The sequence below is a fragment of the Schistocerca nitens genome, chromosome 7, assembly GCF_023898315.1.
Source record: "Schistocerca nitens isolate TAMUIC-IGC-003100 chromosome 7, iqSchNite1.1, whole genome shotgun sequence".
Taxonomy (NCBI): domain Eukaryota; kingdom Metazoa; phylum Arthropoda; class Insecta; order Orthoptera; family Acrididae; genus Schistocerca; species Schistocerca nitens.
In genome coordinates this window covers 101,814,331-102,102,688 of record NC_064620.1, presented here as the reverse complement: position 1 = coordinate 102,102,688, position 288,358 = coordinate 101,814,331, and positions in this window count along the sequence as shown.

Sequence of the window (288,358 nt, the reverse complement as noted above, 5' to 3'; positions counted from 1 at the left end):
GATATAGTTGGTGCAAAACACTAGGATTCTACCTTGTGGTGGTCAGACATGTTTGATCGCAGCCTTGACAAGGAGTACACCTGCTCTCAGGTTCGCATGGAAACCCAGTATCGGAACACTGTCACATTTACATCTATGTCAACACGCCACAAAATGCCTGATAATGTGTGGCAATGGGTACATCTACTTCAAGCCTCCTTCCGTTTTCCACTCGCGATTGGCACGTAGGAACAATGATTGTCGGTAAGTCTTTGTATTAGCTCTAATTTCTCGAATTTTCTCGTTGTGGTAATATCGCGAGATTTACGTGGGAGGATGTATTATGTTGTCCGACTCTTCCCAGAAAGCATTCTCTTGAAATTTCAATAGTAAATTTCTCCATTATGCACAACGTCTCTCTTGTAGCTTCTACCACTGGAATCTGCAACGCCCTCTTGTTGACTAAACGATCTCTTGACGAAACGGTGAATCCAAATGCCCCACTAACCTGGATATTGCACGATTGAACCAGCCGGCCAAACACAGATCCAGAATGAGGCCCCACTCAGACTCTGTCAGATGCTTACAACGCTGTCTCACACGATTACGCAGCCTTTCCCTGTCCTTTGCAATGATTATAGAAAATATGACGCTGTTCACGCCCCTTGTATACAGTAGGTTACAACACTAAACATGAATAACGCTAATAGACTCCGTTGGCCATTCTACCACTCACTCTACTCTAAAAATCTATATCCTCACTGATGGCGTGTATGTACGTGTACAAATATGCAAAACAATCTGACCAGGTCTTCGGGGTGCTCCTCTTTCTTTTGTCAGTCATTGTACATCATTTATGGCCATGTCCTTTCGCTCGTAATTTTCGCCATTCTGGACGCCAGCGCCAGTCTCTGGTATCTGGGGGACAGGTTTTCTGATATCTGGGGGACAGATTTTCTGGAATCCGGGGGACATGTTTTTTTTTTGTCCAGTTTGGAGGTGATGGACGGTTACTTCCGTAACGCTCAGTGGGTTGACTATGCTAGCTAAGTCGACCTCCTTAGTTGATTCCCATACAGCATGCCTGGTTTCAACTCCCGGCAAGGTCGGAAATTTCCTCTGCTCACGGACTGGTTGTTGTATCGTCACCATCATTTCGTCATCATCGACACGCAAGTCGCCCAATGTGGTGTCAACTGAAAAGGCTTGCAACTCGGCTGCCGAACTTCCCCAGCATGGCCATCAGTGCTGTACGATCTTTTCATTCCACATGCTAACTGAAGTGCAAGTTACTTTGCCAAGACAGATGGTGTTTCCCCATCCCTGTTAGAAACTATCTTTGAAACGTCATTGAATAATATTATTAGTTGTAACAGTAAATGGCCAATGAAAATGCCCACATTCTGCTCCAGAGGTTGATTTTGTGGTGTGGTTTTGGCATTCAAGAAAGAGATAAATATGGCAGGCAAGAATTGGGTGGAATGGGTGGACACACATTAATGAAAGTGGTAGGGTCTAGATAGCCTGATTAGATTTATCTAGGTGGGTATGCGAGATCCTATTCCCAAAAGCATCTGTACCTACAGAATAGTTCAAAATAGGTGTATGACTAACCTGGTGATCATTAACAGGATTGTCTGGGGGGGGGGGGGGGGGGGGGGGTGCTACTAGGTTCAGGATGAGATGCCAGGATGAGATGCTAGACTGAGCGAGGGGTCCAGGACAAGACGATGGCCAATGCCGAGAAGATTCAGGGTGAGACACACTCATCACTGCTGGAATGGTCTGGATTGAGGTGGTGAACACATCATTGATGACCCCTACTGAAAAAATTTTAGTTAATACGTCGTCAGTGTATCCAGACATGCTGCTGTCCTAAAAAGAAACAGGGTAGGCATATGCAGGCATCCATACTAATTTCTGGTACTTAAACAGAAAATCATTGGTGTCAGTAATGTTGAATTACATGAACCTCAGCTACTTATCTATCGGTGTATTTCCTCTTAGCAGGGTGTTGTGATCACTGACCATCTTCCCAATGGCAGTATTGTTATCGAGTACACCAAGAAACAAAAACGAAATCATAAGGAATGTGTACATCTACATAATAATTATTATTAGTAGTAGTAGCATTGCGCCAACGGCCTTGCAGCAGTGGTATGACCGGTTTCCGTCAGATCATCGAAATTAAGCGCTGTTGGGCTGGGCTAACACTTGGATGGGTTACCATCCAGTCTGCCGAGCGCTGTTGGCAATCGGGGTGCATTCAGACCTTGTGAGGCAAACTAAGGAGCTACTTGATTGAGAAGTAGCGGGCCCGGTCTTGAAATCTGACATGCCCCCCCCCCCCCCACATATCCGCATCCAGTGACACCTATAGGTTGAGGATGACACGGCGGCCGGTCGGTACCGTTTGGCCCTCATGACCTGTTCTAAAGGAGTTCAGTTCAGTTCAGTTGTAGTATTGTAGATGGGGAAAGCTACTAGTGACATATCTGCCACTCAACAACTGCTGTCATTCTCCATGGAATTTTGATGCGAAGAAGAAAGTCATTCAATTTGATCTCCAGAGATTCAGTGTCAACTTATTCTACCATAGCTATACCATTATCTAAAGCACCTAGAAACAAGACAGAAAAAAACAGAAAAAAAATCTCATGAACAATGCATGCAAGTATAATACATTATTATTGTAGAAGAAGAAAAAATATCAATTCTACACACACATATGCAATCATCAATAACAGGGTCCCATTCCGGCCGATTCATACTAGAAAAGCCGTCGTAGACTGGGGTGGGTAAATTATAAGTATTGGAGCCTTGTGTCATGGGTTGCGATTCGGAAATGTTAGCGACTGCAGTTGTATCCTACGACTTATCTACAATTTTATCGACGACTCGGAAAACCAACAACATTTTGTAAGTTTCGTATGCCCGAATAAGAGTTGTGTATAACACTCTTACGTGAATTATTAATATGATTTATATATTCGAGTGTCTACAGCTTGAATCAAGTCTAGGAAGCCCGCACTAAGTACAAGACAGACCATCAACCCTAGATATTTCTATAAAAACATAGGAGGTACTGTTCTTTAAGTATCATGAATTAGTATACAAACACATATAGATATTTATCATATATTTCGTTTTTAGTTATCTTGATGTGATTAAGGTGGAGATGGTGTTGTGTGAGCTTCAGTGATAGGTTGTGGAGTGGGCACACTCTTGAAGGATACAGTGCCTCACTACATCCATCACTATTGCCACAATCTCACTGAAAAATTCTACAAGATAAAAGAAAGCATTACGTTACATAACTATGTTATTTATAAGTGTAGTGTCCGTTATTTCTGAGGTGTCTGACAGAATGGAAAAAAATTTGAAATTTGTGGTAAGGTCTTATGGGACCAAACTACTGAGGTCATCAGTCCCTAAGCCTACACACTACTTAATCTAACTTTAACTAAGGACTACACACACACACCCATGCCCGAAGGAGGGCTCGAACCTCCGACGGGGGGAGCCGCACGGACCGTGACAAGGCACCTAGACCACGCGGCTACCCCGCGCGGTGACAGAATGGACATCACACATATAAATAAACGCACCTTGATGGCAAATAATGATACCTTCAGTGTGGATGCCCTCTTGTGAATGCACTCTCTGTTCGATCTCGTGAGGGAAACAGGTGAGGCTATGGTGGGTGGGAAGCATGTTCATACAGCCAAAGTCGTTAAGGCAGTCACTCACAACGATTGGGAAACCCAGATTCGAGCTCCAGTCCGGTACAAAGTTTCAGTTGTCACTATTGGATTCATTTCAATGCCCGACTACAGCTGATGTCGGAATTTCTCTTTCATCAACTATATTCTTATGAATATGAAGGTAGGGCAGAGAGTGTGTTACTGTGAACAGTTCTCTGACTCAGAACTAAATTTAGTAGTGGTGAAGAGACTAGTCAGGAAGAATCATTGCACAAAAAATGGGATATGAAAATGCTAAGGAGTGAAGAGATACGCTTGAAGTTCTCTGAGACTATAGATACTGCGATAAGGAATAGCTCAGCAGGCCATTCGGCTGAAGAAGAATGGACAACTCTAAATAGGGCAATCACAGAATTTGGAAAGAAAAACAAAGGTACACAGAACGTGACTGTTAAGAAACCATGGGTAACAGAAGGAATATTTCAGTTGAGCGACGAAAGAAGGAAGCACGCAAATTTTCAGGGAAATTCAGGAATACAGAAATACAAATCACTTGGGAATGTAATAAATAGGAAACACAGGGAAGCTAATGTGAAATCACTGCATTAGAAAGTGAAGATATCGAAAAAGGAATGATTGTCGGAAATACTGACTGAGCATATACAAAAATCAAAGCAATCTTCGGTGAAATTAAAAGCAAAGGTGGTAACATTAAGAGTGCAATGGGAATTTCACTGTTAAATGCAGAGGAGGGAGCGGTTAGGTCTAAAGATTACAGTGAAGGCCTATACGAGGGAGAAGGTTCGTCTAATGTGATAGAAGAAGAAACAGGAATCAATGAAGAGGGGATCCAGTATTAGAATACATAACTGCAATATCGCTAGAATCTAATGCAGGGTACTTGCTGGCCCATGAAGCGGCGTGACAGTCATACCCAGACTGGCACTTCATGGCTGCTATACGACTACCACTGCCAATGTTATCAGGGATCTGACTAGATTTGAACTGATTTTTTACAGAAAAGTATATTTGGATAATGTTATAGAGATGTATCATATGGTTCAGTCGCTAACATTTGACAGCTGCAACGTACGACTTAAATCTCTAAAACTGTTACAGAGAATTACCCATCCAGTCCGCCGCCGGTAGCTGAGTGGTCAGCGCGAAAGAACGTCAACCGTAAGGGCTTGGGTTCGATTCCCGGCTGGGTCGGAGATTTTCTCGGCTCTCGGACGGGGTGTTGTGTTGTCCTAATCACAATCATTTCATCCCCATCGATGAGCAAGTCACCGAAGTGGCGTCAATTCGAAAGACTTGCAGCCAGCGAACGGTCTACCCGACGGGAAGCCTTAGTCACACCCATCCACGGCAACAAAACATTAATCTAATATGAATTCGCAGGGACAGGCTACTATTATTGACGAATCCATACACACAGGGTGTCCCAAAATAATGTGTACACTCTTTGAAATTGAACAGCTCTTTAATGAAAGCGGTTAGAAATACAATTTTAGTGGCGTTAGGTGCCTAATGGTCGGACTTAAGGTAGTAAATATTCAAACTGGTGTCCGTCTATCGCAATACACCGTCGACAACGACTTACGTCAGAGTGGCAAGCAACTTTATTGTTTCCAACGGAATAGCATCACAGGCTTGCTCAATTTTCTCTCTAAGATCATCCAGTGTGTGGTTTCGCAGCGTAAACTGTGTACCCCTCACAAGGAAGTCTAGAAGAGTTAAATCTGGAGATCGAGTGAGATACTCCACACTCTCTCTTCGTCCTATCCATTTGGCAGGGATACGACTGAGAAATGCCTTCACATCTAGGTGAAAGTGAGGTGGCGTCCCATCCTGTTGAAAGTAGTAATCTTCATTTCCAAACACAACGCTAAGACCAGGCGTTATCAATTCCAACATTTACAAGTACGAGTCGCCCGTGACAATGTTGTCAAAGAAGTATGGCCCGATTAACCCTCTAGAAGACAGACCACACCAGACCGTTACTCCTGGTACATTAACAGGCCTTAGCTCGGTTACATATGAATTCCCCCTGGACCAGTACGCGCAGTTATGGTGGTTAACTGTTCCATCAAGTTTAAACGTCGCTTCATCTGACCAAAGTGATTTGTATTTCTGTATTCCTGAATTTCCCTGAAAATTTGCGTGCTTCCTTCTTTCGTCGCTCAACTGAAATATTCCTTCTGTTACCCATGGTTTCTTAACAGTCACGTTCTGTGTACCTTTGTTTTTCTTTCCAAGATTGCTCTTCTTCACATCTGTTAATGAACCACTCACAAAATTCGCTTCGCCTGTTAGAATCATCCTCGTTAAGAGCATGGAGGTCTTGGAATGTAAGACTTAAAGTTCTGACACCACAAAATTCTATGAACACTGCTTCTGCAGATCCCAGTCTTACGAGACCATTGCCTCACGGGTGAGCTGGTGGGTTTCTGGCGCCAGGAGATATCGATTCTTACTTCCATCTTTGATCGTTGTCCCTGTGTCATGTTCTCTTTACGTCTTTGAGGCAGGCTATTTATGGTGGCGCGCGTGCGCAAGTAGGGGGAGTGGGTCCGCGCATGAGCCGAGTGAGTCTGTGACGTGCGTGCTTTCGATGTTGTCGTTGTGGGGAGTTGGCGACGCCGTGTCACGTGGCACGGCCGTATACCGTGAGGACCAATTGCGTTGGAGCAACGAAGAAGCATGGCCCGCTGCTGGAAAGTATTAAAGTTGAATTGGCTGGCCAGTGGCGACCAGGATTTCCTAGTACCTCGAGAGCTGTGTGGATGGATGACGTGTGAATTTCACATGAAGAAGAAAAAATTAATCGCCAAACTTTCGTGTTGGTTCCTCCTTCTATATATAGTGAATATTATTGTGTACTTAAGGACTGTTGCAGTTGCTCGTGCTAGTGGCCAGCAAAACATTCACTGCAGTGGTGGCGAGGCGAGTTATGTTCTGGAACGGCCATGAAATTATGTTACTAAAGTGGATAGAAATAGCGCCTCGCATTTGTAAGTTTGGATTTGGTGCTCAGTGGCACGCTGAAGGTAGCTGGTTCACTTGAACGTCATTTCTTAATTTAGTTATAGATTTAGAATTTTCTGGTTTTACCAATTAGTGGCAGTTGTTGTTTCTTAATAATTTCTTGTACGTATGGAAGGCATATAGGTCACATTGTGTTTTATGGTCGGATAGAGGCTGTGTGTGTGTATTTTGGTCTGTGGCCATAGGGGCCGTGCGTAGTGCATTAGCGACCTATTGAAGTGATCTATCTGAAGGTTGGTGGTCACGTTAGGTACTGCACGTTTGATTTATGTGGTGCCAGCCATTCAGCAAAGACAGATTATCTTGTATGGTGGACCTTAAGTCATTGGGTGTGGACTGACACATCTTTTCATCTAGTACCTAATTTTTTTTTTGATCAAAGGAAACTAACCTCATTAATTCTGTTTATTAGTTAACTTGTAATATATTTATATTAAGGTATTGCTTTGCTATATATATGTGTGTAACTTGTATATACTACAGTGTGTCTGCCGCTCATGTTTTCCTGTTTTCAGAAACGTGCATAGTGGTCGAAGCGAGCAAACCTCGCCCTGCGAGCTTGCAGTGTGACGGAAATCTCAGGATTTGAACTCATGGCCGTCCGGACCCCGTTAACGCGCGATTTAGGTATTCCATTCAACGAGAGGCTTGTTTTAGGCAGAAGATTCCCTATTGCCAAAAGTTGAGTATAAGTTCACCCTTTGGATCGTGTGTTTGTGAAATTGTAATAGATTACATAAAGTCTAGAATCTTCCAGACGTTGAGTGTAGTAGAATGCTAAGTGTAAACAGAACAATTAATAGTACCCTTCACGTCAGATAGCATCAAATTAATATTAACTTTTCAGTAAGTGTAAAACTCAGTGAGAAAGGCGATAGTCGACATTGTAAACATTTCATCTATTATTTTGCCGGCCGCGGTGGTCTCGCGGTTCTAGGCGCGCAGTCCGGAACCGTGCGACCGCTACGGTCGCAGGTTCGAATCCTGCCTCGGGCATGGATGTGTGCGATGTCCTTAAGTTAGTTGGGTTTAAGTAGTTCTAAGTTCTAGGGGACTTATGACCACAGCAGTTGAGTCCCATAGTGCTCAGAGCCATTTGAACCATTTTTCTATTATTTTGGTTGTTGTTACCGGCACGTAAAGAGGCCGTTGTCACAAGTGTGACGTTTAATATTGTAAATACTAATTGTGGATAGGGCCTTGATATGCAAATGTTGTTAACTGATTATTACTGCTGATGAATTCATGTGTATGTGTAACCAATAAAGAAGTGTTGCAACTACAAACTGGTTGTGATACTGGTATACAAGGTTAGAGTGTGCAATCGCCACACCAACAGGTTTCTTCGGGGATCGTGAGTGTCTGGATTACTGCATCAACACTCTCGTTGTCTGCTGAACTTCTCTTTCGTCCGCTATGTCCCTCCTTTATATCGTGCACCGTTCCTTCGGCTTCAGACTTATCTCTGATTCTTGTAATAGTTACTCTTGTCGGTGGTGGTGTTCCGAATTCAACTCTCCAACGTCGCCGCACTGCACTCACATTCTCTGTTTTCAGGTAACACTTGAGCGCTCATTCCCGTTGTTCAAATGATAATGCCATGTTTGCTGAGAATCCTGAAATAAAAGAAAGCATTGTTATAGTTTTCACCACCTTCTAAATCATTACCCATAAGAATTGTATTTCTGTCTCCTTTAATTAAAGAGGTAGTCTGTTTCAAAGAGTGTATACATTATTTTGGGGCACCCTGTGTGTAGTACACTCCTGGAAATTGAAATAAGAACACCGTGAATTCATTGTCCCAGGAAGGGGAAACTTTATTGACACATTCCTGGGGTCAGATACCTCACATGATCACACTGACAGAACCACAGGCACATAGACACAGGCAACAGAGCATGCACAATGTCGGCACTAGTACAGTGTATATCCACCTTTCGCAGCAATGCATGCTGCTATTCTCCCATGGAGACGATCGTAGAGATGCTGGATGTAGTCCTGTGGAACGGCTTGCCATGCCATTTCCACCTGGCGCCTCAGTTGGACCAGCGTTCGTGCTGGACGTGCAGACCGCGTGAGACGACGCTTCATCCAGTCCCAAACATGCTCAATGGGGGACAGATCCGGAGATCTTGCTGGCCAGGGTAGTTGACTTACACCTTCTAGAGCACGTTGGGTGGCACTGGATACATGCGGACGTGCATTGTCCTGTTGGAACAGCAAGTTCCCTTGCCGGTCTAGGAATGGTAGAACGATGGGTTCGATGACGGTTTGGATGTACCGTGCACTATTCAGTGTCCCCTCGACGATCACCAGTGGTGTACGGCCAGTGTAGGAGATCGCTCCCCACACCATGATGCCGGGTGTTGGCCCTGTGTGCCTCGGTCGTATGCAGTCCTGATTGTGGCGCTCACCTGCACGGCGCCAAACACGCATACGACCATCATTGGCACCAAGGCAGAAGCGACTCTCATCGCTGAAGACGACACGTCTCCATTCGTCCCTCCATTCACGCCTGTCGCGACACCACTGGAGGCGGGCTGCACGATGTTGGGGCGTGAGCGGAAGACGGCCTAACGGTGTGCGGGACCGTAGCCCAGCTTCATGGAGACGGTTGCGAATGGTCCTCGCCGATACCCCAGGAGCAACAGTGTCCCTAATTTGCTGGGAGTGGCGGTGCGGTCCCCTACGGCACTGCGTAGGATCCTACGGTCTTGGCGTGCATCCGTGCGTCGCTGCGGTCCGGTCCCAGGTCGACGGGCACGTGCACCTTCCGCCGACCACTGGCGACAACATCGATGTACTGTGGAGACCTCACGCCCCACGTGTTGAGCAATTCGGCGGTACGTCCACCCGGCCTCCCGCATGCCCACTATACGCCCTCGCTCAAAGTCCGTCAACTGCACATACGGTTCACGTCCACGCTGTCGCGGCATGCTACCAGTGTTAAAGACTGCGATGGAGCTCCGTATGCCACGGCAAACTGGCTGACACTGACGGCGGCGGTGCACAAATGCTGCGCAGCTAGCGCCATTCGACGGCCAACACCGCGGTTCCTGGTGTGTCCGCTGTGCCGTGCGTGTGATCATTGCTTGTACAGCCCTCTCGCAGTGTCCGGAGCAAGTATGGTGGGTCTGACACACCGGTGTCAATGTGTTCTTTTTTCCATTTCCAGGAGTGTATTTGAGCAGCGCCTATTAGACGGAGGGGGTCCGACAGGCGATCAGTTCCAATCATTCCACCAGGAAGGAGGTACACGGTTCGTGTTGTCTGTAGTTCAACCATGCCTTGACGGTCAATACAACGGTTCGATCGCGTCCGCATTGTTACTTTATGCCAGGAAGGGCCCTCAACAAAGCAAGTGTCCAGGCGTCAGGGAGTGAACCAGAGCGTTGTTATTCGGACATGGTGGAGATACAGAGAGATAGGAACTGTCAATAACATGCCTCACTCAGGCCGCCCAAGGGCTACTTCTGCAGTGGATAACCACTACCTAGGGATTATGGCTCGGAGGAACCCTGACAGCAAAGCCCTCATGTTGAATAATGCTTTTCGTGCAGCCACAGGACATCGTGTTACGACTCAAACTGTGCGCAATAGGCTGCATGATGCGCAACTTCACTCCCAACGTCCATGGCGAGGTCCATCTTTGCAACCACGACACCTTACAGCGAGTTACAGATGGGTCCAACAACATGCCGAATGGACCGCTCTGGATTGGCATCACGTTCTCTTCACCGATGTGTGCACATATGCCTTCAATTAGACAATTGTCGGAGACGTGTTTGGAGGCAACCCGGTCAGACTGAACGCCTTACACACAGTGTCCAGTGAGTGCAGCAAGGTGGAGGTTCCCTGCTGTTTTGGAGTGCCATTATGTCGGGCCGATGTACGCGTTTGGTGGTCATGGAAGGCGCCGTAATGGCTGTACGATATGTGAATACCATCTTCCGACCGATACTGCAACCATATCGGCAGCATATTGGCGAGGCATTCCTCTTCATGTTCGACAATTCGCGCCCTCGTCGTGCACATCTTGTGAATGACTTCCTTCATGATAACGACATCGCTCGACTAGAGTGGCCAGCGTGTTCTCCAGACATGAACGCTATTGAACATGCATGGGATAGATTGAAAAGGGCTGTTGAAGGACGACGTGACCCACCAACCACTCCGAGGGATCTACGTCGAATCGTCATTGAGGAGTGGGACAACCAGTGCCTTGGTGATCTTCTGGATAGTATGCTACGACAAATACAGACATGCATCAATGCAAGAAGACGTGCTACTGGATATTAGAGGTACCGTGCGTACAGCAGTCTAGACCACTACCTCTAAAGGTCTCGCTGTATGTTAGTACAACAAGCAATGTGTGGTTTCCATAAGCAATAAAAAGGCGGAAATGATGTTTATGTTGATCTCTATTCCAATTTTCTGTACGGGTTCCGGAACTCTCGGAGCCGAGGTGATGCAAAACATTTTTTGATGTGTGTATATACCTGTGTGTGTGTGTGTGTGTGTGTGTGTGTAGTGATATCTCTTGTTCTAAAATAATAGTTTACACCACTTGTATACATCGTTATGAGATTTCTCCTTTTGTTTCTTTCTTGGTGTTTGGTGGTGACAATAACGATATTGCTATTGAAGAATACATTGACACTGAAGCTGTGGAGATTCAAATGAATGACTCATTATTAATCACATCACATGTCATGAAGCCTTCCTCCAGCTTGAGTTCATGAAGAATGATGCCAATTATCAAGGGGCAGTTACATAAGTAGTAGTTAATCTTTTTTTCTCATCCATTATAATAATAAAAATTTTACGCTTTCATTTGTTTCATGCGAGATTTGTCTTTGTTTCTAGGAACACTCAATAAAACGATACTGTTGTGGGAGATATGGACAGTGATGTTGATGTGATATTAAGGAGCAGTATGCCACACATTATTCAATAACACCTGCATACATCTATTTTGTTGCTTTTTTGGAATCATTACACACATACAATATACTTATATACATTTTTCCGTTTTCTTACTTTGATGGAGTATTGGAACCATCCAGAGGTAGACTTCCAACATAATTGTAGGATACTGACCACTCGTCTAATATATGGTGCCTAGGAAACTGTTTTCTCGGATAGATAGACAACAATTCAAGCAGATCATATTAATGGATTTTATTACAGTAAAGTGAATTGAGAGTACTTAACTTAGCGGATGGGCAATGAAGTGTTACAAGCAATTGACGACATGCAAGTAATCAATGTCCTTCTATATATACAATTTCCGTACAAGAAATTAATACAATGCACAGGTCACGACTAAAGAGTTAGAATGACGGATCATCTTCTAGTGCAGCCGAGGCTAGCTGGAGCGGCCCTTATATCCTCTTCCTGTAGGGACCGTTCATGTCGTGGTGTCATCCTAGTCAGCGTTATTGGCTGACGTCGATGCATAGCCTTCTCTGCGGTTACGTTGCAGGCCGATGTGCCGGCGCTTGATGTTATGCCAGAACAATAACCGTGCCCACGATGATCAATGATGAATTTTCTGCAATCCCCTCAGCCAGGACCATCGATAATGCATTCAACCCAGCCTGGTCCATCAACGACTAGCTCAGAACGCCCTGGATCTTCTCGCCATCAGCCACCTTCTCGTCCTCGACCATCTCGCTCACCTCAGCATCGACCATCACCTCATCCTGGACATAGCAGACTGTCCTGTTGATGAACACCCGGTTTGGCGCCCGCCTCCTTTGAACAACTCTGTAGTTGCAGGCACTTTTCAGAACAGGATCTCACATGCCCACATAGATAGCACTAATGCTGGCCACAGAGATTCAAGCACTTTCTTAAATCTACATCCATCCACTTTGGAAAGAGAGCTCCACAATACCGTTTAAAGCCCGCGGTATATTGCCGTTGAGCGTGGCGCAGACTGCTTCAAGCTCACTCACCCCCTAAAAGAAGATGATACTGGTGCTGAGGAGAAAACCACTGTCTACATTTGGGTGTGATATGTGGGCTAACTCAACTGCAGATCCGTTCAGAACTTTTAGTTTGAGTATCATACTGGATATAAAATGCCAAATAATATTGAACAGTACGTTATGGGTGAAGTGTTGACTCAACTCAATAAAAGTAGAATTACAGCTATGTGTAAAACGAAAAGGGTATGATATGACAGCATAGTGTAATATGATGTTATAATGGTAGTATATATGTTGTTGTAGAGAGAGAAATCTATGGGCTAAGACGACAAGCTGCCATTTCTGGTGTAACCAGAGATGCACGCATAACATTGTTATGAGTGGCAAAGATGCAATGCTGGCAGCTGGAGTGGCTAATATTCCACAACACAGCGGCTGAATTTGTTAATCTGTGCATTGTTAAAAGCGGGCTAACACCGTAATTTATTGGTGTTAATGGCTCCAACATGGTTTTATTTGATCATAATGGGAGTGGGAATATGGACAGAGACGAGTACGGAGAGTTCCGTGAGAATATATCGCTCTGAACCAAGTTGGGTTGTAGAGGTACTCTCTCTGGAAGTTCGCCTTGAACATTAACTACTAAGTATATTCATAGTTCAGACACCACAAATGGAGAACCGGTAAATTTTCGCCACGGGTCCGTAATACAAATGATGCTTCAGCAATGTCATTCCAGTCCAATATAAAAGACAAAAAGGAGTATGAAGGGAAAGAGAAGAAATAAAATAATATTTGCCGAATGCTTTTGTATTCACGAACTAGTTCGCTTTCAGCTGTAGTCTCTAAAACGATTAAAGATGATACGTATGATTTAACCAGAGATTTACATTAATCACTCATATAACTATAGCGAAGAAAAACATGTTAAAAGAGAAAAAAACATGAAAAATTATTGAGTTGGTTTGTGATCGAAGAATTACTGAGAGTGTTAATACTATATCGCTGATGGGTCGATAGTTGAGTTTTTGTTTTCGAGAGATGTTAAGCTTGGAACATAAGAAGGGAAACTGCACGTCTTTTCTAAATATTTTAAAAAGTGGAGATAGTAAGTAAATCTTCACGTGAAGTTGATTACTTTTCAATATAAAAGCAAAATTTTGACATTTCTCCAGTGAAATTAAACGTTACTATTAACGTTACGGTATTACGTTCGTGGTGGAAAAGGGCTACAGTCAGGGATATCGTGTTGGCGAAAATCTTAGCAATACGACACATACTTAACGTTATAGAACATGGGGTTTATTAAGTCACTGTACTGTGTGTGAAAGAAACGTACATGATTGTAAAATTTTAACAAATGTAACGAAGGTTTTTACTGTTAGGAGTGGTCTGTCTTCACTGACTAGAAGAGCATGTGATGTTTCTGTTACATGTCAGGCTGTCGCATATCACTGCTAGCATGCACTTCCGTGGTTACTAAGCGACTAGGGTAGCGCAGCATATCAGTTTTCTGTGTTTTTTAATTCATAATAAAACAAATAGTTTATTCCGGAAAAACGTAGCAGCAAATTCAGCTTGTAGACCATCGGAATTCTGAAGGCACATCCTTGTCAGACTATTTTATCCCATTAGCCTGTTGGTGCGTAAAGTTAATGCACAATATTGGTGAAGTGGAACGGTAATTTTACTAAGCCGCAGGGTCAGAACTGACAAAGTTATAAATCTCAAATTTTATTGCAGTATTGTAAAAGGTGTAGATCGCTGATAATAGTGCTTGCTCATCGATAGTTTAAATATTCATCTGTCTGTGTCCAGTAGCTGTTTTATTACCCATTCACATTTGCTGCATTACTTGGGCTTTCTTTCAAGGATGCAGGCCAGAGGGTTGGGTAAGGCTCTCAGCTGTGTGCTTCACATTGATGGATACCCGCATGATTATGAACCAGTAAATGCGAGAGCCAGCTTTGCACTGCTTCCAGATATGTTACCACAAAACAGGCCTACATTAATACTCAGAATCTTTATGGAATGACGAATTTTGCGTTGTATGGCCGCTTCTGGCTTGTTAAAGAAGTTATGAGACACATCCTCTGAAGTGTCGGCAGACGTGCCAACACCGTTTTGTTTGACGAAGCCGAAATGCACGCTATAAACTCACGCAGGCTGGCGTGAGGTCTGAAACAGGATACGTAATGAATGCTATAAAGATAAGTACGTAGCTTCTGGAATACTTAACTTTAATCCATAATTGGTGAACATTGGTCTTGTTACTGTACATGCTTCATTAGATACATAGCAAAGGAGAAATGGCGCCTTGCTAGGTCGTAGCAATTGACTTAGCTGAAGGCTATGCTAACTATCGTCTCGGCAAATGAGAGCGTAATTCTCAGTGAACCTTTCCTAGCAACGTCGGCTGTACAACTGGGGCGAGTGCTAGTAAGTCTCTCTAGACCTGCCGTGTGGCGGCGCTCGGTCTGCAATTACTGACAGTGGCGACACGCGGGTCCGACTTATACTAATAGACCGCGGCCGATTTAAAAGCTACCACCTAGCAAGTGTGGTGTCTGGCGGTGACACCACATCCTCATCTTATGAGAACATGCCATTCATCTAATGTTTGGGAACATTATAACTACAATGACGTCATATGCTCCATTAAACTCGACAACATATGAAAATTATAAAGGCGGAACCCGGGTTATTCAGATAATGCTGATGGCTTGGTGGTAGACGGGAGCAAATTGACAGAAGAAGGTCGCACACTATGGTGAACAAAAAAAAGTGTAAATATAAAGTCGTACGAAAGCTCTACTTTTCAAAAATATTCGGTCACCAACCGAAGAATGAAGATTTGTGGTTATTCTTTGAGGGTAAGAAACAGCACCACCTCTGGACCAAAAATATGTCAGCATAGTTTCCTCCCAGTTGAGTAAAAAGTATCATACACTGCATTTTTGCCTCAATCAACTTTCTATGAATGAGTGATTAGCGATTAGTTTTTGACCATCATGTCCATTTCCAACTCATTGCCTACAAAAGATTTTGTGTAGTTAACGAAGTCGAAAATTACAATGTATTTCCATAATTGTACTTACAAGTTGGACATTTCATGAAGCATCACGAACAATTTTTATCTGTGCAATACGTGATTTATGTACCTTAGATGTAAGTGTATTCACACATTTCCCACTAATGTACACGTGAGTAACCAAATATTCGTTACTGTTCACCAGTAACCATTACATAGAAACAAAACGATAAACTTCCTATGACCATACAACGCAAATTCTTTCCAATCAGACACAGTAAACTGATATGTTGCGCTACCCTAGTCGCTTTGTAACCTCGGAAGCGGATGCTAGCAGTGATATGGGACAGCCTTATATGTAACAGAAACATTACATGCTCTTCTAGTCAGTCAAAACAGACCACTCCTAACAGTAAAAACCTTCGTTACTTTTTTTAAAATTTTACAATCACGTACGTTACTTTTAAACAGCGTACTGTGACATATTACGTATTATAATGAAACTAAAGAAGTTCCACAGTATGGCATGCCCAAAACTAACACCTGTCAGTCATGGCCGATATAACAAGTTAAAAATTCTAACATTTTATTAGCATTATAGAAACAATCATTGCATAAATGTTTAAAATTGACACACTTCAATAAAAGCAGTCCTTAAGTGCAGTAACTGGTTAATTTACGGGTAGTCCATTCTTTATCCACACATCAAATTGCTACCTTTTTTCACTATCATGTCTGGTAGTCGGTATGGTATTTGTCCATTAAACCACAACCCTTCTACCACACCATGAGCTTTAGTTACCTCACATTGTAAAATATTAAAATGTTGAAAATTTTAAATCATATCTTGTGGTATATTCAGGTCACATTGTATAATATTAATTATTTTTAAAATCCATTCATCAACGGAACAGGTAAACTCCCTATATTTAAAATACATTTAGTGAAACAACTGACGTTTAGAAATGTTCTGCCTACAGCACATTTCATACATTTTCTGACCAGGTGGATGAAAAGTAGTCTATACCGTGTTATACATTAAGCTACAAGCACTGCATCCGTCCTATGCTATCAAGTCTCACATCAGTTTGTGGTTTGATAATGTACACGGTGCTCTGGAACTGATCACTACAAAGAAAATTATCGCAGTTGTGACCGATATTTAAGGAAAATAAAGATTTAATAGCCCAAGTTGCTGGTCCTGTCTTCCATCAGTATCTTGGAACTTAATAAATAGAGTTTTTTGCAAAATCATGGAAGAATTTAAGGGACAACCTAGAAATTCACTTATTGTACTGCTATGATGGGCATCGTGGCACAAGTAACTAATTCACCAGGCCAAGTTTTAAGCTGGTCACTATTTTCAGTCAAGGATTAGTCGCTCTGCAGACAGCTAAGGTTTCGGTAGGGTTCCTGAAGCCTGTTTATCGCAGTGTATGTACATTGGACCTTTCCAAACTCCACATGTATCAATTTCAGTATGAGTTTGCAAAACCTCATTTTACTGAACCAAAGTTGCTTTGTATGGGTACAGAAAAAACCAGCTACTGGGTGAAAGGCTGCAATCCATAAGAAATGGTAGGCTGCCACTCCGATAAATTCGGCATGTGTGGATATGTGGCCGATAACACCTCCAAACAAGAAGAGTATCGGTCTGATGAAAGACGAAGCGAATAGGTCGCAGATTGTGGAGTTAGTTGATCTGAAATCTAAAATGTGTGCATACTGTACAGACATGGGTACCACCCATATGCAGCGGGAGGGTGTGCATCGTGCAGCCACAGTGGCTCTAATTATCGACGACTGCAAGGCCTGCCTGCTCGATGGCAGTTCTTCATCTCAACCTCGACGTATGGTACAGCAAGCAACCATTTGATCACGAGACACTTATCACAAGTCAGCCTCTTGCGCCATGATGACAAACAAACTGTGAGAATTGGAGTGGAACCCTCCCTTTCTATTCACTTCAGTGACTCGGAGTTGGTGGGTATTTATTTGTAAATGTGCGTGAGTGCATGGAGAATACTAGTCTCGGTTAGTTACATCAGAGAAATATATCATAGGGAAATGCAGATGTATCTTAAAGTTTTCTCCAGCCAGCGCTAAGGTATGTCTTGTTGGTTTCAGAGTGACAAACAGGCAGAGAGCCGATACTGTAAATAATATGGTAGAAGCCAGAAGCTATTACTTCACCTCAGTCGAAAGAGAAGTCTGAATGATTAATTCAGCTTCATGACCTCGATGAAGAGGTATCTGAACGTCATTCTGAGAGTACAGCACAATACAGTAGTTCTTCCATAATAACATCTATCAGCTTGCTTGCCTGATGAAAAAGCAAGATGCTGAAGGAATCAAAGCCACTGCTGCGACACCGAGTTGTGGCGGAAAACGCTGATGGCCCAAAAAACGAGGACAAATGCAGTTATCCAAGGCAAGACGTAATGTCATTGCCTCAGACAGACAATAATGAATCCTCCGACCATCGAGCCCATGTGCTGTCCAGTTACAGTAAGGCAGCTACTATGCACACCCTTTGACATGTTGCCTACCATCCGCCAGATGACGTCTACCTTCGAAGTAATGAAGGAATATTGGGTTTAACGTCCCGTCGACACTGAGGTCATTAGAGACCGAGTGTCCAGGACTGGAAAGGAAATCGGCCATGTCCTTTTAAAGGAACAATCCTGGCATCTACTTCAAGGGAAAACTTAATTCTGGATGGATAGACGTGGGTTTGAACCATCGTCTTCCTGAATGCAAGTCCACTGTGCTAACCACTGCACCACCTTGCTCGGTCTCTGCCTTCGAGATTGCTGCCTCCGTAGTCTACTGAACCTGGTTGCTGTGAGCTTCCAACAGCTCATCCACCGATGTGAAGTCTTCGGGACATCTACCTCTAACTTGCTGAGAGACGAACTGATAATGTCTGGTGGACTATCAACCTGTCATTTTATCCAGGAGACGTGCTAAATGCTGCTGCCCCAGCCTTGCATCAATAAGCAGACATCAGCGCCCACCTCTGAGTGAGACGAATGTTGTAACTTTGCACTGCTAACTATATCACTTGATCAGCCGCTGAAGTTTACTCGGGCATATCCCTTTCTACGAGCTTGCCCTACTCTACAAGTTTTGCCTGCCACCCACTACCCTGAATGACTTTGCAGTATTACATGAGCTGCCACAAAGAAGACAAAACCTCGAGAAACTCTACAAGTGTGTCAGCGTGTTCTTTGCTGCATATCGAGTTCACAGCCTTCCTTCAGTAGTAACACTTGAGTATAATAAATACACTCCTGGAAATGGAAAAAAGAACACATTGACACCGGTGTGTCAGACCCACCATACTTGCTCCGGACACTGCGAGAGGGCTGTACAAGCAATGATCACACGCACGGCACAGCGGACACACCAGGAACCGCGGTGTTGGCCGTCGAATGGCGCTAGCTGCGCAGCATTTGTGCACCGCCGCCGTCAGTGTCAGCCAGTTTGCCGTGGCATACGGAGCTCCATCGCAGTCTTTAACACTGGTAGCATGCCGCGACAGTGTGGACGTGAACCGTATGTGCAGTTGACGGACTTTGAGCGAGGGCGTATAGTGGGCATGCGGGAGGCCGGGTGGACGTACCGCTGAATTGCTCAACACGTGGGGCGTGAGGTCTCCACAGTACATCGATGTTGTCGCCAGTGGTCGGCGGAAGGTGCACGTGCCCGTCGACCTGGGACCGGACCGCAGCGACGCACGGATGCACGCCAAGACCGTAGGATCCTACGCAGTGCCGTAGGGGACCGCACCGCCACTCCCAGCAAATTAGGGACACTGTTGCTCCTGGGGTATCGGCGAGGACCATTCGCAACCGTCTCCATGAAGCTGGGCTACGGTCCCGCACACCGTTAGGCCGTCTTCCGCTCACGCCCCAACATCGTGCAGCCCGCCTCCAGTGGTGTCGCGACAGGCGTGAATGGAGGGACGAATGGAGACGTGTCGTCTTCAGCGATGAGAGTCGCTTCTGCCTTGGTGCCAATGATGGTCGTATGCGTGTTTGGCGCCGTGCAGGTGAGCGCCACAATCAGGACTCCATACGACCGAGGCACACAGGGCCAACACTCGGCATCATGGTGTGGGGAGCGATCTCCTACACTGGCCGTACACCACTGGTGATCGTCGAGGGGACACTGAATAGTGCACGGTACATCCAAACCGTCATCGAACCCATCGTTCTACCATTCCTAGACAGGCAAGGGAACTTGCTGTTCCAACAGGACAATGCACGTCCGCATGTATCCCGTGCCACCCAACGTGCTCTAGAAGGTGTAAGTCAACTACCCTGGCCAGCAAGATCTCCGGGTCTGTCCCCCATTGAGCATGTTTGGGACTGGATGAAGCGTCGTCTCACGCGGTCTGCACGTCCGGCACGAACGCTGGTCCAACTGAGGCGCCAGGTGGAAATGGCATGGCAAGCCGTTCCACAGGACTACATCCAGCATCTCTACGATCGTCTCCATGGGAGAATAGCAGCCTGCATTGCTGCGAAAGGTGGATATACACTGTACTAGTGCCGACATTGTGCATGCTCTGTTGCCTGTGTCTATGTGCCTGTGGTTCTGTCAGTGTGATCATGTGATGTATCTGACCCCAGGAATGTGTCAATAAAGTTTCCCCTTCCTGGGACAATGAATTCACGGTGTTCTTATTTCAATTTCCAGGAGTGTATATGCTTTCCTAATGATGTTTCATCAGCACATAGAGCACCAACTGGCGTTCACAATCATACCCATCAGTACAATATCCTGCATCCATAAGAGTCTCAGCCCACGCCGTAATAGACCATTTGTCGAAGGTGTGTATGTAAATACGTATATCTTGAATTGACTGGACACTATGATTGTGTATACACATGCACGAGTTGATTGGACACTGTGTGTCTATACATATGTGTACTGTGCACATATCTGAGATTATTTTGTGTGCATGTGTATGTGTGTGTGTGTGTGTGTGTGTGTGTGTGTGTGTGTGTGTGTGGTTTTCTTCACCACTGCTACTAGTACCAGTCAGTATTATTAATGTCTTGTTTTCAATGCCTCTATATTTTCAAATATGTTATATATAAAAGAATAACAGTTGTATAGGATAAAAAATGATCGTTGTAAGAAGAACTGCAGTAAAAAAGGCTAAATTTTTTGTCATGTTAATATGGTGTATATATACTACTTACTTTTATAGTTTGTAAAAATTGTATTTCTCGGTACGTATGTATACAAGAAGTATCTCTGTACCTGTTTGTAGTATTAGTAGGGTGTAAAAAAGTAAAGTATTTGTATAAAAAGGTATCTCTGTGTGTATATGTATTTAAGTTTTCTATAAAAATTCAAAATAATATTAACTAACAAAAATGTAATATAAAAATCTGATATCTAAGAGATAATTGTTGTTGTGGTCTTCAGTCCAGAGACTGGTTTGATGCAGCTCTCCACGCTACTCTATCCTGTGCAAGCTTATTCATCTCCCAGTACCTACTGCAACCTACATCCTCCTGAGTCTGTTTAGTGTATTCATTTCTTGGTCTCCCTCTACGATTTTTACCCTCCACGCTGCCCTACAATACTAAATTGGTGATCCCTTGATGCCTCAGAATATCCCCTACCAACCTATTCCTTCTTCTACTCAAGTTGTGCCACAAATTTCTCTTCTCTCCAATTCTATTCAATACCTCCTCATTAGTTACGTGATCTAGCCATCTGATCTTCAGCATTCTTTTGTAGCACCACATTTCGAAATCTTCTATTCTCTTCTTGTCAAAAGTATTTATTGACCACGTTTCACTTCCATATATGGCTACGCTCCATACAAATACTTTCAGAAACGGGTTCCTGACACTTAAATCTATACTCGATGTTAACAGATTTCTCTTCTTCAGAATCTCTTTCCTTGCCATTGCCAGTCTACATTTTATATCCTCTCTACTTCGACCATCATCAGTTATTTTTCTCCCTAAATAGAAAAACTCATTTACTTCTTTAAGTGTCTCATTTCCTAATCTAATTTCCTCACCAACACCCGATTTAATTCGACTACATTCCATTATCCTCGTTTTGCTTTTGTTGATGTTCATCTTACACCCTCCTTTCAAGACACTGTCCATTCCGTTCAACTGCTCTTCCAAGTCCTTTGCTGTCTCTGACAGAATTACAATGTCATCGGCGAACCTCAACGTTTTTATTTCTTCTCCATGGACTTTAATACCTACTCCGAACTTTTCTTTTGTTTCCTTTACTGCTTGCTCAATATACAGATTGAATAACATCGGGGATAGGCTACAATCCTGTCTCACTCCTTTCCCAACCACTGCTTCCCTTTCATGCCCCTTGACGCTTATAACTGCCATCTGGTTTCCGTACAAATTGTAAATAGCCTTTCGCTCCCTGTATTTTACCCCTGCCACCTTCAGAACTTGAAAGAGAGTATATCAGCAACATTGTCAAAAGCTTTCTCCAAGTCTACAAATGTTAGATACGTAGGTTTGCCTTTCCTTAATCTATTTTCTAAGATAAGTCCTAGGGTCAGTACTGCCTCGTGTGTTCCAACATTTCTACGGAATCCAAACTGATCATTCCCGAGGTCAGTTTCTACCAGTTTTTCCATTCGTCTGTAAAGAATTCGTGTGAGTATTTTGCAGCCGTGGCTTATTAAACTGATAGTTCGATAATTTTCACATCTGTCAACACCTGGATTCTTTGGGATTGGGATTATTATATTCTTCTTGAAGTCTGAGGGTATTTCGCCTGTCTCATGCATCTTGGTCACTAGATGGTAGAGTTTTGTTAGGCCTGCCTCTCCCAAGGCTGTCAGTAGTTCTAATGGAATGTTGTCTACTCCCAGGGCCTTGTTTCGACTTAGGTCTTTCAGTACTTTGTCAAACTCTTCACGCAGTATCATCTCTCCCATTTCATCTGCATCTACATTCTCATCCATTTCCATAATATTGTCCTCAAGTACATCGCCCTTGTATAGACCCTCTATATACTCCTACCACCTTTCTGCTTTTCCTTCCTTGCTTAGAACTGGGTTTCCATCTGAAATCTTGATATTCATACAAGTGATTCTCTTTTCTCCAAAGGTCTCTTCAATTTTCCTGTTGGCAGTATCTATCTTACCCCTGGTGAGATAAGCATCTACATCCTTACATTTGTCCTCTAGCCATCCCTGCTTAGCCATTTTGCACTTCCTGTCGATCTCATTTTTGAGACGTTTGTATTCCTTTTTGCCTGTTTCATTTGTTGTTGTTGTGGTCTTCGGTCCTGAGACTGGTTTGATGCAGCACTCCATGCTATTCTATCCTGTGCAAGCTTCTTCATCTCCTAATACCTACTGCAGCCTACATCCTTCTTTCATGATTATTAAACTAAGTGTTAGTTATGATTAAGTTACGCTCTGCGCAAAATTCTACCAGGCGGCTTCCTCTCTCATTTCTGAGCCCCAAGCCATATTCACCTACTATGTTTCCTTCTTTCCCTTTTCCTACTCTTGAATTCCAGTCACCCATGACTATTAAATTTTCGTCTCCCTTCACTACCTGAATAATTTCTTTTAACTCATCATACATTTCATCAATTTCTTCGTCATGTGCAGAGCTAGTTGGCATATAAACTTGTACTACTGTGGTAGGCATGGGCTTCATATCTATCTTGGCCCCAATAATGTGTTCACTATGCTGTTTGTAACAGCTTACCCGCACTCCAATTTTTTTATTCATTATTAAACCAACTCCTGCATTACCCCTATTTGATTTTGTATTTATAGCCCTATATTCACCTGACCAAAAGTCTTGTTCCTCCTGCCACCGAACTTCACTAATTCCCACTATATCTAACTTTAACCTATCCATTTCCCTTTTTAAATTTTCTATCCTACCTGCCTGATTAAGGGATCTGACATTCCACGCTCCGACCCGTAGAATGCCAGTTTTCTTTCTCCTGAAAACAACGTCCTCTTGAGTAGTCCCCGCCCGGAGATCCGAATGGGGGACTATTTTACCTCCGGAATATTTTACCCAAGAGGACGCCATCATCATTTAATCATACAGTAAAGCTGCTTCATTTACTGCATTTTTATATTTTCTCCTTTCATCAATTAAATTCACTATTTCTTCTGTTACCCAAGGATTTCTATTAGCTCTCGTCTTTTTACCTACATGATCCTCTGCTACCTTCACTATTTCATCTCTCAAAGCTGGCCATTCTTCTTCTACTGTATTTCTTTCCCCCATTGTTGTCAATCGTTCCCTAATGCTCTTCCTGAAGCTCTTTTCAACCTCTGGTTCTTTCAGTTTATCCAGGTCCCATCTCCTCAAATTCCCACCTTCTTGCAGTTTCTTCAGTTTTAATCTACAGTTCATAACCAATAGTCCACATCTGCCCCTGGAAATGTCTTACAATTTAAAACCTGGTTCCTGAATCTCTGTCTTACCATTATATAATCTATTTGAGACCTTCCAGTATCTCCAGGTTTCTTCCATATATATACAACCTTCTTTTATGATTCTTGAACCAAGTGCTAGTTATGATAAAGCTATGCTCTGTGCAAAATTCTACCAGTCGGCTTCCTCTTTCGTTCCTTAGCCCCATTCCATATTCACCGACTACTACAAGAAATAATACAGGGTGATTCAAAAAGAATACCACAACTTTAGGAATTTAAAACTGTGCAACGACAAAAGGCAGAGCTAAGCACTATCTGTCTACGAATTAAGGGAGCTATAAAGTTTCATTTAGTTGTACATTTGTTCGCTTGAGGCGCTGTTGACTAAGCGTCAGCGTCAGTTGATGCTAAGATGGCGACCGCTCAACAGAAAGCTTTTTGTGTTATTGAGTACGGCAGAAGTGAATCGACGACAGTTGTTCAGCGTGCATTTTGAACGAAGTATGGTGTTAAACCTCCTGATAGGTGGTGTATTAAACGTTGGTATAAACAGTTTACAGAGGATGGGTGTTTGTGCAAAGGGAAAAGTTCTGGACGGCCGAGAACGAGTGATAAAAATGTAGCACGCATCCACCAAGCATTTGTTCGCAGCCCAGGAAAATCGACTCGCAGAGCTAGCAGAGAGCTGCAAATTCCACAATCAACTGTATGGAGAGTCCTACGAAAAAGGTTAGTTATGAAACCTTATCGTCTGAAATTGGTTCAAGCACTGTCTGCAGCTGATATGATTAAAAGAATCGATTTCTGTGATTTTATCCTTGCTCAAATGGAAACAGATGAATCTTTCGTTTCAAAGATTGTGTTTAGTGATGAAGCAACTTTCCACACTATCGGGAAAGTCAACCGTCACAATGTCTGTATATGGGGCACTGAGAATCCGCGGGAAACAACTCAGTATGAACGTGACTCGCCTAAGGTGAACGTTTTCTGTGCCATTTCAGCCAATAAAGTTTTTGGTCCCTTTTTCTTCGAAGGTGCTACTGTAACTGGACTACAGTATCTGGAGATGTTAGAGAATTGGCTGTTCCCTCAGCTAGAACAAGAAGCACAACAATTCATATTTCAGCAGGATGGAGCGCCACCACATTGGCACTTATCTGTCCGTAACTACCTGAACGTCAACTACCCGAGGCGATGGATCGGCTGCGAGGCAGCCCGTGACAGAGCACTTCATCACTGGCCTCCAAAAAGCCCTGATCTTACCCCCTGCGATTTTTTCTTATGGGGGTATGTTAAGGATATGGTGTTTCGGCCACCTCTCCCAGCCACCATTGATGATTTGAAACGAGAAATAACAGCAGCTATCCAAACTGTTACGCCTGATATGCTACAGACAGAGAGTGTGGAACGAGTTGGAGTATCGGGTTGATATTGCTCAAGTGTCTGGAGGGGGCCATATTGAAGATCTCTGAACTTGTTTTTGAGTGAAAAAAAAACTTTTTTAAATACTCTTTGTAATGATGTATAACAGAAGGTTATATTATGTTTCTTTCATTAAATACACATTTTTAAAGTTGTGGGATTCTTTTTGAATCACCCTGTATGTTGTTCATACACTAGATGTTAAAAAGTACTGTAAAAATTTGTTAGCAAAAAGAAAATTATTATTTAAAACCATAAATTAATTTGTTGTATCCCTGTTATTATCTACAAAAAACAACATCCTATCCCAAACGAACCTGTTCGTTTGATTACAGTGAACAGAGCTCAAATTACGAGGTTCATGCAATTGCTCTAGCAAGAAAAGGAGGAGGAAAATGGGTCTCGAGCCATTTTAATATCTTCATATTTGTCTAGATCAATGTGAGAGGGTGGGTATGATTTCCCATCTTATTTAAGCCATCCTATTAGTCTAAATCTCTGTAGGGAGGCTGACTTTGATTTTGGGTGCAGAAATGATATAGTAGTTGGATTACCTTCTTTTTTATGTCATGCAGTTGCCCGGGCTGTATGGGCGAAATATCTGGCTACATGCTGATCTTGAAAGTACAACAAATAAATGCCCCAGAGGCGGTGGAATGGCATGCCTTACCTTGACATGTGACATTTATCAGGTTATATCCTGACCTTCAATGTACCTCAGACAATTGCCCAAGAGATGTGGGTGGAGTATTAGGCTACACATTGACCTTGAATTTAGTCCCATATGCCTCCCATGTGCAGTTTATGCCGCCACTCTAGTAGACTTCATAGACTTCCTTTTTTGTGATACGTTTCTTTGTTCACACTTAATTCGTAAACGTATGAGTGCAGTCTTTAGCGCAGACTGTTTGATAGTGATATCTTATTCATATTAATAATTGGGTATATTCTTCTTTCCCGCTTCTTTTTCTTCATCCCTGCCTTTTACCACTTCTCTGTGGGGTCACCATTGTTATAAGGGTTATGGTCATGTCAGTGGCAGATGCTGACTGTATGCCCTTCCCAACGCACCACTCCACTCAGGACGGTTTTGTGTATCCCATACGTCTGTGTTTAAAGTACAGCTTACGTTCAAGAGTGAGAACGTTTCCCAGTGCTTGCGTAGCGTGTATGTGACAGGGTGTGGGTATCAGTCCTGTATTTACCCAGATGGTTATGGAAAACGTCCTACATCTCACATCAGGCTGGCTGGCATACCAACCCACGTCGTTAATCCGAGAGATGGAGTGGAGACGAGAGCGTCTCACCCCCCTGAATTGTGAAAGTCGTGTGCTAACACTCTCGCCACCCATTTTAACAACCATGTACGCAACTACTAAAACACGTTTTTTTTTCGCGATACTCGTCGCATCTTACGCACTAAAAGTTGTCACTGGAGGCATCCTTTTTTGTGTCTCTCGCAAACAAAGGGATATGTCGTCTGCTTTATCATTCCACACGAATTTTACCACTGCACTAAGTCTCTTGCCCATATTTTGTATCTAGAGCGTCAGTCCCAAATGAGACAATTCTTTTGAACGTGCATGCAGACACCAAATTCTCATTATAGTCAAGAAACAGACGATAACGCTCCCATCATCAACACCACCACCACCACCACCACCACCATACCACCACAATTACTCAGCACTCGTTACAATAATGGTTCAACTGAGTTAGACGGCCAGCCGTTGTGGCCGAGCGATTCTAGGCGCTTCGGTCCGAAACCGTGCTGCTGCTACGGTCGCAGGTTCGAATTATGCCTCGGGCATGGATGTGTGTGATGTCCTTAGGTTAGTTAGGTTTAAGTAGTTCTAGGGGGATTTTAGGGGACTGATGACCTACGATGTTAAGTCCCATAGTGCTTAAAGCATTTTTTTTTTTTTTCATTTAGGTTAGGCGATATCTCGTCATTGAGTCGTGACAAAGATCACATTTCAGCATCTGCGTGCACAGTTCCAGAATTTATGAATCTATCAGGTAGCTACCGATATATCTACACAAATCAATTTTACTGGCAATATACCGAAAGTATCAGTAAGGAGGGATGTTGATGAAACTGACCAAAAATGTCAACTTTTAATTTATTTTTTATTTATAAATCGAAATCACCGACAGTAAGTTCCCAAAGTTTCAGTGACGAAATCTCATCCGAAGTGTTTGATAAATAATTCAGTATGTGATGTGACAGATACCTGAAATACAGGGTGTCCATAAAGTCCCTTTACAACTTCAAAATTTTATTACAACGGCGGTTGTTGAAATATTTTGACAAAATTTCCTTTATTGTAATCAGTGTTTATAAAAGATTTTTTGACAATGTTTAATAGACCTCTATATGTCCCTGTCTCCACAAATTTTTTGTGCCAAGCACGGATTGAAGGGTGCGATGGTGGATCTCTTCCATACTTCTTTCTGAAGTTTCGTTGAGTCTGAACATTCGATTTTCTCCCAATAAACGAGGACACACTTGGTGCCTTCTCTTGAGAAGTTCCCATTTTATAGAGGTTCAGTTCCTTCCATCAACAGAGTACCTGAAACATAAAATTTTAGTATATACAAAAACTTTAGTAAACAGTGATTACAATAAAAGAATTTTTGTTAAAATATTTCAACAACTGCCTTCGTAATAAAATTTTGAAGTTGTAAAGGAACTTTATGGACACCCTGTATCATGGGTATGGGGCCTCGTGGGATTGGCCGATCGGTCTAGGGCGCTACAGTCACGGACTGTGCGGCTGGTCCCGGCGGAGGTTCGAGTCCTCCCTCGGTCATGGGTGTGTGTGTTTGTCCTTAGGATATTTTAGGTTAAGTAGTGTGTAAGCTTAGGGACTGATGACCTTAGCAATTAAGTCCCATAAGATTTCACACACATGTGAACATTTTGAACATGGGTATGGTGACACCAGTCCATTTAAGACTGTGAACGAGAACAAACAATATGGAGAAGTTTCAGTAGAGAAACTTGAATAGATTGGATTCATAAAGAAGAAAAAAGAAACTTCTCAGTGATATGAAGGGCAAAAAGTTGGAAAATGGAAAGAGCATTGTTGGACACAACTAACTTACAAAGAAGATGGTAGACACTCTTCAAGAGAGAACCAACACAGTGTAAGTGACATGAAAAGTGCAGTCTGGATTACATATTTCCGCATGGTGCAACGGATGAACATCCCATTCATCACCTGTGCCATATTAGCTGTTGTAAATACTACAGGCTTAGAGGGATAACAACAGCCATATTCGCAGGGAGAGGCTTCCAAATTGTATTCAGAATGTTGACAAGCCCTATTACAAGTTTCTGGCCTATTATTAACTTTTAAAAAAGTGTGTTCATGGCAAAACCCAGTATCCTAATCAGTCCCTAAATTCACTCATATGGAAGTGATGCCCTAAAACGACTGCAATCGTCAGAATTGCAACTTACTGGTATGATGCTGTTATTGTATTCAATGATGGGAACGTAGGAAGGACGAAGATATTAGAGAAAATTAGCTTTAGGATAGAAAATTTAACTCAAGACATCTTGAGAAAAATAGATTTACAGCGCCTCTCTACGGTTGAAAGTCAGTTAAAGACTTAGTAAAGGAAAGAAGAAGAAAACAAGCAAACAGATGAGAAGCCTCAAAGGGAAACAGGGTCCTGAGTAAAAATCCGGTGTTTCCTGAAGGGTGACATAAGAAAAAAACGTAAGGTTGAACTTTGAATTGCATTTCCACAAAATTATGTTCTTCTAAAGTTTATGTAACTTTTTCTCAAAATCTATGAAGGTCAGTATTATGAAAGTTTGTACACGTATTTCTGTAAACCCAATAAATGTTGACATAAGAGTAAATTTTGAAGTTGCGAGTGTAATCTGAGATATGGGGAAAAGAGCTTGGAATTTTGCATGAATTTTACATTACACTTACAGAATTATAATGAAAAATTATAAAAATTCTCCTATTCTATATATCCAAAAATCCTCATGAGAGATGCTTACTATACGAAAGAGGTTAAACAGAGAAAACTTTGTAGAAATCTCTTGAATAGCTTCTGACAAAAAGGTACAAAAGTGGTTTCCTGAAAATAAGATTTTTAAATTCCATAAAATAAGTAAAATATATACGAGGGCTATCCACAAAGTACATTACGTGTTGGAACTGAAAATAAATAAAGTATTGGAATTTTTTTAATTATATACAGATGAAAGCCACACTTAAATACTACTTTTCTTCATAGTTGCCATTTAAATTGAGGCACTTATCGTAGCGATGGACGAGCTTGGAAATTCCTTCGTCGTAAAATCCGGCCGCCTGCGCCTTCAACCACTTGGTTACCTCTTTTGGGACAGAAAAGGTGTGATTTTTGTGGATTTCCTGGAAAGAGGCACTGCAATAAACTCTCAAAGGTATTGCCAAATTCTGCACAACCTCAGAAGAGCAATACAAAACAAGCGCAGGGGAAAGTTGGGCTCAAAGATCTTGTTGATTCACGACAACGCCCGAGCCCACATGGCAAATGCCACTCGTAAAGTTCTCGAATCTTTTAAGTGGGAGTTGTTTCCTCATCCGCCGTACAGTCCCGACCTGGCACCGAGCGACTTCCACTTATTCCCAGCAATGAAGAAGTGGTTAGCTATGCAGCGTTTTGATGACGACCCACAGCTTCAAGAAGAGGTAACCACGTGGTTGAAGGAGCAGGCGGCCGAATTTTACGACGAAGGAATTTCCAAGCTCGTCCATCGCTACGATAAATGCCTTAATTTAAATGGCAACTATGTAGAAAAGTAGTATTTAAGTGTGGCTTTCATCTGTATATAATAAAAAAAATTTCCAATACTTTATTTATTTTTAATTTCAAAACGTAATGTACTTTGTGGATAGCCCTCGTATAATCCACAGAAATTAACAGTAAATGTGATAATTTTGTGCGAAGCATGGTTCAAGATTTCATTGCTGTATCTTCTCAGTTGTCGATTTGGTGCATCTCTTAAATAGTGTGTGTTTTTCACGAACGTACCACCTTAATGTGTTTATGTGGCTTGCATGGGAACAAATCAGTCGCACAATGCTGACGCAGTCACTTTGACGAGAACGTTTTAGAATACTGCGTACTTAGTGCAATACAGTGCAATTCCAATTGGTTGTCGCGTTGCTGTCACACACTTTCTCCTCACTTTCCTCAGCGGCGTGCAGTACTTTATGGGAGATCGTATGTGCAGGAACACCGTCTGTCGAACCTAAAGCATTGTCTTCAAAGCGGCTACAGCACGACGCAGCGCAACTAGATAATTTGTTTGCTTATAAAGCAAAAGTAAATCTGCCGCATTATTCGCTGTTTCGTAAGTGGGAGTGGTAAACGCAGCACAACAAGGGTTTTGTGCTGCAGTAATTGTACTGCAGAAAGGAACGGGCCACACATTTGCCAAGCACACAAGCAGTCACTCCGCATGACGAGGTGTTGCTGGAATTGCAGATAAGCTCAAAGCACTTGTCGCGTACGTCATCATGTCAGCGTGCACATCAATCGCAAAGGAGCTACTGTCGTTCGCAAAACTCTCTCACGCGTTTCCACAATAAAAGCCATGTGATCACATGCAGTACAAACTAATGTCTTTCTAGCGTTTCAGAAACTTTTTAGGATGGAATCTACAACAGCTCACTAATTTTTTGGTCTAGCAGTGAATATTTGTACCTTTCGGTTGAAAAGAAATTTTTTTACGTGGGCTTTGCAGCTATCTACACATTTTTTAGTGTTCTCACAATCAGTGGATCCATGCCAAAAGTGCGACCCTGAGAAGTCTGCAGAAAATCCATATAAGATTGCCAGAAGCAATTCATTGACTTCAAATTTCCAGTGACAAATTTTACTTACTTGTGACGACAGACAGAATTCACTTGGTACCAAATATGGTGAGCACAGTGGATGTTCCAAAAATTCGCACTCAGCTGCGCCCCTTCTACTGTCAAATACTTATATGGGTAGTTTTATTGTCTCGATGGAACATGACTTTTCTGTCTCTTGTAACTCATGTTCCTTCTCGTGTATTTTGTTGCATTAGCCACTTGGGAAGTCTTTCACAATATTTGCTAACCACTTTCTAACAGTGTTCTTGGTGGGCAATAGAATTTATCTTGTTTGCACCCCAGAAAAATAGAAAGACTGGCTTTAACCTGTGTGACAGTGACTCATGGTGAGCTGTGACGTATGTACCCACGTCACACACTCAGTCTAATAGGTCCACAAATTCAGTTGCATTCTTTTTGAAACATTCGAAATACCATTGAATTTTTTTTAATGATAGTATTTTCACTAAATGCGACTGACTTCGGCAATAATCCGTTATAAAGTGAGCGCTGTCACATGTATAAGAAAATAGAAACAAAAAAATAAAAATAAAAAAATAAAGGGAATACAAGTAGAATTATGATGAATAAACTTTTTTTCCAAAAATTGCAATTACCAAAAGAACCAAAGCTCATTTAGCTTACATTTGAGTACCACAGCTCACAACGGGGTTGAAATCATTGTCGGAAAGGTTAAAGTCAGTTTTGTATTTGTCTGTGGTGTGAATCCTATCGCCCACCATGAAAACGTTTAGAAAGTGGGTAACGAATATTACGAAATCCTTCTCGTCTAATACAACAAAATACACGAGAAGGAGCATATATCCCAAGAAAGAGAAAAGTGGTGCTTCATTCGAACAGTAAAACTACCTATAAAATATTTGAATGTGATGGAACCAGAAACTGACGGTGCGAAATTATAGTCCGCATTTTTCGAAATGCGTCCCCCAACCACGTGCAGAATTTTTCGAAATTTTCTCTAGTTTTTGGTTAAGAGTCTCTGAATGACATTCCATCCTCCGTTTTTAAGGTGTCAGGAAGATCATAGATATGTTGTTTCCTTCTTCAGGAAGCTCACGGATCAACCAACGTTAATGAGCAATTCTACAACCTTTCTAATTGTGTACTTTAGGATAGTGAGAGCAGCGCAACAAATGTAGCTTAATTTTGAAGCATCGAAACAAATAATAACTGAATATGTCAAGTCGCGTCCTCACTGACATGTTCCTTCTGCTGTCAGTAAGTCAAACGAAGCAGAGCACTCGTGTGCACTCTGTCTGGTCGTGGCAACAATGCGCTGCGCAAAGCTGTGAATCCAAGGACTTCTACCGCTCATCCCCAGATGGAAATGACATCGGTTTTACAGTGGAGTTTGCCAGAATCTTTGTTTGAAATATTTATAAATTATATACACAAACCTTCCTCATAAAGAAGTCTACTTATTAATAAAAAATGTATCGATAGCCCTACAATAGTTCCTAAGATTAGCTCGAACATATAGAAAGAAGCGAGCAGGGGACTTGAATTTATACATGTAGAGATTCCGGGTCAATATCCCCAGATAAAACTATGCAACATTGTGTTAAGTGTATTTACTTTGTGTTCACAGAGCACAATTGGTGGCTTCCTTGATATGCGCAGTCTCTCTTCCTGGCGACGGTGATGCGATCGACGGCGTCTGGGCCACACGCTAAACAGATGTTGTCTAATGTGAATTAGGCGCACCCGCTACAAGTAATAACACCAAATGCAGAGGACATGATTGAGAAAGAAAATTTTATTATGGGTTCGAAAAACCCCCACTTATGTTTCTAAGCAACAGAATTTTTTTCTATGTAAGATCTTTTATTTCCCACCTCTACAACAACGAAAGTCTATGTTTCTTATTGCCTGCCATTCTTGATAGTCTCGACAATCAGTTTATTTTCCGAGGAAGGGATTGTTCATGACATTCAGCTGTTACTTATATTGTATACTTCCAGTCAATTAGTTCAGTTCCCTGCTGTTCACACTGCGACTCATAAATCTCTGAAAGACTACGTGAAACCTCTTTAGAAAGCGCTAGGAATGAAATTTTAGATGAAATTTCTAACTCGGGGAGTGAAAGCCTGGTGGCTGGCATGTGACACGGTATTAAAAACATTTAAAAGAAGCATGACTGACTGCGGAGTCACCTACAGAAGATACATGTCCGAAATTGAGAAATCCATTGTTATAAGCGACTTCGACAAAAGTCAGATAGTTATGGTCTGGCGCATGGGAACGAGCATCTCGGTTACGGCGGGCCTCGTCAGCTGTTGTTGAATGCCAACACCTGATTACAGAATGTAAAGTTCGGAGCCTTGTCCACTTTGTAAATCAGGACAGGCTTTATCTCTGGCAGCTCTGACGACAGAGGACAAAGATGGTGCATTCAAAAGTGTTCCCGAGCACACTGTTCAGTGCATAGAACATCCAGTTCCGCAGCAGACTGCCCCTACGTATTCCTATGTTGATGCAATGACACTGTCAATTACGATTATAATGGGCATGGTTTCATCGAGAGTGGACCAAGTATCAGTGGAATCATGTTGCACAGTCGGATGGATAACGTTTCTGATTACACTTGGTCGATGGTAGTGTCCATATCGCAGTAATCCAGCTGGATGGTTCCTTGAAACAAGCACTGCATTACGAATGCAGATCAGTTGGGTTAGTGTTGTGATACGGGGGACACTCATGTGGGCTTACATGAGACCTGTAATCATGAGCACCATGGCAGCAGTGAACTACAGGAACATTATTTTGGACCATCAGCATGTCTCTTCATACTGTTAGATCACCCTTTGATTGTCACACTTGGAGAGTGGAATGAGAATGACAGAGGATTTGTTTAATTAATTTCTTTATTCCTGGCCTCAGCCATTGTATGTCAGAATCATCTAGGTGGAGACGTCCAGCTATCATGTGAAACGATAGATGCCTGGCATTGCTGATAGAGCAGAGAGCGGTTCCGAGACTGGCGTCACTTATATGCGCCGTCAGCGACGTCTCCGGTTGTGACAGGGTGGCCGCGCCGCTCTGGCGATACTGTGGAGGTGGCTGTGACTTCCCTCCAGCAAGCAGGCGGCTCTCTGCTACAGCGGCTCAGAGCAGGCCATCGCGCCCCATGTCGAACAGTGGACACAATACATCATTCCAGGAGTCACTCCAGGTGTCACAGGCTCATGGTGTAGACTGTCATACAGAGATAAGAATATTTTAGTATACAAATGGCTGAGTATTTGTACACCCCACGCTACATTCATTTAGGGCTTAGGGCACGTACACTAAACACTTTGACGATGGCAAATGCTAGCATATTACATCGTCGGCTGTTGCTATACTGCGCCCAGCTGGCTGTTCTTCACACTGCCTGTTGGCTGTGTTTTGTTTCACAACACATAACATTCTTGCCTGCCTGCAGATGACTCTGTTGCAACTCATTTCTGCTCTGGCATACATTTTGACCAAATACATACGCTATGCTACAATACTTAATGTCGTCGCTGATGTCACAGGGCCAGAATCATATTCTATGGATTAAGAAGCATGACAATAAACTGAAATTTGTGGCTTGGCCACGAAATTTGCCTGAGCTGAACCTGACTGAATAAAGCTTGGATGCCACTTCACCGCCCACAAACCATCAACCCGTAATTTACCGGAACTGAGTTACAGCCATGTATGCATCTCGTGCCACATAACTCTGGAAACCTATCAAGGACCTGTCAAGTACGTACTCGGCAAAATCACTGCTATATTGCAGTCTGAAACCTGGTGGTAGTCAAGGGAAGGCAGGATTCGGTTACGATTGTGGACGGGGCCGTAATCAGTTACTATTGGTTGCCTTTTACAGTTACACACAACTTAATTTAAATCAGTAATTCCAGACTCAACAATAAAAAATAGCACACGTTATTAATGAAGGAATAAACAACAGTGTGAATAATAGTGTTTTCAGTGAGTTACAATTTAGCAAATCACCATTAAATACAGATACAACAGATAATGTTTTAAAAGCAAGCCACTGTGATCTGGACAGAAGCCCTTACACGTCAGGAACGACAATAATATAAAAAAATTCTGAAATCTGCTGTAAAACAGCAAATGTAATAGCTTAATTAAAAAAAAGAAAACAAGCAACTGATCCAGACAGTGCTCCAGGAACCGACCTCTGAGAAGGTCCGGCAACAAACACTTTCGCGAGCGATGAGATAGGCAGCCAAGAGTTGCATTCACTTCACAAGATGGTAACTCAGACTAGTGGCAGTCTAACGAATGACTATTGATAATCTCGCTGAAGCTACCTGACGCCCGATAAACGAAATGCAACCATGGAACAATACGCCAAAGCCGGAACCGGAGGTCTGCAATACGTCCAGAATACTGTGTTTAGAGCCCCCAGAACGAGAAAGGAATCACTGCCACCAGAGTAGAGGAATCACCAACCGGCCTACAACCAAGAAAGCTGTCAAAAATACACGCCTTATGGGACAGCAGCGGCAAGGTGAGGAGATGTACACTGCCGTTACATACCCTAACCCCCAGGTCAGGTAACTGGGGCGTTAGCGGCCACCAGGCAAGAAAATTACCGCTGGTTGAACTTAATAAACTGCAACAAGTTGAACGCGGTAAATAATAATAAGAAGTAGCGGGAAACTAATCAGATCCTCCTTCCCCAAGAACTCCACTCGCTGCTCTTCGCCTCGGCGATACTACGAGCAGCAACACGAACCTAAGTCACTGGAGAATCGCGAGATAATACAATGGTGGAGGTTTCTCTACTTGGATTGAAATGCACTCATCTTAAAGCTTGCTGGATCCGGCTTACGACGAAGTCGTGCACCCTCGTGACCACAGCCCTTCCATCCGGCAGTCCATGCGTGTTCTGGCACTCCACGGACCTGGCTTCTCCTTAGTCCCCAACCGAACTCAGCACTCACACGACCCGGCAAAACGACGACGTCGCCCCAAAGATAGGGCAACAGTTACTACATATCGATAAGCGCCGCTGCTGCCACTAGGGGACAGGCAACGCTTGCGAAACCGAGTGGCGCCAATCAGCACGAGAAGAAGACAAACAACCGCGACCATGCCAACTAAACGATACCGTCTGGCCTCCAACAGAGGGCGGAAGCCTACAAACAGCACAAACGCGAGCCACAGCACGGCTCACATTCCAACACAGAGTTCAATTGTTGGTCATAATGGTTTGGCTAATCAGTGCAAGTGCGCCGCTTTTCAATGCAGAGCATACAATTGAAACAGCAGCACTGTGCAGCGTATCTGTATTTACTCCCCCAGGTGTTGCCAAGTATTTTGTGGATGCACAATTAGAAGAAAAATCGTTTTGCAACCTGACGTATCTAAATACTGAGAGGTTGTAAGTAAACTGACGGTATTACAAGTGTTGCAGTGCGGGCTTTATATATCGCACGACGCTGAAACATCGTAATTATGTTCATTAATCAGTGTGCTGAAAACAGTGATTGTTACACTTTCTCCAAAGAGGTGAAAATATGGCGCTGTAAGCAGTCAGAATGCGGTGTGGGTACAAGAAAAGGGGAGGAACGATCCACATTTGATAACGGTTGATCTGGCATGTAAATTGGGATATGGTCCCAAACTACAACATGTGATCACCCTCGCGACTCAGCAACGTGCTGCATGCGTAATACAGCGTTGTCGACAGTTGCTCGCAGCATACCCAGTGCAGTCAGATCGATATGTTATCGTATGCTATCCTTTAGATCACGACAATGTTTTTACACTATACCAGTTGTAGAAATGATAGACGATAAATCATTAAAGAAAACCATCTTGCTTTTATAGGTTTTGAAAAGGCATTTGATAATGTGAACATTCAACTACTATTGAATGTAATGGATGGCTGACTGAGGTTCCATCTCACCTCATTAATCCTGTTAAGAGTCTGCACAGAAATACCGAAATTGTTGAAGGTATGGTGTATATAATCAAAAAGCCAATGAACATAAACAAAGGGGTACAATAAATATGCTGTATTTCTCGGACACTCTTCAACATACACATAGATGAAATGATCAGTAAACGGAAAACCCTGAATACAAAAGCAATAATTGGATCCTGACAATAGACTAAATGTAATTTTATGTGCAGGTGACGTAACTCTGATCTCCGAGAATGAAGATGACCTTCAGATGAGAGTCTACATGTTGCAGCAAACAGATTTCGATTACAATTTAAGATTGTCTGTAGATAAAATAAAAATGGTAGCATTTCAGAGCGTACAACCAGTAAGATGTCAAAGAGTCTTGAGTATCAAAATGTTGGAGCAAGTTAAACGGTTTAAAAATCTAGTATGCGACATCACTTACAAGTATAACCATGATGTGGACCTAAAATTAATTAAATTTGCAAGACTCCCAGCTGAAGCTTTATAAAACCATTCCCTACCCAGTCTTACTTACGGAAGTGAAGAATCAGGGACAATACGACACCAATAAAGTAGAATACAGGCTCAAGAAATGTGGTTTCTGAGAAGAGTGGAAGGATGTACAAGGGAAGAACGTAGAAGAAATGAGTACGTAAGGAATGAATTAGGAATATATGACGTAAAAGAAAGATAAACGAAAATATGGGAAAACGGAAGGAACATGTAGACTATATGGATGGAGAAAGAATCTCCGCCTACAAATGTACAGGAAAAAGAATTGTGGTAAGTCCACACAAGAGAAGGAGTACCGCAACATGTCATTTGCCTAACACATTAAGTAAAGATGATGTTCAGCCGCTTCTAGCTGGAATCTGATTACGGCTACTCCGACTGTCGACTTCTAAACAAAATTTTCTGATGCAGACACCCACACACGCATCTGTAATTCAGTCCTAAAGACGACATCGGAGTCGTTTAGCGGCTTGGGCACATCAGTGTTTGAGTTTCTCTGTTACGAGACACCCAGACGTCCCTCCCGTGCCCGTGCATGCTTCGACTAAATGAGCCAAATTTCCCCGTAAATTCCACAAACCAACCCCATCAAGTGCACAGATTCATCTAGTTGTGAGCAAATTTAAGCGTACCGGCAGTGTGTGTTACGAAGCACTTCATGGACGACACACATATCGGCAGAAACAATGCACCAAGTTCAAATTGCCAGTGATAGGAGTCCAGAGATATGAACTAGACGCCTCTGTAGTGAGTTGAATGTCTCTCGCAATACAGTGTGGAAAATCCTACGTTTCACTCTAACAAAACGTCCTTATCACATTCAGGTTCTGCACTATGTTGAGGACGAGGGTTTCGCCTATCGTCAGAGAATGTGTTATAACGTGGAATCTGTAGATGTCGAGAATTTAATAGGCAATATTTTATTGTCCGATGAAGCCACATTCCACGTTTGTAGGAATGTACACAGACACAACAGCCGAAATGGGCTTATGAACAACCACATGAGGCATCGGAGTGGGAACGTCATACACGGAAGGTTTGATTGGGTATGACAAAAGCAAAACTGTATGGCCCATTTTTCTTTGCAGAAAGGTCAATAACAGATAACAATTACTTCGACGTGTTCAAACCCTTCCGTGAGCTGCAGCTTACGAAGTAACATCCCAAAGACGTTCGGGCTCACATGCAGTTCCTCTGCATCGAAATGTCTTGTCTCAAAGTCGGTTAGGGATTGAACCGCACGTGTCGCATCACATGCCATAAATTATACACTTGTGACCCTTTAGTTAAATTGTCTGGCTGACGGAATGTTTGCGAAATACGAAGTTAATATAACATATAATAACAGTAATAATAATATCAGGAACTAAGTTGACGACCCACAAGTGATGTAGGCCACACAATTGCGATTTGTTTATAATAATGTTTATTCAGAAAGCAAACTAATAGCGAAAGCGGTCGTATTTAGAGTTACTGTTACTCTCGAGCGCGTCTCAATCCGAACTGTCCCTTTGGTGCCTCCAGCCGAACTGTCCGCTTTCGCGTCTGCACCAGCAATCCCTCTGCCCGTTCCCGGCCGCGTTTCCCGCACGCCGAGTATTCTCGCTCAACTGCCTAGAGCAGTTCCCTCTCTTGAAGCCGTCCATCTGATTGGCTACAGCTTATTTCATATTATTTTACATTTTAACATGTTTAAATAAACAAAGCTGGACCACTTTCACATTCTAAATAAAGTAACAATAATATCCATTAAATAATAAACCTTAAATTCTTTTACATAAAACCAATACAATTTCCTTCTTAACTTTGAATGTCACGGCTAGTAGCTTTGCACCAATATGCTTTCTGATAAATAAGTAAAGAACAAAAGCAACTATTGCGCACTAAATTTTACAACAAATATTCTATTACCTAATGATTCAAATAGGTGTCATGCTGTCATCGTTCAATATGTTTTGTGTGGAGGAAATGATGATCTGATACTTACCCGAAAACATTGATAATTTAAATTTACTATATCTTTTAAACAAATGAAGTTACAGAGTTGATATTCACAACAAAAAAAGTGGTTCAAATGGCTCTAAGCACAATGAGACTTAACATCTGAGGTCATCAGTCCCCTAGACTTAGAACTACTTGAACCTAACTAACCTAAGACATAACACACATCCATGCCCGAGGTAGGATTCAAACCTGCGACCTTAGCAGCAGCGCGGGCCAGGACTGAAGCGCCTAGAACCGCTCGGCCACAGCGGCCGGCTATTCACAACAGTTGTCATTTTAATGATACTCTTTTATATGAAATGTTGGGAGTTAAGATCGACCAAAGCGTTCAGATTTTACCATTCAGGTCTTTGTTACAAAACTTGTTAACAGTAAATCCTCAACTATTATAGATATGATCACTATTCAAGTTTTATTGGGATCAATATGAAAATTTTTGAAAGATGTTAGATTAAAATTACTGTGGCTTCATTTCCTGCATTACTACAGAATTAAACAGTTGCCATAAATGTTTCCCTTTATGGACGATCTTAGGTCCTCCATATTTTACACTGCTACATCTCCTTGGCCACACATGGCTTCTACTGGGTTTCCCTATGACGTAGGTTTCGTCTGCCTCACTCACGCACCACAGCGCTTAGGCCTCATTCAGCACAATAGATGGTTTCCCCATCTTGCGGCAAAGTTGTGCGTTTCACAATTCCTGAAGGCTGATCCTTTCGGCCATATACACTCCTGGAAATTGAAATAAGAACACCGTGAATTCATTGTCCCAGGAAGGGGAAACTTTATTGACACATTCCTGGGGTCAGATACATCACATGATCACACTGACAGAACCACAGGCACATAGACACAGGCAACAGAGCATGCACAATGTCGGCACTAGTACAGTGTATATCCACCTTTCGCAGCAATGAGGCTGCTATTCTCCCATGGAGACGATCGTAGAGATGCTGGATGTAGTCCTGTGGAACGGCTTGCCATGCCATTTCCACCTGGCGCCTCAGTTGGACCAGCGTTCGTGCTGGACGTGCAGACCGCGTGAGACGACGCTTCATCCAGTCCCAAACATGCTCAATGGGGGACAGATCCGGAGATCTTGCTGGCCAGGGTAGTTGACTTACATCTTCTAGAGCACGTTGGGTGGCACGGGATACATGCGGACGTGCATTGTCCTGTTGGAACAGCAAGTTCCCTTGCCGGTCTAGGAATGGTAGAACGATGGGTTCGATGACGGTTTGGATGTACCGTGCACTATTCAGTGTCCCCTCGACGATCACCAGTGGTGTACGGCCAGTGTAGGAGATCGCTCCCCACACCATGATGCCGGGTGTTGGCCCTGTGTGCCTCGGTCGTATGCAGTCCTGATTGTGGCGCTCACCTGCACGGCGCCAAACACGCATATGACCATCATTGGCACCAAGGCAGAAGCGACTCTCATCGCTGAAGACGACACGTCTCCATTCGTCCCTCCATTCACGCCTGTCGCGACACCACTGGAGGCGGGCTGCACGATGTTGGGGCGTGAGCGGAAGACGGCCTAACGGTGTGCGGGACCGTAGCCCAGCTTAATGGAGACGGTTGCGAATGGTCCTCGCCGATACCCCAGGAGCAACAGTGTCCCTAATTTGCTGGGAAGTGGCGGTGCGGTCCCCTACGGCACTGCGTAGGATCCTACGGTCTTGGCGTGCATCCGTGCGTCGCTGCGGTCCGGTCCCAGGTCGACGGGCACGTGCACCTTCCGCCGACCACTGGCGACAACATCGATGTACTGTGGAGACCTCACGCCCCACGTGTTGAGCAATTCGGCGGTACGTCCACCCGGCCTCCCGCATGCCCACTATACGCCCTCGCTCAAAGTCCGTCAACTGCACATACGGTTCACGTCCACGCTGTCGCGGCATGCTACCAGTGTTAAAGACTGCGATGGAGCTCCGTATGCCACGGCAAACTGGCTGACACTGACGGCGGCGGTGCACAAATGCTGCGCAGCTAGCGCCATTCGACGGCCAACACCGCGGGTCCTGGTGTGTCCGCTATGCCGTGCGTGTGATCATTGCTTGTACAGCCCTCACGCAGTGTCCGGAGCAAGTATGGTGGGTCTGACACACCGGTGTCAATGTGTTCTTTTTTCCATTTCCAGGAGTGTAGTTAAATGAGAGCGAAATGCTCATTAACACACACACCTTCACTTCATAACATGTTGGCGTTTCATATATGTTATGGAGTAGCACACAAATTTACAAGACACAAATTCATAATGCGGTAACCTAAATAGTCTAAGCGTCAGATCAATAGTGTAATTATTTGCAGTGGTGTTGATGCAGCACGCTTTAAATTTAAAGAAGCTTATATCTAACATAAATTCTGAATTGCGGCATAATAATTAAATGCCAAATAAAACTATACATTTATCAAAATCGACTGTCTATTGAAATGCGGTAGAAATATCAGCGCCACTGCACTCACTGTCACAGAACCTTTTCGTCACAACGAAGTCTCCAGTGGCGCTCCACAGATTCGGAGCCGGGTACCCTGCCGAAATTGCGTATGGCTCTGCATTCCATCGCCTATGTTTTTCGGGAACAGATCTGTTGAAATTCGATTCAGGTGTAGATACCAGAAAACAAACACTTTCTGAAACCAACCCAGGATCTGCATTGAACGCTTCAGCAATGGAATCGATACAAACAGATCTAAACTACACAGTAAACATTCGATTTACAGCGTTTGCAAGACGCTCCTAAATTCTTCAATGATTCTGACACGGTTTTCAAGTCGCACTAGAGACATGCATCTCGTGACGGATTCCAAACCGACTACATCAGCAAATTAATATTTTATTTTAATTTAAATAACTCCCTTAGACTCAAAACTAACAACAAATATGAACGAATCTCACCACTCGTTTAATTCCTAGCAATGAAGCTGCGTACACAAATCGTTACTCCATACAACAATAAATTATTCCCCCAAAATATTCTCAGATAAATAGATAAACACACATCTGTCATCATAGATAAGCATTATTAATTTTCATTTTCCAAATTTCTCCAACCTCCATGCACCCAAATTGGCGTGACCATAACTTATAATTTGGAAATTGCAACTAACATAAAACCGTCCAAAACCTTAAGTCTAACACATAAATTCACCTAAATGAATCCCTTATACACCCCCAAAAACCTAATTTATATGCATACTGTGCTCTGATTTTTGACTTGGTACCATTCACCAAATAATTGTGTTCTCCGACCTCCTCGTTCCCCAAATATGCGTCTGAGATATCTCTTTATAACTGCACAGACCTTGTACCCAAAAAATATTCTTATACAATGGAACACAAACAATTTATCAGATATAAACACAATACACAGAAAGATAAGATTCACAATGGAAAAATAATAAAACATCCAAATAAACTTTTTAGATATAACCATTAAAAAAGAAAGCAATCAGCATAGCTTTGAAATCTACCTTGAACCTACAACAACTGACACAATCCTACATCAGACTTCTAATCACCCACACTCACAGAAACAATCAGCACTCAGATACATGCTTCACAGACTCAACGCAGTACCACTCAGCACAGAGAATTACCAGAAAGAACTAGACATCATCACACAAATAACAACAAACAATGGGTAAAATAAGGAACTAGTCACCAAATTAAACAAAAAAATTAAAAAACAAATACAGTCAGTGAACACAGCACTTAAAAACCCACAAACAACAGTACAGAAAAACACTACATAAACAGTGACAAACAGTGACAGAACAGTAACGACACAAAAAACACAGGAAAACAAGAAACAAGATTCAATATGATACACAATGACAAGAAGCACGAACTCACACATTAAATAACAAACATTTTCAAAAGATAAGGGATAAACATAGCATTCAAAACAGACAATTCAATCCAAAGTCACATTCAAAAAATAACAAAAAACACAAATATCTACCAAAACTCAGGAATATAACAACTACAGTGCAACACATGTGATGGAAGGTATGTAGGACAAACCAGCAGAACATTTGACACCTGGTACAAAGAACATATCAGAGCATGGAAATACGAAACGAGCTACTCAACTTTTGCAGAACATTTGAGAGAAAATAACCACAAACCTATTACAAGAGAAAATGATATGAAAATAATTAGAATAATTAGTGAAAGTCATCTCCTAACCCTACAGGATAATTATCATATATACAAAACAAAGGCTGAAAAAAAAACAACTACTAAATGACCAAGTAAATATGACTAACAACTAATGTTAATTGTTGAGCCGATATATTTTTTAACATTGACATTCACAACCACGATCTCTCACCCAGTATGGATAAAATCAAAATGACTAATAACTCACTGTTTACACTGATTGACCATATAATAGACACAAATCCCAGCAAATGATTACACGTCTGAGTCCTCTCATAACTATATACAGGAAAATATAATAATAATTATTATTATTTTTAAGAATAAATAAATGAATAAAAATAAAATAAATAATTTTTATTTAAAAAAATTAATATCTCTCCCCCTCTAACACACACACACACACACACACACACACACACACACACACACGCACACACACACACTCACACATTCACAAAACAGTTGAATGCAGAAAACTGAGAATGTTGGGAACACTTAGAAAAACAAATGAATCTCTGTATTAAAAAGATGGCAGTTACAGTGATGTGTAACGTAAACGTTGAACTGAAAGTGAACTATAAGATGTCCACCTGGTTGCCAGACTAGAAAAATCTATTTGCTTAGATGCAGTGAATTAGAAGTTACCTGTAAGTACCTTTCCATTTCATAAAAAAACGTTAACGAACTGTTTTTAAATCTATAAACTACATTTGAAACCATAACATATGTGTAAAAAGGACAAATCATGTAATATTTCAGGACACCCACTGAAGATGCCTTGCAAAAGAGGCATGACGCGTCTGGGTGCATAAATAAAAATAAAAATTTCGATGTGCAGCATGCGGAAAAGGCATTTTCTTTGAAACAACTGCAGCTTAGTACACTGACTCTGAAGAGCCTTTGCATTGCTTCATTAATTGGCCTAGAACATGAGGACCCTTAACCTTGTATGGTTTGAAAAACCGAGCTCATTAACAAAACTGCACCAGTTAATGATAAGTTTTCTTATCATTAATTTTTAATTGAGTAAAGCACAACAAACTATAACTCTTTAAATAACAAATGTGATTTCATAAGCAGTCTTTTGACCTACTCAAAAGACATAATTGGCTGTGCAAATGACAAAACAACATTAAATTCAAGTTCAACCACTCTCTCATAATAAATTAGGCCACCAGGAACTAAATTCACTAGGACAGGATTTCCGTCCAGGTTTGTGATTTGGGATAATCACGGTTGTAAGATAGTCTTAAGCAACACCACGATTATTATTAAAATCAACCAAATTTCGCAAATACCTGGTCCATTTATAGAGTGCCAAATATAAACAATTTAGTGGAAGGCTGGTGGTACTGGTGGGGTAATTTTCAGTGGCTAGTAACCTGGCGGCGATGCAGTCATAGCAATGCTGTTGGCCTCGTCCTGTTATATATCTTCTTGACGTCGGAATTATATTTATAGGGCCAAAATCCATGCCACGATACTGGTATCACAAATGCAGCATCCGAGTCCCGTAAATATTGCCCTTAAGCTCTTCTGGCCTCAAACTCCACGAATATGAGCCACAATGATCCGCTACTGCTAGCGAGGTTTTAACTACAGCATTGCTCATCCCATACTCCTTACGTGTCACAAAGGACGAGTTGCCCTTGGTCGCCAACCACACCTTTTCCACTCCACTAGGTTACTTCCGTAGCTGCGGGGCTTTCCCACATCTTTTACATTCAACACTACGTTCCCTAACTATGGATGAAGTCATTTACAGTACATTATATAACAATAGTTATTTAAATTCACAAGCACAGTTTATACAACATCATTCAGAAGTTCACGTAACTGAAATGTGTATACACAGTCAAAGAATTTCCATGATAGATAGAACATTCTATATCAGGAACCCTATAAACTGACATAGAATTATCGATACAGATACAATATAGGTCAAAAAAGGTGTTACAATGTCTACTTGTGTACCCTTGATGACTGCACGACACAAAGTTTTACGCCTCGCCTGGGCCCGTCAACACCGCTATTGAACTGTTGATGAGTGGAAACGTGTTGCCTGGTAAGACGAGTCTCGTTTCAAATTGAATCGAGCGAATGGAAGTGTACGGGTACGGAGACAACTTCATGAATCCATAGACCCGGCATGTCAGCAAGGGACTGTTCAAACTGGTGGAGGCTCTGAATGGTGTGGGACGTGTGCAGCTGGAGTTATATGGGATCCCTTATACCTCTAGATATGACTCTGACAGGCGGCAGGTACGTAAGCATTCTGTCTGATCACCTGCATCCATTCATGCCCATTGTGCAATCCGACGGACTTGGGCAATTACAACACGACAATGCGACACCCCACACATCAAGTATTGGTACAGAGTGGCTCCAGGAACACTCTTCTGAGTTTAAACACTTCCGCTGGCTACCAAACTCCCCAGACATGAATATTATTGAGGATATCTGGGATTCCTTGCAAAGTGCTGTTCACAAGAGATCTCCACCCCCTACTACTATTACGGATTTATGGACAGCCCTGCCGCATTCATTGTGTCAATTCCCTCCAGCAACTACTTCAGACATTAGTCGAGTCCATGCCACGTCGTGTTGCGGCACTTCTGCGTTCTTGCGAGGGCCCTAAACGATATTAGGCGTGTGTACCAGTTTGTTTGGCTCTTCAGTGTATAAATTGTTGTGTTAACCCGCTAATCTGCCAGTTGAGTAATTACTCGGTTTGTTTACTTAAATGTGTTTATCCAATTGTGGCTCGGCAAACAGAATGGTTATTAATATTACTCCTTGCATGTACTGTTGGTTTCTGCATTGGCCAAACACTAAGAGACCTAAGATCTGTTAATTTCATGAAGGTCCTCACTGACTATTCATATCATTCACAACGCAATATTAAACATCAGTTTTGTCTGGATTTTTCTCTTGCGCGTCTTTGTCACCTTCGCTATCCAGTGGTGTAGTAAATTGCTTATATGGTGCTTATTTGCGGAATCTACTTCTGTTTTGGATTGTTTCTTTCGATAAATAATTTTTAGCGCTTTTTTAATTGTACTGCTACAGTTTCTACTGTTGTATTTAATCTGTTTGCTATTAATCAGTCTGCTACAATTTAATGACTGTCAATTACTCTGTTTCTTGGTAGTCAATACTGCTGGAGGTGTTTTTCCAATACATGTTTAATAATCGTAATTTTGTGTGTTGTGTTAAAACAAGGATAAAGTTCACAACACGAATGGTGTTCAATTTCCCTTTGGCCCTGTCCTTCCTTCCACAGACAGCCTGACGCGCGTGTTGTGTACCAGCGCCCTGATCATATTTGAATGAGCAGCTAGCAACATCCCACACAGGTCTGTAAAGAGACTCCAAGTCTATATTTGTCCAGAAACATGTGTGATAACGTTAGTTCCCAGAGACGACAAAGACTCTTTAATGTCGCAATATACCGTACCAAATCCAGCCACATTCTGTATAGAATTTATGCTAGTGAATTAATTCCACTCTTAATCACGTATTTTTGCACTTCCTTTGTGGATAAAATTGGTTTATAGGGCCAAAACTGCATGTAACACTCATCTCAATTAAAGAAAGCGGAACTGATTCATAGAGGGGGCCATATACCATATCTTACAGGCTATAAGATGCTACGTATTATGAGACGCACCTTATTTTTAAGCTGTTTTTTATATAACATTTTACGACATTTATTATTAGATTTCAAAGCGAGACCAAAAAAAATTCTTAGTGTATAAAGCTGTACTGAAATTTCACAAAATCCCTGAAAATTTTCATCTGAACTTTCTTCTTCTTCTTCATCGTCTGGAAAAAGTTACTTATGCCACACTTCTTAAAAGATTTAACAATAATGTCTTCTCTCACTCTAGACCACGACTGTTTTACCTACTGACACACTTGTTTGATTGTAGGTCGTTTTAAAGTTCCCTTCGGCGTGAATGCATGTTGGGTTTCATCCATCATCCACTTGTTCCATTCCTTTCTCATATACTCTTTAAGTGTTTTGCTTATCGAGTTATGAAGAGTTTGCAGTTGAAAAGTAAGCCCTTCCTGAATAACAGGAAGCTCGGTATTTCCCTGTCTCCCTTTCTCTTTCACATAATTTTTCAAACGACTACTAAACTGATCTAGCAGAAGAACTCTTCTTCAATCAACCACCTTCCCTTCTCTCCCACGATCTGTTCGCCCATAATTTCGTACCAGCCTCGTCCATCCAACCCTTCTCATGTACCGGTACGTGAATTGTTTTGCGCTTGAAAATAATCACTGGATTAAGTTTAGTATCCCCAGCACAACATGAAAGGATTAAAGTGCAGCGCATTTTTTCATGTCCTCTTGTTTTTATAGTTAGCACCTTTCATGGCAACAGTTCTGTTCTAGGCACATCAAATATCAGAGGAATTTCGTTCATATACACTGTTTGGCTTAGTTCCACAATGGTTTTCTTTCGATGTTGAATAATAAAGCGATGGAAAGATATTTCCTCTTCACACTCTTGTGGCATTTTCTGAAATAATTTGGCTTTGATTCACATGCTAAATCTATGACGCTTCATAGACCTGTAGCACCAACCAACTCCACCCGTAAATTCTACTGTAGCGCTAGCTTACGAGCGTGTATTTGAATCATTTTTGTAATGGTTGAACTGTGTAAGTATTCTTTTGAGCACGAACAACTGCTACAATTCCGCACTGCACTGATAATGACCTGACACAGGTCGAAATCTGATCTGCGTTGTGACTATAAATGTCATATTAAAGCAACTTAATTCTACGACTGATTGCTGCTCTATCTAACCCATTTTTGTATTAATTCCGCCGGCCGGTGTGGCCGTGCGGTTCTAGGCGCTTCAGTCTGGAACCGCGTGACCGCTACGGTCGCAGGTTCGAATCCTGCCTCGGGCATGGATGTGTGTGATGTCTTTAGGTTAGGTTTAAGTTGTTCTAAGTTCTAGGGGACTGATGACCATAGATGTTAAGTCCCATAGTGCTCAGAGCCATTTGAACCATCTTTTGTATTAATTCCAGTCCCATTTTGAGGGTGTCCTAGAATCCATTTCAATAAATCATCTTCTAGTTTTTCCCATTTTGCATTCAGTCCTCTGTCTGCACATTTAGTCTTCCTCATTTTTTCAGTTCATCTTTACTAGCCCGCCAATCGCGAATGTTTTTTCTGTTGGTGTAGGGCCGAAATGCCGCTAAAGCTGCTCTGACTCCATGTTCTTCTGCATAATATGTTACTTTCAATTTATCGCTCGCATCATATGAACATCTTTCATTTCTTTTACCATTACGAAATTAGCTACTAACAAAACATTATACTGTTATCGATAACACAAATCACTCTCACTTCAAGTTTACTTGCATCTGGACTGCAATGACGCATTATAGGTTGACAATGTTCTGCGTTTGTAATGGCAGGGCGGGGGAAGGATGCTTGTGAATCCCTGAAACTCATGTTCATCACAACGGCGCATTGCTGGCGCCAGTTGAATCCAATGTTACCAGATAGAGATAAGTTCGCGCGGCACCGAAAATATGGCCATTTTTAAGACTGCTGGTAATTTTAAATCAAACACTGGACTTTTCTACTAACTTCGAGTGCAAGACACACACGAATTTTGGAGACAATTTTTCGAAGAAAATAGTGCGTCTTATACTCCATAAAATACATTACATTGGAAAGATATTGATCGTTTAACCCCTCTCCCCCTCCCCACTGCGACGACGTCAAGATGGATGAGGAACAAGTTTCAGTTGGTCAAAGGTTGGGAAAGAAACACAATGGTTTTCGACTAGATCAGTCTATAAAAACCACCAGTAACCTTGTGGTATCGATAGCTACGATGCCACTGCTTAGGTTGGCACTACGACAGACACCCCGACAGCGCCTTCTAGCCGGCACGGGAGAGCTCTACGAGTATCGCTACAGATTCAGCCCATTTCATCAGGTGCAGCCAGCCAGGACACTTCTCTTCCACTTCGCGCCACCTTGCAAGTTATGTAATATGTTTGCATATGTTTATCCACTAGTAAAGATGTTTTAACTGTATTTGCAATACCGAGAGATTAGTACCTTTTCCTGCTCCTGTTCCTACCCAAGCGCCACCTCCCAGGCGGGATACAAAAAACCTAAATCTGAATGACCAAACATAAATGTAAACTCCGATCCCCCTAACCCCGAGAGTCTAGTGCTTTTATCGTTCTCCCACTTCGTTTGGTATACAGTCCCAAGTACAAGTCCTGGTCTGGCACGAAGTATTAATTTTTCATGGTCTTCTCTATCATTTCAAAGAATTTTTGAGGTTTCGTAGCTGACAAAGGTTCTCTCCCGCAGCCACACTTTAGTGTACTTGTGACAACTAATTTCAGAGACAAGCCTTATTACCAAAGTATTAATTTGTCTGGTAGTTTCTTACGTGGCTGTCTCTTAGGAGACAGATAAAACCAAATAGATTTCCATAGCAGGTATAGTACCAAATACGTCGAGAAGGTAGAAAAATTGAGAGGCTAAGGTTACGTTGGGTGGAAGAGGTCTTCGACCTAACCAAAGACTCATAATGAATTTTAAGTCTGCAGGACATAGAGACAGCCCGTACGTAATCTAACTTGGTTAGAACAGGAGTTGATATTATCCAATTCAGTGACTGTTGCTCACTTGTTCTTGACAGATACGCCTGTTCTGTTAAAAATAACAGCTCTACCCCACGTCTAATATATGTATTCCGTGTCTCATATCTACCGCAAACACTTCTGCGTTCTACATCTACGTCTACATAGATACTCCGCAATTCACCGTGCGGCGCATGGCAGAGGGTAAGAGGTACCACCACCAGTCAATTCCTTCTCGCAAATAGATAGAGGAAAAGGACTGTCTGTATGTCTCCGTATTAGCCCTATTCCCTCTAATTTTCTCTTAGTCGCCCTTACGCGCAATATGTATTGGCGGCAGAAGAATTGTTCTGCAGTCAGCTTCAAATGTCAGATCTGTAAATTGTCCCAGTAGTGTTCCTCGAAAAGAATGTCGCCTTCCCTCCAGCGATCCCCATTTGAGTTCCTGAAGCATCTCCGTAACTCGTGCGTGTTGTTCGAACTTACCAGTAACAAATATAGCAGCCCGCCTCTCAATTGCTTCGACGCCTTCCTTTAATCTGATCTGCTACGGATCCCAACCACTCGAGCAGTAGGCAAGAATAGGTTGTACTAGTCTCCTTTACAGATGAATCACACTTTACTAGAATTCTCCCAATAAACCGAAGTCGACCATTCCCCTTCCCTATCACAATCTTCACATGCTCATTCCATTCCATATCGCTTTGCAACTTTACGCACTATTTTTAACTGACGTGACAGTGTCAAGAGCAACACTCGTACTGTTGTATCCAAACATTACGGGTTTGTTTTTCCTACTCCTCGCCATAAAATTACATTTTTTTCTATATACTGCCATTCAGCACACCAACTAGAATTTTTTTTTCTATCACCTTATATCCTCCTACAGTCACTCAACTTCGACACCTTACCGCACACCACGGCATCATCAGCAAACAACCGCAGATTGCTGCCCATCTTGTCCGCCAAATCATTTATGTATACAGAGAACAACAGTGGTCCTGAGGCACGCCTGAGGATACCCTTGTCTCTGATGAACACTCACCATCGAGAACAACATACTGGGTTCTATAACTTATGGAATCTTCCAGCCACTTACATAACTGTGAAACTATACCGTACCTCCTTTAACAGACTGCAGTGGGGCACAGTGTCAAAGGATATCCGGAAACCTAGAAATATGGACTCTGCCTGTTGCCCTTCATCCATAGTTGGCAGTATATCATGTGAGAAAAGCGCAAGCTGAGTGTCGCTCAAGCGATGCTTTTTTAAAGCACTTTGATTCGTGGAGATAAGATTCTTGGTCTCAAGAAAATTTATTGTATTCGAATTGAGAATGTAAAAAAAATGGTTCAAATGGCTCTGAGCACTATGGGACTCAACATCTTAGGTCATAAGTCCCCTAGAACTTAGAACTACTTAAACCTAACTAACCTAAGGACATCACACACACCCATGCCCGAGGCAGGATTCGAACCTGCGACCGCAGCAGTCCCGCGGTTCCGGACTGCAGCGCCAGAACCGCTAGACCACCGCGGCCGGCAATTGAGAATGTATTCAAGGACTCTGCAGCAAACTGATGTTAGCGATATTGGCTCGTAATTTTGCGGGTCCATTCTTTTGCCCCTCTTACGTTCAAGATCACCCGCACTTTTTTGAAGGCGCCTGGGACACTGCACTGCACTAGAGATTCGCGATAAATGCAACTAGATAGGGGGAGAATGCCGTAGAGCACTCTTTGTAAAACCGAACTGGGATTCCATCCGGACCTGGTGATTTACTTGTTTTCAAATCTTTCAGTTGTTTCTGTACCCCAGGGATGCTTATTACTATGTCGTCGATATGTAAGTCTGTCCGATCGTTGAACGGCTGCATGTTTCCACGATTCTCCTGTGTGAACGATTTTTTTGAACGTGAGATTTAAAACTTCGGCTTTGGTTTAGCTATCTTCAACTGCCACAGCAGACTGTTCAACAAGTGATTGGCTGGAAGCTTTAGAGCCACTTAGAGGGTTTACATGTAAGACCAATGTTAAAGTGTCTGTTAATTACAAAGGGACCAAAGTGCTGAGATCATCGGTCCCTAGACTTACACAATACTTAAACTAACTTACGCTAAGAGCAACCCACACTCCCATGCCCGAGGGAGGACTGTATTGCGGAACCGGTTTATAGTATTTCGTGACTTTAATTACTTACTTCAGGCAGATCATATATATATATATATATATATATATATATATATATATATATATATATATATATATATAAACCCAGTTACCTAATGTCTGCGTAACAATTCGTTTGATCTCAAAAATGATTATCCCGGGTGATATTTGTCCCTCCGCTAAAGAAATCTCCACTTGACGTTGTGTAGAAATGTCGTCTATAAAGTCGTGTGAGTGGGACTAAATTGCATATCATTTATCAGATTTTACACAACTGTTACTTAAGATGGAAGCACTTTTCTCTAGTAAAAGGAACATTTCGTCACAAAATACTACCCGCGCACAACGCTGACGTATGTCTCCTATTAAAATATTTCTTGTAAATCGTCCGAAATAAATAGGCGTTATTCATCAGCAAATAAGAAATTGATATTACGTAACGTGCTGTGAGCACTGTATTTAAGGATTCAATCTGAGCTGAATTCTGTCTTTTAAAGTAGATACGGGACCATCGCTGCACATTTATTTCTATTCATTTATATCTAACAACATTTATGTTCTTTAAAATTCTAGATTCAAAACTGCCGCGGAGATATTTTTGCTAAGATGGCGGCAGACAGACGATAGTCAATTTGTCTATTGTTATTTTCCATTCCTATTATATCAAGGTAATGTATTTAGATACAACTATTTAAGTCTTTTATCTCTAATTTTTAGCATTTAAAATCATTTTCAATGATAGATACCGTCATATTTCTCATACCAGCTACTAGTAAACTCCGCTATAACTTACTAGCGCTAATGGCTGCGCTCCTAATGGCGGAGCTGAAAATTAACACTTGAAAACATTAATTAGATTGGATTACAACTGAAATAAATACAAATCCACGTCTAGACAAAAGTGACACTATTTTTCAAATAATAATTAACAATATATACAGCTACAGTCTTTTCCTCTTTTACGGACCTCGTACGTCTCACGTCCGGACAGTTCATCGGTTGGCACAGGAAGAACAACTGAACCACAATTATCACAGATAACAAAAAAATAATTGTAATTGTCGTCCATCAGTGTAGTTCTCAAATACTAATGTTAATTCACACGGAAATTAAATTATTACACAAATAATGAAATAATTATCGTCATTGTTACACGATATAGTCCTTTAATACGTAGTATCAATAATATTTGTTGAAGTTTGTTCACTTAGCTCATTTTAACATCTTGTAGCTAGAACATAGTGTCGTGGATATCACAACTCGAACCTCCGGCGGGAGAGGCTGCGCAACCCGTGACGTGGCGCCTCAAACCACGCGGCAAGGTAAAATTGATAGTTGTTGTATGCTTCGCACATAGACCTTTTCATAGGCGCACAAATCTCTACAAACTTTTTCTCGTCGTCTTTTGCACATTATCTTTTGAATCAAGAATACAAAAGTCTCTATGACTGGAATGTTCGTTCCTTAATACCCCTTACCCACAACCTAAAATAGCCATAGTATTCGCTAAACAATAACAACTTCAGTTATTACAGCAGTAATTTGCATTCACCTATTGTCTATAGTCTTCAGTTTCTCATGTTCCGCCACGTTACACACTATGATGAGAACATTTCCCTGCCACATGGACACGGGCAGCCGAAGAACTTCGGAACTACTCCTTGTTGTCTATTTAATTTTATTCTTGAGGTGTTCGTATTCGACAGTTTGTATAAAGTTCGATGGAAAGTTCATTCGTACATGCATGCATGTACGAAAGAATAGACACTGCTGACCATTTAAAGCCGTACCAAATACATGCTTGCATGTCCGAAGAAACATTGCATCGAACATTGCACACGTTACATTGACGTATTTAATGCCAAAACCAAGACAATATAGCGACAAAGCTAAGTAATTCTCTCCCTGTTTGGGAATCAGCTAATTGACGACCTCTGTAGGAGCAGACACAGGCGCATATGAAGGTTTTAGTCTCTCTGTGAAGACTATTCGGATAGCCTATGAGGTTTTAGGCGACCCCCCGCGAAATGGGGAAATCCGAATTCGAGGTCTGGAACGTCAAAACTTTTCATTAGTTTGCAGTCAGTTGTACAGCTGTGGTGATACTGTATATTTATGTGATGTGAGCGATCTGTTGCTTTAGTGAAAAAAATTTCTTCTCAAATAAAGATAGCTAAATCTTGAAATAAACAATATTTAGTGATCTTGGCATGAGAATAAATTTCTTTCCACTTAATTACTTACTAAAACCGTACTGAAACGTTGTTGGTATCATTTTTAAACAAAAGGTTTCTTCGTTTCTGTGATGCAAGGCTTTAAATGTTCACGTAGTAATCTCATTCAATCTACAAGAAATAGGGAGCTGGAGCAGGGATCTATGATTTACTTCCCCTTATTTCAGTGACAACCCCTGACCCAACAACGATGTCGCTAGAAATGGGAAACACGATTATTTGCGATAAGCGAGGGCGGAGGAGCAAAATTGTCATGGAATATCGTAAAGAGATAAGCGCGACAGAATAAATAAGTCATGATCGACAAAGACCCAACGTTTCTTCGGTTTACGAGTTCGGCGTTTTACAGCCTTGCCTCCTCGCTCGATACAAACGGTCGCTGCTTACGTCGTTACGTGCTGCTAGGAGAAATATAATATTTTTTCGTTTTTTTTTCATCCTGAATTGTACTTTTTTGTAACTGCTTCTAGCAGTCCCCCCAGCAGAAACTGGCACTGCAGCTTCCCATTTTACAGTATATTCTTCGCGACGTTATCCTCTCGCAAGACCGCTATCTACAGAGTAAAGAGAAAGAGAGACAGAGATTTTTCCCCCTTGTTCGCATTACACTACCGTTATCATTTTATCTTTTGCCATTACATACCCAAAACCGGTCTTCACCACGGCGGCAACAAAATGTTTAGGTTGTGCTTCAGTGCACAGAGAGTATTACATATCGAATGTTAACAACGTCATGAAGGAGTCGTCCCGAATTAAAGCGACAGCAGCCGATTGAGGCGGCTCAGTGATAAGGCACTGAACTCGTAGTCGGCAGAATCACAGGTTCGAATTTTCTGTGATTTCCCTAGATAGCTTAAGGCGAATGCCGGGACGGTTCCTTCGAAAGGGCTTGGCCGACTTCCTTCCCCAGCTTTCTCCAGTCAGATTTTGTGCTCAGTCTCTAATGATCTCGTTATTGACTCTAACCTTCCTACTTTCCTTAAAGCGATAGTGCTACTTTTGATGCTTCTGTGGCTATTAAAACTGAAACAACAATTTTTTGTCCTTGTGTAAAACATTCATCGGAACTATTTCCAAGAATTCTTACTGCCTTAACGATTCGGGTGGAGAATAACTTAGAGTAATTTAAATTCTTCGCTTTCTATTGTCGATATCCCGATTAGAACAAGATTTTTGCCTTTCAAATTGTAGAGCAGCCAAATATCGTATGTAACTTTTTCTTTATTTTTACATGTTTCTCTCGACCAACGCGAGCATCTTCAGAACTGTGGAAATATGTGTTACACCACGATACGTCAAGATAAATTCACACTTACATTACGTACGCGAGGGTCACACGTTACAAACATCGTGCTGTTTATAGCGCCGTCGTCATATGGGAAATGCCTTAAGTTGCTTGCGATGTAACGTAAACTCTCCAGTAGGTACCTTCAAACGATTAAACAGCAAGACATATTATTTCTTGTTGGGCGAGGCAAAGCCCTATCCATATGCGCTTTGATTCAAACAACTTCATGAAGACTAATGTTAAACAGAGTAATAACACAAACGCCAGTATCACTAAACTACGCAAATTATCCGCCGCTGTTTCCGACGTTCACAGATATAATGCTAAAAACATGCCCGGTTATTAAAATTTGCCGCAGTGGTAACACCGGTTCCGGTCACATCACCGAAGTTAACCGATGCCGGGCTAGGCTAGCACTTGGGTGGGTGACCATCCGGTCTGTCGAGCGCTGTTGGCAAACGGGGTGCACCCAGCCCTTGTGAGGCAAACTGAAGAGCTACTTGATTGAGAAGTAGCGGCTCCGGTCTCATAACGTGACATCCGACCGGGAAAGCGGTTTAGTTTAGTTTAGGTCATTAAAACAATTTTAAATAGCCAAATAAAAATTACAAATTATAATTATAATTGCTACTTTAACGGTCGTTAACACAAATGCATGTATACAAAAGGTTATTTATACCATTGAAACTGACCTATATCAACGTAGATTAAACATACCATCCAGACATGGTCGCAACATTCCTCTTACGTCTACAACTTTTAAAGTGTAATATACGGACAGGAAGATATTAACAACACATATTTATTTACAACGTACATATTTGGTACATATACGTATTTACGTAAATAAATAAAGATATTAAATTTCATATTGCATGAAACTTTCGTTTTCTAGCCCAGGAAAATCATTCATGTTGGATCTACTGACGTCATAAAGATAGTGTAGAGTCGCCGCTTTTATGGCCATGAACACATTTCTAAAATTCATTACTGGTTACGAATACCTTTCAAATTAACACGAAAAATGTACCTGACCAAAGATTTAGCTGCACACAACCAACCTACTTCGTTTTATGTATGAACTCTAATAGTTCTGGGAGTAAGAGGAATGATGCCACTATGTCTGAAAGGTATGTTTAATGTAAGTTGATGAAGGTCAGTTATAATGGCATTAATAACCTGTTAGATACATGACATATGTTTGTTAACGCTTGTAGATGAAGCAATTATAATTCTGTAATTTTGCTATGACTTTCTAAAACTGTTTTAATAACCAGGCACGTTTTTTAGATTTGTATCTGTGAACGCACGGAAAAGCGGCAGATATCTGCCTTCGTTTAATGATATTGGTGTTTTTTTCATTACACTGTTTAACATTAGGCTTCATGAAGTTTTTTCAACCAAAGCTCATATCGATCGGGCTTATTCGTCTAAGAAGAAATGATACGTCTTGCTGTTTAATCTTAGAATGTACCTGAACAGAGAGTTTACGTTAACTGTACACAAACAGCTTACTCCGTTTCATGTACGATAGTGGCGTTACACACCGTTGGATATTTGGAAAGTGTTTCCCTCGGCTACGTAGTGTAGCTTCTCACGTTCTAAGTCGAATCTGTGACTTTATCTTGTAGTATGGTTGTGTGAGACATTGTATTCCCACAGTTCTGAAGATGCTCGCGTTGGTCGGGTGACACATGTAAAAACATACCAAAAGTTACATACGACTTGTGGCTGCTGTACAATTTTAATTTCTATCGGTCGCTATCCCCATGCAAGCATGTGCCCGCACTCGCTAAATCTTTTCTTTTAGTTTCCTTTATTTCATTTTATATTATTAGTTGTTATTACCACTATTTATAATTAAATGGTAATATAACTTCTAGAGCATATACTTTAAGAGTGTCAGAAGGCAACTTTTGTTAGAGAGGCAGTACGCGAGTTGGGAACAGACTGGTACAAGTTCAAGACGGATGCGCGTGGCTGCTCCTGGGTTTCGTGTGTCGCAACTGCAGAAGTGTAATAAGCTGCGGTTTTATAGCAAATAGTGGGACGACGGTGATGTTTTCTGAATAAAGACTTAACTTTGATACTGAACTAAACGGACGATGTAGTTTCGTGGGTCTGTGGGCAATGGAAATGCATTTGCATTCGAAACAATTTGTGAGCGACATAAATGTGAAAAGGACTCTGAGTAACTGTAAATAAACTTTGAACTGTCTTAAGTAACTAAATAGACAGATACGTGAATTTCTACGAAGTTAGAGTGTTTACAAGTAATTATGCTTACTAATTATTTGGGGTGCGTTAACAGTGCGCACCTTTTCATACCTAAAGCTTCCAGTGTTACACTGGAGTATTCATCTTGAAAACTAAGATCGTTAAATGCGAGAATCGTAAGAAATTGTCGCAACTTAACAACGGAATCTAGCAAAGAGGTAAAACACAACTTATGCAAAGACTCTGTGATAAAATTGTTATGGGAAGTGAGCTTTCGTGTGTGAAAATTGTGTATTGACTGTTCTCCATTTTTAAAAAAGGAAACTTTTTTTAATAAGTCAAAAATAGTATATGTGGACAGCGCTGCTTTTGTAATTAAAATATTTCTTTGTCTCCATTTATCCTTTTTAATGAATACTGATTACTGACATGAATCAAATTCATCAAGTAATCGTACAGAACAATGACTTACAATAACAGTCTTGCTATGAAATTATCTCCTTTTGTAATTTGAAATTGACTTACATTGCCTTTGCAAGTGTATAAACGTAATTACACTAGTAGTATGAATCGTTAAATACAAGTAATTTATGTTAAATATCAATAGAAAAGTATTTAAAAATGATTTTGTCTCAATAGTGTCAAAGTGATACCGCTAAACTGCAGTCAGTTTCATTGATTTACAGATTGCACCAACAAAGTCTACCACAAACTTTATATTTTCTCTCAATCTTTTATTACAGTTTTGTTGGTATTTTTCAGTAATACACGTTATTGACAGGCAAAACTGTTACTTTTTTCATGGATCGAATCATACCTGCTCACTCACTGCAATAAACTAGTTCTTTCTTATGACTCACGGCTCATCATGTCACAAAAATAAATGAAAGGCAAGCACCTCGCCTTTTTAATTCAGTGTCACTGTGCCTATATTTTATCTTATTTTAACCTGTTTTGCAAGAGTTTACAAAGGAAATAATTTTCTGTTACATCCATTTTAGTTTTAAAATTTCCAGTAAGTCTTATATTTCATTTTCAGTGAAATTTAAAAATATCAACAAACTTTTGAATATTTTTACCAAGCTGGGAGCTTACAAAAATATAACTTATTTTTGTTACTTCTTCATAATCTTATAGGAAACAAAAGATAACACAAAACTATAAAGTAAATAAACATAACTTCTAGCTCTTGAAATTATCTGCTATTATTTACAATCAACATGGCAACATTTATGTCTAACAGGAAAGAACTAATCAGTGTTATGATTTATATCAAATTTTGAGCAGTTTGACCGGAAGTAAGTCGGTTTCTTTTCTCAGCGAATTTCTGTCCCCCTTTTGAAAAGCTGCACTCACAGGGCACAGATGTAGCTGGTACACAGAACCTTCTTGGAACCAACTGGTGAAGCGTTGGGTCCAGTAGATATCTTGAATCTCACAGATTTAAGGACTCACTACTTCTAGGGAAATGTGCCTCAGATAAATATATGTATTGTTTGAGAATCGGTGCATTTCCTGGATGGTGGTTTCCTTGGAGCTCATTGATGGTATCATCAAACACCTCCCAAATTGAAGAATTCGGTCCTAACACAGTGGCAATTGGTTGGTAATTGCCCTTTTCTAAAATCTTGTTATTTGTTAAGTTTTCTTATTTCAGTTGTGCTCTTTGTGAAAAATATAGCTGCTCCTTTGACCACATCAACAGTTCTATGTACTAACTTTTTTACTGTGTGTTTCATGACAAGATTTAAGGAATGAGCGAAGCACAGGTCACGCGGAAGGTTCAAAAGCATAGCAGGTGATACCATGTTTGAAGCATTGTCCATTATTATACTAATGAATTTCAGCTTGATATAGATAGTGATAGCAGCCTTTACAAAATCTGAAATATTTGCTGGAGTGTGTCTTGCTTCAGACTGGAAGCACTTAAGGAGGAACAACTTTGCTTCTCAGCTGTAAAATACGCTATGAAGGCATCTAAATTAATATTATATTTTGTTGTTCACCTGTCATTGCCTTAACAATGGTAAAGAAGTGAAAGAAGACATTCGTGAGGACAGTTTATTAGAAAAGATTTTTCTAATGCTAGCAGAAGAATCATCTGTTAATTGCGATCTTGATTGGATTTCTTACTGACATTTTTCCAGAGGTACTGTTGGTTGCCTGGACTTTGCGCTTCTCTTCAGGTCTCATGAGGAAACAGAAGAATAGAAAGTTATCTTCTGTAAGAAGCAGCATTTTTTCTTTTTTATGCGGGATGGTGGGTGGTGAACAGTGAGTAGGTTCATGAGCAATGAATGGTGAGATGTTGGCGACCAGTGAGTGGTCAGTTGGCTAACGGACTGGTGTAGGCAGCTGGTGGGAACTAGTTCACCTGTGGGCCACTCTGTGCAGAGACAGGAACGACAGGGGAGCGAAGAGCGGAGAAGCGGCTCTTGCGAGTCCATACATTGCAGATATTTTGGATCCAAAGACCAACTGCTCGCTTTTTCCTAGTGACCAATTGCTCACTGTGAAGAAAGATCTACTTATTTGAATCGGTTCGCTCATCTCCAGCAGACAAAACCATTAAGATTTATTCTTTGCAAATTATGAGATCATCAATTTGAAAGGTTGTGTACATAAATATTTATAAATCTGGAGTTAATAAATTTGTCATTCGCCATTTTATGATGCGAGGACTAGCCTAATTGATCTATGAGTTAAGTTTGTAGGCTTCTGTGAGCAGTGTCATTCTGAATAAAATAATTTTGGGTATTTGGTTGAGTCATTATAAAAAACGCTAGAGCAAGTAAATAGCTGATGATTCGACCGACTCTGCAGACATGAAGAAGACCGCTGCAAAATCAGTCGAAGCGTTGATCGTTTAGTTGCTTTAGTGTTTTATAATGATGCAGCCAAATATCCAAAATTATTTTATTCAAAATAATCTGTGACTTGTTACCACTGGCTGAGAGCTGTAAAGGGCACTGAGCTCAAATTTGAAAGTTGGCAGGCATGTGTTTTGTTGTTTTTGTTTATATTGTACATACATGTCAGTGTTTCCTCGGATTACGATGAGGAATAATCTTATCCATTGCATCAGAAGTATTATTTGTCGTATCATTCATTTGAGCTTTTTTCAACAGAAGACTAGCCCCAACAATTGAGCTAGGAATACTATGACTATCAATAGGAACTCAACCTTTCAATCCTATACACATACCATTGCTTAATACAGCAATTCTTCTTGCTTATGCTCTTGTGAGAATGCGATGACATGTTATTGATCAGTATTTTAACGAAATGGGGTTCAAATGGTTTAAATGGCACTGAGCACTATGGGACATCTAAGGTCATCAGTCCTCTAGAACTTAGAACTACTTAAACCTAAATAACCTATGTATATTACACACATCCATGCCTGAGGCATGATTCGAACCTGCGACCGTAGCGGTCGCGCAGTTTCAGACTGAAGCGCCTAGAACCGCTAGGCCACATCGGCCGGCTAAACGAAATGTGTCTGAGTAAATGAATGCTATGCAAAAAGTAACATTCTCCTAACTTTTTGGTCGTAGTGAAGAACCGCTTTACCTGTTTAAGTAAAAATATAGTCAGTATGTGTGTTTGTGTGTGTGTGCGCGCGCGCGTGTGTATGTGTGTGTGTGTGTGTGTGTGTGTCTGTGTGTCTGTGTGTGTGTGTCTGCGTGTGTGTGTGCTTTACACAAAAATTAACCTCATTTTGTTGTCTTGCGTGTGGGATTATATCATTTTTGCCCAAACATTTTTAACGAAACGAGCTTAATCATCACTTGCATACATGGTCAGTTCGTTTTGAAATTCGATAACCCACCTCCCTCTTGTTAAATGAGGACGACAGAGAACAGTAAAGAAGAGTAATTTCTTTACCAAGGTTAAACTCCGCTCTCCGCACTTCTGAGACGGAGAGGAAATCGCTATAAGATTCATTAGCCATGAAAATACATAAGGCAGCACGTCCCTGGGCACGAGGCGACGTTTCGAACATAAGCATTCCGCTCCTTCAGCTTCATACGTGGCAGCCACTGGTCCCACGAGCGCACTCCATCGCCGCAGATCGAATTATTAAGCGCTCCTGAGGACGACTGAGAAAGCCGCACCGGCGGTTCTTAATAAAAGAAAAAAACACAAACGGCGGTTCGCGACATCTGAGAGCCCAGGCCGGGCGTAATTTACGTCCTGCTTACTTTATTCCCTCCACTCCTCTCCTGGGCTCCTACCGCACTTATTGTAGGCGAGCGGGATCCATTACACGCCTCGAGCGAGTAAAGGAAATTTAAGACTCGCAGAAATATCCCATTATATTCTTTCGGCCTCTGCGTGTTATTTATCGTTTTCGCTCTACGGAGAAAGTTGTTTGCAGCGTGCCGGTAATAAACGTGCACAAATTAAGACTCGACTTTTCAACCTCGTGCTAGCTTTTATTCGGAAAACGAAATGAGGATAATTAAATGCGCAACATTTTGGTAAAATATCAAGACGTGGAAATTATTATGTGACTTAATTACATTTATTATCACCGTGTGGTAAATCTGTACATTGATTAAAAATATCGTGAATAATCTTTCGTAAACGCTAAAGAAATAATACCGAGAGTCCCTTTATATTCTCAAACAGGGGGAAATTAAATTACGAATTGTAATGCAACAGCAACAGACACCAGCGGTATTCTGTAATATAATTATTACTTGGGAAGATGTCAATACAGTTAGGTAACGTATATCCACCCTGTGGTGTTGTAAGCAGTGTCCTCTGCAGCCAGTTTGGTATGTTACAAAATTGTGTAATATTTGCTGTAAAGATGCTTTCATGCACCAGCAGAGAATAATGACAGTGCAAGTAGCAGATTAGTATCCTCGCCAGAGGGCAACTAGGTGAACCGTATTAGATGGCATCGTTATCAAAGCGGAATACTACAGAACACCGTGATGGAGGCGGCCTCGCCTGGCAGTTCTCACGCTGATTCCCACTCTCTCGGACCAGTCCCTCTCCTCATACTGTGCTGTGCGTTCTAGTGATAGTCCCTCGAGTTGGTCGAATTTGTTTTCATCCCCGTGCTTCACCTCTACGCAGTATATTGACTCGCATGCAGAGTTTTTAATTTTTCTTCTTCTTGTATAATTTGTCTTCGGAGCGTTCACACAGCGTCATCTCAACACAGCAAGTTTATATTAAAATTTGCCTTAGAAAATTCACAGCAGACATGGAAACTTCCTGGCAGATTAAAACTGAGTTCCGGACCGAGACTCGAACTCGGGATCTTTGCCTTTCACGGGCAAGTACTCTGTCACTTGAGCTACCCAAACACGACTCACGCCCCGTCCTCAAAGCTTTACTTCCGCCAGTACCTCGTCTCCTACTTTCCAAACTTCACACAAGCTCTCCTGCGAACCTTGCAGAACTAGCCCTCCTGGAAGAAAGTATATTGCGGAGACATGGCTTAGCCACAACCTGGGGGATGTTTCCAGAGTGAGATTTTCACTCCGCAGTGGAATGTGCTCTGATATGAAACTTCCTGACAGATTAAAACTGTGTGCCGGAGCGAGACTCGAACTCGGGACCTTTGCCTTTGGTAGAGCACTTGCCCGCGAAAGGCAAAGGTCCCGAGTTCGAGTCTCGGTCCGGCACACGGTTTTAATATTCCAGGACGTTTCATTTCGGAGCACACGCCGCTGCAGGGTGAAAATCTCATTCTGGAAACAGTAGACATTGCTTTAAGTCGTACACTGGTAGGACTTACAAAGGACCTATTCGACGTAAAACAAGATTTACAGCCATAGTATACCAAAACGATTAAAGAAGACGAAAATGGAATGTAGGATACACAGCGGTAGTAAAGTATAAAAATCCTACTGGTAACACAATAATAAAGAATAAATCATCCGTCGGTACACATTTGGGATTTTGTCAATTCACTCAATATCAACGACTACATATCTAAATTAACAACAAAATGTTCTTTGTATGCCCTGTCAGAATATTTGTGGTGGTCTATAAGTACCATATAGACAGATCTGGAGAACAGTTTACAGGAAACAGAATTGTGTATTACAGTCACACGTATATATACGTCAGGTATTCAGACACACACATATAGGAAGTACATGGGACATACATTTAGAGACCGAGTGTTTCATATCCTGCACAGTAGCATTTACGGATATTATCAGATAACTGAGATTTTGTATTTCCCCTGGCATTCTAAGTAGATTAGCAACGCAGATATTGGGACTGATGGCGAACTCGTAGAGTAGTTTATACGTTGCTTTATCGTTGGATACTAACAAGGTTTGGAGGCTGATTGGCATCTGATGGCCAACAGCCCAAGATTACTTGCAAGGACGTTCATATGATACATGTTACGGGGACATTGTAGAAATATGTGGTTTTGGTCTTGTTCCTCTCTGTAAACAGCTAAGTGGCACATGGATTGAACCGAAGAGGTGTACACTGAACTTGCAATGATTAAATTTCAGCCATGCTATAGCTGTCGTAAAGCTCCTTGATGTTTGCCCTTTATTGTACCATGTTAATGTTAGAATCTTGGAATGAACTACTGCATAGTGACTGCCTTTCAGTTTAGATGTCCATGACCATTCCTCCCAGTCCGAGGACAAGAGGACAGCCACTGTCACATGTGTGAGAAGAAGTTTACAATATTTAATTGTTACATGCAGAGATGCCTGCTTTGCTAGGGCATCTGATCATTTTCAGGCACCCCTGAGTGGTCTTTAATCCATACTATCACGATGCTTTGACAGTTCCTCTACACCCAAAACAAAAGGTTGACAATTACTGCAACTATGGGATTGGTACAACAATTATGATGGTTTCTAATCAGTTGTAGGGCTAACATACTCAGAGATTATGACTATTGTGTCTTCTATGGTACTGTGTCCGAATAGTCTTCTATGGTACTGTGTCCGAATAGTAGGGCTTCCAAAATGGCAATAAGCTCTGCTGTCATAATAGTGGAGTGTGCATCTAGCTTGTATAGGCCTTGTTGTTTGCTTCGTGATACTCAGCAAGCTTTACCAGCATCTTCATTAGACTTGAGCCAATCGCCGGCCAGGGTGGCCGAGCGGTTCTAGGTGCTACAGTTTGGAACCGCGCGACCGCTACGGTCGCAGGTTCGAATCCCACCTCGGGCATGGATGTGTGTGGTGTCCTTAGGTTAGTTAGGTTTAAGTAGTTCTAAGTTCTAGGGGACTGAAGACCTCAGCTGTTAAGTCCCATAGTGCTCAGAGCCATTTGAATTTTTTTTTTTTTTTTTTTTTTTTTTTTTGAGCCCATCTGTATACGGTGCGCACGCTTCGTGATAGTGAGACAGGAATTCCACTGCTGTTGCTTTACTTGGGTTCTGGTTTCTGCTTAATTTTAAACGTCCCTTCCCTCGCCCCTTCGTTTAACCAAAACATTTGCAGCTTTTCCTTTGTTACTGAAAGCTGTTACACTTGTTTTCTTTGGACTTGGAAGGTAGCCTGTTTTCGTTGTGGACTTTGATTAGCACAACAGCCATCGTTTGAACAACAATTCATCGTATCGTCTTCGTTACTTCTCGTTTCTTGTGACACTCGTATTTCCATGACTTCTAACGAAATTCGATATCATTTGAATGAATGTCCAGGACATTAACTAATATTCAGGGTGTCCCATTTATCCTGACCACCCTAAATAACTGTTTGTCCAGATGCAAATTACAAAATGTTTCAAGCAAATGTTCTTTAGCCATCAGGGGGACATCAATCAGCATTATTGCCTTCGTTGTAGCTTTATTTTTTACAAAGATATGACCAGTTTATCACTTTTTTAAATGGCACCCTGTATTTTTTATTCGGTATTGCATTTTCTCTCCTAAAGACCTATTCAAAAATGTATCACAGTGTACCATTCACTGATATACAACGTTATTAATTACATAACACAACACTGACGTTGACGCTCCCAGCGCTTAGTGCAGGTACTCGGGGTAATGGAACACATACACGTGCTGACGATGACAGAGGACAAATGTAAACATAAGTAGAATGCACACCCGTCATTCCGTCAACCATCATCAGCTGAATGTACACCAACGAAGAGAAGGTAGAAATGCTACTTATCTATGGGGAATGTAAGTAAAAAAAAATGGCTCGAATGCCTCTGAGCACTATGGGACTTAACATCTGTGGTCATCAGTACCCTAGAACTTAGAACTACTTAAACCTAACTAACCTAAGGACATCACACACATCCATTCCCGAGGCAGGATTCGAACCTGCGACCGTAGCAGTCGCGCAGTTCCGGACTGAGCGCCTAGAACCGCTAGACCACCGCGGCCGGCTGGAATGTAAGTAAGCAGAACAGTAATTGCAATACTGTTTTCTTATGTACGGGTACATTTAGTACAGTAGTTTAGTCCTTTTAAATACTGTTGTGTAGAGTAGGCATACAGTAAAGGCTGCGCTTCCTACAAACTTCATCGACATAACGTTTCTTTTATTATTGTTGTTGAATGTAGGCGAAATGCTACACAGGCAGCAGAACTGTACAGTGAGCGACATCCAGACAAGAACCTACCATCCCGACGAATGTTTTTCTCGTTTTGTTGCGACGCTTCAGGAAACGGGAAGTTTCAATCCACGACAACGCAATCGTCGTAGCACTCGCACAGACGAAGCTACCGAAGTTACTGTTCTCGCTTCCGTTGCTATGAATCCACATGTAACCACGCGACAGCTTGAACACGAGATCGGCCTTCCTAAAACCAGTGTACATCATATTCTTACACGTCACCGGTTCCATCCTTAGCATGTATACCTACATCAAGAATTGCATGGGAATGATGTCCGGCCCCGGTAGCTGAGTGGTCAGCGTGACGGCATGTCTATCCTAAGGTCCCGGGTTCGATTCCCGGCTGGGTCGGGGGTTTTCTCCGCTCAGGGACTGGGTGTTGTGTTGTCCTAATCATCATCATTTCATCCCCATCGGCGCGCGGGTCGCCAAAGTGGCGTCAAATCGTAAGACCTGCACCAGGCGAACGGTCTGCCCGACGGGAGGCCCTAGCCACACGACATTTCATCCTTTTCATGGGAATGATTTCCTGAATCATGAACAGTTCTGTCAGTGGGCACAGCAGCAAATCCTGGCCAACCAGAACTTCTTCTCCAGTGTTATATTTACCGATGAATGTTCCTTCTCAAACAAAGGACAGTTAAATACAAGGAACACACATCATGGGCCCAGCGACAACCCACGATGGCTTACATAGGTGGAACATGAGCATCAATGAAGAGTCTGGTGTCCGATGCTTGGTACTGCAATTATTGGCCCCTATTTCATCAATGGTAGTTTAAACGGCACAGCTTATACCAGCTTCGTCAGACGAATTCTTCCTCCTCTTCTGGATGAAGTGCCGCTTAGAACCAGAATGCTTATGTGGTATCAACACGATGGATGTCCAGCACATAATGCCTTGCGTGCACGTCATGTTCTGAACCGAAGGTATCCTTCCAGATGGATTGGTCGATGAGGAACACTTACTTGGCCTTCTAGGTCTCCTACTTTAAATCATCTGGGCTTTTTTCTTTTGGGATGCATTAAAGATTGTATCTATCGCGATACTCCAGAGGACATGCAGGAACGTATCGTCCTTGTTTGTAATTCTCTTCAGCAGACAACACTGGAAGCAGTAAATAATTATTTCATTCAACGAGTTCACCAATGTATCGGTGTCCAGGGTCACCACTTTGAGCACCTTTGTATGTTCTACTCCTGGCAATGGTATAGGAGAGTCAAAGTCAATTTTATGTTACGTTTTTACTTAGTTTTCATTTGTTTTATGACAACTCCATAAAGTGAACGGGTTTCTGATCCCTGGCTCTAAGTCATGGTTGTGTTATGTAATTAATAACATTGTGTTTCAGTGAATGGTACACTGTGACACATTTTTGGATAGGTCTTTAGGAGATGAAATGCGTTACCGAATAAAAAATACAGGGTGCCATTTAAAAAAGTCATACCGCTGTTCATATCTTTGTAGAAAACAAAGCTACAACAAAGGCAATCATGTTGATTGTTGTCCTCCTGATGGCTAAAGAACATTTGCTTAAAACAATTTTGTAATTTGCGTCTAGACAAACAGTTATTTAGGGTGGTCTAGATAAATGGGACACCCTGTATAACACATATGTAGATCTCAAGAAGTATGTGATTTCGATTGCACAATATGTTCTCCATATAGTGTGACAGTTATTGAACTACATGAAAAAAAATCGTCATAACTCCTGAGCGGCTTGCATTACAACTTTCAAACTGCACGGGTGGCCGCGGGGCATGATGGGAATTAGTATGCTCATCCATGATTTAGTTTAGCGTCGAAGCCCACTTTCATTTGGATGGATTCCTCATTTGGAACACTGAGAATCCGCATTTCGCGATCGAGAAGCCTCTTTACCGTCGACGGGTGACTGTGTGGTGTGCAGTGTCCAGTCACGGCATAATCGGTGCGATATTCCCTGACGGCACGGTGACTACCAAACGGAATGTGAAGGTTTTGGAACATGATTTCATCCCCATTATCCATAGTGACCCTAATTTCGACAAAGTGTGATTCAAGCAAGACTGAGCTCGACCCAATCGAAGCAGGAGGAGCGCTTTGGGTACCCAGAGGCCACTGGAATAGGCCTCGATTGGCCGCCATATTTTCCGGATATAAACACGTGCGACCCTTTTTGTGGGGCTATATCGAAGGCAAGGTGTACATCAATGTCCCAAAACAATTGCTGAGCTGAAAATAGCAATTTAGGAGGTCATCGACACCATCGATATTCTGATACTTCAGCGGTTCATGCAGAATTTCGCTATTCGTGTGTGTCACATCATCGCCAATGATGGCGGGCATATCGAACATGTCGTAACCTAAATCCGAATATCTGTAGTGACGTTTACATGTTGAATAAAGAGTGTGCACGCAGTAGTTTATAAATAATTTACGTTCTTTTTCATATAGTTCAATAATTGTCATTATGTACTTCGTCTTTGCAAGGTTAAAAGCATTAACCGGCTTACATATTACTGTGAAACTCTGGAACCTGCACTTAGACAGATGCTATTAGCAAGCATTGCTAAGTATTATGGATATTAAATGAGTTGCAAATTCGAGTGAATAGCAGTTGTGAACAATTGTGTCAGAGAAACAGTCAACGGAAACTAGCTTCACAAATTAAGATAGTGTTTCGCCATATTATCTTTTTAAAGATCTGCTCTCAACCAGGGAATGTGCCCGCTACAAATATGCGCTATGTCCCGTAACTATAGCAGGGCTGTACATTTCTCTAGCCGCTTGCCGAGCTACGAATTTGGCAATTTTTAACATTTTGTTTACGTACTTACAGTAAATGAAATGAGCGTTTGGCGTCATTGGCCGGGAGGGCCCTTGGGGGCAGGTTCGGCCGCCTTGGTGCAGGTCTTATTACATTCGACGCCACATTGGGTGACCTGCGTACCGGATTAAGATGAAATGATGATGAAGACAGCACAACACCTAGCCCCTGAGCGGAGAAAATCCCCGACCCAGCCAGGAATCGAACTCGGGTCCGTAGGACGGTAATCCGTCACGCTGACCACTCAGCTATTTGGGTGGACAGCTAAAATTTGGCACTGTGTTACTTCCTGTATATCCTTCCTGTATAAAAATGCTTCAGGGCAGGTTTCGACATTGCGAATTGGGTCGTTCCCTTATTAAGAAATGTTGCTACTTCCAATCGCTCCAAATGGCTGAGTATCGGCGTCCGTGGCCGTACCCAGCTGTGACATCGTGGCGGTCGCGAGCGTTATGTGCCCGAGCTGTCCTCCCGATCGTGACACGAGCGTGACATCCGACTTGAAAGGAATCTTCCGTGGTGCAGAAATCAACCGTGAGAAATCGACACGGCACAGTAAAATGTCTATCTTACCTGAGATTACAAACCTCTCCCATGTATCTCCTTTGCAAGGCCAATCAATGTCCGGAACAAGTCTCGGCTCGAAAGTAATACATTCAGTTTATTCCTCCTCAGCTGGTCCTACAAATACGAGGGAAAACGTCTCTCCACCAGACCTGAATTAATTGTCCCGTATTTATTCAGCAGTCACCCTAACTATTCCCTGTGCCCTGTCTTCACCAACGAAGATACTATTTACACTGGTGTCCAAAATTAAAGCAACAAACGGAAGTTTTGCAAGGTTGCGTTTATTTTGCCACAAAATAGTATAATAGGTGATAGTACAGTAGGAACAATGTAAAGAACACAGAACGTCAACAACTTCAACATCCATAACGGTAGACACAAACGTTCTTCGTTTTTTTCCATCTTAATGGATTTGGACACACATTCCGACAACTGGTTAATATGTTCAGTATGGGGTGTGACCACCTCTGGCAGCAGTGCAGGCCTGACAACGTCGGGGAATGCTGTGACTGAAGTAATCACTCTCACTTTGAGGCAATAACGCCCATTCTTCCTGCAGAGCTGCTAGCAAGTCTTGGAGAGTGGTTGTTCGATGCCGATGTGATGCAACCCGCCTCCCTAGTGCATCCAACACATGCTCTATGAGATTCAAATCGGTAGATCGTGCAGACATGCCGTGGGCGCAATATCTTCCGTTTCCAAGGAAACATCGATATCTTGTGCTCTATGAGATCAAGCATTATCTTCCATCAGTACGAAATCTGCGCCCACAGTATCTCGCAACAATCGCGCATGAGATCTTAAGATCTTGTAACGATACCTGGCACCACTTAAACGTTGCTGATTCACCCGTACAATTTCATGAACAGATGTTCTGGTGGTCAACGTAATCCTAGCCCACACCATTAGGGATCCTCCTCGATATCGGTCTTTTTCCATTTTGTTTGCGTCCCCAAATCGTGTTCGACGTTTCCTCCAGATGCTAACACGCCGAGAATCAGTACAGACCAAGTCAGGACGTTGACGACTCTACTCTAGACTTCCCTTCTGTAAAGACGCGTCACGTACAGCAGGTATCCGACACCAAAGGTCTCTCTGCTCAAGCATTTTATCCACCGCTTGCCTCGATACAACACGTCCACTAGAAGTCGCGAGGTCAGATGCCAGTTGCCTTGTACCACTAAGGCGGTACAGTCGTGCCCCTACAGGCAAATAACGGTCCTCTCTCTCTGGTGTCACATGTGGTCGTTCCTTCCCTGGTCTTCGGGATATAGTTTCGGTCTCTATAAACTGTCGCCACATCCAAGAAGCAACCGAACGATTTACACTAAGCCATCGGACCGCATCAGCTTGCTACAGTCCTGCTTCCATTCTTCCTATGGCTGTCCATCGCAGAGAGTCTGGTAGGTGTCTTCTCTGTACCATACTGCACCGTCTGTAACTCAGTACACAGCAATTGTGGATGAGGGACTATTCGGCAAACACTACCCCGTTTGGTAGGTGCCCTGATGTCATCGTTGACTTGGTTATCCGTTGATCAGAAAGCCCTCAGTCCGTGCAGAACACAATCGTAACATCTGTTGACAGCTTGTATGATTAAATCGTGAATTAGATGCAGGATGGGGAAATAGCGATTTCTTCTTTAATTTTGGATTCCAGTGTATATGGTAACAACTTTCTCGAAAGTATCACCCCCTTTGAGGAGCAGAAAGGCCTCAGACATATCTCACTGGTTGCCCATTACATATTTCACGTTAGTAGCACAGTTACGCACACTCAGCGCCTCTCAGTTTCCTCACTCCCACCTAGGTCTCCTTGTTTAATTCCAATCGCTTCCAATCTCGTGCAGTGTCTCGAATCCATGTGCACCAAACCCGCCATAGGAACAGACACATTCTAGTCGACATTCCCAACCCTCGCAATCTTCACGTAACAATTACTTTCTTCATACCATCGATCCACCAGCTATATCACATCCTCTTTTTCCGTTTTTGAATTCCATTCCATCCTAGCGTTCAGCCCATGCTATTCATCAGACCTCCAGGTTCACCTCAGAATGCTGCAGTAACGTAAGAATGGAGAGTAGGTGTTGAAGCAAATAGACTATATTAACAAAGAATCGGTTAAAATATGTAACATAAACGTCGAAGTAGCTGTGACGATTTTTTGACTTTGTTAGTGACAGCAAAATCTTGTGAACCTAATTTCGGCAAATTAAAAATCATAAAAAAAAGCATGGAAGCAGAGGACCAAATTTAGCTAGTTTTCGCTGAAATACGACATAGCTGGTAAACTTGACGTGAATGATATAATTAATGGTTTTTCTTCGGTCAAATCTACATCTACATCCACATCCATACTCCACAAGCCACCTGACGGTGTGTGGCGGAGGATACTTTAAGTACATCTATCGGTTCTTCCTTCTATTCCAGTCTCGTATTGTTCGTGGAAAGAAAGATTGTCGGTATGCCTCTGTGTGGGCTCTAATCTCTCTGATTTTATCCTCAAGGTATCTTCGCGAGACATACGTAGGAGGGAGCAATATACTGCTTGACTCCTCGGTGAAGGTATGTTCTCGAAACTTCAACAAAAGACTGTAACCGAGCTGCTGAGCGTCTCTCTTGCAGAGTCTTCCACTGGAGTTTATCTATCATCTCCGTAACGCTTTCGCGATTACTAAATGATCCTGTAACGAAGCGCGCTGCTCTCCGTTGGATATTCTCTGTCTCTTCTGTCAACCCTATCTGGTACGGATCCCACACCGGTGAGCAGTATTCAAGCAGTGGGCGAACAAGTGTACTGTAACCTACTTCCTTTGTTTTCGGACTGCATTTCCTTCCAATGAATCTCAGTCTGGCATCTGCTTTACCGATGACTAATTTTATATGGTCATTCTATTTTAAATCACTCCTAATGCCTACTCCCAGATAATTTATGGAATTAACTGCTTCCAGTTGCTGACCTGCTATATTGTAGCTAAATGATAATGGATCTCTCTTTCTATGGATTCGCAGCATATTACACTTGTCTACATTGAGACTCAATTGCCATTCCCTGCACCATGCGTCAATTCGTTGCAGAATCTCCTGCATTTCAGTACAATTTTCCATTGTTACAACCTCTCTATATACTGCAGCATCATCCGCAAAAAGCATCAGTGAACTTCCGATGTTATCCACAAGATCATTTATGTATATTGTGAATAGCAATGGTCCTACGACACTCCCCTGCGACACACCTGAAATCAATCTTACTTCGGAAGACTTCTCTCCATTGAGAATGACATGCTGCTCCCTGTTATCTAGGAACTCTTCAATCCAATCACACAATTGGTATGATAGTCTATATGCTCTTACTTTGTTCATTAAATGACTGTGGGAACTGAATCAAACGCCTTGAGAAAATCAAGAAACACGGCATCTACCTGGGAACCCGTGTCTATGGCATACGAAGGATATACGAAGTAAAATTATAATAAAATTACAATCTCTGGAAAGAGGTATATACTCATATCTTAACCACAGATTTTTCTTTTAGTTTAAAATAATTTATACACTACTGATAATTGATGAGCAGCAAACAAAATTGTTTATTACACATTGTGCTGGCATAAGCAGTAAGACATAGGTTTTACTGCACTTTCAATTTCTTTAGAAAGTTAAAATGGGATATTTTATGTGAAATATTTTTCAATAGACTTATTAAAATAATGTTTTTCTGAAAAGTTTCAGTTTTTGTTAAACTTACTTAAAAAAATTGTTACTTTTGCGTAAAAGGAACATAGTCATGCGGAGCGGTTGGGTGTGGGAAGGGGGTCGAGCTTTGTCTGTTCTGCCAAGAGTGCAGGATCACCTCTCTATGGATCTGTTCCCACATACATAAACGGTATATTGGTTAGTCTATACCTAGGGTAGTTGTGCCGTATTCTTATTGGGGCCCCATTACATGTTGTTCTTTCCACACCGCTGCATGGGTCATTATGTACTGCGTGCTATGACATTGAAATGTGGCAACATATTGTATTTCCTGCCCACCCTACTAGTCGTGCAAGCAGGTGTCTGGCGCTCCAATTGCACCAGAGGGCCCTCTGTTGATGAGTAGCGGAGCCAGCGCTACGCCGAGCTGTGACAGAGTGACAGAGGGGGTAAGGAGGGGGGGGGGAGGCGGCAGTTGTGAGAGGGAGCGGCGTCATCGACGTAGATCAGAGCCGGAGGGGACAGTGGCCAGCGGGTAACAACTTGTGGATGGCGCTGTGGACCCTGTACTGGGCACTGGCCAGAAGTCATGTCAGCTTGTCTGTCCTAAAGTTCCACAGTGGGAAACTGGAGGGGAGAGCGCTGTAGAACTGCGAGCAGCGTAAAACCACGACAGTGTACCGCAACGGTCGGTGCGGGGCGTGACCAGCTGTAACGTGCACGTCACAGAGCTGGGGTAGCGGACGGTGTTTCCTTGTCACTGTTCAGTGAGGAGGAGCGGTCGAGAAGACAGCGCAGGGCGCGAAGTGACGTGGTTTCTTGTGGGTCATATTTTCTATTCGCAAGCAGTGGCATCTGTAGAGTTTGGCTGACTGGGTTAAAGTGCATCAGTGTGAGTAAGGATAGTTGAAATCAGTGCTATGCAGTTTGATGTATGAGAGCACAATGAGACTGTGAAGAATCGGATTGTGCCGAAGCTGTCGCCCATTTTTTTGATAGTGAAACTGTAGATGCACTGAGGGTAATGTCTCATGACAGTGTACTACTATTGTACCCACAGACCAAGGTCAATTCAGTGCAGAGTGTAGCAAGTGCTCTATTGAACAGAAAATGGTGGCTGACTTCCACGTACCGTTGTCTAGTAAATACGTATTTTGCGGACTATAAGACGCAAAATTTTCTTCGAAAAATTGCCTCCAAATTTGAGCTGCATCTTACGCTCGACATCAGTATAAAAATGTCTAGTGTTTAACTTAAAATTCCGCCAGTCTTAAAAATGGCCATATTTTCGATCCCACACGGAACTTATCTCTAAATTGGCAACATTGGATTCAATTGGCACCGGCAGTGCACCGATGCAATGAACAAGCTTGCTAACACTCTCTCCCTCCCAACCCGCCATTACAAACCCACAATACTGTCTCGCCCATGATGCGTCATTGCAGTGTTCGATGCCAGTGAACTTGAACTGAAAGTGATTTGTGTCGTCGGTAACAGTCTGAGGTGTGGAGTTGATCTGTTATTCTGTTATTCTGCGCAACGGATTAATCTGAGATGTACCCTTTACCCTGTGGCTCCTGCAAGGTGCAATTTCCACCCTCAAACTACTACAGAAGTCAGACAGACGCTCCTAACGTTCTAAAGAGAAATGCCTGAAAAACTTTCAGCAATAAATATCTTCTGGAGTCGTCCGCTGTCAGGAAATGACACAAAAATTCACAAAATTTCTTGCGTAACTAGTGGGATACTTGGGTACTGCAGTAGTGCTAGTTAGTGTAAGAAAAACATGAAACTAACGAAAGTTATTGTTTATTTTGCAAAAATTCTGAGAAATCACAAAGGCACTTTTAGTTATAAATTGAACAAGTTATATCCTGGTTCTTTTCGGAATGTGAAGTTACCTCTCAAGGATAGGATTCGCTAATGAAATTTCTATACAAAGTTTAAGATGGCTGTTGACTTCCCAGAATGGCTGAGAGGCGCGCCTACTCAACTTGAATAATCATCCTTTAGAATGTCGCTAGGTAAGGTCGAGGCTGTCGCGTGTGAAAAGCAGTGGAGGTAATATGGGGCTCGCAATAGCTGTAGTGCGCAATACCATAAGCTGTGATGACTGCTGTCTGCGCCGCTCGCTGCTGACATATAAGATAACTCTCGTTCTGTCTGGATTGACCTTCGCCTATCAAACTCTCCCTATGCCTTGATGAAGTTAAGGATTCCTATTCGCCCCTCGTCTAACTATTGGTGTGGTACACCAGTCAGATAACCAGTCCACTGCGATGCCACTCAAAGTTTGCTCACAGGCGTTTAACTATAACTCTGTCCGTTCACACCGCACAATAAGTGTGTCAGCCAGCTCAGTGAACAACGCTTAATCTCAAAGACTCAATACAGAGTAGCGCTTCGATTCGCTCTTGACAGAGGCGCTCTCCCAGTGAAGTACTGAGGAGAGACTTGTTCCTCGCTCCAAGAGCGACAATGGAACGGCGCCTCTCCACGCCAGACGTGAGGGGGTATATCTTTCGGTCTCTTCCATTATTCCTTCAGCTCAAGGCGTCAGAAATATCGTCTGCCAATCAGCATTTCTCTTCTAAAACGGGAGAATGACGTTTCGTTTAAGGCGACCAGTCTGGAAACCTGTAGCATTGGCGTTTGGCGTTTGCTGTCTCCCTGTGAAAACCTCTGAAACAGCGTGCTATGTGTAAAGAATGCATAGGCTGGCCGCTCCCACACAATGTAGCGGAATTTGCTTTTAAGCCGAACATGGGGTTGTTCCCCCCTTTCACTCGGGCCCACGCTGTCCACTACATGGGCGGTCACCGGCTGACATAAGCTGGGTCGTCCTCTCAAGGGACTGGCGTCCCGTTGTGAAGTTTCTCTCCCAAACTAAAAGCTTCTGTGACCGTCATGTCTGGAATGTATGTGTGCACGCCAGCCTCGAGTATTTCAACCACGGTGCGCTTACTTGTTAATTGCATATCGTTTACATGAATTCATACAACATTGACTTTATCTTACCGAGTTTGGGTTCGAATGTAGCGTCTTGATGTGCGGAATATGATTGTGAGGGCGGAATATGTAAGCAATGATGGTCAGGAGACCACGACGTCTTACAACAGTACAATATTTTTGTTAGTAGCTAGTTTCATAATGGAAAAAAGTAAGACATTCATATGATGCAGTCTATAAATTGGAAGCGCCTGCAGACGCAGAAGAACATGGAAACAGAGCAGCTGAGCGGCATTTCGGTGCTCCGACAACAGAAAAAAAAACACTCGCTATTAAATAACTCAAAAAATGATGGTCAGGAGACCACGACGTCTTACAACAGTACAATATTTTTGTTAGTAGCTAGTTTCATAATGGAAAAAAGTAAGACATTCATATGATGCAGTCTATAAATTGGAAGCGCCTGCAGACGCAGAAGAACATGGAAACAGAGCAGCTGAGCGGCATTTCGGTGCTCCGACAACAGAAAAAAAACACTCGCTGTTAAATAACTCAAAAAATTAAGAAAACTTAATGTACAGATAGAGGAATGAATACAAAATGGCAAAACTAGACAATGATGTATTGAAGTATATTGAAGGGCACCGTCGAATGACACTGGATTTAATACAAAAGTGATTCAAAACACGGTCAAAAGATAGCCCTGCAGTGGAACGTAACAGACTTTAAGGGTGGAATTGGTTGGTGCTATAGGTTTATGAAACGTCATGGACGTAGCATGCGAACCAACACCAAAATATCTCAGAAAATGCCACAAGAGTATGAACAGAAAATACTGCCTTTCAATAGCTTTCTATTATTCAGCGTCGAAAGTAAACCGGCGTGGAAGTAAGCCAAGTAGCAAATATGAACGGAATTCCTCTGACATTTGATGTCCCGAGTGACGGAGCTGTTGCCGTGAAAGGTGCTCAACCTGAACTATAAAAACAAGTGGACATCAAAAAGCGCACTAAACAGTTGTCCTTTCATGTTGTGCTGATGGTACTAAACTCAACTTTCAAGCGAAAAACGATGCCAAAACCTTCTGAAGTATCACCAAGTGTTGTTGTTGACGTACGTGAGAAGGGTTGGAAGAAAGAGGCTGGCATGAAATTGGAGATCAACGGAGTACTGGTGTAAAGGAAATGTGCTTTACTGAAGTAGAGCTCTTTTATTGTCCTAGATCAGTTTAACACTCATCTGAAAAATTCTGTGAAAGAGAAACAGAGAGAGGGAAATACAGATCTTCTGCTTTTCCGAAAGGACTTACTTCGCAAGTGCAGCCTCTTGATGTCTCGGTAAATAAACCATTTAAAGTTTATATGAGAGAGAAATGGAACAGATTCATAATGGATGAAATCTAACATGAATTTACGCCGAAGGGAGCTTTAAAAAGACCTACAAACAAGTCTGTCAGTGGATAAAACAGTCGTGGTCTAGAGCGAGAGCAGACATTATTGTTAAATCTTTCAAGAAGTGCGGAATAAGTAACGCTCTCGGTGGCAGTGATTTTTTTGTGTCCTGCCTTACGGCAGGTCTGGTCATGGGGGAAGCCTCGTCAGAGAGGTGCACCGCATGAGCGTCTAGGGAAGTGATTCCAGTGGTGGTTTCCCGTTGCCTTCCACTGGTGATGATAAATTGATAATGAGGACAATATAACACCCAGTCTCTGAGCGGAGAAAATCTCCGACCCAGCCGGGAATCGAACCCGGGCCCCTTGGCATGACAGACCACCGCGCTGGGTGGCAGTGAAGACCATCTTATACAGGGTGAGTCACCTAACGTTACCGCTGGATATATTTCGTAAACCACATCAAATACTGACGAACCGATTCCACAGACCGAACGTGAAGAGAGGGGCTAGTGTAATTGGTTAATACAAACCATACAAAAATGCACGGAAGTATGTTTTTTAACACAAATCTACGTTTTTTTTAAATGGAACCACGTTAGTTTTGTTAGCACATCTGAACATATAAACAAATACGCAATCAGTGCCGTTTGTTGCATTGTAAAATGTAAATTACATCCGGAGATATTGTAACCTAAAGTTGACGCTTGAAACCTCCGACAGCTGCAACATACATCGCGTTTCTACAGAATGATCTGCCAACGTTGCTCGAAAATGTCCCACTGGAAACGCGTCGACGTATGTGGTATCAGCACGATGGTGCAGCTGCACATTCCGCAATTAACACTAGGCTGACCCTTGACAGGATGTTCGACGGGCGTTTCATAGGACGTGGAGGACGCATAAATTGGCCAGCCCGTTCTCCTGATCTTACACCTCTGGACTTCTTTCTGTGGGGTACGTTAAAGGAGAATGTGTAGCGTGATGTGCCTACAACCCCAGAAGCTATGAAACAACGTATTGTGGCAGCCTGCGGCGACATTGCACCAGATGTACTGCGGCGTGTACGACATTCATTACGCCAGAGATTGCAATTGTGTGCAGCAAATGATGGCCACCACACTGAACATCTATTGGCCTGACATGTCGGGACACATTCTACTCCACTTCGTAATTGAAAACGGAAACCACGTGTGTACGTGTACTTCACTCCTCATGGTAATGTACATGTGCGTCAGTGAAAAAGACCAATAAAAAGGTGTTAGCTTTTGGACGTAATGTGCCGTTCCAGTCTCTTCTGTACCTAAGGTCCATCACCGTTCCCTTTGGATCCCTACGTAATTCGGTGCTCTCCGATACACACGACCGAACAGCGGAGGCGTGGTACTCAAGCGTCAACTTTAGGTTACAATATCTCCGGATGTAATTAACATTTTACAATGCAACAAACGGCACTAATTGCGTATTTGTTTATATGTTCAGATGTGCTAACAAAACTAACGGGGTTCTATTTAAAAATACGTAGGTTTGTGTTAAAAAACATACTTCCATGCATCTTTTTATGGTTTGTATTAACCAATTACACTAGCCCCTCTCCTCACGTTCGGTCTGTGGAATCGATTCGTCAGTATTTGATGTGGTTTACGAAATATATCCAGCGGTAATGTTAAGTTCAAATGGTTCAAATGGCTCGGAGCACTATGGGACTTAACATCTTAGGTCATCAGTCCCCTAGAACTTAGAACTACTTAAACCTAACTAACCTAAGGACATCACACACATCCATGCCCGAGGCAGGATTCGAACCTGCGACCGTAGCACTCCCGCGGTTCCGGACTGCAGCGCCTAGAACCGCACGGCCACCGCGGCCGGTTAATGTGAAGTGACTCACCCTGTATATGAAGAGGACAACGACGACGATGATGATGGGGAAGAAGAAGAAGAAGAAGAAGAAGAAAGAAAGAAAGAAAGTCAGATGACGGTTTTCAGAGATTTCGAAGTGTGCCGACATTAAGTCGTCAAGGGTCGATGAGACGGCTCGCCTTGCTGCAGTACGCCTCTTGCCGCACAGCCGTGTTAACATCTTGGTCGGTATTGGTGCCAATGCCACCGCTATTGTACTCTATGTTTTTACAAGTTGTTAAGAAACACTTCCTGCTGGTAGTGGAACCTGTTGGGCGCTGCTGAAAGGTTTGGACGATGTACTATAGCGGGACCTATGTAATGCAAGCAGATCTGGTCTTTTGGTAAACAGATACGTAGTGTGGGCTGCCTTGGGTACAGAACTTTTGTGGCAGTCTTGTTCAAGAATGGAGTGTTGAATTTTTCGTGATTTAAGGTGGTGCGTTCTCAAACTCATTTGTCTGTGTACTAGTCTAAGTCTTTGGAATTAACTGTTTGAAATTCTGGGACATTATTAGTGTCAGTGTCATTTGTGTCCAGTATTATATCAACGATTTCTCTTACTGAAGATCTTCGGATATTACAATGTTTGCTCTGTTTACAATTATAATGAACAGTTATTCAAAAGAATGTCACACCCTCTTCCTCCTAGCGCTTCCATTCACTAGTTCTGTTCCACAAATGTCAGTTCGGTTTTATAAGCTAAGATTTTTTTGTTCTGGCTTTGCGGTCTAACAATAATGATAAAAATGTTATTTTTTTAAAAAACTGTTTAATAATTAAGGTGCGTCTTATAGTCATTGGTGTCTTTTAGTCCGTAAAATACGGTACATCCAGGGCAAAAGTCTCTTTACTTATTGTAGGCGCAATGCAGTAGTCCAGTCGCTTTCCAGGGCGACAAGGAATGTCAGGCGAGATCCCCTCTTATAATAAGTTTGTATATTTGTTTTAATTGGTTTTTCGGTTGCAGTTCTGTCCTCTTTGTACGACCTGCTTCCTTTGTAGTGACGGACGGTGGTTGCCATTCACTCTTGTGGGGTGGCGGCTGGTTCTGCGGTGGTCAGTTTGTGCTATGAAACTGAAATTTCGCATCATTTTCGATTCACCGCCCGCTCAGCTGGTAACGCCACCGCATGTGTTGGTGTGTGGCAGAGCAACGCCTTGCCGAACTGAGCCGTGGCAGCACGCAAGGGGGAGAGAGCGGGCAGTGCCAAGAGGAAGGGACGGCATCGACATGAGGAAGCGTCAGAGCCGGGAAGCTGTGACTCGGTGCCAGGCGTCGTTGAGGGAAGCAGTCAGCAGTAATAGGGGGTTAGTAGTGTGGAGCGTGATCAACCATATCTACTTGGGGCTGTGGACACCAGCAGGTATGGTGTGTGGGGTGGCCGGGCCTTGATGGTAAACCAGCCGGACTTGTCTTTGCATCCATCTGGCCGGCCAAAGGATTGGGTACAGTCAGCCGCTGAATCTGACACAGTGGTGGCAGAATGGTCTGGTGGTTGGTGGATGGCCGCCAAGCAAGACAAACCCTAGAAAGGAGAGTGCCATGAAGCCGTGAGCAGTGTACATACAGCAGCATTGTCCTGCAATGGTCAGCTCAGGACATGGCCATCTGTAATGCAAACATCGTCGAACTGGATTAGTGGATGGTGTCTTTCTGTTTCTGTCCAAGAGAAGACGGCAGATTGTAGTCAGTGTTGAGAGCTGTTGGGGAAGTTGGTTCCAACAGGACAATGCAGAGTAGAAAGTGATGTGTGCTTGTGTGGTCCAGACACGCTTTTCCCAAAATTTCTGGTTGCCAGTGACTGGCCGACTACATTACAATGTGGTGGCGTGTTCTGGGAGAGATGGCTTGATTCATTTTGTTGTTGTATGAAAGCATGGCTAGGATGTATACAATCTCAGTGTGACAAAACTGTTTTGAAGTGTTTTGTACGACATGACCATGATGTCATAGTGTGTGACATTATGATTGTGAAATTGTAAGCGTAGTGACACAATTGTTGGATGACAGTGTGCTGGTAATAAGTTGTGTCCTTTGCTTACATGTATTTTATCTTATTGTGTCTTTGCATATATGCATTGCCTTATCGATATAGTAGCTGTAGTTACGTTTGGTTGTATTGTCTGTATGAACCAGGTGATGGTAGTAGTGGAGAGTAAATGTGTATAGTGATTCAGTTGCGTGTCATAGTTTGTCTTAGGGCACATTGTAAAGTTACTAATGGCATGAAGCTAGTTTGTTCTCTTTCTTTTGTGCCCACTTGTAAAGTTAACTGTGGGCAGATACATGCTGTAATTTTATTTTGTAGATCTCTTCTATGGGCAACGGCCTTGCCACAGTGGATACACCGGTTCCCGTGAGATCACCGAAGTTAAGCGCTGTCGGGCGTGGCCGGCGCTTGGATGGGTCACCATCCCGCCGCCACGTGCTGTTGCCATTTTTCGGGGTGCACTCAGCCTCGTGATGCCAATTGAGGAGCTACTCGACCGAATAGTAGCGGCTCCGGTCAAAGAAAACCGTCATAACGACCGGGAGAGCGGTGTGCTGACCCCATGCCCCTCCTATCCGCATCCTCACCTGAGGATGATACGGCGGTCGGATGGTCCCGATGGGTCGCTTGCGGCCTGTAGACGGAGTTAGTTAGTTAGTTAGTTAGATCTCTTCTATAGCCAGTAGGAGCCGAAGCGAGATTATTTCCTTTATGAAATGTGTTGGTGTTTTACCATACGTTCTGTTTCATATTATCGTAGTCCATTGTGTGATAAACTTATTATATTTCGGCCGGAGCGATATACTGTTTTGATCTCTTGTACCATTAGATGCCTGCAATTATTATTCTTGGAACTGAAATTGCATGAAAAGGCTTAATATTCCTTTAAGCCCTGGTATTACAGTATACTGTTCAACAAAATTATATATTAATTATAACCCCACCTTTGAACAACCTCCAGCCAAACCACTCCACCCAAAACAAGCGCTACAACTTTACACTTATAACTTTACTGATATTGCCTGGGGGACTTTATAATTTGTATATTTCCAATAAAAATTAGCTTCAGGGAACAGAATCTCGTCTCTCTAGTTTGTTTTCCCCTTTTCTAAGTTCGATATCTTTATGTAGGGAGAGGTGATATTTTGCTACTCCAGACAACCCCAATATGGAAATAAATTATAATAATGAAATGGCAAGACATCGTGCAAGCACGAATAGTGAAAGTTGCACTGGACACGATGAGTGCCTTACCATGTTCCCAACTGTTCACATCGATATAGCTGATCTGGATGAGAAGCTGCTTTGGTCATAAAAGCTAAGCCAATTTGTGTGCCGTAATTTCCAAGATTGAGCAAAGTTAGTCCACAGATTACGAAGAACTCTGTACTTTAGTAAAATGTCGACACTGTTCCTGTTGATGGTAGTGCCACTAATTAAATTCGTGAGTCTGAATCGCTAATGTTAATCCAAGTCTAAATGTGGAACAAAGAGAAAGTTTTGTCTAATTCTCTGTAATGGGCTTTTTAATTCCCATAGATATTCCACTGTGCTGAGCTAGTAAAATCGTATCTGCTATTCGTTACACAATCAAATTTTACATTTTGAAACTAGCGCTATCCATTCAATTGCATAACTAAATTGAAATTTTTTAAAAACCCTCCTTATCCAAAATTTCTTTCGAATTAGAAACACTGACACCACTTCGCAGGATACAAATGTTCACTTCCAATTTCATTGTCATTTTCTATGTTCTGGTTTTATGCGCTCCTTAGAGAATTTTAACTGATGTGATACATATTTAAGAATGATTCTATTTCTGCTCGTTTTCATGACAATGACTCCCACAGCATTTCTGTTGCATTACTGCAGCCTATTTCATATCAGTTTTTGTAGGTTGTGCCCGGGAATTACTCATTTATTTTTCAGTTAGTCGTATTTAATGATGGAGTGCTTCTATGTATAAATCTTGGAAGGGATTATTTCAATACATTCACCCAAATTCAGGAAAATAAAGATCTCGATGAACGAAAATACTGAACCTGTCGGTGAACATGGTGGATCTATCTGTCCACGGCACACTTTTTCTTATTGGGTTTATTGTATGTATATTGTATACATATGTTTCCACCATTCTGTGACTTTTAGCTATAAGAATAAGTGTTTCAGTCTGAAGCTGCTAATTAATGTTTTCTTCAGTAGATGATAGCCCTTTTCAGTCAAGATAATGTTTGTTGTCTTACGGATACAAACTGTGGCAGACGTTATCCTGAAGAGGAAATAACTTTCCAAACTGTTTTAGTACTTGCTTATGATTTGCTCAGTTGAGGTTATTTACCGCGACAACTGGCACGCTAGTAGAGTTCTGGATGATGCTGTATCCTGGGGCTTAGACCCCACTGCAGTCCAGACATGTTCGCCATGTTGCATAACCCGACAGTTACCAACAGCCAACTGCATGTACAAGGTACAGATTGACTCTTACAGAGAAATAACAGCAACCAGCCACTTTTTACAATGCTGTTTATTTGTTTAAATAGCACCGTTACCTGTTTCGAGCCGAAACAGACCTCTAGGTCACGTTAAGATACATTTTACATCAGCCTTCACTTTTTTTTCCCAAATGATGAAATTTCCTTGGGGTGGTTATGTCGTTGAGAAAACCGTGTCATTACGTTCCAGTGCTGACTGCCTGTGCTCATGCGGCAGCGAAGACTGTATGATGCACTTTTTTAAAGTATATTTATACACATCATTTGACGCACCACTCACAAACCAAGGAATTTCAAAAAAATTGTTCATATGGCGCTGAGCACAATGGGACTTAACATCTGAGGTCATCAGTTCCCTAGAACTTAGAACACCTTAAACCTAACTAACCTAAGGACATCACACATCCATGCCCGAGGCAGGATTCGAACCTGCGACCGAAGCGGTCGCGCGGTTCCAGACTGAAGCGCCTAGCACCGCTCGGCCACCCCGGCCGGCCAAGGAATTTCACTACATGGAAGTATGTACACAAATATGGCGATATCGCAATCACAATAATAATTTAACAAGTGCCTGGTTGCTGTTGTCTTCTCTGTAAGAGTCAACCTATATTCTCTACACAGCCACAGGTCCAGAATGTCAGTTTTCGACAAAATGACACGTACAAGAGCTTTTATCCGAGATCCTGTAGGTAGCGAAATGGAAACCATAGTGAAAATAAAAAAGTTCTATTTGCAATATTTACCTACAGCTTCCAGCTACTTCTCTACATAGTCACCGCTGCGATTTAACCATCTGTATTAGAGTTGTACGAACTTTGCCATAGTAGGCAGCCTCCAGAGCTTTTCGCCAATTCTCTAGTCTGTTCTGCAGCTCTTTGTCTGTGTCACAATGCTGTCCTCCTAGCCAGCGATTCATCTGAGCGGAGAGATGAAAATCAGTGGGCGCCGAGATGTGTGGTGGGTTATCAAAGACATCTCATCAAACATGTGCAGGATTGTCATGGTTTCTGCCGCACTGTTCGTCCGAGCATTGTCATGAAGAAGGTTAGTGCCTGATGGCAACGTTCCTCTTCGCTTGTTCTGAATTGCCTTTCGTAGACGATTTTCTCGAATCCACCCACTGAACAGGACCTTCTGTTGACACTCGCTTCCTTTCCTGACCGCCTGCATCGTGAACGTCTGTACGTCCTGCTACATAGTTCCTGCACAATAATTTCCGCCCTTGCATGATCGTCACGTGGGCTGCATGTAATCAGGTGAAAACCCTCAGCATGAAGACATCGAATGACAACAAGCACTTCGCACTTGGCGGACGCCTCTGTTGTGCATCTCCACGAGTTCACTGTGCGCTCAGATCTGAAGAGTACGACGTGACGTTGTCGAGGGGCATACTGGAGACACAGCGCAACACTGTCATATATTGATGGAATAAATGATAACTAACTGACAACCCTATTCATCTGTGTCCTCGGAGGCTCAGATGGATAGAGCGTCTGCCATGTAAGCAGGAGATCCCGGGTTCGAGTCCCGGTCGGGGCACACATGTTCAGCTGTCCACATCGAGGTATAACAACAACACCTGTCGGCAGCTGAGGTTGTCAGTTATCATTCATTCCAGGGAAAAGCTGCACGGTCATCAACAGTAACTGCTCTTTCGAGAACAAGTTACTGTCTTCGCATATATATTGATGGCATAATGACTTGTAGGGTGTTACGCTTACGGCTATTTGGAGCCATCAAGGGCACTCCAAGGTAGGAAGTCAGAGACACAGTGCAGATAGCAGGTAAAAGTGGTAGTGTTTAGGTTACTGGAGATAAATGGTAACACTAGTAGCGTGGAAACTGCAGACGCTCTGGGCAGCTGTCCCAGGGAACAAGGTTCACTAGAGGGAATTAACTGGTAACTCCTTCCACCGCCTAAAGGCTGTCGTAAGGCGTCACTATAAAAGATGGCCACGAAAAGCCACATCTTATCAGGGGAGGCAAGCTTAATAAGTTGCTTCTGAGAAGTGCAACGTCGGTGGGTTTTCACATGTTAGAGTGCTACTACAACAGTCCTTACCCACAGAAGGATGGAGGGCGGGGCCAAGTGACGTAAAACAATGTTGTTATTGGCCGTAATAGGAGTGGCAGTGACGTTTAGCTTTCAGCTGAACGCTTTTCATACGACTTGGAATTTGTTAATGTAAAATCTACATCTACATCTACGTGATTACTCTGCTATTCACAATAAAGTGCCTGCCAGAGGGTTCAATGAACCACCTTCAAGCTGTCTCTCTACCGTTCCACTCTCGAACGGCACGCAGGAAAAACGAGCTCTTAAATTTTTATATGCGAGCCCTGATTTCTCGTATTTTATCGTGATGATAATTTCTCGCTATGTAGGTGGGTGCCAACAGAATGTTTTCGCAATCGGAGGAGAAAACTGGTGATTGAAATTTCATGAGAAGATCCCGTCGCAACGAAAAACGCCTTTGTTTTCATGATTGCCACTCCAATTCACGTATCATGACTGTGACACTATCTCCCCTATTCTGTGGTAATACAAAACGAGCTGCCCTTCTTTGTACTTTTTCGATGTCATCCGTCAGTCCCACCTGATGCGGATCCCACACCGCACAACAATACTCCAGAATAGGGCGTACAAGCATGGTGTAAGCAGTCTCTTTAGTAGACCTGTTGCATCTTCTAAGTGTTCTGCCAATGAATCGCAGTCTTTGGTTTGCTCTACCCACAGTATTATCTATGTCATCGTTCCAATTTAGGTTATTTGTAATTGTAATCCCTAAGTATTTAGTTGAATTTACAGCCCTCAGATTTGTGTGACTTATTTTGCAAGTCGTTTTGATCATCTGATGACTTTACAACACGGTAAATGACAGCATCATCTGAAAACAATCTACGACGGCAACTCAAATTGTCTCCTATGTCGTTAATATAGATCAGGAACAATAGAGGGCCTATAACACTTCCTTTGGGAACGCCAGATATTACTTCTGTCTTACTCGATGACTTTCCGTCTATTACTACGAACTGTGACCTTTCTGACAGGAAATCACGAATCCAGTCGCACAACTGAGGCGGTACTCCGTAGGCATGGAGTTTGGTTAGAAGACGCTTGTGAGGAACGGTGTCGAAAGCCTTCTGGAAATCTAAAAATATGGAGTCAATTTGACATCCCCTGTCGATAGCACTTATTACTTCATGAGTATAAAGAGCTAGTTGTGTTTCACAAGAACGATATTTTCTGAAACCGTGCTGACTATGTGTCAATAAATCGTTTTCTTCGAGGTACTTCATAACGTTCGAATACAGTATATGTTCCAAAACCCTACTGCAAATCGACGTTAGTGATAAAGGCCTGTAATTCAGCGGATTACTCCTACTTCCCTTTTTGGATATTGGTGTGACTTGAGCAATTTTCCAGTCTTTAGGTACAGATCTTTCTGTGAGCGAGTGGTTGTATATAACTGCTAAATATGGAGTTATTTTATCAGCATACTCTGAGAGGAACCTGACTGGTATACAGTCTGGACCGGAGGCCTTGTCTTTATTAAGTGATTTAAGGTGCTTCGTTACTTTTACGAGGTCTACTTTTACGTTTCTCATCTTGGCAGGTGTTTTTGAATGGCATTCAGAAATATTTACTTCGTCTTCTTTGGTGAAGGAGTTTCGGAAAACAGTGTTTAATAACTCTGCTATAGTGGCACTGTCATCAGTGACTTCACCGTTGTTATCGCGCAGTGATGGTATTGATTGCGTCTTGCCACTGGTGTGCTTCATGTATGACCAGAATCTCTTTGGGTTTTCTGCCAGATATCGAGACAGAATTTCGTTGTGGAAATCATTAAAAGCATCTCGCATTGAAGTACGCGCCATATTTAGAACTTCTGTAAACTTTCCCAATCTTGGGGATTTAGCGTTCAATTAAATTTGGCATGCTTTTTTCGTTACTTCTGCAACGATATGACCCGTTTTGTGTACCATGGGGGATCAGTACCATCACTTATTAATTTAAATGGTATATATCTCTCAATTACTGTCGATACTATCTCTTTGAAAACATTCCACAACTTTTCAACACTTACGCACATGATCAGATCGGAAGGAGTGAAGACTGTCTCTTAAAAATGCGATAAGAACATTTTTATCAGCTTTTTTAAATAGATATACTTTGTGTTCCTTTTTGATGGTTGTAGGTGTTAAGGTATTCAGCCTAGAAGCAACTGTCTTATGGTCGCTAATCCCTGTATTCGTCATTGTACTCACTATTTGTCCAGGATTATTTGTTGCTAAAAGGTGAAGTATGCTTTCGCTACCATTTACGGTTCGAGTGGGCTCATGAACTAATCAAGAAGCATTCCTACCTACGAGTAGAAGTAGGGGAGAAATATAAATGTGGTTGGCCAGAGGTGCCCTTGAGGTGCAGAACGACTCGCCAGATTGGCTAACGATTGTTAAGTGCCGGTGGATTAGTGAATCGATTATAGGAAGGGAGAAATGGGGCACCGCCACGATTCTTTAAAATCCCATGCTTTTGTATTGAGACGGAGTTCTCAGTCAGATCGGCGACTCCGTGTCGCTTGTGGCCAGCCTCGGTAAGCTCCGACATGTTTGCTTGTCTCACTTGGAGTGCTGCTCACAAGTTTGTACTTAAGGTGCTCCTAGTGTTCGCTACTTCTGTTAGCACCTGCTCCCGTGGCTTCAAACATTGACTTCTGTTGGCAGCCAGTTGCCTCCTTTGCTTTTTCCAATGTTTAGAATTACCTTTCATTATAGTAGTTAGTCTGATCACAAATAGTGTTAATCAGAGCCCTGAATTCCACGCGTCTCCTGCAGCAAAGATCCTGTCGAGTCCCTCGTAGGTGCCCTGTGACAATGTTTGGCGCTGATCCAAGTCATCAGCTTGCCTTCACTGGGAATATTTGCCTTTCGTTCGAAAATTGCAGACTGACCTTAAAACACCTATCTTCCCTCTATCCTGTGTCAGGACACGACAACACATTTGCGAAGAGCTGAATGGTATTCTCATTGTGGTTTCAATTTCGCAACTGATCGGACCTTGTAAAAAAAAAAAAGTAATCCTCGTATAAAGCAAAGTAATTACGAGTTGGATTAACGAAGGCTCCTCTCCGACCTGCAGCACCAACGTCGCCAAAACAGACGCACTGTTTTTCGTATACGGATTACGCTAGTGAGCGGGAGACACATTCTTCCACTACGCCAATTTTTAAGAGACAGCAGGGCTCCAATTCAGTAGCTACAACTGAGTGAGGAGCCAGATACAGTTACACTCTGTTTCAGTGAGTATCGCCGAGTTCAAAGATCAGCCAAACCGAATCATCTGGAAGCCATCGATCAACCACCCAGTTCATAAACTACAAGCATTTGTTTTCGACTTTGTGCCAAATGATTCTCTAATGTTTTGAAGTTTAAGTCTCAGTAATCTGGATTGAAACAAGTAATAATGTGTCACTATTGTTTGGATATCGCATCAACCTGACAATTCATGGAAGTCTGTAATTCAGAGTCTTCACTAGTTCAACTGTATGCACTATGACTGTAACAGAAGTTTCGCATTTGGTGAAACAGACATTAGTAGTTATGTACCTACCTTCGGGCGTACATTACGCCACTCCGCCATTGAGGTCAGTACTATTAACAAGTAAAAAAAAAAAATGGTTCAAATGGCTCTGACCACTATGGGACTTAACATCTGAGGTCATCGGTCCCATAGAACTACGTAAACCTAACTAACCTAATAACACCACACACATCCATGCCCGAGGCAGGATTCGAACCTGCGTCCGTAGCGGTCGCGCGGTTCCAGACTGAAGCGCCTAGAACCGCTCGGCCACACCGGCCGGCAACAAGAAACGAGTAGGAACACTGTCGTCAGTGACACAATGCGGAGTCCCTGCCTTCATGAAAAATGGAACACTTAGGAAGAACTAATGCATGCAGAAACAAGCAGACGTTGATTAAACAAAAGAAAGAGAGATGACGTGATGGTCAGCAGATGTTGACAAAATGGAAGGAAAAGAAAGACTTCGTGATGGTCAGCACGTTCATGACGATACGTTTCGGGAAGTAAATTTGAATAAGAGCGTCGTGCAAAGGAAGGGATAGACACAAGCGATTCACAGCTGAAAATCAACCAAATAGCCAAGAACAGAATTTAAAAACGTATTATCACATGATTTCTCGTCAGTTATTAGAATCAGCAGGGTTCAGAACATACGTTATGTACCAAAAATATGTTGGCGAGAAAAGTAGATTGCAATGCATAATTAATCCTGGTGAATAACTGGTCGTATCCTCTCCACTACAACGGCCATCATTTGGATGGTCCTACTCGAAGACCAAAAGCGACTCGTCTTGTAGCCGAATAGATCTGAACTTTTCGGAAAGCACAACGAAGAAAACACCAAGAAGGAAGTGTGGAGCGTGCTACAGAAGAGACTTTCTACAAGAGACGTCTCATTGGTGTGGCTTATGTAATGCTGCTCTCTGTGCAGCAGCATATTTTAAATATTTTCAACTGAGAAAAAACTGTAAATATGTGAAAACATTTAATTTTCTTCTTTAATAGATTATATTCGATCCTAGTCCACTTTAATTATAGTCAAAAAAGTAAAACAATCAAAGAAATGTTTTCATGAGCAAGGCACTTAGCGCGACTGGACCAGACAGCGCTAGTGATGGAGACGAGTGCGTACGAAAAATACTCATTTAGCTGGGTAGTAGGTGGATCACGTGCAATCCAGTATCCACGAACCAAACAAAACTCTTACAAAGAGGTTACGTTAAAGTAGCAGACGTCTAGATAAGTATCACGTGGTGTGCGCAGCTGATCACAGCGTCAAAATTTTTTCGTTAGTAACAGAAAGCAATTAAAAGAAACTCATGAGATAAAGGCGCTGCTAGGCTTGGCCATGAGGCGGCATCTAATACCATACCACTTAAGTCATCTCACTTATCATTAAAATGGGTTAATATAATGATTACTTCAGAAAACCATTAATTACTTTGAACAGCCTCAACACTTTATTTATCTCCAGTCAACATCAGATTTTAGAACGTTAATGTTAATCGTGCAGATACATCGAATAAGTTTGAATAAAATGGCCGATTACGACATTAGTCACACACGTTTATCTCTATCTAAAGATAATCAATCTTTGGACATCTTCCTTTTTTTGTAAGAAACTGTGGAACAGTTGACGTGTAGCAACGGTAACAACAAGCGTACAGCACTCATTACTGCAAAAACTCACATAACAGCTACTCTGACTTGCACACAAGATAAAATGCTTTTGAGACATTACAGGGCACAATACTGTACTGTAAGATGCAGGTATGTCTGTGATGGCGAGGACTACAACAGACATAATTAAATGGATGCAGAATCCAAATGTTTGCAATTCAAATAAATTTGAGCTACGTAGGACAACATTTGAGACTGAAGCTAGTGGCAGCTCGTGACCACACATTGGCAACTGCCTCGCAAACGTATCGTTTGTGGATCAGCGTTTAAGGGAACACTTTTCTTCCTATTATCGTCTATTTTCACCTGAACCTTACTCGGTTTTCACCGTTATTTATGATACTGGCTATTAATCATGGCGGTATACACGTTGTAACAAAAAGGTATGGCTAAATGTTCGGGAAACATTCTTCACACATCCTTTACTCCTTACAGCCTTGCCCAAGACATTCCCCCCCCCCCCCCCCCCGGAGATCCGAATGGGGGAATTGAAACTCCGGAAAATTTTGAATCTGACTTAGCCATATTTCTATTTGAGAATCCTGTATGGGATCGCTAATGGAGTGGTTTCCCGTTGCCTTCTGCATCCTCCTGCCGTTGACCATGTTAATGGTTCCTCTGCCTTTAGGGACAATTTCTCATCCCTGGGACAAGGGGGTGCCCCTTCCTTACCCACTCATCCACCCCTTACTGGCCGTTGGCCCTTGGTAAGGTTGGTCTCCTTATACCGGGAGCCATTCGGTTAACAGCCATGTGTTAGAAAAGAAAATGAAAATGAAAGACACACTCGGACGTCGCAATCTAGTACCATCGGGGTCGAAGCAGCAAGAGCTGACCAAGAGAGGCCGACAGCAAAGAAGAAAGCAGAAGTCTGCCACAAGCAAGTGGAAGCAATGCCAGACAGCTAAGGGCTCGTGTGGTTGCCACGCACATACTCCAAAGAAGTGAGCCCCCTGCGGAGAATATAAAGGAATAGAGGAATAAAATGTGTTACATGAACACGGGTCCGGAAACGCTGTATTTCTAAGTTCTCAGTTTGTACAACTCTTAAATACACTCCTGGAAATGGAAAAAAGAACACATTGACACCGGTGTGTCAGACCCACCATACTTGCTCCGGACACTGCGAGAGGGCTGTACAAGCAATGATCACACGCACGGCACAGCGGACACACCAGGACCCGCGGTGTTGGCCGTCGAATGGCGCTAGCTGCGTAGCATTTGTGCACCGCCGCCGTCAGTGCCAGCCGGTTTGCCGTGGCATACGGAGCTCCATCGCAGTCTTTAACACTGGTAGCATCCCGCGACAGCGTGGACATGAACCGTATGTGCAGTTGACGGACTTTGAGCGAGGGCGTATAGTGGGCATGCGGGAGGCCGGGTGGACGTACCGCCGAATTGCTCAACACGTGGGGCGTGAGGTCTCCACAGTACATCGATGCTGTCGCCAGTGGTCGGCGGAAGGTGCACGTGCCCGTCGACCTGGGACCGGACCGCAGCGACGCACGGATGCACGCCAAGACCGTAGGATCCTACGCAGTGCCGTAGGGGACCGCACCGCCACTTCCCAGCAAATTAGGGACACTGTTGCTCCTGGGGTATTGGCGAGGACCATTCGCAACCGTCTCCATGAAGCTGGGCTACGGTCCCGCACACCGTTAGGCCGTCTTCCGCTCACGCCCCAACATCGTGCAGCCCGCCTCCAGTGGTGTCGCGACAGGCGTGAATGGAGGGACGAATGGAGACGTGTCGTCTTCAGCTATGAGAGTCGCTTCTGCCTTGGTGCCAATGATGGTCGTATGCGTGTTTGGCGCCGTGCAGGTGAGCGCCACAATCAGGACTGCATAGGACCGAGGCACACAGGGCCAACACCCGGCATCATGGTGTGGGGAGCGATCTCCTACACTGGCCGTACACCACTGGTGATCGTCGAGGGGACACTGAATAGTGCACGGTACATCCAAACCGTCATCGAACCCATCGTTCTACCATTCCTAGACCGGCAAGGGAACTTGCTGTTCCAACAGGACAATGCACGTCCGCATGTATCCCGTGCCACCCAACGTGCTCTAGAAGGTGTAAGTCAACTACCCTGGCCGGCAAGATCTCCGGATCTGTCCCCCATTGAGCATGTTTGGGACTGGATGAAGCGTCGTCTCACGCGGTCTGCACGTCCAGCACGAACGCTGGTCCAACTGAGGCGCCAGGTGGAAATGGCATGGCAAGCCGTTCCACAGGACTACATCCAGCATCTCTACGGTCGTCTCCATGGGAGAATAGCAGCCTGCATTGCTGCGAAAGGTGGATATACACTGTACTAGTGCCGACATTGTGCATGCTCTGTTGCCTGTGTCTATGTGCCTGTGGTTCTGTCAGTGTGATCATGTGATGTATCTGACCCCAGGAATGTGTCAATAAAGTTTCCCCTTCCTGGGACAATGAATTCACGGTGTTCTTATTTCAATTTCCAGGAGTGTATATTAATAATGTACTTTGAAACGAAGTCTCATTGGTGCATAGGAGATTTGCGCTAAACAGAAGTGTGACCGTGCAGGAAAATCAGCTGCTGATACTACCTACACATGCTGTATACGGTACGGATACAGCAGTTTCTCATGAGGCACTCTCCGGACACTCATATGATTAACGTTACTCGTTGCAGCTAATTGTCTTACGCTGGCTCTAAGATTGTCGTCAAATTACTCTTAGATGTTTATCTTCCAGTTGAGGAGTCCTCGCCCTTCTAGACCTCCTCTAGTCGCAATTAATTGGCTTGAACTTCCAATGCTGCCTAAGACGGCGATAAGTTGCTTCAAAAGTATTCCTGTCGGAGCACTGTCATTCTGTAAACTACTCACGATAGAAACTCTGAGCGCCACAGCCAATACCACCTGCTGGCCCTTACAGCAAATGAGGATCTGTCAACTCAGCATTCGAATGCCTTCCATTGCACTGTACCAGAAACCAAGTCCGTCGTGAACACTAAACAGTCGATGCTACGCGCGTGATGCTAGTAGAGCAAAGAAGGTAGTCGACTGTCAACAGAAGCAATGTCAACATTACCTACGTTCCATCGGAACAACAAATACTGGCTGTGAACCTAAGAATTACAAATTACTGTACATTCTAACCAAACGTAACGAAGAGGGCAATTTCAAGATTTCGTGTAAGGAAACTTTTCACGTAATGCTGATGTGTTCTCTTTCTGTGTGTTCCCCTTGATTAATGTGGTTATAAGGGGAATTATAAAATGAGCTCTAACATTTGATTGAAGAGTTCCTAGATAACAGAACGCAGCATGTCGTTCTCATTGGAGAGAAGTCTTCCGAAGTAAGAGTGATTTCAGGTGCTACGCAGGGGAGTGTCGTAGGACCGTTGCTATTCACAATATATATACATGACATCGGAAGTTCACTGAGGCTTTTTGCGTATGATGCTGTAGTATATCGAGAGGTTGTAACAATGGAAAATTGTACTGAAATGCAGGAGGATCTGCAACGAAATGACGCATGGTGCAGGGAATGACAACTGAATCTCAATGTAGACAAGTGTAATGCGCTACGAATACATAGAAAGAAAGATACTTTATCATTTAGCTACAATATAGCAGGTCAGAAACTGGAAGCAGTTAATTCCATAAATTTTCTGGGAAAAGGCATTAGGAGTGATTTAAAATGGAGTGACCATATAAAATTAATCGTCGGTAAAGTAGAAGCCAGATTGAGATTCATTGGAAGAATCCTAAGGAAATGTAATCCGAAAACAAAGCGGGTAGGTTACAGTACACTTGTTCGCCCACTGCTTGAATACTACTCACCGGTGTGGGATCCGTACCAGATAGGGTTGATAGAAGAGATAGAGAAGATCCAACGGAGAGCAGCGTGCTTCGTTACTGGATCATTTAGTAATCGCGAAAGCGTTACGGAGATGATAGATAAAGTGGAAGGCTCTGCAAGAGAGACGTTCAGTAGCTCGGTACGGGCTTTTGTTAGTTTCGAGGACATACCTTCACCGAGGAGTGAAGCAGTATATTGCTCCCTCCTTCGTATATCTCACGAAGAGTCCATGAGGATAAAATCAGAGGGATTAGAGCCCACACAGAGGCATACCGACAATCTTTCTTTCCACGAACAATGCGGGACTGGAATAGAAGGGAGAACCGATAGAGGTACTCTCAAAGTGCTCTCCGCCACACACCGTCAGGTGGCTTGCGGATGTGGATGTAGCTGGCAATAAAGCGTTTCCCGACCCATGACCATATGATACATTTTATTCCTCTATGTATGAGGAAAGTTTCCTGAACGTTTGGCCACACCTTTTTCTTACACTCTGTATATGGAAACATTACCCACGGGGCATGAAAACGGCGCAGTGTGAAGTGACGCTTACGCAGCCGTCGTGGCAGGTACTATTTTTGCGTGTCGGCCGTCTCGCCGCCCCGACTGTTTTTCGCCGCTCTGACGTCTGGCCGCTGATTGATGGCCCCGCCGGCCGCTATGCAAATCACACGCTGCTCTGCTCTGCTCCAACTTCTGACCGCGGAAGGACCGCCATTGTGGGCAGCGTGCCGGCTGCGACAGCGAAGCCAGCAAACAACCGCTGCCGAGATGCGAAATCTCGCCGCAAGACTGCCGTGCCTCTCTCAACATTACGCATGTGGCATCACTTACACTATTGGCCATTAAAATTGCTAAACCACGAAGATGACGTGCTACACACGCGAAATGTAACCGACAGGAAGAAGATGCTGTGATACGCAAATGATTAGCTTTTCAGAGCATTCACACAAGGTTGGAGCAGGTGGCGACACCTACAACGTGATGAAATGAGGAAAGTATCCAACCGATTTCTCGTACACAAACAGCAATTGAATGGCGTTGCCCGGTGAAAAGTGATGCCTCACGTAAGGAGGAGAAATGCGTACCAGCACGCCGTGCTGGATCCCAAAGGCCTCGTATCACTAGCAGCCGAGATGACAGGCATCATATCCGCATGGCTGTAACGGATCGTGCAGCCACGTCTCGATCACTGAGTCAACAGATGGGGACGTTTGCAAGACAACAACCATGTGCACGAACAGTTCGTCGACGTTTGCAGCAGCATGGACTATAAGCTCACAGACCATGGCTGCGGTTACCCTTGACGCTGCATCACAGACAGGAGCGCCAGCGATGGTGTACTCAACGACGAACCTGGGTGCACGAATGGCAAAACATCATTTTTTCGGATGAATCCAGGTTCTGTTGACAGCATCATGATGGTCGCATCCGTGTTTGGTGACATCGCGGTGAACACACATTGGAATCGTGTATTCGTCATCGCCAATCTGGCGTATCACCCGCTGTGATGGTATGGGGTGCTATTGGTTCCCCGTCTCGGTCACCTCTTGTTCGCATTGACGGCACTTTGAACAGTGGACGTTACATTTCAAATGTGTTACGACCCGTGGCTCTACCCTTCATTCGATCCCTGCGAAACCCTACATTTCAGCAGGATAATCCACGACCGCATGTTGCAGGTCCTGTACGGGCCTTTCTGGATACAGAAAATGTTCGACTGTTGCCCTGGCCAGCACATTCTCCTGATATCTCACCAATTGAAAACGTCTGGTCAATGGTAGCCGAGCAACTGGCTCGTCACAATACGCCAGTCACTACTCTTCATAAACTATGGTACCGTGTTGAAGCTGCATGGGCAGCTGTACCTGTACACGCCATCCAAGCTCTGTTTGACTCAATGCCTTGGCATATTAAATCCGTTATTACGGCCAGAGGTGATTGTTACGGATACTGATTTCTCAGGATCTATGCATCCAAATTGCGTGAAAATCTAATCACATATCAGTTCTAGTATAATATATTTGTCCAATGAATACCCGTTTATCATCTGCATTTCTTCTTGGTGTAGCAATTTTAATGGCCAGTTGTGTATTTCTTTTTCACGTCTCCTAATGTTTCATCACCTACTGCGTCGTCTTCAGGAAACATGCTTCTGTCTGACCCGAAATGACTAGCATTTCCTTGGCCTGAGGGCCCTGCTGCTCAAATGGCTTTCGTATTGTGAGGCATTCTGGTCTGTAATGAAGAAGAGAATTTTCAAAGCGCTAGTATAATCCACATTAAGAAAGGAATTGAAACAGTTTTATTGGAAGAATGAGATGAAATTACATAGATCACCACTGAGGATGTATGTTACATGCGTCTATCCACACGAAGATTCAGACTATTTCTACGTAGAATTACTCATTGTACACTCCCAGAGAGTGAGGTGCACACTATTTTGCATGTTGGTCAGTACCTGTATCTGTGGATCAGGTTTCTAGTTTATTGTTAACAGTACATCACACCCAATACGCTTTCTAGGTACCGTATTGGTTCAAATGGCTCTGAGCACTATCGGACTCAACATCTGAGGTCATCAGTCCCCGAGAACTTAGAACTACTTAAACCTAACTAACCTAAGGACATCACACACATCCATGCCCGAGGCAGGATTCGACCCTTCGACCGTAGCGGTCGCGCGGTTCCAGACTGAAGCGACTAGAACCGCTCGGCCACATCGGCCGGTAGGTACCGTATTATTATTATTATTATTATTATTATTTGCCTCCTATATTGCACTCTCTTAGATCCTAAGTTTTATCCAACTTTTGATACCTGTTATTATGCAAATCCCACTGTGTTTCAGGTTTGCTTCGGATTCTGGCCCTCTCATTAGGCGATTCTTCAAGCAACAAACTGTTCAGCCTTTCCATGAGACTAGCATACAAGATAAAAGCTAGTGACGCGTCATGTGGACTTGAATTCACACTGTGATGATCCAGTTGTCATTTTGAATTAGTAAGACACTAAGAATAACTTTAGATTTACTTTAGTATCGGACGAAAATTACTCTTGATTATATCTTAAATTTAATTTTGTTATTAAATCTTAAATAAACAGTGAGTTTAGGCAAGGAAACAGCTTTATTGATGTGTGGTGTGCCCCACGTATGTCCTCAAGGGTTGCTTGTAGTATATATATGTATTGTGTGTGTAGTTTATATTTGTTAATAAAGTTCTGTCATCTTAATGACGTTAGGCTTACAGTTAGCCATTATAGTTATGCTATTTGCCACTTTTCTTCGTCACAGAATGTAAAAGCTTACAGATAGCACTAAGGTGTGGGACCAACGTAAATTTTGATAGTTCCCGTACCCATTAACAGATGTCAACGCCTATCTCTAAGCTTTTACAACTGAGGGTTTTACCGAGCGAGGTGGCGCAGTGGTTAGCACACTGGACCCGCATTCGGGAGGACGACGGTTCAATCCCGTCTCCAGCCATCCTCATTTAGGTTTTCCGTGGTTTCCCTAAATCGTTTCAGGCAAATGCCGGGATGGTTCCTTTGAAAAGGGCACGGCCGATTTCCTTCCCAATCCTTCCCTCACCCGAGCTTGCGCTCCGTCTCTAATGACCTCGTTGTCGACGGGACGTTAAACACTAACCACTAACCAACCAACTGAGGGTTAGCCCGGTTTTTCCGCGCATGTCTTCATATAAAATACGTCTTGGTGGTTAACATGAGTGCGGTTCTTAATGCTGCGTACAACAGCGGAAAACTGGTGCGGAATCGGGACAAGCTGAAATACAAATCGACACACAATCACATAATCAGAAATTTCACACTGCTCATTCAACAAGAAAATACAATTTGATTAGAAATCAGTTTGCCCCCTTACTGTTACTGCCTACCATAGAAGACTAATAGCAGACATAACCCTTCACCTATTACGCAATGCAATGAGTTTGCAAATACTTATCTAAAATAGATGAGCATTACTAATTAGCAGTTAAATTTTCTTGAAAAAGCGTATAAAAACTTTTTAGAAAAAATGACTATGACCAGTGTCAGTACAATAATGATTTGGGAACAATGAGTGGACGCTATACCAAAAAAATTATTAAAAAAAGTATTTATAAAACTTTCCTCAAATACAAGAAGCACAGTTCAGTTGGTATGACTGCTCCATCCATCTTCCTTATAAGATGAATGTTCTTGCCATTGCTTCATTACACCTTACTATCAATCAAAGCAATAGACTGAGGTGACAAAACTAATGGAATAACGATACGCACATATACTCAAGGTGCAAAAAAGGCAGTCTATTGGCAGAGCTGTCATTTGTACTCAGGTGATTAATACAAAAGGTTTCCGACGTGACTATAAACTTTGAACGCGGAATGGTAGTTGGAGCTAGAAGTATGGGACGTTGCATCTCGGAAATCTTTAGGAAATACAGTATTCCGAGATCCACAGTGTCAAGAGTGTGCCGAGAATACTACATTTCAGGCATTGCCTCTCACCACGAACAACGCAATGGCCGACGGCTTTCGCTTAACAACCGAGAGCAGCGGCGTTTACCATAAAGTTGTCAGAGCTAACAGGCAAACACTGAGTGAAGCAACCGCAAAAAATCAATGTGGGACGTACGACAAACGAATCCGTTAGCACAGTGCCGCGAAGTTTGGCGTTAATGGGCTACGACAGCAGACGACCAACGCGAGTGCCTTTGCTAAGAGCACGACTTCGCCTGCACCGCTTCTCCAGGGCTCGTGACCATATCGGATGGACACCAGAGGGCTGGAAAACCATGGCCTGGTCAGATGCGTCCTCATTTCAATTGGTAAGAGCTGATGATAGGGTTGACTGTAGTGCAGACCCTACAAAGCACTGGATCCAAGTTGACAACAAGGTGGCGCAAGGTGGTGATGACTTCATAATAATGTGGCTTTGTTTACATGGAATGGACTGGGTCCTCTGGTCCAACTGAACCGGTCATTGACTGGAATTTATGTTCCGTTACTTGGAGACCATTTGCAGCCATTCATGGACTTCGTGTTTCCAAACACGTTGGAATTTTTATGGATGACTATGTGCTATGTCAACGGGCCACAATTGTTAGCTGCAACATACTAACGCGAATTCTTTACAGACGAATGGAAAAACTGGTAGAAGCCGACCTCGGGGAAGAACAGTTTGAATTCCGTAGAAATACAGGAACACGTGAGGCAATACTGAATCCACGGCTTATCTTAGAAGGAAGATTAAGGAAAGGCAAACCTACGAGTCTGGCATTTGTAGAATTGGATAAAGCTTTTGACAATGTTGACTGGAATAATACTCTCTTTCAAATTCTGAAGGTGGCAGGGGTAAAATACAGGGAGCGAAAGGCTATTTACGATTTGTACAAAAATGAGATGGTAGTTACAAGAGTCGAGGGACATGAAAGGGAAGCAATGGTTGGGAAGGGAGTGAGACAAGGTTGTAGCCTATCCCCGATGTTATTCAATCTGTATATTGAGCAAGCAGTAAAGGAAACAAAAGAAAAATTCGGAGTAGGAATTAAAATGCATGGAGAAGAAACAAAAACTGTGAGGTTCGCCGATGACATTGTAATTCTGTCAGAGACAGCAAAGGATCTGGAAGAGCAGCTGAACTGAATGGACAGTGTCTTGAAAGGAAGATATAAGATGAACATCAACAAAAGCAAAACGAAGATAATGGAATGTAGTCGAATTAAATCGGGTGATGCTGCGGGAATTAGATTAGGAAATGAGACGCTTAAAATAGTAAAGGAGTTTTGCTATTTGGGGAGCAAAATAACTGATGATGGTCGATGTAGAGAGGATATAAAATGTAGACTGGCAATGGCAAGGAAAGCGTTTCTAAAGAAGAGAAATTTGTTAACATCGAGTATAGATTTAAGTGACAGGAAGTCATTTCTGAAAGTATTTGTATGGAGTGTAGCCATGTATGGAAGCGAAACATAGACGATAACCAGTTTGGACAAGAAGAGAATAGAAGCTTTCGAAATGTGGTGCTACAGAAGAATGCTGAAGATTAGATGGTTAGGTCACATAACTAATGAGGAGGTATTGAATAGAAATGGGGAGAAGAGAAATTTGTGGCACAACTTGAGTAGAAGAAGGGATAGGTTGGTAGGGCATATTCTGAGGCATCAAGGGATCACCAATTTAGTATTGGAGGGCAGCGTGGAGGGTAAAAATCGTAGAGGGAGACCAAGAGAAGAATACACTAAACAGATTGAGAAGGATGTAGGTTGCAGTAGGTATTGGGAGATGAAGAAGCTTGCACAGGATAGAGTAGCATGGAGAGCTGCATCAAACCGATCTCTGGACTGAAGACCACAACAACAACAACAACAACAACAAGGGTATTCTTGACTAATATCAACTCACTATGTCCAGTGTGAACGGTAACTAACCTCACAACCGTTACAGCCCGCATTTAAAGCAAACTTGATTTCCACTCTCATAGTGGCGCTACTATCTTTATCTTTCAGATGGAGAAACATACCGACCAACTTTCGCTTATTTCGCAAAACTCCTTCTTGGTGCCTTTCTTCATTGGACACTGATACTTGTAGTCTAACTTTCCGTTGCCACAAACATGCTAGCAGAGGTCATTTCCTGAAACCAAGCCGGAATCACACTAAGCAAAATCCAACAAATTGTTAGAGAATTGTTTTTAGATCTTAAAAGCACATTAGAGTGTAAATATCCTTCATTACAGACCACTTACGATATTGTACCTCAAAGCGAAACGCATCTGGCGGAAGAAAAACAAAATCACTCATTTCCTTGTAGTTGTAACGACGTAACGCAAATAGCCTCAAATTCTAAAGCACCTTCGAACAATATGGCCCCACAAATGAAGAATTTATCTACTCCCACCTTTACCGTGTGTGGCTCCTCCCGGTTTCTGCTGTACACACGACGAAGCCCTCTCGAAAAAAATTCCACGCGATGCTGCAATTCCGGCAGCGACCGCTGCGTGTCCTTTTCCCGACACACGGCGATCGGATGGCGTCAAAGAGCAGCCAGTGCTCTCTGGCTGTGGAACGCCGCGTCACACAGGACACGTCTGTGCGTCGTACAGCTTGCAAAGACTCCTTATACACCGAGAGCCACTCCTGGCTCCTCGACGGCGGAGTACTGTCGGCCAGATCTAGGAACCCCGCTCCTACAACGTGAAATTAAAATTAAAACTCCTGTCGCTATTACTTTTACATTTAATTTATTTATGCAATCGGTTTCGGTGTTTAATGTGGCTGCAGGTTTTATTTTAATTTCAGTTTCACATTCGATACCCGAAGTCCTTGTAACGATCCATTACAATGACGGACATACAAAGGTTTCTACAACAGTGCATATCACAGACGTACTGGACACGTCATACAGTCAAGTTAGATATAACGTCTACATCCGCGTTCATCCTGCGCAAGCCACTTTCCAGTGCATGGAGGAAGGAGTGCTTTTTATCATCATCCTGTCATATTCAATTGACATATAGAACCAGGGAAAAAACGCTATGTGCCTCTTTACGGCTCCTTATTTTCATGATAAGGATGTATGACGAAGGCAGAATATCTGTTACACAGACTTCTTCAAATCAAAACTATCCGCCCAGTATCACAAAACACTCTCTTTAAAGCGAATGAAGTCAGAAGCTTGGGATGAATTGTGTCTTTTTTTTCTCTTCAGTCTTCCGACGGGTTTGATGCGGCCCGCCACGAATTCCTTTCCTGTGCTAACCTCTTCGTCTCAGAATAGCACTTGAAACCTACGTCTTCAATTATTTGCTGGAAGTATTCCAATTTCTGTCTTCCTCTACAGTTTTCGCCCTCTACAGTTCCCTCTAGTACCATGGAAGTCATTCCCTCATATCTTAACAGATATCCTATTATCCTGTCCCTTCTCCTTATCGGTGTTTTCCACATATTCCTTTCCTTTCGTATTCTGCGCAGAACCTCCTCATTCCTTACCTTATCAGTCCACCTAATTTTCAACATTCGTCTGTAACACCACATTTCTAATGCTTCGATTCTATTCTGTTCCGCTTTTCCCACAGTCCATTTTTCACTACCATACAATGCTGTACTCCAGACGTACATTCTCAGAAGTTTCTTCCTTAAATTAAGGCCGATGTTAGATACTAGTAGACTTCTCTTGGCCAGGAATGCCCTTTTTGCCGTTGCTAGTCTGCTTTTGATGTCCTCTTTGCTCCGTCAGTCATTGGTTATTTTACTGTCTAGGTAGTAGAATTCCTTATCTTCATCTACTTCGTGACTATTAATCCTGATGCTAAGTTTCTCGCTGTTCTCATTTCTACTGCTTCTCATTACCTTCGTCTTTCTTCGATTTACTCTCAGTCCATACTCTGTATTCGTTAGACAGTTCATTCCGTTCAGCAGATCATATAATTCTTCTTCACTTTCACTCAGGATAGCAATGTCATCAACCAATCGTATCATCAATATCCTTTCACCTTGAACTTTAATTCCACTCCTGAACCTTTCTTTTACTTCCATCATTGCTTCCTCGATGTACAGATAGAACAGTAGGTAAAGGTTTCAGTCTTGTCTTACACCCTTTTTAATACGAGCACTTCGTTCTTGGTCGTCCACTCTTATTATTCCCTCTTGGCTCTTGTACATATTGTATATGACCCATCTCTCTCTGTAGCTTACCACCACTTTTCTCAGAATTTCGAACATCTTGAACAATTTTACATTGTTCAATGCTTTTTCCATGTCGACAAATCCTATGAACATGTCTTGATTTTTCTTTAGTCTTGCTTCAATTGTTAACCGCAACGTCATAATTGCTTCTCTGCTGCTTTTACCGTTCCTAAAGCCAAACTGATCGTCATCTAAAACATCCACAATTTTCTTTTCCGTTCTTCTGTATACCACTCTGGTCAGCAACTTGGATGCATGAGCTGTTAAGCTAATTGTGTTGTAATTCTCGCACTTGTCAGCTCTTGTTGTCTTCGGAATTGTATGGATGATACTTTTCGGAAAGTCAGGTGGTATGTCGTCAGAGCCACACATTCTACATGCCAATGAGAATTGTCGTTTTGTTGCCACTTCCCCCAATGATTTTAGAAATTCTAATGGAATGTTATCTATCCCTACTGCTTTATTTGATCTTAAGTCCTCCAAAGCTCTCTTAAATTCTGATTCTACTACTGGATCCCCAAACTCTTCTAAATGGACTCCTGTTTCTTCGTCTATCACACGAGACAAATCTTCCCCCTCATAGAGGCTTTCAATGTATTCTTTCGATCTATCCTCTCTCAACTGCATTTAACAGTGGAATTCTCGTTGCACTCTTTATCACCTTTGCTTTTAGTGTCACCGAAGGTTGTTTTGACTTTCCTGTATGCTGAGTCTGTCCTTCCGACAATCATTTCTTTTTCGATGCCTTCACATTTTTGCTGCAGCCATTTCGTCTAAGCTTCCCTGCACTTCCTATTTATTTCATTCCTCAGCAACTTGTATTTCTCTATTGCTGAGTCTCCTGGAACATTTTTGTACTTCCTCCTTTCATCGATCAACTGAAGTATTTCCGTTACCCATGGTTTCTTCACAGCTACCTTCTTTGTCCCTATGTTTTCCTTCCCATCTCCTGTGATGGGCCTGTTTAGAGATGTCCATTCTTCTTCAACTGTACTGCCCACTGAGCTATTACTTATTCCTGTATCTGTAGCATTACAGAACTTCAACCGTATCTCGTCATTCCTTAGTACTTCCGTATCCCACTTCGTTGCATATTGATTGTTCCTAACTAATGTCCTAAACTTCAGCTTATTCTTCATCAATACTATATTGTGATCTGAGTCTATGTCTCCTCCTGGGTACGCCTTACAATCCATCTGTCTGACCATGATGTAATCTGACTGAAATCTTCCCGCATCACCCGGCCTTTTCCAAGTATACCTCCACCTCTTGTGATTCTTGAACAGAGTGTTCCTATTACTAGCTAAAACTTGTTACAGAACTCAATTAGTCTTCCTCCTCTCTCATTCCTTTTCCCAAGCCCATATTCTCCTTTTTTTCTTCTACTGCTTCCCCTACAACCGCATTCCAGTCTCCCGTGACTATTACACTTTCATACCCCTTTACAAACTGTATTACCGTTTCAGTATCCTCATACACTCTCTCTATCTCTTCATCTTCAGCTTGCGATGTCGGCATGTGTACCTGAACTATCGTTGTCGGTGTTTGTTTGCTGTCAGTTCTGATAAGAACAACCCTATCGCTGAACTGTTCAAAGTAACACACTCTCTGCCCTACATTCCACGCAGCAACTCGTAGAGCGTTCTCCTTGCATTGATTATTCAGTCTTTTTCTCATGGTAACCTCCCCCTTGGCAGTCCCCTCCCGGAGTTCCGGATTCTTTTGCAATGGAGAGATCATCACGACACTTCATCAATTACAGGCCACACGTCCTGTGGATACAGGTTACGTGTGTTTAATGAAATGGTTTCCATTGCTTTCTGTATCCTCATGCCGTTGATCATTGTCGATTCTACCGCCTTTAGGGGCAGTTTCCCGCCCCTAGGACATGAGAATGCCCTGAACCTCTGTCCGCTACTCCGTCCTCTTTGAGAAGGCCGTTGGCAGAATGAGGATGACCTCTTATGCCGGTAGTCTTAGGCCGCCAGTGCTGATTATTAATCAAAGTTTAAGCAGAGGCGGGATTCGAACCTGGGACCGAAAACTTTCTGATTATGAATCAAAGACGATGCCCCTTTTTTTTAAAAAAAATTCTTTGTTGATCTCATTTTGTTCTATATTGTTCGTTGTATATGTTCGGGGCGGACGTCTCATGACACACGTTCACATTGTTCGTTGATCCGTTCACTCAGCTTTTTAAACAGACGGTAGTTAACCCTGTGACCGAACACGCTTATTTTTCTAATTTTTTTCGTTATTGTTCGTTGCATTTGCTCAGTGCGTACGTCTCATGACACCCTTTCAAGTAAATCGTTGATTGATTCAGTCAATTTTTTTTTATTACATAGGTACTAACCCTCCGACCAAACACGCTGAGCTACTTTGCCGGCAGCTGATCTACCGTGCCGCAACTGCGTCAACTAGAGCTGAGCAGCCGGCCACGGCCGCCCGGGAGTGTGTCCCGGGGGCCCGCGTAGAGTTTTGGCATACTTAATTCCGGTTAGAATCAATGTTTTCATTTAGCTTTCACGAATGTCCAATCTGCATTCCTCCGGACGTACGCCGAACATCTAGACGACAGCCAAACTCTTCCTGTACTTTTCTGAACGTGTCTGGAGTTAAGGTATCGCTACTGCTGTGATACGCCATGGAATTTTGGCCAAAGTTACTATATGGGGAAGAACGTACAAGGGCTTTCATAAATCCCTTGCAAAAAAAGAAATAAATAAATCACATACAGTGAGATACACCTACCGTGGAAGTCAATAGTGCAACGCGAGATGCTTACTCTATTTACTGCAGATCCATTGTTGAGGCAACTCATTGTTAAGAAAGGCTCTTAGATGAAAATTCCAATACGGTAATGATCCGTCATGTTGAAAAATGTCATCTTGTGGATGCTCTCGGAGTTACTAAAACTGATTAATAAATATATTTCAATCTTCATTTGTGTGGCCGTATTGTCGGTAGTGGCTTTACAATCCCTGAGGGTATTTTAGTTCACCGTTACAACTACAAGACAATGGTTGTTTTTCATCACCAGACGCATTTGGCTTTACTGAAGTAAAATAATTGGCTTGGAGTTTTCTGCTTGGTTTTAGGTAAGAAATCAGGCAGAAGTCACAGTACATAAAAACCAATAAATTGTTAACGAACTGTTTTCGTCCTTAAAAACAAAACTCATTGTAAAAAATTTTAATTACGGACCACTGATGATGCTTTACCTCAATAAAGCGAAATGCGTCTGGTAATAAAAAACAAACATTTTCTTGTATTTGTAACGACGGAACGAAAATACCGAGAGAAATACAGCAACACAACCACCAGCCACATTCTATTCCCATCGTTTCCTGCTCCACACGGCCCATGGCAGGAAATATATTTGTTCTTAAACTTCACGGTCCGCTCTGTGCATTGAAAAAGGACAACTTGATAACCTTGCCTCGTCACTGCTCCGATTTTGTAGATTTCACAGGATAATATCCAGATACAACATTTTACAATGAGAATCGGTTAGATCCATACATCCATTATGTTCACAGTCCGAACTATACGCCGAAAACAGTTCACTCAGCCAGCAAGTTAATCCACTGTTCGAACATCGTAGCTTCCAGATTATTATCGTCTGAAATAATAGCTTATAACAAAACCACTTTGATCTATAGATCCACGAAGTTCACAGTTAGCGTTATACGTCGGAAAGGGTCCACTCGGCAATTACGTTACTCCACCGCACGCACATCGTAATTTTAAAGACTACTTTGTGAAATGACAGTCCACCACAGGAAGCACTTTAATATCTTTCAACATCACAGTCCGCGATACGTATCTAAAACGTCCGCGTTATACACCGAAAACACATTGTCAAGCTACTGCTACAAACACACCGTTCGCTGTTTCATACACGACAATTATCTGCCTGTGCTCTTCTCCCCACAGCTCTCGACACATTTCAAAGCTCGTCCCTCGCAAAATGTTGTTTAGATTACAATATTTGAAACATTTAAGAGACATAACAACTTTATGCACACAAGACATATTTTTAACATATAACAGCAGAAAATGGAGAATAAAAATTTCATAAATGCCAGTTACACAACGTACAGAAAAAAATGGTGTACATTTTTCTTTGATATGAAAAGAACAAAAATACATCGGACTATAGTAGTATCTTCACATCTCCTTTTCCTATTACGGTCCTAGTCCAATCTTCCGGAAGAAAATTGTTGGCAAGCTTCCGCTTGAGCTCGACTCTCCTTATCTTTATCTTCAAGGTCTCTTCGCGAGATATTCATAGGAGGGAACAATATATTGTTTCACTCTTCTAGGAGTGAACGCTCTCTGAATTTTATCACTAAACTACAATTTGGTGAGCACCTCCATGACACTTCATTGTTAACTAAATGAACCTGAGACGAAATGCACTGCTCTGCTTTGGATCTTATCTATGCTCTTTATGAATCCTATCAGGTACGGAGCCCACACTGACCAGCAATATTCAGCTATCGTTCGAAAAAAAAATGTCGTAAGCTACCTGTTTTGTAGGTGGACTACACTTCCTAAGGAGCCTACCAATGAATCTCGGTCTAGCACTGACTTACTTCCTATTTGCTTTATGTGCTCGTTGCATTTTAAATAGCGCTGTAGGCTTACTACCGAATATTTAATGGATGTGATTGCTTCCACTCACTGCTCTCTAATGTTATGATCATACAGTAATGGCTCTTTCTCTATGTTTACGCACGTTGCTGTTGTGGTCTTCAGTCCAGATACTGGTTTGATGCAGCTCTCCATGCTACTCTATGCTGTGCAAGCTCTTCATCTGCCAGTACCTACAGCAACCTACATCTTTCTGAATCTGCTTAGTGTATTCATCTCTTGGTCTCCCTCTACGATTTTTACCCCACACGCTGCCCTCCAGAACTAAACTGGTGAGCCCTCAATGCCTCAGAACATGTCCTACCAACCAATCTCTTCTTCTAGTCAAGTTGTGCCACAAACTCCTCTTCTGGCCAATTCTATTCAAATACTTCCTCATTAATTACGTGATCTACCCATCTTATCTTCAGCATTCTTCTGTAGCACCACATTTCGTAAGCTTCTATCCTATCCTTGTCCAAACTATTTATCGTCCATATTTCACTTCCATACATTGCTACACCCCATACAAATACTTTCAGAAAAGACTTCCTGACACTTAAATCTACACTTGAAGTTAACAAATTCCTATTCTTCAGAAACGCTTTCCTTGCCATTGCCATTCTACATTTTATATCCTCTCTACTTCGACCATCATCAGGTATTATGCTGCCCAAATAGCAAAACTCATCTGATACTTTAAGTGTCTCATTTCCTAATGTAATTCCCTCAGCATCACCCGATTTAATTCGAATATATTCCATTATCCTCGTTTTTCTTTTGTTGGCGTTCATCTTAATCCTCCTTTCAGGACACTGGTCATTCTGTTCAACTACTCTTCCACATCCTTTGCTGTCTCTGAAAGAATTACAATGCCATCGGCAAACCTCTGAGTTTTTTTTTCTTTTTGTCCTCCATGGATTTTAATTCCTACTCCGAATTTTTCTTTTGTTTCCTTTACTGCTTGCTCAATATACAGAGTGAATGACATAGGATAGGCTACAACCTTGTCTCACTCCCTTCCCATCCACTGCTTCCCTTTCATTCCCCTCGACTCTTATAACCGTCGTCTGGTTCCTGTACAAACTGACACCTGCCACCTTCAGAATTTGAGAGTATTCCAGTCAACATTATCAAAAGCTTAGTCTAAGCCTACAAATGTCAGAAACGTGGGTTTCCCTTTCCTTTATCTGTTTTCTAAGGTAAATCGCAGTGTCAGTATTGCCTCGGGTGTTCCAACATTTCTACGGAATCCAAAGTGATCTCCCCCGAGGTCGGCTTCTGCTAGTTTTTCCATTCGTCTCTGAAGAATTCGTCTTAGTAGTTTGCAGCCGTGACTTATTAAACTGATAGTTTGGTAATTTTCACACCTGTCAACACCTGCTTGCTTTGGGATTGGAATTATTATATTCTTCTTGAACTCTGAGGGTATTTCGCCTGTCTCATACATCTTTCTCACCAGAGGGTAGAGTTTTGTCAGGGCTGGCTCTCCTAAGATTTTCAGTAGTTCTAATGGGATATTGTCTGCTCCCGGGGCCTTGTTCAAATGGTTCAAATGGCTCTGAGCACTATGGGACTTAACATCAATGGTCATCAGTCCCCTAGAACTTAGAACTACTTAAATCTAACTAACCTAAGGACATCACACAACACCCAGTCATCACGAGGCAGAGAAAATCCCTGACCCCGACGGGAATCGATCCCGGGAACCCGGGCGTGGGAAGCGAGAACGCTACCGCACGACCACGAGCTGCGGACGCCTTGTTTCGACTTAGGTCATTCAGTGCACTGCCAAACTCTTCACTCAGTATCGTAACTCCCATTTCATCTTCATCTACGTCCTCTTCCATTTCCATAATACTGTCCTAAAGTTCATCGACCTAGTGTAGACCCTCTAAATACTCCTTCCACCTTTCTGCTTTCCCATCTTTGCTTAGAACTGGTTTTCCGTCTGAGCTCTTGATATTCATATAAGTGGTTCTCTTTCCACCAAAGGTCTCTTTAATTTTCCTATAGGCAGTATCTATCTTAACCCTAGTGATATATGCCTCTAAATCCTTACATTTGTCCTCTAGCCATCCCTGCTTAGCCATTTTGCACTTCCTGTAGATCTCATTTTTGAGACGTTTGTATTCCCTTTTGCCTGCTTCTATTACTACATTGTTATATTTTCTACTTTCATCAACTAAATTCAATGTTTCTTCTGTTGGCCAAGGATTTCTACTAGCCCACTCCTTTTTAGCTTCTTGATCCTCTGCTGCCTTCATTGATCTCTCAAAGTTATCCACTCTTCTTCTACTGTATTTCTTTCCCCCGTTCCTGTTAATCGTTCGCTAATGCTCGGTCTATAACTCTCTACAACGCCTGGTTCTTTTAGTTTATCCAGGTCACATCTCCTTAAATTCCCACCTTTTTGAAGTTTCTTCAGTTTCAATGTAAAGTTCATAACCAATAGATTGTGATCGGAGTCCACATCAGCCCCTGGAAATGTCTTACAATTTGAAACCTGGTCCCAAATCTCTGTCTTACCATTATATAATATATCTAAAACCTTCCACTGTCTCCAGGCCTCTTCCACGTACACAATCTTCTTTCATGATTCCTGAATCAAGTGTTACCTCTGATTAAGTTATGTTCTGAGCAGAACTCTGTCAGGTGGCTTCCTCTTTCATTCCATATCCACCTACTAATTTTCCTACTCTTCCTTTTTCTACTGTCTAATTACAGTCTCCCATGAGTATTAAATTTTCATCTCCCTTCACTATCTGAATAATTTCTTTTATCTCATCATATATTTCATCAATCTGTTCCTCATCTGCGGAGCTAGTTGGCACAGTATGATACATTTTTTATTTTCATGGTTAACTGTCAATCTTTGCACCAAGTGTCAATCCTATGCAGTTCGTCCTGCATTTCGGTTCAGTTTTCTAGCTTTGCCAGTTTTCTGTATACAAGGTCATCATCTGCGAAAAACCTCATAGAAGATTCGACATTATCTTCTAGGTGATTTGTATACAGGTTGAGAATTATTGAACTATATGAAATAACTTCTGGACGGCTTGCGTTAGGACGTTGAATCTGCACGGTTTGCCGCCGGGCATAATGGGAATTTGTGGTTTGATTTAGCGACGAAGCCCACGTGCACTTGGATGGATTCGTCAATAAGCAAAATTGGCGCATTTGGGGGACTGAGAATCCGAATTTCGCGATCGAGAAGGCTCTTCACCTTAAGGGGTGACTGTGTAGTGTGCAATGTCCATTCACGGAATAATCGGTGCGATATTCCTTGATGGTACGATGACTACCGAACGGTACGTGAAGGTTTGGGAAGATGATTTCATCCCCATTACCCAAAGGGATCCTGATTTCGAAAATGTGTGGTTCATGTAAGACGAGCTCCATCAAAGCAGGAGAGTGTTTTCTGTCCTGGAGGAACACTTTGAGGACCGTATTCTGGCTCTGGGATACCCAGAGACCACTGGCATGGCTCCCCGATTGGCCGCTATATTGTATATTCTCCGGATCTGACCCCATGCGGCTCCTTTTTGTGGGACCTTATTAAAGAGAAGAGAAGTTTACTTGTATCAAACGTAGGCCTTAATCTGAGGAAGAAATTTGTGACGATATGCGTTTGGAGCACAGCATTGTATGGTAGTAAAACACGGGATGATGTGCCGACGGTATCATCGCTACACGTCCGACGCCTTTGAATGCCGCGCTCAGCCTCCCCGCGCCGGTACTACAGTGTAGCGCGACCAGCGCCACTCAGGTGTCTCCCTCTGCCGACTGCCATGAAGGGCGGCCAGAGCCAGCTACTTGGAAAACGGTCAACCAGGGAACGAGGCGGAAGAGCGGAGCCCCAGACTGCGTCAACCTGCTACACGACATGCCTTTGGTCAGTATCAGTGACACCGTGGGTAGTATCGATCATTAGCCTTTTGAATTATAGTGAGCTGTGGTGACTGGAACGGTCGTCACCAAGGAATCTGAATACCGGACGTGTTCCATGTGGCTCAGCTGTGGCGTATATGTAACTAAGAGAACTCTGCGGAAGGAGGAGTCCGAAAACTACTCATATGTACTGTATTCAGATGGTTATTTTCGTGTCCCTTCCACAGACAAATTCTGATAGTTCTGTTGTCCTTTGTAAGTGTTTGCATTGAGCAAAGACATACAAATGAGGAACTGCAGTAATTTTGATAGGAGGAGTACATGTGTTACATTCATGTCTGGTTGTAAAGTTTTTCTTGCCTAATGAATTACATTAAATTAAATTAAACGTTTCATCGTAAACTTTTTTGACATATTGCTTTAAATCAATTATTTCGCGTTTTTAAAAATTTGGGTTTAAAAAATTATGCTTAGAACTGTTGTATTACGCCTACCTCCTCACCCCCAGCCCTTCCATTTAATGCTCTGTTACACTGTGGAAATATCGGAACGGAAGAGAATCGAAGGATTTGAGATGTGGTGATACAGACTGTTACACTGTGGAAATATCGGAACAGAAGAGAATCGAAGGATTTGAGATGTGGTGATACAGACGAATAGTGAAAATTAGGTGAACTGATGACAAGGTTCTGCGCAGAATCAGAGAGGAAAGGGATATGTGCAGAACACTCATAGGAAGGAGAGACAGGACGCTAGGACACCCGTTGAGACATGAGGGACTGACCTCCATGGTACTAGAGGGAGCTGTAGAGGGCTAAAACTGTAGAGGAAGACAGAGATTGGAATACATCCAGCAGATAATTGAGGACGTAGGTTGCAAGTGCAACTCTGAGATGAAGAGGCTGACACAGGAGAGATTATCGTGGCGGGCTGCATCAAACCAGCCAGAAGACTGATGACACAAAAAAAAAAGAATAATTAAAGACAAGGTGTAAAGCAATAACCTGAAAACCATTGCTGAGCTAAAAATAGCCATTTAGGAGGTCATCGATATTCAGAAACTTCAGCGGGTCATACAAAATTGCGCCACATGATCGCCAGTGATGGCAGGCATATCGAACTTGGTTCAAATGGCTCTGAGCACTATGGGACTTTACATCTATGGTCATCAGTCCCCTAGAACTTAGAACTACTTAAACCGAACTAACCTAAGGACATCACACACAACACCCAGCCATCACGAGGCAGAGAAAATCCCTGACCCCGCCGGGAATCGAACCCGGGAACCCGGGCGTGGGAAGCGAGAACGCTACCGCACGACCACGAGATGCGGGCATATCGAACTTGTCATAACCTAAACATGAATATGTGTAGTGATGTTTATATGTTGAATAAAGTGCGTACACGCCACAGTTTGTAACTAATTTACATTTTTTCCATGTAGTTCAATAATTGTCACCCTGTTTACTGTCGAGAACAACTGTCGTGTGGCAATCCCTTGAGGTGGAGCGTAAGTTATTTTTCGTCTGAAGATGTCTCTATGTTGAGAATCATACTCCCTGTTCTGTTTGCTAGGAACTATTCACTACAGCTACGCAGATAGTCTGATATTCCATAAACTGGTATCTTATTGATTAGGAGACAGTATGGGATTGTACCGAATGCTTTCTGGAAGTCAATGAATACGGCAATAATTTGGGTGCCGGTATCTACTGCTTTCAGGTCTCGTGGATGAACGGAGCGAGCTGACTTTCACGTAACCTTTGTATGAGAACCCCATGTTGGTTCCTATAGAGGAGATTTTCGGTCTCGGGAAATGTCAGAGTATGCGAGCATAAAGCATATTATAAATTCTACAACATACTGACGTCAGCGGTATTGGTCTACAACTTTTTTTACCATGCGTAAAAATAGGAATCGCCTTTTTCCGTCATTAGATGCCCTTCGCTGCTCCAGCGACCCACGACAGGCTGCTGTCAGAAGTTGAGTACGTTATTTAAGACGAATCGTAGGAATATACCACCAGATCCAGTGGCCTTTTGTTGTTGAACTATTTCAGTTGATCCCATGGTTACTTTACACGATATCGTTAACTTTGACGTTCGTGCAATTTACAGATGTAACTGTAGTATTTTCTTCCTTAGTGAAACGTTTTTGGAAAAAAAGAATTTAGTTTTTCGGCTTTCTCTCTGTCATCCGAGTGTCTGGACAGTTAGCTCTGATTCGTTTATTGATTGGACATAAAACCAAATTATTTTAGGATTTTCTTTTATCTTAGTAGATATAAATTTAGTTCCAAATTCATTATCACATGGTCTTCCTTACTCTAAATTTGGTTTTGTTCAGTTTTTGCTTGTCTATGAGGCTTTAGCTAATCTTAAATTGTACATGTCGAAATAATCTTTCGTAGCGCATGGAAGTTCAGTAACTTCGTAACGTCTCCATGACATAATTTGGCCAATTGCGTTCGAGAGTACCAGAAAGACTATTCATCTACAGCTACATGGATACTCTGCAAGTCACACGTAAATTACTGCTAGAGGGTTTATCGAACCATCTCTGTTATTCCTCTCTCGAACAGCGCGCGGAAAAAATGAACACTTCTATCTTTCCGTGTGAACTCTCATTTCCATTATTTTATTATGATGACGACAAATATCTTCTGGCCATGATTACAGAGGAAGTCGTTGAAACGTTGACTTCTCAAAGAAATCTGATGCGGAAGAAATCTGAGAAAAATTTAACCACCTGAAAAATTCCAGAATGAGATTTTCACTCTGCAGCGGAGTGTGCGCTGATATGAAACTTCCTGGCAGATTAAAACTGTGTGCCCGACCGAGACTCGAATTCGGGACCTTTGCCTTTCGCGGACAAGTGCTCTACCAACTGAGCTACCGAAGCACGACTCACGCCCCGTACTCACAGCTTTACTTCTGCCAGTACCTCGTCTCCTACCTTCCAAACTTTACAGAAGCTCTCCTGCGAACCTTGCAGAACCAGCACTCCTGAAAGAAAGGATATTGCGGAGACATGGCTTTCATATCAGCGCACACTCCGCTGCAGAGTGAAAATCTCACTCTGGAAACATCCCTCAGGCTGTGGCTAAGCCATGTCTCTGCAATATCCTTTCTTTCGGGAGTGCTGGTTCTGCAAGGTTCGCAGGAGAGCTTCTGTATAGTTTGGAAGGTAGGAGACGAGGTACTGGCAGAAGTAAAGCTGTGAGTACCGGGCGTGAGTCGTGCTTCGGTAGCTCAGTTGGTAGAGCACTTGCCCGCGAAAGGCAAAGGTCCCGAGTTCGAGTCTCGGTCAGGCACACAGTTTTAATCTGCCAGGAAGTTTCAGCTGAAAAATTGTTAGTCGCAACGCATAACAGCCATTCTCAAGATATAACATACGAACGACTCCGGACAGCTAAAACCGTACGATGTCCGGTCGCCTGGAAGTTAGCGTAGGTTGAGAGAAATGTGTATACTGGAACAGTGCAAGCTAGCGGCAGACAATGCATAGATCACCAATAGCCGTGGGCGTTTCGCGGAAAGCGGGAGCGAGGAAGATTCGCGACTCTTTATGACACAGGTTAGTCCACGAGAGCAAGTGTGGCGGAAAGCCCGGTGACTCGCTCATGTGCCGGCTACGGACCACGTCACTCTGCGTGGGAGGGGCTGGACGCGATAAACAAGCAGCTCTGCATCAGGAGTAGCTTTCTGGTCTGATCGATACCTGCTCCGACTGAAATGAGACTCCTCTGGCGCGCCGTACGTCTGACATTGTAAGTTCTTCCTTAGTAATTTAATTTATATTATCGTGTATCTTCTATCTGACGATCCGGCTATAGTGGGAAACGACTTACAACAGATCACGTCCGGCATCTAAAATGAACCGTGTACCTAACTGTTAGTGACGTGTCTCTACTTAATGGCCCTCGAATTGGTAACAACACCCCTACGTCTACATCGATACTCCGCAATCCAAGTTACGGTGCGTGGCGGAGGGTACCACGTACCGCTACCAGTAATTTCCTTTCCTGTTCCAATCGCAAATAGAACGAGGGAAAAAGCGACTATCTGTATGCGTCCGTATTTCTCGTATCGCATCTTCGCGGTCGTGACGTGTGTTGGAGGCAACGGATTTGTTCTGTAGTCAGCTTCAAATGCCGATTCTCTGAATCTTCTCAATAGTATTTCGCGCAAACAACGTCCCATTTCAGTTCCCGAAGCATCAGCGTAATACTTGCGCATTGTTCGAACCTGGCAATCAGAAATCTAACAGCCCTCCTCTGAATTACTTCGATGTTTCCTTATAATCCGACCTGGTAGAGATCGCAAACAGTCCGTACTCAAGAATATGTAGCAGTAGCGTCTCATACGCAGTCTCCTTTACAGATAAATCACACTTTTCTACAATTCCCCCAATAAACCGAAGTCGACCATTCTCCTTTCTTACCACAATCTTCACATGCTCGTCCCATTTCATATTGCTTTGCAACGTTACGTCCAGATATTTAAACGACGTGATTGTGTCAAACAAGACGCCACTAATGCTGTATCCGAACATTACGGGTTTGTTTTTCCTACTCATCCGCACTAAATTACATATTACTACGTTTCGAGCTACCTGACATTCTTCACACCATCTGGAAATTCTGAAATTCTGTCTAAGTAATCTTGTATCCCCCTACAGTCACTCAACTTCGACACCTTACCGTACACCACAGCATCATCAGCAAACAACCGTAGATTGCTTCCCACCCTGTCCTCCAAATCATTAATATACATTGGCAATAACAGCGCTCCTATCACTCTTACCTGGGGCACTCCTGACGACACGCTTGCCTCTGATGAACATTCGTCGTGTACGTCATGGTCATATACGAGTACGATATACAAACATAAGCTCTGTCTATTGATTCCCAAAACCGAAAGTTGTAAGGCGTATGCTTCGCCGGCGATGGGCGAGGCATGACAGAATCTCTGACCAGAGAGTAGTTTATTGTTAGTTGTTGCTTGTCGCGAGTCTGCGCTTGTCTGCGCGAGTCGACAGTAGAAGTCTGTCTGCAGTAGTAGTCAGTCGGATGCAGTTGTAGTCGATCGGCTTTAGTAGCGAGTGGACGGTAGTAGTCTGCGGGAGTCGGCATGCGTCGGCTGTGTGCTCTGCTCGCGACTCTGGTCAGGATTCTGCACGATGAGTGTTGTTGTAGAAGGTAAAGGAGCAGCCTTGCGCAGATTTAGTAATGTATGTTAATTGTAATTAATTTGTTCAAAAAATGCCCCAATAATAATTTTTTTTATAAAGTAACTCTTTTAAAGAAAAACATTCATTTCAATTTAAAGAACATTTCCAATGGATCATCACTCCTTTCAATAAACAAAAAAAAAAAAAATATACGCCAACATTGCTCGAAGCTGTGTCGAAGAATGTATAATTAAGAGCAGATATGATTGTAGTTTTATTGAGGTAAGAATTTTTGCTTTTTTTTTTATTCAGAATACAGGGCCGAAGGTCAGCGCTGCTGTCCTTATAAAATTTACCAGATATTATTATTTCTGTTAGGAGGTTATATTTCGTTCATGGTTCATTATTTAATTAATATTATTGTGTGGTTCATGGTCAATTACCATTCTTTTAATTCTGTGGGGAGTTTTGGCTTGGCTCCATTTTCATTAATTATTCAAAAATTTCTGCGGGGAGGTTACACTTGGCGACATCCGGCCAGGATCGTATTTCTTTGTGAATCTTCTGATAAGTAGTCATATATCTGCTCTTATTTACTTAAATGTAATTAGCATTTGGCGCAACGCATTTACTAATTTGTCACTCTTTCTTTCACAGATTATCGGCAAATTTTTGCTCTTTGTTGTATTTGTGTTTGTTGCATTTTGTATTGTCTTTGTTTCATTTGTGAATAATTTTGATTTTTTTATTTGTAAAAAAAAAACAAAGATGCCGCGAAAAACTGTTAACAGTACATCGCGATCTACACTCCTGGAAATGGAAAAAAGAACACATTGACACCGGTGTGTCAGACCCACCATACTTGCTCCGGACACTGCGAGAGGGCTGTACAAGCAATGATCACACGCACGGCACAGCAGACACACCAGGAACCGCGGTGTTGGCCGTCGAATGGCGCTAGCTGCGCAGCATTTGCGCACCGCCGCCGTCAGTGTCAGCCAGTTTGCCGTGGCATACGGAGCTCCATCGCAGTCTTTAACACTGGTAGCATGCCGCGACAGCGTGGACGTGAACCGTATGTGCAGTTGACGGACTTTGAGCGAGGGCGTATAGTGGGCATGTGGGAGGCCGGGTGGACGTACCGCCGAATTGCTCAACACGTGGGGCGTGAGGTCTCCACAGTACATCGATGTTGTCGCCAGTGGTCGGCGGAAGGTTCACGTGCCCGTCGACCTGGGACCGGACCGCAGCGACGCACGGATGCACGCCAAGACCGTAGGATCCTACGCAGTGCCGTAGGGGACCGCACCGCCACTTCCCAGCAAATTAGGGACACTGTTGCTCCTGGGCTATCGGCGAGGACCATTCGCAACCGTCTCCATGAAGCTGGGCTACGGTCCCGCACACCGTTAGGCCGTCTTCCGCTCACGCCCCAACATCGTGCAGCCCGCCTCCAGTGGTGTCGCGACAGGCGTGAATGGAGGGACGAATGGAGACGTGTCGTCTTCAGCTATGAGAGTCGCTTCTGCCTTGGTGCCAATGATGGTCGTATGCGTGTTTGGCGCCGTGCGGGTGAGCGCCACAATCAGGACTGCATACGACCGAGGCACACAGGGCCAACACCCGGCATCATGGTGTGGGGAGCGATCTCCTACACTGGCCGTACACCACTGGTGATCGTCGAGGGGACACTGAATAGTGCACGGTACATCCCAACCGTCATCAAACCCATCGTTCTACCATTCCTAGACCGGCAAGGGAACTTGCTGTTCCAACAGGACAATGCACGTCCGCATGTATCTCGTGCCACCCAACGTGCTCTAGAAGGTGTAAGTCAACTACCCTGGCCAGCAAGATCTCCGGATCTGTCCCCCATTGAGCATGTTTGGGACTGGATGAAGCGTCGTCTCACGCGGTCTGCACGTCCAGCACGAACGCTGGTCCAACTGAGGCGCCAGGTGGAAATGGCATGGCAAGCCGTTCCACAGGACTACATCCAGCATCTCTACGATCGTCTCCATGGGAGAATAGCAGCCTGCATTGCTGCGAAAGGTGGATATACACTGTACTAGTGCCGACATTGTGCATACTCTGTTGCCTGTGTCTATGTGCCTGTGGTTCTGTCAGTGTGATCATGTGATGTATCTGACCCCAGGAATGTATCAATAAAGTTTCCCCTTCCTGGGACAATGAATTCACGGTGTTCTTATTTCAATTTCCAGGAGTGTATAATGAGTGAAATAGCCGACTCGAATAATTTGATCGATAGTACTTGCGACACGCAGTGTAATGATGACAATCCTCCATTTGCAGACAATCAGTGCGTACCGACCACTTGTAATGATTTTTATCCTAGTGATGAACAAACGAATTCGATTGTGTCCTCTGTTAATTTGACGACAATTGACGACGCGGGACGTTCTGTTGCAATGAGCGCTGCCCAGCTTGACACACCCGGTTTGCAGGATTTCCGTGACGAACAGACAAATTTTTCTAATGAAAATGAACAGTGTAATCAGAGTACGACAGATTTATTTAATTCCGATTTAGGGACTGACAGTGCACATCTGATTAGCAAACATTTTCAAGAGTCACAGAATAACCAAATGGTTACAGAAAACGTGACAATTGCAGATACGCCATCAAACAGCACAGAGAATAGAGTAGGTAATGTTACCTTGGAACAAATTGTGGCATTATTGCTACAAATGAATGAAGATGTCAAACGTCGGATTGAAATACAGAAAAACCATTTCAAACAACTTAATGAAAAATACGACAAACTTAATGAAAGTTTCGACAACCATTTCAAACTAATTAATGAAAGTTTCAAACTGACGAACGAAAAACATGACAACCTTAACGTACAGAACAAACAAGTTAGTGAACAGATTACAGCTGTTACCGTGCAACGTCACGACACGAAAGAACAATCATGTGAAGAAAGTAAGGCTCATGCTAGGAAAAGTAGTGAAGAAAATAGATCTGTTGCACAAGAATTAAGTAATACACATGTAGCCACAACAGAATCACATAGAGATGAAATTAATGCAGTCGCTGAACAATGTTCAGAAAACGCAACACAGATACGCGACGAGTTTAATTTAAAGTCACCAGAACTTTCACACACTCTGGATACGGAAGTCGATAAGAAATGTTAACAACAGAACAAGCAAATTGACGAACGTATTAAAGTGACAGAAATGAAAAATGTTTCAGTCACTAACACGTCACAGCATACGGCACATTCCGATCATTTGTCATACTCACACAGCCAGTGTAACTTAAGTAATTTACAGAGAGTACGTGACTTAAAATCCGAAAAGATACGGACAAACAGATTCTTATGTGATCGTGAACCTGTTCACACATTCAGTGACGAGAACGTTGATTATAAGCAATTTCGATAAGCTTTTGACAACGTTAACTGGAATACTCTCTTTCAAATTCTGAAGGTGGCAGGGGTAAAATACAAGGAGCGAAATGCTATTTACAATTTGTACAGAAACCAGATGGCAGTTATAAGAGTCGAGAGGCATGAAAGGGAAGCAGTGGTTGGGAAAGGAGTGAGACAGGGTTGTAGCCTCTCCCCGATGTTATTCAATCTGTGTATTGAGCAAGCAGTAAAGGAAACAAAAGAAAAATTCGGAGTAGGTATTAAAATTCATGGAGAAGAAGTAAAAACTTTGAGGTTCGCCGATGACATTGTAATTCTGTCAGAGACAGCAAAGGACTTGGAAGAGCAGTTGAATGGAATGGACAGCGTCTTGAAAGGAGGATATAAGATGAACATCAACAAAAGCAAAACGAGGATAATGGAATGTAGTCGAATTAAATCGGGTGATGCTGAGGGGATTAGTTTAGGAAATGAGACACTTAAAGTAGTAAAGGAGTTTTGCTATTTAGGGAGTAAAATAACTGATGATGGTCGAAGTAGAGAGGATATAAAATGTAGACTGGCAATGGCAAGGAAAGCGTTTCTGAAGAAGAGAAATTTGTTAACATTGAGTATAGATTTAAGTGTCAGGAAGTCATTTCTGAAAGTATTTGTATGGAGTGTAGCCATGTATGGAAGTGAAACATGGACGATAAATAGTTTGGACAAGAAGAGAATAGAAGCTTTCGAATTGTGGTGCTACAGAAGAATGCTGAAGATAAGGTGGGTAGATCACGTAACTAATGAGGAGGTATTGAATAGGATTGGGGAGAAGAGAAGTTTGTGGCACAACTTGACTAGAAGAAGGGATCGGTTGGTAGGACATGTTTTGAGGCATCAAGGGATCACAAATTTAGCATTGGAGGGCAGCTTGGAGGGTAAAAATCGTAGAGGGAGACCAAGAGATGAATACACTAAACAGATTCAGAAGGATGTAGGTTGCAGTAGGTACTGGGAGATGAAGAAGCTTGCACAGGATAGAGTAGCATGGAGAGCTGCATCAAACCAGTCTCAGGACTGAAGACCACAACAACAACAACAAGAAAATCTAAGGTGTTTAATGATGACGGAGCACAGGTACACGCATTGAACTGGATACGTCGATTTATTTTTGTACTTTCACCGCCATTACCTGTAATGCAGAAACTTGAATTAGCATGGATACAGCAATTTGCTTCTGCATTTTTACCGCCATTGCCTGTAACGCAAAAGCTAAAGTTTATCTGCAGCGCGTAATTGACCTCAGGGGATTCATTACGCTTTAATGAGTATGTGCCGTAGCGTGCACAGGGCCCCGAGCCGTAGTAGTGCTGTTTCATCTTCAGTTTTCTGCACTGCTGCCTTCTCTTCTACTATCCTTTATATCTATCAAAACAGCTCTTCAACTATTGCTCTATCTAGGATTAAGAATGACTAAAGAAAACCCGATAAGACAAGTTTTTACCGAAAGCGACAATTTTTCATTAGACGCTCAAGAAATGACAACCACGGGAACTTTAATATCAGAGAAAATTTTAATCATCAGTATGTGTAAAATTATCAGCAATAGCGAACACATTTTGGTAACAATAGAGGTTTTTCTCCGCAATAGCAACAAAACCAGCCGGTTAGTATACCTAACCAACAATGCAGTCTACAAGGTCAACCAAGCTTTAATGTTTCGCCGCCTGCACGTATAGCGTCAGCTCCAACAAATAGTAACGCACAGCAACAAGGAAATAACTACGTACAGAAAACACACTATTTCAATTCCTATCGCAGTGCACCGTATAGAAATGACTATCATGACAGACGTAAAAATAGTGAGCATAATTTTCAGCGTACATTTAATAACAGTCGGTCTTATCAGCAGCAAGAACATCCGCAACAACACATTACCATGAATGAACCAGACAGTAGGTATCATCCAGAACGTAGTACGTCTGGAAGAAATAACAGAACAGTACAAATAGTGGAAATGCCGCAGCATCCTCCTGAGAATAATAACACATCAGATAGAATTTGACTAGATACTGTACAGGTTGCATCTTCCAGCAACGTAAGCAATACTTCAGATACACAGAATCTTGTTCACGAAAATGTTATTACTTTTGACGATATCCGAGACACTCTTTTGCAGGAAAGACCAGTTGTTCAGAAAACCTTTTCACACCCTGTCATCGAAATTAAAATTGGATCATCGAAATTTTCAGCAGTAATCGATTCTGGATCACCTATGTCAGTTATAAATGAAGAAAGTTTCAACGAGTGTAACAAAGAGAATACCTATCCTACGTTACCATTAGGCAAAACGAAAGTAAAAGGAGCAGTATCGAGTAAAGGAGTAGATGTAAAATTACAGACACATTTATCATTTTGTATTGCAGGTCATACATTTCACTCAAATTTTTGGATTATTCCGTAATTGACGACAGACATTATTTTAGGTACGAATTTTCTGGTACAACACGATGCCATTATTGACTTTCAAAATTCCTATTTAATGTTGAGGGATGAAAATGTACAACCGGCTTTAGAATTTCAGCACTCTTTATCTGCAGAAGAACAAACAATTAATCATACAGAGGTCATTTCCGCATCACGTAACATAGACTGTAATTCCACATTGTTCACAGATACGTACGTACACAACTATAATACTCCAGACGAAACCGACTATGACGTTATACAGATGATTTCTGATAAAGTTAAACAGAGCAGTGCAAATACGCACGACGAACGCACGCAACTACACAAAATTCATTTACAGCAAGCTCCAGTTTTTGACAACGTTCCTGGTACTATGTCCGGTTTTATGTATGAATTTCAAGTTAAACAGCACGACACATTTAAAGCCAAACATTATCCCATTCCGTATATTCACAGAGAACAAGTTAAGAAAGAATTGCAAGCTATGCTTGACCAAGGAATTATTGAACCGGCAGTTAGTCCATACATAAACCCGCTCCATATTGTTAAGAAAAAGGATGGCTCACTTCGCCTCGTACTTGATTCGCGTCACATCAATGACATTATTATTAATGAAACAGATCGCCCACAGACACTAGAAGAACTTCTACAGATATTTCGTGGTACTGCTATTTATTCCACATTAGATATGAAATCGGGATTTTGGCAAATTCAGCTCCATCCGAACTGCAGAAAGTACACAGCATTTCTCTGTTTTGGTGACTGTTATCAATTTTGTAAATTACCATTCGGTTTAACTATTTCTTCAGCAGCTTTTATTCGCGGTTTGAATACAATACTTCCGACAGAAGCTAACTGGTCTGAACACAATCTGATTCTTGAACGACTGTTGCAAACTTTTCGTGCACAAGGACTCACAGTTAATCTCAGTAAATCGCACTTTGGTAAAACTTCTGTAAAATTTCTTGGACATGTAATTTCAGCAGAGGGCATTACGCTTGACCCGGAAAAACTTCAAGCTTTACGTGACATTACTGTTCCTACGACGAAGAAACAACCACGCAGTTTTTTGGGTTTAATTAACTTTTTTCGTAAATTTATTCATTACTCTGCTTTAGACACCCCTAGATTATGTCAATTGACAGGTAAAAACGCTATTTGGTCCTAGGATAGGCAAGCACATTCTGAGTTTGTGAACTTGAAAGAAGCCTTGTTGAATGCACCACTTTTACCGCACCCAGATCTTACCAGAAATTTTTCCATTGCCACCGACAGTTCTAACACCGCTTTAGGCGTACATATTTTTCAGGAAATTGAAGAAGCTGGTTGTACAATAATTAAAAACATCGCTTTTGCAAGTCGCATTCTGTCACCTGCTGAACGAAATTATTCTGTTACAGAACTTGAAACATTATGTGTTGTATGGGCTTTTACCAGATTTAGGCATTTTCTCTATGGAAGACACACTACAGTTTACACAGATCACAGAGCGATACAATTTTTACTTTCGGCTAAATTTACACACGACAGATTAAGTAAATGGAAACTTTATCTGCAGGAATTTAATTTTACAATTGTTCACATTCCCGGCACACAAAATATTGTAGCAGACGCACTATCCCGTTCTCTCAGCAACAATCAGCAAGACATCGCAACCAACTTCTGCAAAGCAAATTTCAGCGTCATGTACATTCAACAAGTTGCATTTGAAAATTTCATTTCGTCGTCATTACAAGACATAGCACAAGAGCAGAGTAAAGACAACGTGTGGAAAGAGATTAAACACATTTGGTAAGATAGGAATAATGTTACCATTAGAAACCATTACACTGTACGCAATGACATTCTGTTTCGCCGCTCTCATCCTGACAGCAACAATTGGTTATTATGCATTCCTGACGAACTTGTTAACAAATTAATCTGGTATACTCATTTAAGTTACGCACATTACGGAGCCAGAAAATGTTTTCTTATACTGAGACAGAACTGTTATTTTACCAACATGGAGAAACGTATTCGACGAGTTTTAGCGTCATGTAAAATCTGCCAGAAAGCTAAATCAGATACGACTTCACATATTCCTCCATTACATCCCATTGTACCTGTTAAATTAAGACATATGGCCGCTGTAGACATTTTTGGTCGGATTCCCAGAACTAATAGAGGTTTTTGCTACATCTTTGTCGCTGTTGAACTCACTTCAAAATTTGTTACCTTCACTCCGTTACGCAAAGCTACTGCTAAAACTGTTTCGAAAGCATTTGTAAAACATTTTCTATTTCATGTAGGGCATGTGTTGAAAGAAATTTCCGACAATGGATCACAGTTTCGATCTGCTATATGGACACGTATGTTACGAGCTAGAAACATTTCTCCGGTCTATATATCCCGGTACCATGCTTCTTCGAACGCTTGTGAACGATTAATGAAAGAAATTGGTAAACTGTGTAGAATTTTCTGCCATAAAAAACATATTGATTGGGACACACACATACTCTCATTCCAAGATGTAATTAATCCCATACCAAATGAATCTACTATGCTATCTCCGTCTGTTATACTGAAAAATGTTGAACCACCTAACAAAATTAAAGAATTAGTAAGATTTCCTACATCTCGTCGACTACGACACCATGAAATAATTGACATTGCGCTAAACAACATCAAACGTGCCGCAGAGCGTCGGAGAAGACAGCAAAAACAGGTTTGTATACGCCGTGACTTTCACATTGGACAGAAGATATTAGTACGTACACACTATTTATCCAATAGAGGAAAAAGGTAGGTGCAGTAAATTTGAACTTCTATACGCAGGTCATATCGGATTTGCAGCATTCCTCACCCCAATGTAGTACACGTCGAAACTTTGAGAACCAGAAAAACCAAAGGGAACCACCACATATCGAACATCAAACCTTTTATTGAATGAACATACTTTATGATTTATCACACTGTAATGACATTTCGTAATTTTTATGACCACTTATGCAATTATATTCACATGAACACCTACTGATGGTTATCGCATTTTTTCTTGGCAAGTGCCCGGCAAGGTAAGGTTAGCAGGTCCCTCTTCTTGTCGTTACACATCAGACCGTGCATATTTTTCCAGATGAACTTACACATTTTATGACCACTTATGCAGTTATATTTATGTGACTACTTACTGATGATTTTCGTATTTTTTCTTGGCAAGTGCCCGGCAAGGTAAGGTTAGCAAGTCGCTTTTCTTGTCGTTACACATCAGACCATGCATATTTTCCATTTTTTATGTATGTATGATTGTTTTCCTGTTTTGTTTGTATGCATTATGAAATATTTAAGATATAACAAACACCAGTTGACCTTAACATTTTGCCTTATGATATCTCAACAGCGTGACTACTTTACTTTTTTTTTTTGCTGCTACATTGTGATACACTGTGTACATTTTTGCTTCTGAACACTGTCGATGTTTTTGACATATTACGTTTTCTGTCATGCTATGCTGTATGCTCAATTATGTTACTATAAACCAGTTTTTATCTAATGGGTATATTAATTAAATGCAAGACATTAATCTTTGTTCATCGTTTTCAGAAAGAAATAACGTGTAAACGAAATAAATTAAACAGAAATGGGAATTTCACCTTCGGAATGAACGAAAGAGGATGCAATACCTCGTGATGAAGAGTAAATGGATCAGAATTAACAAGCATTAACAAGAATATACTATACACCTCGTAGAATAGCAGTCTTAACTAATTTTTTCTTTCAGAATACGAGGCGATTGATGCAGGCTGTCAGACAGAACTACACGTCTTAGTTTTAGTGATGAAATATGCTACAAATAAGGAATAGTTGTATAATGAATAATGAAGTGACTTTTTTGCAGATGATAATGAAGGGGGATGAATAATGATGAAGAATATGCTACTATGTATAATGAAGTTTTTCTTTACAGGTGACGATAATAATGGAGTTATGATGATATGGATAATGAAGTTTTTTTTCTTTGCAGATGAGGATAATGTTGAAGTTTATGTATTTATGCTATGTAGTTATTTAAGTATTTGTTGCTGTTCGTTTTGACAGTATGTCTTATATCGCATAGTATGATGAGTGAAGGTTTTGGAAAGGACAGCTAGAGAACATATATATTTTTATACACATTTCACTACGTGTTAATTGGAAGTTCACTACTTTTCAGCATAATATGCGTTTCCTCTTTCAGTTTCATATCCATTTTGTATATTTTGCAGGAGAAATTATTCATGAAATTAATTTGGTATAAATAGTTGTTTATTAAACCTATGTCGTTTATGAATGTGATCACATATACTCTACTTGTTTCATAACCTTGCTACAGCTGACTCATGACGAATGACGTTACACATCTTCATTTGCAGCAATAACTCAAAAGCAAACAAAGGAATTACCAGTGCCAAATAATGCTACTAGTTTAAGAGAGTTCTGAGTAATACTGATCAGCTCTGAATAGTATGTCACTTCAATAATGACTTCTGAATAATACAAAAAAAAATGCTTTGTAACTGGCCAATGAATGCCACTGTTTATTGTAATAAAATGACTTATGATGCCAATGATTACTATAATTAGATTAATTATGTATAAATGGTATGCCAATAATTAACTCATTTTGAATGATGACTTCTGAAGAATACAAAAAAAAAATGCTTTGTAACTGGCCAATGAATGCCACTGATTACTGTAATAAGATGACCTATGATGCCAATGATTACTACAATTAAGTGAATTATGTTAATACTATGCCATTCATTAGCTTCTGTTTTGAATGATGACTTCTGATGGTTTGTAACTGGGCAATGAGTGCCAATAATTACTATATTAAGATAATTTATGAACATTATTCTGTAATACTACATACATGGTACAGAAATGTTCAGTAACTGGGCGATGAGTGCCACCAATTACTCAAATCAGTTGTTAGACTAGTGTAATTCTCAATGAAGACTAGTATGTGACTTAATGTCCTTCACCTTCTGACCTAATTACCAGAAATTACTGAAATATCCATTTGTCCTGTCTATCCTCATGATCACGGAGCACTATATTTGGTTTATGCACTAATTCTACGTTGGTCTACTTTACAAGAACATGGTGTTGACACGACATACTGTCCACCACCTTGAGCGATGGAGATGTTATTATGGTCCCACTGTTTGGTGGACCTAGTGTACTACCAAAATGATAGCATGGAATATTATTACGTCATTTCAGTGTCTTGGCTACACTGATTAATACTTCAAGGAAAAGAGCTTCAGATTGTCTCACTTGGTGTTGTGCTTCTGTAGAAAGATATGGACTTTCAGTGCAGCTGCGTGCAACCTAAAGTGCTACAACCATGACGCAATCCTTCCCATTCCTTTCCTAATTCTTGTAAAATGATAAAGACATATACAGTGCGTGTGCACTTCATTTCATTTGTTAACAAAATCAGTTGTCCTAAAAATACTAAAGACTTCTATAGTGCGTGTGCACTTTATTTCACTCATTGATATGTTTATTTGTTGTAAAAATATTAGAGAGTTTTACAGTGTGTGTGCACTTTATGCCATTTGTACTCATTACGTACACATTTTGTGATTCCCAGATATGTTTTGTACTACAGTGCGTGTGCACTTTTGCCATTTGTTAATATGTTTTGTACTCATTGTATATACATTTTGTCTTTACTTGATATGTTCTGAACATCTGTGCGTGTGCACTTTTGTCATTTGTCAATATGATTTGTACTCATTATGTTTATTTGTTGTAAAAATATTAGAGAGTTTTACAGTGCGTGTGCACTTGTGTCATTTCTCAATATGATTTGTACTCGTTGCCTATACATTTGTGATTTCCTGATAAGTTCTGTACTACAGTGCGTGTGCACGTTATTTCACTCCTTGATATGTTTATTTGTTGTAAAAATATTAGAGAGTTTTACAGTGCGTGTGCACTTGTGTCATTTCTCAATATGATTTGTACTCGTTGCCTATACATTTGTGATTGCTTGATATGTCTGTACTCAGTGCATGTGCACTATATTTTATTTCATGTTCTGCACCTTTATATAAATGTATATATTCTGTGATTGTAAAGTTAATTAATTATGAAAAATTTGTTGCTCATGGCAAGTCCAATTTACTCACCATCGCTGCCAAATTTTTGCCCCCCCCCCCCCCCCCCCCCAGTGGAGAGTTATGTAAGGCGTATGCTTCGCCGGCGATGGGCGAGGCATGACAGAATCTCTGACCAGAGAGTAGTTTATTGTTAGTTGTTGCTTGTCGCGAGTCTGCGCTTGTCTGCGCGAGTCGACAGTAGAAGTCTGTCTGCAGTAGTAGTCAGTCGGATACGGTGGTAGTCGGTCGGCTTTAGTAGCGAGTGGACAGTAGTAGTATGCGGGAGTCGGCATTCGTCGGCTGTGTGCTCTGCTCGCGACTCTGGTCAGGACTCTGGAGGATGAGTATTGTTGTAGAAGGTAAAGAAGCAGCCTTGCGCATATTTAATAATGTATCTTAATTTGTAATTTAATTTGTTCAAAAAATGCCCCAATAATAATTTTATAATATAAAGTAACTTTTTTAAAGAAAAGCATTCATTTCAATTTAAAGAATTTTTCCAATGCATTACCATTGCTTCCAAGAATAAAAAAAAGATATACGCCAGCATTGCACGAAGCTGTGTCAAAAAATATATTTAAGAGCAGATATAATTGCAGTTTTTATTGAGGTAAGAATTTTTGCTTTTTTTATTCAGAATACAGGGCCGAACGTCAGCGCTGCTGTCCTTATAAAATTTACCAGATATTTTTATTTCTGTTGGGAAGTTATATTTGGTATTGTGTGGTTTAATGGTCAATTTTCATTTATCAATTTTTTGTGGGGAGTTTACGCTTGGCTCCATTTCATTTAATTATTTAAAATTTTCTGCTGGGAGGTTACAAAGTTCCTACCTACGTCTTCCACACCCACGCTTTTGCAATACACACTGATAATTGTCTCTCCGGTGAAGTCACTATTTAGCTGACCTGAATTCTTTCAGTGATGCAAGTTTCTACTTTTACTACAATCTTCTTTTATGTTTGGCGTTGTGATCTTCAGTCCGAAGGCTAATGTGATGCAGCTCTTCATTCTACTCTATCCTGCGAACGCAACTTCATATCCGAATAACTGGTGTAACCTAAATCCATATGAACCTTATTTCTCAATTCATGTCTTCGTCTCCCTGTACAATTTTTCCCTTCCATTATTCCTTCCTATACTAAATACTAAATTGGTGAGCACTTGATATTCCAGAATGTCTCATATCAACCGACCCATTCTTTTAGTCAGATTGTGCCACAAATTTCTTTTCTCCCAATTCTACTCAGTACCTCCTCGTTAGTTACGCGTTCTACCCATCAAATCTTCAGCGTTCTTCTGGCACGCGACATTCAAAAGCTTCCTTACTCTTCTTATCTGAACTGTTTATCGTCCAAATTTCACTTTCATGCAAGGCTATACCTCAAACAAATACCTTCAGAAAAGACTTCCTAACACTTATATCTATATTCGATGTTCACAAATTTATCTTCTTATGAAATGCTTTTCTTGTCACTGGCAATTTGCATTTTACATCCTCTCTAATTGGTCCATTATAAGTCATTTTACTGCAGAAATAGCAAAACTCATCTCATCTTTTAGTGCCTCGTTTCTGAATCTATTTACCTCAGCATCAGCTGATTAAATTCTACTACACACTATTAACCTTGTTTTTCTTTTGTTGATGTTCATCTTATATCCTTCTCTCAACACCCTGTCCTTTTCCCAGTTCTTTGCCCTCTTTGAGAGAATTACAGTGTCAACCGTCTGCTATAGATCGTTAACTCAAATAAAGCTTAATCAGTCACTTCAGTTCTTCTTACTCTAGAAAGGCCAACACACTTCCTTCTGCTTAGTTATATGTAATTACAAGCTGGGATAGCCGGATTGACTCAGGGTGTACTGTTCACTTATCCTCGTCCGCGCTTCTCGTAGGGTGATATGTTTATGGCGGCCTGAGTTAACAGACTTTTATAATAAGATTGTGCAGCAATTCCCGATTCTTCAATCAGTTTACTTCGTTCTCAAGATCTCACAGTAATCATTCTCGTCCGTTGGGTAATTAAAACGTGCTTCGCGCTCTCCGTCTGTTTCGTTTTTTCGCTGTTCTTTTTGTTTTCGCCATTTTGCTGCAAAACTGGCAAGATCTCCTCGTTTTTTACGTTTGGGCATTGTGTAAAATACAAATCAAATCAAGTTTTCATTAACAAATACACTAAGTACGCTTTCACACTTTCCACACTTTATTTTCGATTTATGTTCAGTAACTATATCACTTTGTCCAGTCACACCTCAATATTTGCTTTTACTCACTCACTGCACTACATTTTCGATTCCTCCCTTCGTCACTGATAAGAAACTGACGTTCGAACCCACGACGGGTCTTGTTGTGTATACCCCTATCAATGGTTAGTCCCGCCAGTGGCGAATTCCGGAACATACGAAAAAAGGCTTCGAATGGCCTATAATGTTCCAGGAGAGTCCACAACATTCGAGGGTGTCCGGGAATGTTCCAGAATGAGCTGGGATGTTACGATATGTTCCCGAACATTCTGGAATCTTCCCGAATGTTCCAGACTATTCCCGAACATTCCATAACATCCTGGATCATTGTGGTACATTCCGGAACATTCTGGAATGTTGTGGAATGCTCTCAAATGTTCTGGAATGTTCTCGAATACTCTCAAATGTTCTGGGATGTTCTTGAAATTTCGAGAAGGCGAAACTCCCCATCATTCATTATATTTTCAAAAGCACGCCCTTCAGGTAAAAACGGGAACCTTCTTCACTGACGGGGGATAGACGGCTACCACGCCATATAACTCCCTTGATCGTACCGGGACTCGATTCTGAGATTTTGCGAACGCACATTGCACACTTAGTTTTATAATATATATTGACTAATGAATAACTAATTCACTTATTAATTCAATTCATCCACCCCACACTCTCTTTAGCCATATTTATGGGCCAACTTCTAGCTCTCTCTACCGAAAAAGGTGTGTAGCGTGCCAGAAGTTCCTGAATGTCAGATTCCCCGGCTAGTGCACGATAACCAAAGAGTACTGGTGTAGCATACACAGTACTCTTCATCTAGTGTTTTGCACAAGTAGTGATCTCATTTTTTACCATGTACGGCACTTGAATGGCTGCCCATTTCCCTCAACAAATTAAGCACACCATACAAAAAAATAGTCACCCTGAGAAGACATCTGTATAACACTGCCTCTAGCTTTGATAGTGGTCTTAATTCGGGGACAAAGAGACTCCACCAGATTCTTCACGTATCACACACACTGCTGAATCTTTTCATTGATGAGGTACCAAGTTGTTAACTGTTTCGTTTCACCTGCTGTTCCAAACAATCCCAATCTACCGGTAGAGCACTTGCCCGCGAAAGGCAAAGGTCCCGAGTTCGAGTCTCGGTCCGGCACACAGTTTTAATCTGCCAGTAAGTTTCATATCAGCGCACACTCCGCTTTAGAGTGAAAATTTAATTCTAGAAACATCCCCCAGGCTGTGGCTAAGCCATGTCTCCGCAATATCCTTTCTTCCAGGAGTGCTAGTTCTGCAAGATTCTCAGGAGAGCTTCTGTGATGTTTGGAATTTAGGAGACGAGGTACTGGTGGAATTAAAGCTGTGAAGACGGGGCGTGAGTCGAGCTTGAGTAGCTCAGTCGGTAGAGCACTTGCCCGCGAAAGGCAAAGGTCCCGAGTTCGAGTCTCGGTCCGGCACACAGTTTTAATCTGCCAGTAAGTTTCAAGGTGAAGTATGTTGCCCAACCATTCTTCAAACTAGGAATGACGCATGTCTGCAGCCCTATGAACACAACTGTTCAAAGTTAGAAAGAGGCGAGAAGCCACAGCATACACACCATGAAAATGTAGAAGAAATAGTAGCAATGGGTCAAAGAGAATATTGAAATTAATATCCACGTTTTTCTTCGCGGAGACGTGCATAAGTAGGACAAGTGATGGTACGCAAAAAACCTCCAAAAGAACGCATACCACCTGCGGCCTGATGTACGGCTCCAAAAGTGCAGCTTAAACTCCTCTTTGGATGGTCAGCGTCCTCGATGCCTTGTTTCGTTTAAAAAGGGCAAAACCACGTCTCACCGGAGCGCGTTACACACTTCCAGTCAGCTGATGTCCACTTCTCTGCAGACGTACATCTCCATACAGTGCTCTGAGCAATGGCCTCTTGGGCGTTACCCCACTCAGAATGTCCACTGCATGCAGTTCTACATTTACATCTGCGTTGATAGTCTGCTAATCACACTTAAGTGCCTGGCAGAACGTTCATCTAACTACCTCCGCAATAATTCTCTACTACTCCACTCTCGAACAGCGCTCGGAAAAAACAAACACCTACATCTGCCCATGCGAACTCTGATTTTCCTTGTTTTATAACGATGATCGTTCCTCCACACATTGGTCGGCGTCAACAAAATGTTTTCGCATTCGGAGGAAACAGTTGGCGATTGAAGTTTCGTAAGAAGATTTCGTCGCAACGAAAAACGCTTTTGTTGTAAGATACCCACCCTAAATCCTGTATAATGTCAGCGACACTCTCTGCCGTATTTCTCGATAATACAAAACGTGCTGCACTTCTTTGAACTTTCTCGATGTACTGCGTTAATCCTATTTGGTAAAGATCCCACACTGCGCAGCAGTACTGCAAAAGAGGACGGGCAAGAGTAGTCTAGGCAGTCTCTTTAGTATATCTGTTGCATCTTCTAAGTGTTCTATCAATGAAACGCAGTCTTTGGTTCACCTTCCCCACAACATTTTCTATGTGTTGTTCCCAACTGAAGTTGTTCGAAATTTAATTGTTAATTGAATTTTCGACTTTTACTTTTCACTGACTTATCGTGTATCAGAAGTTTAACGGATTCCTTTTAGCACTCATGTGGATGACCGGACACTTTTCATTATTTAGGGTTAGTTGCCATGCAGATATCTTCTCTAAATCGTGTTGCAATTGATTTTTGTCTTCTGATTACTAGACGATAAACGACAGCATGATCTGCAGACAGCCTGAGATGGTTGCTCAAATTGTCTCCTAAATCGTTTACATAGATAAGGAACAGCAATGGCCTATAACACTACCTTGGGGAACGCCAGAAATCGCTTCTGTTTTACTCGATGACTTTACTTGAGTTACTACGAACTGTGACCTCTCTCACAAGAAATCACGAATCCAGTAGCATACTTGGAACGATATTCCATAATCACGCAATTTGATTACAAGCTGCTTGTGAAGTATAGTGTCAAAAGCCTTCTGAAAATTTAGAAATACGGAGTCAGTCTGAAAACCTTTGTCGACAGCATTCAACACTTCGTGTGAATAAAAATCTAGTTGCCTACCACAAGAGCGATATTTTCTAAATCCGTGTTGACTGCGTGTCAGTAGGCCGTTCACTTCGAAGTAATTCATAATGTTCGAACACTACATATGTTCCAAAACGGTGCTGCACATCGACGTTAACGATATGGACCTGTAATTCTGTGGATCTACTGCCTTTAATGAGTATTGGCGTGACCTGTGCAACTTCCCAGTCTTTGGGTACGGATCTTTCGTTTAGCAAGCGGTTGTACACAATTGTTAAGTATGGAGCTATTGCATCAGTGTACTCCGAAAGGTACCCAACTGGTAAACAGACTTGGCCGGAAGATTTGTTTTTATTACGTGATTTAAGTTGCTTCACTACCCCGACGATACGAGGGGCGTTTGAAAAGTCCGTGCAAAAATAAAAACTACTTGTATGTTTGGGGTAAACCTTTTTTATTTTTCGGCATAGTCTCCCTTTAGACTTATACACATCGTCCAACGCTGTTCTAATTTGCTGATCCCTTCCGAATAATAGGTATTGTCCAAGACTGCAAAATAGCTATTAGTTGCTGCAATCAACTCCTCGTTTGAATAAAATCTTTGTCCCGCCAGCCATTTCTTCAAATTGGGGAACAAATAGTAGTCAGAGGGAGCCCAGTCTGGAGAACAGGGGGGATTTGAAACGAGTTGGAATCCTATTTCCATTAATTTTGCGACCGCATCTGCTGAGGTGTGTGCTGGTGCACTGTCGTGATGGAAAAGGACTTTTTTGCGGTCCAATCGCCGGCATTTTTCTTGCAGCTCGGTTTTCAAACTGTCCAGTAATGATTAATAATATTCACCTGTAGTAGTTTTACCCTTTTCCAGATAGTCGATGAGGATTATCCCTTGCGAATCCCAAAAGACAGTCGCCATAACCTTTCCGGCCGAAGGAATGGTCTTCGCGTTTTTTGGTGCAGATTCTCCCTTGGTAACCCATTGTTTAGATTGTTGTTTGATCTCAGGAGTATAGTAATGTATTCATGTATCATCTACGGTGACGAAACGAAGGTTAAAGTCCTGCGGATTCTTCCTGAACAGCTGCAAACCATCCTTGCAACACTTCACACGATTCCGTTTTTGGTCAAGCGTGTGCAATCACGAAACCCATCTTGCGGATAGCTTTCTCATGTCCAAATGTTTATGCAAACTATTATGTACCTGTTCATTCGAGATGCCCATAGCACTAGAAATCTCATGCATCTTAACTCTTCTGTCATCCATCACCATATCATGGATTTTATCAATGATTTCTGGACTCGTTACCTCCATAGGGCGTCCAGAATGTGCCGATATGGCCACTCTGAAAAATTTGAATCCACTTACAAACAGTTCTAATTGAAAGTGCAGAATCGCCGTAACGTTATGAAGCTTCTCTTTAGTCTCCTGAGGCGTTTTGCCTTTCATAAAGTAATGTTTATTCACCACACGAAATTCTTTTGCGACCATTTTTTTACTTAACTTCCTTGATTCACACGAATTCCGAACACAAAGAAATAGACCAATATGGCTGAAACTTGGTGTGCGTTTGTTTCAAAGGTGCTACTTACTAAACATGACGTCGAAACGCGGCTGGCCGGAGTGGCCGAGCGGTTCTAGGCGCTACAGACAGGAACCGCTCGACCGCTACGGTCGCAGGTTCGAATCCTACCTCGGGCATGGATGTGTGTGATGCCCTTAGGTTAGTTAGGTTTAAGTAGTTCTAAGTTCTAGGGGACTAATGACCTCAGAAGTTAAGGCCCATAGTGCTCAGAGCCATTTGAACCATTCGATACGCGTCGGTGGTGCCATCTCTCGGACTCTGCACGGACTTTTCAAACGCCCCTCGTATCTACTTAAAGTGCCCTCCGTCACACACCGTTGGGTGGCTTGCGGAGTATAAATGTAGATGTAGATGTACTTCGAAGTTACTCATGTTGGCTACTGTTCTTGATTCGAATTCTAGAATATTTACTTCATCTTCCTTGGCGAAGGAATTTCGGAAGGCTGTGCTTAGTAACTCTGCCTTAGCAGCACTGTCATTGATAGTATTTCTATTGCTGTCGCACAGAGAAGGCATTGATTGTTCCCTTAGCAGTGTTCGATAGCAGAAGTGTCAAGACAGACCTGTATTCACTGAGAGCACCATTTTCTGTCGTATCTGAAACAGATTGTCATGTAACAAGACGTTACATGCTCCTTTTTTTCCTTTCTGTCGCTTCTCCATGTCTAAACTTACAGCGCTGACTCCATGCAACCGACTGTCACACACACACAAACACACACACACACACACACGTTGTAGCGTTCCCAGTGAAATAATAAGAAAAGACTTTAAAAAACAGTATTTATAAAGAAGGGACATTTAAACATTGAATAATTTACATTTTTGTCATGTATCCGTATTATAATAATTTTTCTGTTTAAATTTCGAAGGCAAAGAAATATAACAAAATGATCTAAAGAGACGACAATATACGCTCTTTTGTTAACTTTTTAGTCGTTTTCACTTCATCTCTGGTCTTGGTTGCGTGTAGGCGGACATCTTGTGAGTGCTGGCAAATGTAAGCATATTTGTATTTATTAAGCAGATAATATATTGATTTAATATTATTGTTCAAATGGTTCAAATGGCTCTGAGTACTATGGGACTCAACTGCTGAGGTCATTAGTCCCCTAGAACTTAGAACTAGTTAAACCTAACTAACCTAAGGACATCACAAACATCCATGCCCGAGGCAGGATTCGAACCTGCGACCGTAGCGGCCTTGCGGTTCCAGACTGCAGCGCCTTTAACCGCACGGCCACTTCGGCCGGCAATATTATTGTTCACTATTAATTTGTAAGAGGTGATCCCGATTTCATGTCCGCCATCCTTGAATAACCTGCATTCGGATAATTTACAGTGCAACAATCGCAGCGGCCGATGCAGCCAACGACGCCATTACGTGGCGATATTAACTTATAAAAATTAGAGGAAGCGAAAAACTCGCCCGCTATTAACATAATATACAGTTTTCCTCACAGCCACCCGACGTTTCACAAAATATGTAGCTTTAAGATTGTTATTTTCAGTACAACAGCCGAGAGCCAGAGCCAGGACTCAGACTACAATGCAATAGTTAACGGAGGTAAGAAAAAATACTCTCGCACGTATGTGGGCCGCAGTTGTAATTAATAACTAAAGATTTTATGCTTTAAAGTGAATGACTAGGCCGGCCTGAGTGGCCGAGCGGTTCTAGGCGCTACAGTCTGGAACAGCGCTACCGCTACGGTCGAAGGTTGGAATCCTGCCTCGGGCATGGATGTGTGTGATGTCCTTAGGTTAGTTAGGTTTAAGTAGCTGTAGGTTCTAGGGGACTGATGACCTCAGAAGTTAAGTGCTCAGAGCCATTTGAAACATTTGAACTGACTAGCCGAGGAAATTAATATGAAAAGTTTATTCCATTGATCAACTTATATGCTCATGTTTTAAGATTCAGCGATTCTAACATCAATGTAACAAATAATTTCCACTGAAGATTAATAGAATATGGCGTTTCAGTCTTCGATCGCTATTCTTTATTTTCAATTACCGGTTTCCGGGCTAGCTGCCCATCTTCAGATCATATGTTGTAGTTACAGTGAACTGTGTGTTCTGTACGGACAAGTTACTCTGTAACTACAACATATGATCTGAAGATGGGCAGCTAGCCCGGAAACCGGTAATTGAAAATAAAGAATAGCGATCGAAGACTGAAACGCCATATTTTACTTAATGAACGATCGCGGAATTCCCAGTGAGACAACCATGTCTTGTTTTGATGAAGATTAATAGTGTTAAAAAAGAGAACTTCACAAAAGCAAGTAATTGTAAATTAAAATTGAATGAAATATCATTTTCATTAACGCCCACAACGTAAGTCGGCAACAATCACCATTACCAATCAATTTCTGTAGTAAGTAATAAATTAAATTACGTCGGCCGACGGACGCGAGAACACACACACACACACACACACACACACACACACACACACACACACCTGTCAACTGCTGTCACTTACGTCGTCGGTGGATGGCCACTGGATTACTTAGTACCAGTTGTACACTACCTATAGCGCTGTAAAATTGTCAGTGTTCTTTCTAAGGAAGTAATTAATACTTTGTCCTTGGAACTTACATCACGGTTTACTTCATTTATTCGTATGACTCGTTGTTAAGCGACTTACATTCAATAAATGTAATGAATGAATGATGACCGTAATTCCCAAAGTACATTCTTTATTGCATGTACGAATGAAGTTCACATTGTCAGTGTGCCGGTCCAGGCACCGGCTGACGGGACTGCAGCCCAGAAACCGAAAGCAGGCCGCCGCCCATCGGCCAATGCCCTGCCAAGTCGGCAGCGTCAGCTGAACCACCGCTTCCGTAGTCGGCGCTTCCGCGCATCGACAAGAGGGACGCCACGCTGGCTCCAACTGAAATGTTGCGGAATCCTTGAATATATTGTCAGTTCGAATGTAATAAATTTTCTTGGGACCGAGAAGCTTATGTATAAGAATCAGCAGAGTTTTAAAAAGCACCGGTCGTGCCAAACTCAGTTTGTCCTTTTCTCTCGTGATATATTGAAAACTATGGAAGAAGAGCAACAGACAGATTCCATACGTCTAGATTTCCGAAAAGTGTTTGACGCAATGTCCCACTGCAGACGGTTAGAGAAGGACGAGCGTATGGAATAGGTTTGCAGATATGTCAGTGGCTCAAAGATTTCTTAAATTATAGAACCCAGTACGCTGTCCTCGACTGCGAGTGTTCATCACAGACAAGGGTGTCTCCAGGGGCGGCCCCAGCGAAGTGTGGTAGAACTGCTGTTATTCTCTGTATACATAAATAATATAGCGGACAGGGTGGACAGCAATCTGCGGTTGTCTGTTGATGATGGCGAGTTGTACGTTAAGGTGTCGAATTTGAGTGATTGTTGGACGATGCAAGATCACTGAGTTACTGTCATGAATGGTAGCTAGCTCTAAATACAGAACAAAGTTAGTTAGTGCGGATGAGTAGGAGAAACAAAAGGATAGAAGAGTTCCATGGACCACGGCCATACAACCCGGAAGAAGCTGAAACATCCAGTCGTGAAAGCCATCATTGTATGATCAAACATTTAATGTTCGCATACAGCCTTAGTAGTGTCCTACCTGAAACAGTCACCTCGTTCAAATATCTGGGGATAACTTTGGAAAGCGATATGGGTTGGAACGAACATGTGAGGGTTGTATTAGGGAAGGCGAATGGCCGTCTTAGGTTTATTGGGAGAATTCTAGGAAAGCGTGGTTTATCTGAGAAGGAGACCTCACATAGGACGCTAGTGCGACGTATTCTTGAGTACTGCTCGAAAGTTTGGGACCCGTATCAGATCGAGTTGAAGAAAGACATCGAAGCAATTCAGGAGGGGCTGCTAGATTTGTTACTGGTAGATTCGAAAAACACGTAAGTGTTACGGAAATGGGATGGGAATCCCTGCAGGGATGACGAGGAACACAATTGCTAAAATTTAGAGAACCGGCATTTGAAGCTGACTGCAGAACGATTTTGTTGCCTCCAACCCTGAATAAAGAAATGTGCAAAGTTATTCACGTGAGTACTAAAAGAAATCAGCTAAATTTCGATTACGCGATAAGTCACACAAATCTGAGGACTGTAAATTCAACTAAATACTTAGGGATTACAATTACAAATAACCTAAACTCGAACGATCACATAGATAATATTCTGGGTAGAGCGATTCATTGGCAGAACACTTAGAAGGTGCAACAGGTCTACCAAAGAGACTGCTTACACTACGCTTGTCCGCCCTATTCTGGAGTGTTGCTGTGCGGTGTGGGATCCGCATCAGGTGGGACTGACGGATGAAATCAATAAAGTACAAAGAAGGGCAGCTCATTTTGTATTATCGTGAAATAGGGGAGATAGTGTCACAGAGTGGAGCGGCAATCATTTAAACAAAGGCGTTTTTCGTTGCGACGGGATCTTCGCATCAAATTTCAATCACCAGTTTTCTCCTCCGATTGGGAAAACATTCTCTTGGCACCCACCTACATAGGGAGAAATGATCATCACGATAAAATAAGAGAAATCAGGGCACGCACAGAAAAATTTAAGTGCTCGTTTTTCCCGCGTGCCGTTCGAGAGTGGAACGGTAGAGAGACAGCATGAAGGTAGTTCATTGATTCCTCTGCCAGGCACTTTATTGTGAATAGCAGAGTAATCACGTAGATGTAGAACATAACATTGCGCGTAAGGACCGCGAAGATAAGATACGATAAATTAGACAGTCGTTTTTCTTTCGTTCTATTTGCGAGTGGAACAGGAAAAGAAATGACGAGTAATGGTGCGGGATACCGTCCGCCATGCATGTTACGGTGGATTTTGGAGTATCGATGTAGATGTAGATCTACCGACATGCTGATTAGGCCACACAAGGCCACCGGCCCCGCTATAGACGTTTCGACGCGGCCGTGGCACAGGGTAAGGGAGTTCGGGGCTTTCACAAGCAACAGTCAGCACGTGGAAACGGGATTTAAACCAGCGGGAACATCCCGCCAGCAAGTGGTCACTGCTGGGCCGTGAAATGGCGCACAGCCTGTGTCGGTGGTCGCCACACCTGTGACACTGCCTCCGCCGGGCCTTGAACCAGCGATCTATTCCTGACTGTCCAACCAGGGCACACGGGACGTCGCCTCGCTACCGCGCCGCCCCCAGAGGTGTGAATTATGCGAAATACATGTAACTGAAATGCAAGTACAAAATGCAAAGTACCTATCTTTGTTTTGCGTTTGAAATAGTTTTAAAAAAATTTTTGTATGTTATTTCAAGTATTTAAAATAGGTCTATTTTGTATTTGTAAAATGCAAAATTCTTCTCTTGAACGTTCTTTTATATCATACATCATAGTTTTCATTCATATAATGAGCCATTTCTTTAAACAAAAGTGGTTCCGCAACAGACACAGATGGCGTAATATGCGCCAAACATATACCTGTCAAGTGAATATTACCATTACCCTAATTATTAAAAAGGCAGAAAGACATGAGTGAAGGTTATATGTTTCTCATTATTGTTTGTTTAATTTAAAATGTACCATAATCCACTGATAATGTCAAAGGAATTAAAAGAAGGAGAGAGTGAGGCCACACACTTAGCATTTAATAGATTTAAGAGATATGTGTGAGATCAGATCTCAACGCAATTCGTATAAAAAAGTTTATCTGCAGGCATGTCCAAATGTGAAGCACTTTCGAATCTGTGTTTGAGATCACCTAACGCTTCTGACACCTATTCTGAATTAACTGGAAAACCCCCTACTTATACACGTCCAACATAGTGGAATTCATATTATATTGCATTTCAAGATGTACTCACAGTTGACGATACCCTAAATGAAACTTTAATGAAGCTTATATCAGCAGCTTTTGATTGTAATACAATTTCTTAATTAACACACGAGCTGTTAAAAACTTCTTGCTGACGACATCAGAAGTTTAGAAGCGGATAAAGATACTTATTATGGATGTCTTCTGCCAGAACTAATGAAAATGCAAAGAATGCTAAGCAGCTTTCGTACGGATAAACGTACGTTCTGTGGTGTGCTGACAAACTTTATTAAAGGAACTCTTAATCGGAGTTTTGAGAGATTATATAAATTAGAGGAACCAAAAGCAAAGGATGGCATCCGTATCTTATCCTTTTCTCAAATTGAAATCGGTACCGAAAGCTAGAAGAGAATAATTTAGGAACTGTTTGTTTCACAAGAGCAGAAGATCATAAGATCAAACAAGAAGAAGGACATGGGAAGAGCTTGCAACATTCGAGGAAAAAAAGATTTTGAATTTTATTATTTTTTGATGATTCTGTAGCCAGTGATACACTGTAACACTGCAATAGATCCGGAAACACTACAATATTTAAAAATAATGACAATTGTCTAGATTCATTGAAGAGATATCCAACTGTAAAAGTTTTTTTCCTTAAATGTAGTACCTGTTTACCAATTTCTGCTCCTGTTGCACTATTGTTGTCATTTGGTGGAATAAGAATAAAGCCACAAGAACGGAATATGAAAAATGAAATATTAGAATAGTTTTAGGTTTTAAGATAAGTGAAATAAATGGCATGTAAATTGCTCACTAACTAGATGTATTTTATTTGAATAAAGGTATTTTAAAAATACGTATTCGGCATTTTGTGTACAAGACCTTTTGTTTAAAACAATTTGTATATACATTTGAAATAGGAAAAATGGCCAACTATTGATATTTTGAATTTTAGCAAGATATTTTGCACACTTCTGGCCACCACACTTGCGTCCGCCAGCCGCCATCAGCCACGGTGCTGTGGTAGCCCGCCGCTGCCATCTTCCATGGGGACCGCCCGCATCGGCGCATCAGCACCGGCGTGCTGGGGTCCGAGGATCACCCACTGTCGTCTGCCTGTTTCAGATGTGCTGAACCACGCCTGTTCGAGTCCGTCAATAAAGTGTTCTATCAACTGACTGGCTGCCTTCCTCGCCCGCTCCATCATCAAAACCCAGCAGAGAGCCACACCCCCACACCTACACTGCAGAACACCCGCCCCCGCTAGGACGGTTGCGCAACAAGACGCAACAGTGTGGCAGCGCATTCCCAGAAGAGACGACATTCCATGTGTCCTGGGTTCCTTGCACACACAGTTCTGCTGCGGTATGGGTGACAGGTGCGAATAAAATGGCGCGGCAACGGTTACCGCATGCCGCGCGGGATTAACCGAGCGGTCTGGGCGCTGCAGTCATGGACTGTGCGGCTGGTCTCGGCGGAGGTTCGAGTCCTCCCTCGGGCATGGGTGTGTGTTTGTCCTTAGGATAATTTAGGTTAAGTAGTGTGTAAGCTTAGGTACTCATGACCTTAGCAGTTAAGTCCCATCAGATTTCACACACATTTGAACATTTTTTTGGTACCGCACGCCAAAGCCGAAGAACGTGGGACAGGAATCATCGGGAATTATCAAGATCAGGGAAATGACACGGAAGGACTAGGCCCTTTAAATAGCGTCATTTGTCCTTCTGACAAAAACATTTATTTTTCAAAGTAACAACAGGTCCCCTTTAGGAAAAGCAGGTAGCAAATTTGCAAGTTAATTTGCCATGTTAAATTTACACGTTTGAGAAGTATTCAAATGGTGAAGAACAAACTTACCCTTTTAAAAGCCTTAAAGCAGATGCAATAAGATAAAACTTTGTCAATATTGACCTTAAATCTAAATTTTAAAAAATTTAAATGCCCAACAAACAATTAAAACTGAGCTCTAGGTAAACTTCTGCAAGTGAGCTCAAAACCAAGAGAGCAGGTAGACATCCAAAAGATAAATATTAACTACTCGACAAGACATGCAGGGGATAGGCAAAATAAGGCGAACAGCATATTCAGGCAGACTAGGAATCAGTGCAGGTTGTTTACAAGTAGTGCACACTCCGTATTTGCATTCAGAGGCCGATGTCTATGTGCAATGCAAGACTTAACAGAGTTCCAAAGAGGGCAGATTGTGGGGGCCCGATTAGCTGGAGCGTCAGTAACCATGACAGCCAAGTTATAGGATGTTTCAACAACAACTGTTTCAACAGTCATCACAGCCTACACAAATCATGGAAAGACATTAACGTGTAATTGGAACAGTCGGAGCAAATCAAAGCTAAATGAGAGAGATCGTTGTACGCGAAACGAATTGTGTCAAAACAACACAAAAATACGGTCGCTTAAGTGTCTGCAGATCTTAATAGCCATCTTCGAGACCCCGTATCTATAGACACTGTCCGCGAGAACACCATAACGCGAATATTCATGGAGGAGTTGCTATACCGAAACCATTAGTGACGGCAACCAACGCAAAGAAGCGTAAAACATGGTGTCAGGAGCATAAATCCTGGACAGCTGATGAGTAGAAACACGGTATATGGTCCATCGAGTCAACATTTTCGTTAATTCCGACATCGGGCAGGTTTTACGTCTGGAGAAGGACAAAAGAAGGCTATAATCCTAATTGCTTGTATCCAACGATTAAGCATAGAGGTGTAAGTGTGATGGTGTGGGCAGCCATATCATGGTATTCTGCTGGTCCCATCATTACTCTCAAATACCGTATTACAGCCAACCATTATGTGAACATTTTAGGTCTTCAGATGCAAACCATGATTCAATTGTTGTTCTCCAAAAATGAAGCCATATTTTAGGACGATAATGCACCCGTGGTCTAGGGGTAGCGTCTTTTATTCATAATCAAAACCTCTTCGGGCCCGTGTATAAATTGTGGTGTCACCGCTAGACACCACACTTGCTAGGTGGTAACTTAAATCGGCCGCGGTCCTGTAGTACATGTCGGACCCGCGTGTCGCCACTATGTAATCGCAAACCTAGCGCCACCACATGGCAGGTCACAAGACACGGACATGACCTCGCCCCAGTTGTACGGACGACATAGCTTGCGACAAGACGTATCACGTCTTCCTCTCATTTGCCGAGAGACAGATTAAATAGCCTTCAGCTAGTCCATCGCTACTACCTAGCAAGGCGCCATGTGTATCAGTGCTAATTGCTTACTACTATGCAAGAGATGTATTTCAACAAGAACAAGACTACATTAAAGTTAAGTATATTAAAATCTCTCTTCTTTTCTTTATAGTTTTCATCCAGTCTCCTGTTTCAGAATTTACGCCCGTCTGCGTTAGTTACGCGTGCACCTAGCCACTCATTGTGTCGAGACCTTAGGGAATCGACACAACATAAATCACTGCTTAAATTTTGATTAATAATCAGCGTTGGCGGCCGAAGACTTCCGGCGTAAGAAGTCAGCTTCTTTCTGCCAACGGCCTTGTCAAAGAGGGCGGAGGAGCGGATAGAGGTTCAGGGCACTCTCTTGTCCTAGGGGTGGGGAAATTGCCCCTAAAGGCGGAAGAATCAGCAATGATCAACGACATGAGGATGCAGAAGGCAATGGAAACCATTGCATTAAAGACACGTAACGTGCATCCATAGGACATGTGGCCTGTAATTGAAGAAATGTCATGATGATCTCCACTGGCAAAATATTCCGGAATAGTCCCCATTCTGATCCCCGGGAGGGGACTGCCAAGGGGGAGGTTACCATGAGAAAAAGACTGAAAAATCAACGGAAGGATAACGTTCTACGAGTCGGGGTGTGGAATGTCAGAAGCTTGAACGTGGTAGGGAAACTAGAAAATCTGAAAAGGGAAATGCAAAGGCTGAATCTAGATACACTAGGGGTCAGTCAAGTGGAAAGAAGAAACGGATTTCTGGTCAGAATAGTATAGGGTAACATCAACAGCAGCAGGAAATGGTATAACTGGAGTAGGATTCCTTATGAATAGGAACGTAGGGCAGATAGTGTGTTACTGTGAACAGTTAAGTGACAGGTTTGTTCTTATCAGAATCGACAGCAAACCAACACCAACAACGATAGTTCAGGTATACATGCCGACGTCGCAAGCTGAAGATGAAAAGATAGAGAATGTGTTTGAGGATACTGAAAGGGTAATACAGTATGTAAAGGGGGATGAAAAACTAATAGTCACGAGGGACTGGAATGCAATTGTAGGGGAAGGAATAGAAGAAAAGGTTACACGAGAATATGGACTTGGGACATGGTATGACAGAGGAGAAAGACTAATTGAGTTCTGTAACAAGTTTCAGCTAGTAATAGCGAATACTCTGTTCAAGAATCACAAGAGGAGGTAGTATACTTGGAAAAGGACGCGTGATAGGGGAAGATTTCAGTTAGATTACATCATGGTCAGACAGAGATTCCGAAATCAAATACTGGGTTGTAAGCCGGCCGGAGTGGCCGAGCGGTTCTAGGCGCTATAGTCTGGAACTGCGCGACCGCAACGGTCGCAGGTTCGAATCCTGCCTCGGGCATTGATGTGTGTGATGTCCTTAGGTTAGTTAGGTTTAAGTAGTTCTAAGTTCTAGAGGACTGATGACCTCAGATGTTAAGTCCCATAGTGCTCAGAGCCATTTGAACCATTTGAACTGGGTTGTAAGGCATACTCAGGAGCAGATATAGACTCACATCACAATACAGTAGTGATGAAGAGTAGGCTCAGGTTTAAGAGTCTAGTTAGGAACAATCAATACGCAAAGAAGTTGGATACGGATGTACTAAGGAATGACGAAATACGGTTGAAGTTCTCTAAGGTAATAGTTACAAAAATAAGAAACAGTTCAGTAGGCAGTACAGTTCAAGAATGGACATCTCTAAAAAGGGCCATCACAGAAGTTTGGAAGGAAAACGGAGGTACAAAGAAAATAAGAGCGAAGAAACCATGGATAACAGAAGAAATACTTCAATTGGGCGATGAAAGGAGGAAGTACAAAAATGTTCTGGGAAACTCAGGAATACAGAAATTCAAGTCGCTGAGGAATGAAATAAATAGGAAGTGCAGGGAAGCTAAGACGAATTGGCTGCAGGAAAAATGTGAAGACATCGAAAAAGTTATGATTGTCGGAAGGACAGACTCCTTATACAGGAAAGTCAAAACAACCTTCGGTGACATTAAAAGCAAGGGTGATAACATAAAGAGTTCAACGGTAATTCCACTGTTAAATGCAGACGAGAGAGCAGATAGGTAGAAAGAATACACTGAAAGCCTTTATGAGGGTGAAGATTTGTCTGATGTGATAGAAGAAGGAACAGGAGTCAATTTAGAAGAGATAGCGGATCCAAAATAAGAATCAGAATTTAAAAGAGCGTTCTTGGACTTAAAATAAAATAAGTCGGAAGGGATGGATAACATTCCATCAGAATTTCCAAAATCATTGGGGGAAGTGCCAACACAACGACTATTCACGTTGGTGTGTAGAATGTGTGAGTCTGGCGACGTACCATCTGACTTTCGGAAAAGCATGATTCACACAGTTACGAAGACGGCAAGAACTGACAAGTGTGAGAATTATCGCACAATCAGCTTAACACCTCATGCATCCAGGTTGCTTACAAGAATAACATAGAGAAGAATGGAAAAGAAAATTGAGGATGCGCTAGATGACGATCAGTTTGGCTTTAGGAAAGATAAAGGCACGAGAGAGGCAATTCTGACGTTGTGGTTAACAATTGAAGCAAGACTAAAGAAAAATCAAGACACGTTCATAGGATTTGTCGACCTGGAAATAAGTTCGACAATTTATAATGCTGCAAGATGTTCGAAATTCTGAAAAAAGTAGGTGTAAGCTACAGGGAGCGACGGGTCATATACAATATGTACAAGAACCAAGAGGGAATAAAGAGAATGGACGACCAAGAACGAATAGCTCATATTAAAAAGAGTGTAAGACAAGGATCGGTACATGTTCAAACTGTACATCGAGATAGCAGTGATGGAAATAAAAGAAAGGTTCAGGAGTGAAATTAAAATTCAAGGTGAAAGGATATTAATGATACGATTCGCTGAAGACATTGCTATCCTAGGTGAAAGTGAAGAAGAATTACATGATCTGCTGAACGGAATGAACAGTCCAGTTAGTACAGAGTAAGGCTTGAGTGTAAATCGAAGAGAGGCGAAGGTAATGAGAAGTAGTAGAAATGAGAACAGCGAGAAACTTAACGTCAGGCTTGTTGGTCACGAAGTAGATGAAGTTAAGGAATTCTGCTACCTAGGCAGTAAAATAACCAATGACGGACGGAGTAAGGACATGAAAAGCATACTAGCAATGGCAAAAAGGGCATTCCTGGCCAAGAGAAGCCTTAATTTGAGGAAGACATTTCTGAGAATGTACGTCGCCTTTATGACTTACCCAAGGGGTTTATACCAAATGATTTAAAATAAATTTTAAAAGTGTTACATTATGTATTAAACAGAACAATAACATTAAAGGTAAAATTTCTTGTGTGAAGCCAGTTAATCAGGCAAAGGCCTTTCGGGCGACAGCAAAATTTCGTTTACAGTGCAAGTCAGATAACATAAGGTATTCAACTCATTCACGGACATTTAGGAAGTGCGAATGCAAACAAATAGCAAGCCGCGCTAGGAAACGTTTGAGAGCCGTGCACACGGCCGTAAGTAAGGCTGGCCCACGTTGTAAGAAGCCGCCGACACGGAACGCTCTCCCAGCAACTTTGTGCGTTTGCCTTCTACCCAGTCCTGGCGAAGAAGAGTGAACCAAGACCCGGAAAACACGTCGTGACTATCCGCATCCCGTGTGTGTTGCTCCAGGCACTGCCCTGGCTCCACACTGCGCGAAGGCCTCGTAAATTTCCTGCACTACGCTGTTCCAAGGCCTCTCTGTCGACGCCGCACTAGAGGCCGCTTTCTAGCCTAGTCGGGGCAGCGATAGCTGCACACGGTCACCTGTTGTGATGCTATCGATAGTGGGCCTCGGCTAAAGTATCATTCTTGAAACTTCATGGGAGATTACAAGTGTGTGATGGACCGGGAGTCGAGCGTGAAACCTTTGCGTTTTGCAGGCTCGGACAGCTGAGTCGGTAGGGCACTTGCCCACGAAAGGCGAACATCTCGAGTTCGAGTCCTGGTCTGGCACACAGGTGCCAAAATTTTGAAATCAGCGCACACTCCGATGCAGAGTGAAAATTAATTCTGCAGTGCGGTTCTTGCTGGTGATACTTCTAAGCTGCACACAGATTCACACTGAAATTCTAGCGCTCCATGGACCAAATGCAGCACGACTTTCAACATTAGTGAAATGGTAGCCTAGGACACACACATTGGTGATGCCGATAGGATTGGAAGGTCCTCGACGTTGAGCGCAGATGACAGTGTCAAGCAACCCAGGGACTGATTCGCAACAATCGCAAATTTTCCAATGCTAAGGACGCCAAATTAGTGTTTCTCGAATGACACCGTGACCAAGGAGCGGATTTACACTGATCAGCCAGAACATTATGACAAAGTACCTAATAGCCGATATATTGACCTTCCGCTTGCATAACAGCGGCGACGCATCGTAGCATGGAAGCAAAGACGCCTTGGTCCGCCGCTGGAGGGAATTCGCACCACATCTGTATACACGTAAGTCTCATAATTGCCGTAAATTCCACGGGGCTCTCGATGAGCTCTGACGCCACTTTCAGTCGCGTTCCAGATGTTCGATCGGGTTCACATCTGGAGAGTTGGGAGGCCAGCACATCCATTGGAACTCGCCACTGTATTCCTCGAACCACACCATCACGATCCTGGCCCTAACACATGGCGCATTCTCTCGGCGAAAAATGCCGCTGCAACCAGTGTACGATACTCCTTGGTAGTCATGGATGCCCACGTGAATGTTCCCCAGAACATAACGGATTCGCCGTCAGTTTGTCTCCTGCAGTACAGGTGTGAAGCAGCTGTTCCCCTGGAATATGATGGATTCGAGCCCTCCCACCGGCATGATGGAAAGGCTTTCGGAATTCATCAGGCGATTCAACGCTCTACTACTGCGCCAATGTCCAGTGCCGTCGATCACGTGCCCAATTCAGTTGTAGTTGCCATCGTGCTAACACTGGCACATACCCTAGTTCGGCAGCACAATCTGGGCCACCAGCGCATCCGTGTTGAGCAATTTAAAAATCTCTCCGTACTGATACATCCATCTATCGGTCTCTTCCCGCCGCCCTAGGGAACCCCTTCGACAGCCCGCTAAATTTGCATGCGGCGGCAAAGCACCAGTGTTACGCGGGTTGCCTGTACCGCCTGCGGGTAGGGGTCGGCGAATGAGTATTGTGCAGAGACATTTATAACGTGTCCAATAATCGTGTTCGACCGGCACGAAGGATGTATCCGAACTGGAACCTTTTGCCATTTCCTTTACATTCTTGTCAATATCACGACCTTCCGTGCACACGCCACAGGAGGGCAAGAAAGAGGAAGGATGAAAAACCATCAACACCTGAGCCGTGGCGCTCGTTACTGGCGCGCCAGTCTCTTGGATGTCCATTATCGATCCTTCGATATTTCTTATCTTTGCTTGCCTTGTTACTTCCCGCATTCGCGGGGCGAGTGGCAGTTGACGTTTGCTCGGGCGACCTGCTGAGACGCCGCGAGGTACGAGGTGGGAAGCAATCACGTATATGTGGAGTTGGTTGTACGCGGTCTGCCGGTTCAGGATGGAGGATATGTGTTGGCTGTCTGCTTGTCTGCTCTCCTGATTTTGCTCGCCGTGCCTTGCGATCGCCTAGCTTGGGCTGCTGCCTGGTGTATCCTACACGAGCCATACCGGACGTCCAGCAGAAGTTAAGCAGCCTCGTGTTTCTTTTAAAGAAAAGGAGCAAATGTATAAGACTTTTGTAACCAATTTTTGTGGCCTCGTAAGTGTGGCCTTAGCGTTTACACTGCCTTTGGGAAGAGCTAATTCTTTTAAATGTAAATAGTTGGGGTTCCCTGTCCTTTATAATCTTTTGGGGGTTTTATTTCAATTTTCTCTTTGGGGTTCCTTCCTAGTACTTGGTTAAATGTTAACTTGTATAGCGGGAAGCGACTCCTGGTTAAAACTCGGAGAAAGTGTTTGATGTTACTGCCGCCTCCGGCATTCGTCTTTTCAATTAAGTGTTGTCATCCCTTCGAGCGACCTGGTGTCACTCCTCGTTAATTAATATTGATTTATGTGTACTTAATTTTGAATTGCCCATTTGAATTAATATTTTGGAGCGCAGTATAGCACTAAGAAAACCTCATTGTATACCACCTTGTGCCCCGGTCTAGTACCTTAATTTTCAGTGGCACGAGTTAGCTCCACTACCGGTTTTACTGATGTGCTCCCTTCAAAATCTTGTCTTGTATAAGTGTGCCCCATGTGTGTCTGGGAACACAGAGATGAGCTTTAGTGTGAATTCAATGCTAGTCAGTTAATGGAATCCTCATTTTGGCTTGCCTTCCACTGAAGAGTTTGAGTGGAGCGTAGTGTGTTTGATTTGTTATTCATTTAATTACTGTAAGTTTGTTTATTTAATGGGGAGCAAGACATTTTAAGACTATTGGTATTAACTCCCCTAGTTGCTGGGTGTTGCTAATGCGTTCCAAATGGCCTACTACTTATTCAATGGCAAGGCTGTTGATTAGTTGGTTACTGTGAGTACAAATTCACGCTATTTAGTTGTTGCTACGTGTTTGAGCTAAATAGATATAAACCTTACATTGCCTCCATAAAATTTGTTGCCAGCAGAAACCCTTAAGAGAACTAAGTTTTGTTACTGCTTATGTTAACCTTTATTGGGAGCAATATTTCATGTAGTTAAATTTTGTCTAAAAATGTGTATTTCTCTGATGTAATAAACGAGTGATAAAAGAAAAAAGCAAAGGGGCTTGGTCCTTCCTATTGTGTCTGATTTGTAACGCTTATCAACACGCTTTTCTGCTTCGTATCACTTTCAAACTTCGGCGAATGGTTTACAACGGTCTCTAATGGACCCACCCCCGTACGCCAGAGTAAAACTTGCAATCATGCTACACTCTAAATGGATCAAAACATGTCCGTGGGGTTACAAGCTCACGGAGATCGCCTGAGAAGAGTTGAATCGTCCAGGGGTATCAGCAGTGGAAACATTTATCAACGAGTTGGTACTGTTCTTCGTCACATTGTAAGCTGTCTTTTCCGACTGCGACATGTGTGGGAATCAACGCCCCAAGGGAAGGGTGGTTTCATTTACGCCCTTTACGCCACATCCAGAGACCTTTTCGTGTAGATTATGAGCGGCGCTGTGTCTGCAACGTTCTCGTCTGACACCGATAAGAAAACTGCGTGATTCCAACGCTGAGCGTCTCTGTCTTGACCCATCGCAGAGTCGTCAATCGAAGGGACGATGTTTGGGTAATAGGCGGTGTGACGTTGTCGTGTGATGCCTACATAATGGCGTTGGGCAGAATTGTGGTGAAATTTGGTGCCAGTGTGACATCATTAACCCAATCCAACTCAAGGCTTTTGACACTACCACACAAGCGACTTTTAATCAGATTGCGAGTTTATGGAATATCGTCTCAGTTACGTGGCTGGATTCATGATTTCCTATCAGAGATGTCACAGTTCGTAGTAACTGGCGAAAAGTCATCGAGTAAAATAAAAGTGATTTCTGGCGTTCCCCAAGGCAGTCTTATAGGCTCACAGCTCTTCCTTGCTTGCATAAACGATTTAGGAGATAGAGCAAATGTCTTAGGTTGTTCGCAGAAGATGCCGTCGTTTATCGTCTAGTGAAGTCATCAGAAGATTAAAAAAAAAATCCAAAACGATTTAGAAATGATATCTGCATGGCGCGAAAATTGGCGATTAATCGAAAATAATGAAAATTGTGAGGCTATCCAAATGAATGCTAAAAGGATAAATCAGTCAAATCTAAAGGCTGTAACATATTAGGAATTAGAATTACGAACAACTTAAACTGTAAAGAACACACATAAAATGCTGTGGGGAAGGTCAACCAAAGGCTGCGATTTATTGGCAGAACACTTAAAAAATGCAGCAGATCTGCTAAAGAGAGTGCCTACATTACGTTTCTCCGACCTCTTTTGGATAATTGCTGCGCGGTCTGGGATCCTTACCGGATAGGATTGACGGAGTATACCGAGAAAGTTCAAAGAAGGGCAGCACTTTTCGTATTATCGAGAAATAGGGGAGAGAGTGTCACGGACATCATGCAGAATTTAAGGCGGACATCATTAAAAAATAAGGCATTTCTCACTGCGGCGGGATCTTCTCACGAAATTTCAATCACCAAATTTCTCCTCCAAATGCGAAAATATTTTGTTAACGCCGACCTACATAGGGACAAACGATCATCATAATAGAATAAGGGAAATCAGATCTCGCACGGAAAGATATAACTGTTCGCCTCTCCACGCGTTGTTGCATAGTGGAATAATAGAGAATTGTTGTGAAAGTGATTGAAGAACCCTCTGCCAGGCACTTAAGTGTGATTTGGTGAGTATCCATATAGATGTAGGTGTATAAGTAAACCTCACAAGAACTTCTGAGCTTTTATCACATTTATCGTCACTTTGCTGTTTGCGAGCGGTCTAAGGCGCTGCAGTCATAGACTGTGCGGCTGGTCCCGGCGGAGGTTCGAGTCCTCCCTTGGGCATGGGTGTGTGTATTTGTCCTTAGGATAATTTAGATTAAGTAGTGTGTAAGCTTAGGGACTGATGACCTTAGCAGTTAAGTCCCATAAGATTTCACACACATTGGAACATTTGAACCTTGCTGTTTGAAGCCTCGCTGAGCCTGAGGATGACGTCACAGTGCACTATGCTTTTGCACCGTTACAGCGGAAAGTGTAGGTATCTTAAAGTCTCATTTCAAACGCCTGCGTCGGAATGGAAGATAACTAGGAGATTTTATATAAGTGACCCATTAATTATGCCGCCCAAGCTGGTTTGAGATATTTAATACTCCAAAACAGACAAAAACGATTTAGTAGACTCGCACTGTCATTACTCATAATAACTTAGGTGAGTTACATATGTAATACGACAGCTCCGTCATTTTCACAGTTAACAACATCGCGCAAAATATGTAGTATAATCGTATACCAGGCTCTTATTAGTACAACAAATATAACGGTTAAATGGAGCATTTTCATTTATAAACTCCAAGTGTGGAGTATAAGACACTGTTAGGCAAAGCATTAGAGATCTGAATATAATTATACGGCCAAAATTGAAGCATAGCTACGGTGCGTCAACTTTTTTTTACAAATACACTGAGCCTCACAATTAAAGTATCACTTTATCGAAAGCCTGCCGTTGTCACCCAGTGCGATGTATGTCTGAAATTTAGCTCAAAGGTGCCAGAAACCTTCCTCTCTAATGGTACAAAAGCGGGAAGCCTTGCGCCGTCAAAGCGCAAGGTGTCGACACATGTGAGAAAAAAACCACAGCTCAAAATGCTATTTTGTCTAAAACTGACATGGTGAGACCCTGGTTGTGCACAATTAATGTAGGTTGATTCTTTCAAAGAAGAAAGCAACCAGCCACTATTTATACTGCTATTTATTTAAGTAAATAGCGCCGTAACCGGTTTCGAACTGACAAGTTCATCAGACGGCTGTCCACAAGATTTACAAAATGCACTTTACATAATCGTCAGTTTTCGATTTTTATTATCCCACTGTAGCGAAATGTTCTTAGAATTGCGCGGAATTTTCGATGTAATTACTACGACCACTTAACCTCACATATTTGTTTACTCTGTATTTCATCGTTCAGAGGTTAGTTATGTTCACATAAGGCGCTTCTAACACTGTTTTCTACCGTAGGGCAACAAGACACCAAGAATATTTCGCTACGGTGGGAGAATAAAAATCTAAAACTGACGATTATGTAAAGTGCAAATGGTTCAAATGGCTCTGAGCACTATGGGACTCAACTGCTGTGGTCATTAGTCCCCTAGAACTTAGAACTACTTAAACCTAACTAACCTAAGGACATCACAAACATCCATGCCCGAGGCAGGATTCGAACCTGCGACCGTAGCAGTCGCACGGTTCCGGACAGCGCGCCTAGAACCGCGAGACCTGTAAAGTGCATCTTGTAAAATCTTGTGAACAGCCGTCTGATGATGAACTTGTCAGTTAGAAACCGGTTACGGCGCTATTTACTTAAATAAATAGCGGTATTAATAGTGGCTGGTTGCTGTCTTCTTCTTTGTAAGAATCAACCTACATTCACAGCTGAGAAGTTCACGTGAGGTGTAAGGTGGCGTAATGATATCACATTGGCACCAAGTTATCCAGAATTACGCTCAACACCACAGTGAACGTGTCACAACATGGAAAGGTCGCCACACTCCTTCCCAACCGTATTTCACCCTTTCTTTTGACATCAGAGGTCAGAAAAGTGAACTCCAGCGTCGGAATCATGCTGTTTTCTTACGGGTGGCCTAGGAAAACATTTCAGGCACACTTCCTCTCAGCGTCCACACGAAAAAGCGTTAGGGGGTGGCGTGAAGGGCGTCATTGAAACCACCCTTTCCTTGGGGTGTTGATTCCCACACATTTCTAAATCGAAAATGACAGTCCACAGTGTGATGAGCAACAGGAATCACGTTCTTGACAACCTTTGACACGGCTGACAGCATTTGGACGACTGAACGCTTCTCCAAGGACACTGTGGACCAACTGTCCCACTGAATGCGATCGCACCCTTTGCCATGCAGTGCGAGCGCAATTTATGCTCTGGTGTACAGGATGCAACCAGTAGGGACCATTCAAAAACATTTGACGAAATTTGAACGCCATGTGAATCAGAAAAGCGTGCTTATGCTTTTCCAGCCCTCCTGTTTCATGCTCTCCCTTGCTATGATCCTGGGGGTGCACGACATTTACACGTGTGTGAATAAAATAGCAATGGGTCCCTTTAAGACCTCCAGTTCGGCAACACCCTTGGTGCCACCAACCTGCCTCTGTTGAGGTCTTTAAAAACGTGCCTGTACAGAGACAAACTGTGACGAGAGCCCTAGGCGCCTGCAGGCAGGCTACACTGCTACCCTTGTGCCTGCTAGCAGGCCATCCGCAATCAGAGAGGCGTCAAAGGGGTTGCCTGCCTACAAGTGCGTAGGACTTTGTCACGGATTGTCTCTGTTCAGCTACAATTTTAAATTGCTCAGCAAAGGCTGATGAATGGCACTGTGCTTGTTGCTTAACTGTGGCAGGAAGTCTCAGGAGGACCCCCTGCCACGTTATACAAGTGTGTTTCAATGTCGCTCCTCTGAAGACACGCCAACGGATGGCACGGAACAGGAGGGCTGATACTGCATAAACACCCTTTGCTGCTTCAGATCACGTACAAATTTCTTCAAATGCTTTTGAACGGTTCCTAGTGGTTCCACCGTGTACATGGGAGCAACGGCCACACTCCATTCCAAAGACCCATCCAAGTGCTAGCCAAGCACAAAAGCTCTTAACTTCCGTGATCTAACGGGAACTGGTGTTACTACCGTGGTAAGGCCATTGGTTGGCTCTGAGCATTATGGGACTTAACTTCTGAGGTCATCAGTCCCCTAGAACTTAGAACTACTTAAACCTAACTATCTTAAGGACATCACACACACACCCATGCCCGAGGCAGGATTCGAACCTGCGACCGTAGCGGGCGCGCGGTTCCAGACTGAAGCGCCTCGAACTGCTCGGCCACACTGGCCGGCAAGGCCATTGGTATCTGAGCCACAGAGATCTTTATAATGGGTAATAATGGTCACTTTTTCTTTTAATGTTGTAAATGTGCACATCACTTTTCTTCTCGAATTGTGATTGATTATGAGATATTTCACTAGCGAATATTTATATACAGGTCGGTCCATAAGTCAGTTGTCAAAAATGCATCTATTGAACTATAAACAAATGGAAGTACAAATTTGTTATCAACACAGTAATAAATGCAGACTTCAATAGACCCATAAAACATACTCAGAATCGTTTCCGTGTTGTTATAGGGAAACACTGAAACTTTTCAACACTGATTCACAAATTTTGTTGCAAATCCTCCAGGATTGTACGTTTTCAAATTCTGAATCGATTCATTCCGTTAGATACTCAAGATCACTATCGAATGAACCTCATTTCCTGACGTAACTGAGACTGAAAAATCCATGAGTGTTATGTCCGAGGATAGTGGAGGCCGTTCAGTACTACCCCGTCTGATCCATTCATCAAAGTTTTCATTTAGAAAGTCTTTCACTATAACTCCTTAATGTAGGGGGGCTTCACTTTCTTGTCGTAAAGGTTTTTCCTTAACTGGCTGTAGATGTTAAAAAGTGGATTATTCTCCTGTTCTAAAAACATTTCTTGAAGGATATCTAGGTAATTTACGAAACTCACACTACAGTTCAAACAATAAGGTCGGATTAGCTCAATGCTGAAAATCCCTGTCCATATACTCATGCTAGGAGAGTTTAACTCTTTTTCTCCATCGCCACATGGGGACTCGTGGAATCCCAGTAAGCGCAGTTGTGTCTGCCATTCTTAAGAGTCGCCCCTCATAATGCTTTTGTAAACCTTGGGTTCGACTTCTTGTCGGATTGTGTACAACTTGCAGAATTCCATACGCCTGTCCAGATCATCTTCATTTAGGCTTTGAAGTAAACTACCGTCTCATTTTCAGCTTTCTCCATCGCCACATGGGGACTCGTGGAATCCCAGTAAGCGCAGTTGTGTCTGCCATTCTTAAGAGTCGCCCCTCATAATGCTTGTGTACAACTTGCAGAATTCCATACGCCTGTCCAGATCATCTTCATTTAGGCTTTGAAGTAAACTACCGTCTCATTTTCAGCTTTCTCTGATTCCTTCGTAGGCTTTTTCTTGCTAGTGCATACTCCTTCGACACTTTTCTTTGAGATGTAGACGGTGATTCCACAATATATTGTGCGACAACATTACGATTCACTTCTGTAGTAGCAGATTTGGCCCACCTGAACGAGGAATCTCTGCTAACAACCCAGTCTCTTCAAATCTCATATTTAATTTATGAATACCTTCTCGAGAAGAGGCTGAATATTGGAAAATGTTCCTCAAACAAATCGCAAACAGCATTGTAATTATGGTCATATTTCCACGACGTTCGCAAAGGAATACTAGCTGTTCTATAGTTAACCTTTTGTTAATTTTTCTGAGCTAACAACAAACAACAAACCTCGAACTGGTAGTGTCAACTGACTTATGGGTACGACGCTCTACTCAAGTGCACACCTAAGTACCAGTTCGCTAGGTACAACACTGTCCAACAAGCAACACCTTGAGTATGTTTGCAAGTTCAATCTTTTAGTAAGGCACGTTTGAAAGTGTTGCTGTTAACAATTATGACAGGAAAAGTATTAGCCGATAATGACTCACAATGTGCATAAAGAGGGCGACACAAAATGAGTGTCCTGGAGGTGCAGAGATAAACTTTCTATGGGATGTACGAGGTGTGGCTAGAAAAAAACCGGACTAGTACTGGTGAAACAATAAAACGAATGCAATAAGGCTGAAAGTCGCGTGGCCTGTCACGTGACTCTCGCTCCGCCTACTGCTCGAGTTTCATCTGCCTCCTGCACTCAGTCTGCCCGTGGCGTCTGTTTTAAGTAGTTGACGTTTTGTCTGTGCGTCGGAAAATGTTGAGTGTACAGAAAGAACAGCGTGTTAACATCAAATTTTGTTTCAAACTAGGAAAATCTGCAAGTGAAACGTTTGTAATGTTACAACAAGTGTACGGCGATGATTGTTTATCGCGAACACAAGTGTTTGAGTGGTTTAAACGATTTAAAGATGCCCGCGAAGACACCAGTGATGACACTCGCACTGGCAGACCATTGTCAGCAAAAACTGATGCAAACATTGGAAAAAATCGGTAAACTTGTTCGACAAGATCGCCGTTTAACAATCAGAGCAGTGTCTGAGTTAACAGGAGTTGACAAGGAAAGTGTTAGGCAGATTCTTCATGAAAGTTTCAACATGAACAAAGTGTGTTCAAAAATGGTTCCAAAGTGTCTCACAATTGAACAGAAGGAACGCCGAAGAATGATTTGTTCTGACATCCTGGAAAACTTTGAAAGTGATCCCACCTTCTTACAAAATTTTATTACTTGCGATGAATCGTGTTTTTTTTACTTACGATCCCGAAACTAAACGCCAATCGATGCATTGGAAAACTCCTGGTTCTCCACGACAAAAAAAAAGCACGAATGTCAAAATCGAAATTCAAGGCAATGATGATTGTTTTTTTTTTGACATCAAAGGGATTGTGCACATTGATTGGGTACCAGAGGGACAAACAGTGAATCAGCATTACTACATTAGCGTCCTGGCTACCCTACGTGAGCGAGTACGGAGAAAACGGAACGATTTGTGGAGAAAAAAGTGATGGATCCTTCACCAAGACAATGCCCCAGCTCACAGTGCATTGTCAGAGAAGACGTTTTTGGCAAAACACAACATTCCCATCTTAGATCATCTACCCTACTCACCTGATTTGGCCCCCTGTGACTTTTTTCTTTTCCCTAAAGTCAAGTCAGCTTTGAAAGGAACTAGATTTGAGACTGTTGAAGAAGTAAAAGAAAAAGCGACGGAAGTAATGTATGGACTTACCGAAAATGATCTGCAGCATTGCTATGAACAGTGGAAAATTCGTATGGAGCGGTGTAGAGACCGAGGAGGAGAGTACATTGAAGGAGATAACATGAAATTGTAAATAATTGTAAATAAATGTTTTTTCCAGCATCAGTCCGGTTTTTTTCTAGCCGCACCTCGTATGTATTACGCTTCACATAATGGACGTCGTCGACATCAAAGAAATGTTCAATACAAACATCTACCTGTACCATGAACACCAAATGAAAAATGGCGCGCAACACAAAGGTGCGCACCATCAAGGTCCTTGGGAGCGACACTGTGCAGGTCGTTCAGCTAGATATCCACTCTTAAGGAATGCATATAAAATCATATGGTGCAACGGGATGACAAAACCTTATGGAATGTGATGTCATGTCATGAAACCAAAAAACTCTCGTGGGGCTTATCGTGAAACTGGCGATTCTTTAAGGCATAGCTGCAGATAGTGCGATAATATGTTTTACAGACACGGAAAAAAAACATCCAATGGCCGAATTTGTCCTGTGGTTCCAGGCGTATAAAATGCAATGTCACACACTTTTCAAGAGGGTTGGCGTTGGGTTATTTGGGAAGAGAGACCAAACAGCGAGGTCATCGGCCACATGGGATTAGGGAAGGACGGGGAAGGAAGTCGGCCGTGCCATTTCAAAGGAATCATACCGGCATTTGCCTGGAGCGATTTAGGGAAATCACGGAAAACCTAAATCAGGATGGCCGGACGTGGGATTGAACCGTCGTCCTCCCGAATGCGAGGCCAGTGTGCTAACCACTGCGCCACTTCAAGAGGGATAATTTGCTCTGAGGGAGTATAATTTTTATACGCAGACCCGGAATCAAGCAGAAGCAAGTTATTTTGACCAGCTATTAGACAACAGCGGTGTTTATATTAGAGTTTTATTTCTCTTCAGCTCATTTTTCACTCTTGCTTGCTGTGACGAAAATATTCCCCATTGCCCTTGCTAGATCACGCCCACGAGAAAGAATAGTAGAGGGGCAGGACACCTCCAACTTCTCGCAGCAAAATAAATAACATTCCAGCCAATTTACCATCCAGATTAACAGTCGCTATAATTGTATACTAATGCGTTGTTGCTAGTGGATCTTGATACAGCTCCTAGTACCTCTAATTTCCAGGTTCCTTGCATATGCATTTCATCTTAAAATCGCGCTTGGTCGAAGCTGAAAACAAATTCCTTACTGAACGATGGGATAAGTTTGTCTACAAGTTTTCGAGCCGATACCGCAGTTTGCTGTGCATCGTCAAGTTGAAATTTTTAGACAACATAGTTGTGTGGAGATAACAGCGATTGGCATACATATAATCAATTATTCAAAATGACAGTCACAATCGCAGTGGTGGGGAAAAGGGCAGGTAGGGTGTCGACTCCAGCGAGCGACCAAATGGTGTAAATTGCCCTGAAGATGACCCCATCGCGGGTTGAAACCGGTTGGCAGCAAAATAAATAATGCGATTGTGACTGTCATTTTAAGTAATTGGTCAAGTTGAAACTCTGAAATTCTGTTATCTTACGTCTTCCATTTCTGTAGCACTGTTTGAAGTCAGGCAAGCATCCACTGCTTCCCTTGAAATTACTGTAATCTACGTCGCGCGCAGTTTGATGCACATAACATAGTAGGTCACTATCGTGCACGTCTGTATATTTTATCGAGCATCCTTGAAACGCACAAACATCAGTTTTGTAACAAGAGTGCCTTGTCTTCTCTTGAATATCCGTAGTTTTTCTTTTTCATCACATAGTCATATTGCTGCAGACTTATTCGAAATCTGATAATATTTTTTTTTATTCTTCGAATGACCTTCCACGTGCAGTAATTATGTTTAGTACCCGCATCTTAGACTGGAGACGGGATTGGTGTCTCCCGTTCCGACAAGGACGATAAACTACATGGCTCGACACCTGGTTCAAATGGCTCTGAGCACTATGGGACTCAACTGATGTGGTCATCAGTCCCCTAGAACTTAGAACTAATTAAACCTAACTAACCTAAGGACATCACACACATCCATGCCCGAGGCAAGATTCGAACCTGCGACCGTAGCAGCAGCGCGGCTCCGGACTGGAGCGCCTAGAACCGCACGACCACCGCGGCCGGCGCTCGATACTTGTTTCAATATCACTTTCTCTTGTTAAGCACGTATCGTCATAATTGTACTTCTCATGTACATAGTCTACGCAGTTGAACGTATATGACACCACACAGTCCACTGACTCATCTTGCAGAAACGCTAATCTTTCATCTGCCACTTCTCGCTTTGCGAGATTCTTTAGTTGCTTTCTGACGAAATGTCAACTTCGGCAACTGTTGTTGTAGATATAATAAAATATTTGGTTTGTTTATCGTTGCCATTGCTGAGCTTTGTATCAACACCACTAACACTGTAGCACTGTTGTGAGTTACTCGTCGGCTAAGCAGTTTGACTGCGCTCCGTAGCCACATGCTGTGCTCACTGCTGGACACCTCCAGTCTCTCCCCTGCTGCTATTAACAGCCAGTACTGTGGCTACAGGGCAGACAACATATGGGGCGTCTAATGTCACAAACATCATTGGATTTTTGCGATCTCGCACTCAAGGGGTTCCTTTAAGGACTGACACTGCCAAGGCTGTAGATTATGAAGGTGTAGAGGAACTGTCTAACTTCTTGAAGAGATTCTTATCCAGATGACACAAAATAAACACTACATATTCGTTTACTACTCGATTTTCTGAATGATGAGCTACGCCAGAAAATTATTCCGTAAGACATATGGAAATATGCAAAACATATTTAGAGGCTGATTCGTTTGTTTCCACGATTATCCATTATACGAGGAGCAGAAGTACGAGGGTCGTTCCGAAAATAATGCCTCCTATTTTTCTTCCCGCCCCAGATGTCGTTAGTGTAGTGTTAATACTTGAACCATCCTCCTTTCTTCTGCGGTAGTTGGTGCCAGCAGAGGAGTGTTCCGAAATGGAGTATGATTTGGACGCGCTTATAAAACAGCGGTGTGTGATTGAATTAGTCACTGCTGAAGAAATTGTGGAGATTGATATCCATTGACGCTTGGTGAGGTGTGTGGAGACGATAAAATAGACGTGAGCAATGTGAGGCGGTGGGTAAAGCATTTTCAAGGTGGTCAAAGGAGTGTGCATGAGAAGCCACGGCCCGGTCTACGCTGCACAGCTGCCGGCCCTCGCAATGTACAGCGTCTTGATCAACTCATCCCTGCTGATCGGCGGATAACGAGCAGAGAATTGTGTGCAAAGCTGAATGTCGGCTGTAGAGCCATGGAAACAATGTTGGAACATCTTCGCCGTAAAGGCCGCGGATGCTTAGAGAAGAACAAAAAAACTCATCGAATGGAAATTTGTCAGGACTTGCTGGACCAATATGAAGCTGAATTTTCTGCATAGCATCGTCACCAGAATGAGACGTGGTGTCACCACTACGAGCCGTAATGCAAAAGATAGTCCGTGGAATTGCGTCATGCTAATTTACTGTCAAAGAAGGAATTCCAGACACAGTCATCTGCAGGCACAGTGTCTGCCCCCCGTAGCTGAGTGGTCAGCGCGACAGAATATCAATCCTAAGGGCCCGGGTTCGATTCCCGGCAAGGTGGGAGATTTTCTCCGCTCAGGGACTGGGTGTTGTGTTGTCCTTGTCATGATCATTTCATCCCCATCGACGCGCAAGTCGCCGAAGTGGCTTCAAATCGAAAGACTTGCACCCGGCGAGCGGTCTACCCGACGCGAGGACCTAGTCACACGACATTTACATTTATTTTCAGGCAAAGTGATATGCACAGTCTTCTGGGACAACCAGGGTGGTGGCCTTTTGGATGTCCCGGTGTCTGGAGAAGTTGTCAGTTCAGCACGCTACAAGACGAATCTGATTAAGCTGAAAGCCCAAATTTCCAGTGTAAGGCTAGAGAAGAAGACCAACTTTCACCTGCAACATGATAATGCCAAGCCCCACACCAGTTTTGCAACCACGCAACTCTTTGCAAAATTCGGCTGTACTGTCTTACCACATCCACCGTGCAGACTTCCATCTCTTTGGGCCTCTGAAAGATGGACTACGTGGCGAACATTTTCAAGACTCGGATGCTGTTCAAATGGTTCAAATGGCTCTGAGCACTATGGGACTTAACATCTGAGGTCATCAGTCCCATAGAACTTAGAACTACTTAAACCTAACTAACCTAAGGACATCACACACATCCATGCCCGAGGCAGGATTCGAACCTGCGACCGTAGCGGTCGCGCGGTACCAGACTGTAGCGCCTAGAACCGCTCGGCGACCCCGGCCCGCTCGGCTGCTGTTGTCATAGCCGTAAGGAACTGGTTAGACTCAGGTGGTTCCGATGTTTTCGAGCGCAGCATGCAGGCTCTGGTTCATTGTTGGCAGAAGTGCGTAACGAATGGCGGAACTTGAAACGTCCCCTTAGAAAAATTATTGAATTACTGTGCTGGTAAACACCTTACGTTATTTGATTTTCAAACAGCTGAGCACAACTGAACGTACTCAGACATTTCGCTCTTTACTTATTCTGATCAACACTAAACTGACACACAATATTTTTAGCGCAACGCAATCTGATTTTCAAAGATCCCTATAAAAGAATGGCCCTGACTAACAATAACCTATACCTTTCATGAATCACTTACCTCACAAAAATCTTCGTTACTCGAACTACTGCAATACAGCGAGCGCCACTACTGGCAGCTAAATAGAAGATTCTAACTGCTGAAGGGACTAACTATTGATAGGCATAGTTAGCAAATGAAAGATTTTGATAAAGACCAAACAATGTATTAACCTTAATAGTGTTCAAAAGTCATTATATATCAGTTCATGACATCCAGTCTTACAAATTTACTGTCTCTGATGGACACACGTCCAGATCATCCGCTCTCAAAACTCCGCCATCTCTCTCCCCACATCCACCACTCCTGGCGGCTCACCTCCAACTGCGCAACGCTACGCGCTGTTAACAGCCAACCGCCCAACACTACAATAGCAAATTCCAACAATGCAAACCAGCCACACTGCAGTGATTTTCATATAGAGCGCTACATGGCGTTACCAACATAAAAACCTAAGCAGCCTACTTACAGACTACGTGGAGAATTTACACAGTCTGTGGCTGAAATATTGCTCTATTTAGCTATCCTGTTGTGGTTAATGTATCTACTGTAGTTTCCATGAATAAAAATAGGAGGCATTACTTTCGGAACGACCCTCGTCTCTGGAATTCATAGTTTCAGCAACAGTGCAAATTCGTTAGGACCACGCGCACTGGTGGCTTCTCTCGGAGACGCAGCGAGTTAGAAACACAGACGTACGTGCGAGTCCGCACCCCCGGAGCGCTGTTCTTACCAGCCACTCTGGTTCGCATAGCCGCAATTAATCACTCGTCCGAGGTAATGCGGGCGCCTTGTTTTCTCGCGCGCTGTTTTCCTATTGTCCTTCACGGCGCGGAGAGCCATTTAAAACTTCGCCATCAGCAGTTGCTAGCGGCCGTATTGTCCGCTGCGAGGTCAGAGTAAAGTGTTGCGCGACTCCCGCCGAACTGTCGGCCGGCGCGCCTGCAGATGGGGTCGTAGCATTCGCCTCCGGCCCCCGACGCGTCCCCAGACAATTGTTACCGCGGCGGGAGGGGGCGAACCCTCGCCTTGTATCGGCAGAACCATAACGGCGCGAGGCCAGACTTCGCAAATCGGTCGTCGGTTTCTATATTCACGTCGCGGACACTTCGGGAGAGGCGAACGTGTAGCGAATTCCGCACTCGCGTTCGAGCGCTGTGGGAAATAATGGAACCCTGATATTCAACTCTTCTAAGCACACCGGATAGTAAATTAGTCACGCTCAAAAGACATGAAAATAATTCTGAATGACACCGCATCTCCTTTTGCAACATTTTGATGTATTAGACCGGAATGACCCCTCTTTAGTTGGGACTTCGTGTTACAGTTAATATGTCGCTTTAGTGTTTCCCTATTGGTTATATTCTTTGATAATCAGTTTATTCTTTGTATTGCCTGTTAACGTTATGCAGCGTCTGTTTTTTTTTTTTTTTTTTTTTTTTTTGCAACAGCTGTGTTCTGATGATGATATATCGAAAGACGTAACTGAGAATAAATTAATTTGCGATTAAAACTATATCCTGTGAGGAAACCGGATGGTCCTGCACAGTTTCTCAGTCGCGTGATAATACCGCCTCTACCCATGATAATGATCTCAGTTACCCGAGAAAAAGAGCTACTAAGTTTCTCCATAGATATCATATCGAGCTAAAGCCAATCAGTGATGATCAGATCCTTTTTTTTAGGACTCCATACCTCAGTCAGTAAAATTGTCACCCTTATAGGATCACTTTTTTGTCAGATGACTTTTCTGTCAGATCACTTTCTTGTCGGATCAGTTTCCTGTCAGATCACTTTCTTGTCGGATCTCTTTCTTGTCGGATCACTTTCTTGTTGGATCATATTCTTGTCGGATCATGTTCTTGTCGGATCACGTACTTGTTGGATCACTTTCTTGTCGGATCACTTTTTTGTCAGATCACTTTCTTGTCAGATCACTTTTTTGTCAGATCACTTTCTTGTCGGATCACTTTCTTGTCGGATCACTTTCTTGTTGGATCATATTTTTCTTGGATCATGTTCTTGTCGGATCACATTCTTGTCGGATCACATTCCTGTCAGATCACTTTCTTGTCAGATCACTTTTTTGTCGGATCACTTTTTTGTCGGATCACTTTTTTGTTGGATCACTTTTTTGTCAGATCACTTTCTTGTCGGATCACTTTCTTGTTGGATCACTTTCTTGTCAGACCACTTTCTTGTCAGATCACTTTCTTGTTGGATCACTTTTTTTTTGGTCTGTCTGTCTGTCTGTCTGTCTGGCTGTTCAAAACCCTTTTTCTCAGGAAGGGGTAGACATATTAAGTTAAAATTTATGACACATATTAAGGTGTCTGGTCCATTGCCGATGAAGAAATGTGAATCCAATGCAGATACTGACATACACATCATATATTTTTATACTTGCAAACTCACTCATCAAAACCTACAGGGTATTCCCCTCTGACCTAAAATCATCAAATTTGTCAAGAAGCAGGGGATTCACACTACAACCAAAGGGAAAAAACCAGATAATTGTTAATTTGTAATTATATCACACGAAAAAATTCTGTTGTCATTTGTTATCAAATTGTCTCTCTGTTAAGACCCCTTTTTCTCAGAAACCCGTAGGCGTATCAAATTGAACTTTATGTCACATACTAAGGTCTATGGCCCTTATCGGTGTAATAAACCTCGACGTAATCAAAGGATAAAGCCATTATCATATATACTCATACTTGCAAACTCATCATCAAAGCCTACAGGATACTCCCCGTGTACCTGAATTATGAAATCTGGCAAGAAGCAAGTGTACCGTGAATATCAGGAATCTAGTAAAACATAAAATCTCCTACATCGCCGCGGACGGATAAAGATCCTACAAGAACGGGACCAACGACGACTGAAGACAATCGTTCAACGTGACAGAAGTATAACCCTTCCGCAAATTGCTGAAGATTTCAGTGCTGGGCCATCAACATGTGTCAACGTATGAACCATTCAACGAAATATCATCGATATGCATTTTCGGAGCCGAATGCCTACTCCTGTACCCCTGATGACTACACGACACAAAGCTTTACACCTCCCGTGAGCCTTAAACATCGACATTGGACTGTTGATGACTGGAAACATGTCCCCTGGTCGGACGAGTCGCGTTTCAAAATGTGCATGTACGGATATGAAGATAACTTCATGAATCCGTGGACCCTGCATGTCAGCAGGGAACTGTTCAAGCTGGTGGAGGCGCTGTAATAGTGTGAAGAGTGTGCTGTTGGAGTGTTATGGGACCCGTGTTACGTCTAGATACGACTCTGTCAAGTGACATGTACCTAAGCATCCTGTCTGATCACCTGCATCCATTCATGTCCGTTGTGCATTCCGGTACAACTCTAGCGTGACAATGCGACATCCCACACGTCCAGGATTCAAATAGGTCCGAGCACTATGGGACTTAACTTCTGAGGTCACCAGTCCCCTAGAACATAGAACTACTTAAACCTAACTAACCTAAGGACATCACACACATCCATGCCCGAGGCAGGATTCGAACCTGCGACCGTAGCGGTCTAGCGGTTCCAGACTGTAGCGCCTAGAACCGCTCGGCCACACCGGTCGGCCCGTCCAGAATTGCTACATAGTGGCTCCAGGAACACTTCTCTGAGTTTAAACACTTGGTCTGGCCCCAAACTCCCCAGATATGAACATTATTAAGCATATATGGGATAGCAACGTGGTGATCTCCACCCCCTCGTACTGTTACGGATTTATGGGCAGCCCTGCAGGATCCATGGTGTCAGTTCCCTCCAGTACTAATTCAGACATTAGTTGAGCCCATGTCCGTCGTGTTACGGCAGTTCCGCAGCTCAGAAGAGCTTTTGTGAAGTTCGGAATGTTGGAGACGAGGGCGGGTCGTGAGTCTTGCTTGGGTAGCTCATATGGCTGTCGGCACGGTTGCTCAGCGTGCTCGGTCAGAGGGTTCGCTACGCTCTATAATAAAACAAAAAACTGAGTAAAAGAATCGACGAATGACCTAAACGGGTGTCATCGGACGTCCGACCCGAACAAATTCAACGAACAATACGGAACAAAATGAGATAAAAAAGGTGGTAGAGCACTTGCCCGCGAAAGGCAATGGTCATGAGTTCTAGTCTCGGTCCGGCACACGGTTTTAATCTGTCAGGAAGTTTCATATCAGCGCACACTCCACTGCAGAGTGAAAATCTCATTCTGACTACAGGTCTATTTGGAACCATAACTCGGTCTCGTAGGGAAATTTCAGTCTGCAACAATAAGGCAAAAGAATGGTACACAGCACAGTTTGTTGAAGAATAATACCACACTGACAGTTTACAAGTAGTCTGTGATGCCCATGGCCACAAGTTGGCCTAGCGTTTTTAGCAGCTGTTCCTGTGATAGTAATAATTAGTGTTACAGTGCTATTGGTATTCAATATATTGTGGAAAATTAGAACAAAAACCACACCTTCATAAATGTAATGTAAGAGTTGTAAGAACTCAAGAAAGCAACAGTGTATAAACATAGGTATCGCAATTGAAACGAAAATGTCCTGATTCTCAGCACTATGCATCCTTACGTTAAAATTGAAGATAGTCTGAAAAAGAAGCCAGATACAATTATGTTTTATAACAACCCTAAATATGGAGTGGACGTGGTCGACCAAATGACTCGCAAAGACTCTTTCAAAATAGCATCGAGACGTCGGCCTGTTCACATATTTTACGACTTGCTGGAGTTTGGTGATATAAATGCCTGGGTACTGTACACTGCTCTAAACGAGAAAAAATTGAAATGCAGAGATTTCACACTGCAGCTGTGGGAGGAGCTTGGGTAGAAGTGCGCAGCAACCAGGGAGGCCGGCACCTTCGCAACACCCGAAGACATTCCTGAGAGACAAGGAAAGCGAACATGTTGCCTTGTAAAGTCCAACTGTCTGCAACAAATCTACGTCAAAATATTATTATCTGTGCTCATTATGTGATTTATTTATTTACCCGTGTCAGAAGCATTTACGATGTATAAAATAATGTACAATATTTACATGTCGTGTGTATATATATTTACAAGACAATTATTTACACTTTTGCCACCCAGAAGTTAGCGACCTCTATTGCATTTGGCGTTGCATGTAGCAGGTCTCCTATTGGGAATGTTGCTGGGCACTGGGTACACTGGAGTAGGTGGAAGGTCGTCTGCACACTCACAGAGTGGCGGCTCCTCATTTAGCCAAATTGCTCTTACATTTCGTGACACCCGAGCGCAGTCTGTTGAGGGATCTCCATGTACTCCTATTCTCTGTGTAGCCAGGTGGTAGTCTTTCACTTGGTGTAATCCATCCCACAGTACTGGTAAGCCTTGCACTCCATAGTTCGATTCGGCATTACTGTGGTGCCCCAACCAGAGCCTCTATTGATCTGAGGCAGTTCTTTCTGGATTTTAGTCGTGGGTTTGCTGGTTGATAGCCATATAGGGTGTGAGCTTCAGAAGTTTCTGATGTTTTCTTCTCACTTTTTGCTGCTACCTCTCGGCGAATGTGGGGGGAGGGGGGGGGGCAACTCCCGCGAGGCTGTACAGTTTATCCAGAGGAGTGGGCTTCAGGCACCCGGTGACGATGCAGGTCTCATTAAGAGCGACATCTACCGTTTTGGTATGGCAAGAATTGAACCACACTGGGCTTGCGTATTCTCCAGCAGAGTAACACAATGCAAGGGAAGAGGTTCTCACAGTGTTGGCGTGTGCTCCCCACGTTGTGCCTGTTAGCTTTCTGATGATATTGTTCCTGGCTGCCACTTTTTGCTTGGTGTTTAGGCAGTGCCTCTTATATGTTAATGCACGGTTAAGAGTGACTTCTAGGTATTTGGGATTCGTTCAGTGTTCCAGTGAGGTTTCTTTTCACGTGATTTTGAGGGCTCTAGCTGCGTGCCGGTTTTTAAGATGCAAAGCGCAAGTCTGTGTTTTTCCAGGATTTGGTTTCAACTGGTTTTCCCTGTAGTAAGCTGACAGTTCTCTCAATGCTTTATACAGATTCTCTTCAACAGTTTCAAAGCAGCGGGCTTGGGTGGTGATAACACAATCATTTGCACAGATGAAGCTCTGTGTTCCCTCAGGTTGTGGTTGATGATTTCTGTAGATGTTAAACAGAGCTGGACAGATTTACGAAGTTAATTATTAAAGCGGCACATAACTCAATACCAAGAGGAGCGCGGAAAGAATACATCCCATGCTGGACAAAGGAGTGCGAACAACTACTCGATGAATATAACAAAACAGAGAATCCAGAACTAGGAGAACAGCTCATAAGAGCTATGGACGAGGAACGCAAACAGAGATGGCAAAAGCGGATGGAACAAATGGACTTTACGCACTCCTCACAGAAGAGCTGGAGTCTACTGAGGAAACTTGGCGGAGCACAATTCAAGGGACGGAACATCAATAATAAAATGACCCCTAACAAGATATGCTCTTCTATACTACAAACATCCAGAATCCATGCCTCCGCCTCGAAGAAAAAAGAACTGCACCAACTGATGAACGAAGAGCTAGATGCAAGCGAGGAGGAAGCAGGTTTAGCGAACTGGGTAACACAAGAAGAGATAAATATAGCACTAAAGCAAATGTCACCTGGTAAAGCAGCTGGCTGTGACGGCCTTCTTCCAGAATTCTTGAAGAACTTCGGGCCAAAGGGAAGAGCATGGCTGTCTTCTCTTTTCTCTAATATCATAGATACCAGCCGGTTACCAAAGCAATGGAAAAACGCACAAGTCATAGCCATCCAGAAACCAGGGAAAACAGGAGAGAATGCTAAAGATTATAGACCGATATCTTTATTGTGCACCACTTACAAGCTGTTTGAACGAGTCATCCTAGGCAGAATAGAAAGTAAAATAGAAGCTGCTCTTCCCCCAGAGCAAGGCGGTTTTCGAAAAGGAAGAGATTGTTGCGACCAAGTTCTCGCCCTAACCACTTTCATTGAAAGAGGTTACCAAAACAAAAAGAAAACGGGCATGGTATTATTAGATCTCACCTCAGCATACGACACCGTATGGACAAAAGGGATACTGTATAAACTGTCAAAAGTCGTGAAATGCAAGAAGATCATAGATCTAGTCAGAAATATGTTGATAAACAGGAGATTCAAGGTATCTCTGAATGGGAAAACAAGCAGCTACAGGACACTACAAAATGGTCTCCCCCAAGGGTCTGTGCTGGCTCCATGCCTTTTCAATTTATACATAGCGGACATCCCAAACCTGGAATCTCGTTCTTTTATGTATGCAGATGACATCGCTATCGCGGCTCACGCCAACACTTTCGAAGAACTGGAAGAAATTTTAAACAGGGATCTGGAACGACTACAACAATATTATGACAACTGGCACCTCAAAGTAAATCCGACTAAATCCGTGGCATCAATAATGCACTTGTGTAACAAAGATGCAAATCGTGAGCTAAAAGTGCAAATAAAAGGAAAATTGTTGAAAAACGATAGAACGCCAAAATATCTGGGTGTTAAGCTAGATCGCACTCTCACATATAAGAGTCACCTGTACGAAGTCGCCCAAAAAATGAAAACAAGAAACAACATCATAATGAAACTGGCAGGAACAACCTGGGGATGTTCCACTGAAACTCTACGCACATCAGCACTGGCACTTCTGTATAGTGTAGCGGAATATTGCGCACCCGTCTGGGCCCGCAGTAGGCATGTCAGATATACTGATGTGCAACTTAACGAGACAATGAGGCTCATAACAGGAACAGTAAGACCCACCCCGAAACCTTGGCTGCCCGTCCTTGCCAATATCGAACCACCCTCGATTAGACGTGAAAGAGCAATCCAGAGGTACAAAGAAAAGTTCAGGGACCTACCTCCTCCCCCTGACAGATTGATGTCAAGAAATCCCTTCTGGAAAGAACTCAAACAACAGATTGATATCGATAACCTGTGGAAACAGCAATGGCAGGAAAGCAAAGTGAATAACAGTTTCCTTATTGAGGACCCATCTCAACGAGTTCCAGGCTTCCAACTCCAACGTAGAGTGTGGGTAACTCTAAATCGTCTGCGGACAGGTGTTGGTCGGTGCGGATATTTGTTGAAAAAGTGGGGTTTCTCCCAGGACCCCAATTGTGAGTGCGGAGAGAGTCAAACCATGCAGCATATAGTTGAGTGCGACGTACACGGACTTAAGGGAGGAAATCTGATGGACATACATGTGATAAGTGACCAAGCACTTTTGTGGCTGGAAACCCTGAAAATTTTATTGTAAATCATTGTTAATGTTAATTTTAATTTTTATGTTGATGTTTGTAAGTGTATCACGCTTTGCCTGTAGCTGAACGAGAAATAAATAATATAGAGCTGGAGCAAGCACACCTCCCAGGGGTAATCCGTTTTTCTGTGATCTATATCTGCTTCTCTTGCCCTGGAAATCAACAAAAATTCCAGAAGCACATATGTGATTGTAAACAATAAAGGCACCCACCAAATGTGTGTAAGTTTTTTAAAATAATAAATGATAATTTGTGTAAAGCTACTCTATTTTTGTTGATTGCATTAGTAGTAACAATAATCCACTAACAAAGGGAAAAATACGCGAGTCATTAGTAACCCAGCCGCGGTTCTAGGTATGTCCAAATATCAGTGGCTCTAGTGTTAACCCGGTGTGTCTGGCTGGTGTAACTCTGGCCGGAGGAGATTTTCTGGGGAATGTTTTTCGTATCATGGTTCAGACCACTCATTCAGTTTATTGTGAACGCAAATAGGGATGTTAACTTCATCCATCTCAGTGAGAAAATGAGTTTGCGAATATCAAAATACGTGACATTAATGTTCATATCTTTTGATCGCATTGGCTTAGAATTTTATATCTATTACTCCACCAAGTGACTGCAGAATTTAGTATATGACATAAATTTTAACTTGATATATCTACCCATTCCCAAGGAAAAGGCGTCTTAACAGACGGACTAACAGTCTGATAACAAATCACAAAAACTTTTTTGTCGTTTCATATATCTGCAAATTAATGATTTTCGGATATTTTCCTTTTGTTATAGTGTGAAACCTTACTTCTTAGCAAATTTCATGTTTGTAGATCAACGAGATGTACCAATTAGGTTTTGATGAGTGAGTTTACCAGTATCAAAATACGCGAGATTAACGTTCGTGTATTTTGCTTGCACTGACATAGAAGCTTGCATTTATTACACCGCCAAGTGACTTATCAACTGTATACGTCATCCATTCCTAGGAAAAAGCGAACAAAGATGGATGGACAGACAGAGAAACTAACAATTTTCATTTTTTCTTTTGGTTGCACACTTAAATCTTTATAACCTGCCTTTGTAGCAACAGTAACCGACCTAACAACTGCGCCAGACACTTGTTGTCCTACATAGGCGTTGCCGACCGCAGCGTCGCGGCATATTCTGCCAGTTTACATATCTCCGTATTTTAATATACATGCCTATACCAGTTTCTTGGGCGTTTCAGTGTGTTTGGAGTCTTTATCTACTTCCGTCGAATACTTTTGCCCGTGTTTATCCGGTTTCGAGGCCATGAACTGGGTCAATCTGCAACGACGCTATGAAGGAAAAAGCTGTTCGTTGATTGCTATGTATAGACCTGGTATGTAACTACGTTTTCCTTCCACAATTAACTCATATCATATTTCTGATACCAAAGTAAACTTGTCTTCTTTCAGTCGTCCTGATCTCTGGGGCCTAACGCCAGATCTGAGGTAACACATTATCTCTATGAATCTTTCACCAGACTTCGTGGATTTCACAAAATTATTTCCCCACTTCGTTGACCACAATGTGTCTAGTTCTAAGCTCTTCGCTCCTATATTACCATGGATGTACAATATAGCTGTAAAAATTTACAGTTCTTTGAAGTTCATAGTTGAACCATCTGACCCCAATACTCGACGTGCATCGGTCTCAGTGCATTTTACAATGGGTTTCAAAATTCTTACCGTTATCATTAGATGCCAAGCACAGTATCAGATTCAATTCACATTTCATTTTGCATGCGGAGATGATCCTGCATGGTCTTTGAAAATGTTATGTTGCCCACCATCTGAACAGTTACCAATAGCTCCCACTTTGCAGTCGTTTCGTCTGGTGTTACAATATGAGTATCTCTACCTGAAGGAAACTGAAGTAGTCTACAATACTGATCATTTCGTTATCCGCAATATCCATGGCCACAAGTTGACCTAGCCTCTTTGGCAGCTATTCCTGTAATAGTAATAATTAGTGTTACAGTGCGTATTGGAATTCAATATACTGTGAAACATCATAACAAAAAACACACCTTCATAAATGTAATGTAAGACTTGTAACACCCCAAGAAAGCAACAATGTATAAACGTAAGTGTTTCAGTTGATATCTGTGTCTATGCAGCACATGTATAAACAATAATTATTTAAAAAATCATAAATGTGCATAACTTCCTTATCAAGATACAGTAGAACATCCTGAGGAGTAATTTCATCTTCTGATGAAAAGCCTGTAACGACAGGTGGTGGTAATTCTTCCTCAGATGCCGGATCCAGTGACTCGCCCTCAGTTTCATGATCCAAAATCTGATTTAGCTCATTTATAAGTCCTCTTTTGTTCGTAGACGTTGGCCATAAGAAATCTGTATGTCGCAAACACTATTTACAACTACTAAAACTGTATTTTATGAAAGAAAGCACTTGTTGCGCAGTACTTGCACACACGGTCAGACGTACTTTAGCCTGTTCTAACTCTCCTCCACTGCTGTCAAACTGCAACGTCATCAGGCAGTGGGGTGAAAGGGAGTTTATCGATTGTTGACCAAGTACAATCTAACAATAAGCATGAAGCTACAAGAAAAATGCTATTGTCGTAGCGGTTTTAGATAAATCTACATATTTCTCTTTTTATTTTTCCCCATGAAATGTAAAATTAAGTATAATCGCTAATTACCTTATTTCATAAAAAGTCTCAGAAATTCAGCACTATAGGCAATAACGCAAAACTGACAAATGAAAGAATTAAGAAGTGGGTCACGAGTGACCCTGCTGCAGTTCTAGTGTCAAATGCTTCAATGTCCCATCGAATTGAATCATCGTAAAATAGGTAACCTCGCACCTAATTGGGACACACTACAGCCTCCAGGCGGCTAGTAGCCAGCATCTATGGTGTTCCGTTCACTCTAGCTTTATATGCCCGTGTGAGGTACAGGATGCTATGTGACAAGCCACTGCTTGGGGCGCCACGCTGAGAGGGGCGTCAGAGGCGTCACAACGTAAGATTACTGTACAGGGTGCATCACAGTTATAGATGCCATCGCCGAAATAGAGAGATCAAGGTCATCTCACCTTCTTACAGAATTGCCAGCTTGTGGAAATTTCAATTGCTAGTAAAAATTCCAAAAAATATTAGATATCTCGATTTTTAGTTTAGAATACGATGGAGTATTTTTTCCAAAATAAAATTCTTGACAGTCGTCACAAGTGTATATGAACTAGCATACCAAGAAATTTTCAAGAAAATTATTTTTTTACTTCCACGTGGAAAGAAACAAAATGACTAGTGTATTTGCACTGAAAATATATACGTAAATTCCTAAAGTTTATAGATGCATGAGATACATATTTCATCATGGAAACATAGAAGTGTTCCAAGATATAAAATCAAATAGAGTTTCCGCAGAATACAGTGGTTAGCGTGTAGCAACCAGTTTTCGTTCAGAGTGCTGGGCGAGTTCATTAGTTTGCTCAAAAGGGGAGGCCGACATTGGTTGCCCACTTTAGGCAGGTTTACGACTACGATACGATTTTACAGATACTATTCGATAAACAAAATTTCATTCATGTGTTACTTATAGTTTTATTTGTCAGCTTCATGATGTATGGCCACCAGTTTGTTAATACTAATAGTTATTGTGATGTTTGCATTTAAGTGAGACTGTGCGAAATTCAGAAAGTTTGCAGGGAAAAATAGGGATCGCTATGATTTTGCATTTGATGCATATTAAATAATGTGTTACTGCATATGAAATTTAGCTAACATTTTTATTTTTTCTTCAGTCTAGGTGAAGGTCTCTATCTTAACCTGGAGGAAACTGACCTTATGTAGCACTATCATCTGCGATAGTGCTCACCAACGATGAATCCAGAATGAAATACCCATAACGTTCATCACATTTCATAAACGGTTTGAGATATCGAAACGAGATTTTAACAAATAATAGAACACAAAGAGAAGAGTACAGTACCAAACGGTTACCATGCAAAACTTCGTTATCTATCGTGTTATTCCACTAACTACAGAATTTTCTGATAAAGACTATAATTTTTAAGAGCCATGGATAGCTAATGAAACAAAAAATGCCGTGGATTTTGGAATTGTATAAGTGAATAAATTACAGGTTGATTTTTGCACTGAGGTTGAGCTTTTTCATAAGCTATTAACCTTACTTGTGCTCAGGTCCTCAATAAACCACTGTTTCAGAATTTTTTCGCATTTGCGTCTGCACTGATTGTTAGTGAAATAACATTGTGTATACTCCCCTGAGTTTTGGCAAAAGAAGCAAATTTCAACCAGCAACAAGAGAAATTTAGGTCCCACTAGAAATTCACCACTCATTACGTTCTTATGAAACTTAAGATGGTTACGAAATCTGGCGAAAATAAATCGTTGCTTCCGTTTCGTTTTCAGTGGAATTATTTTTATATACTAACTGAAGCAGAGCTGACAGATGTTTTAGGACAGTCAGCATGCAAGTGTGCACATGGAGGGGCACCACTTAATATTTACAAAAAATATGATTGTAGACTTTACTTTAGAATGGGGCTTCCCCTCCAGCGCTCAGCATTTCTCCTACAGCTTGGTGACCGCCTGCCCACAACCAACTTCCTCCACTACCACTCTCCTCACCTTTGCCCTGCTGACTGTGCGTTTACCGGACATGTTATTCCGTGTGCACTCCACCGTAATGAAAGGGCTAATGAATTTGCATTCTGTTGGACCTCGTAAAAATTTGCGCCGAGAAAGTTGTTAAGATAACTATAAAATTACTTTGATAACATGGGAGATGCCATTATTGTAACGCGTATGAAATTTCTTTATCAGAGGCAGGGCACGAGTACTTGTAGGCCTCTGCTATGATACTATTTCTGACAGCTCACCATAATAGTACCGAGACTATTCCGTAACTAAGCAAAAAGAAATTTTTTAAGTCGTTTCAGACCATTCATCACTACACCTACCACTCAAAAACGCCGATACACAGAATACAAAAGTAACTGTAGGTACTTTCAGGTCACTATTTCAGCTGAAATCGAGCAAAATATAATATTTGTTCATATGGTTTCTGTTGTGACTGACAATTCGCAATTTTTCACAAACACAACTTTTATTGATGTGAGTTCACAAGGTTGATTACTGAACAACAAACGAAAGGTAACAATAACGATGCCAGTAAAAGACTAATTGAGGCAAACAAAAGTTCACTTCTAATTTTCCACAAAGGTTCCTGGTAACATACACACACACACACACACATACACACACACACACTAGTAACAGTCCAAGTCACAGACGAAGACGTAATTTCCAACAGTCGCAGTACACGAGATCGGCATCCGACGTGAACTGAACTTCGGGATTTTTTTTTGTTTTTTTTTTCTTTATTGATTTTCAATTCCCCCCGAAGGGGGCGGGCTGGCAGCAGCTTACTACGCTGCTCTACAGTCCACAGACTTTTTTTTAAATAAAGGAAGAAGAAAGAACAAGGAAAAACAGGCGATAAAATGGTGATTTAAAGTGTAAAATGGCGTAAAACTGCGGAAAGTTAAAACAGAAAGCAAAAGGGGGTGGCAATGGAGATAAAATACACAGGAATCAGACAAGTAACATAGTAGACACACAATTAAAAAAACATGGCGACAGTCTGGTTTCTGTTCGCAAGAGATAAAAGGCACACCCAGCGACAGTATGATGGCCGTTCGCAACAAGTCCAAAAAAAAAACACAACACAGAACACTCACTGTAAAACACGCACTGTAGAACACTCACTGTAGAACACTGCACGAAAGTGGCAGCACAAAGACGACACTCCCGAGCCAAAGGCAGATGGGGGGGGGGGGGACCTGCAGGAGGGGGAAAAACAAGGAGGGAGGAGAGGGAAAAAAACGAAAAGGGGGGGGGACCAAGGAGGGAGAGGACTAATAAAGGGGGAGAAGGGCAGACGCGAGAGGGAAGGAGAGGAGGCAGAGGAGGGAAATGTAAAAGGACACGGGGGAGAGAAGGGGGCAAAGAGAGGGGAGGTGGGGAAGAAAGAGGAGGGAAGGGGGGGAGAGGGAGCCCAGGAAAAGGACAGAGGAAAGGAGGGGGAGTGAGGATCAGAGTTGATAGGAGGGATAAATGGAGGGAGAGAGGGCATCATCCGGGAGGGGGAGTTGATGGAAGCCACCTTGGGAAAGCAGATGTAGGGTGTAGAGATGGTGGGTAGGGGGGACACAACGGTGAAGACGTGGTAGGGGGCAGGGATCGGAGAGGAGAGGAGCAACCAGGGGGTGAGGGGGTTCAAGATGGCGGGAGGTGTAGAGGATGCGGATATGTTCGAGGAATAGGAGCAGATGGGGGAAAGGAATGAGATCATAGAGGATCCGCATGGGGGACGGGAGGCGTATACAGAAGGCGAGGCGGAGTGCATGACGCTCAAGGATCTGGAGGGACTTATAGAATTCGGGGGGCAGATATCCAGGCAGGACTGGCATAACAGAGGATGGGACGGATTAAGGATTTGTAGGTGTGGAGGATGGTAGAGGCGTGCGACCCCCATGTCCGGCCGGAGAGGAGTTTGAGGAGTCGGAGGTGGTTGTGGGCTTTGGATTGGATGGAGTGGAGATGAGGGATCCAGGTGAGGTGACGGTCAATGGTGAGGCCAAGGTAGGTGAGGGTGGAGGTGAGGCGGACAGGACGGGCGCAGACAGTAAGGGAGAAATCCAGGAGCTGGAAGGAGCGAGTGGTACGACCTACGATGATTGCCTGGGTCTTGGAAGGGTTGAGTTTCAGGTGCCACTGGTTACACCATGCAGCAAAAGGGTCAAGGTGATTCTGGAGAAGGCGTTGGGACCGTTGGAGGGTAGGAGCGAGGGCGAGGAAAGCGGTGTCATCAGCATATTGCAAGAGGTGTACTGGAGGGGGCGGGGGGTTGGGGCATATCTGCCATGTACAGGAGGTAGAGGAGAGGGGAGAGGACAGAGCCCTGGGGCACACCTGCAGAGGGGTAGAAGGTGTAGGAAGTGGCATGATGGATGGTAACATAGGAGGGGCGGTGGGAGAGGAAGGAGGCCACCAGACGGATGTAGTTGATAGGATGGGCATAGGTTTGGAGTTTAAACAGGAGACCGGGATGCCAGACACGGTCGTAGGCCTTTTCGAGGTCAAGGGAGACAAAAATGGCGGAGCGACGGGAGTTAAGCTGGAGGGAGAGGAGATGAGTGAGGCGGAGGAGTTGGTCATCAGCAGAGAAGGAAGGTCGAAAGCCACATTGGGTGTTTGGGAGGAGGTGGTTTTGGCGGAGGTGGTGATGGATGCGCCGGGAAAGGAACTTCGGGGCTGGTTCTAGCCCCTAAATAGCTGTCTCCAGCCAATCAGATTTCGGTGTAGTGATACTTCCTGCAGGCCGTGGCTCGAGCTCCCCCTGCAGGAAGTAGTGCTCGGAATGTCTGTTTCCATTATCTTGTATGTAAATAGCCAGTGTTTACCATGGTGCTTCTGGTACGCCTTGGGCATAGACAACCTCGTCCTCTGTAGTGTAATATCGGTTGCCGGGTCTCAGGGACTACCTTGACTCCGGTATAGCAGTCTCCATTAAAAATTTCCGTCTGTCATCAAATGAGTGGAGAAGATAAAGTTCGGAAGTCTCTGAGCAAGAATATTTAATTTTTTCACGGAGGTCACCCTGTATTTTTCTAACCATCAGATTCTCTCCTGTTCTGTAGTCACATGTACAGTTATTGGCACTAACGTTTTATGAAAATCGTATAAGTCGAACTCTTTCTGTTTTCGTTTACATTGCTTTCTTGGAGACTAAAGCATGTACTCATATCTGAAGATTCTGCCTGTGTTACAGCTCTGTTAAGAAGGAATTACAGGCGATTCGGAAATAACACAAGCATTTGCTGCCAGTTATTAATTTTCGCAAAATTTATGTTATCCCTGTATTTTTCATTGTTATGCAGGTCAGTAATAAAAAGAAAAGAAAAAAATGCTTGGGTATGTTCGATATGAAATTTTATTTTGTTTTTGCCCCACTTGTGTCCTTCATGCACACTACGGGTACAGTCACCATTTATCTTTATTTTACAATTTCCATTACCAACTTTAGCCCATATAAACAGATACTCATCGGCATTTAGTTTCTTCTTCCTTCTAGTACTCAACACAAATGGCATACTGGGAACAAGTGTACCATATGGAACTTTTGCTAAGAGTCCTGTTGTCTCTGCTATACTCCATGCCTTCCATGTAAGAATATTTGCATCTGGGAAAGCTTCAAGGCCACCATAATCACAATGATTGCCCCATACTACAGCAAGTGTGAGCCATGTACTACCTCCAAAGACGGCTTGTACATCACATGTAAAGTTCAAACGGAGTCCACGAAATACGTTTGGACCTCCAATTAATTGTTGTTTATTGAACTGTCCAGAAAGATCAATATCTATCGCCTTCAAAGCACGATACACAGTAACGCTGCGCCGCCAGCGACGATGGTAACCACGTCGCCGAGGCATTGCTGTGGCACGTTAAAAAAAAAAAAAAATCTCACGGGATAAATAAGGATGGTTCTCGGGTAGGACAAACTTTATTGTCTGTAATATAACATACAGTCACCATTTATCTTTATTTTACAATTTCCATTACCAACTTTAGCCCATATAAACAGATACTCATCGGCATTTAGTTTCTTCTTCCTTCTAGTACTCAACACAAATGGCATTGGGAACAAGTGTACCATATGGAACTTTTGCTAAGAGTCCTGTTGTCTCTGCTATACTCCATGTCTTTCATGTAAGAATATTTGCATCTGGGAAAGCTTCAAGGCCACCATGCAAGTCAATTATCTTTTTAGGGATGACTGAAACCACACACGAACACATAATATCTCATGAGAAAACGGAACATCCAGCTGGCGCTGGCCATCGCTGCTGCAGAGTGTTGATTGCTTTCAGTGGTATACCAGAAAGTGACAGGTGGCTATCCTGTAACACAGGCCTCGCCAAGATTTGCACTCCGGAGGTCTAATCACTCCTCCGGCTTCCCCCTACCACTGTGCTATTCTGAGTATGTATGCGAGGAAAGTGGTTATTTGCCGAAGGCTGCACATGTGTGAAACTTAGGAAGACGTTGAAAAGCAGCAAGCTATTTAGTGTGACACTTTTCACTTAAAAAGGGAATTACATTCCACTAAGACGGTAATGAGAAGGTAGAATATTACAATTATAGCTTAGGAAAGCAAACTGTCAGTGATTGTATGTTGTGCTGACCTCTCTAACTTCATGTCTTCACTACTGTTAACATGGTATGGGTATTCTTTTTCTTTGCTTTCTGAGGGTGCTTGGGAACAGGGCACACAATGGATTTGGGACAGTGAAATCAATGACTGAGATAAAGAAAAAGTGGGCCTGAGCAGACAATAGGGACTCTGGGACTTGCACGAAATGGGGCAGGTAGTGTCAGGTGTTGCCAGTGTCAAAGCTGCGTCGCCGGGAGCGTCCCCGGGCACGCTGGTCCCCCACGCAACACTGCTATTGTTCATTTACATTTCCAGCCTAGCGGCTGAGCAGTGCCTCAGGGAAATAACTTTTATCAGTGGGAGACTGGCACTCTGCCCCGTTCAGAACAATGCTTTTAGCAGATAACATCTTGCACACTGATGCGCCGAAGAAATTGGTATACGCATGCATATTCAAATACAGAGATACGTAAACAGGCAGAATACGGCGCTGCGGTCGGCAAAGCCTATATAAGACAACCAGTGTCTGGCGCAGTTGTTAGATCGGTTACTGCTCCTACAATGACAGGTTATCAAGATTTAAGTGAGAATGAGATTCTCACTCTGCAGAGGAGTGTGCGCTGATATGTTTGGAAGGTAGGAGGCGAGGTACTGGCGGAAGTAAAGCTGTGAGGACGGGGCGTGAGTCGTACTTGGGTAGCTCAGTTGGTAGAGCGAATGGCAAACGTCCCGAGTTCGAGTCCCGGCCTGGCACTCAGTTTTAATCTGCCAGGAAGATTCATATCAGCGTACCCTCCGCTGCAGAGTGAAAACTCATTCTGGAAACATCCCCCAGGCTGTGACTAAGCCATGTCTCCGCAATATCCTTTCTTTCAGGAGTGCTAGTTCTGCTAGTTTGGGAAGGTAGGAGGCGAGGTACTGGCGGAAGTAAACCTGTGAGGACGGGGCGTGAGGCTTGGGTAGCTCAGTTGGTAGAGCACTTGCCCGTGAAAGGCAAAGGTCCGAGTTCGAGTCTCGGTCCGACAGACAGTTTTAAGCTGCCAGGAAGTTTAAAGATTTAAGTGAGTTTCAATGTACTGCGCACAAGCGATGGCACACAGCATCTCCGAGGCAGTGGTGAACTGGGTGTTTGCCAGTACGACTATTTCATGAATGTACCTTGAATATCAGGAATCCGGTAAAATATCAAATCTCCTACATCGCTGCGGCCGGAGAAAGATCCATCAGGGACGGGACCAACGACGACCTAAAAGAATCGTTGAATATGACAGAAGTGCAACCCTTCCGCAAGTTGCTGCAGATTTCAGTGCTGGGCCATCAACAAGTGCCAGCATGCGAACCATTCAACGAAACATCATCGATATGGGCTTGATGACTGCATGGCACAAAGCTTTGCGCCTCGCCTGGGCCTGTCAACACCGACATTGGACTGTTGATGACTGGAAACATGTTCTCTGGTCGGACGAATCTCGTTTCAGATTGTATCGAGCGGATGGGCGTGTAAGGTATGGAGACAACCTCATGAAGTCATGGACTCTACATGGCAGGAGCGGACTGTTAAAGCTGGTGGAGGCTCTGTAATGGTGTGGGGCGTGTACGGTTGGAGTAATATGGGACCCTTGATACGTCTAGATACGACTCGGACAGGTGACACGTACATGAGCATCCTGTCTGATCACCTGCAATTGTGCATTCCGACGGAGTTGGGCAATTATAACAGTTCAATGGGACACCCCACACGTCCAGAATTGCTACAGAGTGGCTCCAGGAACACACTTCTCAGTTTAAACATTTCCGCTGGCCACCAAACTCCCCAGAAATGAACATTATTGAGCATATCTGGGATGCCTACTGTTCAGATCTCCACTCCCTCGTACTCTTACGGATTTATGAACAGCCGCGCAGGATTCATGATGCCAGTCCCCTCCAGCACTACTTCAAACATTAGACGAGTCCATGCCACGTCATGTTGCGGCGCTTCTGCGTGATTTCGAGGGCCCTACACGAAATCAGGCAGGTATACCAGTTTCTTTGGGTCTTCAGCGTAATTTTAAAAAGAAAAGTGGAATCCCAAAAAAAAGAGCAAAGCTCAGTTTTACTAGGACCTGTGATGCAAGACTAGTTGCTGGTTACAAATAAGCATGATTGCTAAAACTTCTTGTGATATCAAAAGGACAAATCATACAAGTTTTTTGGAAGAGATTTTTAATGCAATGCAGTTTTGCTTGTAGGATTTTTGTGGAAGAAGCAGTTATGCCACTGTTGGTCTGAAAGTTCTTAAGGGGACCACACCATGGCTATCTAAGCCATGATAATTTAGGCAAGTATTTGACCCATTTCTGAAAAAACTATTTGATGCAGGAACTTAATATTTTTGCTGTACGTTACATGATGCTAATAGAGTCAACTGTACTAAAATCTACTTTATCCATTTCATAGTTTTTAAGAAATACTTTTTTTAAATTTATTAACAAAAATATTAAGTTTTTTTCTGCAGAAAATATTTTTGTGAACTTCCTAATGGGGGAGTATTAATGAACGTAGTACCAGAGGTGGCATTTTATGTTATGCTTAGCACTCTGAAAATTTCATTCATTTATCCATGATAGTTTCTGATGTAATGGAGCACATGTACTGAAAATTATAGTTTGCGGGAAATTTACTTTAAAGAAAAAAACTTTTGAAATTTGACACTTACAATTAATTAAAACTGTCCTGCTGCATATGATGGCCCTTCTTTGGCCTCTAGCAGTTCTTCCAGCTTCTTTTTCACCTTCCTGGATGTTTGTCTTGCTTTCTTGGCCATATTAGATGCAGACCTGTCTGTATCGGCTATCCTCATTTTATCGCAATGTTGCAGCCCAGTGATAATTTTTTTTTACCAGGATTAATTCCCAGCTTTTTCAATACCCAGCACTTTCCAATATTACCACAATTGAATGTAATAACAGCATCAGGAACTCCTAGTTTCATTGTATGCATGCCTACAAATACAGGTTTAGGAAGGCGCTTCCAAATTGTGCTGTTGAAACATTCATTTGGGTTATGTGTGTGCCCACGCAGACATTTCCTTAGAAGGTCAGGATTAGCCAAGTCTCTGAAAATAGGTTTAACTGTGCGATGTAGGGGATATAAAGATATAAAATATATGCAGAAAAGTGGGTGACGGAAAAGTGTGCGTGGCACAAAAACCACACGTGATAGGAAAATGCTCTTTAAATGCTCGAAAATTTTTTTTTCAGCAAAATCCTTTTCAGAGAACTTAAATAAAACCTTAATCTATCGAAATATGATGAAAACCGAAAATTGACTTTTTTCGACCTGAACCACGGTGTGGTCCCCCTAAACAAAGACTGGAAGTCATGTCCTGTTATTTGAGAAGGAAGGGGCAGTCTGTACGATTCAGATATAAAATTGGAAGTTCAGTGCAGGTCTTGGCACTGATCTGTGTGGCCTGCGGCCTCCACTCGAACATCTGACTAGGGTTTCAAATATCATGTCGGCAGAAGCATGGACCTCATATGTCAAAGAGCCAGTTGCAAAGACAGTACTCTGCACATGTCATCTGATAATTTATGATGAGCATTAAAGCTCCAGCACCTTAGGAAATACATGATTATAATTTAGTCATATTATTGCAGGTATCTCTCCTACTTCCACCCGAGCATTGTTGGATGCAAGCATTTCTTAGTCTAACAGTCAGGCAAACAGTCACTGTATATTTAGGTAGAACCTGACGTGTCCTTTCAGAATATCAGTTGCGTCTACAGGACATGGTCTACAACCTTTCAAGTAGTTTTTGTAACTAGCAAGTTCAGTTAAAATAAACCATATAGTGCCGTTTTGTACAATTAACTTAGTATTGTCAGAGAGGCAGATGCATTTCATATTTGTGTTTTAATTGAAAAAATTAATGTGTCCATTTAAAACTTGTTTCTGATGTCACCTTTAATTAATCTATTTACAATATTCTGCAATTCTCCACTTCAGAAGTCACAAATAGGGCCTTAGCATTTAATCACATTACTAATCCACTTGCGCACAGTAATTCAGCTTGGACCTTAAAGCTGCATCTGTCTCGTAGTGAAGTTTCTGAGACAGGTTAACAATTTAAAACGCACATGGCGTTTTGCATGAATTGTCAGACGCGGCTTGACCATACCAACACAGGATATTCTATGAAGTGGGCACACACTACATTTCATATTTATCGTAGGTGATTTGGTAACAGTAAACAGTTATAGCTGCGATAGTTTATATTACATTGCTCACGTGAATAAATAACTGAGGTATACTATCTTCAGCTTCCTGTCTTTCATAGATTCTGTCCCATGACTGATTGATTATTGGCGCTACTGAATTAGTGTAGTAAATTTTTGGAAGAATTTATGTATGTTTTATTTTGTGCAGGAGCTAGATTAACGATTGTAGGAATTTTCTTTTTTTTTTTTGGGGGGGGGGGGGGTTGGTTTCCGACATTCGTGAGTGTGTTAGCGGTAAGAATATGTGACAGTATCCATGATTTCGAGTCAGGTTATTACACAAGACTGCTTTACTGAATTTGAGTTAGTTCATGGGGAACTCGTGAGGTGGCAATAGTCTGCATACTAACTGCAAGTGTACTCGGTGGCATTTGATTGTGCACGGTACACCGTGCAATGTGACAAAGCAGGAATTTTGGGCCACGTGCAGACAGTACGGGCTCTCAGAACAGGACTGTGACAGTTGTGCTTGCCTATGTATAAGGAAGAAGAAATAGACAAAGAATTGAGAGATGCGCAGAGAAGATGATGACTGACTGTAAAGTAAAAATAAAGGCAAAATTTAGTATTGGTAAGCTTAGTGGGGAGGGGTCTTTATAGTGATATGAGTCATGTTTGTGACAAAATTAGTGTCCAGTTCGATCAGCTGAGTGCGGATCGGGAATCAGTACTATGAGTTTACGTATGAATCTCAAGTGCTGCAGAATTTTTTAATTGTGAGTCATCAGGGAGTAAATTAAAACATCAAACATGAGGGTCGTAGTAACCTGTAAGGAGGTCCAGAACGTTGAGTCACTCCTATGTGCTATATTTTGTTGCATTAAACCCAGACACGAGCATCTCATTACAGGGCTACGTAATTGTCTTCCTTGCTAGTTTCGCTTATATATATTACGATGATATTTCCTGGCAGAAGCCGACCACTGCGTGATAAGTGACACTGTCCAGATGAGAAGGGCGATCGGTGGACGGAGGGTGACAGGAGTCACATTCTTCGTAGTAGTGCCTGTAAGGAGGCACAAGAGGTAGCTTGTTGTCAGGAAGTTGAATTAACGCGCCATAATGCGAATGAGGTTGGTGTCAGACACAGGAAATATATTCTGGGAGTTACTGAAGGCGAGAGCGACTGTGTAGTTTGTGCTGCTCACATCGAATATAAAAATGCAATACACGAGTTGTGTTCCACGGATTACATTGATCAGGAAGGAGGTGTGGACTCTGGTCCTTGAATAGAAGATGACAACGCTGTAACATAACACGTAGGAATGATAGTAACGATTTGCAGCTATGAATAAGTAGAAAGCGGGAAGCTGATGGCGCTAATGAACACAGGCACTCCACTGGGTTTACGCGCATCTTCGGCAACTACACACATCAAAAAAAGTTTTGCATCACCTCGGTTCCAAGAGTTCCGGTACCTATACGTAAAATTAGAATAGATATCAACATAAATATCATTTCCGCCCTTTTTATTGCTAATGAAAACCACACATTGCATGTTGTAGCACCATACAGCGAGACCTTCAGAGGTGGTAGTTCAGATTGCTGTACACACCGGTACCACAAGTACCCAGTAGAACGTCCTTTGCATTGATGCATGCCTGTATTCGTCGTGACATACTATCCACAAGTTCATCAAGGCACTGTTGGTCCAGATTGCCCCACTCCTCAACGGCGATTCGGCGTAGATCCCTCAGAGTGCTTTGTGTGTCACGTCGTCCAGAAACAGCCGTTTTCAATCTATCCCAGGCATGTTCGATAGGATTCATGTCTGGAGAACATGCTGGCCACTATAGTTGAGCGATGTCGTCATCCTGAAGGAAGCTATTCACAAGATGTGGACGACGGGGACGCGAATTGTCTTCCATGAAGACGAATGCTCCGCCAATATGCTACCGATATGGTTGCACTATCGGTCGGAGGATGGCATTCACGTATCGTACAGCCAGCCATTGCGGCGCCTTCCATGACCGCTAGCGCCGTACGCCGGCCCCACATACTACCCCAAAACAGGAGGGAACCCCCACCTTGCTGCACTCGCTGGACAGTGTGTCTAAGGCGTTCAGCCTGTCTCCAAACACGTCTCCGACGACTGTCTGGTTGAAGGCATATGCGACACTCATCGTTGAAGAGAACGTGATGCCAATCTGAAGCGGTCCATTCGGCACGTTGTTGGGCCCATTTCTACTGCGATGCATGGTGTCGGGAGTGAAGTTTCACATCATGCAGCCTATTGCGCACAATTTGAGTCGTAACACGACGTCCTGTGGCTGCACAAAAAGCTTTATTCAACATGGTGGCGTTGCTGTCAGGGTTCCTCCGAGCATAATCCGTAGGTAACGGTCATCCATTGCAGTAGTAGCCCTTGGGCGGCCTGAGCGAGGCATGTCATCGACAGTTCCTGTCTCTCTGTTTCTCCTCCATGTCCGAACAACATTGCTTTGGTTCACTCCGAGACGCCTTGACACTTTCCTTATTGAGAGCCCCTCCTGGCACAAAGTAACAATGCGGATGCGATCGAACGGCGGTATTGATCGTCTAGGCATGGTTGAACTACAGATGACATGAGCTGTGTACCTACTTCCTGATGGTTGTTTACATGTTTGGGGGCGTTTAGTAACATCTCTGTCTGTGATACAATATCCAGAGTCAACGTCTATCTTCAGGAGTTCTGGGACCCAGGGTCATGCAAACCTTTTTCTTTTTTTTTTATGTGTGCAGATGTTAGGCGTAGTGAAGCAGGATATGACAGTTCGGGCAGGAGATGACAGTTCGGGTACTATACGCTTTCTGAAGAAACAAAATGCATGGGAAAAAGGATGCAAGATACGAGGAAAGAAGGCAAAGATGTGGCCTAAAAGGTTGAAGAAATGAAGAAAGAAGCCAAGGAGATGGAAAAAAAGATATAAAACGAGGTTAAGGAAGGTAGAGACGTAGGAAACTCTGAAATTACCAGAAGAAACGAAGGAACTAGCTAAGGAGGCAATCTGTAGGGCTGAAATCATAGAAGTGGGCTGGTACAGCTTTCCGATTTACAGAGTGATTAAATGTAACTAAGTAAGGAACAGCAAAAGGTAAAGAAACGTGCTGAAATGTAAGAGGAGCGAGTCGGACAACTTGAATTTTATATCAGTGCGAAATTAGAATATCCAAATTAGAAAATCCAGAACAATGAATTTGTTGCACAGGGGATACAAAAGGAATATGTGGCTCCTAACTGCGAAAACACACACACACACACACACACACAGTGTCAATAGCGGAATTTACAGAAGTACTGTTGCTGCCCACACTCAAACAATATCAGGCAAACCCAATAATGTGGGGACCAATGAAGCAGGGATCCGGACGGAGAACTTTATTCGATTTGTAACAAGTTGGATGTCTTTGCTAGAGAACAAAACGGGCGCTGTTAGCACAGGAGGCTGCGGTCACGCGGTGAGTATGGACGCACACGAAGTTGGGAGTGTGAAACCAACAACATTAATGGTGCAGGGGTTAGTCGTATTGGCGTCGGTGAGCTCGGAGCACACAGATGTTGTGAATCAGGCAGAAAGAATACGTTACAAATGAAGAAAGAAATGGACAACGAGTTCTACCCGGTAGCATATCTATTCCGAGACATCAAGGAAAATGGCACATGGATACATCCCCTGGCTCGAGTTCATAAATTTGACGACTTTCCTTCCAAATGATCCGCATGTCGTCAGCTAGAATTTGTCACGACTCCCCTTCACACAGGAGCAGCAGACTGACTCTTTCCAATTATTCATAAATTTTCGTCGTTTGCACCATTTAGAAAGAAATTTTTGTGGATGTCCTCGCAACACAAGACAAGGTAGGCAATAAATGAAGGGTATGGGGAAAGGCAATGGTAACCCTCAAATTTGAATTTTTCAAATCAAGTCCAGTAAGACAATGGTAACCTTGATCTACGCTAGGTGGTATAACGAGTTCACCTCATTGATGACAGATGGCAGCACAATGTTGATTTGTTTCTGTGAGAATCCACATGCGCTGGTGAGAAACAATGGTAATCCACTAATTCAAAATGGAGGCAGCAGCAGATTGTAGTGAGGGAAGTTGTGATATTTTTGTAATTTTAAGTGAATTGTGTGGTGATTCCAGGGATTCTGACTGTTTTGATGATGACATTAATGATCCAGATTTCAATTTAAACGAGGAAATGGAAGATTCTACTCATATTAATTCTACTGCAAGTCAAGTAAATTTTGTTTTCCACATCATGTTGTTATTTGCTGGTCACCGTTATCTTTGTGCTAGGAAGTTAGACTACGTATGTTATTTCCATATTCAACTTTTTTACAAGATCTTGAAACGAAGACAGAGTCATACGCCTTTTATTGCAACTACATTGTCATCTGTAAATCATGGGATGTTTACAAAAAGAAATATTCTTGTATTTGTGGGTATCATTTTATCATATTATCATTGGTGAGATTACAATTTTATTGGTTAACAGCACTTTTTAATATTACACTATCCATAGAAAAATATTTTTTGATGGAATGAAGAGGATTGCAACAGAACTGACCCTTGGAATAAAGACGTCACAATGAAAACATTGATAAAAAGAAAAAAAACTAGTGCAAAAACATGAAAAGAAAAAACTTGCAAGGAATAATTCACTTGAATACAAAAGAAGCTACAGTAATCCAGGCAAGCAGTTTAGTAGGAGCTGCCTGTAGATATTCTAAAAATGGTTTTAAACGGTTTGAGGAGAAGCTTATACAGCGTATGAACAATTCATTCAGGAACATTGGGGAGTTCAATAGACAAAATGCTTATTTGTTTGGTTCCATGCTGCTAGAACCCATAAAAAGAAGATACACAGGCAACGAAATTATCAGGTGTAACAACACTATACGGTACAGTGTTATAAAAGATGGCCGAAGCGCAAATGTCTGAAAGTTGCGTTTTTAAGCATCCATGGTTTGCAGCAAAAGGGAGGTAGAAACGAAAATATAGAATCTAAAATGCGAACAGACGCTACTACTCTACCAGAAGACAGAAGAGGCAAACACAAGAATATACATGCCTACTCAGAGGAAGACGAGGAATTAGTCAAAAAACATATAGAAGGTATTCCAAAATACAAAAGTCACTACAGGAGAAAAGATAATGGTGGAAAATTCTATGTGTCGATGGAATATTCCATACAAACTGGCTACAACCATTGTAAAAATGAATACTGTCCTGATGTCAAAGCGAAGCCTGTATCTTTTGATAAGTATCATCGTATTTTCATTCAAGATTTCAATATTTCATTCAAACTGCCAAAATCAGAAACTTGCCCAACATGCGATTCAAATGAAATTCAACTGATAGAAGCAAAAGACGACGTGGAAAAACTAAGAGAAATAGATATACGCAAGGAGTTACATCTCAGAAAAGCCCAGGCAGGTCAATATAATATAAAAGTGCAAATACAGAAGGCAGTTGTTGATAATGATATTCATGTAATAACTTTCGATCTACAACCGGCATTGCCCACCCCTAAACTGGTCCAATGTTGTTTAAGAGGAAACGACATATAACTTCAGCATTCATCCTTGTAATTCGTCACCAGGTCATTTCTTTGCTTGGGATGAAATGGTAGCATCAAGGGGTTCAGTGGAAATAGGCAGCTGCTTACTGAAGTATTTTGAAGATCACAGTATACGAGGGAATAAGTTGATTGCAATTTCAGACAACTGTTCTGTGAAAAACAGAAAATGGCACATTGTGTTTCTTTGGATGCTGCTTATAGCAAAAGGAAGATTTTCCACCGCTGAGCACCACTTCCCACTTCCTGGACATTCCATGTTGCCAAGCGATCGAGATTTTGCTGTTGTGGAGCAGTATCTTCACCGACATATGCAGTTTGTATATGCCCCTCAAGACTGGGTGGGCATCTTGAAGAAGTGTAGCCAAAAGCGACCATTTTGCGTCCATGTTATGTCATCAGAAGAACTTGTATGCATCAGTGACATAAGATCTACATTTAGTCAAAACAATGAACACCCTTAGCTGCTTACAGGCGTTGACATACGTCAACGGGGACAGATGAAAATGTGTGCCCCGACCAGCACTCGAACCCGGGATCTCCTGCTTACATGGCAGACGCTCTATCCATGTGAGCCACCCAGGACACAGGGGATAGCGCAGCTGCAGGTATTTATCTCTGGCACGCCTCCCGCGAAACCCACATTCTCAACGTATTGTCCCGCACTACATTCGTAGTGCTCCCGCCCATTATACTCATTACTCGCAGCGCGTTGCCGATTCCCATAAGAGTTCGGGCACTGTTTGTGCATTCGCACAGAAGAAGAAGATGGTCAAGTGGCCGGTGAGCCCTAACTACACTCCTGGAAATTGAAATAAGGACACCGTGAATTCATTGTCCCAGGAAGGGGAAACTTTATTGACACATTCCTGGGGTCAGATACATCACATGATCACACTGACAGAACCACAGGCACATAGACACAGGCAACAGAGCATGCACAATGTCGGCACTAGTACAGTGTATATCCACCTTTCGCAGCAATGCAGGCTGCTATTCTCCCATGGAGACGATCGTAGAGATGCTGGATGTAGTCCTGTGGAACGGCTTGCCATGCCATTTCCACCTGGCGCCTCAGTTGGACCAGCGTTCGTGCTGGACGTGCAGACCGCGTGAGACGACGCTTCATCCAGTCCCAAACATGCTCAGTGGGGGACAGATCCGGAGATCTTGCTGGCCAGGGTAGTTGACTTACACCTTCTAGAGCACGTTGGGTGGCACGGGATACATGCGGACGTGCATTGTCCTGTTGGAACAGCAAGTTCCCTTGCCGGTCTAGGAATGGTAGAACGATGGGTTCGATGACGGTTTGGATGTACCGTGCACTATTCAGTGTCCCCTCGACGATCACCAGTGGTGTACGGCCAGTGTAGGAGATCGCTCCCCACACCATGATGCCGGGTGTTGGCCCTGTGTGCCTCGGTCGTATGCAGTCCTGATTGTGGCGTTCACCTGCACGGCGCCAAACACGCATACGACCATCATTGGCACCAAGGCAGAAGCGACTCTCATCGCTGAAGACGACACGTCTCCATTCGTCCCTCCATTCACGCCTGTCGCGACACCACTGGAGGCGGGCTGTACGATGCTGGGGCGTGAGCGGAAGACGGCCTAACGGTGTGCGGGACCGTAGCCCAGCTTCATGGAGACGGTTGCGAATGGTCCTCGCCGATACCGCAGGAGCAACAGTGTCCCTAATTTGCTGGGAAGTGGCGGTGCGGTCCCCTACGGCACTGCGTAGGATCCTACGGTCTTGGCGTGCATCCGTGCGTCGCTGCGGTCCGGTCCCAGGTCGACGGGCACGTGCACCTTCCGCCGACCACTGGCGACAACATCGATGTACTGTGGAGACCTCACGCCCCACGTGTTGAGCAATTCGGCGGTACGTCCACCCGGCCTCCCGCATGCCCACTATACGCCCTCGCTCAAAGTCCGCAACTGCACATACGGTTCACGTCCACGCTGTCGCGGCATGCTACCAGTGTTAAAGACTGCGATGGAGCTCCGTATGCCACGGCAAACTGGCTGACACTGACGGCGGCGGTGCACAAATGCTGCGCAGCTAGCGCCATTCGACGGCCAACACCGCGGTTCCTGGTGTGTCCGCTGTGCCGTGCGTGTGATCATTGCTTGTACAGCCCTCTCGCAGTGTCCGGAGCAAGTATGGTGGGTCTGACACACCGGTGTCAATGTGTTCTTTTTTCCATTTCCAGGAGTTTATATATATATATATATACTAAGATGGTATCTGTTCTTTCGGACATGTTCGAAAGAACAGATACCATCTTAGTATATATAGTCAAAACAATATCTCAGTAGAAGGGCACAAGGTGCTATTGCCAGATACTGTACGGCTCCTGCTCCATCCATATGACCCAGGAATTTTCTTCCTATCAAATACATTTCGTGGGGCAGACTGACAGAAAGTCAGATTACGCAAACGAGGTCGCTCTACAACCTTAGAAGAAAAGTGTCTTCAAAAAAAGTATTCCAGAGCAGTTTGTAACGCCGGAAATGCATATCCTCCTATTTCCATCTATTGCACTGCAAATTTTTTTCCTTATTTTGTTACCTGAAGATATGACATTTCTGTGTCTTTATATACTGTAATTGTTTTACTATATATATATATATATATATAATTGGTTTGTTTTGTAAATATTATTTGTATTTTTACGCTGGGTCTTGCCTAGGGAAAACTATGCTATCGAACCATTACATCGATAGGTCGTGTGGAGAACCAAAGTGTTTACGATCTTTGAGAGTGTTAACTCTGCCGCGTGGAGCGCGTGCAGAGAAGGGAGTCTGGCTGGGGTAGTGCAGTGGAGCAGGTGTGTTGTGTGGTGCTCCCGCGAGTTGCCGCGCGTTCGGGGTTTGGCAGCATGTAATTGCGCTCGACTTGCTATGATAGTTTCTGACACGGTGTCGCGGACGGGAAGCATTAGCTGGCGCACATCAAGAGCCCGTTTCGCCTGGTGACCGTGTCGAGACGAAGACGCGCCAAGATCCAGCTTCTGCAACAGCGACGGCCGACAATGGGTGACTGTCGCCACCTCCTCGATCGACGGCTTCAAACCTTCAATCAACCAACAAGGAAGACTGGAAGCACATAAAGTTTTAGAACTGTATGGCAGACCTCAGCTTCTCAAACTGTTCAAATCACAAAATTACAGCAACGCAGCATGAACCTTTGTTGCTCATTGTCCCAATTGCATTACCAAGCAGGGCCCCTTCCTTTTCCGGAATGAACCCGAGTGTCGTTGAAATTCAAACGCCAGCATCATTCAATTTCACTGCTTTAATTTCTAAGTTCAGTTAAGGTATTCATAGCTGGCTACAATATTTAGATTACAGAAGCACAAATTATGAGTGCGAGTTTTGTTACCATATTTTAGCTTACCTGTGACTACAGCTCAGCTTGATACGTACTAAATTTTACTATTGTTAATTGTTCAGAATCATTTAATTCAAGTTCAAAGTTAAATCTCTTATTTCTAAATTGCGTAGATTCAAGTAGCTTTTGAAATGATTGTTGAGGTAGCCCAAGACTAACCGTATTTTACTGAATTTCGATGTGCTTCAGAAACAAAGCTCACTATTAATTTCAGTCACTAAATTAACTTTCAATTTTCCGGCTTTATTAATTCTTTTGCTAAATTATGTCAGAGTGTAGCGAAATTTATTACTTCTGACAAACTTTCAGTTTTCACACTACACGTGTCAACCTTCATTTGCCACCCTTCTAGTGCTAATTATATGTGTAATAACCTTTCTTTTTCAGTTACTATAGTAATTGTCCATAGGACTGGCGGCCGTAATTTCCCCCAAATCTCAAATATCTAATTACTGCTAGTTAATTGTTAACGTAACGGCCGCACATTTACTTTCTTTATTAACTTTACCCCTTTTCAAAATTAATTTCCACCGGTTTCATTGGCATTTTTTCTTTCATTTAGAAGTAACCCTTTCCACCCTCTTTACCGACAGATTAACTTCGGTGACGATTGCTTTTCCCAAATTTCCATTAGGTACACGCGGTTTAATTTTTCATTGTCATTAAGGTCGATAAGTGAGGGGGAGGTTACAAGTTCCAGTTGACTCGATGAAGAAACAAGACCTCATATCTACACTGAACTGGACACCACCTATTTATCACAAATTATACAAAGCTATAAAAATTAAGAAGGCATCTACAAATGAGGATGAGCATGTAGATGCATCTGCAGACGAAATGTGATAATTTTCAGCTGTCCTGTGTTTGTTGCACGAAAACAATAGTGTGCCACATAATATGTTCACTACAGCTAGGAAAAGATAGAGTTTCGGACATTATTAACTCAAAGTTCGTATTTTTTTTCCTTTAATTTGTGTGCTTAAGTACAGTGACTACCAGTTGCATAAATAATAAAATATTAATAACTTAAGTATCAAATATTTTTAATACCATTATATTCCACCATATCTTTCAAATGTTAAGTTTAGGAGTTATAGAAGAGTTGGTTGTGGCCTTGAGTCGTGCACGAACAGCCAGATGGTAAGGCGACCGCTCGTGATAAGCGGGATATCTGGCTTCGAGTCCCGGTCTGGCACAAATTTTCATAGTCCTCATTCCATTCAACAGCTGATGGTAGTCATTATTCGCGGATCCATCTGATGTGTACATCAATAGCTGTCAACAAGATACAGCAAGTAAAAATGACAACCATAATATGTAACTAACTATCAATTGACAAAAAAGCGGACACATCTTCAAGAAAACCAACCTAACACATAATACTGGCTGAATGCTGAATGCAAATACCTTGCTAAATTATTCGCTGTACAAACACAAATAGGGACTCTATCAACACCCGATAAAAATGTTCTGTCTACCAGGGTCAGAGTAAAAATTAAAGTCATATCTGCTATTCTGCTTTTTTATCAAGTGCGGTTCCATTCATTATGTGTTAGGATAAGTCATTTAGTGACAGAAGGTACACTCATACCAAATACCTTACAAGAATACTTATACAGTTATTCGAGAGTATTCAGAAAGTACATGCCATCTACAGATATATATTTTGGTTAATATGAATCTTGTTTTCAAAACACTTGGACATCTTACTCATGTAGTCATTGACATGTTAAAAATGGATACACGTGAAAATGCAGTATGGGTGCATACAATATTAGATAAAGCGAGTTTAAGTAACATTGAAACAGACACAAAAAACATATCATTGTAACATGCATTTACAGTTACCCATGTCTCTGGTTACTTGACAAGTGCTAATTTCATATCAAAGATATTTCGAAACATCACATAGCATAAAGAATATTTCAGATTACTTAAACAATTTGTGTGTGAAAAACATGGTGTATGCACTAAGTGTAATGTGATCATGGCAACAAAGAAGCTAATATTTTCATACGTGAAGAAAGATTACATGATATGCTGAATGGAATGAACAGTCTAACGAGTACAAAATATAGATTGAGAGTAAATCGATGAAAGATGAAGGTATTGGGAAATAGTAGAAATGAGAATAGCGAGTAACATATCATGATTGATGGTCAGGAAGTAGATGAAGTTAAGGGATTCTACTACTTAGGCAGCAAAATAACCATTGACGGACTGAGCAAGGAGGACATCAAAAGCCGAGTAGCAATAGCAAAAACGGCATTTCTGGCCAAGAGAAGTATGCTAGTATCAAACATTGCCTTAATCTGAGGAAGTTATTTCTGAGAATGTACATTTTGAGCACAGCTTTGTATGGTAGTGAAACATGGACTGTGGGAAATGTGGAACAAAAGACAATCGTAGCATTCGAGATGTGGCTCTACGGGCTAACGTTGAAAATTAAGAGATAAGGTAAGGAATAAGGAGGTTCTGCACAGAATCTGAGAGGAAAGCAATATGTAGAAACACTCACAAGGAGAAGGGACAGGATAATACATCTGCTAAGACATCAGGGAATGACGTCCATGGTACTAGAGAGATCTGTAGAGGGCAAAAGCTGTAGAGGAAGACAGAGATTGGAATACACCCAGCAAATAATTGAGGACGTAGGTTGCAAGTGCAACTCTGAGATGAAGAGGTTGGCACATGAGAGGAATAAAGAAAAAAATAAAGGAACAGTCTGGAGAGAGATGTCAGTAATTATGTGGCTTGCCTTTTCCGTAGTGTCGTTGGCAACATGTGTGTTTGGACAGGAACAAAGAGACTGTAGTTCTTCCCTAAGATCAATATGCTGTTAGCGGTGCTGGTCTTTCACATTGTCAGCCCGACTGTATCATGATGGCGTTTTGATACTCCTTTTCCTTGAGCTGGACAGTAACTAGTTGTGCAGTAGCTTGGACAGTCAGTCCTCACTATCCAAAAGTTCGATTTGAATTGGGGTATGCTGATCAACACCGAATGTCTCGACAGGCAGTATCTCCGTATTCACGCTTGTAGACAAATATTGTAAAGGGTAGTGGTTATTTACAACAGTGCGATGCTCCGATGCAGACAGACTGATGAGTGAAATCATCTATAAGGAGAACAGATGAGTGTACAAAACAGTAATGTGATAGACTCCTGAAGGTAAATGTTCATTTTCTATTGTGTTGCATCAGAATGACCAGTAATTAGGATACTCGTTGTGCACGAGGTTCGCTTGTTTACACTAACAGCTAAGTCGTTCTGGGCTGTTGAATGACTATGTTGTGATGGTGAAGCCAGCTGTGTTGCCTTCTGGTTCTCCTCCCCTGGGAGTTTCTGCCGGTCTCCCATTCATGTTTACGTCGACAATGAAAGTGCTCTTCCCGTCGTAACTGGGCGACCTTGGCTGTAGCCACTCAAGCTGGAGTGACTGTTCCTGCTCTCATCCCTTGGTGCGTGAATCTGCACAATCGACAAGATTACATACGAGTACAGTAGAAACATTACTCTGTTATAATATTAAACAAAACCTAAAATTACATCTCCAAGATAATGACGTGACAAACTTACATCTAGAGTCAATCAAATAGTATGAAATGAATTACAAATGTCTGCAAGAAGGGTTACAAGTATAACGTTAATCAAAAGAAGAGTATAAAGTTTTTACAGTATCTAAATAATCAGGTGGTTTTTACAAAAGTTCTTTGAGTAATCCTTATTACTTATACTGTCCTTTGTACTGTTCACATTCTACTAACAATCCAATTCAACGTCAGTGCTTCTTATGGCAAAACAACTATTCTTCATCTTGTACATCATGAATATTTATCCTTGCAGATGTTAGGGTTAGTGTAAGGCTAGTGGGTTAAGTTAGTTGACTAGTATTAGACCATATCTTCCGCACATGCCATGCCTAAGTGTAATAATCTTAATTATTTGCAAGCTCACTGAATCCTGTTTGTTATGTAGATCATGCAAGCAAACTAAAAGATAGAATTATTAATAGTTATAACATTTAAGATTATGGTATACAAACTCAGGTGTTTGCCCTTGATGGTACCATTCTTTTGTATCCAGCCGTCTCCATTCCTCCCTTCTGTGATATCCTCTTTACCGTAGCCTCATGCGCTGTAGCTTATTATCTCGTATCTAGCAATACCCACAGAGACTACATTTCGTAAGGCTCGGCCCTTAAAGATTCCTGAAATGATGCACTTATCCATCGGGAAGAACGTGATAAATCCCTCCATTTTAAAAAACAATTGCTTTATCTCTGTTCTCACACCAGAATCAACAAAAATACCTCACGACTCTCAAATGGCAATTAACCTCTGGACTCGTTTCAAGGGCATTCTCTCGCTGTATCTCTGACTCTATAATGAGACAGGATAGTAGAAGAACAGGTTCCTCGGGAGAGAGAAGAATAAAAACACACAAAATAAGTCATGGCTTAAAATGGCTGTGAGCACTATGGGACTCAACTGCTGTGGTCATAAGTCCCCTAGAACTTAGAACTACTTAAACCTAACTAACCTAAGGACAGCACACAACACCCAGCCATCACGAGGCAGAGAAAATCCCTGACCCCGCCGGGAATCGAACCCGGGAACCCGGGCGTGGGAAGCGAGAACGCTACCGCACGACCACGAGATGTGGGCAATAAGTCATGGTCACGACTTGAATTTTACGTAAGTCTAAACACAACAATCTCAGCAATTTTGGCTGCTCAGTCACCTCATAGTTCATACTTCAATTTTACTCAAATTTTGTCCATTGGTTTATGTAACATCGCAGCTAATAACCAGTAGCTCTTATTCTAACCTTGATGTACCCCAGTCAGCTCATACCGTCCGCAACTGAGCCCTTCCGTTCCCAGTATGAACGTTTCTACTACCCTTCACTTGGTGTCTTCCACAGTACCTCCACTTACAATTTACACGAATAAACTACTTATGGTCACATGTTCGTGGTCCATACTCATGGGTACAAAATATTTTTCGCCTTTTTCTTCCCTCTCCTTACATTCCGTGTGCCACATGTCATCCAACCATACCTTGAATTCACTCACACCCCCTTTTTTTTGACCGACTAAGGCCCAACAATATTTCGTTTGCAGCTTATCGCGCAATCATATGATTTCAGCAGGAGAGGAGGGTTCATGTAGATACCTAATCTTATCTCCCAAATCTTCAAGCAAATTTCTTCTGGTGTGTTTCGTAATGGCTGTCGTCGCCACAGTGCATTGTCATCGGAATAACACAGGCACAACAATATCGCCATTGATGTTGGTTGCCACTTACACAAACATGATATTCTCTCCAAATTTGTTGCATTGTGGATCGAAAATTTTGCTCGTAGCTGCCCCTCTATCTGTCATCAGAGGACCACCTCCGACGAAAAACCTTTGATGCTAGGGTAACGTTATGAAGAGTGGCAAGCTATTTCGTGTGTCCCTTTTCATTTAATATGAGAAGTAAATTCTACTAAAAGGATAATGTGTACACAGAATATTACAATAACAGCATATAAGAGGAAACTGGACTGCAGTGACTGGATGTAGTGAACTCTTACTAACTTAGAGTCTTCACTAGATTTATCATGGTGTAAGTCTTCTTTTTCTTTGCTTTCTAAGAGTGCTTGGGAACAGGGCACATAATGGACTTGGGACAAGCAACGCAGTGGCCAATATAAAGAAAAAGTGGGCGTGAGCAGCAGTCTGGGACTCTGGCATTCGCAGAAAACAGGGCAGGTAGCGGGAGGTGTTGTCAGTGTCAAAGTTGCAACGCTGGGTGAGTCCCAGAGGCACCGGTGCGACTGTTCATTCACAACGCATCTCCAGCCTCGCATCCAAGCACTGCCGAGGGAAATAACTGTTATCAGTGGGAGGCTGGTGCTCTGCTGTGTTCAGAATAATGCCTTCAGCAGGTAACAGTCTTCTGCTTTCCAAGGTAAACATAGCATTTCATAAAATAAGAAACCTCAGCACAGGTTTTTAGTTTCTTAGGGCCTCTGATGCGAAGCTAGTTGCTGAGTGCAAAAAGACACAAATGGTAGAAGTGCTTGTCACGTCAGGACAACAGATCATAGAGAGAAGTCTTTTGGAAAAGTTAGGTGGATCGAAAAGTATTTGGAGTGGTAATATAATGCGATTTTTTTGGCGGAATTTTTGGGGAAGAAGCAGTTACGCCTTTGTCGTATTGTTAAATTGGCAAAACTAATCTTATTTGCTGATGACACCAGCATATTAATAACAGCTGCTGACAAAATCTCATTGGAAGTAGCAATAGATACTGTAATGTCCCAAATTACTAGCTGGTTTCAAAAAAATAAAATAATAATAAATAAAGAAAAAACTGTCTTTATGAATTTCCACTCTTCTCCACATGTGCAAAACTTTGTTACAGTACCATACCTTGAAAATACGTTACTGAACTCGGTTACTGATATTAAGGTTCTAGGCCTATCGATACAAGATAATTTAAAATGGGGCTGTCATATAAAAGAACTTGAGAAAAAACTTTCAAAAGCTTGTTATGCTCTGCATGTGTTAAATAAAAGTGCAAGAAAGTCAACAGTTATTCAGGCGTATTATGCATACTTCCGTGCACTACTTCGATATGGGTTAATCTTCTGGGGAAATTCAGCCACCAGCATAAAGATTTTTAGGATGCATAAAAGAGCAATCAGGGCTATCTGCAACTTAAGAAAACTGGAAACATGTAGACCACATTTCATCCAGATGAAAATAATGAGCCTACCGAGCCTTTCCATATATGAGTGTACCCTGTTCGCAAATGAGTATCTTTTTCAGTTTCATAACAGAAAGTAACTGTTCGTACACGTATGTTGAAACAAACATTGAAATAACCTTATCGGCTTGTATGTGCATTCGGGTTGGGGAACATTTTAGAAGAGTCTTGCAAATTCCTGAATTGCACAAGCAGGTCACTAAGCAAGGCGCTACACTGTATGTGTATCAGCTCAAGTTGGAAGGTAGCGATAAGGTACATCAGCAACCAACACCAAGAATGGTGTGATAAATATATCGAAATCAGTCGTCAAAGTCCAGTCAGTTTTCGATGTTGCTCAGTGACAGTCATACAATATTTTTAAACGAACACACAGTCATTTGACTGTATTGTTGTTTACTTAATTACGACCCAGGTTTCAGCCTTTTATGCCATTTTCAAGTAACTGAGTTTGTGTCATTAACATGTATTGCAGGACATCAACGTAAAAATTGTAGACCGGTCATCTTGCGACTGTACATTCTCGTGACCACCGCTTCCAGTAATCTTGTACAGTGGTCACATTCCTGACAATTCTTTCTGCAATATAGTAGAAGGAACATCCAGCTTCTCGTAGCCTTATTACATGACATCGTTAAGACTCAGTGCGGTGGTGATAATGGCATCTTTTTGCCTTAAAGGCATTCTTGATTAACATCAGCTCGTCACGTCCCATCTCGAAAGAACTAACAATCACGACCTTTACAGCGTGTATTTATAGGAAATTTAATCTGCACCCTCACAGTGCCGCCTAGTGGAACTCTTATACGACTGACACGAAAACTGAATAGACGTTTCCAGAATGAGATTTTCACTCTGCAGCGGAGTGTGCGCTGATATGAAACTTCCTGGCAGATTAAAACTGTGTGCCCGACCGAGACTCGAACTCGGGACCTTGCCTTTCGCGGGCAAGTGCTCTACCATCTGAGCTACCGAAACACGGTAGCTTCGGTAGCTCAGATGGTAGAGCACTTGCCCGCGAAAGGCAAGGTCCCGAGTTCGAGTCTCGGTCGGGCACACAGCTTTAATCTGAATAGACGTTGTCTTTCATATATAGGAACACGCCTTCCAGCTTTTTCTTATGTCACACAAGTCATTCTTGGTGTTGCGATTTTTTTCCCATCAGTGTATACACAATATGAAGCGGGACTACAAAAAAAAAAAAAAAAAAAAAAAAAAACAGAAAAGATTCATGTTAACTTTCTCTCGTCGCACAGGCCTATGCTATCATAGGCTACGCAATTCAATCTCTGAATCATCTCAAGCACCTCTGCCCGTTGCTATAACGCACATCAACCAATACACCTCACCATCACACCTCATAAATCCCTGCTCTAACCGATACTGCAGTACACAGTTATATTGTGGGGAACGCACCTTATTCACATAACTCACCTCAAACAGGCAGCCCAGACTCATGCATGCGGCTGGTACATCAGCTACCAAGAGACTTCTCCATTGTGCGACTGCAACAAGTCAAAAGCATTTATCCCCTCTCCCCCTGCACCCCACTCCCACCCCTTTCATCCCGTCAACGAAAGGAAATTAGAAAAAAAGAAATGTAGTCACAAATTCTTGTATAGTTGTAGGAGAGAGCGGCATAAACAACATATTAAAAATCCTGACCAGTGGGGTGTACCTGTGGGCGCGGGGCAGTTAAAAGATCACGTTTTTACGTCTGTCTTGAATAACTCGGAAACAGCGGCGTCTAACGAAAATTTCCCATTCCAAAACTAAACTACATTAAATTTCCTAAAAAGATATTCTATTCATTTTTTCTCTAGACTAATTGTACCCACGCTTCAGGGGATGCAAAAGTCACAGATAATTAAAAACACTGTTTCAATGATGTAAAATTAATTTTATTGTCAAAAGGAGTGGGGTAAAAACTAATACAAAGTGTTTGTACCGTATCTAAGTGCAGTTGAGCTGTGTTAATAAATAAACTGTGATATGGAGATATAACAGGGTCGAATGTAGGAGCATGAGGGTTTGTAAGTGGCCGGATTGTGGACATTCCCCTGCCTGCTTCACAGGTATGCATACCCTACGTCACAAGAAGAGGGCGTCACAAATTTATACCACCATTTTCGCAGCTCGCCTCATGAATCACTCGGTACAAAGTGTGCAGACATGTCCGGGAGTCTTTATTTTCCATGGAATCCATTAACATTGTATAGAATACAATCCTAACGCAAGGAATGCATGTCTACAGTGGTATGGTAGGAGCTATGAAGGTGTGGTAAGGTGCCGGGCTAACATTAATTCAGGCATCGTATGAAATAAATAACCAACAATTCTTACTCAAAAGTTATTAGAAAACATATTGCCCAACCTCTCTCCCCCCCCCCCCTCTCTCTCCCTCTCTCTCTCTCTCTCTCTCTCTCTCTCTCTCTCTCTCTCTCTCTCTCTCTCTATATATATATATATATATATATATATATATATATATATATATATATATATATATATATAAGGGCACCTATTACAAGGTCCCTTAATAATATTTACACTGATCCAACATCGAGGGTAAAATACCAGTGATAAAGTAGTGACAAATTTGAGCCCAAAGCAATTATAACATTAATTAAAAGTTTCAACACAAGCTCGATAACTATTTGTGATAAAAGGTTAAACTGCCCAAGGCTATTTAAAAAATGTATGTAGTAACCTTTAAACAAATTAATAATAACAAACTGACAGCAATTCAAACCTAAAAACAGTATTCAGATAAACTCGGTTAAACATAGCACTTGAAATACTCAACAAATTACAGTGGAACGCCTTTATCACAAGTTCTGTGGACATCAGTTTTTCGTGCTCCAATTTAAAACTTGCTCAGTTACTGTACAGGAGTACCGAACAAATTACAAAAGGTAATTACTTAACTCAAGAACACATCTGCAGCATTAGAATTCATCCGCTGCTACCTCAGTGGGTTTTCAGAGCTGTAATCTTATTTCGTTTCACACGTCAGTCTTGCGCACACATCTTGGCAAATACATTACACACATCGTTAAATGGGCGTGATAAGACCTGAAACATAAATCAGTTACCACTGGTCCCACACATACATACAAATAATGGCCTCCCACCATGGCAAACTCAATGAAAACCTTGTAACATGAACAGTTAGACAAATGACCAGTCAGGCGATATTGGAACTAATGGCGCCCCACAAGGGCAGACTCAATTACAATTTTGCTACACGAACAACTAAAACACACAGAAGGGCAAGTACTCAATAATAGAGTTACACATGGAATTATCCAGTACTCAATGCAACCAGGGCGCAGCGAAGTATGGTGACGGCTGTATAAACTCCCAACCGTTGCTTTAACCGCCCATCTCCTACGGACAACACCAGTATTGTGCAACCGCAGCGCACTTTCATGCTAAAGGGGAGCTCCTTTCCAAATCAAAGCTTCCCAAACAACGGCTCTCAACTACAACTATGCCACGAAAGCATCTTCCTCCACCCGTGAGCACCGGTCTCTTTTCAGTTTACAGACACACCAGACCTTCCCAGCATTTCCTGTCCAGTTCTCTTATTTGAGTAGACAAAATAACTTCGCTGAAGTCGTGTTTGCGTAGCTGAGTTATTTTCAGTTTATTAAGTGAGAACTTAACATGTAGTTGTTAAAAGAGCTATTATGTAAAAACTCAACAACTCCAGATGTTTACTGCCTCTCAAACTGAAGAGCCTGTCCTAAGTGTAACATGCTGCCAGTATGTCGATTTCATTGTCTCCGCTATCAATGGCCAGATTACTTTTCACAGCATGAGAGGCATCAAATGCATCACTCCAGCCTCAGATCTCCCTACATCTGAAGAGGCCCAGAGGCGTAAATTGGCTTCCTCTGCATCAGAAGTAGGTGACCTAGGTGTTACAGAACTTCAGATATTTCAACACAAGTGAAGAAAGCATCACAGCAGATTACTGTTCTGGCTTTAAGCACGACCAGTACTTTTCCATCAGACCTGTCGACACCCAATTCGTAAGATGTATTGTCGCCCTGTGTCATGTGTCTCCATTCAGTACAGCCCACTCTACGCGCGCCAGCAATTCCTCAACGGAAGAGATTTATGAAGCCTACCAGTAACACAATTAACGATGAGAGAAGTCCAATAGCTTTTAGGTCATTCATTATTTCATCACCAAAGGACTAAAAAACGGTTACAGATTTCACAGTACGCTGTCAAGGATAGACATATTTCCCAATTCAATCTCTCTTCCAACAACACTTCGTAGATCACTGGCAACATCACATTTACAAATTAAATATTTCTCTGTAGGAACGTATTTTTCATAAAAGCTCCCTTAACAACTGCGTGTAAGAACTTACTTAACATGAGCTTTGTAAGTTATTTCGTCTACTCACACAGGAGAACTGGAGAGAAAATTCTAGTGAGGTATGATCTGTCTTTACATCTCCATCTACATGGATACTCTGCAAATCACACCTAAATACCTGGCAGAGGGCTCATCAAACAACCTTCAAAATAATTCTATATTATTCCACTCTCGAACAGCGCGCAAAGAAACGAACAACTATATCATTCCTTACGAGCTCTGGTTTCCATTATTTTATTATGATGATCGTTTCTCCCTATGTAGGTCGGCATCAACAAAATATTTTTGCATTCGGAGGAGAAAGTTGGCGATTGAAACTTCGTGAGAAGATTCCGCCGCGAGCAAAACCATCTTTGTTTTAATGGTGGCCATCCGAAATCCTGTATCACGTCCGTGACACTCTATCCCATACTTCTCGATAATACAAAAGTTACTGCTCTCCTTTGAACTGGTAAGGATTCCAGACCGCGCAGCAGTATTCCAAAAGAGGACGGACAAGCGTAGTCTAGGGAGTCTCTTTAGTAGATCTGTTGCATTTTCAAAGTATTCTGCCAATAAATCGCAGTCTTTGGTTTGCTTTCACCAAACATTTTTTATGTGTTCCCTTCCAATTTAAATTGTTCACAATTGTAGTTCCTATGTATTTAGTTGAATTTACGGCGCTTATATTACACTGATTTATTGTGTAACCGAAGTTTAACGAATTCCTTTTAGCGCTCATGTGGATAACCTCACACACTTTTCATTATTTACGGTCAATTGCCGTTTTTCTCTCATTCAGATATGTTATCTAACTCGTTTTGCAATTTGTTTTGAGCTTCTGATGAGTTTACTAGACGAGAAACTACAGCGTCATCTGCTAACTGAGAAGTGAGCAGCACTCATGATGGGGCGAGTTGCCTTTCCTGAATGAACGCTACAGACAAAGGATGACAAAGAATCAGTTTGCTCTCTAGCAGTGTAGGAGAGTGCGCAGTGATTTACATAGAATCCGACCACTCGCATTTATTGCATTAATATTATCAGTAACTCATATCCGTCTTCCATATTGCGTTAATGCACTTCCGTGCACTGTGTATCCGGTGATTCATAAGGCGAGCTGCGAAAATGGCGGGATGCCTTTGTGGAGCTCCCTGTTCTTGTGACGTAATGGGCACTCATCTGCTCGCTCTCAATTTGCGGACCTATCAAGGAGGCAGGTGCATGACCACCCTGTTATACCCCGAGAACACAGTTTATACCTTAGTACGGTGCTACTGCACTTACAAGGAACACTTTGACAGCGAGGTGGCAAATGACAATAATTTTTATGGCATTCGACACCCTATATATTGTCTGCCATGTAACCACAATATTGGCTGCTAATGGCAAGAGGGGGCGGGAGTGGAGGTTTCCAATGGTGAGCACAGCATTAGGCTAGGAAGCGTAGTCGAGCTGCGTAGTCGGCGAGTAACTCACAACAGTCCTACAGTGCTAGTGGTGTTGATAAAAGTAGAGAAATGGCAATCATAAATAAAGAAAACATAGAATTTTTTTTACAACAGCTTGTAGTGGGACGAAATTGAAGCGTCACCCATCCACCAGTGTCAGCCCAGTTTGCAGGTGAATATAAGTTTAATTTAGTTTTGTTTATGTATTTTTTGTAATATTTGTAATGGTTGTGAATTGTCTAAAGTTTTTGTTTTTGTTTTTATGTTTCATGTACGGAGAGGGCGGCGCAACGAACGGAGACAGCATCTTCGCTGCCGGGACCAGAGAGAAAACTGCTGGCCACTATACGTCGCGGGTCGACAGCCAAAGAGCAACAGAAGATCCTGAAACCGAGTTGTTGCGTCGTGCTTCTAAAAATCAAATAAATGAGAATTTGTAATGTTTTGTACAACAATGATATCATAGGAAGTTTAATCTTATTGAAAATGTTAGTTTTCTCTCGTCAAGGCTCAGGTTCACATCTGTATGTAGGAAGATAATAAACTAGTGGATGCTACTAAAGTTAAAATACGTGTTCCGAGGATTTATTTATGAAGAATTATGTGAATGAATTAATAATATATTTGACAAGATTATTGAATTTTGACAGCGTTCATCGCGACTTTGACGCTCAAAAAGTTTATTGAATGTGGTTCTATTATCGATTAAATCAGATAACGTGTATCAATATAATTTCTGAGGAGAAACAAACGACATCTAAAATTGAAAAAAGTTTACGCAAACCAATTGGCCCGAGTGACGTAATTCGGCGCATACGACTCAAATGATGTTTTACAGTTTCGTTCAAGAACCATTCTGAGACAATTTAAAAAGAATATAAATAATTTTGAAGTGGGTTGTAACTGACGTAGGTGACGAAGTCTACACATGGTCATATGTCGAAAGAAAATAATTTATAAGAAACTTACGTCGTTACACTACAAGCTGCCGAAGTTGACATTTCGTCAGACTCAGAAACACGTTGGAATTTGGCATATTTACCATGTATAAATCGTTGCCAAAGATGACAGAAGCGATACATGATGTATGGATTGTAAACCTGTAGTATGATGATTATTCACTGAGTCGCATTGATGTACAAATGAAAAAAACTAATAATTATTGATAAGTGTTTAATACCATTCTTTACGCAAGTATGCGAATTCTATGAAGATTAACAGAAACTGATATTCGTGCTGATTGTTAAAGGTGGTCATGTTCCGGTACCATGAAACAAAATCCATATTCTTATGATGTTGCCATTTTAGTAGTGTGACATTCAAGATGTTTCTGCCGTTGATGGTATACGTGTTTTGCCGTGCCCCCGCCAACCCTCCCCTTCCCCCCCCCCCCTCCGACTCTACCCTACATTTGGAGTGACAACAGTAAAAACGAAAAATATGTTAAAATTAATACCTAAAATAAAGACTTGATGCAGCTATTCGTTGCGTCTTGTAAATCTTGAGTCTTTTGCAAATCCCTGAGAGCTTTTCCTCGTACGGAGAAATATGAAACATAATGTGCGATAAATAAAACTAGTGAATGTAACTTCACTTGGAAATGATAGTCTATGATACTACGCAATCGCATGCAGTGGGTAACACAGTGGACTTAGTAAATACTAATCGGTTGCTGTAAAAATTTGTATCGTTTATGAGTTGCAAGATGGTATTTCGATTACTATGGGTTTCTTTATCGACTGTCTCTTTTTATTTGCATTTCGCAGTTGCTATTTGATTTTGTCATTTGGAGATAGTGAGACGAGTTGTGGATGAAAGAAAACGGAGTGCCAAGAGGAGAAATCGGAACATTTCTGACGTATTCTTCTGTTTGAATTCAATAGAAGGCTGACAGCAGTGGAGGCAGTCAGAAACATTCGCGCCGTGTATGGAGATGATGTTACTGGGCAGAGCACGGCAACAAAATGGTTTTCTCGTTTAAGCAGGACCGTTTTGACATTAGTGTCCCTTCACGTTCAGGAATACTTTCCGCGTTTGATGAAGATCGTTTAAATGCATTAATCCACAACGATGACCGTCAATGTACTTAAGAGCTGGGAAATGGGATGAACTGCGATCATTCCACCATCGTGTGATATTTGCGTGCAATGGAGAAGGCTAAAAAATCGGGTATATGGGTACTGCATGCTCTGACCCAAAGTCATAAAAATCTTTAAGTGGCCATACAAGCATCTCTGCTTGCTCATTATCAACTGGCTCGTGAACAATGAAAGGTCTCTGTTGGATTCCTTTCATGTTAATTTCTTCAATCTGTTGTCATTTAAGGCATAAATTCCTCTTCTAAATTTACTGTGGTGTTTCTATCAGGGAGGAGACTGAGCAGTGGAACGTGTTACTTTTACACATAAACAAGAACGATCTGTCACACTAATACACTTTAAAACACAGTTTATATGTAATTCATGTCACACAGTCTCATACGGAACCTACATCCACTTTCTTTTATATACTGTATGTGATAAGATACTGTCATCCCCCTTCCCGTCTGTGTGAGAGGATGAATGGGCAAATGTATTTCTAGTTGCATGCTTGATGGTAGCAGACAAGCCTGTCTGCTAGAGAACAGTAGGACCAACGTCGGAACAGTTAGCTACGCTTTCTAAAAGCAGAGAGGTTTCTATTCTTAGTATGGTCCTGTCCGTCCCTTGTCATGTTGGTATAGGAAGCTGCCTCTCTGGTCACTTCCGTTTATATCTGTGAAGCACCCTCAGTAGGGGCCCAGGCAGTCTGTCTGCAGCGAGCGTCTGAAGTGATAAGATCTCCGACTAAGAGCGTCTCTGCTAAGTCCGTAGGACAATGGATTTCTTAAGTTCAGCCTAACTGAAAATAAAGTTAAAAGTAAATGTTCAAATATAAACTGATTTATTTCTTTTTATTTAAATTCTCTTTTTATGTATATATATCACCGATTGTCTTAAGATAACTATTAAAAGTTTATAATTAATGAACCACGGACCTTGCCGTTGGTGGGGAGGCTTGCGTGCCACAGCGATAGAGATAGCTACCACAACGGAGGGGTATCTGTTGAGAGGCCAGACAAACGTGTGGTTCCTGAAGAGGGGCAGCAGCCTTTTCAGTAGTTGCAAGGGCAACAGTCTGGATGATTGACTGATCTGGCCTTGTACCAATAACCAAAACGGCCTTGCTGTGCTGGTACTGCGAACGGCTGAAAGCAAGGGGAAACTACGGCCGTAATTTTTCCCGAGGGCATTCCGCTTTACTGTATGATTAAGTGATGATGGCGTCCTCTTGGGTAAAATATACCAGAGGTAAAATAGTCCCCCATTCGGATCTCCGGGCGGGGACTACTCAAGAGGATGTCGTTATCAGGAGAAAGAAAACTGGCGTTCTACGGATCGGAGCGTGGAATGTCAGATCCCTTAATCGGGCAGGTAGGTGAGAAAATTTAAAAAGGGAAATGGGTAGGTTAAAGTTAGATATAGTGGGAATTAGTGAAGTTCGGTGGCAGGAGGAACAAGACTTCTGGTCAGGTGACTACAGGCTTATAAACACAAAGTCAAATAGGGGTAATGCAGGAGTAGGTCTAATAATGAATAGGAAAATAGGAATACGGGTAAGCTACTACAAACAGCGTAGTGAACGCATTATTGTGGTCAAGATAGATACGAAGCCCACACCTACTACAGTAGTACAAGTTTATATGCCAACTAGCTCCACAGATGACGAAGAAATTGAAGAAATGTATGATGAAATAAAAGAAATAATTCAGATAGTGAAGGGAGACGAAAATTTAATAGTCATGGGTGACTGGAATTCGAGTGTAGGAAAAGGGAGAGAAGGAAACGTAGTAGGTGAATATGGATTGGGGCTAGGAAATGAAAGAGGAAGCCGCCTGATAGAATTTTGCACAGAGCACAACTTAATCATAGCTAACACTTGGTTTAAGAATCATGATAGAAGGTTGTATACATGGAAGAACCCTGGAGATACTAAAAGGTATCAGATAGATTATATAATGGTAAGACAGAGATTTAGGAACCAGGTTTTAAATTGTAAGACATTTCCAGGGGCAGATGTGGACTCTGACCACAATCTATTGGTTATGACCTGTGGATTAAAACTGAAGAAACTGCAAAAAGGTGGGAATTTAAGGAGATGGGACCTGGATAAACTGAAAGAACCAGAGGTTGTACAGAGTTTCAGGGAGAGCATAAGGGAACAATTGACAGGAATGGGGGAAAGAAATACAGTAGAAAAAGAATGGGCAGCTTTGAGGGATGAAGTAGTGAAGGCAGCAGAGGATCAAGTAGGTAAAAGGACGAGGGCTAGTAGAAATCCTTGGGTAACAGAAGAAATATTGAATTTAATTGATAAGAGGAGAAAATATAAAAATGCAGTAAATGAAGCAGGCAAAAAGGAATACAAACGTCTCAAAAATGAGATCGACAGGAAGTGCAAAATAGCTAAGCAGGGATGGCTAGAGGACAAATGTAAGGATGTAGAGGCTTATCTCACTAGGGGTAAGATAGATACTGCCTACAGGAAAATTAAAGAGACCTTTGGAGATAAGAGAACCACTTGTATGAACATCAAGAGCTCAGATGGAAACCCAGTTCTAAGCAAAGAAGGGAAAGCAGAAAGGTGGAAGGAGTATGTAGAGGGTCTATACAATGGCGATGCACTTGAGGACAATATTATGGAAATGAAAGAGGATGTAGATGAAGATGAAATGGGAGATAAGATACTGCGTGAAGAGTTTGACAGAGCAATGAAAGACCTGAGTCGAAACAAGGCCCCCGGAGTAGACAACATTCCATTGGAACTACTGACGGCCTTGGGAGAGCCAGTCATGACAAAACCCTACCATCTGGTGAGCAAGATGTATAAAACAGGCGAAATACCCTCAGACTTCAAGAAGAATGTAATAATTCCAATCCCAAAGAAAGCGGGTGTTGACAGATGTGAAAATTACCGAACAATCGGTTTAATAAGCCACAGCTGCAAAATACTAACACGAATTCTTTACAGACGAACGGAAAAAGTAGTAGAAGCCGACCTCGGGGAAGATCAGTTTGGATTCCGTAGAAATACTGGAACACGTGAGGCAATACTGACTGACCTTACGACTTACATTAGAAGAAAGATTAAGGAAAGGCAAACCTACGTTTCTAGCATTTGTAGACTTAGAGAAAGCTTTTGACAATGTTGACTGGAATACTCTCTTTCAAATTCTAAAGGTGGCAGGGGTAAAATACAGGGAGCGAAAGGCTATTTACAAATTGTACAGAAACCAGATGGCAGTTATAAGAGTCGAGGGACATGAAAGGGAAGCAGTGGTTGGGAAGGGAGTAAGACAGGGTTGTAGCCTCTCCCCGATGTTATTAAATCTGTATATTGAGCAAGCAGTAAAGGAAACAAAAGAAAAATTCGGAGTAGGTATTAAAATCCATGGAGAAGAAATAAAAACATTGAGGTTCACCGATGACATTGTAATTCTGTCAGAGACAGCAAAGGACTTGGAAGAGCAGTTGAACGGAATGGATGTTGTCTTGAAGGGAGGATATAAGATGAACATAAAAAAAAAAACGAGGATAATGGAATGTAGTCGAATTAAGTCGGGTGATGTTGAGCGTATTAGATTAGTAAATGAGACACTTAAAGTAGTAAAGGAGTTTTGCTACTTTGGGAGCAAAATAACTGATGATGGTCGAAGTAGAGAGGATATAAAATGTAGACTGGCAATGGCAAGGAAAGCGTTTCTGAAGAAGAGAAATGTGTTAACATCGAGTATAGATTTAAGTGTCATTTCTGAAAGTATTTGTATGGAGTGTAGCCATGTATGGAAGTGAAACATGGACGGTAAATAGTTTGGACAAGAAGAGAATAGAAGCTTTCGAAATGTGGTGCTACAGAAGAATGCTGAAGATTAGATGGGTAGATCACATAACTAATGAGGAAGTATTGAATAGGATTGGGGAGAAGAGAAGTTTGTGGCACAACTTGACCAGAAGAAGGGATCGGTTGGTAGGACATGTTCTGAGGCATCAAGGGATCACCAATTTAGTATTGGAGGGCAGCGTGGAGGGTAAAAATCATAGGGGGAGACCAAGAGATGAATATACTAAGCAGATTCAGAAGGATGTAGGTTGCAGTAGGTACTGGGAGATGAAGAAGCTTGCAGAGGATAGAGTAGCATGGAGAGCTGCAGCAAACCAGTCTCAGGAGTGAAGACCACAACAACACAATTAATGTTAGTCTGGTTGGCAATTTGGTAAGCTAGAGTGGATACCTGGTGAAACAGTTGCTCAGTAATGCAAGGATAACTTCCCCAGATAGATCACGGCTTTTAACCCACTTTAATTATCTTGAATATCAGCACCACTTTCAGAACAACATTACAACATCACCGAACATTCCTATCTCATATCGTTACTAATGGCGAGAAATGATGTCTTTAAACTAAAATAAGAGAAAGAAAGGAGTCTTTCAGACCAGACAAATCAGCAACTCTCTGTATAAAGGCCTGCGCGTATCAGCAAAAGATAACGTTATACTTCTGGTGGAACAGCGACGGTGTCCTGTGTTACGAATACCTTCCCGGAGGCGTAACCATCACTTCTGACAATTGTTGTCAACAATTTAGATGTCTTGCAGACACAATCCAAGAACAACGGCCCGGGGGGCTGCATGAAGTGATCTTACTCCACAACAACGTCCGCCCGCATTCTGCTAGACAGACAAAAAAAACATTATACATGGTGGTCGGAAATTCCCGTCACAGACTTCTAGGACTTGTAGAGGGGAGTGACTACATCGTATTTTGAATAGGAATCCATGTCCGGAAACGTCATCCAACGAGACTACAGAGCGTCAAAGTTATAGTCACGGGCGTCTGCAAATGTACGTATACATGGGATGATTCCGTGATGACGTTACAGACTTTCTAGGATGATGGAGGACGATAAATGTATTAATTTGAAGTAAGGGTCCCTGTACCGGAAACGAACGAGTCGAAAGTTATAAACGAAAGCGTTCTGATACCTCTGACAGTTGAATACATGTACCGTTTCTTGTGTTGCGAAGAGTGTAGGGCTGGTAAATTTCAGTGGTGGTAGTGTGGACAAAAACGAGAAAAAATGTCCAGTAAGCGAGGGCTCTAAATTGCGTACCTGATGAGCTATGACCATTCGTTAATCTTCACTGATGTGAAACACATCTCGTCTACTCAGCAAGGCCGGCCGGAGTGGCCGAGCGGTTAAAGGCGCTACAGTCTGGAACCGCACGACCGCTACGGTCGCAGGTTCGAATCCTGCCTCGGGCATGGATGTGTGTGATGTCCTTAGGTTAGTTAGATTTAAGTAGTTCTAAGTTCTAGGGGACTTATGACCACAGCAGTTGAGTCCCATAGTGCTCAGAGCCATTTGAACCATTTTACCTTTAGCTACACGCATTTTACGCTGAGGTTACAAAAATCATGGGATACCTCCTAACATCGTATCGGATCTCCTTTTGGCCGGCGTAATGCAGCAAATAACGTAGCATGGACTCAACAAGACACTGGAAGTCCCCTTCAGAAATATTGATCCACGCCGCGTCTGTGGCCGTGCATAATTCCGGCAGTGTTGCCTCTCTATTACGTCCCATATATGTCCGATGGGATTCATATCGGGTGACGTGAGTGGCTAAATAAAACGATCAAATTGTCCAGAATGTTCTTCACACCAATCGCGAACAACTGTAGCACCGTAACACGATGCATGGTCATCCACAAAAAATTCCATCGTTTTTTTGGAACGTAAAGTCCATGAATGACTGCAGATTGTCTCCAGGCAGCCGAACATAACCAGGATTGGTTCAGTTGCACCAGAGGACCCAGTCCCTTCCATGTAAACACCGGCCACAACATTACAGAGTTGTCTCCAAGTAGTTGAACATAATCATTTACAGACAATGATCAGTTCAATTGGACCAGAAGACCCAGCCCATTCCCTGTAAACATATCCCACACTATTATGGAGCCATCACCCCCTTGATCCACCTTGTTGACATTTTGGATCCTTGACTTCGTGGGGTCTACCCCACACTCGAACCCTACCATCAGCTCTTACCAACTGAAATCGAGACTCGTCTGACAGTCCATAGTTTTCCACTCTTCTAAGCTCCAACCGATATGGTCACGAGCTCAAGAGAGGCGCTGCAGGCTGTAATATTGATTATTCCTTGCTACTGTAGTGTTATCTTGAAGCTGTGAGAGAGGAGGACAGGCGTTCCAAGGCGCGGACGCAGAGACGATGCTGAGGGCAGGCGAAACTGGAGGAGATATTGTTACATGAAGTAAACAGTAAGGGGAAACCCATGCGAAAATGTAGACGCCCCAAGACGCGGTCCCAGGGCGTTAGTTACTCTTAAAAAAATTAACATGTAACTTCATATGTCGTCTAGACGCTGTAGCAGGTTGTCACCGTAGAACTTTGTAACCAAGAGGTACGCACTAGTGTATAAAGCTAGCTTGATACCAGCCCTGAGAACAGCAACGTCAGTAGAGTCACAAGGGTTAGAAAGAGAGCGAAAACGCCAAAAATTGTTGACCTAGCAGTCCCTACTCCTGGGAGCCCGAGGGGCAGGGCTAAATGACGTAAAACAATAATGTTGCCAGCCTTATTTGGCAGAACAGTTACGTTTGGCTTCCAGCTGAACAATGTTGATACCAAATACGGACTTAGTTCAACTGCATTAACATCCCCGCCTTAGGAACAGTGGAGAGGATCTAACTAAACCGTGATTGGCAGGCACTTGCCAAAGACCGACGGGATTGGCTGGATGGCTTTAAGTGGGAAAAACAGTGGCCCCACGCGACTCTTTAGAACTCCTAGATTCCGCATTTTGTCAGAGTTCTCAGTCAGACGATCTGGGCGCTGAATCCGCGTCCGTCGACTCCAGCTTCGGTTCAGCTCCGCCCAAGTCTGCTCTCTCTCTCTCTCTCTCCTCTCTCTCTCTCTCTTGGAGTGCCTCAGTGAACAGTGTCACATTCATTATGTTTTGTTTTGAAATTATGTTGTAGCCTTAAGATGCTGCTAGTGGTTGCTACTGTGGTTAGCATCCACTCCTGGGACTTCTGCACTGGCTTCTGTTGTACCAGTGTTATTCATGCTTTTCTAACCCTAGAACTAGCCTCCAGTGTATTAGTTAGTCCTGTCTGGAATAAACAACTATTTCAACATCCTGTTTGTCCAAGAGTCTCCACAACGAGTTCCTTACCTCCATTTCTAGTAAATGCCTGTACCAGTGTTGGCTCAGATAGAAGAAAACAATCAAATGCCTTCACTGTGAATTGTCCTTCTGCCTTCTGCTCTGTACCGCTTGGGAGCGCAGACTGACCAGCAACCCATTTTTCCCTCTCCCACCTATGTCAGGACACGACAAGGCGATGTATTCTTAGCAAAGGCACTCGCGTCCGTCGTCTGTCTCCATAGTCCATTAACGCTAAATTTCGCCTCGCTGACCTAACACATACGATCGTTGTACGTCCTACTTTGATTTGTGCGGTTATTTCACACAGTGTTGCTTGTCTATTAGCACTGACAATTCTGCTGAAACGCCACTGCTCTCCGTCATTAGACGACGGCCGTCAGCCACAGCGTTGTCCGTGGTGAGAGATAATGCCTCAAGTTCGTTTTTTTCGGCACACTCTTGGCAATGTGGATGTCGGACTACTGAATTCCCTAACGATTGCCCGCATCTCGTGGTCGTGCGGTAGCGTTCTCGCTTCCCACGCCCGGGTTCCCGGGTTCGATTCCCGGCGGGGTCAGGGATTTTCTCTGCCTCGTGATGGCTGGGTGTTGTGTGCTGTCCTTAGGTTAGTTAGGTTTAAGTAGTTCTAAGTTCTAGGGGACTTATGACCACAGCAGTTGAGTCCCATAGTGCTCAGAGCCATTTGAACCATTTTTATCCCTAACGATTTCCGAAATGGAATTCCCGAGCATCTAGCTGAAACTACCACCGCCGTTCAAAGACTCTTAATTCCCGTCTTGCGGCCTTAATCGCGTCGGAAACCTTGTAAGATGGCTATTTTTTTATGATTTCATTGTATGTGTTAATATTTGTGAAGGAAAAATGATATATTTGAAGAATTGTGGTCAGAGATACAGTTGTTATGCGATGGCAGCGCTGTGGAGTGGTCGAATCTTTGACAGCCAATAGTGGATAGCTGCGGCGTGCAGCAGCTGGATATTTTCATTTTTTTTTTTTTTCGTTGAGTGTACAATGTAATGCATGGACACACTTATGTAACTATGTGAGCTACAGATTTAGTACGGGGAGGAATGATGACTCAGAACAATGGCTCGATGAGATACGGACATAAAAAAGGTTTTGAAATGAAAAACAAGGTATTATTTGATGAGATAAAAAGTTGATTTCATTTTTTGTATACTTCACCCTCGTCACAGTCAGTTTTTGATAATTAATCTGTTGATTGATTTTCTGAGTTAATTTACTGTACGATGGAAGTTATCAGGTTAACTGAATTTTCATATTAGAGTCTATAACTGTTTTTTTCCTTTTAATAAGTGCCTTCCTAACTGAAATTTCAGAACTGAAAGTTTGAGTCATGTATTTCATTGGCATTCTGTGCCAAGATTATGAACCCAATTTCCCTGACAAACTGTACTTCATTTTTAGCAGTATTTTTTTAGCTGTTGCGGAGTCTTGCCGTGTTTCTGTTTCTGCCAGTACTTCATTTTGCAGGTGAGATTCACAATACGTGGTTGTTTCGTTTCCCTTGAGCAAGGTAGTGTCGGTCGGTTCCTTTATTTTACCAGCGTCATATGTCAGTGCAGAAATTTACGTGTGTTTCAGGTTACATTCTTGTAGAGGTCGACTTTACAGTTGCATTTTTCTCGAACAGTTCACACTGATCAAATCTATTGAGCGTGAAATTTTTGGTTTGCTTATTTATTTGCCTGTGAATGAGATTGGTTTTAACACACACAGGATACTTTTCAGTTTCATGTAAGTGATGTGGCATTGATCTCAGCAGCACATTCAGGTTATCAGTTCACATCCACAGGTTTGAATTTAAGATAACACACACTGACTTACAACCTTTTCCAACGAGTCGCCTTGGTACAAATGGTAGATCCGCCAATGTACTTCCCTCTGCCATCTGTACATGTGCGTATCGTTATTCCATGACTTTTGTCACCTCAATGTAATATCAACTGTAAGTTTGCATTTGGCCCATCGAGGCTCGTTGCGAATTGATTCAGTTACATTCAGTTACAAACGCTAGAGCGATTGCAGCAAAGTATGATGAACGGTACTGTAGGTGTACTCACCTACACTTCATCAAAGAGAAAATGTCTACACTCAGCTAGAGCAAAAAATATTGAAATATCAAGGTCGAAAATGTGTTTGGACCTTCTTATATGAAGGCCTTATTTCAATAGTGGTACAATTCCATTTTTGTTCATTTTGAGATACAGAGTCCTAAAGTTAAATGAGCGCTGAAAAAGCTGCAGTTGAAATACCAGAAATATTCAAGCATATGGCTTCTTGCTAGAGATGAACCTTTCTTTCTGTTTGTTTGGATCATTAATTTTAGAAGCATTACAGACAGAAAAGTGGAGGTAATGGACTTGTACCACTATTGAAATAAGCCCTTCATATATGGTTCTGAGACTATAACCCCGCATGATATCCAACCATAGAGTTATGATTTCTGCGGTCCAATCCTCGTGTCTACATAATAATGTGCCAAAGCAGAGAGACAGGGACCATTTTGGTTGAGCCCTAAGCTAGAGTTGCTTCTACTGACCAATTTGATGGTTGTCTTCGAAAGTTCGCTACATCCATAAAATGAACGGATGGTTATCAAACGCTTAAGATGAAGACTTTGTGTACCTGCTTACTGTCAAATTTATTTCTTGGGTAGCGACACTTTCTCAAAATCAACAAATCATATGTTTGGAAACTGGAACCCCTGGAATCTTGCTCCCTCTTGGATAAATTTCTGCACGCGCCTGTAACTATAACGCAGTAGAAAATAAAATGTCTGGTAGATAGCAGAAGAGTTTTTAGTACACGCTAATTTTTTTATTGTTAACAACACTTTCTAGAAGGCAAAAAAATTTTTTTTTAAAGTTCGGTCAATTATAAACGTGAACGTTGCGTAACTGCAGTCGCTCGAATGAGACGTTGCAATCATAAAAATCATCTTCAGTATCATCTGCGGATTTTTGGATCTGATGGTACCTGGGCGGTCTTTGAGTCAACGTCGCCGCTTTATCTACACAAACAGGTCCTCATCTGGCGTTATGAGAAACCGGACTTAACATTTCAGAAAGATATGTGGTAACAAACAGGAAATGAGACTGAGACCATCCTGTCAGTAGTTAGTGATGGTAAACACCAAACTAAGTGAGGATTTTATACATAGTAGAAATTATTTTCTGAAAATACGAGTAGTTATATAGGTAGAAAAATATCACATAGACTGGTTGTTCCCATAAGTTTGGAACTTTTGTTCTTAATTGATATTGTCATTTTCCTATTTGTGAAGTCTTGTGGACGGATATTTGGAGTATAGAACTGTTTTCCTTCTAACGGTGGCACAAGTTGCCCGGCACAAAGTGAATTTTGTAGCACAGGTTGGATGAAGAAAATATAAAAGTGCACTGATGAATAATGAAAAAGTACCGTGTAGTTCAAGAAGGAACTACGTAGGTCGGAGTGAGGATTCTGGGATGGCGAAAGATTTCGGAGAAAAACGTAAACGGTATATCCCTGTAAATAACGTAAACGTTTTGAAAGTAGCAGATTTACAAGAGCGCGGCAGAGGAGATACTGAGAAATTCCCCACAACTTGGGGAAGTTTCAAGGCGTACGGGGAGGAGAGACTCCGTAGCCGCGCGTTTTGCCGATTGGAGGCGTTTCCTTTTTATTTTTATGTCGAAACTTGGGGGGTGGCTATTTTCCGCCGTTGCCGGCAGGTTGGCCGCCGTGGCGGCGCCACAGGTCGCCCCGTCTGGCGCCAGCGCGGCGCCAACTGGCGGCTAGTACCTGCGGCGGACGCGTGGCGGCGCCACGAGTGCGGCACGTCCCGCCGCGGACGCTGATTGGCCGCGGGATGAGAACAGCCGCGCAGCGGCCGGGACTGCCCGCAGAGATCTGCCGTGTCCCACATTCCGATTACAGGCAGTTTAGCGCTGCCTTTATGGACCCTAAAGCGTGGTTCGAGATCTACCCGGAATTTACGGTGACGTTTCGCAATAATCATACCTCTCCGTGAAGGAGGGCGCTGATAACGCAGTAGAGTCGAAACCCAACCTGTGGAATCAACATTTCTCGTAAAATGCTGGTTTAGGCGGAAAAGGGAGGATTTTCTAGGGTTTGAAGTGTCGCAGTTGAGATCATTAGGGTCAGAATACAAGCTCGTATAAGACAGTGATGAAGAAAGACGTTAGCCAAGTCTTCTAAATTCCTGAATAGCTGACGCGATTAATGGTTCATGCTTCCGATGCCAGGTTTCCTATCGACTTCGGATTTTCGATCCTTAATACAGCTATTAAAATGTTGTCATAATCTATTCATTAAGAAGCATAATGTTATGTACGTGTTTACAAAGTACGACGAGAGGTTTACACTCACAAACATGGGACACTGAAGTGACAAAGTTATGGGGTACCTCCTAACATTGTGTCGGACCTCCTTCAGCCGGATGTAATATAGAAGCTCGACGTGGCATTCACTCAACAAGTCGTTGGACGTCCCCTGCAGAAATACTGAACCATTACTGCCTGCATAGCCGTCCATAACTGCGGAAGTGTTGACAGTGCAGTATGTTGTGCACGAAGTGACCTCTCCCTTATCTCCAATAAATGTTCAGTGGAATTGAAGTCGGGTGCTCTTGGTTGACAAATCATTCGCTCGAACTGTTCAGAATGTTGATCAAAGCAATCGTCAACAGCTCGTGGTCTAGTGGCTAGCTTTGCTACCTCTGGATCACAGGGTCCCGGGTTCAATTCCCGGCCGGGTTGGGGATTTTCTCAGTCCGCGGAATGGATGTTTGTGTTGTCCTCATCATTTCATCATCCTCAACATTCGTGAGAGAGGTTAGATTGGACTGTGAAAAAAATTGGACTGTGAAGAAATTGGGATTTCGTACGGGCGCTGATGACCGCGCAGTTGAGCGCCCCACAAACCAAACATCATCAAACCAATTGCGAAAAATTGTGACCCGGTGATATGGTGCATTGTAAATGTATATGTCGTGTGACTAGGGCCTCCCGTCGGGTAGACCATTCGCCAGGTGCAAGTCTTTCGATTTGGCGCCACTTCGGAGACTTGCGCATCGATGGGGATGAAATGATGATGATTAGGACAACACAACACCCAGTCCCTGACCGGAGAAAAAGTCCGACCCAGCCAGGAATTGAACCCGGGCCCGTAGGACTGACATTCTGTCGCGCTGACTATTCAGCTACCAGGGCGGACATATGGCGCACTCTCATCCATAAAAATTCCATATCCATCTAGCCTAACATGACGATTTCCAGTCAATGATAGGTTCAGTTGGACCAGAAGTTCTAGTCCATTCCATGTAAACACAACTCACACCATTACGAATCCACCACCAGCTTACACAGTACCTCGTTGACAATCAAGGTCGATGACTTCTTGGCGTCTGCGCCACACTCGAATCCCAAAATCAGCACTTACCAACTGAAAACTGGACTCATACGACCGGGCAACGGTTTTACACTCGTCTATGGTCCAAGTGATAAGGTCACGAGTCCAGGAGAATCGCTGCAGGTGATGTCTTGCTGTTAGTAAAGCCACTCGCACCGGTTGTGTGCTGCGATATCCAATTAAAGCCAAATTTCATGGCACTGTCCCAACATATACGTTCGTCGTACATCACACATAGATTTATGCGATTGTTTGACGCAGTATTGCTTGTCTGTTAGCACTGACATCGCAATGCAAACCCCTCTGCTCTCGGACATTAAGACAAAGCGGTCAGTCAGCGCGTAGTTCGTGGTGAGAGGTAATGCTTGAAATTTCCTATACTCGGCACACTCTTGACACTGTGAATCCCAGAATACTGAATAACCTAACGATTTCCGAGATGGAATGTCCCATGCGTCCCGTCGTGCAGCCATAGTCATGTCGGAAACTTTTTTACATGAATCACCTCAGTAGAAATGTCAGCACCGCCAATGCACTTTCCTTTTATAATTGTGTACCCAACACTCCTGCAATCTGTAAATGTGCTTATCGTAATGCTATCAATTTTATCATCTTAGCTTATACGAGGGCAGTTCAATAAGTAATGCAACACATTTTTTTTCTCGGCCAATTTTGGTTGAAAAAACCGGAAATTTCTTGTGGAATATTTTCAAACATTCCCGCTTCGTCTCGTATAGTTTCATTGACTTCCGACAGGTGGCAGCGCTGTACGGAGCTGTTAAAATGGCGTCTGTAACGGATGTGCGTTGCAAACAACGGGCAGTGATCGAGTTTCTTTTGGCGGAAAACCAGGGCATCTCAGATATTCATAGGCGCTTGCAGAATGTCTACGGTGATCTGGCTGTGGACAAAAGCACGGTGAGTCGTTGGGCAAAGCGTGTGTCATCATCGCCGCAAGGTCAAGCAAGACTGTCTGATATCCCGCGTGCGGGCCTGCCGTGCACAGCTGTGACTCCTGCAATGGCGGAGCGTGCGAACACACTCGTTCGAGATGATCGACGGATCACCATCAAACAACTCAGTGCTCAACTTGACATCTCTGTTGGTAGTGCTGTCACAATTGTTCACCAGTTGGGATATTCAAAGGTTTGTTCCCGCTGCGTCCCTCGTTGTCTAACCGAACACCATAAAGAGCAAAGGAGAACCATCTGTGCGGAATTGCTTGCTCGTCATGTGGCTGAGGGTGGCAATTTCTTGTCAAAGATTGTTACTGGCGATGAAACATGGGTTCATCACTTAGAACCTGAAACAAATCGGCCATCAATGGAGTGGCGCCACACCCACTCCCCTACCAAGAAAAAGTTTAAAGCCATACCCTCAGCCGGTAAAGTCATGGTTACAGTCTTCTGGGACGCTGAAGGGGTTATTCTGTTCGATGTCCTTCCCCATGGTCAAACGATCAACTCTGAAGTGTATTGTGCTACTCTTCAGAAATTGAAGAAACGACTTCAGCGTGTTCGTAGGCACAAAAATCAGAACGAACTTCTCCTTCTTCATGACAACGCAAGACCTCACACAAGTCTTCGCACCCGAGAGGAGCTCAAAAAACTTCAGTGGACTGTTCTTCCTCATGCACCCTACAGCCCCGATCTCGCACCGTCGGATTTCCATATGTTTGGCCCAATGAAGGTCGCAATCCGTGGGACGCACTACGCGGATGATGAAGAAGTTATTGATGCAGTACGACGTTGGCTCTGACATCGACCAGTGGAATGGTGCCGTGCAGGCATACAGGCCCTCATTTCAAAGTGGCGTAAGGCCGTAGCATTGAATGGAGATTACGTTGAAAAATAGTGTTGTGTAGCTAAAAGATTGGGGAATAACCTGGTGTATTTCAATGCTGAATAAAACAACCCCTGTTTCAGAAAAAAAATGTGTTGCATTACTTATTGAACTGCCCTCGTATGTCATGTGGCAATGTAACTGACAGTGCGCAAATTATCCGTACTTTATTCGTCCAGTATTTCATAATGTGAGCACTTAGAAACTTCCAAAGCACTGCATCCACAATTTCGAACTTTTACGGAACTTTTTCTCTCTGACGCACCCAACAAAATGATGTAAGGAAAAAGGTTTATCGCTTACTACGATGGCACGCTGAAAAATAATGCCTCCGAATTTTTTATTCTGTTCTCAGTATCGGTTGAAGTATTATATGTCGATTTTCCGCTTCGCTGACGCAAGTTGCAAACTTTTGCCGCTAGAGGGCTCCGAATTGTAGCGTGCAAGATGGCGGCGTGTAACGTAACTATGTCGAAGGGTGAGAAACATCTCAGAAAACGGAAAACACGAATTCGAAGGATTTGGCCGCACACAGATCACCTCTCCTTCAGCACAAAAGTATGAGACCACACACGAGCGCCGCGACGTCTGCCACAATGCGATGCCAAGCGTTCACTGTCATTGATCACCCTCCACACAGACCCGACTTGGCCCCGTCCGATTTTCATGTTTCCAAACCTTAAACGACACCTACGAGAACTTTACTTTGATAGCCACGAAGCGGTGTGAGCAGAGCTGAGATTGTAGGTTCGCCAACAAAGGCTTTCTACAGTGATGGTATCAACAACCCAGTCTCTCGTTGCGAGAAGTGGTTTCTTCGCCAGGGTGACTACTTTCAGAATCAAATATGTAGACATGAAGAATACAGATTTAGAATGTTACAAACTCTGTTTTATTTAAAAAGCTTCAAGAATACTGACATAAAAAATTCAAAGGCGTTACTTCCAGTACGCCCTCGTGTATTTTCTCTCTTCACACAGCAAAACTACAGAATGAGGCATGACGTTTTAATTTATTACTTCCGTGGTATTCTATACACTACAAATTTTGCAGACAGTATCCACATACACCATTGAATATACCTTTAAAATTATCTCAATATAGCACTCATAGTTGAGGAAAATGACTTCATAAACATTGAGATGTGTGAAAAAATAACATTTGCATGAAATGGAGCACAAATTACCAGACTGTTCTCAACCAGTGTTTAGTATCACTGATTGCCAATGAAATATTTTTCTTAAGGATAAAAGGTTTTTCTGCTGTATTGTTGGATGATGATTTCAGGTCAAGTTCAAATGGTTCAAATGGCTCTGAGCACTATGGGACTTAACATCTGAGGTCATCAGTCCCCTAGAACTTAGAACTACTTTAACCTAACTAACCTAAGGACATCACACACATCCATGCCCGAGGCAGGATTTGAACCTGCGAGCTTAGCGGTCGCGCAATTCCGGACTGAAGCGCCTAGAACCGCTCGGCCACTGCGTCTGGCTAAGATCAAGCACTTATAATGTTCCATCACATGTAGTTTTGATACATATTATGAATTTCTGTGACGTATGCAAAATGTAGCTCGTTATAATAAATCCAGTATTTTTTTGTGAAGCTTTGCAGTCCAACCTACTACAAAACGATGTTTACTTTTGTACTCCCATGTATACGAGGGCTGTTCGAAAAGTAAGGTCCGATCGGTCGTGAAATGAAAACCACAGGGAAAATCAAAAATTTTTTATTCATAACATTTAGCCACGCCTTCCAGCTACCCCTGTAAATAGTCGCAGCTCCGACTTAAACGTTTGTCGTGGCGTTGTACAAACTTTCCAGTACCCTCGTCACAGAAAACAGCCGCCTGTGCTTTCCGCCAGTTCTCAGCGCTGGTCTGCTAAAATGTTGTCTTCGTAGCCAGAGGATCACGTAAGCGGAGCCAATTAAGGGCTTTATTGTGGGTGATCAAACACTTTCCATCGTAAACTCCGCATGAGCGTCTCATTGCACCAGCAGAATACGGCTGAAAATTGTCTTGAAGAAAGAAACGCATGACATATAAGTTACGTGGGCTACATAGCTTCAGACGAAATCTCTCACCAGATCCACATACATGGCGAGAGACACTGTTGTTTTAGGCATTTTTACGTTATCACTTTGCGCTCTGAACTGAAAGGAGCGACGTGAAGCAATCCACAAGCACACTAAAGATACCGCCCAACATATCATTGCAAAGTTCCATCGGATTTTCACAGTCGTTTCCATTTCGCGCGCAATCGGACCTTACTTTTCGAGTATGCCTCGTATTATAAATGCAAAAATTCGTGTGTGAATATTTTTGTTACTCTTCACGGTGAGAAGACTGGACGGATTCGTAAGAAATTTAAAACGGGATTAGTTTATATCCTGAATTAACACACATGCTACTTTTAAAGTGTGTAGTACAAGATATTTATTGATATGAAGAATTTATCGCGAAATGTGGAACACTAATTAACCTCAGAAAAAGTTATTTACTCTTTGGCTTTTGAACTGTATCGTATTTGAGAAAATGCTTTACTGTTTAATGTGTTCTCCATGATATGATTCAGCGTAATGAATACAATGCTCATAAAATACTCAAAGTGTTTAATTCATGAAACTTCCTGGCAGATTAAAACTGTGTGCCGGACCGAGACTCGAACTCGGGACCTTTGCGTTTCGCGGACAAGTGCTCTACCATTCGAGTCTCGGTCCGGCACACAGTTTTAATCTGCCAGGAAGTTTCATATCAGCGCACACTCCGCTGCAGAGTGAAAATCTCATTCTGTTTAATTCATTCTTCGACACCAGCTCGTTGCATTTTAGCCGCCGAGAGTCAGGCTTATCTTATAGCTTCTGAGACTCTTGAGGACTCACGACAGTGTCAATTAAAAGCTGTACAACAGAAAGATGTTGTGCCTCTCCATGTGGAATGTGGTAGGCTTTTAGTGAGGCAGGATTTTATTATGGTATGCGAGTGTACCCGCTTGTAATAGGCAAATGATGTTGTTGGATGTAGAGATAGTATAAAATTTGCACTGCACCGAACTGAAATTCCTTATTTTATTTGTTACTCCTCTACGCTAAAGCGGCTGGGCGGATTTAAATGAACTTTGGAATGGAAACAGCCTATAACCTGAATTAACATACAGGTTACCTTTTATTCCGAGAAAACCACTGTTCCCTTGGGATGGTCAACGTACTGCAGTAGGTTTCTGGCTCTCCGTAGAAACCAAGGCAATTATGATCTTTTCCATGCTAGTCATATCGCAACAGTCTTGAAATCATTTATGCCCTTTCCTGACACATTTTGTAATTCGCTACTTGGTCGCGTAAACATGTTTTCCTTAAGTAAACGAGTGTGTTGTGAGCGACGTGTTCTCTGTCTGCTTCTCCTGTCGTCTCAAAAAAAGAAATTCCTCGTTTTTTGATGCCGCTGGGCAGCTATTGGCTCGTGCCTCAATACCTCCAAGAGGTTACTTTTATGAGTGCGCATACGAGTAGACAGTGAGTTTCACCATTAACATCTGTTTATAAATAACTGTTTAACCGCAGGTAACACCGCTGGGAGCAGCTAGAATGTAAAATAGCTGCCTAGGTATTTCGATGCTATTATAATGTTGAAGCCTATATTTTGATTTAGATATCGTTCTTCAGGCAACGAATCATAAATCGACCAGCAGCTACTTTTGAGAATTTAGTGTCCTCAAGAGGCTATACTAATCCTCCTGACCATTTCTGACACATCTGTGTCAAACTTGTAGTGAAACAGCAGTCGAGTATAAATTTGTAGACCTGTTTAAAGAGAGAACTTAACGACTTCCAAGAAACTTTCAATACAATTTCAAACCTTTTCTAAACTTTTTCTCTCTTACATGTTTATCGCCAAATATTTAAAACATTAACTCGTTTGTAAAGTAATCAGACGTTTTAAGTTGTTTCATTCATGACAGTTTGATTCTTTAGAGAATGGGGGCGAGGTTCTTTAGTTACTATTAATGAAACCGGCCCAGCATTAGCCTTAACTGATTCAGGGAACCAAAGGGAAAACTAACTCTAATCCCGTCTAGTACAGGTCCGCTGTTCTCAAGATTTGGCAAATTTATTTTTATTTAACTTTGCTGCCGGATGTCCTCCCTTAGCCGCAGACGTCAGTTACCCAAGGGACGGAAGTTGTGTGCGCAATCTGTCTATCAACTGTGCAGAAAAAATGGCTCTGAGCACCAGGGGACTTAACATCCGACGTCACCTGTCCCCTAGACTTAGAATTACTTAAACCTAACTAACCTAAGGACATCACACACATCCATGCCCGAGGCAGTATTCGAACCTACGACCGTAGCAGCAGCGCGTTTCCGTACTGAATCGCCTAGAACCGCTCGGCCACAGTAGCCGGCATCAACTGTGCAGACTTTGTCCAGTGAGTGATCGATTTTTAACTGTTTTCGTGTCTTACTTTCTGAGGCGGAAATTGGGACTCAGCTTAGCACTTGCCAGTTAGTGTCTGTCTGTCGTTCGGAGCTGCCTCTGTCATGTTTGTCGGATTTGGTGTGTTAACCGATTTATTGCTTGGAGTGTAACGGCCTAAAACCTGAAATATGTTTTGATCTTGCCTATCATCTTGAGAGGCGGTATCTGTGTACTGTAGAGCATCTTAATTTGTTTGGCCAACCTTGTAGAATTTTATATAAGATTGCATTTTATAGACTTTTATTTAAATGATCATTTTAGTATATAAAGTTGCCACCCTTTCACCGTAAGACTTTTCTTAGAAGTTAAAATCAAGTTGCACCTTCGTTGGCAAGGTTAATATTTTAATTGTTAGTATTTTGTACCATTTCCATCGCTCCTAGGGGGGGGGGGGGTGCATAGTTTGTACGCTTGTGTAAATTGTTAAAACTTTTAGTTTAAAGTAATCTGGTGTGTTGCAGATTTGCATCAGTGTAGTCTTTCAGAGGCTGTTGTGGGCGGTCGTAACTATTGCCGTGTCAAAAGGGAGCGGCAAGGTTCTCTGCCCGAAAGCTCATATGGTCAAAACTTATTTCTTTCGGCCTCTGAATAAATTGTAACTTTGATATTTAGAGGGTGCTTTGTGATTATAATTTTAAATCTGATTCTTTTAAAAAAATGTTTTTAGGCACTATTAAAGTGAATAAAAATTCCCATTTGTTAAAAGGAATTTGATTATGATTTCATCAGTTACTCCCTGGCAACTACTTCCACGCTTACATAGTGTGATTAAACGTAAATAAAATAAATTCTTAAGAATATTCCTTGAAATTAAATCCACGGTTCAGTCCTCCTCGATATCGGTCTCTTTCCACAAGTTTGGGCCCCGAAATCGTGTTCCACGTTGCCTCCAGATGGGAATCCATCGAGAATCACTCTCCACACAAAATCGGGACTCACCTGTGAAAACAATATTGGCCCACTGTTCGAACGTCCAGGTGGCATGTTGACAACTCCACTATAGACGTTCCCTTCTGTGAAGGCGCGTCAAAGTCTCCGACAATAAAGGCCACTCTGCCGAAGGTATCTGCACACCGTTTACCTATGTAAAATATGTCCAGCGGATGCTGTGAGCTCACGTGCCAGTTGCCGTGCAGGCCGGAGTGGCCGTGCGGTTCTAGGCGCTACAGTGTGGAACCGAGCGACCGCTCCGGTCGCAGGTTCGAATCCTGAATCGGGCATGCATGTGTGTGATGTCCTTAGGTTAGTTAGGTTTAATTAGTTCTAAGTTATAGGCGACTGATGACCTCAGAAGTTAAGTCGCATAGTGCTCAGAGCCATTTTGAGCCAGTTGCCGTGCAGTATTAAGGCGGTACTGTCGTGCACTTAACGCCACAGAATGGTCGTCTCTTCTGAATTCACACGTGATCCACCGTGCCCTAGTCTTCGGAACACAGTTCCGGTCTCTATACAATGTCGCCACATCCGAGAAACAAAAGAACGATTAACAATGAGTCTTCAGGCCACATCAGTTTGTGACTGCCTTGCCTGTTTTCTTTCTCTGGCCCGTCACCGCAGAGAGTCTGGTAGGCATCTTCTCTGTGAATTACTGTACTGTCTGTGACTGTGTACATAGCGATTGTGGATGCGGGGCTACCCGACAAACACTGCGCCGTCTCATAGGTGCCCAGCCGTCATCGATGGCGTGTTTGTCCGTTGACCGAGATCCCATCTTCCGTGCAGAACACGATGGTACGGACATCTGCTAGACACTTTGTACGATTATATCCTGAGATAGACAGTGGACGGAGAAATAGCGGTTTGTTGCTTTAATTTTAGATACTAGTGTAGATATATTATCCAAATTATTTTGCGACAAAAAATAAAAACACCTACAGCCGTCCTTATGATTTTATTTTATTTCGTCGCTACCAGTTCCGACGCTTCATTGCATCATATTCAGGCTGTTTTCATGCGGTAGAGGTTGATACGATCCCCCTTGCATCAACCTGTTGCATCAAAACAGCCTGAAAATGACGCAATGAAGCGTCGAAACTGATAGCGACAAAATAAAATAAAATCGTAAGGACGGTTGTAGGTGTTTGTATTTTTTGTCACGATAGTAAACGGCCGTTGTCCCAGAGACGTCCTGCTAAAAGGATGGACATACAGAAAATTATTTTGCAGTTGGTTTTGATCTTCCGACGACGTTACTAGTGACAGCATCATCTGCAAACGATCTAAGAGGGCTACTCATATTTTCTCCTAAATCGTTTGTAGAAATCAGGAACAGCGGAAGGCCTATAACACTTCCGTCGGGAACAGCAGATATCATTTCCATTTTACTCGATGACTTTCCGTCAGTTACTACGAGACCAGTTGAAGATGCAGCAAGCCTTAGCACCCTTGGAGTTTACAAAATACTCTGCGAATGCGGCCAATCTTGTGTCGGACAAACAGCGTGCACTGTAAAACAACGCAGGAAAGACTGCAAGAGGTTTTATCGTCTTCGCTACCCCGAAAAGTCTACTCTAACTGAGCGTTCTCTAGAAAACGATCATCAGATCAGATTTGACGACACCTCTGTTTCTAGCTCGCACTAATCGTTCTTGGGCTGTGTAATGGTAAAATCCATTGATATGAAAGTCACTGATAACATTCTCATTAGAGACGGTGGCCTACGTTTCGGCGGCATGTGGGATGCAGTAACTGCGACGTCGAAGCGGGCGCATTGAACGCCGAGTCAACGTAATTTGTCAGTGCAACAGTGACGTCAGTAGCGGACAGCAGTGACGTCACAGGCGACAGCCAGTGTATATATGGACGTATTAGCAGCCCATCAGCTGCCATTCGACTCGACGATGGCCTGGGAGTGCTCGTGGCATTTTAAGCGCGTGACGCAATTGGAAGTCGGAGAACGTTCTATTCGAGAACTAAATCTGAATGACACAAGTGGCATTTGAGAGTCGCTATTCTTAAAACCGAGTCCAGTGACTTTTTATCAGTACACCGCACCGTTCGGTTGATACTTGTATATACAGGGGAAAAGTATTTATAAGGTTGACTATCGATTACCACCTTATCAAAGATAAAAATTGTTAGCAATTTTGTAGAGCCACTGATAATCCATAGCATAGATAAGGTTGACTATCGATTACCACCTTGTCCAAGATAAAAATTGTTAGCAATTTTGTAGAGCCACTGTCCATATATCGCTAACTTTCATAGCCTCCTCTTTCCTATTAAAATTATTGTGATGTTTATAAATGTCGATAGCTTCTCTATATAGCCGTGGATAGTAATTTAACGTTGTAGATAAAACTTCGGTATCCGAAAACTTCACTTGGTGGTTGCCTGGTTGAAGAGTATGTTCCGCTACAGCTGACTTCTCTATTTTTCCAAGTCGACAAAGACTTTTATGCTCTTTCAGTCGCGTGTTTACGCTTCTTTTGGTGGTACCAATGTAAACTTTACCACAGGTACATGGAATTTTACATTGGTACCACCAAAAGAAGCGTAAACGCGCGACCGAATGAGCATAAAAGTCTTTGTCGACTTGGAAAAATAAAAAAGTCAGCTGTAGCGGAACATGCTCTTCAACGAGGCAACCACCAAGTGAGGTTTTCAGGTACCGAAGTTTTATCTACAACGTTAAATTACTATCCACGGCTATATAGAGAAGCTATCGAAATTTAAAACATCACGATAATTTTAATAGGAAAGAGGCTATGAAACTTAGCGATATATGGACAGTGGCTCTACAAAATTGCTAACAATTTTTATCTTGGACAAGGTGGTAATCGGTAGTCAACCTTATCTTTGCTATGGATTATCAGTGGCTCTACAAAATTGCTAACAATTTTTATCTTTGACCAGGTGGTAATCGATAGTCAACCTTATCTTTGCTATGGATTATCACTGCTCATCACGTGTCACCTGAACCACGCCCCCCTTTCTTACAATATATAAGTCGCTCTCAGACACCCGACCAGTCAGTCGGCAAGACTCAGCGGAGCAGCGCCTCTGAGGAAGTCCAGCGCAGTTCTGGACGAAACGTAAGGAGCAGAAAAGTTCTTGGACCACGACTTCACATCCCGGAAAGTATATCAACAGCCATCTTACCCGGTCGTGAAAGCCTTCATTCTACGAAAAGTATTTAAACCGACAAACTCTGTGAGGTTGTAGGGGACATCAAAACAAATATTTTTCCCTAATGTTATTCTTTCCTACAAGGATTATTTAACCCGTTGGAGGCCGTATTAAGCTCTTCAGTTGATAGAGGCTGTATTACGATCTTCAGTAGCTAGAGGGCGTATTACGCTCTTCAGTTGTAGGCAACTGCTGTCAACCAGTGTAGTAGTGCATTATCTCTGTTTACTAATGGAGCGATACACCTGGAGTGAGTACACTGATATGGTTGGTGCGTACTACGTAGCGCACCACAACGGACGAGCTGCACAGGAGGTTAATCAACAACAATATCCTAATCGCCGTATCCCACATCATACGACATTTGATGCTGTGTACCAACGTCTGCATGAGACCAGGCCATTTAGCAGATTACCTGGACAGGGATGCCGTCGCACGGTAAGAACACTGCAGTTTGAAGAAGCTGTCTTGCAGCATGTGGAGCGGGATCCTTCAATCAGCACTCGTGCAATTGCACGTCACATGAGGACGAATCAGACGAATGTAAGAACAGTCCTTTGAGAGCACTTGTTACGTCCATTTCACTTATAGCGTGTCCACAACCTGGAACCAGTTGATTATCCACTCAGAGCACAGTTTTCGCAGTGGTACTTGGAACAGTGTGAAATGCATCCTACATTTCCATCTTCTGTGTTGTTTACCGATGAAGCAACGTTCGGGAGTGGTTGAGTCTTCAACATGCACAATTCGCACGTTTGGAGTGAGGATAACCCACATGCCACAGTTACTAGCGCTCATCAAGTGCGGGCCGGCCGAAGTGGCCGCGCGGTTCTGGCGCTGCAGTCTGGAACCGCGAGACCGCTACGGCCGCAGGTTCGAATCCTGCCTCGGGCATGGATGTGTGTGATGTCCTTAGGTTAGTTAGGTTTAACTAGTTCTAAGTTCTAGGGGACTAATGACCTCAGCAGTTGAGTCCCATAGTGCTCAGAGCCATTTGAACCATTTTTTTCATCAAGTGCGGTTCTTCGTTAATGTGTGGGACGGTGTTGTTGTAGACTGTTTAATTGGGCTGTATCTGCTACCTAGTTGTTGTCTCTTGGTCATAAAAAATGGAAAAGTGTTTGTCGGTTTAATCTTCCTCTACCGGTTTAAATACTCCTCATAGGAAAAAATGACATCAGGTAAAAATATTTGTTTTGGTATCCCCTACAGCCTCCCAGAGTTTGTCGGTTTAAATACTTTTCACCCTGTATAAAGAAAGAATTGCTGTAGGGGTAAGAACAACTCGCTTATCAAAGGATGGGAGTGTAGGTGAAACAGCAGTACATACTTCAGTCGCGCAGTGTTTGAGAATGAAGGAACCTGCAGACATGTAGCAAACTTCACACATAATTTCAAACCCTTGCGAAACTTTTTCTAGTTGACAAGCTCCACAAAATGATGAAAGGAAATAAGTTATCGCCTGCTACATTTTAGCTGTTCATGCAGCGAAACTGCCATATGAAGCGTTACGTTTTATTTGATTACATCTTTACTACTTACTGTATTCGTGATACACTCTTCAAAAGGTATTCACACATTTCCTTGAATGTATCAGAAAAATTACTGAATTGTACGACTCTTAGTTCAGAAGGAATGGGGTAATAAACACTGAGATTGGTGAGAAACCGCCGCTTTGTGTATGACGTTTTAATTTATTAGTTCTTTACTAGCCGGCCGCTGTGGCCGAGCGGTTCTAGGCGCTTCAGTCCAGAACCGCGCTGCCACTACGGTCGCAGGTTCGAATCCTGCCTAGGGATTGGATGTGTCTGATGTCCTTAGGTTAGTTAGGTTTAAGTAGTTCTAAGTCTAGGGGACTGATGACCTCAGATGTTAAGTCCCATAGTGCGTAGGGGAATTTGAACCATTTTGAACTCCCTTACTAAAAACTACAGTCACAACACACTTCGCAGACCGTAGGCACATACATCACTGGATATACCTACAAAATTATACCACCGTACAACACATAGTTCAGAAGATACGACGTCTTCAACATTGATCTGAGTGAAAATAAAACTGCAGGCTGAAATTCGATAGACACACAGGTGAAATATGCGTAGTAATACGCGTGAAATACTTTAAACACGTGTGAAATATTTGTGACACGTGCGCTTGGCAGTAAAGCCAAGGATAAAAAGCACATCCTAAAGCCTTGGAACGATTTCAGTCAAATCTGGTACACATACTAGTTACAATCTGTATAGAAATACTGTAGTGGTAAGAACTACCGGCCTCCTACAGCGGGGAGTGTGGTGATGTGGAGAGAGAAGGGAGGACGAGAAGACGGACAGACAGCGAGGAGCAAGGAGGAGACAGGCACAGATAGGAGGAGATGAAAGGAGAGGGGGGAGGGGGAAGACAGAGACAGAGAAGAGGAGGACATGGACGCAGAAAGGAAGTGGGAAAGGGACGTGGAGATCATGGAGAGAGAGAGAGAGAGAGAGAGAGAAGGAGGAGATGGACAGAGAGAGAGAGAGAGAGAAGGAGGAGATGGACAGAGAGACAGATGATTGACAAATAGTTAAGAGACGGCGAGATGGAACTACAGGGGGATGAGGAGATGAGCAGAGAATGTACACTACTGGCCATTAAAACCGCAACACCACGAAGATGACGTGTTACACACGCGAAATTTAACCGACAGGAAGAAGATGCTGTGATATGCAAATGATTAGCTTTTCAGAGCATTCACACAAGGTTGGCGCCGGTGGCGACACCTACAACGTGCTGAAATGAGGAAAGTTTCCAACCGATTTCTCATACACACCGGCGTTGCCTGGTGGAACGTTGTTGTGATGCCTCATGTAAGGAGGATAAATGCGTACCATCACGTTTCTGACTTTGATAAAGGTCGGATTGTAGCCTATCGCGATTGCGGTTTATCGTACCGCGACATTGCTGCTCGTGATGGTCGAGATCCGTTGACTGTTAGCAGAATATGGAATCGGTGGGTTTAGGGGGGTAATAACGGAACGTTGTGCTGGATCCCAACGGTCTCGTATTGTAAGTAGGCTGTTTAGGTTCTTATAATGGTAACGCCGCCGCCACGTAGCGCTGTGTATGAAAATCACTGGCTGTGCTGTGTGCAGTCTGTGGCTGGTTGGCATTGTTGTAATATTCGCCATTGTAGCGTTGAGCAGTTGGCTGTTAACAGCACGTAGCGTTGTGCGGTTGGAGGTGAGCCGCCAGCAGTGGTGGATGTGGGGAGTGAGATGGCGGAGTTTTGAGAACGGATGATCTGGACAGAGACAGTAAATTTGTAATGTTGGATATCATGGACTGATATAGATATTATGATTTTTGAACACTATTAAGGTAAGTAAATTGTTTGTTCTCTATCAAAATCTTTCATTTGCTAACTATGCCTCTCAGTAGTTAGTGCCTTCAGCAGTTTGTATCTTTTATTTAGCTGGCAGTAGTGGCGCTCGCTGTATTGCAGTAGTTCGAGTAACGAAGATTTTTGTGAGGTAAGTGAATTGTGAAAGGTATAGGTTAATGTTAGTCAGGGCCATTCTTTTGTAGGGATTATTGAAAGTCAGATTGCGTTGCGCTAAAAATATTGTGTGTCAGTTTAAGCACAGTCATGTATAATTGTTCTAAGGGGACGTTTCATATGTCGACCCTTAGCTGAGGATACCTCACTGGAATCTTCTGATTTTTTTCTTGTAGTTTGTGTAATTAGTGTAGCTTTTGGTTTTTGCTAGCGCGTAATTGTAGAGAGAATCTCCTTTGTAGTTGCAGTCTTTCATTGTTGTACAGTGAAACAGTTGTGGCATGCATGTAGATTTGCACCAAGTATCTCACAGCTGCGTTTGCGATTAACTAGATATTATTTTCAGTGCTATGTTAATGTGTTTTCTTATTTTGCTGGCGTGTGAAAAACGTAACACTAGGCTACAAAGTAAACTGAGAAATAATAGTGACGACGAAGGTAGTTTATCAGCACCACTGTGTAATGAATTAACAGACATTCAAAGTAGTAATTTGGTAATTGTGCATAGGGAAATTGAGCGGGCGGCAAATAATGGGGTAGACAGTGAAACAAATAGTGAACAGGGAAGCATTATCGATCGATCGGTCGGCAACAGCTCGCCTCAGGAATCCGAAATGACAGGACACAATCTTGCAAATACTGTAGATTCAGGTTTTGTGTCCTCACCGTTTTCTCAAATAAGTCAAGACACATTTTCTGCTTTTCAAAATGCGGATATTGCCGGTTCAAATGCATTGCCGAATAGAGCACTGAGGAACATGTTTCAGTCACCAGTGCATTGTTATTACAGTTAATGCAAGAAATGGGACAAAGGCTACAAAAGTTAGACATAACACTTGAACAAAATCAGAAACAAATGGGTCAAAATCTTCAAAAGTTAGACGCAATGGAACAAAATCTTCACACCACGCTTGAACAAACACGTGAAGATTTAACTACTGAGTTACATAAAATCGAATCGAAATGTCAAAAAGTCTGTAATGACGTAAAAACACAATTAGTGAGCATTTCCAACCCATTTTTTCGCGGCATGAAAATACATTACAGAATCATGAAGCAGCCATAAAAGAACTGCAAACTATTGTTCATGAAAATCATGAGACCTTGCAAGCTAAAATTGACTCAGTTGCATCTACCGATTCGGTTACGCAAATTGCAAAAACTCAGGAAAACTTAAAGGACACAGTAGATACGATTTCAACACAAATGGACACTCTGAAACTTGGTTCAGAAAAACACACTGAGGAAATAAGTACACTATCAGAGAAAGTAGCCGAACTTTCGGATCAGTTCACTAACTTATCTACAAACGTAGATGATGATCTGAATGACACAAGACCTGTAGCCATCACTGACACAGAAGAGTATGAACAAATTAAGAAATTCAAACAAAATCAGAATCAAATTAATACGCAACACAAAAGAGAAATCCGGGAAGTACAATATCAGTTGACACAAGTAACACAAAAATTACATATTTCAGAGGACACTCGCGCTCCAACACAGGAAGAGGGACTTAGAAATACGGAAAAGCCGCAAAATAATAATACAGGGCATTTCGGAAATTATGAAAGAAACTGGCAAGGTGCACCGAATTTTGAGATGGAATCGTCGACACGACGTTACAATGACCGATATGCGACTCGCCGACACGATGATTTTGACTGTAAGCTGTTTATTACTACATGTAAATTCAAAACATTTAAGAATTCCGGCAACGACATTCATCCACAAGCTTGGCTTCATCAATTCTCTCATTGTTTTCCTCCCAACTGGTCATTGGAGCACAGGTTAGAATTTATGTGTGGCTACTTGGAGAATGAACCAGCTGAAAGAATGCGATCGGTCATTCACGATTGTCACAGTGAAGGAGAATTTTATCATGCCTTCCTCTCAGCATATTGGTCTCAAGCTACACAAGACCGAGTAAAACATAGCACCATAATGATGAAACATTTCGAACAATCTGAATTTTCCAGTCAGGGAATGATCACCTCTCCACAGTAATGACTATCACAGAGACAATCAGAGAAACAGACAATATGGGAAGCAAAACAATTATTATCACGGGAGACAGAATAACTTCAGACGCAACGGTCCACCGTGCAGTGATAATTCAGGGAGAAATTATCCACCACTTAACCGACAAGAAAGAAATTACAGAAATTACCGACATGACGACAGACGATATAATCATAACGACAGACGTGAATTTCATCAGAACTGGCGAGATTCAAACAGGTCTCCTAATCCCAATAACGACGCGCGCCAACAAAGAGACAGACAATGACTCGCACCGCAGGCAGCCACGTGCGCCGGATGGCTCAGCGAAAAATAACATAGACGCTAACCTTGAGAAAATTTTAGCTTTCATTACCGACGTATACAACATGATAATTACTTCGAAGTTGAAACTCTGCACACTAGAAAGAGTAAAGGATTGCACCACATTTCACATGTAAAACCGTTTATTGAAAGATAATCTGCTTTTTAACTTAGTCTTTGCCATAAAACTTTTCACTTCACGTACTAGTATGCTTTGCCAGACTTAGAATCTGTTAACATGCAACAATGTTTGAAGTTAAATATCCAGTCTAGAACCTAGGGAACATATTTAGACAGTAATTACGAATACATTGTCATAGTGAACAGAGGACACAGTGTTACTGTGTGTGTACATTCTTTGCTTGTTAGTTGCACGATTACGTAACGACTATAAGGCTCACATACTTAGAACATGTACTGGTACTGCTAATGAGATTTTAATCCAAAATTTTGGTTTACTTGAGAAGACATTCTTTATTTGAAGTGCTTTCTGTGGGATTAAAGATGACTTAGCATTTGGTTTCTTTCACAGCTACACAATTATATCACAACGCTACTAATGTGTGACACAATTTACATTGTTGCTTTTGTGCTGTATCTGCTTTATATCTGCACAGTTTTTCTGAATTCTTCTGGTAAGTAAAACATGTTTTAGTAGTAACTTTGTGGTATAGCCACAATAAGACAGCCTTTTTTGTAGCACAACAATACGTTACAGTGTAGTACTTTCTTGATCACGGTACTGTACGTAATAACTACGATATCTATACGCATGGCATTTTGCTTTTGTTTATCATGAAGTAAGTACATTGACTTCTGCAGCATTTAGTTTTCGGAGGACAATAACTACGACACTTCCACAGAGATTATGTTACAACAAGACACACAATTTAGCGCTACAGGACACGCATTTGAGTGATTAATTTTGTACATAAAACATTTATTTTTAAAGATTTTTGAATTACAAAGAAAGTTTTCTGTGATACATTTCATTCCATTGCTGTAATCTATAACACCTGAGGGTATAATTACATTAATCCTCATGTGGGTACACGCTTACTTTGTGTATCATGTATTTGGTAAGCACAAGGAGCCCTAGCTAATATGGTATTTGCTTATACAACTTTACACATCGGTACCATGTTTCTCTAACACAGAATTACACAGCTATCTGATTATTTAACTGAGAGAGACAAACATTTATTTTACTACATCAGTGACAGATGTTTGCGTAATTACACCATTGGATAACTTCACACTTATGAAATTGTATTTGTTTGTACTTTGTGAACTGTTCATATTTTTTCGGAACCATTGTGATACCCTGAAAGCTTTGAATGTCGTATTTGGTATGGAATCATGATTTAAAGTACGTTTGAGGTAGATGACACTTTTGAAATGAGCAGAGAATTTTTTTTTTAGGTTTTAAAATATTCAGAAAGCTATGACGATTTTGAGATATGATTGATCTGTTATGATGTTATTATTACGATGACGATGTGTATTATGCTGTTGAGGTATGTTTATGATCAATGAGATGATACTATATGAGGAATCTGATTATGCTATGTATTTGCTATGATGAAATATTGAAGATGTGTTGATGAATATGTATATGTGTAATAAGGTAAGGAATAAGGAGTAGTGGTTAGGGACTCTGACTTGTGAAAAAGGATGATGGAAACCAAGAATCGTAGTTTAAAGAGCTGTGAAATGTGTGTAAATGCGTGAATGTATCACAATGCCGACGAAAATTTTTTGGACGCTATTACATTTAAGGGATTTTGTTTCTACACATTTGTAACGCAAATTCACGACCTGTGAAATTTTATATGAGACTGTCACTGTACTGCCAACTGGTGTCATAAATATTTCAGTAAGAAAGTTAAGTGACCACCTTCACATAATGCATCGTGGGCACCCAGCTGCGCGACAGTCGTCTGGAAAAAAGCCATTAGTGTGTGCCTTTCAGAGGCACAGGTGGAGAAAAAAGGAGGCCATTATCCTCGCTATTGACGTTTCTTTGTAGAAAGCATCGCAAATATGACACGCTCAAACTTGAAAACATATGATTACAATGTGGAGCTCGTAATTTATGATATTTACTAAAATGCCTAATGAAATGATGAGAAACATTTTATATCTATTGTCTTTGTAGTTGAGAGATTGCTCATTTTGTTTAATATCTAGTATGTAGCTCCATTGGAGCATTGGTTAAAATAAAATTTTTAGATGTATTAATATACATATTTTATGCCTACATATCCAGTAAATAATAACTTTATGATCTATTTTAAAAAAAAAAGCAAAGGAACACAAAAAGACATTTCCCTTCACAGGAATTGCATACGGAATTTTCTTTTCAACTACTTGCTAATTTTTTTGGTAGAATAACTTCTTGTGGTGCACCACTTTAATGACATAGATATTAAGATGTGAACAGACATTTCCCTTATCTGCATTGTTGTCTTTAGTGTACTATTTTTTCTGCTTGAGCTTTGTCATGTTTAGGTATAAGTTATTGCATTTGTTGCTGCTGCTTGCCAGGCATAGTGCTACTAAATTTGACTTTGTATTACTCTGTGAAGCCAGTTTTACTACTGATTTATTTTTCTTTTTGCTGCACATTGTCTCATATTAGTGATAATGTTGCGTTTGCTCTTCAAATTTACATTTACTGCTGCTAGCTTTGCCAATTTGCATTTTTTTGTCATTGCTGTTTGTGTTAATTGTTTTGTGCTGCTGCATTGCCTCGTCCCTTAGTATATATATCTGAGCTCAGTAGATTTATATACGAAGACAGTAACTTGTTCTTGAAAGAACAGTTACTGTTGATGACCGTGCAGCTTTTCCCTGAAATAAATGATGGATAACTAACAACCTCAGCTGCCAACAGGTGTTGTTGTTATACCTCGATGTGGACAGCTGAAAATGTGTGCCCCGACTGGGACTCGAACCTGGGATCTCCTGCTTACGTGGCAGGCACTCTATCCATCTGAGCCACCGAGGACACGGATGAATAGCGCGACTGCAGGGACTTATCCCTTGCACGCTTCCCGTGAGACTCACATTCCCAACTGTCCACAATTCTACATATGTATTGTACCTTATAGACATTTGCCCACCCACTCATTACTCGCGCACGCGTTGGCGATTCCCGTAAGAGTTTGGGCAACCTGTGCACATTCGCACAGACAAAGGTCTGCACGGTCATCAACAGTAACTGTTCTTTCGAGAACAAGTTACTGTCTTCGTATATATAGTTAAAGGCTACCCAGCCATTGACCTTTGTCTGTGCGAATGCGCACAGGTTGCCCAAACTCTTACGGGAATCGCCAACGGGTGTGCGAGTAATGAGTGGGTGGGCAAATGTCTATAAGGTACAATACATTTGTAGAATTGTGGACAGTTGGGAATGTGAGTCTCACGGGAAGCATGCAAGGGATAAGTCCCTGCAGTCGCGCTATTCATCCGTGTCCTTGGTGGCTCAGATGGATAGAGCATCTGCCATGTAAGCAGGAGATCCCGGGTTCGACTCCCGGTTGGGGCACACATTTTGAGCTGTCCACATTGAGGTATAACAACAACACCTGTCGGCAGCTGAGGTTGTTAGTTAGTCATAATTTATTTCAGTAGATTTAAGTTAGCTTAAGAGGGGTAGACTACATAAGAACCTAACTATGGAGAATAGGGAAAGAATGCACTGAGAAGTTATATGAAAAATATTTGGGCCAAAATGAGTATTGTACAATGAGCAATAATTATTTTGAAAGAAATATGGTTAGAATACAGAAAGGAGGTATAGATAGGACTTTTTGGGAATAATTTTGAACGAAGGGAGATCTCCAGTAACAAAAAAGGTTTTGTTTGCAAAACACTGCAGTACCAAATGTTACACTGAAAACAAACCCTGCACTTTCCTCTTATGTTATTCTGCTATGTGTTTGTGTACCCTTGTTTATTTGTGTTTTTCCTGTCTTTATGTGTTTAGCTGATGAGAGTTATGTTGTAGAATTTTTCTAATACTATGTTATTTACTTTGTAAAGATGTTTAGACATTATTTATAGTGTTTGCACGTGTGTTAATAATTCAGCAAGGGACTGGATAAAAGCATTGCTAGTTCTAAGGACATTTCAAACAAATTTTTTGTGAGTGGACAAGTGGTGGTTTATGGACTTGCTATATTCTCTGCAAGACTCTTAGATGGTGATTGTGCACCTGCACAGTCGCAACAGATGGCTGCTGACCGTCTCTACAAGGACTACAGTGGGTCACCACCTTTGATGACCCACCAATACCATTATTTCTACAAGGACTGTAGTGGGTCTGCACCTTTGATGGCCCACCAATACCATTATTTTTACAAGGACTACAGTGGGTCTACACCTTTGATGACTCACAAGTGCCATTATTTCTACAAAGACTGCAGTGAGTCTGCACCTCTGGTGGCCCACCAATAACATAATCTCTACCAGGACTACAGTGGGTCTGCTCTGTGATGACCTACCTACCAATATTCTTCAAAACTTCGACTTTATTTATTTCGAGTCAAAAACATTACAACAATATTTACAATATATACAATATAACAAATCAGGTCAAATCATAAAAGAACAAACTAAACGGTATTAGCCCAAAATTGTGCAACGGCAGCAGCATTGTCTGAAACATCAACAAGCTCTTGTGTGGAACATGATACAGGACATCTAGGACAGTTAATTAAATGTTTGGTTGTCTGTTCTTCTCCGCAGTCACACAAGGTGGAAGATTCCTTCATGAAGCCCCATTTAAGCAGGTTGTCCTTAGTTCGTCCGACGCCACTCCTGAGCCGATTTAGAGACTTCCACACTGTCCAGACTTGATTTCCACCAGGAGGAAGGGTCTCAGAAGGAGTCATCCAATCATTGCTGTCAGATTTTGCTGTCCACTGAGATAGTCTGGCTGCTCCAGTCCGACCGGTGAGGGGTGTAGTAGTTCTCATAAAGCTCCTCCTAGATTTGAGTCTACTAATTGGTGGCTGGTATCCATGTAGCAGGTGATCGGTGTTATGATCTGCTTTATGTCTCTCAAGTTTGGCTGCGACTTCACGCCTTATGTCTGGAGGAGCAATACCTGCTAGTTTATGGAGTTTATCAATAGGTGTAGCTTTGAGGCATCCCGTTACTGTCCTGCAGGTTTCGTTCAGTGCCACATCAACCTGCTTTGCATGAGATGACTTGTACCATACAGGACATGCGTATTCAGCTGCGGAATAGCACAAGGCCAAGGCTGATGTTCTTAGTAGTTTGGGATCTGCACCCCAAACGCTGCCAGTGAGCTTCCGCAGGATGTTGTTACGAGCAGCAACTTTCTGCTTAGTGTTAGTGCAGTGTTTTCTGTAGGTCAACGTTCGATCTAAGGTGACACCCAGATATTTGGGGTAGAAACAATGTTCAAGCTCTTGATCTTCCCAACACACTGTAAGTTTTCTGTAGGCCTCTCGATTGCGTAGGTGGAAAGCACAAACTTGAGTTTTAGTAGGGTTCGGTCTTAAGTTATTGACTCTGTAGTACTCAGATAGGTCCTTGAGAGCAACAGTAAGCTGGTTTTCTACTGTGTCAAAATCTCTGGCTTGTGTGACTAAGGCAAGATCATCTGCATAGATGAAACTCTTTGTAAGAGAAGGTTGAGGCTGGTCATTTGTAAATATGTTGAACAATATGGGGGAAAGGACACTACCCTGAGGCAAGCCATTCCTTTGACTTCTCCATCTACTCCTTCTTCCTTGGAACTCCACATAGAATCGCCGGTTTTCCAAAAGTGTCTGCACAGTTCTGGTGAAATTAATGTCTCTAGTGATGTAGTAGACTTTGTGCAATAATTGTCGATGTTGAATGGTGTCATATGCTGCTGTGAGATCCACGAAGACAGCCCCGGAAATGTATCCTTTTTCATATCCCTCTTCAATATGTTCAGTCAGATTAAGGACTTGTGCTGTACAATTCTTTCCAGGTCGGAAACCTGCTTGTTGAGGTATGAGTTGTTTTTCAACAATGGGAGTGAGTCTATTTAGTAACATTCTTTCATAGATTTTATACAAATGGCAAAGGAGCGAAATCGGTCGGTAGTTCTTGGGATCAGCTGCACCCTTTCCAGGTTTTAGTAAGGGAATAACTTTAGTTTTCCTCCAGATGGCAGGGATCTGTTTCCGCTTCAGGCAACCATTATAGAATTGTAGAAGCCATCTTTCCGTGATGGGACCAAAATGTTTAATTTGCTCAATCATTAGGTCGTCTAGACCAGGCGCTTTACCATTTTTGCATTTCTGAATTGCGGTTCTAAGTTCTTGTAAGGTGAAGTCATTGGATAGGTGGTTGTTTTCACGTTCAGGTTCTCTTTTGAGTTTTGTTCTATCTTTAGAACAATTGACCCTGCCATTCTGAATTAGATGATGAGCAATTTGATCTGGTGCAATGTTTGCATGGCCATGGTTGTGGACAGGGTCGTTGTTCAGGCGTCGCAGCAACTGCCAGGCTTTCTGACTGCTTTTAGACATATCAAGGTTCTCGAGTAACTCTATCCATCGTTCTTTTTTGGATTTGGCTAAGGCTGAGGATAAATTTTGGCCAGCAGTTAAAGTTTCAATGCTGTAAGGATTATCATTGAAAAGTTGGATATAGTTATGTAGATGCTTCACGGATTCTTCTGTCAAGCCAGGTATGTAGTTAACTCGACAGCCTCTGGGAGTTGAGAGTCTTGAGCATCTTTTCACGGCTTCTACAAACTCATCATAGTTGGAAACTGAGGGTTCTATGCGTGAAACTTCTGAGTCAAGGAGATCAGCAAACTTCTGCCAGTCTGCTTTCTTGAAATTGTATCGCCTTCGGAATGATGTGATTCTAGGAGTAATGGCTGCAAACACTTGGCAGCCTATGGGGCGGTGTTGAGTATTTGGTATCGGATTTAGAACAGTTTTTCTGCATTGGTGAGCTATGTTCTCGCTAACAAAAATTAAGTCGGGGTTATACCCACGTTTCCAACGCCCACTGTTAAAAGATGGTGGGAGTTTATTATCATGGACAAGATTAAGATGGTTGGTTTCAGCCCAAGTCAAAACTGCTTCACCATTACTGTCGTCCTCAACATAACCCCAAACACTGCTATGACTATTGAAATCTCCAACAATAAAGTGAGCTTGTTGATTGGAGTAGTTGTCTGTAGGTGAAAATTGGAAATCTGTTCCTGGGGGTTTGTAAATTGACGACACAATACAACCATTCAGTTCTACAGACAGTATTTCAATATTGTTGAATTCTGTAAGTGAGGTAGAGAGAACAGCTATATCGTTCCTCACAAAGATAGCACTGCCATATTGTCTATGGGGTCGCTCAACTGCCAGTTTCATCCCAAGGATTTTTGGTCTTCTCATGGTGTCATCTCGATGGGTTTCTTGTATACATAAAATATCACACCTAGGTTCCTTGGCAATATGTTGCAGGAGTTCTTCTTTGGCAACAGACAATCCTTCTATGTTAATTGATACAATCACAAGGTGAGGTCTTGATAAAGACCTTTGGTTTCCATTCATAGTGAAACCTATAATGCAATGCTTTTGGAATGCTGACGTTCAGTTCAGTACTGGAGAATCTAGTCCAGTACCTATGCAGGGGCACCACGTGCAGGAGTCAGCTTCACCCCACCTGTCTGTATGTCAAGAGTCAGCACTGTCTTTCTGTTGGAAGGTCAACACTACTTCAAGACTGCATGGAAATCCACTACTTCCGTGTGCATTCTCTTTTACTGCTCAGACTTTGAGAAAAGAAACGGCAGTTTTACTGTGATGAATGATCAGGACTGTCTTTATGGGACAGTGAGAAAATTTTAGCTTTTGACCAACATTGTATCAATAAGTGTGTGCATTTGATATCTTTGTTATTGTACTTATGAAAAATTTTATCAAATCATTATTGGCCACTGCCCAAAACAATTTTTAAAATTTTTTGTGGGGAGCATGGGGGTATGTAAGTAGGCTGTAACGCAGCCGCCACGTAGCGCTCTGTATGAAAATCACTGGCTGTGCTGTGTGCAGTCTGTCGCCAGTTGGCATTGTTGTAATACTCGCCATTGTAGCGTTGGGCAGTTGGCTGTTAACAGCACGTAGCGTTGTGCGGTTGGAGGTGAGCCGCCAGCAGTGGTGGATGTGGGGAGTGAGATGGCGGAGTTTTAAGATGGGATGATCTGGACAGAGACAGTAAATTTGTAATAATGGATATCATGGATTGATATAGATATTATGATTTTTGAACACTATTAAGGTAAATAAATTGTTTGTTCTCTATCAAAATCTTTCTTTTGCTAACTATGCCTATCAGTAGTTAGTGCCTTCAGTAGTTTGTATCTTTTATTTAGCTGGCAGTAGTGGCGCTCGCTGTATTGCAGTAGTTCGAGTAACGAAGATTTTTGTGAGGTAAGTGAATTGTGAAAGGTATAGTTTAATGTTAGTCAGGGCCATTCTTTTGTAGGGATTACTGAAAGTCAGATTGCGTTGCGCTAAAAATGTTGTGTGTCAGTTTAAGCACAGTCATGTATAATTGTTCTAAGGGGACGTTTCAGTATCACTAGCAGTCGAGATGACAGGCATCTTATCCACATGGCTGTAACGGATCGTGCAGCCACGTCTCGATCCCTGAGTCAACACATGGGGACGTTTGCAAGACAACAACCATCTGCACAAACAGTTCGACGACGTTTGCAACAGCATGGACCATCAGCTCGGAGACCATGGCTGCGGTTACCCTTGACGCTGCATCACAGACAGGAGCGCCTGCGATGGTGCACTCAACGACGAACCTGGGTGCACAAATGGCAAAACGTCATTTTTTCGGATGAATCCAGGTTCTGTTTACAGCATCATGATGGTCGCATCCGTGTTTGGCAACATCGCGGTGAACGCACATTGGAAGCGTGTATTCGTCATCGCCACACTGGCGTATCACCCGGCGTGATGCTATGGGGTGCCATTGGTTACACGTCTCGGTCATCTCTTGTTCGCATTGGCGGCACTTTGAACAGTGGACGTTACATTTCAGATGTGTTACGACCTGTGGCTCTACCCTTCATTCCATCCCCACGAAACCCTACATTTTAGCTGGATAATGCACGACCGCATGTTGCAGGGCCTGTACGGGCCTTTCTGGATACAGAAAATGTTCGACTGCTGCCCTGGCCAGCACATTCTCCAAATCTCTCACCAATTGAAAACGTCTGGTCAGTGGTGGCCGAGCAACTGGCTCGTCACAATACACCAGTCACTACTCTTGATGAACTGTGGTATTGTGTTGAAGCTGCATGGGTAGCTGTACCTGTACACGCCATCCAAGCTCTGTTTGACTCAATGCCCAGGCGTATCGAGGCCGTTATTATGGCCGGAGGTGGTTGTTCTCGGTACTGATTTATAAGGATCTATGCACACAAATTGCGTGAAAATGTAATCACATGTCAGTTGTAGTATAATATATTTGTCCAATGGATACCCGTTTATCATCTGCATTTCTTCTTGGTGTAGCAATTTTAATGGCCAGTAGTGTATATATTCGAATTTAGCCATTATGGACTCCGAGCTAACAATCAGTACCATTTTCCGTTTTAGCTCTTGTTTGTCTGTCAGTGTCTATTCAACCCATCACTCAACGCTTTCTTCCGGTCTTCTGACAGACGCCCCTTCATCTTTCTTCTTCCCACCATCTTAAAACCGAGTAGTTTTACACCATTTGCCTAAATTCATTCCTATTTACACTCTGTGATCAAAAGTATCCGGACTCCCCAAAAACATACGTTTTTCATATTAGGTGCACTGTGCTGCCACCTACTGCCAGGTACTACATATCAGCGACCTCAGTATTCATAGACAGTGAGCCAGCAGAATGGGGTGCTCCGCAGAACTCACGGACTTCAAACGTGGTCAGGTGGTTGGGTGTCACTTGTGTCATACGTCTGTACACAAGACTTCGACACTTCTAAACATCCCTAGGTCCACTGTCTCCGATTTGATAGGGAAGTGGAAACGTGAAGGGAGACGTATAGCACAAAAGCGTACAGGCCGACGTCGTCTGTTGACAGACAGAGACCGCCGACATTTGAAGAGGGTCGTAATGTGTAATAGGCAGACATCTATCCATATCATCACACAGGAATTCCAAACTGCATCAGGATCCACTGCAAGTTCCATGACAGTTGGGCGGAAGGTGAGAAAACTTGGATTTCATGGTCGAGCGGCCGCTGATAAGCCACGTATTACACCGGAAAATGCCAAACGACGCCTCGCTTGGTGTAAGGAGCGTAAACATTGGACGATTGAACAGTGGAAAAATATCGTGTGGAGTGACGAATCACGGAACACAATGTGTCGATCCGCTGGTAGGGTGTGGGTATAGCGAATGCCCAGTGAACATCATCTGTCAGCGTGTAGTTCCAACAGTAAAATTCGGAGGCGGTGGTGTTACGGTGTGGTCGTGTTTTTCATCGAGGGGCTTGCACTCCTTGTGGTTTTGCGTGTCACTATCACAGCACAGTCCTACATTGATGTTTTGAGCACCTTCTTGCTCCGCACCGATGAAGAGAAATTCGGGGATGGCGATTGGATCTTTTAACACGATCGAGCACCTCTTAATAATGCACACCGTGTGGCGGAGTGGTTACACAATAACTTCCCTGTAATGGACTGGCCTACACTGAGTCCTGACCTGAATTCTATAGAACACCTTTGGGATGTTTTGGAACGCCGACTTCGTGCCAGGCCTCACAGACATCGATACCTCACATCAGTGCAGCACTCCATGAAGAATGTGCTGCCATGCCCCAAGAAACCTTCCAGCACCTGATTGAACGTATGCCTGCGAGAGTGGAAACTGTTATCAAGGCTAAGGGTGGGCCAACACCATACTGAATTCCAGCATTACCGATCGAAGAGCCACGAACTTGTAAGCCATTTTCAGTCAGGTGTACGGATACTTTTGATCACATAGGGTTTTGTCCTCTGGGATACCGATTTCTTTACGATCTTCACATTGCAGGAAGCATGCCAGTCTTTTTTCCTTTGACCTGAAATCTTTTGTTTGTTAGACCACCTTCACATATTCTACAGATATGTCCATATAACAACAATTTTTATCGATAATGTTATTGGTCCTCTCTCTCTCTACATCATATTTGATCTCAAGTGTATGTGCCGAATAATCCGTCTGATGCCTGAAGTATTCCTTAATATCCTGCGCTATCTTCAACTAATATATCGACTATTCAACGCCTATTCATAGTCGAAGATTCCTAAGTATGCAGTCTTTCTAGTTTCACAACCACACCATAGTGTCTTAGCTTGGTTCAAATATGCCTGGTCCAATTTGAGGATCCTAAGATTGATCGCCTCCTGTTGTAAGCCAACTAGTTACCTAAATTTCCTCACACGATCAATCTTACTTGATTTAATATCATTCATTTTCGTCTATCACTGTTATTTGCAAGGTATTTTGTCTTCTCAGAGATGACTCTTTAGTGCTGATGATGATGTTTCACTTGTGGGGCGCCCAACGACGCTGTTATCAACGGCCCCACAAATTCGCAATCGAATCACAGTCCAGTCTCGCCATTTTCCCGAATGATGATGAAATGATAAGGACAACACAAACACCCGGTCCCCGGGTGGAGAAAATCTCCAACCCGGCCGGGAATCAAACCCGAGACCCCGTGATCCCGAGGCAGCAAAGCTAGCCGATGGACCTAGAGCTAAGCACTAAGATCAATCTTCACGATTGCTGAGTTAATATTGTTCGCAATAATGGCTCAGTCGTTCGCAAATATCAAGCAATCAACGTACGCTTCTTTCAGTTTGGGCCCTAGTCTGAATCGTTCTTCATTTCCCTATTCTTGGTTCAGTTAATTTTATTATTATTATTATTATTTTGTTCTGTTTAGTTAAATTTGCTCTTTCTAGGAATTCCGATAATGCCTTCACAGCCTTCCATTATTGACAGGTTTTTCCTCTTCATGGACATGACAGACTTACTTTTAATTACGAAATATTTCAACAACAAGAAACTGTGTCTAATCGTACTGTTTTATCTTCCGAAGCCGAATTCCATAATCTAGGGCTACTTTAAAGTTTTGAATACTATATACACCTAAATTTTTTCGCATACCTATACAGAAAATTCTCTTCCACTTACTGGATATTAGATGAAGTTGAATGTGAAAATAATAGCGATTCGTCCTGTGCTGCGACGGAGTGATGAAGCTCCATGAAATGAAACTGTGCAGCGGGATGGGCTTCGAAGCTGAGATCGTCGTCTTTCGCGGGCAAATGCTGTACCGACTGATCCATCCAAGCATTACTTACGACCCTTCCTCACAGCTCTGCTTCACCCCACTTTTAATTCTCCCACCCTCCACACTTCACAGAAGTTTGTCCGCATACTTTGCGGAACTTGCAGGCCTGAATCTCGGTCAAGCACACAGTTTTAACCTACTAGGAAGATCAGCGCACATTTCACGCCTGTGAAAATACCCGAAGGCTTCAAGATTTTCAAGATTCATTCACTATCTCATTTGCATCTGTGACAGGTAACTATCTACAAAAATAGATTAATAGGCTACTAATACATGTTGGTCTCCGAGTACCAAGTACTAATCCAATGGATTTGGTTCTGGATTCGATTTCAGTCATTGCTTGGATTTTAAATAAAAATTCGGAACATATGTCAGCCGAAAACTTCTGGTATATGGAGTCAACTGCATTCTTTTAAAGGCCTTGTCAAAAGAAGGCGGCAGATCAAAAAATGACAGGACACACTCTTGCCCTTGTCACTGGAAATTGATACCCACAGATGTAACAGTCATTAATGTTCAATGGCGTGAAGACATCAGTAGGCAGTGGAAGCCGCAACATTGAACACCCGTAATGAAAATCTGGTATTGTGATATTACCCAACATGACCCTGCTATTTTGATTCTCCGAACCGCTGAAAGCAAGAAGAAACTGCAGCCGTTACATTTCCATGGGACATGTTTAATGATGATCACATCTTCTTCGGTAAAATATTCCGGACATAAGAGTTCTCCATCCGTATCTCTGGCCAGGGGCTCAGGAAGGTATCGTCAGAAACAATCAGTAGGAGCATGAAATTTTAGATCCCTTAATCGCGTAGGTAGAACAGAGACCTTGGAATTAAAAGAGGATGTGTTGAAGTCAGACATCATGAATATTAGGGAGGTATGGTGGCATGAAGAATAGGATTTCTAGTCACCTAAGTCATAGTTATCAATACAAAATTAAACAAAGGTAAGGTAGCAGCAGACCTAATACTGAATAATGGAACTGGAATGTTTTACAATTTGGCCGGGCGGGATAGCCGAAGGGGTCTTGTCACCGCAGCTCCCCCCGTCGGAGGTTCGAGTCCTCCTTCGGACATGGGCGTGTGTGTCCTTAGCGTTAGATTAAGTAGTGTGCAAGTTTAAGGACCGATGATCTCACCAGTTTGGTCCCATAAGACCTTACCACAAATTTCCAAAAAAATTGACAGTTTACAAGGAATAATTAGCTCCTCTTCTCGCAATTGTTTTCCCACATTAAAATAAAATATCTTGGAGTTACTACTGAGACTGATGAAAACGGCTGTAACACAAATTCGATTACAACCTAAAACTTTTAACAATACACTGGACTGTGCCATAGTTTCTGTCTGTCCTTCAGCGTTCCAATACAAAAAGAAAGGGAGGAAGTTTGGGTTTAACATGACGTCGACATCGAGGTCATTAGAGACGGAAAACTAGCTCGGATTTTGTCAAAGATCGGGAAGGAAGTCAAGCCGTGCCCCTTCACAGGAACCATCCCGGAATTTGCCTGTAGTGATTTAGGGAAATCACGGAAAACCTAAATGTGGGTAGCCGGACGCGGGTTTGAACCGTTGCCCTCCCGTATGCGAGTCCAGTGCGCTAACTACTGCGCATCCTCAGTCAATCAGTTATACATAATTTAATTCCACTGTGGCAACGTCGCTAACCCACTTCGCGAGAAGAAGTGAGGTAAAGCCGTCTCCGTGGCCGAAGTCGGGCGGCGCTGTAGCTCAGCGTGTTCGGTCAGAGGGTTAGCTGCCCTCTGTAATAAAAAACTGAGTGAACGGATCAAAGAAGAACCTGAACGGATGTCATCGGACGTCCGCTGCGAACAAATTCAACGAACAGTATAGAACAAAATGAGATCAACAAAAAAATTGTGCTGTGGATAAAAAAAAAGTCGCTGACGCACGCTTGTGCAGAGTTTTCGACGGGCTAAGCCGATTCGAAGCCTCATAGTGGAAAAGACTTTAATTCCCAGAATTTGGCCAGCAGTGGGAGGAGAAGTGATGGCGTCAAGTTCCTGATCACCAAGCTTTGGGCCAATGTCCCGATTTAAATATCAAAACTCTCCACTGTGTCATGAAGTGAGGCAATGTCTACATTTACATCTACATCTACATGGTTACGCGGCAATTCACTCTTAAGTGCCTGGCAGAGGGTTCATCGAACCATTTTCATACTACTTCTCTACCATTCCACTCTCGAATGGCGCGTGGGATAAAGGAACACCTAAATATTTCCGTTCGAGATCTGATTTCTCTTATTTTATTATGATGATAATTTCTCCCTAAATAGGTGGGTGTCAAGAAAATATTTTCGCATTCGGAAGGGAAAGTTGGTGATTGAAGTTTCGTAAATAGATCTCGCCACGAAGAAAACCGCCTTTGTTTCAGTGACTGCCACCCCAACTCGCGTATCATATCAGTGACACTCTCACCCGTATTGTGCGATAACACGAAACGCGCTGCCCTTCTTTGCACTTTTTCGATGTCCTCCGTTAATCCTACCTGGTAAGGATCCCACACCGCGCAGCAATATTCAAGCAGAGGACGCACAAGTGTAATGTAGGCTGTCTGTTTACTGGGTTTGTCCCATCTTCTAAGTGTTCTACCAATAAAGCGCAGTCTTTGTTTCGCCTTCCCCACAATATTATCTATGTGGTCTTTCCAATTTAAGTTGCTCGTAAATGTAATTCCTAGGTATTTAGTCGAATTGACACCCCTTATATTTGTGCGATTTATCATATACCCAAAAGTTATCGGATTTTTTAGTTCCCATGTGGATGACCTCGCACTTTTCTTTGTTAATGCCAATTTCCACTTTTCGCACCATACAGAAATTATCTCTAGATCTTTTGTAATTGGATTTGATCGTCTGATGATTTAACTAGACGGTAAATTACAGCGTCATCTGCAAACAATCTAAGTGGGCTGCTCAGATTATCACCTAGATCATTTACATAAATCAGGGACATAAAGAGATAGGATCAGTGATGAATGGAGATTGCTAAATAACAATGAAATTTACAAATTATATAAAGACTCCGATATAGTGGCCAAAATTAAAGCCAAAAGACTGAAATGGATAGGGCATGTCATCAGAGCACCACCAAACAGGACCATCAAGAAAGTGACTGAAGAGATTCCCACCGGAAGACGACCTCTTGGACGCCCACGCATGAGATACTTGGACAATATTCAAGACGATCTCAGAAAACTAGGACATGACAGACAGTGGCAAATTACTTGTAAAGACAGAGCAAAGTGGTTCAACATTGTCCATTCTGCAGCAAAAAGCCTTCATGGATTGTAATGCTTAATAATAATAATAATAATAATAATAAGGGACAGCAGAGGGCCTATGACACTACCTTGCGGAACGCCAGATATCACTTCTACTCGATGATTTACCGTCTATCACTAGAAACTGTGACCTCTCAGACAGGAAATCACGAATCCAGTCACACAACTGAGACTATTCTCCATATGCACGCAGTTTGATTAATGGTCGCTTGTGAGGAACGGTATCAAAAGCCTTCCGGAAATCCAGGAATATGGAATCGATCTGAGATCCCTTGTCGACAGCACTCATTACTTCATGGGAATAAAGAGCTAGCTGAGTTGCACAAGAACGATATTTTCTGAATCCGTGTTGGTTATGTATCAATAAATCATTTTCTTCAAGGTGATTCATAATGTTGGAGTACAGTATATGCTTCAAAATCCTACTGCAAATTGAGGTCAGTGATATGGGTCTGTAATTCAGTGGGTTGCTCCTATTTCCTTTCTTGCATATTGGTGTGACCTGTGCTACTTTCCAGTATTTAGGAACAGACCTTTCGTCAAGTGAGACTGTTGTTGGTGATCCGTCCGTCGGATGCGGGCGTCAAGCTTGTCGACCCGCTTGGTGCTATTCGAATGGAGTAGGCTACATACCGGCACCAGGTGTTACCCTCTCCCTCCTTTCATCATCATACAACACAAGCACTACACACACCACACAAAATACATAAATGTAGTATTAAAAATATTGTAATAGAGCATGTTGCAACTAAACAAACGAAAAAGATTAAGTAAACGAATCCATCGTTGACTATTACCGCAATCGGCATGGTTACATTTGTTTACTCTCTTCTGGTTTTGTTCTTATCCGAGTCCAAATGAACGTTATTTGCTAAACAACTGAACAGCCCATTTTATTAGGATAATATACGGTTCCTTTCCGTAAGAGCGTGCAAAAATGTAACAGGATACAGAGAATGCACCACTGAACAAGTTGAGGCAGGAAACCTGAGGTCGGAGAAGCCAGCTTGAGGAGATATGGGAGTAAACCTGTCTACCGCTTTGTCCAGCGTTACTATTTTCCAGCGTATTTACGACTAACATGCGTGCAAGTTTAGACGTACTGTGTTGTTTATTTACATGTACATCCTTCATTTCCTGCAAAGAAACAAGGAGGACGAGCCTGATTAGTAGCAAGTCATGGTTCAGGTTTTGTTGACTTGTTCATAAGGCGGCTCTGTTGTATCGTATTTCTACATCTACATCGACATTTACATGGATACTCTGAAAATCACATTTAAGTGCCTGGCACAGGGTTCATCGAACCACCTTCACAGTTCTCTATTATTCCAATCTAGGATAGCGTGAGGAAAGAATGAACACCTATATCTTTCCGTACGAGGTCTGATTTCCCTTATTTTATCATTATGATCGTTCCTCCCTATGTAGGCCGGTGTCAACAAAATATTTTCGCACCCGGAGGAGAAAGTTGCTGATTGGAAGTTCGTGAGAAGATTCCGTCGCAAAGAAAAACGCCTTTCTTTTAATGATGTCCATCCCAAATCCTGCATCATTTCTGTGACACTTTCTTCACTGTTTCGCTATAATACAAAACGTGCCGCCTTTCTTTGAACTTTTTCGATGTACTCCGTCAGTCCTATCTGGTAAGGATCCCACACCGCGCAGCAGTATTCTAAAAGAGGACGGACAAGAGTAGTGTAGGCAGTCTCCTTAGTAGGTCTGTTACATTTTCTAAGTGTCCTGCCAATAAAACGCAGCCTTTAGTTAGCCCTCCCCACAACATCTTCTATGTGTTCCTTCCAACTTAAGTTGTTCGTAATTGTAATACGCAGGTATTTAGTTGAATTTACGGCTTTTGGATTAAACTGATTTATCGTGTATTCGAAGTTTAACGAGTTTCTTTTAGCACTCATGTGGATGACCTCACATTTTTCGTTATTCAGGGTCAACTGCCACTTTTCGCACCATTCAGATATTTTTTTCTAAATCGTTTTGCAGTTTGTTTTGATCTTCTGATGCCTTTCTTAGTCGATAAACGACAGCGTCATCTGCAAACAACCGAAGATGGCTGCTCGGATTGTTTCCAAAATCGTTTATATAGATAAGGAACAACAAAGGGCCTATAACACTGCCTTGGGAAACGCCAGAAATCACTTCTGTTTTACTCGATGACTTTCCGTCAATCACTACGAACTGTGACCTCTCTGACAGGCAATCACAAATCCAGTCACATAACTGAGACGATATTCCATGAGCACGCAATTTCACTACGAGCCGCTTGTGTGGTACCGAGTCAAAAGCTGTCCCATGACAGAATGTGCAATGAATCAATTACAGACCCATTCATTACTCAGTGCTATTCACAGACGTACAGTACAACACGATGGAGCAGTACCGGTACAACATTTCTTGATCGCTGGACTGGAAGCGGAGATCCTATTCCATGGCCCGCAATGTTACCTGAACTGAATCCCTAGGGGTGGGGGGGTACCTACAGTCGCTTGTGTATGACACATCATTGGATACGGAGATCAAATTGGTTTCCTGAATTGTAGCTGCCTGTGATGTGGTTCGAGAGACACCAGGGATATATTTCAGGGTGCGTCAGGACCTTCTTCGCCGATGTCATGTCATTTTGAGCATATTTTGTAAGAGACAGTACAACTGGTACGTTCATTGTATTAATGAAGCTATTGGCACATAACTAATGTAGATAAAAAAGGTACACAGTAATGTGATTTTATTCCTGTCACCTCCTTAAGCTGGCTTCCCCGGCCCCATGTTTCCTACCTCGAATTCTTTATTGCAGCATCTTCTACGTCATGTTAAAGTTTTGCATGCTGTTACGGAAACATTCTGTATAATATTCGAGCTCCTATGGTGGTGACTCCGAAAAAAAGGAAAACTAATAATAACAGAGTCAACATATATTGCAGAGAATAATGAATTAGTCAACACACAAGGACCTGAAACTGAAATCAAGGTGGAACAATACCTACCGCTCTACCTAGGATCGCCGGCCGGAGTGCCCGTGCGGTTCTAGACGCTACAGTCTGGAGCCGAGCGACCGCTACGGTCGCAGGTTCCAATCCTGCCTCGGGCATGGATGTGTGTGATGTCCTTAGGTTAGTTAGGTTTAATTAGTTCTAAGTTCTAGGCTACTGATGACCTCAGAAGTTAAGTCGCATAGTGCTCAGAGACATTTTCTACCTAGGATCACGGCCCAGGCTGGCGGCGCAGGCTCCGTGCAAGCCACCGCTAAGAATGAGTTTAATTTGGAATTTATAAAGATTTAACGAGAAAATCTTGATAGTTGCCTGTTCAATAACCACTTCCGATATGCAATTTTACTATTCACATACTTCATTTATTTCCCGGACCAGTTATGACTGGAATAATGCTGAGATAATACTGTACCCAGTATAGACTGCGTTGGACGTTTTGTCTGTTGGGGTTGAAGGAACCATACTCTGGGCACTTCGGGTAGTACGGTCCGATGGGAGAGTTGCCCGCTCACATTCTGCTCTAGTGTGTTCCGCGGCTCAGAGAAGACGGACTTGAAGTTGTATGCAGCGTGTTGCTGAGTTGTTCTTTGGTGAGGTGGTCTCATGTAATGGGACATTGCGCGGGCAGTATAAAGCTGCTATACTGTTCTGTTAATCATTCACGACGTACTAGCATTTCATGGTCAAATCTTGATTGTTTCACATAGTGAGCTTGCCATGAGAAGCGCTAGTGGATTCCACCTTCTGTTTCCGATTCTTTCTTCTTTTTGACGGTGGTAGCTTCGAGGTTCGGTACAAAATCTGTTCATAGTCAGTGGATCCCAAGTGATTAATAGTTAGTCCAGTTACCCTTCCCTTCAGTATAGCTTCCTAAATGGTTTGTAATTTCTATGAAATATTGCTTATATAGCGACCACATATCTGAGCTTTCGCTACCACGTGTGGCGTGTGTACCGATAATACATGTAATGTCATGTTGATTTAGATTTTTAAAGGCAATTTTATGAAGTGGTATCTAAACATTCTGTTTCATTTCAGTACCCCTGGCTACTAATTTGTTATTTGACATGACTTCCATTCTCTAGCCATCATGCGATCGCGTGTTGCAAAATGTAACATTTCTCCACAGTAATCAATTTATGCTTTTCGCCAGATATTTCACAACAAAGCTAGAATTCACTTCTCTGATTTTATGTAGACCCGGTTCTTTGCACACAATTTTCAGTACTTAAGCTACGCCGCTGGTCCAACTTTAAGAGACGCTGTACTTCATTCCACAGAAGTGTATACGAGGTGTGGCTAGAAAAAAACCGGACTAGTACTGGCGAAACAATAAAACGAATGTAATAAGGCTGAAAGTCGCGTGGCCTGTCACGTGACTCTCGCTCCGCCTACTGCTCGAGTTTCATCTGCCTCCTGCACTCAGTCTGCCCGTGGCGTCTGTTTTAAGTAGTTGACGTTTTGTCTGTGCGTCGGAAAATGTTGAGTGTACAGAAAGAACAGCGTGTTAACATCAAATTTTGTTTCAAACTAGGAAAATCTGCAAGTGAAACGTTTGTAATGTTACAACAAGTGTACGGCGATGATTGTTTATCGCGAACACAAGTGTTTGAGTGGTTTAAACGCTTTAAAGATGGCCGCGAAGACACCAGTGATGACACTCGCACTGGCAGACCATTGTCAGCAAAAACTGATGCAAACATTGAAAAAATCGGTAAACTTGTTCGACAAGATCGCCGTTTAACAATCAGAGCAGTGTCTGAGTTAACAGGAGTTGTGGCAAAACACAACATTCCCATCTTAGATCATCCACCATACTCACCTGATTTGGCCCCCTGTGACTTTTTTCTTTTCCCTAAAGTCAAGTCAGCTTTGAAAGGAACTAGATTTGAGACTGTTGAAGCAGTAAAAGAAAAAGCGACGGAAGTAATGTATGGACTTACCGAAAATGATCTGCAGCATTGCTATGAACAGTGGAAAATTCGTATGGAGTGGTAGGAGATAACATGAAATTGTAAATAACTGTAAATAAATGTTTTTTCCAGCATCAGTCCGGTTTTTTCCTAGCCGCACCTCGTATATGTTAGCTCCATGATTTTTTCGACATTATAATCAGATCCCGGCCCTCACATCACTATCGCACAGCAGCGGGCTATAAGCCGCCTTTCAAAATAATCTGAAGCGCCAAAGAAACTGGTATACGCATGCATATTCATGTATAGAGATATGTAGATAGACAAAATACGGCGCTGCGGTTGGCAACGCCTATATAAGAAAAGTGTCTGGTGCAGTTGTTAGATCGGTTACTGCTCATACAGTGACAGGTTATAAATATTTAAGTGAGTTTGAACGTGGTATTACAGTCGGCGCAAGAGCGATGGGACACAGCATCTCCAAAGTAGCAATAAAGTGGGGATTTTCCCGTACGACCATTTCACGAGCGTACTGTGAATATCAGGAATCCGGCAAAACAACATATCTCCTACATCGCTGCGTCGAGGAAAAAGTCCTACAAGAACGGGACCGTCGACGACTGAAGAGAATCGTTCAATGTGACAGAAGAGCAACCCTTCCGCAAGTTGCTGCAGATTGAAATGCTGGGCCATCAACAAGTGTCAGCGTGCGACCCATTCAACGAAACATGATCGATTTGGGCTTTCGGACCCGAAGGCCCACTAGTGTACCGTTGATGACTGCACAAGACAAAGCTTTAAGCCTCTCCTGGGCCCGTCAACACCGACATTGGACTGTTGACGACTGGCGCTACGGTCGCAGGTTCGAGTCCTGCCTCGGGCATGGATGTGTGTGATGTCCTTAGGTTAATTACGTTTAAGTAGTTCTGAGTTCTATGGGACTGGTGACCTCAGCAGTTAAGTCCCATAGTCCTCAGAGCCATTTGAACCATTTGTTGACGACTGGAAACATGTTACCTAGTCGGACGAGTCTCGTTCCAAATTGTATCGAGTGGATGGAGGTGTACGGGTATGGAGGCAACCTCGTTAATCCATGGACCCTGCAAGTGGGCAGGGACTGTTCTAGCTGGTGGAGGCTCTGTAATAGTATAGGGGGGGGGGGGTGCAGTTGGAGTGATATGGGACCCCTGATACGTCTAGATACGACTCTGAGAGGTGAGATGTACGTAAGGATCCTGTCTGATCACCTGCATCCATTCATGCCCACTGTGCATTCCGACGGACTTGGAAAATTCCAGGAGGACAATGCGACACCCGGCACGTCCAGAATTGGTACAGAGCGGATCCAGGAACGCTCTTCTGAGTGTAAAGACTTCCGCTGGCCACCAAACTCCCCAGATATGAACATTATTGAGCATATCTGGTTGGCTCTGAGCACTATGGGACTCAACTGCTGTGGTTATCAGTCCCCTAGAACTTAGAACTACTTAAACCTAACTAACCTAAGGACATCACACACATCCATGCCCGAGGCAGGATTCGAACCTGCGACCGTAGCAGTCGCACGGTTCCGGACTGCGCGCCTAGAACCGCGAGACCACCGCGGCCGGCGAGCATATCTGGGATGCCTTGCAATGTGCTGTTCAGAAAAGATCTCCACCTCCTCTTAGTCTTACGCATTTATTGACAGCCCTCCAGGATTCATGGCGTGAATTATCTCCAGCAGTACTTCAGGCATTAATGGAGTCCGGCCGGCCGGTGTGGCCGTGCGGTTAAAGGCGCTTAAGTCTGGAACCGCGTGACGGCTACGGTCGCAGGTTCGAATCCTGCCTCGGGCATGGATGTGTGTGATGTCCTTAGGTTAGTTAGGTTTAATTAGTTCTAAGTTCTAGGCGACTGATGACCTCAGAAGTTGAGTCGCATAGTGCTCAGAGCCATTTGAACCATTAATGGAGTCCATTCCCCGTCGTGTTGCGGCACTTCTGCGTGCTCGTGCGTGCCCTACACGACATAAGACAGGTGTACCAATTTATTTGACTCTTCAGTGTACATCCATTATTTCTGACGTATTAGAGACGATTTTGAATTTGCAATGAAGTTCACTTCCTCACTGCTGTGCCTGCTGTTAACTGTTACGCCTTTAAGTAAGTGATATGAACAGACAAATTATTGCTGCGTCATGAACTTGTCCGTTATTGCTGTAGTGCTTCCGACAGAGCCCATCGTTCATTGGGTCAAAGAGCTGGAAGTCAGGTGGAAGATCCGAGCTGTGGGGCCGATAAAGGAGAGCAGTCCACCGTTGTTTTGTGATCGCCTGTAGAGTACGCAGACTTGTAAGTGGCTTTGCGTTACCGCGGGGAAAAGAGGAGGGCGTGAACATTTTGTGTCCACAATCAGGCTATAATCGATCCTTCAACAGTTTTTTTTCCAACCAAAACTGGCCGAGACAAAAATGTGTCGCACTATACATCTTGATCTTGAAGGTCACTCTCGTTTCCAAGGTTCCTTATAAATAAATATAATTTTGAATAGGTTCCGTCATGAGCAAATACAATTATTTCTCCTGTTTATCTATACATGTTTCGCTCTAGGTACAGTATCATCAGTGGTTTTTTTTTTGTTCTTTCTGTTAAATTACATGAATGTAATTCCTTACTCCCTATACATATAGATATTTCGGTTTTTAAGAAAGGATTCACAAATTTGAAACGAAACAAGAAAATATTTATATACGTATATGTTGTTGCCATATGCTGTGTTTTTGTGGTTCTCTGTACTTTGCCTTATAACTGTTTTCTTTTAACAGCTTTGTCATCTGCAACACACACACACACACACACACACACACACACACACACACACACACACACATATATATATATATATATATATATATATATATATATATATATAAATGCAACACATCTCTTATTTCGTGAGTGGCTACGCTTATCGCAACACGGTTTTTGACAAATTTTTGAGTGTCGGGGGCCACGTTATTTTTTTATTTTTTTGCTTGGTTAATGTTTTTAGCGGTGGTATCAACGCAACGTATACTTCTTATAACTGCATTCAATAACTCCTGAGAAGACAATTGCAGTGATATGACGTTTGTTAATGTTGATATTGAAATCAGCTTTAAAAAAATCCGTGTAATGACCTAGAGTTTGAATACATGGTGTTTGGAATCGGCATTAGCGGTGCAAACATCGCTGTGCAAAGCTCTCGTGCTACGCTGTGTCAAAATGTCAATACATTTACCTGTTTACTTGTCTGCAGTGCAGGCCGCTCATTTCTGCTTCAACATTCATTGCGTGCAGACATGTACACTTACGAGGAGAAGTTGGATGTACTACTTCTATATGGGGAATGTGAGGGAAATGCCGTAAAAACTATACAGCGGTATAGGACTATCTATCCGGATTTCCAGTGTCCAACGCGCCAGGCAGTTGTACGAATTATTAAGAAGCTAGTGCGGACAGGCTGCTTGAACGTCAAAAAGAGGACAAGAAAAGACAGCAACTGACAGAGAACACGAAGAAGCTATTCCGGCTACAGTGCTAATCAATACCTATAGGGGCACGAGACGTGTTACCAAGGAATGTGTAATCAGCCAGACAAGTGTCATTCGCTTCCTACATCGACAGAATTCCCATCCCTATCATCTGTCGCTACATCAAGCACTTGACGACCGTACTTACGAAAGTCGTACAGAATTTTGTCGGTTTGACCTTCAGCAACTGAGAGACGACCATACGTTTTTCCAACGTGTGCTCTATACCGATGAAGCAACTATTACTAACCACGCTAATGTAAATTTGCATAACATGCACTACTGGTCAGCAGAAAATCCGCACTGGCCTCGTCAGGTGCAACATCAACAGCTGTGGAGCGTAAGTGTGTGGTACGGCATCATAGTAAATTACATTTTGGGACCTCACATCATCTCAGGCATCGTAAACGGACATTCGTACACACACTTTCTGACGAACATTCAGCCGGTTCTTCTAGAAGAGGTGCCACTGGACATTCGACAGTGTATGTGGCTGCAACACGACGGTTGCCTAGCTCTCTCGTACCGTCTTGCGATGCAAATAATGAGAACTTTCCTGGACGTCGGATAGGATGAAATTCTGTTGTAAATGGCTTGCGAGCTCCCCCGATTCGACTGCTCTTGATTTCTTCCTTTGAGGAGCACTCAAAGATGCAGTCTACGACGAAGCCCCAACTACCGCAGATGATATATGTGTTGACGAATCGCCAGTACATGCTCTACCATGTCGTTCACTGCAATTGCATATTTCCATCGTTCATTCGAATGACGACTGCAAATGTGCCTTTCAGCCAATGTTCGAACATTGCTTAAATAAAGGATAAATTTATTTTTTCGGAAGACAAAGTTTATGTTATATGATTTGGTTGGTTACCAAATCACTGTTAGTAAATTGTCAAATAAGTCGAAAGCGTGTGTTGCACATAGCTGGTAACACTGTCATTACGCACTTAATTCCAGCATGAAACGACGCTTCGTAGAGAAGAATATTTATTTTGCAGTGTACAGGTGGTCACCAAAGTACGAGTATTTTAATAAAATGCTTAGTTCAACGAACGCATATACGAGTAATTTAGAGCAGTTTAGGTAGAACAGTTGTCCGACAGCATGCATTTTACCTCTAAGAAGCACACAGTCACGTACAGGAAAAGATAGGTCAAATCGTCTTTCTAACATTTAGGCATTTAATACAGTAGTTGCCTTTTGCAGTGAATTCGACCTCTTTATTATTGAAGAATGAACAGCTGATTTCTCTTTTTCAGCTCACATAAATCTGGGAGGTTAGACAAATGTGAAATAGTTTTCCGAAGCCCTTTCTGCTACGCTAGATTCTAACCTATTTCGTATTTCCATTTACAACATTCGTAGGTGAACCTGCAGCTAGGTCGTAAGATGGTTCAAGGGGAAATAAAGATTTACTGTCGTAGCGCAGGCCTTTCTTACGGTATACAACCACGAAGCCTGGTCCGAGACGCCTGCTTGCCAGTGTTTGCGCCTCAAATGCCAACGTGCTCTCGCATTCTGGGACATTTCTGAATTTTTCATGATAGTTTTCAACGTCAACATTAACAAACGCTATATCGCTGTAATTGTCTCTCAAGAGCTATCGAATGCAGTTCTAAAAAGTATACGGTCCCATTAAAAAAGCGTACTTGCTTCAATATCTCCGTTGATAGCAATGCTAAAAACATTAACCAAACAAAAACATAAGTGCCACTCGTCGCTCTAACATTTTCCGAAAACCTCATTTCGATGTGTAACCGTTCGCGAAATAAAAGGGGTGTTACGTCTTGTGTGACTCACCCTGTATATATGGTGAACATTAATAAAACTGACGAACTGCAGAGATGGCTTCTTGACTCTAAATGAAGGAAAAAAGGTCCTATGAACATGAGTCCGTAGATAGATGGTGCGCGTGTAACGACACACTACAAAGCAGCATCGCATTCACGTCACAAAAGATGTTCAAAGTGGACTCCCTGGGATGTAATTCACGTGTTCACACGTCGCATCATGGATTACCGTACTCTTTCCCAATTTCCATTTCGAAAACCATCGACAAAATCCTTCCCGCAAAGGGAAACATCAAGGGGAAAAAATCAGCGAAATTGTACTAGTGTGAGCTTCAAAATATTGACAAACGCTTGGCACATAAAGAATAACAGAGATATAGTTGTGTTTATGAGAAAAAAAAATTTCAAAAATATTAGGAAGATAAATTTCTGTATATGTGATAATATGTCTGGTGCAAGAACTAATCTTATATACGTAACATTTTTCCATGCACCCCAACATAAACACTTGCACCTGAACGAGAACTGTACGAGACCGATGTAGTGAAGATTTTGGTTCAAATGGCTCTGAGCACTATGGGACACAACTGCTGAGGTTATTAGTCCCCTAGAACTAAGAACTAGTTAAACCTAACTAACCTAAGGACATCACAAACATCCATGCCCGAGGCAGGATTCGAACCTGCGACCGTAGCGGTCTTGCGGTTCCACACTGCAGCGCCTTTAACCGCACGGCCACTTCGGCCGGCGAAGATTTTGGTCCTGCAGCTGACTCAATATATACAATTGTCTCAACCTATATATAAGCAGCAGCACGCAATACCAGTTACTATGTAAGTGCATGTGCTTCTGGGCTGGAACCAAGAAAAGGGAGGGATCCTGGGGTCATGCACTGTGCTGAATGTGTTGGCGCAAATCTGTCACAGTCTTGTATTTAAAGTAAAATTACGTTCTTTTACCATAGTGAATTCTAGTCCGATTCATTTGCTATAACTTGACACTTCTGAGTGAATCGGTTTTAGAATTTTCTGAACAGTGAATAGTGTTTGAGACATAGGTCACACAATCAGTTGTGTGTAGTTCAAATAAATTCAAGTGCAATTAATGACAGGTTCACTTGTGTGTGTACTGCCGTCAAAGTAATATTTCTGCATAGATAGACTTTTAGCAGTACACTATAGAAGTATTGTGAAAGGTTTACACTATAAAGGAAATGTGTGTGAAATCGTATGGGACTTAACTGCTAAGGTCATCAGTCCCTAAGCTTACACACTACTTAACTTAAATTATACTAAGGACAAACACACACACCCATGCCCGAGGGAGGACTCGAACCTCCGCTGGGAACAGCCGCACAGTCCATGACTGCAGCGCCCAAAACCGCTCGGCTAATCCCCCGCTTTACACTATAAAGTCAGTGCAAAATGGTAGGTTATAGCTTCATTTGAAGTGACTGGTAGGATTTCTTTAGGTTATTTCAATATTTTGTGTGTTTTGTATACTTTGTTATTTCTTGTGTGTGACATTTTGGGGGAACCAGATTTCCTTGTAGGTTTGTGCCCAGATAGCGATTTCTGCAAACATCGTTAAGACACGCAAAGAAAAACCAGCACAGAGCGAGAATATGTCTGGGTATGATACAGATGGCAATGTACAGGAATTTCCAGTAATTAATCAATCCGAATTGTCATGCTCTCAAATTCCTAGACAGGAAGGTGAGCAGCATGTGGCCGATAATGTATCTGGCAATGTTGACGAACGGGCTCAGATGAGCAAAGAAGTTCACTCAGCTACTAGGATAGATAAAGGTGATGCAACAGCATCAACAGCTGATGTTGTGCAAGCACCAGCACCAACACATGATTTCTTGACTGCGCTTGCTGAATAATTGGATCTCAGAGAGAAGCAACGCGAAGAGAAAGACAAATTAGAACGCCTTGCTCGGGAAGAGAAAGAAAGGCGAGAGCGCTTGATTCCCGAGCAAGCTCTAATTTAACAAGTTAAAGATATTTTAGCTGTAGATCGAGGAGAGCGTGAGGAAAAAGAAAGACAGGAATGCCTAGCTCTCGAACGCAAGGAACAGGAGCGTGGTGCTCAGTTTCTGGCAAAATTGAACGAAATTTTAGTCCAACGTGACAAGGTGGAAGTGTCACATTTGTCACAGGATATCGATGTTGTAAAACAACAAGTCGCCGAGTTGGTTGAACAAAACAAAGATATTCCGTACCAGGTGCCACACTTAGATGAGCGTGTAGATCAGTTGGACAAGGCGCATAGCGTTATAGAAAATCAGGTAAAGAACATCAATAGAACTCCAGAATGAGATTTTCACTCTGCAGCGGAGTGTGCGCTGATATGAAACTTCCTGGCAGATTAAAACTGTGTGCCCGACCGGGCACACAGTTTTAATCTGCCAGGAAGTTTCATCAATAGAACTGTTGATGAAATGTCGAATACTTTAGAAAAAAGATTAAAGACTGCGTAACCCAGACCGTGGCTCGGCTGGAGGTGGAAGCGCGATCATGACTGGAGCGACACTTGTTGAAAAAGTGCTATACGGAAATGTACCACTTCCTATGTACGGAGCAGGAAAAGTAGACTGCGAGGGCATGCAGCCGCACTCTCCGGTGAATTATCCAGGTATTGTCGCTGCAACAGAGGCTGGAGTGCTACCAACAGTAGCACAGGTAAAGGACGAAGAATCTTTAATTAAGCACCGGCAATATCAAACGTTTAGTGACAAAAGGAAAAATGTACAAGGAAGGTGACTGTGCGCCAGTAGCCCTGCGGAAGTACCGATCACTCAAGGGTATGGAAAAAGGCACTGGTCCGCATTGAGCTCTTGATATTCATACAAGTGGTTCTCTTTTCTCCAAAGGTCTCTTTAATTTTCCTGTAGGCAGTATCTATCTTACCCCTAGTGAGATAAGCTTATGCATCCTTACATTTGTCCTCTAGTCATGCCTGCTTAGCCATTTTGCACTTCCTGTCGATCTCATTTTTGAGACGATTGTATTCCTTTTTGCCTGCTTCATTTACTGCATTTTTATATTTTCTCCTTTCATCAATTTAATTCAATATTTCTCCTGTTATCCAAGGATTTCTAATAGACCTCGTCTTTTACCTACTTGATCCTCTGCTGCCTTCACTATTTCTTCCCTCAAAGCTACCCATTCTTCTTCTACTGTAATTCTTTCCCCCATTCCTGTCAATTGTTCCTTTATGCTCTCCCTGAAACTCTGTACAACCTCTGGTTTAGCCAGTTTATCCAGGTCCCATCTCCTTAAATTCCCACCTTTTTGCACTTTCTTCAGTTTTAATCTACAGCTCATAACCAATAGATTGTGGTCAGGGTCCACATCTGCCCTTGGAAATGTCTTATAATTTAAAACCTGGTTCCTAAATCTCTGTCTTACCATTACATAATCTATCTGAAACCTCTCAGTATCTCCAGGCTTCTTCCATGTATACAACCTTCTTTTATGATTCTCGAACCAAGTGTTAGATATGAGTAAGTTATGCTCTGTGCAAAATTCTTCCAGGCGGCTTCCTCTTTCATTTCTTACCCCAATCCATTCCTTCTCTTCCTTTTCCTACTATCGAATTCCATTCACCCATGATTATTAAATTGTCGTCTCCCTTCACTATCTGAATAATTTCTTTTACCTCCTCATACATTTCTGCAATTTATTCGACATCTGCAGAGCTGGTTGGCATATAAACTTGTACTACTGTAGTAGGCGTGGGCTTCGTGTCTATCTTGGCTACAATAAGGCGTTCACTATGCTGTTTGTAGTAGCTTACCCGCTCTCCTATTTTTTTATTCATTATTAAACCTACTCCTGCATTACCCATATATGATTTTGTACTTATAACCCTGTATTCACCTGGCCAAAAGTCTTGTTCCTCCTGCCACCGAACTTCCCTAATTCCCCCTATATCTAATTTTAACCTATCCATTTCCCTTTTTAAATTTTCTAACCGATCTGCCCGATTAAGGTTGGTTCAAATGGCTCTGAGCACTATGGGACTCAACTGCTGTGGTCATAAGTCCCCTAGAACTTAGAACTACTTAAACCTAACCAACCTAAGGACATCACACACATCAATGCCCGAGGCAGGATTCGAACCTGCGACCGTAGCGGTCGTACGGTTCCAGACTGTAGCGCCTTTAACCGCTCGGCCACTCCGGCCGACCCCGATTAAGGGATCTGACATTTCACGCTCCGATCCGTAGAACGCCAGTTTTCTTTCTCCTGCTAACGACGTCCTCTTGAGTTGTCCCAAGGACTAGGACATGCCAATACACAGAACGGCAGAATATGGGCAGCGGAAAACAATTCGGAACTCCCGCTGGGAACATATACAACAGTCCACCAACTTGTTTCCGTATCTTGTAAACACTGGCACAATACTAATAAAAAGATTCAGTTTTCACAGTGAATATAACGGGGAAACCAGGAAAAGTAAGTGGAAACAAACTGTTTACACACACACACACACACACACACACACACACACACACACACACACACAGACATAATCTTCAACACAGAATTAAATGATGTTAATCATAATGTTCCCAGTCGTAAATTTTCGATACAAATAACATTCTACATTAAATTCTCTATGGTTGCAGATGACAACCGGTGAAAGAGAACCAGCTATAACGCAAAATACAGAAAACCTGAAAAACCACAGCAAGTGGCGACGAGTATACACGTAGCAAAAAATTTAGTTGTTTTCAAATTGTTGGGGACGGTGGGGCAAGACAGGGAGGTGGGGTAAGACGGGAAAGGGCTATAAGCTACAGTCAGAGTACTGCTATCTGTGGATAGCTACGTCAACATCATCAATACACAGGTCCCAGTGTGTTGACATTGCTGATCCTTAGTTTCGCGGCGTTTTCTGTGAGCTTTGCAAGGTAAATACAATTGTTATACTGATTTGCAATGTTTTACACCTTTCGAGGTCCTAAGCCATGTGTTTCGTGAACATTTGTCCAGACTGTATATATAGCATTGAATAGTAAGTATTATTAACAGTAAACTGCTGTGTCAGTAGTCAATGTTCACTAAATAGTGTTCATGTAGGCGTAACATAACCTGACAGCATGGTAGGGGGCAAGACGGGGTAGGGCAAGATGGGGAGCTTCCCCGTCTCGCCCATACTATTTGTCCAACCATTACGTTCTTATCGTCTCATGTGTTTACCTCGCTGCGGGTTTTGAACACGTACATTATACGTTGAATACAATTGTAAATAGAATGGTATTCGTTATTCCAACGTTTCCTAATTTACAAAGTATGCCTTAGGCTATATGGTGAATAAAAATACACAAAACGTGCAAAGTCAGTATTCTTGCTATGCTTTAACGACTGACTATTGGAAATATGGTATTTACTATATAATATAGATTACCAGGAATGATTTGACTCTATAGTACGTTGCACGTGTTTTATTTCAGATGGTTTGCAAGTATCGGCGACAAACGTCTAGGCAAGATTGGTGATTGGAGTCAATGGAAGGCGCTGTAAATGCTGTTTTAGAAGGTCATATGAGTTCTTTCAGGGCTGCTCGACAGTCCACCACGCCACAGACAACGATTGAACGACATGTGGCAAAGAAACGTACTAATACTGGCTATACAGTTGTGAAAAGGTTAGGACCAATCACTAGTGTGTTTACCCCAGAACAAGAGGCAGAACTTAAAGACTACTTAACACAGATGGAAGGACATTATTTTGGCCTAACACTTAAAGAACTTTGTGAACTTGCTTTTCAGCTAGCTGAACGAAACAACATCAAACATCCATTTAATACTGTAGCCAAATCTGCTGGAAGAGTTTGGTTAAATGGGTTTCTTGCACGAAATCCTACCTTAACAATACGAGAACCAGAGGCCACATCAATCGCACGAGGAATGGGGTTTAATCGAGTTGCTGTAGATCGGTTTTTCGATCTGTTAGAAAGTCAATTAGACACATTCAAGTTTACAGAAGACAGAATTTTCAGTTGCGATGAAACTGGTTTAACAGTCATTCGACAAGGTCACACAAAGGTGGTTGCCTTGAAAGGGCGCAGACAGGTGGGAGTAGTTACTTCAGCAGGAAGAGGTCAGACTGTGACTGCAGAAATCTGTAACTCAGCGTCGGGGTGCTATGTACCACCTATGTTAATTTATCCTCGAAAACGAATGCAACAAGCGTTTGAGACCGGCCTGCCCCCTGGTGCCTGGGCAGAAGTCCAAGAAACTGGTTGGATGACGAAAGAACTATTTTTGACTTGGTTTAAGAAGTTTATGGTATTTACTGGAGCGCCAAAGGAAAGGCCAATACTTCTCATATTGGACGGCCACAAAACGCACACCAAGAATTTGGAACTGATAGATGTGGCCCGCAAAAATGGGTTTGTCTTGCTGTGTTTGCCGCCACACTGCTCACACCGTCTTCAACCATTGGACATGGCATTTATGATACCCCTCAGTAAATTTAACGAAGATGAAGTATGATCGTGGCTTCGCACCCATCCTGGAAAAGTTGTTACGCTGCATCAGATCGCAAGTTTATTCGGAAAAGCCTTCATTCATTCAGCTACAATTTCCACAGCAGTGAACGGGTTTCGGAAAACAGGCATTTGGCCTGTAAACACAAATGTGTTTCAAGACAGTGATTACCTTCCCCGTTCAACTACAGACATTCATCAAGCTCACACATCGGAAGTTACAGAAACGGAAGACCAAATACCAGAGATGTTGTCAAGACGTAAAACATCTGAACAATTAACAACTGACGATCAAGCCTCTATTTCGTCTAACTTTCAGGTTACCAGCCCTGATATGGTATTAGCTATTCCAAAGGTGGATAAAAAACCAAAAGGAAACCATCTAACAGGCGTGGGAAACCAGTTGTTTTCACCGAATCTGCTTATAGAAGTGAACTATCTGAAGAAATTAAACGAAAAGGAGTCCCCAAACGTGCTGCATGTAAACGAAAACTCTTCTCAAAGACGTTTAATAAACCTCGGGTACCACCATAAGGACATAATGACAACGAAGAAGCGACGAACGTTACTGACGTCTTAACCACCCCTTCATGCTCAAGGGATAATAAACTGAGGTCGAATGACAACGAGGAAGAGAGGGAGGAATGTTTATACTGCTATGACTTCTCTGAAGGAGGCTGGATACGGTGTATTAGCTGCGGACGCTGGGCCCACGACACTTGTGCAGGGATAGAAAGTGATGATGACGAGGCTGTCCACACTCGTGTACTATGTGGAAGTAAGAGGCCTAAATAAAACGTAATACCTGATTCTATTATTCGCAGAACCATGGTTCTAAACCTTATCGTCACATGATTGAGTTATTCCAGACCTTATTTAAGCTTTAGAGACGAATTCGTGCTAGTTCCCCATCTTACCCCGCATATGGGGCAAGACGGGGAATTGGTAGTTTATGTTTCAAATCGAGATGTTTCTAACTAAATGTAACAAGTTTGCAGGTTTCTTTGCATGCTATTGTAATTCAACGGTTAAGTAAACAAATGATAATCAAACCTACTTGAATTTGTTTGTTTTTGTCCCTTTTGTAAGGGTTTAAAGTTAGCTTTCCCATCTTGCCCCGCCTTCCCCTAAATACATTCTGAAAAACTGAAATTTTTGCATGTGTAGATAGCAGAGAGCTATATTTCTGCTATTTATCGGAAAGACAACAGAAAACCAATTATTGATACTTAACTTCAAAGAAAGATGGGTGGGTATAAAGAAAAAAAATTACGTTTGCTCAAGACGGAACCTATGAAAAGCAAATTTATGCGTCGCATTACCTACTGTAAGCCCCTCGTACGTTCTGCAGAACGTAAGATGATTCCTCATGTTGTCAAAAACATTTCCTGTTCCTCCTCCATCAGGAAATGTCACACAAAAATTTCAAGGAATTCTGTGAATACAAATGAAAATATGACGCCTTGTTCAGCAATCACGCAACAAAGTTTACTTTAGAGCTGCTAGATTAGATTTTAATGACAGTGCAGAGTTTCTTAGATTCACGTATGTACACTCTGAGCCTACAGACATTTCCTAGAAAATGAAGTACAACATTCGTTCAGGTAATCCCTCATCATATTCCGCAACAGGATATAAAATTCTCTTTACACACTTGCCTCTTTACAGGTGCATTTGTTTGCAGTTTGAATACCAATTACAGTTTCATCGAGGTCCGCTACAATCACATATCTAGAGTTCCCTTCACTGCTAATGCTTGTAATTAGGGTGCGATGCGTCTTTGTGTGATCCTGCGAGTGATGTGACAAACCAGTGCGGTCCTCCAATCACAAAGCTTTCTGTCAGATGCTTAAAACCTACTCTCCATGACAGTAAAATAATCGGCTCGACAAGGATCACCTCCAGTTTCGCATAAGATGGCTTCTGAGAAGTTGATAGCGAAAACAGCTTTGCTCGGCCAATATACGGAATTCGCAGAAACTCAGTGCACAGAGGACGCTGGCAAGAATTGTTTTTGCCCTAGACTCTTGTTCTTATACCCCCTGTGGACTTTTAGGCCTCTGTTATTACATGATGGAACAAAAGCGACACAATGAGGTGTCCCATTAAGATCGGATCTGAATGTCGCACAATAAGAAACCGGCTAGCTGAAGCCACAGTTAAAAAAGCAAGAGGTAATCTGTTTCTGACCTTCCGTATTGCAAGTGCACTTCACCTGAGGCAAACTATTAACGAGTGCTCAGTTATGAAAATCTGTTAGTAATCCATGTTGCGGTCGGACGCTACGCATTTTGTTGCATCATTCTGATCGAACTGTTGTTGCTTGGTGTTTATTGGCGTCGGCATTCTGCCTTACCATACAAGCCGTGGGGCTTATTGTGTATAATGTTTTAAAACTGAGTGTTTAGTTTGTTCTAGACATTATTGTGGATCTTGAACTGTGTGGTGTGCCAAGGTACGGTAACTCCCTGACACACTTGTGCCTAGGTTTGAATGTCGGCATCCACCAAGGGCTCGATTATCGTAAGGATAAAATATCATTTGGTGTTTTCTTGGGGGCATCACGTGTGGAAGTGAGCTCAATCGGTAACTTAAAATATCTCAACCCTGAGTGTTATTTAATTGCTACTTGTAAGCTAAATTTAGCTTGTTTTAACTCTTGCTATACTGCTACTACGCTTTTTATGTAAAGTTGTTTTAAATTGCCGTCCACGGTGGCCGAGCGGTTCTGGGCGCTTCAGTCTGGAACCCCGCGACCGCTACGGACGCAGGTTCGAATCCTGCCTCGGGCATTGATGTGTGTGATGTCCTTACGTTAGTTAGGTTTAAGTAGTTCGATGTTCTAGGGGACTGATGACCTCAGAAATTAAGTCCCATAGTGCTCAGAGCCATTTGAACAGTTTTTGATGACTACATCGGAATCTTTAACGACTTGGGGAGTGATCTTTAACTGAAAATTGTTTGTCCACACAACAACATCGTTTTGCGACTCCATTATGAAAGAATCCGTCGAAATACGCGTGGTAGGAGAATCCAGTGAACAGCAAGACAGTGAGATGTATGTTGGGTAATGCGTGGAACCTATCATTTCCACGATTTGCTCTAAACGAAGACGACAGGGAGCAGTAACCCTGAGGACAGCTGAGTTCCGCAGTTCCATTAGCTGTGGCGTTGCCCGCCGGGTAGTGTGGTAAATCGGTCACTGTGATCTTAACGCGTGTGCAGTATACACATAGCGGAAAGGGCAAGTTTTCATCAGTCTTCGATGGCTGACCTGAGGACGACTGGCAGGTTGTCACTCGATATACGCCGGCCGCGGTGGCCGTGCGTTTCTGGCGCTGCAGTCCGGAACCGCGGGACTGCTACGGTCGCAGGTTCGAATCCTGCCTCGGGCATGGGTGTGTGTGATGTCCTTAGGTTAGTTAGGTTTAAGTAGTTCTAAGTTCTAGGGGACTTATGACCTAAGATGTTGAGTCCCATAGTGCTCAGAGCCATTTGAACCATTTTTTGAACTCGATATACCGTACTACGACCGGATGCAAGCCAGAAACTTCTTCGAAAAAAAGTATATATTTCTGCATAAGTTATTTAAGTACATAAATTGTATAATTTTCAGTAAATGTGGCATAATTGTTGTGGTGTCACCGCCAGACACCACACTTGCTAGGTGGTAGCCTTTAAATCGGCCGCGGTCCGTTAGTATACGTCGGACCCGCGTGTCGCCACTATCAGTGATTGCAGACCGAGCGCCGCCACACGGCAGGTCTAGAGAGACTTCCTAGCACTCGCGCCAGTTGTACAACCGACTTTGCTAGCGATGGTTCACTGACAAAATACGCTCTCATTTGCCGAGACGACAGTTAGTACAGCCTTCAGCTACGTCATTTGCTACGACCTAGCAAGGCGCCATTACCAGTTACTATTGATACTCAGTCATGTACAGTCAAGAGCGACACTCATCATTAATGGATTAAAGTTAAGTATTCCACCAGCTACGTCCATTTTTCTAAAGTCTAATTTCTTTGTCCTGTTCCAGACCTCACGCCAGCCTGCGTGAGCTAAAACGCGTGCCTTTCGGCTTCCTCTAATAATATGGTGTTGGCTCTCCTGCCAACCCACAACAATTGTGATAGCTAACATGTGTGAAACATTATGCTAATAATCATGTCAAATCATGTGCAGTATATACAGAAATGTAAAAAACAATATTTAACTGTCACTATCCTAAATAATTTTATTTTGTTTCATCTGTTATGTAAATGATTGGATTATGATCTATGCTGACTTAATAATCATATGCCCGCCCGGCTAGCCGCGCAATCTAACGCGCTACTTCCCGAGTGGGAAGATGTGTAGGTCTCTGGTACGAATCCGCCCAGGGGATTATTGTCGGGGTCCGGTGTGCCGCCCAGCCTGTGGGTTTTTAAGGCTGTGCCCCATCTTCCTGGGCGAATGCAGGATGGTTCCCCTTATTCCGCTTCAGTTACACTACGTCGGCGATTACCGTTTCCATGTACGCGTACACCATCATTATTCTACCACGCAAACATTTTGGGTCACACTCGTCTGGTGTGAGACCGTTCCCGGGGGGTCCACTGGGGACCGAACCGCAGAATAACCCTAGGTTCAGTGTGGTGAGGCGGTGGGGTGGTTGGACTGCTGTGGCCTGTTGTGGGGTTGTGAACCACTGAGGACTACGGCGGAACGAAGCCTCTCCGTCGTTTCTAGGTCCCCGGTTTAATACATACATACATACATACTCATATAATCACAAATAAAAGTGTGCCATTTAATCAGTTTACGCAGCCAAAGGGGTGTTACGTTATTTGGAGTCTAAATCCAAACATGGAAGTGTTTCAGAAGTGCAGAAGATAAATATTTCGTGACCAAATGAAGATGATCTTTAATAGTGCTCTATTTATTTCGATTACTCGTTCATGATATTTCTTCGGGTAAAACAGTGATTCAGGAAACGATGAGAGGGGAAAGAGGATGGTGTTTGTGTGTGTGTGTGTGTCAATAATTAATAAGATTTAAACATAATTATTGATAACATAATCCAGTAAATTAGAGTGCAAGAGCGAAATTAAGACACAAGGAAAATTACCAGCACTTAATTCAACAAATACACCCTAACTTACTATCCAACAATAATGTGCCAACGCCATAAAAATCCGGCCTCTTACAATAAATTAATTAGAAATGATACACAAAATCTCCAGAACTCATGAAAATTATGCTAATCAAGAAGGTGTTGGTTGGTTGATCGATTGATTTGGGGGATGGGACCAAACGGCGAGGTCATCGGTCCCATCGGATTAGGGAAACAAGTTGGCCCTGCCCTTTCACAGGAACTATCCATCAAACAGAGATGGAGGTAAATAGACAACGAGACCACATGGAACCAGTCTACACCATTCTGTCAAAAGGGCAAAATCAATCAGAGCAGTAACTAAAAGCGAGGCCATCGAGGCCAAAAAAGGTAAATCAGTTAAGGCCAACTGACAAGAAAATAAGATACAGCCTCAGTTTCTAAATCACATTGAATCTCTCCTACTACGGATTGTGGCTTATTACATAATGTAAATCATTTGATTCAGGTACATGGGACATGTCAAAATTGTTATAAAGTTCCACCATAAATACACAACAGCTGATGTTAACAAATAGCGTAGTAATAATAATACAATTTTGTTGTGTATACTTTTAAGAAACTCTAACACTTAAATACTCCTTGCTCAAATTATCATTTAATGCTCTATGGATTCTTTTGTTGAATAGTAATACTTCTGTCACAGAACCTGCTGCAGCCTTGTTTTTAGAATCTCCGGCTTATGTACTGGCCCATTAACTTATTATACAGGGTGATTCAAAAAGAATACCACAACTTTAGGAATTTAAAACTCTGCAACGACAAAAGGCAGAGCTAAGCACTATCTGTCGACGAATTAAGGGAGCTATAAAGTTTCATTTAGTTGTACATTTGTTCGCTTGAGGCGCTGTTGACTAGGCGTCAGCGTCAGTTGATGCTAAGATGGCGACCTCTCAACAGAAAGCTTTTTGTGTTATTGAGTACGGCAGAAGTGAATCGACGACAGTTGTTCAGCGTGCATTTCGAACGAAGTATGGTGTTAAACCTCCTGATAGGTGGTGTATTAAACGTTGGTATAAACAGTTTACAGAGAATGGGTGTTTGTGCAAAGGGAAAAGTTCTGGACGGCCGAGAACGAGTGATGAAAATGTAGCACGCATCCAGCAAGCATTTGTTCGCAGCCCAGGAAAATCGACTCGCAGAGCTAGCAGAGAGCTGCAAATTCCACAATCAACTGTATGGAGAGTCCTACGAAAAAGCTTAGTTATGAAACCTGAACGTCAACTACCCGAGGCGATGGATCGGCCGCCAGGCAGCCCATGACAGAGCACTTCATCACTGGCCTCCAAGAAGCCCTGATCTTACCCCCTGCGATTTTTTCTTATGGGGGTATGTTAAGGATATGGTGTTTCGGCCACCTCTCCCAGCCACCATTGATGATTTGAAACGAGAAATAACAGCAGCTATCCAAACTGTTACGCCTGATATGCTACAGAGAGTGTGGAACGAGTTGGAGTATCGGGTTGATATTGCTCGAGTGTCTGGAGGGGGCCATATTGAACATCTCTGAACTTGTTTTTGAGTGAAAAAAAACCTTTTTAAATACTCTTTGTAATGATGTATAACAGAAGGTTATATTATGTTTCTTTCATTAAATACACATTTTTAAAGTTGTGGTATTCTTTTTGAATCACCCTGTATATTGTCATCCCCACGTACTGCTGTTATGACTATAGAACACCTAGCACAGCTTAAGGTGAAACACAGATACAAGTGTCCAAATGTCTACTTACACGCCGACCACAACCGACACGACACTCTTCTTGCGCACTGCCCTTCAAACCATGGTTAACATCTGCTTGTGTCTCGGCAGCACGGTCTTCCCGGATCCAAGGCGCCACGCAGCGTCCGCCAACAAGCAGGAACCGAAGCCTCGTGTTTATAACAATTATAATAATTACATTAAATTTCAGCCTCCACTTACATAAGCAAAGAAACGTTACCTAGGTTTCGGCTATAATAATGTAGCCTTCTTCAGAAATGTCACAATATAAAATTAAATTTAAACATGCCAGATATTGGCCTTGTCATACTTAAAATGTTAGTACTACAGTACATAGTCATAAGACTGAGTCACTTCTACTGATGTTTTGCCAATAGGCCACACAAACAGGCCAGACAGGTAGGCCGCGGGCGCTGAGTCATACGCAGTTATGACCGCGCCAATTTATGCGCATCTACTTTATTAACCAGCGATTGCTGAGAGCACGGTTGCAGTGGACAGGCGCAGGAAGCTGCACTTCTAACAGTTGCCTGGTCCATAATTATCCGTGGCTCTGGAGACGACTGTTGGTTCTCAACCAGCAGCAGCAGAAGCATCAGCTCAGCACTGTCGTCGGCTGCATTCTTCGTCGTCCGCACATCTACAGCGTCGTAAGACTGTTAACTGATAGATTATAGCCAATATTGTACAGGTATTACCCAATGGCATTTCTTTAACAGATTTTAATGATTAACTTTCTTGAATAATAGCCTGCAATAGATAAAACTTCTAGGGCTCCTATGTTGTCATTGTCAGCAGGAAGCAATCACCGAGTGTCATAAAAATATGAAGATTGATTAACTGTTTACTGCTGCGTTTGTTTGCTTGCTAATGACCAGTTCCAGTCTAAATTTTACTGCCTCAGTGACTGTTTATTCTTGAATTCCATTACAGAGGCTTAACGAATTTTCAGTTTTTAGTGTTAACTTCACTCACCTAAAGCAATGTAAATATCACTGGCAAAAATAATAACTAAAGATACAGCACAAATTAAGACTGTGCAACTTCATTTATTCAGTATTTAGCTTAGCGAGTGACTTCTGCTGGCTTGGTACGTATTTTATTGTTCTTATGATAAAAGTAAATGAATTTCCCATTCTCTTTAAGTAAATTCAATTCAATCTTTCAGTAATTAAATGTAAATTGGTTGTTTTTTTTTCAGGTTTTGTTTTATGTTACGCTGAGGTTACTGAAAATCATTTTTGTGCAACAAAGTTTCAGTTACAGTCAGTCATTAATTTAACCAGAACTTCATTTAACTTTTCTCTCAAAATTTAGTATTTCGGAATAAATAACTGCAAAATCAATGCTGTGTGACTCATTTATGTTCTCGTGAACTGTTGTGCTGTGAAAAAGCATGACAACATTCTGTTGCCACGCCAGTGATTATTTGCTTAATTTTCTTTGCCATCATCTTTTTTAGGATTTTTGATTTTCATTGCCCTAGTGGGCTGGCGACCCTTTTTTGCTAATCGGTATGTTTTGTTTTAAATATTATATTTACATTAGATTTAGAGCAGATTCTTTCTTCAGAAGGGCCTGTTGTGCACTTTCCTCCTACTGACAGGTATTATTTTTCTTCGGTAACGATAGCCTTATTCGCCGTAAAATTTCATTAAGCATTCGCGATCACGGTCAGTTATATTGCAACCCAATAGGAATAGGCCGTTAGGGAGGAGGAGGTTACAGCATGTATGAGGATTGTGTATCGAGCACTACGTAAATGAGTGCCTAACATTGGGCTGTAATGTGCAGGGGCTCCCAAACTCTTAGATAGACGCTAGTAATAGTAGTTGTGTATGGGATGGAAAATCGGTAGGAAGTACATGGAGGCAAAATCGAAATGGTTGCAGGCAAAATGTGAAGATACCGAAAAATGACTGATCACTGCAAGTAACAACGTTGATTCACTGGACCGTCAAAGGAATACGGCCCATGAACTGCTTAATGGACATTGCAGCCCAGATCATAACATGTGGCTAATTATTACCTAATTCTACATAATAACATGCGTTTTCCTTGCTCCAGAAAAAATACTCCTATTCCGACAGGATCGATAAATTGTACATTCGCCTGAGAAGAAAACTTACCCCCGGTGTGAGAGCGTCACAGGCACATCCAGTAATGCTGAACAAACTTCGTGTCTTCGCCGCATGTCCTCATCTGTTACGAATGTTGGCCTGAAAGATTTTAATTCCAGATCTTTTTTCATGTGTGTCAGCATAGTCGTTTTTGGAATTCCAAGTTCTGCAGATCTTTTCCGCAAAGTTTTTATGGGAGATCTAGTCACAGAATCAGCCACTGCTGCACATTCTGTTTATGATCGTGTCTCCTTTCGATCAAAAATGGGTTCGATTCCGAAGAGTTTTTGTTATGATTGCAGTATCGTTCGCTTTGGTAAAGTTTCTTTATGGAATCGTGCCGCAAAATATCGTAGCACACCTCTTATGGCTTTCCCGGTGTGTGCACGTTCATGAGCCCATACCCTTGCCACGACACATTTCTCCACACTATGGGTACTTGTGTCCGCCAGCCTAAGAGAAAGAAATGATATATGGAGTATACACTAATGAGCCAACACACTATGATCACCTGCTTAATTGCCTGTTTGTCCGTCTTTGGAATGAAATTCATCACTGATTCTGCGTATCAGGAATCCGACAGTCTGTTGGTAGGATTGTGAAGGTATATGGCATTAGATGTCTAAGTACAGGTCATGTAATTTGAGTAAATAAGGGTACGCTGAGTTGAATACTCGGTGATGATGCCCGGCAGCGACCCAGATGGGTTTCATAGGATTTACACCAGGTGAATTTGGTCGTTGAGGCGTCAACGTGAGTTCACTACAATGCTCCCTAAAGCACTGTAGCACGGTTCTGGTTCCGAGACGAGGACAATTATACTGCTGAAAGATAACATGGCCTTTGCGGAAGGCATGGCTCTGAGCACTATGGGACTTAACATCTGTGGTCATCAGTCCCCTAGAACTTAGAACTACTTAAACCTAACTAACCTAAGGACATCACACACATCCATGCCCGATGCAGGATTCGAACCTGCGACCGTAGCAGTTGCGCGGTTCCGGCGGAAGGCATGGAGCATGAAGGGATGCAGGTGTTGAGCAGCTGTTAGTGTGTCTTCGATTACTACCACATGCCCCATGCAAGAGCAGGAGAATGTCTCCCATGGCATAATACTGATTCCACCACCCTGCGTCCGTTGCGCGCTGCTCGTTTCGAGCCGCCGTTCACCTCGATGACGGTGTTTGCGGAGACGACCATTGACCCAGTGTAGTAAAAATGGGATTCCCGCGAAGAGCGGACTCTTTTCGAGTGACCGACAGTCGAATCCCGACTGTCCCGTGCAGTCGTAATTTACGATGGAGTTGGGTCAACATGTGAACACGTAGCGGTGATGTGCTGCGGAGCTCCATGTTCAACAACGTATGATGAACCGTGCGCTCAGAAATACTTGTGCGTGCACCAGCATTGTGCTCTTTCGGCAGAGATGCCACAGATCACAATCTGTCCTACTTTACAGAAGGGACAAGCCTCCGAACCTCATTTTCTGGGAGAGTCTTGGACGTCCAACTATAGCACCTAGAGGTACGAGGGTAATCCCAAAAGTAAGGTCTTCCATTTTTTTATACGTACAAAGGCCTCTTTATTTCTACAAAGGTTTATATCAGTTTACAACTTGAACTTTTAGCTATTTTTCGACATAATCACCATTTCTGTCGATGCATTTTTGTAGACGCTGTGGCAGTTTTTGTATGCCCATGTCCTACCAGCTCGCCGCCATGCTGTTCAGAAAGCTATGAACCTCTTCGGAGCTGAATCGCTTTCCAGCCAAATGTTCTTTTAACCTAGGAAACAGGTGATAGTCACTGGGCGCCAAGTCAGGGCTATAGGGTAGGTGGGTGATTATGTTCCACTGAAACAGTTGCAGGAAAGCAACGGTTTGCCGAGCAATGTGTGGGCGAGCGTTATCATCGAGAGAAATGGTGATTATGTAGAAAAATAGCTAAATGTTCAAGCTGTAAACTGATGTAAGCCATTGCAGAAATAAACAGGTCTATGTACTTATAAAAAATAGGAGACCTAACTTTTGGGCCGAGCGGTTCTAGGTGGTACAGTCCGGAACCGCGTGACCGCTACGGTCGCAGGTTCGAATCCTTCCTAGGGCATGGACGTGTGGGATGTCTTTAGGTTAGTTAGGTTTAAGTAGTTCTAAGTTGTAGGGGACTGATGACCATCAGAAGTTAAGTCCCATAATGCTCAGAGCCATTTGAACCATTTTTGAACCTTACTTTTGGGATTACTCTCGTAGTTTCATTCCACCTCTTTCCGTAGATGCTCACGACGGTATCATGTGAACATTCGACCATCGTCGCTGTTTTCGAGATACTCGTTCACAGACTCTGCGTAATAATAATCTCCCCTTCGTCATAGTCGCTTATCTCGATGGATTTACCCATTTGCAGCCCATATTTAGGCTGGGGTGATCCCTAGTCCGTATCTGCTTCAATTAGATACTTTTGTTAATGCGTCACGTGCACGCAACGCCACCAGGCTGGATTCATAATGTTTTGGCTGCTCAGTGTACATACACGTAAAGACCAAGAAAAGAAGGGAGCGACAGCACTTTCGGACCTTACAGTATAGTGTTCCGGTCAATAACAGCAATGGTTACGAGATGTGTCAGCCTGCGAGAGCGAATGCTGGCCTGTCTCCTGCAGCGCCTCGCCTGAAGAGTTGCTTTCTTGCCGCGGCGTCTTCTGTTGCCGGCCCGTTTATTCGGAGCCATTAATAACCACTTGTGCCGCGTGGCGCACCGCTGCTTTCTCTTTTTTCCTTTCAGACGTCGCGCCGGAATGAGTGATGGGGCCCTTTCGGATTAGCCTACTCTGTCTGGCGATGAGCCGCTTCTTGCGGCTACAGAGAAACTCTGCTCTCTGCCTTCACGGTATGCGTGACTGCACGAGAAGCGTATTGATGCAAAATGCATCGTATAAGTGGAGGCTCTTTGTTTGATTACTATTTTCCAGATACACTAATGGACGAAGAAACTGCGGTACTTCACCTCATTCGTTCATACATCAAATTTCGAGTTCCGTTGACGTCGTCATGGAGGTGAACTTTCACAGATGCGGAACGAGTTAAATTTTACATCGCAGGCAGAAACTGCCATTACAAGTAACATCTGCAAAGTATACTAACAACAGATTATTACTAGCCTTAGCTGCTCGCATCAATAATTATGGGAATTACTTTAGATTAATTTATACGTGCATTTGTACAAAGATGTACAAAACTTAAGGACGAAAATAGCATTCGATCGATGTGTCACTGGCAAGAACTATTATATGGAAAGAACTATTACACTACACTTAGATGACAAGTCACGGGATACTTCTTAACATCCTGTAGGACCGCCTTTTGCCTTACTAGTGCAGCAACTCCCAGTGTCATGGGCTCAACAACTCATTGGAAGTCCCGTGCAGAAATATTGAGCCATGCTGGTTCTATAGTCGTCCATAATTGCGTAAGTGTTGCCGGTACAGGATTTTGTGCCTTAACCAAACTCACGTTTATGTCCCAGTAATGGTCGATTGGATTCATGTCAGGCGCCCAAATCGTCCAGAATGTTCTTTAGACCAATTGCGAACAATTGCCCACTGACACGATCCACAAAAATTCCATCGTTGTTTGGGAACATGAAGTCATGAGTGGCTACAAATGAAGCAGCCAGACGTAACCACTTCCAGTCAATAACCGGTTCAGTTGGACCACAGGACCCAGTCCATTCAATGTAAACACGGCCCACATCATTATGGAGCCACCATCAGCTTCCACAATACCTTATTGACAACATGGGTCCATGGCTTGGTGGGGTCTGCGCCATACTCGAACCCTTCCATCAGCTCTTACTAACTGAAATCGGGACTCATCTGACCTCCTGTTGTCTAAGGTCCAACGGATGTGGTCACGAGCCAAGGAGAGGCGCAATATTCCATTAACGCCATAGTCACTGCACTGTCCTAACGGATACGTTCGGCCTATGTCCCACATTGATTTCTGTGGATCTGTCACTCACTGTTGCTTGTCTGTTAGCACTGACAATTCTACCCAAACGCCGCTGCTCTCGGTAGTTAAGTGAAAGTCGCCGCCTACTGGAATGTCTATGGTGATAGGTAACGCCTGAAATTTGGTGTTCATGGCACATTATTGACACTGTGGATCTCGGAATATTTTATTCTATAACGATTTCCGAAATGGGATGTCCAATGTGTGTAGCTCCAACTACTGTTCCACGTACAAATTCTGTTAATTCCCATCGTGCGGCCAGAGTCACGTCGTAAATCTTTTCTCGTGTATAGCTTGAGTACAAATGACAGCTCCGCCAATGCACTGCCCTTTTATAGTACACCATATTACCGCCATCTGTATTTGTGCTATCCCCTGGTCATTACAAAAGGTGGGACTTGGTTATTAATGGGATATGTTATCACCACGGATGAGAGTTTATGCTCTGCAGTGGACGCCATGTTCGCTACAAGGTTGGTAAGGAGTTTTTGTGTTACGCTCCACGAGCGCGGCTGATCCCTGCTGTATAGCCGTTGGTGCACGTTGACGTACTACAATACGTCTCACCACCGCATCAAACAAGCGTTCGATACGATTTATGTCCGAGGAACTGGGAGGGTGGTCCATTCGCCGAATATTCTCTCTTTCCAATAGGTTCTACGCCTGTACTGTTCAATACTGTCGCAGACTTCATCCAGAAAAATGAATCGGTATCAAATTCAGCCTTGAAAAGGCTCACGTTGGGAAGGAGAATAGTGTCACACTTTAACGTTGAGCGGTGAGTGTGCCGTGTTCAATGGTTTGGAGGTCACTACGCCCTTGCATCATCGTTCCTCCCTGCAGCAAACACCAAAACGAGTGTGGGAGAACGTAGCAGAGCATGTACCGCCGCCCGTGCTGATCACACACCCTTTTAAAAACCATGCTCCGCCTCCCGGGGACCACATGAATTGCGATGAATTCAAAGTGACTATTGTATTTGAATAAATAATCATTTCTGTTCGTTGCATTCCGTATTTATTTTAGTTAACTCCTCTACTATGCTGTAACATTTTTTTCTATGTGTGGAACAAGTTTTATCGAGCTATGTTACTTGGCAGTGACACACCGCGTGAAAGTTACTTTCGTCCTTAAGTTCTGCACACCGGAGTATTAGGAGAAAATCGGCTACTTTATCGAAAGCCACCGCTCTACCTTCTACATTACTTTCCTGCACTTTTTGTTTATTACTTCGTACTAAGCGTTGCTAAAATTTTATTGACTTCTTATAAGTAAGGTTTTGTATTCCGCCTGGAAGATGGCCCTGGGAAGGAGCAGAAGCAGGAAAAATACGTCGGTACTGCACGTAAGTAAAAGTGTTTTACTGGAGCCTGAATATATATACAGAGGCATACATAACTTGTACAGATTAGCACAGTCTCAAGCTGAAGCCAAGTGCCCCGGCAGTCTGCTGTAGAACAAATGGGCTGAAACTGGAGCGGAGCTCGTAGAGCTCTCCCGCTCAGTGTAGAGTGCGCTGTCGTCAGTGTCTGACGTAGTGCCAACCTAGCAGAGCGTACTTACGTTGTGGCATCGGTGCTATCGATACCACATAAGGAATCCACAGCTAAACAATTGTATATTCTGAAAGGAACACTCAAACAAATTAAGATATACTGAGGTGCCTAAATGATGGTACAATTGCTTCATAGTCCAGTTCACAGCCTTAGCTATTTTGTTCGAGTCACTGACAGACTGGTACAACGGTTTCGTACCATGCAAGTACATCTTCAGAGGTGTTTAAGGTGTAATGTCACATGTCATCTAATTGGCTTAATGCGTTTAGCAAGGTGTAATCAGAAGAACTACCGACACCAACGGGAGTCAAACTTAATAAAAGTCACTAATAACATGTTCAGATGGTGCAGGACGTCCATGTCGTAACGTGAAATCGTCTAGACTGTCGAACATGTGAATACTCAAATGAAATCGGAGAATGCACCAGTGTATACTGCTCTCATTCTGTGATACCATCTCAGTATTTTCAACAGTCTAGACGCCTACCACACGGACAACATTCTTTGATTAAGTTTGACCTTGCTAAACGCGTTAAGAGGAGATGGAAGGCAATTTTTATCCCCATTCTGCCAGTGCTATTTTACCCTTTGAATAGGTACACTTTTCAAAAGAAATATAAGTGATAAAACAATGAAATTTTTTATTGCATATGTATAACATATATGCCTCAATTTACAAGTAAAACGAACATAATACCTCTTACGGATTTTAAGAAAAAAAATTTATTCTTTCACTAGTAAAATTTAACTTTTTTTGTACATTAATTATTATAAAACAGTTTCTGATTGTTTGGTGGTTCTCAATTTACTTGTAATAAACTATTACCATCTGCAGTACAAATTGACCAAATTTCATGTTTCTAACCCCCATTAGTTTATCAGATAATGCTACCTTAAAGTAAAAAAAAAAGGAGTTTTGAGGAAAAACCATTTAAAGTTTAATATTGCAATTCTAGTGGTTTACTTACCACTGATATTTTCCTGCGCCATACCAAGCATCATATGAATCATACTGATCTTCTTTTCTTCTCTTGGTCCCTCTTCTTTTCTGACTGGCTTCTTTTGTGCATTTTAAATTAGCAATATCTGCTTTGCGGATTCTCTCTTTCTCTACTTGCACCAAGGATTTTGCAGTATTTCCACTATATTTTTCCCCTATAATTCCAAAACATCCAGTTTTCTAATTATATCATCATTGAAGCATAAAATAGCATCATAAACACCAAATTGACTGTTGTAAGCTGAACAAATACAATTTTCGGCAACTGGTTCCAAATGACAGAATTCACACATTCATTTAAATTTTCGGTTTTTCCATGAAAACATTTCTTCAACAAGGTATCTTTACAAAGGTCTCTAAATATGCGTTTAATTTCATTCATTACTGATGCAGGTAAAGAATGTTTGTGGTGATATCTGGCACTTCTCCTGTACTTGCACCAAGTGTCAGGATCATTCGGGCAAAGACCGTGCCCTGACTTTTCATTTGTGGAAAGTTTATGGAAAAAGACAGCCCATACAGCTTTTTTCATGTTTCCCAAATTCCCTACATTTCTTCTTATGGCCAAGTCATAATAATTTTGTAATCTTTCT